Source organism: Coloeus monedula, assembly GCF_965178545.1.
Source record: "Coloeus monedula genome assembly, chromosome: 5".
NCBI classification, from domain to species: domain Eukaryota; kingdom Metazoa; phylum Chordata; class Aves; order Passeriformes; family Corvidae; genus Coloeus; species Coloeus monedula.
Window position 1 is genome coordinate 635468 of NC_138785.1, and position 223521 is coordinate 858988.

General features: G+C 47.1%; 2 protein-coding genes across 3 annotated transcripts; one reads left to right on the forward strand and one right to left on the reverse strand.

Moving 5' to 3' along the window:
- Positions 1-6557: 6557 nt before the first annotated feature.
- On the forward strand, positions 6558-62928 carry ADAMTS3 (ADAM metallopeptidase with thrombospondin type 1 motif 3; the record flags this gene model as incomplete). The annotated part of the gene is made up of 24 exons (XM_082281267.1): positions 6558-6626; positions 7419-7446; positions 13236-13636; positions 26630-26786; positions 48303-48502; positions 50600-50683; positions 50783-50939; positions 51495-51600; positions 51988-52131; positions 52528-52660; positions 53180-53293; positions 53915-54060; positions 54440-54615; positions 55507-55640; positions 56075-56198; positions 56486-56584; positions 56724-56807; positions 57793-57873; positions 58589-58752; positions 58894-59059; positions 59482-59614; positions 60077-60284; positions 60405-60522; positions 62375-62928. The coding sequence occupies 24 exons, from the start codon at positions 6558-6560 to the stop codon at positions 62926-62928; spliced, it is 3780 nt and encodes a 1259-aa protein (XP_082137393.1).
- Positions 62929-72042: 9114 nt separating this feature from the next.
- SLC4A4 (solute carrier family 4 member 4) lies at positions 72043-187346 on the reverse strand. 2 transcript variants are annotated; one of them, XM_082282371.1, is made up of 27 exons: positions 187206-187346; positions 168480-168553; positions 155249-155428; positions 122997-123132; positions 119135-119295; positions 116523-116702; positions 111942-112037; positions 109505-109581; positions 103901-104058; positions 99676-99763; positions 98287-98441; positions 97877-97990; positions 96343-96517; positions 94440-94573; positions 91855-92126; positions 90189-90259; positions 89671-89859; positions 88521-88634; positions 87996-88157; positions 86046-86224; positions 85099-85171; positions 81601-81669; positions 80187-80360; positions 77642-77803; positions 75072-75168; positions 73132-73211; positions 72043-72176 (listed from the first exon to the last, which is right to left on the reverse strand). In XM_082282371.1, the coding sequence occupies exons 2-26, from the start codon at positions 168550-168552 to the stop codon at positions 73168-73170; spliced, it is 3333 nt and encodes a 1110-aa protein (XP_082138497.1). In that variant the 5' UTR covers position 168553; positions 187206-187346; the 3' UTR covers positions 72043-72176; positions 73132-73167. The 2 variants fall into 2 exon arrangements, with proteins under 2 accessions (XP_082138497.1, XP_082138496.1); XM_082282370.1 differs by lacking the exons at positions 111942-112037; positions 187206-187346.
- Positions 187347-223521: the final 36175 nt, after the last annotated feature.

Consider the following 223521-nt stretch of genomic DNA (forward strand, 5'->3'; position numbering starts at 1 on the left):
TTATAACAGCATGGTGTGCATATGAGCTTGTCCACTGTGTTTTAGGTCATAAACAGTGATGACCTTGACTAACCAACAGAAAAGAAGCAGGAAACAGCAAAGAAAAATGTTGATACATATTTCCCCACATATTTTCATGTGCATGCTTACCTCTGTGTAACTACACTACTAACTTGAGGTGAATTTCAGGTATTATCCTGCAATTTGTTGCAAACAGGCTAGAATGTAAATGAAATCCTAAAATAATACCATATGTATTGTTGTAATCCTTTTTTAAATGCAGATCAGAACAACCATCCCGTGCTGTCCCAGGGGTTTCTGGAGTTGCAGCCCCTGTGCCATAGCACAACCCTGGATAATGCCAAAGTGGTGCCACACACTGGAACTGGAGCTTGCAGAGCAGCCTCCTTTAGCTCCACTGGGATTTCTATATATATTTATACACTTGAAACTGAACACGGGCATGTTCCATCTGCACAAGGTCTCCCTTTTCCTCCTCCTTTGGTGCATAGGATTGGGAGTCCCTGCTGCTTCTACTTTTCTGAAAAGTTGCCTAGAAGTTGAGCAAAAATATTGCTGTGGTAGTTTCCCCTCTTAAGCAGCATCCAAGGTATTGTTTCCTCCGTTTTTCCTTTTCCCAGGCTAAGCGAGCAGCTCTGTTGAATGGATTTCTCCATGAGGTTATTTTGCAGGTCAGGAGGTTAGCTCACTTTTGTCTTTTTACTCAGCTGCTGCAGAAGAAACCCTCTGTGTGTTCTCCTGAATTGTAAAGGCTGGTAAGAAAGAGAAGCCAAAGTCATCCATTAATCCACGGGCAAAGTCCTATTGAAGCTCATGCAGTGAAAGCTCTCACATGCTGCCCTGGAAATAACCCCGGCCGTGACGTGGTGAGATGACCCTAGGTAAGGTCAGAAGCTCAGTTCTCATTTTCATTTAAGCTTCTGTTTTTTAAACAGTAATTTGGGGTTGTGCCTCGTGGTTCTGTTGAGCTGTTAAAGCAGCTGGAACCCCCTCGAGAGGGAGCAGAGAAGATGACTCCAGAGAGGCAGGGGTTTGTCTGCTAAACTTGCCACACTCTCCTCTCAACTTACTGTTGTTTTGGCTTAAATATTTAATGACCATGACCCCGTGTGAGAGCAGCAAGTGGTATCAGGACTTTAGCTTAAGCTGCTTTGCAGAGACAAAGCACCTGTTTTAATTCCTTCTGGGAATGGAAGTGATTTGGAAGCATCCCAGCAAATTGAAGGCAAAGTGGTAATTCTTGACTGCCTGTACACTTTCTCAGGAAGTATGTGAATTGGAAGGATCTGTGCACACAGCTCCTGGCTGGGATTTTCAGGAGGGCTAAGAGAGCTGGGGGGTCTCTGTCCTGGCATCCTTTGCAGGGTTGCAGCTGTAATGTCGAGATGCATTTAGTGCAAAGATAGTGGCATCAGCTGTTTGTCTCTTCATAGACACTGATAAAATAAAATGCCAAGCTGATGTGTGGGGTTGTGGTTAGGTCAGATGCAGTCTGCACCTTCCACTGGTCCTGGTCAGCATGCCCTTGGAGCAGCTGGCAGCTTCCAGGAACAGCGTTATCTCTTGGGATCCAACTGCACTGGTTATTACAATGCTGACCGAAGGCGCTGCTGGCAGCCGTCCTCCACTGCTGCATTTGCTCTTGTGTCATGGAATGACCTTTTCTAATAGAATCAAGGAAAAAGAAGTGACAAAAACTACTGACGTGATGGATTTGGAGTATTCTGTGAGGTAATCAGGTAACATCATAACTCTTTGGAGTAAGGAGCTGTGAGTTGGAGCTGAATCAGTCATTCCCATCGACTTGCTTAGGGAACTGATTTTCAACAGGATATTACTAATTTTTGCTTTTCATTGTTCATTTCTGTGGTGCAGCTTTTGCCTTTTCTGGGTTTAGGGAATCATGCCAAGCAAGTTGATTTTCATTACATTTGAGAGGTAAGGGAGTGCTAAAGTGTGCAGCCTCCCTCCCTCCCTCTGTATGGGAATGTGTTTTGTGTGAATCGGTGACAGAAATGCAACCACTGAAAATACATCCCCTTTCTTTCTCTGCAGTCATCCTCCTCCCCAAAAACTTCTCTAAGAATGTGACTAAAACCAAAGCACTTTGTAAGTTAAAAAGGAATAGTGTTGAGCTGGTGAAGCCAGCAGGAAATGAACATAGAATCTCAGAATTGTTTAGGTTCGAAAAGACCTTTGAATCATCAAATCAAACCATTAACTTAGACATAGAACAAGGTTATCATTTCTTTTGAAGATTCAGGGTGGGTATAATTGCATTTTATTTGGCACATATTGTTTTAAAACTCATCACCTTAGAATAGGAACAATTTTATGGCATGTGCTAATTGTACTAATTTCACAAACACTGCTTCTTTTAATTCCTTTTTATTTTTCACAGTGTCTTTTACATCTCACATCTTTTACATCTTTTTCACATCTCTCATTTTTCTCTCCAGTTTCCTGTGTCTCGTGGTTAAATCTTGACCATAAATCTTGCTCTGCTTTGTTAAAAATAATAGGTGTGCTATATTTCTTCATTTAACAACCTGCTAGATTAAGAGCAGCTTTAAAAGAATTAAATATGGTTGTGTGGTTTAATATTCCCAGTTTTAATGCACCATGAAGGAGAAACTAGAGGCACTGTCTTTTATAGAGTGCTTGGGTTTCACATACAGCCTGGCAATCTTTGTCTGACACCTTGCCACTGGGATCTCCTTCTTATGTAGATAATGCTAAAAAAAGCGTTCTGTGCAGGTTTGGAAATCAAATGGCAAGTCACTTGATGGCACATAAGGCTGAAATTTTAATGGTGGTATCTCAGCCAAAAAGGCTTTGGGACCTTTGGGATGCACAACTGGAGTTGTCGCACAGGGCAGCTGGAGGAGGTTGGTTTCTGCATTGTTGCAGCAATGGTTTAGAACATAAAATTGGTTCTTGTAAATTCTCCTTGCCATTAAGGCTGGAAACCTGAGCAGGTCATGGTCACTTGTTCTGGTGTGTCACAGAGCAGGGTCTGTGTCACCCGTCACCCTGCCTCACAGGGGATTCCATCCTTGCATTATATTTCTATCCAGGCAGGCTCCATGGAGAATGAGAACCTGAGGCATGAGGTATCAGTCATTAAAGGTAGTCAGGTTTTGACACCAAAGCCATATTTCAGCAGAACGAACAGAATTAATGCTTTCCAAACTGGCTCCTATTAAGAAAGGTCATCAAATGCGTATGTAGATCAAAAACTCAATAAATTGTAATGATTCCTAAATATCAGGAAATATCACTGCAAAACTGAGTGTTAAACCATGTGTGTTGACGGGATCAGCGAAGACTGGGATTTGTCTGGATGATAGCTATTGTTCCTAGATGTTGTAGTTAAGTTACACTATAAATATTCCTGCTAGATGTTATAGTTGAGTTTACGAGGGGCTTGTCTCAAAAAATCTATATTTGAAGCTTGGGTGAAATAGCATTGCAAGAACTCCTGATCAGTAACTCCTCTTGGTTCCACAGAGGCAATATTCTTTAAATTTTCTCAGTTTGAATTCTTGCTCCAATTAAGCCTGACTTTGAAATTGCTTTGTTGCATTCCTCTGCTGTGAGAGGATGTGAGACCTCATGGAGACCATGTTCCAGATCAGGTAATGCCATGTTTTACTCCCCTGAGTATTATCCCTGCAAAATCCTGCTGCAGCCATCCCACTCCAAACCCTGGCCTTGTGCAAAGCCTTCCAGACAGAGTTCAGTGCCTCTTTGCTTCAGGCGCAGTCTCAGGTTCATAAAATATTTGTGGCTGTCAGTCTCGTGCATCAGCCAAAGTTGCACAGATGCAGAAAGTCTGAGGGATTTTAGAATTGCAAATGCCTAACAGATTTTTAACAGCTCTATATATGTATACACATATGTAAATACATATATGCATATGTATGTGTAACAGACTAGAAATACACACAAGAAATCTATGATTTCTCTGATAATAGTGTGCCAAACTGGGCTGTTGGAGATGAGAAATGTCTTTAATTGAACTTTCAAATACTGCCTTGATTTACATGTGTTACAGGAGTGGCACTTCGTGTTGTTTCTTATTAGAAAAAATGGGGCATCTAACTTTAACACCTTGTTTTTGCTTTCTTACAGTTCTGTCAAGCCTTTGATAGACCACAAAACAGAGCATCTGCCCTGGCCCCCAACTCTGTCTGTTGTGTATCTTGGTTTCTTTGACATTTAGAAACACTTTAAGCCAGTTTGGCAAAGCTTAATCACTTAGGAGGTAACAGACTTAACACTGTATTTCAAGAATGTTTTTAAGAGCAAAGAAACAGCTTTACTAGAGGTCAGGACTTTGGATCCCTGTGCCTCTGGAAGGTGTCTGTACCCACGACAGGGTTTGGGACTAGATGAGGTTTAAGGTGTCTTCCAACCCAAACCAGTCTGTGATTCCCTAAAGGGCCCCTGTAATTAACCTGAATGAAACACCTGAGACTTGTTCTTGTTCATGGTTTCCCTGCAGCAAACAGGTAGTTTGCAGCACACAGCACTCAGGCGTGTCACATTACAGAAAAACCCGCAAGGACATCAAGGCTGTGTTCAGGATTTGAATGATGTGCAATAAGCAAGGTCTGAGGTCACCTAGTGAACCATGAGGGAAGTAAAACAGGGAATAGTTGCACAGTAAGTGCAATGCCTTTTAATGCAGAATTACAGAGCTGGCACTTCAGAGTACCTCAGCCTTTCTGATTCTGGGCTTTCCCAGAAGTGGCTCTGTGCAGCTGCTGGTGCTGAATGTGACAGGCTGCTTCATGTTTTATGTGCAGAAATGACTGTACACTTGTAATAACAGATACATTCCCACTCTCTCAGAAAAATTCCTTGTGTTTTTTTTGCTTTCGAGAGGATATCGTGCAGTTCAGGACCTGTGTCCTCTGAAACAGCAGGGCTGCTGTGGTTGGAATATTCAAGGTATCTCCTGAAAATCAAGGCTGACGCTCTCCTCCTCTTTAATGTTGCTGTGACGCAATTTGGATTTAATAGAACCAGTATTTTCTTTTTCATATAGATACGATGATTTCTGGCAGGGAGGTCAACTTAAAAATTGTAGTTAAGCTGTCAATGTATTCTGAGAACGTTTAGCAGCAGCAGATCATGTGTTTGTGCTATGTGAGGCCAACAGAAACTGATTTTGGTTGGTTGTGATGTTTCACAGGAGTGGTAATGCAGAAGGTACAACAAAATGGTTTCCAATTGGATTTTAAACTGGGATCCACATGTTCATGATACTGGCTAATTCTGACCCTGAAAAAATTCAGTCCTCAGTTAAACACTGCTGGAGTTCAAGGATGTTGGAGTAGTTGATCTCTGCCTCCTGGAAAGTTGTTTCCCCCTTGGGGATGCCCCAGTGGGATCTGTTACCAGCTGGTTGCGCACAGCTTCAGCTGCTTAACATCTTCTGGGGAAATTAAGGTGTACAGAGTGTGTTTGCGCAGATTTCTGTCTGTGGAAGGCACGGTGCAAGTGGATTTGGGGTTCTGCCCAGGCTGGGTGCCATTTCCTTTTGTGTTGTGTGCCGAGCTCCCAGCTGGTGGGGACAGAAATGGCTTTGTGGTCAGACTCCAGTCCAGTGGCACCCTTGGGAACTGTTGGGACACAACATGGGGTGATGATTTTCAACTGAATGAGCATTAGGTTAGATATAGGGAAGAAGTTTTTTACCATGAGAATGGTGAGGCCCTGGCACAGGTTGTCCAGGGAAGCTGTGGCTGCCCCTGGATCCCTAGAAGTGTTCCATGACCAGGTTGGAGGGGGCTTGGAGCAACCTGGCCCAGTGGCCCCCATGGCAGGGGGTTGGAATGAGATGAGCTTTAAGGTCCCTTCCAACCAAAACCCGTCTGGGCTTTTAAGACTGTAGCTGTTGCAGTCTGCCTTGGGTTAATGGGAAATATGGAAGCTTGAGGATGTGGTCCCGGCCTGGGGAGCTGTTCTGGGAGTCCCTGCCAGGGTGTGATGCAGGCAGTGATGGTGGGTGGGTGGGTGGGTGGGTGGGTGGGATGGATGGATGGATGGATGGATGGATGGATGGATGGATGGATGGATGGATGGATGGATGGATGGATGGATGGATGGAGGGAGAGAGGGAGGGAGGGAGGATGGCTGGACGGACAGGAAAGTTGTTTCTCGGTGGATTTCAGGCGCACGGAGCAGGGGTGGGGAGCGCCGGGGATGCAGCGGGAGCACAGTGACAGGATTTGTGCCTCAGTGTGTCTGTGCGCGGAGCCGGGCGGGTTCCCCGGCGGTTCCCCGGCGGGCCGGGCCGTGCCTGACGTGGAGCGCCGGCTCGGCCGGAGGCGGAGCTGCCGTGGGTTTATCAGCGCCGCGGGTCGCGGCGGGCGCACAGCAACAGGCGGCGCGGGGGACCCGGCGCCTCTCCGCCCGCCCAGCCGGCCCCGGCCCCGGGAGCCGCCGCCGGAGGCAGGGAAGGCAGCGGCAGGAGGAGGGAGCGGGCGGAGCGCGGCCGGGGCCGGGGCGCGGGCGGCCGGCTCGGGATGGTGCTCCTGCCCTTCTGGGTAGTGGCAGCCGCGCTCCTGGGGGCCCGCGCTGCGCCCGGCCGGCAGGTGAGTGAGGGAAGGAGTGAGGGAAGGAGGGAGGGAGGGAGGGAGTGCGGGGACACCCGCCTTCCCCTTGCCTCCGCGCTGTCCCCCAGGGTCCTTCCTTGTCCCCTCGGGGTCCGCGGGCGGTACCGGCCCGGGGCGAGGAGAGGCTGAGGTGGACGGGCGGCTCTCTGCCCTCTTCTGTGCTGCAGACCGCTGCATCCAAGCAGCCTGGAACCGACACGGCATCCCCAGGCTAGGCTGGGTCCTGCAGCAGCAGCCCCTGGGCCCCTTCCTTCTGGACCCTATCCCCCTGGGTCCCCTAACCTTGGCAAGAGCAAGTACCAAGCAGTGAGCTGACCGTGACATCGGGTCATTGCTACCGTCCCTGCAGTCACTGTGGTCCAGTTGGCTTTCCTATTCTCTAGCGTAGACACAATGAGCTGTCAGCTCGCTGCTTCCTCTCTGCCCCAGCACCCATGCTTCTTGGAGCTCCTCACTTTCCTGCTGTTAAATCCTTGCTTTGGCCACCAAACTTACTTTTTGGCACAGTGTCACAATATGTAGAATGGGTCATTCAGAATCAGGATTGCTTAGCAGCTCTATTTATGTTAAACTTGCTATGGACTCAGTTAGTATATTGGTGGGAACAGCTTAACATTCAGTTAAGGAAGAACTGCCATCCTTGGAAACCAAATGCAGAAACATATAAAACAGTGCAGCACAGACCAAGTGATTTTTCAGCCTTCTGCTATCCCCCATTGCATAGTAATTACACTAACAACTTTGCGCATGTGTTTCTTTTCTCTTCTGCAGGCTGGTAAAGAACAGCAGATCCAAATAGGTAAGTCTTTTTAGCTATTATTCCTGCTGTCAAAACAGAAATAAAAGAAGTAAGCTCAAAGACTAGTTATTTCTGAGGAAATGATCTGTATGCAGGCAAGCATTCCCTGTGCACCCCCCACCATTGCCACCCAGAAGTGTTCGTAGTTGCAGTGACATGGCATGGCTTGAATTTGCATGTGCTCTCGTGCTGCGGTTTTGCATCTTCATGTGTCTATGCTTCCCTTCCGAAATACAAACCAATCGATGTTATAAAATCTGTAGCTGGTCACTGTTGCCTTGTAAACTGATAGACCTGGGCAAGAAAGTGCTGTGCAGCAAGTTCAGGGTCAGTGGCACATGAGGGTGCTGAAGGGAAGTGTGCCTGTTTGTGCCCATGGGTTGCTTCTTACTGACACTTCAGCCTCTCGAACTCTTCCCAAAGACAGGAAGCTTCTTTTAATTGGGAGGATGCACCCACAGTTTAATTTCAGATGTGTGTTAATATAGACTAACTGGTAACTGGGTGCTCCACAGGATGGACGAGGTAGTGGAAGGATGTGGAAGCTGGCATTCTCAGTGCTCCTTCCCTTACCCAGTGTGAAATGAGCCTTTTACCATTCCGGTAGAGCGCGTGTCCCTGCACACAAGTGCTCTTTGGAGCTCTTCTGCAGTGGGAATGGACCCCAGGCAGTTCTGCTTCCAGCTGCCGTTGGACCTCCAGCCCTGAGGTTTTGGTTCAGGTTTTGTTCAGAAAAGAATTTCAAGCATTTCTGTGAATTTTGGAGGCCTTGTCTCAACTTCAGTTCTGGCACTATGAGCTTCTGGACTTAGGTTGGTTTCCACCGGGATCAATGAATAATGGGAACAGAGACAGTGAGGTACATTTAAAGCTAACTGGCAAACAGATGGTTTTTCCAGTGGTATGCCGATCCTGTCTTTTATTTCTAGTCCTTTCCAGGAGAAATGGATTGTATTTGAATTTCAGAAACCATAAGCTATATAGGAATGTGTCTTTTAAATTACACAGTACATCAGGCAGAATTCCTGAATCTGGAAAATAACTTCTTGTCCTTCCTTTCTTCCACGGCCCTGGCACTGCTGTAGCCAGGAACATTTGGGGCTGAATTTGATCCTGTAAATTCTGATTCAAAAGGTACAGAACCATAGAATCCTAAAGTGGTTTGGGTTGGAAGGGACTTGAAGGATCATCTCATTCCAAACCCCCTGCCGTGGTCAGGGACACCTTTCACTATCCCAGGTTGCTCCAAGACCCTTCCAGCCTGGCCATGAACACTTCCAGGGATGGGGCAGCCACAACTTTGAGCTATGGCTTACTCAGTTGGGAATTTTAATGACTTGGAGGTAAAACCTGCATTGGAATTGCCTGGAAATGCACTGTCCTACTTCTGAGTCCCCTCAAAGTATTGCTTTGTGTTGGTGTTGTGTATTTTGAGTTGGCCCAGGGCTGGCTGCTGTCAGCAGCTGATCTTTCCTTGTCGCCTGAAAAGTCACTTAGGGGAATTAAGGCACCTAGGGGTTTATTTTTGTTAAATATCATCACAGGCCGCAGTACAGGGGTAGCAAATTAGCACACTTAATTACCTGCATTCATGCACAATGTGCTGCAGTGCCTGGGAGCTGTCAGGAGGAAGCTGTTCCGTGTCACTCAGCCTGAAGGTGCTGATGCTGTGCTGCACCTTCACCTCCCACACAGCAGCGCTCTGTCCCTGCTCAGTGCCACTTCTGGAAGAAACCTGTGACACAACAGTGCTGGGCCCCACCGCCTGCAGGAAGCACCTGCAAAGCACCTGCAGCTGTGCAGAGGCTGCAAAACCACCACACTGTCTCTTGAGCTGTCTGTATCCCTGGGACAAGTGGCAGTGAAGTAGAGGAATGAGGACACCAGAGGGGTGTCCCACATCAGCCTCTCTCCTTGCAGTTCCTTGCTTTCATTCAGCCAACTTACAATGCCCAGATCCCACACAGCCTCATCCCTCTTCAGGTGCAGAGTTGAGTGGGAATTCTCAAGCAATCTGTCCCCCTTTCCTGTCTTCTCTTTCTTTGTGGGCATTCCTGCCACCTAAAGGCAGCCAGAGAGCCAGTGGTAGTTCTGGAGTGATCCAGGTTGTTGAGAGGGACCGAAACTGCTCTGTCGTTTCTGGAAGCCACCAGCCAACAATGAAGCAGAAACGGGTTGATGGCACAGCCGTGCTGGGCTTGTCCAGTTGTCTCCACACCATCTTCTCTTGTTGAGCATCGCATTGCAAAGTGACCAGAACAGCTCTGTGTTCATCCCATTGTGCTTATCTGTGGGACAGAAGTGTGATCTCCCAGAACATGGCACAGTCTCTTTATGAAAACACTGTCCTCTTCATCCCTATAGCCACAGGTAACTGTTTTCTCTCCGGTACTTCCACTGCAGAGCTGGATGTCTGCCATCCGCAGTTTGGTCGCGTCACAGCTTGTGAATTCCAGGCAGAAAATTCCATGGTGATGCTCTGGAGATGTCACCTTAGATCCTGTCCTTTTGCTGAGGTACCTGAGCTTCCTGACCCTAGAGCCACATCCAAATGCATCTTCCAATGGGGAAGCTCTGGAAGATTGCTGGTCATCCCTCTGTGACATTCTGGAATGGCCTGGGACTCAGCAATAGAGCCCTGTGCAGGGGCCATGTGGGTGGGATATTACCACGAGTCCCCCCCAATTTCTTTTCTTGGGTAGTTTGGTTTAGACATAGAAACAATTTAAACTTTGAGAAATTCTTCCTCTTCCATTGATGCCACTGATTTCCACATCGACTGTGTCTTTGAAGTCTTTTCAAGTGGATGTTTAGGCATTTGGCATTCTGCTGTGGACTACCACCAAAACGATTTTTGATCAATGTATTTTGCAGAATCTTATGCACAAAAAATACTGTTTTTCTAAATGTAGGTGATAAAAAAAGTTTAGGATTTTCAAACCTGCATTGACCACAGCTGTTGTACAGTGCAGAGACAACTCCTGTGAGCCCGTGGTGTTAATTCTGCAGTTTCATAGTTTTTGAGGGGAAAGAAAGCCCGGACAGCTTTCTTCAGAGGCATTCTCTAGCTAATTTTGTTTTGGCACACAATGAAAGAACGTGATGTTCCTTCTTAAGTGCTTCCTTTCAACTTAAACATTGTGCAACTGGAGCAGCATTTTAAGGCCAGATTTAAAAAAAAATGAAGAAAATTTACAGTTAAGTGCTTTTCCTCTTGCTCTGATCAGCACTGTCAGCTTTGAATTAGCAGAGCAGATCAACTCTGAAATTTTAGCTTAGGAAAGGGAACACCTACAGCTGGGATAGCATTTCCTCAGAGCGTGCAGTTTGTGGAAAAAGGGTAATGTAAGTCAGCGGAGGAGTTCAGATGTCTTTGGGATTCAGTCATGTCCCATTTAATTTTAATTGCCTTTGAACAAAAGGCATTTCCTCTTCTAGCTCAGCATTTACAGACTCTGGAAAAGGCTTTCGCTGGCTCAAAACCTTGACAGTTCTTATTTTCCACCCTTTGTTCCTACCTTCTTGGGGCTAGCTGGATGCTCTTATTAGCAAAATAGCCTCTTTTTTTTTCCCCAGCCTGTGGAAATGTGGGAATTCTGCTGCAAGATGTGCAGAGCAGTTTCTCAGTTGTGCGGTGAGCACAGAATTTGATCACCAGACTGTGGTCTCTGGCACTGAACCTCCTGCTTTAAAGAAAAAAGAAAACAAGCCACGAGGAATCTCAGCGAGGTAGAAGGCATAATGTCAGCCTGGGAATGAAATCCCAGTGTTGAAGCACCGGGAATGTGAGGATCTGTGTTTTTACTTTGACCCAGTTAGAATGTACATCCCCGCAGCTCTGTCTCCTGGGCATGGCCTGGTGTCTAATTATTAAAAATGACTTTAGAGTTTTAATTTGGTTCCTTCTCTAAGGAGACAGATTAACAAGCCTGGCTCAGAATTCCCAGTGTTTTAAATGGGAATTATCCTAAGGATAATGGCCTGATTAGGATGCCAGTTTTAGAACCTGGTCTTGTGGGTGTATGGCAAAATAGGTGGAGTTGGCTGCTGCTGAAACCCACCCTGTGGCTGCTGGCTGTAGGATGTGGGGTACCAATGGGCTTGGAAATGACTTTTCACATTCCTAGGATATAGTATTTGTATATTAAGATATTTATAGTGCAGGAATTTACATGTGTGTGTTCTACTAGTACCATGCATTGGTTTTTTGTCAGATTCCTCAGTAAGTGGCTGAAAGAATATTAAAAACAGTTCCATGAAGCCATTAGGAACGTTTTCCTACTGAAGTTACTCGTTGAATGCATGAGTCTCTTAAAACCAGCAGCCTTTGCTACCTGGAGAGATGAACTGGCTACTGAGCTTTTCCTGTGTTAATTCTCGTATCAAGTGTGATCCACACTGGGAGCAGGTAAAATTTAGCTCACTTAATTTAGTATATTTATTTGAGGAATTCTCAGTGGCACTCGGCGCTAACATCAGAGCTGTCTGATCTTGCAGCTTTTCAAATGAAATCGTCAGTAATATCACTCTGATACTGCTTTCACCAGCTCTCCCAGGAAGAGAGGAGTAGGGAATAACTATGTTTGTGCAAGATGTCTTTTTAGTTCTCACGTAGTAAAATACACAAGCTTAGACTTGGGCCTCGGACCCATTCAGAGCAGTGCTGTGGCTCACAGCTTGACCTGGTCCTTCCCTTACAGCCTGAAAATCGGACAGCAAGTATCCTGATTGCTCCCAGATTACAGAGGGCTCACCAAAAAGATAAACTCATTTGAATGGATTTGTTTTCCAGTGGTATGAAATTACTTGAAGACATGTTGCCTTAGCTGAGAGTTGTGCCATTGAGCTTCTCCAGGATTACCAACAGTGTGGGTTTATGGCTTCTCTCAGCTGCACTAAAGTGCAGGATTTAGGGTCAAATCGTGCAGATGTGTGGTGTGTTTTTTGATAATTAGATTTTCTCATTGTTTTTGATCTTTGTTACTCAGAGGAAGGGCAATAGCAAGTTGCTGGCTAAGGAGATTTGTAGAGGGAAAAGCTACTGCCTTTACAAGTGCTGACATGTATTAATTTACTAGCAGCATATGATCCGCTGGATTTTTTTCCCTATGCCTATTTCCTGAGAAATCTGTAAGCAAATTGTGCTTATAACCCAGGCTTGGCACTTCATTTTCAAAACCTTGGTGGAAGTCCTGCCACAGGAGCAAGTTCTGTGTAAGGTGTACAACAGAGCTGTGTGGCATTTCTTACAGGAGAATTCAGAAGGGTCCATGCCTCTCCTGGGGCTGTTGAGCAAACCTGAAACCCACAGGAAACTCCCCAAATAAGTGTCAGTGAATATTTCAGGCTTTCCTCTGTAAGTTTTAGGAAAATCATTTTTATAATAACTATTAATAGGAAGAAATTCTTCCATGTGAGGGTGGTGAGGCCCTGGCACAGGTTGTTCAGAGAGGCTGTGGCTGCCTTATCCCTGGAAGTGTCCAAGGCCAGATTGGACAGGGCTTGGAGCAACCTGGGATAGTGGAGGGTGGTGTGTCTCCCCATGGCAGGGGGTTTGGCACTGGATGGTCTTGAAGGTCCCTTCCAACCCAGACCATTTTGTGATTCCATGATAAAAGAGGATCAGTAACAATGTGCCTTACATTTGCCCATGTTAGTAGCTCAAACAGGAATCCTAAACTGGGATTTTTGGAAGGGGAGGTGTGAGACAGAGGGGTCCTTCAGTCCTTGGGCTCATTCCACGCTCTTGTTCTTATTTTAGTTTGGTTTTTGGGTGTGTCTCTTGGCAGAATTCCGAAAAAGCAGAGCGAGGCCGTATGGGTTAGTGATTCCAGTTAGCACCAATGCAGATGGAAGCTACGTGTCCACCATCCTCTCGGCGAGTCACCAGCGGCGATCGACGCGGGAGGCGTCCCAGAGCCCCAGACAGCTGTATTTCAATGTCACTGCCTTTGGGAGGGAATTCCATCTCCGGCTGAAACCCAACACTCGTTTAGTGGCTCCTGAGGCCGTGGTGGAGTGGTACGAAGACTCTGTGGAGACTGGGAACCATGGTGGTAACACAACTCAGACTGGAGCTGGTACGGAGCGATTATGGAAGAGAGAGCCCCTGTGGACCAACTGTGCCTACGTGGGAGACATCACGGACATCCCTGGAGCTGCAGTGGCCATCAGCAACTGTGATGGTCTGGTAAGGCTGGTTTCATGGCGCTTGTGTCTCGTGGCACACTTTGTGCACAGCTTTTGTTGCTTTTAACTACACCTTGCTAATGATGTCATTTACAGAACTTCATTTCTTAAATCCCTTAGAAAATATTGATAAGCAAAGTTCTTAATGTCTCAGGTTTGTGAAAGAGAAATCAACCCTATGTATTGTTTGGTTTGCTTTTTATTTACATGAGGTGTTACAAACAGGAAAATTAATAATGAAGACATTTTCAGACTTAAAAGGTGGCCTTTTGTTAACTGACTTTAGAATTTGGTGTCCAAATCATCCCTCATTGCTTCTCGGGTACCAAAATCTGTGCCCTGTTATCCAAGAATAGCAGCATTAAGTTTTTTTAAAGGGTTCATTTATAAAGTGAGCATACTTTTTGTTCTCTTAGATGCAGTTCTGTTTCATCAGGAGGTGTCACATGAGAATTGAGTGGTTCACATCTGTAACGGGTTTGTTTTCGATCTGTCTGTGGACACGCAGAGTTCCCCTGTGGCTGAGCAGATGCCCAAATCCCAGAATGAAAGGCTGAGCATATATGGAGCCCACACACCATTCATTGATTCGCTCATGCAGCAGGGAAAGCCAACAATACTCACCTTGTGCTCCATAAGGCGCAGGAGCACTGGTGGAACATGCCTGCAACATCCAGGGAGATGAATGTTGTGGTTATCCTCCTGCTGTTTGGGACAGGAATCACATGAAGAAGTCTGCAACAAGCGTCCTTTCTTGGAAGTGGGTTTCCCATTTCCCATAGCTGCCACGTGGTCATTATTTGATTCCATTTTGAGATAAATCCTGGCTAGGAAAGCTCCCACCTCAACAGCGGGCAGCAGTCCCTGTGGGAGTAACTGCAGAAATGGCTCAAAATCCCCATTCACACCAAAACTCCTTGAGTTCCCTTGCTTAGTGAAAGGAAATACAGGTAGTGGTTGCATCAGAGGTGATAACTAATGTCAGTTTGGTGTGTTTTGGCGGCTTTTGGTGAGTTTTTTTGGAGAATCTATTGCCAGTGTACTGTGTTTACAAAGGCCAAGGAGACCCCTGCCTGGCTAGATGTAGCTTCCAGTAGAATCGTTCTGATGAATGAGAACCTGGGCCTGGCAGCTGGACTTTGGCAGTAAGCCTGAATGAAGTTGTTGCATTGAGACAGCACGTGAACACAAGAAATTGGATTAAATGGAATTAGATTAAGGAGTGTAGCAGCTCCGTCACAGATTGCCATGTGGCTGGCAAGCTGTTTGTGGTGTGTTTTCAGGTAAATGAAGCCAGAGGGGAACTTTTGGAGGGGGAGTGGCTTCACAGTGACAGAAGACAGGGTTGGATGGGATATTGGGAAGAAATTCTATGCTGAAGAGGGTGAGGCCCTGGCACAGGTTGCCTGGAGAAGCTGTGGCTGCCCCGTCCCTGGAAATGTTCAAGGCTAGGTTGGATGGGTCTTGGAGCAACCTGATCTCGTGGAATGTATCCCTCTTTTCCCATAACATTCCATGTGCTTTCCTTGGTTTTGAGGACTGGAGTAGGAGAACACGGGCTTTTTCTTTGACGAGTACTGGGTAAATGCTCCTGGGTCACTTTTGTCTCTCTGTTCATCTCAACCTTTGCTGTTTTTAACATCTCTTGGAGCTCTAATCATATGAGTGTGAAAGAAATAAATAATCCTGAAGATTTATTTTATGGTTTTTTCCTCCCAGCATCTCCCGGGGTAGCAAAAGGAACTTGCAATTACCTTCTCTGGCCTCTCTGTTGCTGTACTGTGTGTCTCTCAATCCAGCTAGAATATTTGATCCTCAGTGTATCCTAACGATGTGAAGAGTGAGATAATATGGCTTAACAGAAACTGGAACAAGAGTGAGAAATTCTAGGGGCATGTGTGTGTTGGAAGGATTTATTTTCGACTTCAAAGGAATTTAGACACTCTCCAGAGTCGCCAGCTAGGTTCTGAAATCTTGGAGAGAAAGCGAAGGGAATCACTGGGGTAGCAGTTTGCACAATGTATAGCTTGTAGAAGAGGTTTAATATCATAAGTAAAAGAGTATTTGGTGCTAAATTTTGATTGTTTGATGGTAAATATGTGGAATAATTGGCATTTGCACTAGTAAAGAAAGATTTTGCCCACAGTCTCTTCCTGAATCTAAACTTACACTGAAACCCCCAAGTACTTGAATACTTTTGTTTTGAAATAGTTTACATATCTACTTTTGCGGTGGAAGTTGTCTGTGTGCCATCAATTTTGAAAATTCCTATCTTCACATCTGCTTAATCTCCCGTGGAAATGACCCTGTTTATGTAAAAAACCCACATGCATGTGCCTGCACTTGTCATGGCAGAAGAACACTTCATTAGTCACGGAGGAGCTGGTTCTTGTCTTCTTCGCTGTGTGTCAGAAAGCTGGTGCTTCCACAGGTTTCTGCTGGGTATTTCCGCTGTTGTTTGGTCAAAATAGCAGTACTTACTGTCAGAATCCTTCAGGAGTGGAAGGTGCCAGCCTCAAGAAAACACTACAAATGGTTTAGATTGTAAATAGAGAGAAGGCAGCAAGCGTAACATATAGAAATAGTGGCTTAAAACACTTTCTGCCTGTTGTCATATGGAAAATCATCTCAGTTTCTCAGTTAGCTTCCTGCTTTCATAACAAACTCCGAGCAGGTGTTGGGGTGTGATACCTTTAGCTTGTACTTCCACTCTGAACTATGTTTCTATAGATGTGTGTCCTGTGTTTGAGCTGGGATCTGGTTTATGGTCACATCTGTGCAACGCCAAGTGGCAATGTTGGTTTCTGTTTCTCCTAGAGCATTAACCTTGCTTATTTCTAAATGAAAGGCCTGCGCCCAGTACAATGAACCTTTAATCTTTGACTTCAGATTCCAAGTAAAATGTGACTTCTTTTTTGTTTGTTGGAAATTATTTGAAGTATTTTTGTTTATTGAAATTCTGTGGCCTTCAAGCCCAGGGCAGCATATGGTCGTGTGAAGTACAGCTGTTTGCAAGTGGAAGATGCTCAGGAATCTGCCTGCCAAACCAGCAAAATCCTGGAAGACAGTCCAACCATCAAGAATTTTAAAAAATACCCAAATGTGCTTAGATCTGTCATTTGTGACAGATTATTCCTCACTTGCTTATTGCCATCCATTTTTCCAAGGATATGGAGACGTGAGGAAACGTGTCTGTGCATGTTCACAGCTACTTTCCTTTGGCAAATCTTTTGGAAATACGGGCTGGAGTATCTCAGACTAGAGATAACTGCACAGGCTTTAAACTTGGTTCAAGAAAAGCTTTAAAAATCTGCAGGAATTGGGGCATATGGGATCCAAGGAGTTTCAGGGCATTTCGATTTGTTTCAAATCCTTTTTTATTACCATTGTTTCATCAGGATTGAACTGTGAAGGCTTATTTCTTGCTCCTGTGTTGGTTCTAATGTACTGTTTCAGCATGATTTTCCCCCAAGCTGGCAAGACAGAGTTCCTAAATGGAGATACGTCTTTCTAGCGGCCGATGGTGTTTTATCCCAGTGTATTGGAATAGCATTTTGGAGACAAACGCTTGAATTGCTGCCGAGCATCTGGTTGTAGCACATCGGAAACTCTTGCTGAGTTTGGGATTGGCATTGAGATTGGGACTGGGTGGGACTGTCCCCTCGGGCCTGGAGGTTTCTTCCAGTCCAAGGTGGGGGCTGTGGTCGAGGGGACGTCTGGGCATCCAGGACTTTCTGGGAGGGGAAAGCAGAACAAACCCTGGGAGATGGAAGCGGCTCTGGCCGCGTGCCGCTCTGGGCAGATGGCAGCAGTGTCTTAGGCTGATTTAACGCTCCGATATTCCTGCTCCCCTGCCCTACTGCGCTCTTCCCACAGTAATTCCCTCCTTGCCATGAACTCCCATGACCTGCTGTGCCTGCTCTTACCACTGGCGTTTCTCTGTACTTGGCAGGACTGATGAACTGGGCGTGATGGGTTGCAGCTGGACTTCATCCCCGTCACCTCTCTGCTGTGCAGCACTTCCCACAGGCTAATACAGAGTCCTCAGCCGTAGTAATCCATAGTAAAGAGGATTTCTCAAAGTTCAGGAGCTCCAGAAACTTGGGAAAATGCATTCCCTTATTCAGGACTTGGGGCTTCCTGAGTAAAACACGGAGGGGAGGAGCACTGATTGAGGAGGGAGGCGATGGGGACTGAAGTCAAGTGTCAATATAGTGTAAAATAATATAATCTAGGAATTCTTTTATATGTCTGGTTGGCTTCTCCCTGGAATTATCACTCAAAGCAAATGAGTACTTCACCCTTACTTCATGGAGCATAGTCAAAGTTTATGCAGATGGTTGCTCAAGCTCCATTTTTTTATTCTTGTTTGTTTTTATAAATTCTTTTAACAGGGCCAGGTTTGCTCTAATGATAGGTTTGCCTCATTTCCAAGCCCTTGTGTCTCCACCTCTCTCCTGCCTACCTTCAAACACAGACTTTGGGCCTTAAAATTTATGCTTCAGCCCCTTAAGATGAGCCTTTGGACCTCAGAAGGGACGTTTGGAACTTGTAAGGGTTTTTACTCAAAAAATGAGGTTCTTAGGTCTAAAAGTGTGATTTAGACCCTGTGTATGAGGGATTGGACACTCGAGATGTGTCTTGGACCCTAAGGACTGATTGGATCATAAAAATGGAGCTCTGGACATGGAAAGTGAGGCTTTGGACACTATAAATGCAGCTGTGAGCTGCATCTCTTCAAAAAGGTGGAGGTAGTTTAGCTCTTTTTGGCTCATAGGAAGCATTTGTAGGCACTTCTTGGTAACTGAAATTAAAGTTGTACTATTTATCCTCTGTTGAGAAGCAGGTGGCAGCAGGTTATCAGATAATGGAAAGCAAGGATGAAAGGAGACTCAATCCCGTGTGTTCTGATAGTTCTGCAGAATTCCTCACCCTCCAGCTGAGGAGAGATACTGTGAGTTCGGGCTGGCATCTGAGTGACCTGTGATGTCATCTGAGGTGCCTTCCAGAAAAGGAGGACTTCCCTGTGGGGCCTTCCTGGGGCCTCTCTGGAACAATCAACAGAAACAGCCCAGAACACCTGAGCTGTGAACTTAACAACTACCCCAGGCTGGGCAAAATGTGCCTGTGGTACGCAGCCACAAGTGGAAAATATGATGCTAAGAAGCCTAACGCTGTTATTAGTCTCTTTTTCCCTGTTTTTAGATTGGAGACAATGTTTGAAGGTTAAATAAGAAGCTTAACAGTCTGGTGTGGGTGAGGTGAGGTGAGGAGAGCATCCCCTAGGAAAGGGTTTAGGAACGGGCAGCTGGAGAGAATCTGCCTGGAGGCTTTTCATAAAAAGTCTCCACTTGGATTGCTACAACTTCAGACTTTTATTTATAGTTTATTTTTGATGTTGAAAAATCATTCTGTACAGCAAAGCACGGGTTTACCTGTAATCCCTCCCTTTTAAGCAATATATTTAGGGGCTGGAACTGCTGTTACAGGTCAGTATGTGGTTAAAAATGGTCTGGAACAACGGGCAGGTGGTTGGGTGCTGCTCTGGATATTCCTTTTGTAGCTGTTACTTAATCACACCTTGTAGTCCTGGCGATGCATTTTCACAAAACACTGCTTTTAGGGCACTTGGACAAAGAATTTCCTTTCTGGATTTTTCCTCTTTGTTCCCAAAACAGCAGACGCTTCTTAACTTTTCTGATTCCTGGAGGCTCACAGCTTACAGTTTATAAAATAGCACAAGCTTATTAAAATGACTAAGTACAGCCCTTTTTTATAGTTTTAGTAATAAATCCCAGATTGTATAACTTGTGCGGACTCTTGTAACACACACGGAGTGCATGAATTGGGCTCTCACTCCTCATTCATGTCCTGCCTCCACATGTCACCTGTGGGAAAGTGTGTGTCCCAGGAAAAGAAAGTAAACAGATACTGAAATAGTCAATGCTCTCAAAATTCAATCCTTGTAGCCTCTCTCAAAGTTCTCATTGATGGTGGAATTAGGGCTGAATTTGTAACTGCAGTTGGTAGGCTGGAGGTACAGAAGCCATATTCAGCACTGGCTTTTTTGATGTTTCATGTTTATTCAGTGTTGTACGTACTTGGATCTGGAACTTGGCCTGCGAGGCACATGGTCTGAGGTTTGCAAAGGGGCAGGAAGCAGGACTGGAGAGAAAATACTGTGCAGGGTCATTGAGAAAATGAGTTTGTCTGCTCTTTCCTGTTCTTAGTTTTCTCAGAGGGTCACACTGCAACTCTAAACATTATGCTCCCATGCAGGCTCTGAAAGAGTCATGAGAAGATGAATCAGTTGGTTCCATCTCTGGCCCCTGTGTTTCATCAGGAGCTTCTTGAAACGATGGATAAAGTGCGGCACTGTTGTTCCCATTAAAAAAACCTTTGCTTTCACTTCTGTTTTCAACAGATACTTGGTTTTCATCAAGTGCTTCTGCTACTTGGCTAAGAACTTTGATAAATTACAACCATGCAACAATAAATCGGCTTCCCTACCTCATAAAAATCCCTTTGTCATTTGACTTTCTTGGTGTTAACCTAACCAAAGGTGTAAAACCACTTTTCCTTTTCCTTTGAGAGGCTTTACCATAGTTTTTTTTCCTTTGTGCAAGGATGTAGAACCAATTTAAAATGAGGAGTTTGATGGAAATATTACTAGCTTTGGTGCTTCCTGGCATTTGATCCACAAAGTATTTCCATTCAGAAAAGCAAAGCAGTTTTCTCTCCTTCTCTGACTTCTTTCTGAGCAGATGACTCTTGCTCATGCATAGTTTGGACTGAGTTTTCTGTTACCTTGGAAGAGTGCTGATGCTGCAGCATCATTCATGACTTGTGTACAGGCTGCAGATAAATCAGTATTTCTTTTGTGTGCCACAGTAGAAATGGTGCTGCTGACGCCCGGATCATGAGACCTTCGTATTTTGGCATTATTTTATTCGCTTTACACTTTTGGAGTATTCAGCACTTGAAGGTCTCATTTCCCCTTCTCTGAAGGCTCTCAGATGTCCTCACTTTTTGTTTTCTTTTCCACTTTTTAGAGGAATCTATGACTGGTGCCATCCCATGACTTCTGGAGCTGGGAAAACACCACGTTTACTGCAGAACTGGCAAGCTGTACTGTCTCCTGTACCATTTCTCCATGAAATAGTTCCTAGCAAAGACCTGCTGTAACTGACACAAAGACAAAACTTGTGCTCAGTAAATATTTCTACAGAGACCCTGGGATCAGGGAGGTGCTTGACTGCTCGGAGCATGTTCCATGCATACTTTTCACTCTCGAATAACTGATACTTTAAACCCACAGTTCCTTCTTTAAGGACAAAGCATTCGGCCTGCCAGCTCTATGCAGCAGTTTGCTGTTAAAATGAATCCTGGTAGGTTTTCCAAGAACAAAAAATAGAGACATATTTTTCCACATAAAATCAAAGTTTGTTTTTTCTCTCTGCTTTCATATAACTCTTAAGGGCTTCCATTGAGTTTTCTTGTACTTTCTGAAAGGGGGAAAAAGAAAACCCGGCATTTGGATCAAAACCAAACATGAGAAAATTCAGCATAAAGGAATTTTCTTATGGATGTTTATAGAGGGGACTAAAAACCTTAATTCCAGTCCACTACAGTGACCCAGTAAATGCTGACATTTTCCTTTCTTCTGTGCAAATTCAACAAGATTTTGGTTAATTTGATGGCTCTTCCAAATGCCTTTTGCTCTTTAAAGTGGTATCAATTAGTATGTTGAGAGACTTCTATTCCTCTGGGCAGATGATTTCCAGTATTTTAGTAGGAGCTTATCTAAGTGGCTTCTAAGTTGTGCCCATAGTTTGGAAGAGGATCTTAAACATTCCTGCGTTTTCATCCTGTTTCTGAATCTTCTGAACAAATAAGACTTCTCTTGGTAGCTGCAGAAGATTTTTGTTTTGATTTAAAAATCTGGTATTAATGATTAGTCACAAACTGGTGCCGTGTTAATAATTCAGGTGTCTGTGAGACTCGAGTGGTACGTTCTGTTTGAATCTTTCATTTGATTCAAAAATGGGTTTAATGTTACTAAAAACTGCGATCTCACTTTTGGCATGCGCTTTGTAAGAGAAATCTCAACACTCTGTGCTGCCTGTGTTCAACACTCTTCAAGAATGGAGCCTAAAATGATACAGGAGCTCCTGCTTTAATTCTGAGATGCATGGGCAGGATAAAACATGGGCTAGAACACGGATTTTGTATCACACTGGTCTTCCAGAGAGGGAAAATGAGCTGTGGAATTTCTGCTTGCTCCTCTGGGAATCACTCCAAGGGTGCTGGAGCTGGAGGGTTAGTAAATGGGGATGTTTTATCCCAAAACCATGGTGTTTTCCCAAAGCCCAGACACCTCCGTGGAGACTGGAGGCCCATCCATGGAGGAGGAGGAATTTCATCTGCAGACCTCCTCTCTGTAGACACCCGGCAACTGGATCAATAACATCTGTTTCTCCAAAATGTACGCAGTGCTGCAATATTACTTTTTTCCAGCATTCCTCTAATGTGTAGTATTTCTTTATATGCCAAGTATGTCGAGGCCATAAATACTTTAACATGCAGAAGATGTGAAGGGAGGGAAGTATGCCCATTTGGATGCCTTTCCCCTTCCCTGCCAGAGGGACCGGGACCTGTTGGGGTTTGTGAGCACGGTGGGACTTGGGACAAGGGCCTGGAGGGACAGGACAAGGCAGATTGCCTTCAACTGACAGAGGGCAGGTTAGATGGGATATTGGAAAGGAATTCTTCCCTGTGAAGGTGGTGAGCCACTGGCATGAACTGAAGAGCGGCATCATGGGCAAACTAAACAACTGCAGAAGCTTCTAGAGGATTTTTGAAAAGAAACCCAGAGAATCAGTTGATTCTTGCCAAAATATGGAACCCATGTGGCATGGGAAATAATATCCACCCAAGGAACTGAAGGTGTAACCCTGGAGCTACACAGACTTAGAATCAGTGTCCACCCACTGTGGCTCAGTTTTGGGGGAGGCCAGCGAAGGGAAATATGCTGCAGGCAAAGCATCCTTCTTTGCTTTTATTTTTCTTCCAATATATCAGCCAGTGTTCAATGCAACTCCAAAAACTTTTTGCCTTTGGATTGGAAAGCGGAGCAGCAGGTAGGTGTGACGCAGGTTTTGCACAGTCACCGAACTGAACCCACCTTAAGCCAACAGTGAGGGTGAAAGGTAGCAGTGTTTTGGGGCTGAATCGGTGTTTTCAGACGAGGCAGCACCTCTTTTATAAAAGCATGTTTCAATCGACTCCTTAAGAAGTTTAGACTGGAGGGCTGTCTCCAGAACTTGCCCCCTCCCCGTTCCAGGTCCCAGGTGTTTGTCTTGGCAGGAGGCAGTGTCTGCTCAGCCGGGGCTGGGATATTAAATTGAGGGAACACAGAGCTCTTGATGCTTTTCAATAGGGCTTCTATTTAGGTAGGGGCAGGATAGAGCTGTCAGCCACCTGTGATTGTCCAACAGGGAAAAAAGGAGGGATAAGGAGTGGGGGGAGAGCCCTGGAAATGTTTTCCAATTCCATCAATAGAATGGTGAGAAGGAAGTGTTTTCTGGGAGGCAGAGCCTTGTGTTGGTTTGACTGCTGAATCCTTTGCTGCAGTGCAGGCATTGGTGGATGAAGAAATGAAGGATGATACTGGCTGAAACAATGTGGGATGGCACAGGAAACCTCCTGAACTGAACTTCCCCCATGTGGAGAGCCTTGTAAGAGATTTCACTACAAGCTGAATGATCAATGTGTGGCCCAAAGTGAGAATTGATCCTGGTGTCCTGATTCTTACACTTGGGGTAGTTCTTATTTTCCATATATACTCCAGATATGTATTTCTGCATTAATTTTTAAGGTGTGAGGGGTGGTTGGTTCATTTCGTTTCCACAGAATGGAAATTTAGTTTCAATGGCCTTAAGATGAAGGATGAAAGGTTTGGATTAGGTATTAGGAAGAAACTCTTCCCTGTAAGGGTGGGGAGGCCCTGGCACGGGTTGCCCAGAGAACCTGTGGCTGTGGCTGCCCCTGGATCCCTGGAAGTGTTTGAGGTCAGGTTGGACAGGGCTTGGAGCAGCCTTGTCTAGTGGAAGGTGTCCCTGCCCATGGCAGGGGCTGGAACAAGTTGGTCTTTAAAGTCCCTGCTAAGCCAAACCGGTCCATGATTCCACGATTCTGTGTGGGAAACACAGATGGATGCTCATAGGAAATGCAGGTAGAAGTTGAAACTAGACCACGGCAGAGTCCCTCTTCGCTGGGTAGACTGAACCTTGGTTGGTCTTCATGAGAGTGAAGGATACTCAGCTTCCCTTGGTCAAATAAAGGCTTCTTCTGCCCCACCACAGGCTTTGAAGAATGGAAGGGGAAAGAGAAAACATTTGGAGAAATCTCCAGGCTCTGAAATTCTTCATGTACAGACCTGTCACTGTGTTTTCCTATGTTGATGCAGGTGTTGGACTTGATCTTGTTCTTTGAAGCAAGCAGGTTCATCCTCCTGAGCATAGTCTCTTCCATAAAACAGGACACAGGTAGTTCTTCCTTTTCCCACTGAATCCTTCCGTGTCCTTGAATTGGAAAGCAGCTGCCTGACTCTTTCACACATGCCTGCTTCACTCTGGTGAGAGCTGTGATCCTCTCATGCTTCCCTTCTAGGTAGAGTCCAACAGCACAGTGCAGCTGTGTGTGACTGAAGGGTCACAAGTTGGAACCTCCTTCCAGAGGGGAAGGGGATTTTGGCATCCTTAGATCCCTGTGTATATTCCTGATTTTTTTCTTACTAAGGATGACCACTTCATGTAGCCTCCTGCTGCTGAGCAAGCTCCAACCTGCCTATTAGTCTGCTTCCACTTATTGACAGCCTGCTCTGTTTGGAGATGAATTTAGAGCCTTGAATGTGACGTTAAGTTTCAATTTTTTAAGCTTATAATCTCCCCTATTTCAGCTCTTCCCTGTGAAGACACAGCACGTGGTGTTTCCAAATTACTTTGTATGACAGAGGGATGTGCAGATCCTGGGACAGATGAAAGATGTCTGTAATACAAATGAAGATTCTCATGTAGAGAGATGCAGGGAAGCTCTGTGCATCTTGAATTCCCATAATGTGTTGCTGATTTGCTTAAAGCAGCTTTACAAATCTGTTCCCTTACTGTTCAGAGCTGGCTTAGGAGAAATGGCTGCTAATTAACACCTCGGTTCCCCAGGGTGTCACATCAGCGTTTGAAAAACTATTTCTTTGTAGTACAAAGGCACTAAGGACAGTTTAAAAATGTAACTTACAGCATTGTCTTCTCTGTGGGAGATTCTGTGTCTTAAAAGAACACAAGGTGTTCAAAATACAGATACCACCAGAGTTTGGGATGGAGACTGGGAGGACAACGTGAGAGCGTCCTCTGACCTGGTGGCATTGACCATGGGATGGTAGGATGGGTTTAACAGCCCAAAGCCTTTTCTGCTCTCTGGTGATCACTTTTAGAAGCACTCGATAATGGCCATCAGTGTGACTGCTGAACAAACTTCCTGAAGTTTTGAGGGTGGCCTTTCCAAAGCTCACCTGGGAATTGACTGCCTCGCCCGTACTGCAAACTGCTAGAAACGGGGCATTTGACTTCCTAAAATACTTTTGGAAATCCCACCCATAATGTTTAATACTGAAGGTAAATGTGGCCATTAATGGACACTCCACAGCTCTCCGTTGTGCTCCCTGAATGAAGGTCTCTTTCCTTACAAACACGCTATGCATATTTATAGGGATCATGTTCCCTCTTAAGTGCTGTTGATTTTGGCTCAGGAAGTGATTCCTTAGTTTAACCTGCCCTTGTAGGTTATTTTCTCAAGGCTTTATATTGTTTCTAGTTCCCTTATTCTTATCTGCATGTTTTACATTTTGAAGGAAAAACAAAAAAGTATTTTCCAGGTTTTGCTTTATCCACGGATTGTCCAGTAAAGGATATAAGGTTTGGTGTCCTCTGGGAAACCCTCCTAGGTGGGCTGCCTGGGCCAGACTGGGTTTGGCCTTGCTCCCAGTTACCTTTTATTATGAACTCCAGCAGCACTTCCTCTTGCATCTCTCTGATTCCATAGAATTCCCTCTGTTCACTGTGCACCATTTCTTCTGAATCAAGGGGGATGGGAGGAACTGCAGGGATGAAAGGAATTAATGCTCAGAAGTCATTCAGACAGATACAGATACTGGGGAGCAAGGTAGATGCAGATGACATGCTGATGGGACCTGGGCAGGGTTTCTTCTGGATTCTCCTCTGGGAGAAGCGAGTCTGTAGGAAAGCCAAGGAGTCAGTGCACTTCCCTGAGCCTCAGGGCTGAGATGGTGCTGGGAACAGGCGGATTCATTCCAGCCACTGTGCCCCAAAGGCTGCCTTTGGATTTTGGTGCTCCTGTTGTCTTGCCCATTTTCACAGAGTCCTGAGGATGGCTCTAGAGAACTCTGTAGTAGGAAGGATTCCAACCTGCCTCCTTCAGTGGATGGAAATTCTGAATGTTGTTAATTTTGAAGAAAAAAGCAGTAAAATTAATAGCCTTCCAAGACTGGAGACTGCTTTCCTGGATTGCTCCATCAATGTGCTTTTGTGGAAAAAAAAAGATTTCCACTACATACTTCTTTCTTGAAAATCCACCACAGCCTTTTCTCCAAGGGAGCCTTGAAAAATACGTGCTCCGAGCACCTCCCTGCACATCTCTCCGGCTGGGGGGAAGGAAGCACTGGGTTGGCACTACAGCTTACAGGGAGGATTCACTTAAAAATGCAAAACCTGCTTCTGCCCTTTGTCTGGATTCATTTGGAAAATTTCAAGCTCTTTTTATTGGTGAAATTTTGGGGGGGAGAAAAGAAATGTATGGGTTACAGTAGTATTCTGAGCGTTTCGTGCTTCATCCCTCTTGGTATTTGTATTTAGGTCCTCAGGCTGGGTCTTTAGGCTCTAAAATGACATATGGACATGTTTTCTCTCTCCCTTACCAGGCTGGAATGATAAGAACTGATGAGGATGAATACTTCATTGAGCCTTTGGAAAGAGGAAAGCAGATGGAAGAGGAGAAGGGAAGAATCCACATGGTGTACAGGCGGTCGGCGGTAGCGCAGCATCCCACTGACATGCTCCCTGATGTCCACACAGAAGGTACAGTACCCCGTGGGGTTGCTTGCAGATCTATTCCAGGTTACTTCAGCCTATGGAAGCTTCTGAAGGAGGCTGTATAACTCCTGTTTAAATTTTGGGTCCTGTTTCTTTGAGGAACAGTGAAATTGTGCCAATTTACTGTTTTCCTCCTCCTTCTGGTTGCAGTGAAAGTGCTCTGAAGGCAGTTGTGTTGATAGGATATATTTTGTCACATCCAAGGATTCCCTTCTGCCTTGAAGATAATGTGGTTGGTCCATGTGAGAATAATTACCGTGTCTGAGAATAATTATCATCGTGTAGTTTAATCCATTTGGTTGTATGTCTTTTAATAATTCACAAATCCTCACAAGCCAAGGCATTGCATAGTGAAGGTTAGGGGTTTTGAGGCTCTGGGCTCAGGATGAAAGAGCAGCTCTGCTCTCATCAGTGCTCTGCCTTTCTTTCAGTGTCTTTCGGCTTCTCAAATTCCTGTGTTTATGTTGTGTTCACATGTTGCTGGGACTGGGAAGGGTTTGGGATATAAAACAAGTACATACAATGGACAGAACTGGAGGTGCTTGGCTTTGGGTACCCCAACAAGGCCATTCCAGTTTAGCTCATGCATCTGCGGGGGTTTAGCCTGGAGAAGAGGAGGTTCAGGGGAGACCTCTTAAAGGAGGTCAAAACTCCCTGAATGGAGGTTTTAGCCAGGTGGGTTCAGTCCCTTCTCCCAGGTAAAAAGTGACAGGTCAAGAGGACATGGCCTCAAATTGCACCAGGGGACGTTTAGATTGGATATTAGGAAAAATTTCTTCATGGAAAGGCTTGTCAGGCCCTGACACGGGCCGCTCAGGGCTGTGGAGGAGTCACCATCCCTGGAGGGATTTCAAAGTCACGTGGCTGTGGCACCTGGGGACATGGGTTAGTGGTGGCCTTGGCAGTGCTGGGGGAATAGCTGAACTCAATCTCGGAGGCCTTTTCCAACCTAAACTATTCCATGACCAAGGTTAAAGCAAGGTGCCCAAGCCTGTGGAGCCTGAGGAAATGTTTGCAGTGGTTGTCTATCAGCTGCAACTGCTGGGTTGTCTATGTATGAGCTGTGTATCGATGCCATGAAAATCTTCCTCTTTCTTCTCTGTCCTTGCTCCCCCACCACCGTGCTTGGGCTCGAGGCAGCGATGCAGAGTACCGTCTGCTCGCGGTTTGGGAGTTCAGCCAGCACACACAAGAATCCAAATTTTCAGTAACAGATGACAGATGACTCAACAAAACAGCCGTTAAGATAAAAAAGTACTTAAAATCGTTGTTGTCAGTGAAGTCGTTACAAAACTGGGAAACTCTGTGTGACAGCCTTTCTCGGCAGTGACACAGGACACGCTGTGTCATGTTCTCCCTACAAGAAGTCAGTTTTCTAAGAAGAAGGCTTCCAGCTCTAGCTATGTGGCAGGAGCTTGCAGTCTGACAGGACATCTGGTATTCCTGCAGGATTTTAGACCGTTTGGGAATTGGTTGGACATTGCTCAAGCAATTGGACAGAATGAGCGTAGGAGTTGTAAGTCGAAAAGCTGCCATCCTGAGAGCAAGGTTTTAGCAATGATCACAGTGCAGTGGAGTATTAACTGGTGTGTATCCTGTGTTCTCGTGGAAGTCAGCACACTTACCCACTTCTCTTTCCCTGTTTCCTTTATGGCTCTCTTTGACAGAGCTTCACGGAGCTGTCTGAAGTGGGAACCAGAAATCTGGGGTTCTGGGGAAGATACTGGGGTGCCTCAAGCTGCTGGATCCTGTGGGTTCAGCCTTCCCACCCCAAAGCAGCACCCTGTGCTGATTCCTATCTATGGTATCCATGGCTCTGGATCGCCTCTTTAGAGAATGACAGTGGCAATTTGCATGTATTGTTTTCATAATTTGCTTTGCATAGAGATTGGTTTCTTTAGAAGCCTTATATGAGACACTCAAGAAATCAGATTGGAAATCCTGCCCCATTCCTGTGGGGAATTTTTCTTTGTGTGTGTGCACACCCAATTTAGGCCCCTTGAAGGATTCCTTCATTAATTATTGCCTCTTTATATCTTTGTCTTTTCAGTCATTTTGGTGTGAGTAGGATCTTTTACATATAAATGGACTTGAATATTTGGGGTTTGTTTTGATACCCAGGAATTGCAGACAGTTTTATATCTTTTATGCTTAGAAAATGCCTCTGCTCTCGCTCAGTGATACCAGGGAAATGTGGATAATTTTCCATATTTTGACAGGCTGTTGGCAGGATTGACTATTTGTATGTCATGGGTAATCTGTCTGCTGATTCAAAAGATCTTGTTTGACTGTATTCCTTGGAATCTGATCTTTCTTCTGCTATGTGAGGCAGTGCAGGGAAGCAGTAGGTCTTGACCACCAAATGTTAAAATCATTTTATTAACCCAAAATCCTACTTGGTCCTTGTGATGTCCATCAGACAGGGTGCCCACTGGTTTGAGGTGCTGAACTCAGGTTAGTTCTCCTGGACAAAGGAGGCTCTTCCTCTTCTGTGGGGTGGAAGCCAAGGCCTCCCATGGGAAATCCCAGCTATTGAAAAAGCACTTAAATATAGTGGGATGTGACACTGGACATTTGTTTTTAAGCATCTGGGATCAGCGTCCGGTTAGGTCTGGTCTGGGAATGATATCACAGAGCAGGACAGTGTCTTGAGTTCTCCATGGGTGTAATTACACATTGTCTCCTGACAGCTTTTCCATGTCGGATTGCCCTGGGATGACATTTGTAAGCTTGACTTCCCCAGTCATTTAAGTCTTGATCCTAAAGACACTGAACATCTGTGCTTCTCATTTGGGTTGAGTAGTACAGGTAGTCAGCGTTCATGTTGTGAGTGTTACTCCCAAGTAATGTCTCTTAAATCAAAAAGTACTTATCCTTAAGGACGAAAAGAAACAAAGTGTCCATATGGGAGGGAAGGGTCTGAGGGACAGAGAGCAAAAGAACTGTGCAGACAGAGCTAAAAAAAATAGAGCAGTGTATGAGGTTGTCAGGTTAAAACATGATTTACATAAATCCTTATGATATTCTCACCAAAATAGCTTTTTATTCCAGAATGGAAGGAAATGCTCTCAGGACAAGCCTGAGTTTGGGAGGTCTTTGAAGTATAACAATGATATTACTCTGAGTGGGATGAAAAGAAGCTGCTCCTTGTTAATAAGCTGAGAAACATCACTGTGATCATTAACCTTATTCCTTGAAAGCGTTCAAGATGCAGCAGAAACAGGCAAAGAACCTGTAGAATTCACAGTCAAATTTGCACCTAGGAGGCCACCTGTGCAAGTTCTACTGAATTTGGCTCAGGAGTGTGGTAAAATAAAATCCAAGCTGTGTTTCAGAAACATAAAAGCCTGATCCAAGTCCGCTGAAGTCAGTGGGAACACTCATGCTGACATCAGTGGGATGATGAGGCAGGGTTTGGATCATATGCTGCTCGAGATGATAACTGAGTATTCAATTTATCTTTCCTCCTGTTTGTTCATTTATCATTTTTTCTGTGCACTTTCGTGTGGTAGAATGATGACAGGCAACCCTGAGCTTGGCAGTTACACAGCATGGTAATGTACTCGGAGCTTTCCTATTTCATCCTCCTCTTCACACCGTAGTATTTTTTAAATGACAACCTATTCACCCAGCAAGCACTTGAGATGAAAGTATTTTTGTAATTACTTCCTAACAGTGGGAAACAAGAAGTAGGAGCCTTTATCTCCCAGCTTCCTTTCAGAATTTTCATTTTCCCCAAAGCACCAAAGTGCTTGTGTGTCTGATGGGGTTGCCATGGCACTCGTGTCAAGTGTCTTTGTCCCAGGTGGGAAACATGTAGGAGGAAGAAATGATTTGGGACTTGCTCCTGGTTGCCTGGGAATGAAACCCTGGAATAGAAGGTGGAAGAATGGGAAGACTATTGCCTGCTTGGGAGACCTCCCTCTGCACGTCCCCAGGCACATTAGTGGTTCTCAGGGATGTCGTCGTGTCGGAGGGTGTCTGAACTCTTTCTCAGCAGAATTTCTCATGACCTGTGTTCTGGTGGAGGATATTTTTGATGCTGCACAGCCCACCACACAAGTTTATGCATCAGAACAATGGCAAAGATGGAAATGATTGTTGTGCATAATCCTCTGTTCAGTATGGGCATTTTTGTATAATCACAGAATCCCAGCATGGTCTGGGTTGGAAGGGACCTTAAGGATTATCTTGCTCCGCTCCCTGCCATGGGCAGGGACACCTTCCACTGTCCCAGCTTGCTTGAAGCCCTGTCCAACCTGGCTTTGGGCACTTCCAGGGGTGGGACAGCTTCTCTGGGCAGCCTGTGCCAGGACCTCACCACCCTCACAGGGAAGAATTTCTTCCTGATACCTGGTCAAAAGTCTCTCTCCAGCACTCTTGTAGTCCCCCAAGAAAGGGCCACCAATAACTTGTATTGATGGCAATAACCTGGGTTGTCTAAGGACATCCTCTTATATATCTAGACCTTCTGGAGCTTTTGCTTTTAATTTAGCCTTCTTCTCTTAAACTGAAACTTAATTGGATTCTCTGAAGTTCTTCATTGAATATAGTTTGTGGGATTGTTTTTTTTCTTTTTTTTTTAGGTAACAGTTTGCTTAATCAAGGAAAGGTAATCAAATGGAACAGGAAGAGCACAGCGTGGTATAAAAGAAAAGGGGTGTTGGTGATGGATGTATAGGAAGCAAAAGGAAACAAAGACTTTATAGTGAGGAAAAGCTTACGATTTTTTTTAAGAAGGAAAAGCTTGAGCAGGAGTGGATCAGAAGGTGCTGTGAAGTGACTGATGTGCTCTATCTGTGTTGGGGAGGTGGTGCCTGATGGTGAGAGCAAGAACATCCATCTGCTTAAGTCGTCTTCTGTTCTTGGCAATAACAAAGGAAAATGATTTTTAAATAAAACCAAGAATAAAGGCTTCATTTCAACTGCAGGCACCCAGCGCCAGAGTAGTAAAACACACAGAAAAATCTGTATGAAGGGCAAATTGAAGAAATGGAGACAGGTCAGTACATTCAGCTTGCAGCCATTCCAAGGCTCCTACCATTTTCCAGTAAAAACTCCCTGTGCCCCCAAATTGCATAGGAAGAGGAAAACTTTCAGCTAACAGCGGTGATAACAGACAGGAGAGGTTTTTAAATATTGTGTAAGCAGCTGCTCCTGTGCGAAGGGAGCCTGTTTGGTTCATAGATGACATTCTCAGAGTAATCTGGGAGAGACTTGCCAAGGTGAGGGTCACCCTTGGGTGGTCCATGTAGGACTGAGGTCCCTGGCTTGGATGTGAAGTGGCTCGTTTCTGCTGCTGGGTTTGATCAGAAAGGTGCACATGAGACGGTTAAAAGTGCTCTTTATGGACCAGGACATATGTACCAGGATGGCACTGTCTGAGAATATGGGAATGGGAAGCAGAAGAGCTGCCTTATCGGGGGGAGTTTATGTGAATTAGAGGGCAGGAACCAGAGGAAATGAGTCCTCCCACAGCTTGCAGGGGCTGAGGCTTGTTCACGTGTTTCACATGCACATCCTACAAATTCAGGACCGAAATGAGAGCACAGAGCCCTGTTTTATCAGTCTTTGTTCTACTGCAGGCTTTTGATGGAAAAATGAACTAAAATGTAGCAGTTTGTGTCATAACATAAAAGAGTAATTTCCAAGACTCTCTCTGGACCTTCTTCCCCTGAATTATCTGCAGGTTTAGCATTTTTCCCCACTGCGAGACACCTGGTTCTTAATGGTTTTGATGCTCGGTAAAGTTATAGGAAGATTCTAGAAACAGCTTAAGAACCCAAACTGAGGGCAATTTAATTCAGATATATCACTGAAAATACCAGGATGAGATGTTGGCATCCCTGGTTTATGACAGAGAAGGAAAATGGATCTGGTGTGTTTTGAATGAGCAGTTTGGATGCCACGCTCCTGCTTTTGGTAGGGTCCGTGTGGGGTTACTGTGGACTAACTCTTGCTGTACCCTGTGTATTACACCAAGATGTTCCAGAGCTCACTTCACCCTTCCCTTTATCCCTTCAAAACATGGTGTAGATGGTAAATAATCCGGTTTGTCTTATGTGGGATGACAGAGAATTGGGCAGCTGGAGCTGACAGGAATGCGGATGGAAGTTACTAACGTGAGAACATCAGCCTCATACTTCACTTGCTCCCAGTGGACTGAGTTTCTTCACATCCATTTCTGGGTTACACAAGTGCATAAATCTTTCCAAAATGCAGTAGTAAAGCACTGCAGAGTAACAGCATGACCCAGCTGTTGTTTGCTGAGAAAACAGTGCGTTTTTTTCCAGAATACCTTGCCTAATCAGTCTTTGGAGTATTCCAATAACATGGGACAGGATCAGCCAGATAATTAGGGTTCTAGAGGTTATTAAAAGTCAAACAAATCTGAGTCTGCAGGTAGAGTTGGAAAGGAGGGAATTGATGTCTCAGCGAAGCTGACTTCTCCTGCATGGTGACGGGGAGAGGCTGACCTGTGGGAAATCTGTGTTGGATTCCATCAAATATCATGTGGTTTGGGAAGAGAACCCAGGGAGGGATGAAGAGCTTTGCTGGCTTGTACTTCAGGAGTAGCCAAGGGAAGTGTTTCGTTGGTGTGTCTTCCTTTGCAGCATTATTGGCAGGGCCTATTTCTAAACATTCCCGGGAAAAGTTTGAGGATCTGTCCGTAGGAGAGATGCCCTTGTATCTCCTTTGGCATTTTACCTCTCCCCCCAGGTAACAAGCAGGCTGCTGCCTCCCAGCAGTTAGTGATGTGCCTGCAGGGAACAGGTTTGTCCTTCCCCTTGTTCCTGGCAACAGGCTCTGTCCATCAGGTGGCTAGAAACGGTAGGATTTTCCTTCTTCTCCCATATTTCTGCATAGGGTGCCTAACAGTGGACCTAGATATCTGGAGAAAGCTGGATTCAGACACTCACATCCTCCATGGAGGACAGGGAATGATGGGTTGCGAGTGTGTGTGAAAACACACGCTTGATTAGCAAGTGCTGTCTTTTTATATGAAATGACTATCTTGTAGCCATAAATGCAAAATCGGGATCACAAGTTTGAATGACTGTTTGTTTGCCAAATGATTGTTCTGTAATCCTACAGTCATCAAATAATAAATCAACACCACCTGGTTATTGCAAATTAGAATAAAAACTTCTAATTACACTGATCATCTTGTGCAAAATCCTAATAATACCTAGAATCTTTCAGATAATAAATTTTCAGCTTCAACAGGGTTAAACACAGCGTAAACTGAGCTTTTTTAGTCTCCTCTGGAAACAGTAACAGCTGATGCAAGGCCATCCAAGGAACTTTGTGCTTTCTTAATGGAGAGCTCTGCTCTGCCTTTCCAATTCTCCTCACTAATAGTTCCAGAGAACAAAAAGTCACAATTTCCAGGAGGAATAGTAGTTGTGCTTTTCTGTCCTTGACAATAAATCTGTTAGCGGTATTAAAGTAAGAGGCAGTAGTAACTCTGTTAATTGTTTACAGAAGTCAGATTGGTGGGAGAGTCAGTGATGGGTCTGTGGCTGCCCTTAAGCATCAAAATAACATCTGGGCCTGAAGGGTTTGGATGTTTTTCCTCCCTTTCAAGTCAAAGTTAATGTTGTAGTAGTTTACCAGTTTAGTATATACCCTGTTCCCTCCTGTCCAGGCTCTTCTGCACTGTGTTTCCAAGTGCTGTGGAGTGGTACACAGAGGTTTGAGAAGGTCCATGCAAGCAGACAGTGAAGGTTTGTGGGTCTGGGGATTTCTGCAGTCTGCAGCGTGGACCAGCTTCACACTGCCAGAGCGCAGGTTTAGATGGGATATTGGGAGGAAGTTCTCCCCTGTGGGCCTGGTGAGGCCCTGGCACAGGTTGCCCAGAGAAGCTGTGGCTGCCCCATCCCTGGAAGTGTCCAAGGCCAGGCTGGACAAGGCTTGGAGCAATCTGGGATAGTGGAGGGTGTCTGTTCCCAGGAGAAGACGACCTGGGGGAAGAGAAAAAGCTGTTGAGGATGTTTCTTAGGAGCTCTGAATGTACCTTGAGCAGAGTCACTGGGGATGATTGCAGGCTGCTCTGCCAGATGGTGATTTACTTTTTACTTAGGTCTTGGACTTGCTAACCAAGTTAGGCAGCTAATTAGGAACCAGGTAAATTAGTGTCTTTCTCTTCTTCTGTTTCTGGATGTAGATTTTCATTTGCCTTTGAGTACCTGTGATTTGATGATGAAGATTCTTCGTGGGGTTTTTTCCCTTGCTTAGAGCAGAAAGGAAGCTCAGGGCCAGCCCATGGTGAAACTGTGTTCTGATCCTCCATGTTGCCTCACAACATAGGGCAAATATCTCAAACTTTACTTAAAACTCATGTTGTTGAACATGAAAAATTCATCTGGTGCTTCTAGACTGAGAGTAATTCCAAGTACATCTCTTGCTTTCATTTGATCTGTGGCAAAACCGGTTTTGAAAATTCCTGAGAAATACCTTGGAGTGAAAGGGTAACTCATTATTCTCTGTGGCTTATGAAGAAATGCTAATTGATATCATCACAGATGATGTAACTAGTATCATAGATTTTGTTAATTTTCAGCAAAAGCCCTGTATTCCCTAGAACTACGATACCAATTAAAATCCACTTCACAAAATAATTTATTACCTTATTTATTTACTTTTTGAATGCTCAGTTCTAACCAACAGGCAGTGAGTATCCAGAAACCATGTAATTAATGTTGGGAACTGTTTTAAATAGTTTGTCCTGAGCAGTCCTTGAAAATGCACTGCCATATCCCTGGGTTCTGCTTGGGTTCTTCCGTAGCCAAGTCCATGTTCTTTTTATCCCCAATCACAAGTGAATTTGAAAACAGATGCATTTGAGCCTCTCCTTTGGTATTTTAATGGTATTTTTCTATTTTCTTTTACGGGGTTGATTCTTGATTTATTTCAAGCCCCTTTTCTTAATCAGGGTTTTCCCTGCCAAGAATAAGTAACAATATATTTTCATTACTTGCAGCACTTCAAAGCTTCCAAGTTTATGATGCTGAGAACATTTACTACTAGAAGTGAAAATCAGTCTTCCTTTAGTTTTCAGTGCTCTTTAATAGGGAACACAAGGGGAACACAAGGGGCGATGAATCAATTAAAAGTATCTGTTCTTTGAGGGCTCACGCAGCACTGTGCCACGTTGTGGGGGTTGATTAGATACTTGGTTTGGTTGGAGGAAGGCTGATAAAGTTCTAACCTCCTCAGATCTGCTTCATTTGCTCTTCGTTAAACATGCTTTTTTTTTTTTTTTTTTTTTTTTGCTGGCAAGACACGATCATCATTCATATCTTTTTTTTTTTACATCTCAAGTTTGTCGGGCTGTTTGGAAAAATAGGACAATGAAAGCCATCTGGGCATCCCATCCACTTCCATTTGGAAACATCGGCATCGTTATTAGGAATGTCTCACCAGCACTGCAGTGAGCAGATGTGCTCTCTTTCCATCTCCAGGCTCACTTAGAACTTCTGATAGTGAGAGAAATTCGATAGGCACTAAACCCCAAATTCCTGTTTCTTGATCCCGCCCTCTAATGCCACTTATTTAGGATGTTTGTTCCTGTGTAAAGAAGAAACTTGGGGCATTTGAGGGAAGAAGCAATGGAGAAAAGCCAGCAATGTGTCCTGCAGGTCATTCCATGTCTGTATCTGTAGGATTTAAAGCTGAGCACTTGTACGCTTGAGCCTTTGCCAGCAGGTTGACTCACAGCTGTTCATCAGATGTAATGCTCTGTGGAAATCCAGACTCCTCTGGCTTCAGCTGCCCTGTCTCCATTCTTAAACCCTTAAGAAATTAGACTTTAAATTTCTTTAAAGAGAGACAACCCCTTCATTGAGTTTAACATCCCTTTTCTGAACCTCACAGGTGATGGCATAGTATACAGGTGTTCCTGCTGCCAGTATCTCCATATAACTCTGTATTTTGTAGTCCCTGTACAAGTTTACAATGAGAGTGGTGAGGCACTGGCACAGGTAAAAGATAGGATTGTGTCTGCAGTGCCAGGGAAGCTGAGGCAGAAGCTGGAAAGCCAGGGAAAAACTGGAAAGCTGCGCTGCTGGACAGTGAGTTCCCTCAGGTGCTTTTCCATGGAAGAGCAAAACTGGACAACCAAGAGCATCTGTGAAACCTTTTAGGCACTTGGGACATAATAAGCTGCTTTCAGCATCTTCTGTGAAGGCTTATTTGGGATGATGATCATATTTACAGCTTGAGTGGGATATTCAAAGACACTGCAGGTTATTACCCCAACTAGAAATGGGTAAGTTGATCCCCACAGTTTGGAAGTGGCTGTTCCACAGTGGCAGAGTTTCTATCCAAATCACACTTCCCAAATCCCAAGCAGATACTCAGTCTCGCTAATGACTTGGATGTTACTTTTTTTTCAGGATTTTCAGTGATCTTTCTGCTCAGTTGGGTTTTTTAAGCTGTTTGTTGTCCTAACCCAAGAGCCCCTTTGTGCAGATCAGCCTGGGGTTTTGGGACACCCCCTTCCTCTGTGGATGTGGTATCTGGGTAGAAAGGCCTTGTGCATATTTTTGCTGTTATCTTGGACACTCTCTTGGTCCATGGACTGTTGGGAAATAGCTTGGGCTTGGAGACATTTGTTGCTCTTGGAATGCTGACTTACAGTGCATTCATGGAAAAAAAAGCAGGAACCCGAGTTCAACAGCATTCAGTGACAGTTTATAGTTGGAGCTTTTCCTTTATATTTATGCCAGTGGAATTTTGAGAAATGGCTGAAATTCCATGTGGCGAGAAAGAGAGGCTTATTATCCGTGACTAATGCATGGATACGCTTTTTAAAATTGGAATTATTTGCTGTCGTGCCTCTTCTACTCTTCGGCTATATTGGTTGATTCTGTTGTCTCCTAATTTTGAACAGCCTTTCTCTCACCTTGGACTGCCACTCTCACATCACTCCCACTGCCATCCTCCCTTGGTAGTTCAGCCACTGCAACCAAACTGGGATCCAGAGCTGGGATAAGCTCACCTTTATGTTAGTTAGGGATTGAATCCAAGGTGAAGGCTGCATTTTCAAATGACAGTATTGAAAATTGTACTCTTGATTGATTTTGGTACATTGGATTGTCTTTCTTGCTGCGTTTTCTGCAACACCAATAATATTTGACTAAGCGTTTCTTCTTTGTGATTATAATTCATGAAATTTATTGATTAGCTTAAGAGGTCCTTTTATGTGTCTATACTGAACCCTCAGGGTGTTTCCCTCCTTTCGCAGAGGAGAACTATCTCTTCTTGTAATATTTCTAGTCAGACCCATTGTATACTCAATGGAAAATTCTTCCTAAATCTTCTCCCCTCTCAGGTTCTTCTCCTTTTTATTATTGTGCTTTTTCTCGCTGTCTCTGTTAGCTTTCCACCAGACTGGAGGGCTCATTAAAACAACACTGTACAGGAAATGGAGAGAGGTGCAAGAATGGGACCCTGCTCGCCAAAGAAGGAAAGTTGGCAGCTCTCCTCTCACAGGAAAATTCCTTGGATTCAAGAAGCAGCTTCATTGAGAGAGTGTGCTGCTGAAGAGGCATGAAGTGCTTGGTGAAGTGTCATTCCACAAATAAGTGGCATTTTGGATACTCACACATTGTGATGAGGTTCTAGCAATAATGTTCCAGTCTATTTGAATTAATTTATGTTTTGTCTGAGTGGTCTTGAGTGTCAGGAGGGAGAAGAAGGTGGGTTCTGGATAGAAGTACTAATTCCCTGGAAGATGCTTCCAGCAGACCTCACCTCCCACGGCAGACTGCAGGGATGAACCTTGCTGAAAAACTCCCTCTCCTTAGTCACAGCATTTTCAAGAGAAATAGTCCTGTCTTTCAGGTCACAATGGGAGAATTTATGATTATGACTCTATGCTATTTTGGATGGGATCGGGATGGGGGAAAGGAGAGGGGAATGATCAAAATATCCTGTGTGGAAACAGTGCAAGTTAGATTCATAACACATCTGTGCGAGGTGCAGGCGAGGCTGGCGCACTCGTAGGAATTTGGTGAGGTGGAAAGGAAAAAAAAGTGCCTTGTTGTGTAAGAGTCTATATGAAAAAAGGAAAGTATAAAAGGGGGAGGGGGGTGGGTCCATAACGAAAAAAATCTGTGTCAGTTTCTGAGGACTGGTGTTTGGGCCTTGCAGAAGACTCTTCCCCACCCTGAATGGCGACAGGAACGCACAGGTGGGACTCTGATGTTTGCAAACCAGTTCTGTGGTGTGACAGTGAAAATCAACCCTCCTAAGCTGCCTGTTGGCTGGTTTTTTTCACTAAAAATAGTGTGATGTCAGTATGTCTGTAATATCAGGCTGTGTGGTTTTCATAAGTGTATCGCACTTACTCCAAGTAATTATAGCCAGAGCTGTGGGTAGATGAGGTTCTGCTCCATAAGGCATTGTGAGGATTGAGAGCTGGCTTTTACTTCAGGACTGTTGTCTCCCTGTCAGCCCTTCCACTTTTAAAATCCTCCCTTCCAGAAAATGCTTGACTGGAAGACAGCAGAGGCTTTGACTGACTTTGTGATTTCACAAAATCTGCCTGTGTGACATTGAATACTATTTTTCACTGAAGAATCAGAATTTGTTGACCCAGCACAGCTAGCTGGAATATATTTATAATCATTCACTTTGTGTATTTTTTTTTCCTCAAAAAAAAATTACTCCATAGTCATCAATTCAGCCAGTTCTTGTTTACAATTTAAAATTTAAAAATTAAGGATTTCAGCTTGCAATAGGGTTGATGCGCAAATGAAACTCTGCAAAACTTCTGGTTTACATACCTTAATACCTAAATATTGTAATCCAATATATGTATCTAAATGTAGTGTATTTGTATCATAGGATTGTCGAATCCTGGGATGTTTGGGGTGGGAAGGGACCTCTCCTCTATGCGGACATGGCTCTGCTGCTGCCTGGCAGTAGGCTGCAGCAGTGGAGGAGCCCTGCCTTGGACGTGGCCAGTGACACTGCAGGTGCACAGGCTCATCAGAAGGCTGGGCTCCAAAACCCAGCTGCTGGACTTTGTCCTGTCAGAAGGTTGGAATCCACTTAGTGCCAACTGAGCAATTAAGGACAATTATGCTTTCAGCTACATTAACGAGTAACGGGGGAGGAAGACGCTGGAAGGAAGGGAGCCATTGTCGCACACCCGCACACTTTGTGACTCACTATCACTGGCGGGACCTTTGAAGTTCTCTTTGTCTCGGTAATACGGGCTGCATAAATATTTTCCCACATTTTTTTCCAGTTTTGCACACTCAGTTATTCCTTTTATGTGAGTGATTACTGTGAATTCCGTTCTCCTATCTCCTTTGAGCACTGATCTCAGCAGAAGCCATGGGATAGCTGAGTCTGCCCATGGTGTTCATGCCCTTGGTTTCCACCTGTGCCAGTGCCCATGCGAGCGAATCACACTGAGGGTGTTGAAGAATAATTTTGCCTTTTATACCTGTAAAGAAGTTCATTCCATTTAGAATGGAACCAGGCCCAGCTATTCTTCCTGTTCTGTGTGTTCTGTGAACATGTGAGAGGTGGAAAGAAGTGGCAAAGGAGATTCAGAAATCTCCTTTGATTCCTTTATGTGCAAAACTTCTGGCTTTGGCACTTGGACAGAGCTTCATCTCTTCTCCATTTCTCATTTGGCCTTTTAGACTTCAGGTGTCAGATGTTGGACTTGAGACTCTTAGAGGTCCTTTCCAGCCTTAACAATTCTATGATTCTGTGTTTTATTGTAACAGGTCCCATGTTCACTCCAGCCAGTGACCTCTAGATGGATTATTCAGATTCCGGAGCTCCATCACACAGACAGGCCAGGGGAGGGCAGCCAAGGCAGCAGGCAGGACCCAGATCCCAGTGTTAACTGGTCCGTAATTTGTTGTGGTAGTGGTCTGCTCTGTCTCTCAGAGGTTCAGGAGAACTTGGAGCAAGTCAGTGAGAAGTGTGTTTGTGTCTCTTTCCTTTTACAGAAAAAAACATTCAAAGTACCTTTTTGCTTTTTCCACTGTTGCCACCACAGTGTCCTTCAGCATTTTTGTAGTAGCAGATTGCTGTGCCCCACCTTGTCATCACTGGTGTTCTTCCCTTGGATTTCTACAACGTGTTTTCACAGTTGGTCATTACTCTAATGGGAAAGCTTAGCTGCCTCAGCTGCTTGTGGCTCTGTCCTCCAGCTGGACAGCAGTTCTGGCTCAGGCCAGGTGGGTAACGCAGAGCCCTTCAGACAAGCTCTTCGGCTTCTCCATAGGCAGGAGAATGCAAGTCTGTCCTGGAAAAGGGCAAAGGTTCTTTCTTGAGATTTCCCCTTGCACAGATCATGGTGGGAGAGCTTTCCCCTTTGCATGGATCAGAGTGGCAGGCCTCTGATGCGGGGATTTTACGTCACTGGTGGTGCTGGTCCAGAGCACACATTTAGGATATCTAGGTGAAGTATTAAATTGTACATTGGTGGCTTGTACAAGTCCTTCCTCAGCAGCTGTCGAGCTCCATCCCTCATCCCCTAGAGCTGGGGAGGGTGGTGTGTCTGTGTGCTATGTGAGCAAGGCACTGCTCCCTACTTGGAATAATCCCCTTCTAAGGGAACTGGGCTCTGTCCCCATGTCCCACTGTTGTGTCTGGACAGCGTAGCAGGCTTTGCTGACTTCCAGAGGCTTAGGGCAGATAAAGTGGTGATCAGAGGGTAATTGCTGTTGACAGGGGGCAGTGGGCTGCTCGCTGATGAGAAGGGCTGTGGCTGGGCCTGCAGAAGATCACCAGCCAGGCTGTGTCCTCTTGCACTGTTCCTGTGGCAGTAAAAGGTCCCACATGTTTAGGAACACATTCCTTACATAGCTTTTAAAAATAAGCAGCTGCATGTAAACACAGCTCTCCCTTTATCCCAAAGAAATGAGCAACCCAAGGAGTAGTTAGTGCCCTCACTGTGGAAACTGCTCCCATTTGCCCCAGTCTGTGCCACTGAAAATTCATTTACTGTCTTCTTCTGAGAAGCTGTGGCTGCTCTATCTCTGGAAGTGTCCAACATCAGGTTGGATGGGGCTTGGAGCAACCTGGTCTCGTAGAAGATGTTCCTGCCCATGGCCAGGGGGTGGAAGGAGATGGGCTTTAAGCTGCCTTCCAACCCAAATCATTCCATAGGTCTGTGAAATAGGAAGCTTGGCTCCTGCCATGCTTTCAGCCAGCTGGCAGAAGCTGGGTCAGATGCCAAGTAAGGAGTGAGAGAATTTTAAGGCCTTGCTATAATGACTTAGTTAATGAGCACTGGGGGGATTGTATCTCTGCCAAAGCAACTTCCTTGAGCGCTGGAAGCTCATAGTAGCGTTCTGGTGCTGAAAATGCCTGTTTAAAGAGTTTAGACCCTGGAATTCCTGTGAAGCCTGTTGATATCTCAGGGAAGCTGCCCAAAAATGCAGACAGCTCAGGCCATCCAGCATCTCTTCTTCTAGTAAGTTCTGATTTAGCAGATAAATTATGAATGCAACCTGTGCTTTTCAAAATGTAGTGGGTATCCCCCTTTCTGGATTGCTCTGTCTTTTTGCAGTGCATTATTCCAGTTAGGAATCCAAGGCCGCTTTAAGTGTACTTTACTTCCTTTGTGAAGTAAAAATGATTTTTGGGTTGATGTAATGATGCATGAAGGCATGAGTGCTTTTAAGGTTGTTAATGCAGAGCTCTCTCATGTTCCTGGGAGAGTGTCTGGCTTGGAAAGTCATTGATTCGATGCTCTTAAGAGCTGGAAACTTTGGGAGTAAAGCCTGGCCACTCTGAGCTGTAAAAAACGAGCCCTCCCATACCCAAACTGGGTTTGGTTCCAGCAGCCCAGGTACCCAGGTGTGCACCTCAGCAGTGGGCCAGGCTGCACATTGTTGCTGGCTTACTTTTTCTCATCTGCAAACCAAATTTCAGAGCCTCTACAGATGTTTTTTGCTGTACTTTTGGACATTGATACAGATGGTGATTTTGTGAAATGAGACTTTTTTCCCTCTTTATTTTTCACCTTCTATTGCAGTTGTGTTTAAAGGGCTCCATTGATACTGAATTGAAGAACTTGGTGTGGTGTAAAGTGACAAAGGGATGGCTTTGCTTGGTTTATTGTGTCTAACGTGTGATCCACAGGCTTCTACATCTCCTCTGTTTGTATGTAAGCACCAGCAGAAGGTGTCGCCCAGGTCTCCTAAAATGCCAGACCCAAATGCTCAAGTCTTCCTCGTATGTCCAAATAAATTATGGCCTTTACCCAACAGAATGTTCTCCTGGGATTAAAGCAGAAAAATTCAATTTATTACTATTAAAGTCTCTGAACTGCATGTGTACGTTGCTAAACTGAAGGAAGAGTGACAGCTTGTAATAATGTCTTGGTAAAAGACCTGTTTTTAATATACTTTCATACTTCAAAATTCAGGCTCAAAGCCAGACTCCAGCCCTACCCGTAATTAAGTTTTTTGAATAATGACATGTAGTAAATATATATTTTTAACCTGTTCTAAAAAAAAAATTCCACATACAAAACCAACCACCATATCACCCGTACCTTCAAAATAAAATTATGATGGAATTCTTGCTATATAGAGAGAGCCAAGTAATTAAAGAAATGGGGAAAGGGAGGATTTCTTGCTACTAGGCAAGCAGTAATTCTGGGAGACATGGTTTGTAGTTCTAGGATAACTACCTATTGGCTAAGTTGGCTGTTAGGGCTAAAGCCCAGCTAAAAATAAGGTGCAGAGCAGATGAGCCAGGGCAAGGCCGGGCAAGTCCTGAGGCCGTGTTAAGCCAGCGCGGAGCTGTGATCTGGTATTAGTGGTGGCGAGACGAGGTGCTGGCATGTCTGTGGGCTGTGCAGAGAGCAGCCTCTGTGGCTTCTCCTCTGCTTGTCCAATGTCCTCCCTCAGCTTTTGATTATTAGGGGGCAGAGTATGTTTATTCCAAACAAGCTCGGGTTGATCCTGAGCCTTATTCCTCTTCTTTTGATTGTGTGTTAGAGCCTCGCAGCAACATTTCTGCCAGCACCATCCTTACTAGATTTCCACAGATCTAAAAGCACTTTCACCATGAATCAGGTGAGTGCAGAGCTGTTGCAGAGTGCCCAGGGAGTGTGTCAGGTGTGTTCTCCAGCACTGAGAACTCTGGAACAGGCTGGCAGCGTTCCTCTTTGCTGTTTGTTTCTGCTCATGGGATGGAAAAAGAACAGTTAATGGTTGACCTAAATTCAGGCCTATTTAATTATAGTTTCCTTGAGTTCTGGCTTTGTTCTCTGTGTGTTTGCTGCCAGGTAAGGATAACCTGCAGTCCTAGAAAGCCTCATGCCAGGGAGGGAAGTGATGACAAGAAAATTACAGGGTAAAATTCCAGCCTTTTCTATTGGAAAAGTTTATCCTGAGTTGGCTCTAAACAAAATTCAAATACATAGAGGATTATGCATTTCTACGTGGCTCCCTGAGTGTGCTGCTGGCATCAAGCCCTGGTGTAAATGAGGGCTAAGAGCTGTTTTCGCTGACGGTGCGCGGAAGGGAAGAGCCTTCCTGTGATGTCAGAGCAAGGAATATAGTGCAGGAAATCTTCCGTCCTTCCCAGAATCACCCTGCAGCTGGAACTGCTCAGGTACCAGAGAAAGACATATTTCATGGAAGCAGTTGGCACTTCAGAATGTTTCCTTTGCTCTTCTAAGTGTAAGAACAAAGTAAGATAGGGTCTGTGTTTATGGCCCATGGAGTTCATGCATTTCGTGACTAATCCTGCAGCCTTGGGATTCAGATCTTCCTTTAATCCCTGTTTGTTTGTAATTCTGCCAGTCACTGTCACTCCAAAGGTCCCACTGGAAAAGAACATAAACAGAGGTAATTCTCCGAGCTTAATCATCTCAGGAGGTCTGCGTATGAGGTCACAAGAACTTTTTCTCTCTTTTTTCTTCATTCCTTAGTGAAACTGTTGTAAAAATGGAGCTGTGTCTGAACCTGGTTGCTGGCATTTTTATTTCCACTAGGAAATGTTTTAGTGTCTTTGTCCTCTGCTCACACCTCCTCTGACACCAAGACACCTTTATGAAAGGTGATACCACCACCAGACCTTATCTGCAGTGTCCCAACACTCACAGGGGCAGCAGCACTTCCATCCTCATGTGGTGAATGACATCTAGCTGATGGGGACTGGGAAATGATGGGGGAGCAGATGGACTCGATGGTCAGAAGGGTCTTTTCTAACCTTAGTGACTTTGTGACTTGTGGGTTGTTCTGAGTTTTTCTGGCTTGGTTTTTGTTAATGCTCAAGTGATTTTTCCATCTGCCCTGAGGGAGGTGTTAAATCCAATGTTCTCGTCTGTGTAACTTCACTGTTTCTGCAGCAGCAGAGCTGGCTTGCTTTGTGTTATCAAAAGTTCATAGATAATATTTATTTATTGTGAAGTATCCCAGAGAGACGCTCTGCAGGGGCTTCTGGAAGCACTTCACGGATACAGCCTTGAACATGCAGTGTGAAACATCAAGTAAAACTGTGTATTTTTATGGCCAACTGGCTCAGTTGGGGTCACTGCAGAGACAAACTCTTCCCCCTCCGCCCCCAAAAACAAACAAGCAGACATTTTGGCAGCAGTTGAGCAACCAACAAACTCTCCTACAGAGACATTGACAATATTAAGGATCCAAATCATGGAGTCAAGACTGCAAGTCCCGGTGTCAGAGCTCCACATGGGAAGGGTGTTTGGGGCAGGGACCTCAGGACAGGACACATTCTTTTCATGCCACAAAACTGTTGTGGTAGTGGTAGAAAGTAATTTGATGCTTCTGGAGTAAAAGGCAATTTCAGGCAATGCTTCAAGAAAAGATAAAGCAGAATGTGCAACTTGCCAGAATTTTTTTTTTTTTTAATGACCTAATAAATCAAAGCACACGAGTTTCAGCACATCACAGAACCTAATGAGAACATCCTGTCATCATATCTTAGCCCTGACGACCTGGGTGGTTTCTGTTGCTGATCCCTCACAATTAGGCAGTACCAGCAGCGAGCGCCACCAAAATGTTGCATGTACACAATTTGTGTGGAAACCAGTGAGAATTCTGTTGGAACTGTTTGGAATGTGCGTTTGAGCAAAATGATTCTTTTTTTCTTCGCTGGTTTTTCAAAAGGCACACTTCAAAATAAGGCTCAGGAGGCGGTTACACGATGGACTGGCCTAGTTTCCTTACTTTGAGAATAGGAGAATGGAATTTTTTAGTAGCTGCAGAATACGTCTGTCCCTGGGGACATTTTGTACATTAACACACTCTTTGGAAAGGGACTTAGATTGATCTCAGTTGGTTCCATACTGGTTTCTCATGAGTTTAATTCTGAGTTAGTGAAGGTGTGGATCTTCCCTAGATACTTTTCCTAGCTGTATATTCAGAAGAAAGGCTAAATTAGGCAATTGAACATATATGAGGAGCATGGATGGCTAGGTAGGTAGGTGGGTGGATGGATGGCTGCTTGGTTGGCTGGCTGGCTGGATGGATGGATGGATGGATGGATGGATGAAAGGTGTACATACATATCTGAGGAATGCTTCTATCACTAGCACAGAATTCAGCCCATGTATTTTACAATGTGAAATCAGATAGTAAGAATCTCCCGTGTGAGTGATGCTGAGGGTTCTCTTTAGGAACACAGAGGGTTGGTTGATAACAGTATTGACAAAATTAGATTTGGGCAGATCGCAGCTTTATTTAATAGCAGGGAAAGAGCTGTAGTTCCATTATTTTACAGTTACGCTCTAGGACAAACACATGCTGTTACCCAGAATAACCATTTGTCTTGGCACAAGAGCATGGGCTCATCTGTTCCTACAGGTAAGATCGGGATGTAAGTGATGCAGGTGACTGGCAAATTAAAAAAGGAAGAGATAACAAACCAGCTAATTCCAGAATGAGATTAGGATGGATTAGTCTGTCTAGCTCAAATCCCCAAACAGCCAGAGTGGTTCTGTGTGTTTCTTCACCATTGCCTCGTGTTGTCTTTCTCCCAAGTAACAAGTGTTCAGACTTGAGAGGAAATGGCCTCAAGATGTGCCAGGGAAGGTTTAGGTTGGACCTTAGGGAAAATTTCTTATGGAAAGGATTGTCCAGCCCTGATACAGGCTGCCCAGGGCAGTGATGGATTTCCCATCTCTAGAGGAATGTAAAAGTTGTGTGGATGCGGCACTTGGGGACGTGGTTTAGTGGTGGTCTTGGCAGTGCTGGGGGAAGAGTTGGACTCAATGGACTTAGATCCCGTGTGTTGTGTTAAGTGCTTGGCCATGGATGCAGGCTGCATCCTCTGAAACACCTCTCGGCAGTATGTGTAACCTGCGACTGAGCCTGATTGTTTGACTCTGAACTCACTGGAGGGCTGCGTTATGGAAAACAGACAAGAGAATAGATAAACCACTCATGTGATCCAGTATTTTTTGGACAGGGCACAGCAATTAGGGAGAAGACCCAGCGCCTGACTTCCCAGCAAGGTATGGGAAGTTGGCACTGTGGGCACCGCAATGTGACAGCGTTCCAGCTGGGTTTCCCTTGGATGCTGCACTTGGCAGCTTTGCCGGCTGGAGCGGTTTTTGGAATTGAAGTGGGTGTATGATTTTCTCACTGGTGTGCTATCCCAGGGCTGGCATACTTGAGAGTGCCTGAAGACACAGGAAGGGCCAGTTTGTGGACTTGCAGCCTTGGCATTCATGAATTCTGGCACGGAGGAGAAGGGCTGGAAGTTTGCTGTCATAGGGGAAAGTGCCCTGATACAGCATGAGTGGAAAGCAGGACTGTTCTCTCCTCTCCATCCACTGCATGCTGGTTGCTCTGGCTGGCTTTGTAGAGCAGGGACATCCCTGTGTGTTTTTGGGAAGAGTGGGGGAACAGGGATGCTCCTGACTGTCACAGGGACACAGGAACCATGGTATGCAGCTCATTGTGTGCACCATGAGATGTTCCTCACTGATGTTCATTGCTCGGAGACTGTTGGAGTACTGGTGTAGATTTGGGACGAGCCAAGTATCCTACAGCTGTGAGGTTTTACCTGTTAAAAATCCCTGGGCATGTTTTGTTTTACTGCCATAAGTGGAAGTAACAGCTTTGGATTTTGCATGTGGAGTAAGAACTGTGATACAGACCCGTGTGGTTGAATGAATTCTTTTATTGGTTTTCTGGTGATTTTTCCCAGCCCTACACCACGAGAGTAATTTCTTCAGGGTTCCTGATGTATTTTGTCCAGAGTGGTGAGTCAGCAACTGAGGATGCTTTGTGGGAGGATGTTTCTGAAATGGAAGTGGAATTCCATTGGTCATGTAATGGAATCACAGAATGGGTTGGGTTGGAAAAGACCTTAAAGGGTTAGTTTGGAAGAGACCTTAAAGACCACCCAGTTCCAATCCCCTGCTATGGGCAGGGACAACTTCCACTAGACCAGGCTGCTCCAAGCTCCGTCCAACCTGGCCTTGAACACTTCTATGGATGGGACTGGAATTAGCACTCCACTGACAGCAGACTGTCCTTGCAGAGTCCCTCCTCACTGGCCTCGGAGCACTGAGTTCCCTGCATGGCCACATTGAGCAGCAGCTGAACGAGACCCTGCGCCGCCGCCGCCACGCGGGAGACGATGACCACAACATCGAGGTGCTGCTGGGGGTGGACGACTCTGTCGTCCGATTCCATGGCAAAGAGCACGTCCAAAACTACCTCCTCACCCTCATGAACATCGTGAGTATCCTACAAAGCACCGCATGGCTTGTTTGGGAGCTGAATGGCTGGTGGGAGCTTTTGTAGGAGCAGCAGGTTTGGGAAAAATAGCGATGGGATGATTTTGACTGCTGCTGGAGAAGGTTTTCTGGTTTTAAGATGTTCCTTTAATTCATCTTTTTTGCAGTAGTTTCCTAGGGAACATTTGAGGGTAATTCCAATAATTTGGAAATAGTTGAAACACAGTAAGGAAAAAACGTAAACTTGATCCATTTCTAGTAATTCCAAGCTTCTTCCACAACACAGTGGAGAAAAACTGATTAAAGCATAAATATGTAGAGGAAAAAGTGTTCTAAACTCTCAATGGCTCTCTGACAGAGCAAACCTTCTGATAATACTGGTAGATCTGTCTAAGAAACAGGAAAGAAAAACAATCTCTTTAAGGATGAAGGTGAGGGACTAATTATTACCATAATGATTCCTGTTAATAATTATTTTATGGGTGTAGGAATGATTCTTGTATGTTTTACACCCTTTTTATTCCTGGAATAATTTTTAAATGATTCCTTAAGCTTACAGTTCATCTAAATTTGAGAATTTAGAATCTGAAAGGAAAAAAACTATTCCTATATGAATTTAACCCAACCAATGTGATGTTTTCCAGCATCACTCAGAAAATAAATTCCTTTTTCCCACATACCCCGTGGAACATCAGCACTATATCTCCATTACACATTATTGCAGAATATTGTCTTTTTGGTTTTAAAAACCTTTCAGTGAGCAGCAGGGTTGATCCATGCCCCAAACCACTTCCATGTTTTTTACATGCCTGCGGCTCCATCTGCTGGGAGCAGCTGTGGGGCCAAAGCCAGGGTGAGCTGACACTCTGCTGTCCAGAGCCATTCAAAGAATGGGATAAAATGTGGGATATGGGGAAATCTTGACGACTTGAAGCTTTAGGTCAACTCCAGGGTCCTTTTTGTCTCCAAGCAAGTCACTCCTGTGTCTAGAAAACTCCCGTTTTCTATTGGCAGAAAGGAAGTTGTGAACATTTATCCTGGCCCAGCCCTTCATGGGAGCGATGCTACTGCACTAATGGGGAGAAAATAAGAGAGGAGTAACTGACCTTTGGGATGATGCTTCACAGGACAGGCAGCCTGAGCTCTGTGCTCATTCTCTGTCCCACTGCCCTGCTGACACTGCTTTCATGTCCAGGTTTAAACCATGGGCTGAAATCCTCATGCCAGGGCCCACAGTCTGGACAACTCCCAGTGACCTTTTTCCCTGAGGGGAAGTTCTGTTTAGCCTGACTGAAAAATAAAACAACCCTCTAACTCCTGCTCAAACCTACCAGTCTCTGAACAGGGGTGTTTATTTCTCACCAATTGCCCATAATATAATATTTATTTTGTTTTTAGGGGAATGAGGAGCTTCATTGAGGACCTGCAGATGTTTCACACTCTGGTGCCAGGACATTTCTCACCTTCCCAGACACAGGGAAGGGCCTCAAGAAGGACAGCTTTGGGCCCATCTGCATAATTCTGTTTTTCTAACTTCCCTTCCACAAAGCCTCTTTTTAGTACAGAAGTGACCACAGACTTCTAACTGATCTTGAAAAAAAATTGAAAAAATAGGGCAGCAGTATAAGTTGCTCCTAAAAAAAATACTCTTCAAAACAAGAAGCACTGGAAGTATTCCAGGCCAGCTTGGACAAGGCTTAGAGCAACCTGGTCTAGTGGAAGGTGTTCCTGCCCTTGGCAGAGGGGTGGAATGAGATGAGCTTTAAGTTGCCTGCCAGCCCAAACCAGTCTGGGATTCTGTGATTCGCGGGGTTTGTACTTGAAGTGTTTTCCCCAATCCCCTTTTCTTTGAGCCCTGATCCATTAAAAGTGAGAGGAGGTTTGACAGGTGCTTCCCAGAGTTCCATGTGAAGGGGGTATGTGATGACAGGAAGTGAATCTACATTTTTCACTGAGTGGAAATGATCCAAGACTTGAATCCTCTTCTGAGGACTGTAGTGGTACAGGCTCTTGAAATAACATCTCCGTGGCCTTGGAAGTTCCCTTGGTATCATCAGTGGGTTTTTTTCTTTTTAAATTTTTCGTCTTCTTTCCTCAGGTGAATGAAATTTACCATGATGAGTCCCTGGGTGTTCACATCAACGTTGTGTTGGTCCGAATGATCATGTTGGGGTACGCAAAGGTGAGTGAGCCACTTCTCCACCTTCATCTCCTGGGCAGAAAAATCCCAATTTACCTGAATTTGCTGCCTTTAGGAGCCACTAAAGTGTTTCCCTCTCAGTCCATCAGCTTGATTGAAAGGGGGAACCCCTCGCGCAGCCTGGAGAACGTGTGCCGCTGGGCCTATCAGCAGCAGAAGTCAGACCCCAGCCACGCCGAGCACCACGACCATGCCATCTTCTTAACCAGGCAAGATTTTGGGCCTGCTGGTATGCAAGGTAATGCAGCTGACCTGGAGCAGAGCTCTGGGCTCGGTGTTTCTTGGCTGGCGTCTGTCAGAAAAGAGGAAAAATTGGGAATTGCATTGTGAGCTCCTTGTCTTGTTCATTCCTTTATCAAAAGGAAGGAGACCTTGCCATGAGTCCTTGCCATTTATATCCAACTGTAGGTTGAATTTCTCTCTTGAGAGTTGTAAATAAATACTTCTTAACTCTCTTCAAACTCCTGTATGTTCAGGGATCGCTGGGAACCTCAGTGCACGTGGCATTCCACTTCCCTTTATTTTACTGCATCTTTCACCACAGATTTCCATTTATAGACATGCCAGCCACTTTGACACCTGCATCCATCCTTTGCACTCAGGGAACTAATGATGATGGGCAGGAATTCCCAGAGTTTGGGATGTGTCAGAGCAGGCACTGGTCAGGATGAGGAGCCAGGCAGGCTGCCCTGGCCTTAGAGCAATGTTAGCTTTTCCTGAGGAAGTTCACTGGGGGGTCTCATTTAAAATCCGTGTGCTGAGCACAAGACTCAGCCCTGATGTCTCTCCGTAGGATATGCTCCTGTGACGGGCATGTGCCACCCAGTCCGGAGCTGCACCCTCAACCATGAGGACGGGTTTTCGTCAGCCTTTGTTGTTGCTCATGAGACTGGGCACGTGTAAGTGCAACTTTTATTACTGGATGATGCCAAAATGCTGTGCTGCACTTTGTGCTTGCTCCAAGGGGGTTGGATTTAATAGCTCTGTGGAAGATGTCCTGGTTTTATTTCCATTCCCCTGGGAGTGCAGTAGTGGTTGAAGCAATGGAGAGACAAGTGGCAGAAGAAGGGAAGGGGAGGGAGGGTGAACTTGTTTTCTCTGGGGTGAGGGAAAGGTCAGGAAGGGACCTGGAAGGTCCAGGCAGTGGAGACAGGAGCTGGTTTGAGTGTTCTTCCCTGCCTTCTCCGCAACTGCCTGTGCTGGTGGGTCAGATTTGGAACCTCTTCCACAGCTGTTGCCTTACAGTTGTTTTTGCAGTAGCTCTGAGGGGGTGTTCTTTGTTCCAGGCTGGGCATGGAGCACGATGGGCAAGGGAACAGATGTGGGGACGAGACGGCGATGGGCAGTGTCATGGCCCCCTTGGTGCAGGCCGCCTTCCACCGCTACCACTGGTCCCGCTGCAGCGGCCAGGAGCTCAGGAGATACATCCAGTAAGGCCTTCCCAGTGCAGCTGGTCTCTGATCCCTCTGTTTTCAGACCCTCTTTCCCTTCGCATCTCTGTTAGAAGAGCTCTGACCCATGAGTGCTGTATCCTCACATGGGGCTGTTCCATAGTCCATCCCCTGGGGATGGAAAGTCTGTGGAAAGACCCCTCTAACTCCAGCAGGATTTGACATAGACCTCAGAATCCCAGAATGGTTTGGCTTGGAAGGGACCTTAAAGCTCATCTTGTTCCAAACCCCCTGCTATGGACAGGGACATCTTCCTCTAGACCAGGTTGCTCCAAGCAAGCCCCACCCAACCTGGCCTTGAACACTCCAGGGATGGGGCAGGAATTAGGAGTATCCATCTTCTCATGGCATTTTTTTCTGTGTCTCTTTCTGTAGCTCTTACGACTGTCTTCTCGATGACCCTTTCGAGCATGACTGGCCCAAGCTTCCTGAGCTGCCAGGCATCAACTATTCCATGGATGAGCAGTGCCGCTTCGACTTTGGCGTGGGCTATAGGATGTGCACCGCAGTACGTCCTGGGCACCCAGGCAGAGACACACAGCAAGGGGGTGTGGCCTGATGGGAGAGCTGCAATGTCATAATCATTGGAGAGAAGTTAATAGAGTATTTAAAGAGATCTGTAAAGAGCTGGGGGATTCTTACAGGGGAAACCCAGTCCTCTCAGTCCTGTAGAATAACGGTAAAATGAGTGGCAGCATGGTCCATGTGGCACAGACTGGTGGAAGCAATCCCAAGAAAGAAAAGGAAAAAATCTCATTTTTGTCCCACTTCTGGGTGTCATCTTTCCTCTTCTCACTAGCCCAGGGCTGGGGGATGCAGGAAATAAACACTGCCCTGAAGATGCTGGGCTCATTCGGATGTGTGAGATGGAATCTACGGAGAGTGGGTTGGATCCTTATCCAAAAAGTATAAATAAAATAAAAGATACAAATAAAGTATAAATAAAATGCAAAAAGTATTTGCTTACCCAAACAGTATAAATAATTTCATGTTCTGCATTTCATCTCATGACTGTTGTGTTTTTCAGTTCCGAACCTTTGATCCATGCAAGCAGCTGTGGTGCAGCCATCCTGATAACCCCTACTTCTGCAAGACCAAGAAAGGACCTCCCCTCGATGGCACGGAGTGCGCCCCGGGAAAAGTGAGTCTGGGCTTTGCAGTCTGTTTGTCTTGGGAATAGAACCAACAGTTACATCCATTTGGGTTGAAGGGCACAGAGGGAAGCGGGGAATTGCCTGCCATTCCCGGGGTGAAGTGAGAACATGGGGAAAGTGGGGTATTCTGGGAGCCATACAAGGTTTGCCGTAGCATATTTTGGGCATAGCGATTCCAGCTGAGGTACAGTGTGTTCTGTGACCTCTTCGTTATGTTTTTTGGGTTCTGTCTCATCTGCAAAGCTTCCATCAAGTGCCTTTACTAATCCAGGGAAGCAGATGATGCTGTTACTGTGGGATGGCTGCTCAGAACTCATTATCCAGACACCCTGTGGCAAATGTTTGTGTAGGCTGAGGATTAGCGCCTGATCTTTCCCTTTAATATCCCCATTATTGGGTGTCCTGCTGCCAGTCCATTTTCAATTATAAAATTATATTCAAATACCTGGGTTTTCTTAGCAAATTCCCTTTATTTTGAGGTACAGGAGAGCCACTTGTAACATCTCAGTGTCCCCCAGGCAGTAGCAAAATGTTCCTGTACTGTACTTAGACATTTGATTTGGGGATTGTGTCTGTTCTCACCTGTTTTCCTGCTCCAATTCCCTCAGTGGTGCTACAAGGGTCACTGCATGTGGAAGAACACCAACCAGCTGAGGCAGGATGGACACTGGGGACCCTGGACCAAGTTTGGCTCCTGCTCACGGACCTGTGGAACTGGGGTTCGCTTCCGCACACGCCAGTGCAACAACCCCATGTAGGTGTGGGACTGGCACCCACCTGGGGGTCCTCAGAGGGGTAACTTGAAATGGCATTTAGGTTTTGGGTGGACATTCTGGTCAAGCCCCTTGAAATGGGATCATTTTTGGAGAATCCAAGAATTCCTTAGAATTACAGAATCCCAGACTGGTTTGGGTTGGAAGGGACCTTAAAGTTCATCCAGTTCCACCCGCTGCCATGGGAAGGGACACCTTTCACTAGCCCAGGTTGCTCCAAGCCCTGTCCAACCTGATCTTGGACACTTGCAGGGATGGGGCAGCCACAGCTTCTCTGGGCATCCTGTGCCAGGGCCTCAGCACCCTCACAGGGAACAATTTCTCCCTGATGAGAACCTCTGCAATGTTTTCTGCTCACAGGCCCATCAATGGAGGTGACGATTGCGCCGGGGTCAATTTTGAGTTCCAGCTGTGCAGCACTGAGGAGTGTCCAAAGCACTTTGAGGACTTCAGGGCGCAGCAGTGCCAGCAGCGCAATTCCCACTTCGAGTTCCGGGGCAGCCGACACCACTGGCTGCCCTACGAGCACCCCGACCGTGCGTCCTGCTCTGGGCCTTTAGTGACACTTGAAAGGGTTTGAAGCCATTCCCCTTGGCCTGCATATCTCAGGGACAGGCCCAGAACTCCCAGAAAAGCAACTAAGTTGGTTCCCTCCCCATCCGTCTGTTTTGTCTGAAAATCAATAGTTTTGCCATAAATCCCGGATTTTAATACCCAAATTCCCTGCTCTAACTCAAATTTTTCCATTTTAGCCCCAAACTATCAATTTCCCCCCATTTATCCCATTTATCCCTTTATCAATGATCAAAATTGACAATTTTGACCCTAAATTAGCACTTTATATCTAAAAATTAGCAAACTTCCCCAGAATCCCTGATTTTAACCTGCGTTTTCCCTACTCTGACCCAAATTTGCCCTTTTTGCTACCGAAGTCCCAATTTTCCCCTGAACATGCCCCTTTATCCCTAAAATTGACACTTTTGCTCCAATGTTGCAGAATTATGTCTCAAAATCACAAGTCTTGCTCTCTTTTCTCCATTTTCATCCAAAATCCCCCATTTCCCCCCAAGCCACCCAGTTTATCCCTAAAATTCACCATTATGACTTCAAATTGCTTGTTCATCCCAAAGATGGATACTTTCTGCCCAAAAATGCCACATTATATCTCAAAAACACCAGTTTTGTCCTAAATCCCTGTGTTTCTGCCCAAACTTCCCCTTTTTCCCCTAAACTGCCCATTTCCCCCAGAAATTCCCCACAATCCACATGTTCCTTCCCAAACCACCCCATTGCACTGCTCTGCCCCCATCCTCGGCCTCAAACCTGCCTGTCCTTTCTCGCTCCTTGCTCCATTGGTGAGATAGTTGTCAGGAACACACCCAGATCACTGTCCTCCATGCAGTGCTTTCTCTTCCCTGTCTCCACAGCTCCCAAGAGATGTCACCTGTACTGCCAGTCCAGAGAAACGGGGGATGTGGCTCACATGAAGCAGCCAGTGCACGATGGGACTCGCTGCTCCTACAAGGATCCCTACAGTATCTGTGTCCGTGGGGAATGCGTGGTGAGTGGCAGCTTGTCCAGGGACACTCTGGGGACAACTCATGGGAGCAGCTCACAGGCAGAGAGAGACTTTGCAGATGTCTCTAAATTCCATATTTGCAGCATTGTATTCCTCTAATTCCTTGAGATTTAAATTCAATTAGAGAACAGCACAGACCCATTTCATGGAAATGTTCTGCTTCTCTTCCACTGAGTGTTTCTTATCATGGAATCCCAGACTGTTTTGGGCTGAAAGGGACCTTAAAGATCATCAGTTCCAGCCCCCTGCCGTGACCTTCTACTGTCCCAGGTTGTTCCAAGCCCTTTCCAACCTGGCCTTGGACACTTGCAGGGACGGGGCAGCCACAGCTTCCCTGGGCAACCTGTGCCAGGGCCTCAGCACCCTAATAGGAAGGAATTCCCTCCTAATATCCAATCTTGCCCTTTTTTCTGCAGAAAGTGGGCTGTGACAAGGAAATTGGCTCCAGCAAGGCTGAGGACCAATGCGGGGTTTGCGGCGGGGACGACTCCCACTGCCGGACGGTGAAGGGGACCTACACCCGCACTCCCAAAAAGCTTGGTAGGAATAACATCTGCCTACAGCTGGCTGGAGCTCCTGTTGGCTCAGGGATTTTTGTCACACTCACAGACACGGGATAATGCCATAACCATTCAAGCCTTGGGAACAGTGGGTGTAACATCATCCCTTGAGGCCCATCTCTGAGCCTGTTCAGGATAGGCTGCTGTCCATCGGCCCCTGATTGTGGATGGATATGGAAGTGATGGAGGTGTTCAGGGAATGCTGATAGTTTTTCCCTAGCCTGGGTCATGTGGTCATTAAAAAGGCTGATTGACCTCTTTCTACAGGGAAACATGTAAGCAAGAGGTGCCAAAAAGAATTCAAGTTTCTAGAAAACATCCTGCCTGAATTGTCCAGCTTCCATGGACTGGTCGTCTTGCCCAGATGTGTCCAAATCCACTGTAAATGCATTTGTCTATGGTGCAGTTTATATTTTTTGCTTGTAAAGAGCATCTGGGTGACACCCAATCCGTGGAATGACCGGACTCAGCTCTCAGGACACTAATTCCAGGTGTTCTGTTTAAGGGAAGACCAGGGGAGCCTTTCCCTTACCCAGAGGAGCTCACAGTGTTTCCCTTTCTGGGACAAAGGAGGCTAAAAACATTCTGGGTAAGTGCTACTCCTTGTAGGGAGAGAGGCATCCATGGGAATGGCAGTTCCCATGTTCCTGTAGACACGACAGGTAATGCCAAACTAGGAAAAAACTTGATGTTCCCTGTGCTCTAAAGGCGATGGAGGAAAAGATTGGAAATGCTGTTGGGCACAGGCATTGCTCAGCCAGGACTATGATTTTCCCTATTTCCAGCTCTTCTGTTCCTTCACTTGCATTTTCTCAGGAGCTATGTATATCAGGGGCAGGACAGACTGCCAGTACATCCAGTAGTCCCAGAATCCAGTGATTTTGCATAATTAAATCTGCAGTTGCTAAAAAGAAAATAACAGGAATATGAAAATCCCATGCACTCAGAGAACTTAATGGGGCTCTTGATTAAATCTTGATCTGTAAGTACCTGTTACCAATCCTTAGAAGGGATTCTGGTCTTCCTAATGGCAGTGCTTCTTTAATTTTACGTTAATTACCTGTGATTTGCACTGGTAAATAACTGAAATTGAAACTAAGAATACTTTTCTTTGGGAACAACTTTTTACTTTCACTTTAGACATGACCATCTGACAGGGCAGTCAGTAAATTCCAACCCAACAACCTGGCTGAGGACTGATTTGGGAAAATAATGAAGAAGACTTGGGCTCGTGTCCTCGTGGGCTGAATAACACAGGAAACATCTTTTTGCCTAAATTTTTGGTAGATCCTGCTTGGAGCAGCACGGCTGTAAATATTAAACTGATCCCAGCTGGGAAATGACAAATCGATCTGTAACTAGTGTCTCTTCTCTCCCTGGAAGAGAAAAGCCCAGGGAGGGCCTGTCCCACATGTTACAAACCGATTGGCTCCATGTCTCCCAGCCCTGCTCATCAGTTGCTGCTGGATGGCCTCTCCTGCAAGCAGAGCTGGGCCATGCCCTGCGCTCCTGACCATGGCTGTTCCTTTCTCTTTTCCTCCCTGCTGCCTCCACTGACCCTGCACGTGCCAAAGGGTACCTTAAGATGTTTGATATCCCTCCCGGGGCTCGACATGTGTTTATCCAAGAAGACGAGGCCTCTCCTCACTTTCTTGGTAAGTGTTTCTCTGCTCAAGTTTGGTATGAGGCTTGAGAAGAAGCACAGGGTGCTCATGCTCGAGAGCCTGAGGGATGAGAGAATCCACTGAAGGGGTTGGGTAAATGGGGGCTTTCCAAATTGCATGGTCAGGGCTTAATCCTGCAGTCCTACAGCTCAGCAAACAAACATCTGCTCATTTGAATTCTCAAAAATATTAAACTGACCCCAATTTGCATGTTTACTAACCAAAGATTGTGATGACTCACATGAAATTGGGCATTGCCAGGGTGAATCAAATTTAGTATCTTTTAATTATTCCTATGGTGCATTGCAAAAGGCTGTATGGAAATAAAAATGAGAGTCCATCTTTTAATGGGTGTTGGAACTGGATGATCTTTAAGGTCCCTTCCAACCCAAACCATTCTGTGATTCCAATCTTTAATGAATTGGCTTCTAATTGAAGCATCATCATCATCATCTTAATCCCCCCTGTACCTGGCTGTTGAGGTGTGCTGTGGAAGCCCAAACCCAGGCAGTTCCACAGGGCTCTGATTCCTCAGCTCTTCACTTACAGATTTTAGCATCTGGGACACACCTCTGTGCACAGAGGAAAGTAAAATGTGGTGAAAATCTGTTATTTTCATAATCTGATGGAAATACCCCTCCCTGTGCCACCCCAATTGCTGCCAGTGTGGGGGAGGCATGACAGGCTCTGCTCTCACTCCTGCCAGCAATCAAGAACCAGGCTACAGGACACTATATCCTGAACGGGAAAGGGGAGGAGGCCAGATCCCGATCCTTCATCGATCTGGGCGTGCAGTGGGAGTACAGCATTGAGGACGATACGGAAACGCTGCACACGGATGGGCCCCTGCACGATGCCGTGGTGGTGCTGGTGGGTGACGTGTTGAGCTCTGGGAACATGGGGCTTGGCCCTGGGGGGGGGCCTTAAGGACCATCCCAGAGCCAGACCGTGGTGTCTGTGCTTTGCAGAGGAATCAACAGCAGTGCTGGGTTTATGTTTGCTTATTCATAGATCATTCCTCGGGAGAACGACACCAGATCCAGCCTGACTTACAGATACATCATCCACGAGGATTCGGTGCCGACCATCCACAGCAACAACGTGCTGAGGGAGGACACGGACACCTTTGAGTGGGCCTTGAAGAGCTGGTCCCAGTGCTCCAAACCCTGCGGTGGAGGTGAGCAGGGGATGAGGCACCTGTAACAAGAGACAAATTACCAAAAAACTGGGGGAAGGGAATGATTTAGAATTCTTGGTTTCCCTTTTGTAACAGTGGTTTGTTACTTTAGGGCTCAAGCTTTTAAAATACCTGAAGTGCATGATTGTTCCCAGGTGTCACACCTCCAGTCTAGGAAGAAAAAGGCCTCTTGAGGTGTTTAAATTCAGAGCCGAAGCCATTTTGGATGCCCAAACTCGGACACTGATGTTCCTGAGTATTCCCTGTACTCATGGTCTGTCCATGGCTCTTAAGCAAAGAATGGGGAATGCAAATACCAAAATACTTGTCCTGTAAACCCATTTAATAGGCCAGAAAACCCTATTTAAACAAACATTCTAACAAGGACCTGATTCTCCTGATTTCTCTGACATGTTTCCCAGGGTTCCAGTACACCAAGTATGGGTGCCGTAGGAAGAGTGACAACAAGATGGTTCATCGAAGCTTCTGCGAAGGCAGCAAAAAGCCAAAGCCCATCCGTAGGATGTGCAACCTGCAGGAGTGCACAGAGCCCCTGTGAGTGTGGCTGGGCACAGAGCGCAGGGATTGCTCCTTGGGACAGGGTAGCCCCAGCCAGATTGAGTGGGATGAATTTAATGGGATGCTGACAGCTTTCCAGCCTGCAGTTCCTGAATATGGAGGGGGGTTTTCTACCTGTGTAAGCATGGACACTGATCTGATTGGGCAGTTGTAGTGTGTATATATATATATATATATATATATATATATATATTTTTTTTTTTTTTTTTTTTTTTTTTTTTTTAATTATATATATATATATATATAACATATATATATATATATATATAATCATTGGAATGGATTGAGTTGGAAGGGGCCTTAAAGCTCATCTCATTCCAACCCTCTGCCATAGGAAGGGAGTCCTTCCACTAGATGAGCTTGCTCCAGGAATGAGGCAGCCACAGCAGGACAAAACGGTTAACAGTTGATGGTGTCTGACTCCATTTCCCTTCCCAGCTGGGCAGCAGATGAGTGGGAACACTGCACCAAAACCTGTGGGAATTCTGGCTACCAGCTCCGCACGGTGCGCTGCATCCAGCCTCTTCCAGACGGCACCAACCGCTCCGTCCATGCCAAGTTCTGCAGCGGGGATCGCCCCGAGAGCCGGCGGTCCTGCAATCGGGTGCCGTGCCCAGCGCCATGGAAAGCCGGGCCCTGGTCCCAGGTGGGTGGCAGCAGGTGGGGGCAGCACCGGCCTGTCCCAAAAACCATGGCTGGGACATGGGAATTTCTGCCAAGTGCAATGACACAGGATGCCCTGATCTGTGCCCTCTGTGTCCAACAGTGCTCGGTGACTTGCGGGGAGGGGACGGAGAGCCGGCAGGTCCTGTGTCGCGCTGGGGACCGGTGCGAGGGGGAACGGCCGGAGTCCGTGAGGGCTTGTAAACGCACTCCCTGTGATGGTAAGAGAACACCTGGAATGGCTGCAGTGGGGGGAATAATTCCTCCCTGGAGAGCACCGTGGTGGCAGAGGGGTCACACACAGAGTCCGGCTTTTCTCCTGTGTTCAGTCCCGCGATCTCTGGATGTCACAGCTCCCCACGCCGGGCTCTGTCCTGTAAATGTGCTCAGGCAGGGCTTAACCACGTTGGCCCAAGCTGTGTTGGCACAGACTGGGGCCAGAGGTGAAGGTCAATCCAAAGCAAACCCTGCTTGACTTCTAAATCCCAGGGTAAGTTCTATAAGCTGCCAAGTGAGGGAATAGAAACACATAAACATGGAACCAAGAGCATTAACGAGGTTCCTGGGAATCCATTACATTGTTTTCATAGAATTTTTAACAGCTTTTGAAGCTTTTTATGGCAACAATGTATTTCTTCCTTTGGATTATTCACCCTGTAGGATTTGGGGTTTGGGGTTTTAACTCCCTCATGGTGGCCCTGATGCTGCTCAGGAGCTGGTAGGAAAAGCAGAGTCAGAGTTCCTTGGCAGGCAGAGGTGTTTTCCCCCAGGCTGGACAGGTGGGATCTGCTTTGGTTCCTGTTTTCTGGCAGGGAAAGAATGTTTTTAGTTGATTTAGATTAGATTCCAATAGCCTCATCTCCCAGCAATTCCTGGGGAGCTTATCTGCTCTCCCACCCCTCCTGCTCTCAGCTCCCACCCAGCCGGTGCCAACTGTGTGGAGAAGAATTTATCCCGCCAGTAGCAGCAGCAGGACACAAGCACTCACACCCTGGAGACGGAATGGGGGACTGGCTTGTGCAGAATTCACCTGAAGAGAGCAAAAAGCGATCACATGAGTATAAGGCTCCTTCTGGAACCTGCTGGAAGTAGAGAAGCACAACACAAATCTCCACACTGTGGGTGGAGTAGTGGGATCTAAACCAGCACAAACAGATACCCCAAAATGAACCACGAGAGAACGGGCCCAAGTAAGGGTCACTGTCACTATGGAATGGCAAAAGGAATTGTACCTATAGCCCAGAATTCCATGCTGAATTCCTGCTGGAATAGCCTCACAGTGCCTTATGGAGTGTGGATATTCACATGCTGAGCCGCCCCTTTAACACCAGGTTTGTCAGGAACCAGCAAGGATTCTGAGGAAGCTTGGCAGGATCAGGACAAGGACAGGTTTATATTCCATAGAATTTGCTATTTATAACCCTTGTCCCCCAGCCCCACTGATGTCCCTGTGGGGGATTTTACTGAGTTCTTGAAACTGAGCTTGTTTTCACCCACTCTGAGGTCAGGCTCCAGTTTATATTTTAAAGCAGGAGAAGGTGGTGGCCAGATGCGCTTCCGGCCCATGGTGAAGCAGCCCCTGTGCCCAGGTGAGGACAGCTCTCCCTGCAGAAAGCTGATTTTGTTTCAAAGCTTCCAGAGGAGCCTCTGGAAGTTCTTTTTCCTGAGGAAAGGGATGCTCATCCCTGCCTTCAGGGCACCTCAGGTGTGACCCACTGTTCAAGCTTTCCATCACTTCTGCAGTTCCAGTTGGTCCCTGAAAAACTCCAAACTGAATCCAAACAAAACTTCATCCAACTCTGACCTTTTATTTTGAGGCATCTCCAAGGGCTATTGCTTGGGGTTTAATTTCTGTGAGGGAAGATTGCCTTGGCTTTAACACTGCTGATGGATGATGTCCTCAGGCTGGAAGGGAAGGGATTTGGGGTAGGTAGGACATAGCCACTGTGTGCGTGCGAGCTCTGGGAGGTCAGCACTGGGAATTGCTGTCTGTGCTCCTCCAAAAACACAATGTGCCAGCGTTTCCCAAGTGCCCATCAGTGGGTTCCCATCCCCGGGATGTTTGTTTTGCAGATGAGCCCTGCATGGGAGACAAATCCATCTTCTGCCAGATGGAAGTGCTGGCCCGATACTGCTCCATCCCTGGCTACCACAAGCTGTGCTGTGAGTCTTGCAACCGGCGAAGCAGCAGCTTCCCACCACCTGGAGGGGCTGGGACTGAGGGGGATGCAGCACTGGATCTGGGCAACTTGCCGAGGGCTCCAACGGTGCCCACACCTGTGGTGCCCGCCCAGGCTCAGCTCCTGCCCAGGAGCAGCTCTCCAGGCCGGCTGCCTTTTGAAGCACAGCAAGCTGAGCAGCACATCCCACCATCCAGCCCTGAGCCCAAAGGTGCCAGCATTCCACACTGGAGAGCTCCTCTGGCTGGGAAGACTTCACAGCTGTTGGCTTTCCTGCACCAGTCCACTGCCAACAGCAGCAGCCTCAGCTCTGGTAGTGCCCCAGCGCTGGCCACAGCTCTGCCTCTGGTGCCAGCTGAGAACGCGGCAGCGGGGGTTCCTGCGCCAGCCAGGACCTCTGGGAAGGACGAGGAGCACATTGGAAAGCAATGGCCTGTGGAACGATGAATGAGAAGGCTTGTGCAGGACAGCCATGGAACTGTTTGGCACTCGCGTGTGACTCCCTGACCTCTGGACACTGCGGAGTGTGCTGCGTGCCATGGGCAGGGCACTGCAGGGCACAGGTCATCCCCTGTAAATACAAAGGACAAGAAGTGCTGGTTCACTTTCTGGTGCTCCCGGCCTCCTCCTGCCCCTCATTCCCTGGCTGGCTGGGACACACAGAGGAAACACCAAAGGAACATTCCTGGCAGTGAGTGGGAGTCGCCGAGGGCTCCGACCAGCTCTGGGCCCAAAAGTTAGCCCTAACCTCAGCTCCCCATGTGGTTTTGGGCTCTAAGCACCGCCATTGTAGGAAATGACCCACTGCAGGCAGGACCAGACATGGACACTCAATGAAACACTTGCCACAGACCGAATGATCCCTCAGGACTCGTTCCTCCCTGGAAAGAGACGTTGCACAAGCATCATTGCAGCTGTTGGGTAAATGCAGGAAATTGGCATTATTGTAAGAATTTTGTGCTGTCTCACAACTGTTTACCTGTGTTGTTCCATTGCCAGGTGCCAGCCATTGAGTTCTGCCCTATGAGCATTCCCAGGGCTGGTCTTTAAAGCAGCTTTAGCATAAAAAGTGGACTTCTATTTGCATAGGAATTTAATTGCTGGCTCTAGGAAAGGGTTGGGGGTGTTTTGGGTATCATCACCGTGATGCTTTGTGCAGACCCTGTAGGTACTGCAAGTGCTGTCCTGGTCCCAGTCCAAGCGGGTTCTGGTTCCCAGCTGCTCCCTGTCTGTGCTGAAGCAGCCTCCCACAGGCAGAACAGGCGCCGACAAGACTCCAAACTGAGGATTTTTTTCCCGACAGGAAGCGTGGATTTCAAGGCGTGAGGGAGATTTCTGTTTCCAGCGTGGATCGACTCCAAACCTCCCCGCCCACGGCGCATCCGACTGCAATAATTAATTTATGTCCATCCCACCTTGTCCCAGCCCAGCCGGCCGCGCTCCCCCCGGCGCGTCGCTGTAAAGTACTTGTGTACAGGAGTGAGAACTGCAGATATTTATTAAAAGTGGGTTTCTTGTCAGTATTTTATGTACTAAATATTTATGCTGAGGGCAGGTGACTCTTCCTTTTGCCAAGATCAGATCAGGAGATGGAATTAGATGCTGTGTCATGTGGATAGAATGGAAATTGAAGCTGCTAATCTGCTGTAGAGAAATTGTTGGTCTTATTCTTTAAGAAAAGGTTTTTTATCACAGGCCTCTCTCATTTCTCAGTGGTCGTCAAAGTTTCACGTGCAATTGCTGCTCTCCTGTAAAAGGTCCCCAGGATCGAGCCATTTAATGCTGTGGGGGGACTGGGGCCCCCAAGATCCCATTTTGGCGGCATCCTGGTGGCCCTGTGGGGTCCCTCGGAGGAAACAAGGCTGGCACTGGCCGTCAGCAGAGGTTTCAAGCCGCGGGGCCGCCAGACAGGACGGGCACCCCGTGCAGGAGCACGGGACAATAAAACCTTCAACATCCCGAGGCTTTCCCTGCCTTGACTCACGTGGCAGCATCTGGTTTTGGCCTTTTTCAGTTTCCTCTTTTGTGGCCATTTCCATCCCAGGCAGGACCTTCCCCAACTGGAAATAAAGATGGAAAATTTTAACGGGATTTTTAAAACCGGAAGTTTTGCCATTGGAGAGTGTGAGTTGCAGAGAAATTGAGGGAGAGGAAGGAGAGCATCAGGTCCCACCTGGTAGCTGTCAGAGGAACTGCAACTTGGTGGCAGGGAAAAAGTCGCTGTTCGAAATTCCCTAAGTTCCAAAGGCACGAAGGGCAGGAAGTGCCGAAGGCAGAGCTGGGACCAGCCCGCGCTGGGACCCACGGCACGCTCAGTGCCAGCTCCTAGGCCAGGTGTGCTCGTGGGGCTGCCCAAGGACGGGCACGTGGGTGGGCAAGGCAGCCGCTCTGGCTCCCAGAACATCGGAGGCACGAGGAAAACACCGCTGGCCCCGGCACGGCCCCGGCACAGCCCTGGCACGGCCCCGGCTCCCCGCAGCCGGAGCGGGATCGGCAGGGCCGAACTCGGCCCCAGCGCCCGCCCCAGAGCGGCTCCTCCCGCCCGCGGGATCCGGGTCCCGATACCAATCCCGGTCCCGATCCTGCCTCGCCCGCCCGGGACCCCCGGCGGACCCCGGCAGCACTCGGCCCCGCACCCCCGGCCCCGTCGCGGCAGCGCCCCGGGCTCGGCGCGGTCCCCGCCGGGAGCAGCCCCGGGGCCGGGCTCGCACAGCGCCGAGCGAGGGTCCCGAGCGCCGGCCCCGGGACGGACCCGGCCCCGGGACAGCGGCCCCGAGCGCACGGGGGCGGGGCGGGGCCACGGGGGCGGGGCCGGCGCAGGTGTGAGGGGCGGGGCCGGCGGGGCCACAGAGCGCATGCGCGGGGCGGGACTGGCACAGGTGTGAGGGGCGGGGCCGGCGGGGCCACAGAGCGCATGCGCGGGGCGGGACTGGCGCAGGTGTGAGGGGCCCCAGGGCGGCTGCGCGGGGCGGGGCCGAGGGCATTTAAACCCCGGAAGCCGCCGCAGCCGCCATTTTCTCCCCAGCGCTCGGAGGTGGCGGCAGCGGCCGGTCCGGGCTCCCCCGGCGGGGCCCACGTGAGGCGCTTCTCTCTCCTTCTCTCTACTTCTGCTTTTCTCTCCTTCCTCCCTTCCCCCTCTACCGCCCTTCCCCGCCTCCCCACAAACAGCCCGCTCCCTCTCTCCCCTCCGCCCTCCCTGCCCTGCTACGCACCCCGACCACCCCCTTCCCCTCCTGCTTGCCCCTTCCTCACTCCACTACCCAACCAGTCCCCCGCCTCTATCCCTCCTGTCTGCTCCCTCCTCACCCCACTTACCAACTTAACCCCCGCTTGTATTCCTCCTCTATCCCTCCTCACCCAGCTACCCAACCTGACTCTCTCCTCTGTTCCCTTTCTATCCCTCCTACCTTCCTGCTCCTCCTTTGTCCCCCTCCGCCCTACCTGACCCGGCTTCCCTCTGTCTGCCCTACGCACCTCCTTGTCCCCCCTTTATCCCTGCTCTGTCCCTCCTATACTTCTCTCTCTCTTTATTCCCCTTCCCTGTTTCCCCGCAGCCGCGGGGTTCGGGGCGCCGGATAATAAAGCCCAGAGGGCCGGAGCCCGGCGCCCCTCGCTTGAGTCCCCACACGGGGCCGGGCCCGCTGTGCGGGTCCCCCCATGCAGTTCACAAACACCGCCCGACACCGCCGGGGCTCCGGCTGTCCCCACATCACACTGGGGGCTCCCGGGGTTGGGGGGTCGGGGGGGGGTTAGGGAGGACGCCCTCCTCAGGAGGGGGTCGGGGGGGGTGCGGTTTAGGATGGGCCCCCTCTTTAGGAGGGGGTCCGAGGGGTGGGTGGGGGGTTAGGGAGGGCCCCCTCCGGAGGGGGGGGTCCTGGGGAGGGGTGGGGGTGGGCCCCCTCCGGAGGGGGGGGTCCTGGGGAGGGGTGGGGGTGGGCCCCCTCCGGAGGAGGGGGTCCGGGGTGGGAGGGGTCGAGGGGGGTCCGCCCTTCTCGGCTCCTCCCACCTCGGGGCCTCCCCTCCGGGCGGGATCCACACCCGGCCCCTTCCCAGGGCCCCCTCCTCCGGACAGGGGCTCGGGGGGGAGGGTGGGGTGGGTAGCAGAGGGGGTCACGTCACTCTGCACCATAAATATAAAATGTTCTCAGCAGCAGCACCCTCCCCGTCCCCCTCCCCACCCACCCGCCCCTCCCTCCCTCGGGTCCCTGTCCGGAGGAGGGGGTCCCAGGGAGGGGGTCGGGATGGACCCCGGCCGGAGGAGGGGGTCCGGGGGGGAGGGGTCAAGGGGGTTTCCACCCCCTCCTAGCCCCTCCCCCCCGGACCCTCTCCTCCGGAGGGGGCCCACCCCAACCCCCTCCCCAGGACCCCCTCCTCCGGAGGGGGCCCGCCCTCCCCTCCCTCCCACCCCACCCCAGGACCCCCTCCTGAGGAGGGGGCCCATCCTAAACCCCCCAGCCCCGACCCCCCCGGGAGCCCCCAGTGTGATGTGGGGACAGCCGGAGCCCCGGCGGTGTCGGGCGGTGTTTGTGAACTGCATGGGGGGACCCGCACAGCGGGCCCGGCCCCGTGTGGGGACTCAAGCGAGGGGCGCCGGGCTCCGGCCCTCTGGGCTTTATTATCCGGCGCCCCGAACCCCGCGGCTGCGGGGAAAGAGAGAAAGGGATAAGGGAGAGAGAAGAGGTATAGGAGGGACAGAGCAGGGATAAAGGGGGGACAAGGAGGTGCGTAGGGCAGACAGAGGGAAGCCGGGTCAGGTAGGGCGGAGGAGGACAAAGGAGGAGCAGGAAAGTTGGAGGGATAGAAAGGGAACAGAGGAGAGAGTCAGGTTGGGTAGTGGGGTGAGGAGGGATAAAGGAGGAATACAAGCGGGGGTTAAGTTGTTAAGTAGGGTGAGGAAGGGGCAGGAAAGGCGGAGGGGAGAGAGGGAGCGGGGTTTGTGGGGAGGCGGGGAAGGGCGGTATTGGGGGAAGGGAGGAAGGGGAGAAAAGCAGAAGTAGAGAGAAGGAGAGAGAAGCGCCTCACGTGGGCCCCGCCGGGGGAGCCCGGACCGCCGCTGCCGCCACCTCCGAGCGCTGGGGAGAAAATGGCGGCTGCGGCGGCTTCCGGGGTTTAAATGCCCTCGGCCCCGCCCCGCGCAGCCGCCCTGGGGCCCCTCACACCTGCGCCGGCCCCGCCCCTCTCACCTGTGCCAGTCCCGCCCCGCCCCCGTGGCCCCGCCCCGCCCCGTGGCCCCGCCCCGCTGTCCCGGGGCCGGCGCTCGGGACCCTCGCTCGGCGCTGTGCGAGCCCGGCCCCGGGGCTGCTCCCGGCGGGGACCGCGCCGAGCCCGGGGCGCTGCCGCGACTGGGGCCGGGGGTGCGGGGCCGGGTGCTGCCGGGGTCCGCCGGGGGTCCCGGGCGGGGCCGCCCGTCCGCCGGCGGGAGGACCGAAGCGGGATCGGGGCGGGACTGGTACCGGGGCCCGGATCCCCGCGGGCGGGCGGTGCCGGGTGCGGCAGAGCGGGGACGGTTCGCGGTGCGGTCGCGGAGCCGCTCCGGTGCCGGCCGGGGCCGGGGCTCCCCCTCCGTGTGGGCGCGGGACCCCGCGGGGCGCCCTCTGGCGGTCACGGAGCGCGGTGCGAGCGCGGCGCCCCCGCGCGGGCAGGGCCGGCCCCGCAGCCCCGGAGCGCGCTCCCGCTCCCGCTCCCGCTCCCGCTCCCGCTCCCGCTCCCGCTCCCGCTCCTCCAGCCCCGAGGCCACCGCGCCCCCGGGGAGAGCACCGCCCGCCCCGCCGTCCGTTCCCCAGGACCTCAGCCCCGTGGAGCTGCCGCCCGCTGCGTGCCGATGGAACCAGCGGGGCTGGATCGCCGTGAGCGGGAGGAGCTGCTCCGGGGCTCCACCCGCAGGTGGACCCCTCCAGGTCTCCACCTGCTGCATTTTTCCCTGCTTCCTGAAGGAGGTGAGACCTGTCAGACCACTGGGCTCATCTACATCCTTGGTCCCCAGGGAGATGTATGAGGACTCTGCCCATGCTACCTGCTCCAAAGCTCAAATAAAAGATCCCTAAGATTGATGACGGTCAGTTCCTGACCCTTCCTTCTCACCTTGGTTATATGGCTTGGTTATTAAGGGGATGATTTTCACTTGCACCAGGGGTACCACTCCCAGCAGCTGTGCAAAGATGCCAGAAGCAGCCCACAGCCCAGCGCTCCCCCGAGTTGCCTTCGCTTCCACGTGCTGCCCTTTGGGCAGGCCCTCCTTTTCCAGGTGAGCTCAGAGGCGGGAGAGGTGTGCAAGTAGGGGTCCCGCTTGCAGGGAAAGGGGCCCAGAGGGGAGTGCTGGTGGGGGTCCAGTGGACACATAGGTACATGCACTTGTAACACTGGTGGAGCCAGAGAGGCTCCGATGGTTGCTCTTCCCCTAAGTCCTTCGATGGTTATTCCTGGCCAAGGAACAAGGTCAGAAAGCTAATTTGATCATGGCACGTTTCAGCCCAGAAACCAGAGGTTTTGTGGAGAAGCCCAGGCACACTGGCCTCATCCTCACTGCCTGTGCACAGGTGACAGGAGTTGGACAGAGATCTGTGCCACCTCCGGACCTTCTGGCGACCCCGCAGATCCAACCACTCCCCCAGGTATCCCAAAACATGCTTCAGTGGGTCCAACACTAGGGTGTCGGGGAGCCCCTTGTATGACCCCACTGATCTCGGTTCAATCAGACAAGACTTGGTGCATAATGAGGGAAAAGACACAAACTCTCCCATAAATGCATAAAGTTACTTTATTTTCAGTATACATTTAATTTTGAAAAATATAAATGCTAAAATATCTCATCATCTTCATCTTTTGATTCCATAAAAGTCACAATAGAAAGCTTCATAAAACTGTAAAATACTATAATGTTATAAGGAATTTCATGTTTTATATTACTGGAAAAAAAAATCATCACTTTAATATATTTGAAATGTTTTCTGCTTTTTTCCTTTTAGTTCCACCATCTGATCCACTTCGTTTCATCCTAAGCTCTCATTCTCTCCTCCAAAGCAAACACGGACTTAGGAGAATTAAAAACAATAATGAAAGTATCTGAAAGTGCGACTTGATTCCAATACAGACACAAAGGTGTATCAGCCCAGGGGAGGGGGCAGTGCAGGCCGCGCAGGGACAGAACTGGCTGTAGCCAGCGGCCATCACGCATCCCACCGTGAGCTGGGACCTTGGATTTGCTGGGGGAAGGTCAGTTCTGACGGCTGCCTCTGATCTTGGAGGGCTTTGGGTCAGTCTCCACATCTGCTCCCTGAAGCGCCCACCCCCAGGCTTTTCTGACAAAATGCCTAATTTGGATTGAAAGGATGTTTTAGTTATTTTCGAAGGCATACGGCGTGCAGAGAACCTTTCCTTGCCATGTTGCAGGCTCTTCCCTGCTGCGGTGGGTGTTTCTCATGGAAAGCCCCAGAGAACCCTTTGTCCTGTCGGCAGCGCTGCTCTCGGCACAACACAAAAAACACAACACAAAGAGAAAGATCTACATCAGCAGTCAGGACACTTCAAGTGCATTTAACATGGTTCGGAAGCAAAGACCTCCTTTTTGGGGAGACAGGTCACCAGGCACCAGCAGATGGAAGCTGTGCCTGTCGAACTGACCGGGAGAGCCCCTGGGATCCACCTGAGGGCACCTTTCCTCTGGGACTACTACACATCCAGAGTCTGGGCAGGACCCAAGCAGCTCCTGTGTACTCTGCAGGCAACGCTCGAGCCTGCGTCCCCACGGTGAGCCAGGAGCAGGTGTTCACCAAGAGATGGAGCGCACTGGCTAAAGCTGGCATCACACTTCCCAAGTTACCTGTCCTCCAGCAGCAGAAGGGATCCCAGAGCTACTCCTCTTCAGGTCTTTCCCAAGTCTCCCCAGCATTTTCAGAGTGGGTTGCAGCCAGGTTCCTGGGTTACCCAACACAGATTTCATGGAAATGGGAGACCCCTCGAGAGCGAGCACGGGCTGTATGGAGGTGATGGCTCCTATGTGGGAGCAGATGGTAAAATTTGGCATTAAGGTCTCAGCACCATCAGAAAATCCTCTTGACTTCACCAACCCAGACTTTGGTTTCGCAAGGACTAAGTGGCAGCATGTGCTCATCCTCTGTTACGGGATTGTCTCCATCAGGGAATTCACCTGGAGAGCTGGGGTATTTTTTCTTCTTGTTTTGTTTTTCATTTTTGGATGAAGCTTTTAGTGTGTTCCCCCATGTCCTGGTGAAGCACAGTTTCCCAAACGCACGTTTAGATGCACGCACCAGTATAAACACGTTACGGAGAGAAAAACCTCTCTCCTGAGGTGATGCTCACTCGCTTGCTTCCACCCCAAAATCCTGGGATGCCCGTGCCTGGCCTGCTTAGTCTTGCTGCATCGCTGGGTCTGGGGCTGAGTAGCCAAGGTTTAGGGTGAATTCTGTAGATGATGGTAGACAGGTGTGGGATGCAGGAGGATGTGGATGTTTGCGAATCCGAGTGTCGGGATGAACATCCCAGCAGGCCACCTTCATCTTCCTCCTCGTCCGCTGTGCCTGAGCCACACCTCGGGTCTTCTCACTGCACACACGCACACACACTGGTGTCCCATGGAAATCATGGAGTGATCCCATGTCCGAAATCAACAACAGGGATATAACCAGCATCTGTCTGCAGCGTTGGACCAACAGTGTCTTTAAGACTCTTCTAAGATCATGAGAGATTTAAGTCTCCTTCACAGCAGGGATTACTCATAAAAAAACTCCAAAAAACCAACATAACCCTAAGAAAAACAGATGCTTTGGAGCAGAAGGTGTTAACTGAACTGATCCAGCTCTATGCAGGTCCTGGAGATTGTGGTGTGATGTCGTGGGTTTGTTTTTTGTAAAAATCACATTATATATGGTACAATACATTTTTTTACAGAAAGCCTGGCATCTAGAAATAAGAGGTAGAACTACTCATAACTATATGTTTCCTGCTGCAGGAAAAAAATTCATTTTTCTTTACAGTAATTAAAAAAAGGTTAAAAAAATTGTCAAAAAAAAAGAAGTCATAGGTTAGGCCCCCATAATTTAAACAAAATAATCTAGGAAAATAACACTCTTCCATGTACCTGACGGATTAAGTCCATTAAAGTGTTTCTTTAAAAAAAAATTGCATAGGAAAGGGACATTTCCAAACATGCTACAGCGATGGCAATGATCTGTCTGTGCTGGGAGTGAAGTACCTTCTCTTTTATCTACAGGTGAGAGCACATGAGGGTTAGCAGCATGTTCCAGCATCTCTGAGCAGTGGGCGCAGACATGGAATTAGCCTGGAGGTCAGCTCTGTTCTGCCAGACAAACACCGGTGCACAACAGCCAGTGCCTCTGGCATTCCCACAGGTCCGACGTGACATCTGTAATGCTCCTGGCCTCGCTGCGCTTCGGAGCCGAGGAGAAGGCAATCCGAGTCCTGGGCAGCGCGGGGACCCGGACAGACCTGGGGCCGTGGGCAGGGAGGGGCAGCGGGGTGGCTCAATTACCTTCACCGGCGGGAGCAGGGAGCTTCTTAACATTTGGCTACTGACAAAATGAATTTGTAAAAGATTGGACAGACAGACAAATTACAAAGTAGTTTCTGTTCCCTTGCTCCTCCAGAAATAACCATTGTCTTCAGGCTCAAGTTCTATTCTAATTTGAGGCACAACTTTTACTGGAGTTCGTGGAGGGCTGCGAAGAAGATGACAGACAAGGTCAGTGCAGGACAAACGCTGGGCTTTGGGAATACACGGCTGGATTTACGGTAAGGCCCACACACAGATAATCTGAATGAGCTGGTCTCAACACTGCTCACAGCAGCAGGCAAAACCACCCATTTCACTGACCCAGGAGCTCCAAGTGTCCTGCACTTGTGCCTCACAGAATCCCAAAGTGTTTGGCTTGGAAGGGACCTTAAAGCTCATCCAGTTCCACCCCCTGCCATGGACAGGGACACCTTCCACTAGACCAGGCTGCTCCAAGTCCCGTCCAACCTGGCTTTGGACACTTGCAGGGATGGGGCATCCTGGTGCTTCACTCCAGGCTGTGACAATACCCATCAACTGCCATTGAAATAATCTGGGCATCGCCACTGGGATGAATTTCAGCCGCTGTCTAAGACCTGTAAGCACGGACACACCTTTGATGTTTCAGAGGAATAAACTTGCCTAGGTCCAGATCCCACTCCTGGTGCCGGGAGGCCCAAGCTGGCCCCAAGGACCAGACTCTGAGCAATTATTACTTGCTGCAATTTAAGATTATTATTTACTCTATTTTCCACCACAGATATGGAAAAATGGGTTATTTCCCCTTGGCAATGCCCCTCTGGACTCCTCCCAGGAGCTCCACATCTTTCTCCTGGTCTGATTCCCAAACCAGTCCTCAGTGCTGCAGCCAGGGTCTATCCAGGGCCACTGGAGCCTTCAGGTCTCTCACAGGCTCTCCACTCCCCATCCCAAGCACTGCCAGGGGCTGGAATAACTATGGAATCAACTTGTTCATAATCACCTTGGGAAGCAGCAACCCAGTGTAGGGAATGTTCTGCAAGTGTTTTTTAAGAATTCCCTATAGGAAACTTGCTGTGTTCTGAGAGGGGGCAGAGGTGCGTTTTTCTGACTCTTTCCAAAGCGCACTTCCGGGTGCTTACCTTGGCATGGCGTGTGATTGAAGGAAGGGAATTGTATCAGCACGATGTGTGGCGCTCAAGGAATGTTGGTGATTTTTCTCCTGGGGGAAGAAAACCTCGGCTGTCATTGCGGCAGCACCGACCGCGCCTCAAGCCCTGCCTCAGCGCCTCCAACCCACATCTATGGGCCAAGCTCTTTTCCTGTTAGCTGCCAGATGGATCCACAGCTTGGTGAGGAAACACTCCATTCCTGTCTCTCCTCCAAAGTATTTGGGTGCAAACAGGACCCGTTTCCCAGGAGTTCCCCCACCTTTTGGGCTTGACACTTACCTTGGATCTACACCCCTCAGTTACCCCGCGCTCCCACTGTCGCACCCAAAGTCCTTGGGAGAAACAGGGTGGCTTGTGGCCTGGACTAGCTTCTCTCCCCCGACCCTATGGGAAGCGTGCTTTCTGGGAATAAGAGTCCCATTCCTGCTCTTGCTGCAGGAGAGCTGATGTTAGTGGTACTATCAGGAATATACTCTGGATGGCAGAGTTGTATTCAAGCACAATCCCACACTGGTGCTGATTTTTTTTTCATTCCAGTGGCCTGGTAAATTTTAGTTTTTATTTTGCATTGTTTCTAATTAAAAACCAGCAAATAAAATACTGGATTATAAAAATGTATAAATACACTAACCAACTACAGCTCAGCTCATGGGTGATTTACCCTGTTCCATCTCCAAGGGCATTCCCACAAACGGGTTGATGGCAGAATTACCTTTTCCTGAACTATTTTAGCCCTTAAGATGTTGGAAAAAAGGCATCTGATCCTAAAATCCTGAGTAACAATATTTAGGATGCAATTTGGTTTTAGTACATCAGGAACGTACAAAAAACACAGAATGAGGAAGATGTGTGGCTGCCTGAGGCTGATTTTGGATGATGCGCTGACATCAGCAAAACATTGAGGGTATCCCAACAGCCAAGAAAATGTCTCCTTTCCAATGGTTTTGTTTTATAATGCCAATCTCTTAAGTGTTCCTGTATCTAAAACCCACGGGGTAACGCTTAGCATTCCCTGAGGCCTCTGTATGCTACCTAAAGGAAGGGGACCTGGCTCCCAGCTCTTCAGCCCTACGGATAAATTAAGGATCTAAAGATCTCAGGGTTTAGGTCCTGTTCCTAGGAAGCACTAGCCTGGCAGCAGCACTGATTTATTACTTCAGTTTGTATTTCTCCCCTCCCCCCTCAGAAGAAAAGAGCATATGACACCCTTAGTACGTTAAAAAGTCATCCCAAAGGCAAAATCACCGAGGTCAGCCGTGATTCCTCACTTAAAAGAGGAAAATGTAAAATGGGAATGACTGAAAATAAAGATTAAATTCATCAATTATAGCTATTAACATGAGAAATTAAAACCAAAAAGAAGAGCACAAATCACCCTAGAAGGGAAATACGTTAATGGCCAACTGATCTCTGCCTGTGCAGCTTAATGACACAAATAATTAATTACTCTGTTAAATGCTGATTTTTGCAACTGCTTGGCACCTAAGGGAACAAACAGTGACAGGACAGCACTGCAAATCCAGAACACCAGGCTCAGAGGAAAAAAATAAATCCCACCATCAGCAGGTTAACACCAAGGGGGAGAGGGAGAGGAAAGGAAGAGAGAGTGGGTGGCCGGGAGGCCTGTGAGGAGCTGGAGAAAAGCACTTAAACTGGAGGCACCAGAAGGAACAACACTGATTTTGTAACCAGCAAGAAAAAAAAAAAAAGCTCACAAAAGCAAAATCTGTCATAAAGCAGGGGCCTGGAAATTAAAAAGGAGAGGAAAAAAAAAAAAGAACAAGAGAAAAGTACTTCTCAAGTAAAAGGAAAGATTAAAAAATAAAAAATATCACTCTAAATATACAGAGATATATTTTTGTAGTGCAAGTCAGAGTCAAGCAGGCATGCAAGAGCTTAGTTCTACTCACTGTCGGCAGGTTTGCTATCACTTAGGAAAGGTTCCTGCTCCATGATGTCCATTGGTATTTTAATACTTGGGACTTTTTCTGAGTAGGGGCAGTCAGACTGTGAAAGAAACGTGTAAAAGGTCTTAGAATATTCCCAGTGCTCTCGCTCTTTATCGTCTCCCACACATTAAAATTATCCTTCACATAGTTCTGTAAGAACGAGGAAAAGAAAAGAAGAAAAAAGAGAAAAGCATCCTCCAGCTTAGTTGCCTGATGGATTCCACTGGTTCCCCACTGCACCCCACTTCCCTTCATCCCTCATACTCCGAAAATAAAACAGACTGAAAGAATAATCTTGTGGAATTGTAACTTGCAATAAATCTTCCCTCTTCCCACCCCATCATCTTCTAAGACACGATCCCATTCTGCCTGGAGTCAGCTGCAGGAAATAGAGATGGAAAATGCATTTGTGGGCGGACACAGCAGGGCACTGGCTGCTGGAAAAGCTCATCCAAACCCTTTATCCTGCTGGGATTTTTGTAAAAGCCCTTGGTTGTTCCCAATCGCTCTACAGGGCCCAGATATGACATGGCAGAGGTTCCTTACACCAGACTGGCTCAGATCTCTCTTTAATGCAAGTGGAGTCAAACCCAATCTCAGTTACACCTCTGGTTCATCAATTCCAGAGCCCTTGGAAGAATTCTGTAACCCTGGCCCAGCCAGAGAAACAGCAGCCAGGTCAGGATGAGAGAAAAGCCGGGGTTGGGTACCAGCAGAATTTTACACCCCACTGCCTTCTGTCACCCAGCTGTTTCTGCTTAACTGGAGGTGCTTGGGATTGTTTTGCTCTTTTAAAAATAAAGGGAACTCCTCATAGGCAGGGAAAGGCTGATACTGCCTAACTCGGCTAAGGCAAGAAAAGTGGGATTTGCCAGAAGTGTTGGGACATCTTTGTTCCTGAAGAGAACCAGATCCACAACACCAGGGTGGAGGGAGGAGACCTTTCAGTCAGGGCAGGAAAACACTAAGGAGGCCAGAGAATGGCTCTCCTTGGATTATTATTCTTATTTTTAATTTGTTTTTTAACATAACTGATATCCAGTGCCTTATTTCATACTCCAACAGCAAGATGTTTCCTCAGGACTATTTTTATGAGGCTCAGGGACAAGCGAAACTCAAATAAAGCACAAGCAACACCCAGCAGTTCCCTTGTCTGAACTCGGATCCCTATATTGCCCCCCGAATCCCACTGGATTAACTCTGGGGGGTGGATATTTCTGGAAGGGAAAGTGTGAATGTAATCCAACCAGTAATGCCCAGTGCTGTATGTTCGGGAAGCTGGTAAAAGCAAGTGCTGAAAAAAAACCAACAAGAGTTAAGAACCAGTATTTTGCATAAAATCTCTTACCCATTAGGTTAATTACTGTACCTGGAATTCAGGAAAAGCCTGGGAAGAGAGGAAGTATCTTAAAACATACTGGAGAGAGGGGACCCATGGCTCGGGATAAGACGCTGCTGGATTCACACCAGTCAAGAGGCTGGGACGGAGTAAAACTTTTGCTGACTACTCAGGAGGGCCTCTTTTAATCTCATTTTGGTTTGCTCAGAGGTGCTAAAGATAACCCTCGCCCTGGGATCTGGAGGAATGATGGGACAGGGCTGCTTGCTGAACTTAGTCTGAACTAAAAGCCAATCCTCTGAGCTGTTTTTCCCACTGCACTAAAATGGGATTCTTTTCCAGCTTCAGGCGACCTTACCTCTCCCTACACCCCAGGAAAGGCCCTTCTTCATGGACATGAGCAGAAGTGACGCCATGCTTAGAACTCACCACAGAGTGGGTTTAGCACTTCAATGCAAATTTAAAGGATTTGAGTTAGACCTGAGAAGGAGAATATTTAAAAGCACCAGGACTACATTTCTTCTTTTTATATATAGAGAAGGAAAGAAACAGTCAAAGGCACATGGGTCTGGTCTAGCCGGGTCACTTTTCACTATTTAGGGCATGCTGCCCCCTGAGGTAGGACCAGAGTGTACTGCAGAGGGCACGGATGCTCGGGAAACACTTAGGTGATGAGGTTTACCAACACAAAGCAGTTTTTCCTGCAATATGACAAATCACATCTATTTTGTGCTTTCCAAAAGAGCCATTACAAAAATATTAAAAAAAAAAAAAACAGAAGGACCTGAGCTGCTGGTGAAAAGCATTCTCCTCCTAAAATGCAAGAGACAATGAAGGGGAGAAAGGCGCAGGAGGGAAGCTGGAGGAGGCAGGGTCATCAGAGGCATTCTAGCAAGGGGCATGACATCTCAGCAGGTACCTGGTGCTCTTGGAAAGTGCGATTTCATTCCTGGCAATGCACAAACCACCCACCACAGGCTGGAAAAGGGAAGGCAGTGTAGAAAATAAGTTTTCTTTGGGACCCATTTGCTGCAGCAGCAAAAGACTGAGCTGTCAGCTCCCCAAGTAGCTGGAAAATGTCCAGCCTGCAGCACTGGGCAGGGCATGGAACGTGCTGGAGGTTAGCTACTGGAAGCTAACCCCAGCAGCTACCTAGGAAGGAGGAATATGACAAGAGCAGGAAGCTCCTTACATCATCATTGTCACTGTCCATACTGCCCTTCTTCTTTTTCTTCTTCTTCTCATCCTCTTTCTTCTTCTTGTCCTTTTCTGGAATGACGTCGTCAAGAAAGCTTAAGTCATGCTGGGAAAAGAGGTAGTCCATGGCTTTTCTGACTGCCACCAGGGCCAAGATCTGCAAAGGCAGAGAGGCATTCCCAGTCACATTATACCTTTCATTTGGAACACTGCATTCCTCTCAGTTCTGCTTCTAAGCCCACACTCTTGAATTCTGGCTGTAAATGAACATACAAAGAAGGTGGTGAACACCTGGGACATCTCTGTCAGCTTGAAAGGTTGTGCTGTGACTGCCTCATGTCAGAAAAAAACAGAAGCAGTGGACACAAAACAGTATCATAATCACTGAATAATCCTGTATTACTAAACAATAAATAGAAAAAACCGAGCACTTTCATTTACTTTTGGAGGCAGGTTCACAGGACAGCCTGAGTAATAAAACCTTGACTTACTTCTCACCACTTGCCCAGTTGAGCTCTTAAGAAATCAGACAAGTGCCAATCCATGCTCCCAGGGTTTGCAGAATAAAGTTTACTGGGATTGTGGCAGCAGGAAACTGGAGGAAAAGCTTGTTCTGTGCAAGACTGCAATGAAAGCACTGGGAAAAAGGAAGGCACGTGTCTGAAATGGGTGTTTACATGGACGCTGGGTCTGACACCCCCAGCAGAGGCCACTGGGATCCTACATAGGCTTTGCTAATGGCTACATCCACAGGCTGGAAGCTGTAACCCATTCCCAACAGGCTGCCTTCAAGGAAAACTTTGTCCCAAGCAATGATGATCCGCAGCACAAACAATTCCTAGGAAAAGATCTCAAGCTTTGACTTGTGCAACTTAAGACGCAGTTACAGACATGAGGAATTACTCAGGGTGGAAAGATGCCATGCAGACACCCATGATCATCCCACTATGAATTACTGTGTTGAAAATACCTTTCCTCCAAATAAACAGGGAGTTGGGCAAACCCTCACAAACTGGAAGTCTGTACTTTTTTTGCTCATGAGTGCAGAAAATTGAGCTTTTGCCATCACATCCAGCTCCATCAAAGCTGTGGCTGTGCCTTCCCTGAGTCTGCACCATTCTAACAAACTTTGGCAGCCTTGAGTTTCACTCAGATTCTAATATGGGCAAAGAGATTTTAGATTCAGCTTCCAAAATCAGTGCAACACAGCCATGGAATTGCGATGGAATGCCACACCAGTAGGAATTACTACTAATTTTTAACATCTTTTACAGGAGCATGTGTCCCAGCAGGAACACTTGGAGGATTTTTTTACTTGCATCATCTTTTCTCATTTCACCATCTTGTTCTGTATCTGGGTTCTGCCCTCCCTCCTTTTCTCCCTTGAATAAGCACTGCAGCTCATACCTGCCCCCACAACTGATATTTTACTTGTCCATAAACCTGAAATTAGGTGACCTGGGGCCATGATTTATTCAGGAGTTTCATAAAGCTTTGTCTTTGCAGAAGTCTGACCCATCTCCAAGCCAGAGAGTGCCTAACTGTGTCTATAGCTCTAGTTATAATATGAATAATCACCCACCGATGGTAAACAACATTAGTGTCTTTTTACTTGAGTTCAAGGAAAAGAGACATTCCCTTTCCCTCCCTCTGGCACCCCTCTTAGCACTGAGCCTCCTTCTTGGTTTTGTCAATTTGTGCTATTTAAAAGCCAGGGAGACATTTTGTATCTGGTAGTTAGTGTGGACTAAAACAGGAAAACGATGTCACTCTCCTTGGTTTGTGCAGCTCAAGGAGAAACCACGGCAAACCTCACCTTGGCAGCCACGAATGGTCAACACTAACTACACCATCCTGGGAAAAAATTAACTTTCCAGGCTCGTTTTCCTCCAGATGATTTATGTAAAGGCAGCCACAGCCACACTGACCCCGTGCAGTGCTACATGAGTGCCATGAGTGGAGCTCTGAGCCAGAGATTCGCCAGGGAGAGGTTGGATTTACACAATTACAGGAGTGTACAAGCAAGGAAGGAGCAGGCTGTGGTCAAAGTGAGGAATGTGAAGGAGTGTGGGGGTATACTTAGAGCTTTTTACCGGCTAGGCTAGTAGTTTAATGCCTTAGAAAGCCTCGAGCAGCCTAGAGAGGTAGCATGGGCAATCTAGCATTTCAGTAGCTCTAAAAGCGGCAAAATGGTAGCTGCAAATCTAATACCACCAGCAGAAGCAAAGAGGGAGAATTATAGCTCTTAGCTTGCCTAATTTCCCACAATTAGAAGCTTTCAAAAGAAACAGAAGCACACAGATGGTGGCAGAAAGAGTTGCAAAGCCAAAAGAGGGCAGGCCCCCCCTTGGTCCTCTCTTTTATTCGGAGAAGGGGAAAGGGGAGGACTGGGGGTGGACCCGGGGTGACCGGCCAATCAGACACTGCTAAAGAGTTTGAGTTACATTTGGTTTTGCCCGCGCTTTGGAACAAAGGAGAACAGCTTGGAGAGGGGGAGGGGAAGCTCGGAGCAGGCAGCAACAAAGAAGAGCATCACCCACCATGACAGGGAATATGATAGCGGCCACAGTGGATTTGAGGATCCAGAGGAGGGCCAGGCACACCACCTGCAGGAAGGTGAAGAGGTGTACCCGGCGCAGCGGGACGTGGCGCAGGTAGATAAAGTCAGGCTGGTGTTTTAGAGGCATCAAGAGCAGCTTCAGACGATCCATGAACTGGAAAGGAAAATAAAGGGGATGGTGAAATGAAACCCAGGATGCACAAAAAAGAGAAAACAAGATGAATGCCCAAACCAGGGTCAGCATCACACTCTGGGGTATTTTTACTGTCCTCCCATTCCCTGCTCCTGCCAAGGGAAGACATTCAGCCTTCAGGAGCAATGCTTTTGTCTTCCCCAAATAAATTGGGAGCAGAGGTCAACAGAGGCGAGGGCAGACACTGCACTGCCAGCGAACAGAAGAGCACCTCACCGAAGAGCAAGGAAGACGGGCAGCTTTCCCAGCAGTATCCCTTTGCCCTATGCTGGACCGGATGGACTTGGGAGTTAAACCAAAATGGGGATTTCTCATTGAGTAAAAAACACTCTTGATCCCAGTCCCCCCACCACCTGGGTCGGGAGCAGGGGAAATCCCCTACAGGAGAGCCAGCCTGGGGGCCAGCAGGACAATCCCCTCGTTGTCCCCTGCCGGAGCGCGGGCTCACTGCCCACTGCCTGGACCAGACGGACCCTGCACCAATGAATGGAAGCTGGAGCTGTTTTACAGAACACCCGAGGGAATTCTGGGGCTCACAGAACAGGCAGTCCCTTCCCCTTAGGGCACAACCCAGCACGAAAAAGAAAAGCCACAATTAACAGGGTGCCAGAAAGCAACAAAACCGTGTCCAGCCTCCTTGGGCCAGCTACAGGCACTGGGCATGAGAATGGCTCCTTACGTAAGATTTCCTCAATGACAAAGAGAGGGGCTTGGCTTCCCCTCCCTGGAGAACAATGTCCCTGCTCGTTAGCATTGAGGAATGACCCTGCTGCCATAAATCATCCTCCTTGTTTGCCTTCAGTCTGTGGCAGAGGACCCAAACCACCCTGGGAGTGAGCCTGAGCTGGGGCAGAAGCCTGTAGAATCCTGGAATGGTTTGGGTTGGAGGAGATCCTAAGGGGATCCTCTTGTTCCACCCCCTTGCCATGGGTAGAGACACCTTGCACTAGACCAGGTTGCTCCAAGCCCCGTCCTGTTTGCCAAAGATGGACCCAGGCCTTCACAAAGCAGCCCCTGGCACTGACAAGTGCCCACTTGGCCACTCTCCCTTGGTCTCCCATCTCAGGACACCCAGGCTGTGGCAAAGTTTGTCAACAGGTGCCACCCTCCATGGGTTTCCTGGGAAGGAAGAGGAGGCAGTGAAGGGGAAGGGGAAAGCTGGAGGGTTGTGGAAGAAGCCCGGTGCTGGTTGATGACTCACCTGCACGCCGTTGAGGGATGCAACTCCCATGTAGAGGAAGACACCATAGAGTACAGGCATGGGAATGAACTGTGGGAGGAAGAGCATGAGAGACCAGGTGAACAACCTCCCCATATGCCATGCACCGCTAACGCACAGTGGGACAACACTCCCAGCCTGTCATCAATTCAAACTGCACCCATGAGTGGACAACACAGAGGAATGAAGCGATACAAATAATAAAGCAAAATAAAGGCAAATAAGCAATAAATCCTTCTGCTGTGTTTTGAGAGACACAAGGACATTTGTGCAATCACACTCTCTCACTTCACCAGGACTTGGACATCTTGTCAAGAACCAGAGGGAATGATGCCAGTCACTCAGCAAGTTGAGCAGCAGGTGGGCAAATGTGTTCCAGTGAGCTTCGAACTGCCTTTCACCTCTGATTTGTGGAAGCAGAAGGCAGAGAAGAAAAGATGGCAGCATGGTCCTGTAGTTTGTGGTATACCCAGTTTTCGCAGATAACAAGTGACAGAGCAAGAGGAAACGGACTCAAGTTGCGCCAGGGGAGGTTTAGGTGGGATGTTAGCAAAAACACCTTCATAGAAAGGGTTCTCAAGCCCTGGCACAGGCTTTCCAGGGCAGTGCTGGAGTCACCATCTCTGGAGGAATTTAAAAGCAGGGTAAATGTAGCACTTGGGGACATGGTTTAGTGGTGACTTTGGCAGTGCTGGTGGGACTGGGTGATCTTAGAGAGCTTTTCCAGTTGAAACAATCCTGTGATTCCAGGTCCAGTCCAGCTCAGTAGGCCATGCAAATCCATGCAGAAAGGCTGTTCTTTGGAGTCCCACCTCAGCGACAACAGTCATGCCAAGCCAATCTCTGCCTGCTCCGTCTCTTGCACACATTAATCCATAACTACTCCCAAATACAGGACTGTGACTTCCCTTCTTCGTTGCCAGGATGCGTCCTTTCAAACATCGCTTTCTGCTCCCTCAAAGTGCTAAGTGCTGCCCATTCCTCCACATTGGGCACATCTCCCCGCGGGAGTGAAGAAGGTGCAGGGGAACACCAGACAGGCTCCCCAGAATGAGCCTCTGTCCCTCAACACAGAAGTGGGCAGCCAGCCTGGCATGACAGGAACAGGAATGCTTGGAACAAACCACAGGCAGGAGCTGAATAATGGCCTTTGCAGGATTTCCTGGAGCCCAGGGAGGATGGGATGAGCTCCAAAGGATAGCCCCTCGTGCAGCGCCAGGTGGCTGCCACTGAATGGCAGCCACAGCCAGGCCACAGCGCCCACTGTTCCCAGCACTTTTGTGCTGGGAACCCTCCCCTTCCTACCTCTGCACAGAGATCATTGAAGAGGCAAGTAACACAGCAGCTATCCAGTGTTTTAGCATATTCCCCATCACCTTACTCATCATTTCCAGCAGGCATTTCCCCTGGGGGCACATGATCACCAAAGTCACCCGGCCACATGCTGCCCAAAGCCTCCCTGCCTGCATTTTTCCTTCCTTCCCGAGTCTCACTGCCCATCACCTCCTGTGAGCTTCTTAACTGCTAACTCATCCTTCTCTGGGATTTATTTCTTCCTTCGAGTGAGCTGCACTGATCTTTCCCATTCGAAGGCAAATGCTTTTTCTGCAGCGTGGGGTCTGCCAACACCATTGTGTGAGGGACGGGGACCCAGCATGTGGTTCACAAAGCTGTGGGTGACCACGGGATTCAAAATCCTCACTGGATCTGAGGGATGAAACAAGCATGACAGTAGCTCCAGTAAGCAAGAGTTGAGCTTCCTAGCTCATTTTCACTGCTCTCTTCTCCTCCCCTTTTATTTATTTCCATGGGTTTTTTTTAAAGTAAGAAAAATGTCTGAATATTATTTCACCATTCCATGACGATTAATCCTGTGGATCATCCCGAGGTGAAACCTCAGTACATTATCCTGCAGAGCAGCAACCAGTGCTGTCATTTCGGAAGACTTTCTCTTGGCAAAGTTTTCCCTAACGATGCGGGTATTGGCTTTGGTGCTCTGAGCAAAGCTGCTGCAGGCCAACAGGCTTAAAACTGTATTTATGGGAAAGTGCCTATCAGCCTCCTAGCAGGGCCAAGGATGTTTCTGTGGAGATCTGCCTGGGCTGAGCAGAAACACCAGCAACTTCCGAAACCAGCACAGCCACCGCAAAGCCCTCAGAAAACAAAGCTGGGATTATTCTGTGGATTGCCTGGTTTATTGAATTTGGGATTGCCAGCGTTCAATTCGCCGGTGGCAGGAGAAGACTGAAATGTTCTGCAATGTCTTTAGCAGTGCAGCTCTCTCCAGCAGGACCCTGCCACTGGAATTTGCTAAAGGTCCTGAAATCCTGCCAGGTCCTTCCCACTGGCACGTGGGCCAGGAGCGTGCTGACTTATCCCCAGGCGTCCTCCAGCAAGGATCTTCCCCACACATTGTCTTAGGGGAAGCCCAGACAAATAATTAATGACTGAAGCAATAATAGGGGAAGTAACAGACCCCAGTGGAATAGAGGAAGAGGGATCTTGCAGGGAAAGGTCACATAAAGTAAAAACCAGGATTATCACAATCAGGCATTAAAGGCACAGAAATGCCTGTTTGTGTGGAGGTGGAAGCTGTTACCCAAGACACTAAAATTCGAGCTAAACAACCTTAGAAATGAAGAACAGCAACACAGTGGCTCAGAAATCCACTGTCTCCACTCTCTCCACAGGCAGCATTGCTGCTCCCTACCTGTCTCCTACCCTCAGGCTCATATCTCACTGTGCCTCAGTCCCTGTGGTTTCCAAAAACTCATCTGCAGCCTCCAGAAATGCTCCTCCAGACACCCATCTGCTCTGTCCCGCAGTTACGGCGCACCGTGCCACTGGTCTGACATCTTCTGCTCATGCCATTGGCCTACGGATCCATGGATAAGGGCTCCTGCAGCTGACATCTCCTGCTGGACAGTACATGCATGCTTGGCACCACGTCCATCACTATCCCCGGAGAAGGCAACATCCTCCACAAGACAGGGATAAGCAGGTTTTCCAGTTTCCTTCTACAATCTGATGATCCACTAAGGATGCATTTCTCTGTGGCTACATGCCAACACATTTCTGGTCTTGGAAAACAGTAACCTACCTAGATCCACTGGTCCATCAGCAGCACATCTGTCCACAGCCTTGGCTAACCTCACAGGAAAAAAACGGTTCAGGAGATGAAGAAATGCCATTTAATTGCACTGCTTCCTCCAGAAACATGTTTTCCATACTCTGAGCTTTATCCACAATATGTTTTCCATAAAACACAGGCCCAGTAGAGGTATAAAAGAAACCATAAAAGAAAAGGGAACTTAACTTTATGCAAACATGGAAAAATAATATTAAAATGAAAAAACCCGCGGTGCCCAAGAACCCCAGCCCTGAATAGTGACCCCTGGTCTAGCACACTACAACCATATTGGTTTTTCCTTCCAAAAAGTTTTGGATTTAAGCTTTCAAAGAACTGTCAACAGTCTTTACCTTCAGGATGGGAGCCATGAAGACAGACACTCCAGTCAGGATGAAAACGATGACTCCGGTGACTCTCTGCTCCCTGAAACAACATCACTGAGTCAGGACCACAGGTACTTAATGTCAGCTGAAATCCCCAAAACCCATTTTTGCAGCCCCATTTTTCAGCCACCAGCATCAGGCAGATGGCTGGATCCTGACCAAGCCTGGCAGACCTCTGTTTTAAACTCCCAGATCGTTTTGTTACACTGTTTGGGGATCAACACAGCGCTGCAACTGAGCAGGGGGAGCGTGTTTACAAGTTAAACATTACAAACCATCCAACAGCACTCCCAGCTCCCTGCACAGCCGTACTCAGAGCATGCAGAGAGGCAATAAATCATCAGCTCTCCACACTGAGATCAGTAACAGGTTGTGAGCCCTGCCCAGAGCACTCCAGCAGCCGGATAAATCATTCAGACCTTCACAGGGTGCTGAACATGTGCCTTCAGCAGCACCCACAGGGCTTCCCACATCCAAAAATACCTCGGCCGGTAGTATTTCAGAACACTGAAAGTCAGGCCATAAAATTTCTATTTAGTTGCCTAAACAAGCAGCCTGATTCCAGGAGTAATCCCATCGGAGGCACTTCAGACCACTTAATTAAGGCAACCAAACACAGGAAAGAACGCTTCATTAAGTAGAGCTGGTTGCACTAGGTATGGCAGATTTGTATGTTTGACCACTACATTTGCTAAAGAATGCTTAATTTCTCTGGTTAGAGAAATCTGCAGGAAATTTATTTCCTTTAACACAGGAACACTGCATCTGATGTGGCCAAATAAACTTTGGAGGAGTCACATGGGGGCTTGCCCAAGGAATTTGCTTTGAAAATAGAGAGAAAGCAGCACAAAATTCTTTGTACAAAAGGATTTTGCAGGAAAACAAGGTAATTCAGTGTTCCTGGTTGGACATACCTCACTCCCAAAAACTTGGGCTGTTCTCCAGGGGCTGAAGTCTCCGTCTCCATCTTCAAGCTGTCGATGTGAGCGATGGAGATGACAGTAGCAGCCACGTACCAGGGCAGCCCCATAAAGGAGCAGACAATCATCAGAATGGCCACCCAGAACAAATCCAGATGATATCCAGCACCTTTCTGTGGAGGGAGACAAACAACCTTCAGCCTAATTATTCCAAATGCCTACAGAGCAGGGCAGAGGCACACCAGACAGGCAGCATTTCTTTCTGCAACATCCAGGCCAGCAGAGCCAAACACCAGATATACATCGGATCTTGTGAACAGCATAAGGAAGCACCTCCCTCAGGACCCAACCCCAGGCTCCTCCAAGAGTGCAACTAGAACAGCTAAAGCCTCATTCTCTACCCAAAGGAGAAAGTTGCCCTCATTCTTGATTCCTTTTCAAACACCTCTGATCCTCCATTTTTAAAATCCTTTAATGAAATCAAACAGGAAATCCAGTGGTCACAAGTGCCAAGAGAAGGAGTGAAGAAACAAAAGAGCCACCAAGAAAAGGGATCTTCAGAAAAACAGCGGACAAACCTCTAAGGTTTGCTATTTTAAAACAGATTAACCTTTTTTTAATCCCATTCAATTTGATTTTATTGGAAAAAACAAATGATGTAGGCCTAGGATGACCCAGGAGGGAGAGCAATCTAGCTTCTTTTGAATAGTCTTCACTGTTTTCCTCACACATGTGCTGCTTACCTTGGCTGGCTGGTGGCACCGGGATGGGCACCCAGCAACACCCTGCCAACACTTTTAGCAAGGGATGAGCAGAAAAAAAAAGCCTTTTTCCTATAGCAGATCTTGCACATGGAAGTGTTTTTTGGTGTGGAACAACAGGATGGGGCTTGTGAACCCTCAGTTCCACAAAATACCATGCTCACACCATAACAAAGGAAGCAGGGAATACTTTTTTTATATCAAACAGTACTTTGCTGGAGTGTTTATAACTTTGTTACTAAAAAAGTATAGCCAGTGCTGACAGCAAAACCACACTCAGTGGTTCATAAGCTGCAGAGACGAGGGGCCTCTTCTTCATGAGGGAAGAACAGCGAATATTTTCTTAAGAGTGTTTAAGAAAATGCTATGTCTGCTTAGTTAGCTGCAGGAGACAGACCTAAAACTGATCAGCCATCTCTGAGGAACACGAGGGCCCAGATATTGAATTTATCTGCCGAGATCTAGGTGGCAAACAGGGATGTTCTAAGGGGGTTTTTTATGCTATCAGCCAGCAGTCATCACTGTATACAAGAAACCTTTCCCATTCCCTGGTACTTCAACTGTCTCCTCTCCAGGTTGGGCTCCAGATGGTCTTAAATTACACATTACTTGTCTAAAGTTTACAGCGACCACATGAATTGAAACATCCTCCTCTTTTCCAAGCAGAAGCTCCCTTCCTATTTCCAGTAGCTCTCTGGATAACTGATGAAGCAGGTATCTAAATAATGAACCACTATTACCTCTGTTTTGAGGGAGTCATTACTCCCACAGGTCAGACCACTTGAAATGTGCCCTGTTAGCAGGAAGGGAGAGTCTTCTTTTACAGGAATTTAATATTTTTCAATAGAACTGACCGTGCAGGGAAAGAAAAAAAAAACCCTACAGGCATGAAAAACTGCATAGCACTGGTCTGGAAAGTTTATTTTAAAAACATGACTACATCTTAGGCTGTTATGTGTCAGCTCTTCTTTAAATAACATCCAACTGGGGTTATGCCCTTGGTATGTCCCAAATCCCTCCAGCTTATTGCCCGCATTTGACAGCACCGTGCAGCTTTGGCCACAAAGCCATTTTTCCTGCTTAGAAACAGCAGCCAGTGACAGGGAATAGGCTTGTGTCCACAAGGGAGGAAGGTGACAGGAGGGAAAGCCCCTGGACATGCTCAGGCACAAGGCACACCCACCTTAAGCTTGTGCTCCTTCCTGTTGACGATGACAGCAGTGATCTGCTGGTCCATGAAGATGAGGATGGTCACCAGCAGGGCAGGGATGGCCGCTGCCAGGTACACCCACCACGGGTTTCCTCCAAAGGGTGGGATAAACCAACCCCTCTCAGGACTGGTTGGCTTTGAAGGGCAAGGAAAAGAAAGCTTGCGTTAGAGGCGCAGTACAGGGGTGATGACATCCCAAAACCAGCTTTGCTTCCAGCAATGGAGCTCCAGGGAGACACTTCAGATTTGTCACAGTTTCATCCTTCCCATTAACACCAATCAAAGGTTCCAAGTATGGAGGCAGAATTTAGGAGATAAATCAGCCAACCAAAATGATGCTAACAAAAACCATCCTAACCCTAAACCCTCTGAGTAAACCGGCCCTTTCCAGACCACTGACTACATTCCCATTCTGAGGGCAAGTCATTCCATACAGGGCAGGTGTGAGGGAAAAGGAACCTCTTCCAAAGGCCAGCAAACAAGCTCACAACAACATACCTTGAATTCACTTGGCACAATTAGTTTTGGTGTGTCCACACCAACCAGGGCATCTATTCCACAGAAAATCAAAATGGACAGGATAATGGCAAAGTCACTGATGAGCTTCCGGGCCTGAAAGAGAAGGTGATATCATAACCACAGGAGTTAGCACCATGAAACACCATTTCACCCACGCTTTAGTGTCTACATGAGAAACTCCCTGGCAAGACAAGCTCATCGATACTTCTCCCACAAAGACACCCACCGTCATGTCCAGTGTCATTTGCCACCCATGCCTTGGTACTTTACTGTGCTCTCTGAAAGCCTAAATGGAAGCACAAAAACAACACAAGCTTCCACAAATGAGATCCTCTGAATGACTGGCAGAGGTTACGCTGTTTGCTGTTCAAGTAATAAATCAAACCAAGCAGACAGGAAAACAAACCAGGCTTCTCAGCTAAATCCCTAAGACTGCAGCTCTCCTGAAGTCGCTGGAATACAACAACTTAAAGCTGCCACTGATCAGACCTCAGAATTTAACCAGACAGGAGCCACCATGCTAGCCTGGAACTGTGTGAGCTTTCCAGAACTGCTGTTCCTTCCAGGTTTCCTGGGTTCACAGGGTTACAGATAAATTGAGCTGCATTCCAGCCCGGCTGGAATGTGTTTCCTTTTTATTAAAAATAAGACAGGTTCAACTGTAAGACAGTGGAACAGTAAACATCCATGCAGGATAAATCCCTGTGTGTCAGAATGCCAGAAACAGGGCGGTCTCAGAGAGAAATGGCTTTGGCACACACAGGAAGCGCTGGCTCGCACGCCTGGCCTGGGAGCCTCACTGGGGACAAAACAAGCAGATGCACCTGAGACATGCCTGTAAGCTTGCAAGGGTCACCTTCAGCACCTTTAGGATCCCTGCCACATTACCCAAACAGGTTATGGCTCCCCTTGGCTCTTCTGCTGTCTTACCTGTGCCCTCCAGAAGCACTGGGAGCAATCCCAGGCATACCTTTGTTAACCAGATCCAACAACCAGTTGCACTTTTATCCCAACCAGTGCAACCTGGCTTCCCTGCAGAGCATCCCTCCCTGTGTGTAGGACAGCTACTCCAAAGGAAGGCTGACCTGTGCCCTCAGCAAGACTGATGAGGTGACAAGGAGATACTCACAGTGGTGGGAAAGTAGCGACTGGTCTTGAATTTCTTGAGGGCCATGGAGCAGGTGTAAGTGCCAAAGAAGAGGATGAAAGACATGAGGGTGATGTCAGGGACATAGTCACAGTTGTTGCCCACAAGTTGTCCCCCATACTTCAAGCACTCCTTGGCTGTCAGAGCTGCCCAGTCAATGGTGGTGTTGTCCTGCAGAAAAAGAGGGAATGTTTCCATAAGGCTGTGTATACTCTGCCCGTGTTGGGACAGGACTGGTGACAGAGCATCTGAGAGGAACAGGGAGGCATCGTGCAGAGGCTAAAAATCATGGATTCATAGAACGGTTTGGGGGAGACCATTTTCCTGCTGGTGTCTGACTAAAAGGGGTTGTTAGTCTGTGTCTTAACTTCCTTCCCCCACACACGAATGTGACCCGTCAAGTTCCCCTTCTTTCTCCTCATTATCCAGAGCTTGCTAGCAGAGTGGCACTGCGAGACACTGCAGTCCATGTGATCCCTGCCTTCCCAAGGGGAACTCACCAGCTCGGAAGAGGGAGACACCAGCTCAAAGTCTGACAGCACCATTGTCCTGTTAAGTAATGAGCTATTAACTGCAAGAGAAAAGAAAAAAGGGAATATGGTGAGCAGGATGCAGGAAACAGTTAGGAAGGAGAGCAAATTCCCATTATTAAATAATTTCTTGACTCTGTCAAGCTGTATGCCACCTCTTTGCTCCAGTAAAGCGAGTCACAAGTGTTTCAGAGAGACTCAAAAGCCTCAATCATCAATCACTCACAAAAAGGAAAAAGAAAAGGTTAAGTGAAACATAACCCAAAACCAACTGGGATTATATTTTGAGTTTGTGGTGAAAAAAAACCCACAAAAAACCAGACAGACAATGTAACATTTCATAGCTTTCCAATATTTTTCTAATGATTTCTGGATTACATTAAATACCCACAGAACACTCCTAATGATTAATTTCAAATGCAAGCACAACGCCAAACATATCCAGAAAAGCAAAATGCATTTCAGTGTCCAGCATAAACACAGTTTTGAATTCAAAGAAAGAAAAAAGACAGCAAGCAATTGACATCAACAGGATGGGGATAATTTCTTTGAAAGAAGAGGCAGCATTCCCTGTGGCTTCTGCAGCATTAGGAATCATGGATTTGAAATTTCATTTAGAAATGCAATCCTTCCTGCAAATGGGCTCGTGGGCCCTGTCCTCATGGCTTACCAAGGTTTTGCATAAATAAACTTTTTTCACTTGGATGTCTGGAGAGCCACAAGTGTTTCAATGGGAAGTGGAGACTTCCAATTTGGCACTGACCATTCCCATCGTCCTAGTTTCAAAAAGGAAACCACTCTGCCATTCCAGTGGAGGGAGAACCAGACCAGCTCGCCAAGATCCTCTGCTTAACAGGGAGGCAGGCACCCAGCTCCCAGGGAACCAGCTCCTGACACCTGCAAGGAGCAGCCAGCAGCTTTTCCTGTTGGACAGGTGTGCTGAGATAACCTGCAGTTTACTTTGGGCACAGATCAAGTTTCTTACTCACTCCCCATTGTTTGTGGGATCCTAGGAGTGGTCCCTGCTTCCCTAATGGTACAGCCAGTGTCCCTCTGTTAGGATTTGGGTTTTGTAACCCTTTGTTCCCAGAACCATAGGTACACTGGCTCTATCTGCCATGCAGCCCACGCTCCAGAGATAGGCTGCCCTGTGGATACACTTCCCTGCTGCTTAGCAAGGAATTGTTTGTGCTTTCCCTCTCATCCATGCAACCAGGAGGTGGGAACCACCCACATTTGGGTAACACCTTGAATAAATCCAGCTCCTGAAATGGCAGTGACCTGAGCTCCATGGCAGTGACCCGGCCACCACTTCTGCCCCTTCGTGGAATTCTTGGAGGAATGCCATTTGGAACTGACAGCCACAGGGATGCAAGGAGACGCAGGTGCAGAAACAGCTTCTCCACTGGCTGAGATGCTCTCTGGAGGAGTCCCAAGAAGGCTGGCTACACTGACATTCCAGTTGGGGTGTAGGGTGAAATTTACCTCTCAGCTTCCTGAGACTAAGATAGGGTATCTGAAGACAACCGATAAAGAAGGAATAATCTACCCATTATCTGGGCTGCAGCAGAAAGGAAAAGGAGAGCAAAGGTCACCTCCTACCTACAAACTGGGGAGGTAATGAGCACTCCCTTACCTGGATCTAGTGGTTTACAGGCACAAGAGTAATGCGTGATATAGTCCACTTTGAACTCGGAGTTGATGGGATAATGATCTGCCAGCTTGATCATCTTCTTGAAAGCATCATAAATGAAGATGAAGCTGATCAGGGAGGAAAATCCTTCTTCAGTGAAGCGGGTGAAATACTTGACCAGGAAGCTGGCGTCGGTGGCAACGAGAATGAGACACTGGAAGGCTGACCAGAGGCCGATCCAGAGGCGGAACTCCAGGTAGTCAAAATCATTGTCCCTGCAACAAGACAAGGGTGGCAAGAAAGGAAAACATTGGGTTAGATAAGGTCAAGAAGTACAAAGCAGATGTTACATGGAACGAAGCTGAGTCAGGGGAAGTTGAGATTGGGCATAAAGGAAAGATCATCTCCCAGAGGGTGGCCAGGCACTGGAACAGTCTCCCCAGGGAAGCAGTCACGGCACCTAACCTGACAGAGTTCAAGGTGCATCTGGACAGTGCTCTTAGTCATATGGCTTAGCTTTAGGTAGTCCTGCCAGGTGCAGAGAGTTGGACTTGTTGATCTTTATGGGTCCTTTCCAACCTGGGATATTCTATGATTCTATGACGAACCCTGGTGCTGGGAATGACAGGGTGTGGAGAACCATGGAGCCAGCTGCATCATTCCATCCTGGGAATGATGGCCCCTTGTTTGCTGCTTGAGGCTGAGGTGCTGTGCTGGTGCAGAATCCCAAGGTGGGCTTTCAGGAGTGACAAAATGCCAAAAGGGAATACTGAAGCAGCTAAGGACCTGCCAGGAAGGCCATTGCCTGTTCTGGGGAAGGAAGCAAGAGGTGGTGGAACTGGCTCTTGCAGGCTCAGCCAGCTGTAACTCTCTGAAAGCCAGAAGCCCTGACCTGGAAGAGGGCAAGGAGCAAGTAAGAAACAAAGTGATTTAGAAAAAGAGAAGGGAAAAAAAAAAAAATACAAGACCCCAGTGACAACTCTGAAATATCCGGAGTCAGTGCCTGAGGGGGCAGGAGTTCCCATCCATCTGAAGGCAGCTGGAAGAAACCCAGGTACACTGACTCCACATCACTGAAGAACTTCAGAAATTTTAGACTGTATTATTTTGGCTTTTACCCCTCAAATTCCTGCAGCGTTTCTGAAGCTGACAGAGCAAGTGGAAAAGCACCATGTCCTGTAGGATTGGTCCCCAGTGCCAGCACCACGGAGCACCTGAGACCAGACACACGGCTGGGTCCGCAAGGCGCTTTTAGGGATCTCTTTAGGCACACACACAGAGTCACACTTTAAATGAGTCAGGAGATGGGAAATTTTTCTAATTTTGCTCCTAGCAGGGAACAGCATGTTGAGAATATGAACAACCACAAATGCATTACTGAAAAATCACAGTACTTAGTTCCAATTTCCTTATAAGAAAGGCCTCCTTTGAAAACTCCTGCCTTTCTGCTCTGGCAGGTTGTTAGGACAATGGCTTTTATAACCACCACCTCCTCCTCCTCAGGTTAAAAATAACCACCTTCTCCCTCCCAAAACAGTACAAAGTGCTTTTCCATCTTGCTGTTTCCCTGCTGCGTGCGGCGCCTGGGCTTTGTCATGCCTGCCAGATGCCAACAGGTGCAGCGTGTCCATTCCTGACTCATTTATTCCAGATGAAGGAAGAAAAGAAAGGTGCCCGCCTCTCTTGCTCCGCTGCAGAACTCTCACCCTTTGGCAGCTTCCAGTTTCCCTCCTTGGGACAATCTAATCTTCTAGCCCCCATCCCTCCCTACATGTAGGAACACAAGTCCTGCACAACCTGCCATGCTGAGAACATGGGCCACAAGGGATTTGGGGTGTATTCTGTGTAACCCAAAACGCTCTCCTTGCAAAACGCCAGCCGAAGGATCACCAGCCCCATGGGTAAAATCATCCATGACACTGCTGATTCCTTTAGGGATTCCAGTGTATTTTCTTGGTACTGCCCATGCAGGAATGGTAAATGAGCATACCTAACAAAATGGGCTCTCTTTAGCTCTGGCTGTCAGCTGTCAACAACATGGAGGGAGCAGAACCTCTTTATACCAGTTAAACGGAAAAAAAAACAAGTGCTTTTAAATGCAGGAAAGCTCCACCACAGAATTCTGGGGGGCTGTTTTCTACCACAGACACTTTTGCTTTCATAAATAATAGTGATTATTTCAAAGGATTACTGATTTAAGGACAAATTTTTGGCAACCTTGAGACCCATGGGATTTTGTTAGTGAAGAGCAGGATTCATTACTTTGCTCCTATGGGAGTCAGGGAAGTAGTGATTGGGAGAAGCAGCACACTCTAACGAGAGGAAATTCTTCACAAAGGACTGAAGTGGCCAAGGTTTTTTTTCCAGCAGGCCCCACGGACACAGGCAACCACACACTGGGCAGCACCCTGGGATAGCGTGCCGGGAAAATCCCTGATGTGATTGCACTGGATCTTGACAAGGAACGAGATGTTTCATTTTGTGCACTAAATCCCCTCCTTCCCCACCAGCAGGCAGCTCATTCCCTGGCTGGCGTTTCCTTCGTGTGGGACATTCTTGCCCTCCGCCCTCTCCCGCCACATACTCACTTGCTGAAATTGAAGAGGAGCCGCTCAAAGACCAGGACAGGCCCTGTGCTGCTCAAAATGGTGAGGGGCTGACCAGCCAAAAGGCAAAATATGGCGCCGGTGACAGCCGTGCCCAGGAAGCTCTCCAACACGCCCTGCGGAGACACGGCAGAGGGGTCACTCCTGCGGGATAACCCTCTCTACATGAGCGGTTCTGTCGTGACCGCGTGCTGCAAGTCCCTGTGCCCACGGCCACGGGGAGAGCACCCTCTGCCTCCCTGCAGCTCACACCAAGATGTTGGCTGGTCCCACACAATCTGGAGCACTCGGGATAACCACACATGCTGAGAAGCTGGCAATTAATGGCACATGCCGATCCTCCCTTCCACCTATGCTGCAGGGACAGGGCTGCAGCTTTACTGACTTGTCAGGAGTACTGCAAGAACTGAAATCCAGTTTCGTGTCTCTCTTCCTTGGAAAGACATGAGTTAGTGTTTACACTGAGGAAAGTAAAAGGCTGGCTGCCTTTGGGGGACTTGTAAGGATGAGCCCAATACTCCCAAGGCAAGGAGCAGCCTTCACATGGCTGATCCCCTCCACTCCTCTTGTATTACTCATGGAGAGGGCCCTCATGGGCAGAGCATCTGGAATCTCTTTTCCCTGCATTCTTCCACGTGTGTGTAGCTAAGAATAGTGTCTTTTCTCAGAAACATAAAACTCAGGAGCAAGCTATGAAGGAAGTGCTGGCCGGGGCAGCTCCCAGGACGGGGAGCAGGGATGGGCCATGCTCAGTGCCTGCCCCAGCAGCAGCCACATCACTGTTTAAAACAAACAAGACATGGGAACTGTGATATAGTAGCCCCAAAAATACTGCGTTCTGGGGGGGGTTTTGCTGCTTGATAGTAAGCGTTCATGAGACTTTTGGCCACAATAAAGTGATTCTCAGTTTGAACTAAATTTGGAATCAAATTTCCCTCTCCCCCTCTAATTTAAGGACTGCACCTCACGCAGAGCAGACAGGCTTTGCTCTGCTACCCCATGACAGTCCAGCGTTGCTCACTGGTGGGTCCTAGAGGCCCCTCCATTCCTGACTTCGACGCATCTCAGAAAAGGCAAACTGTTTGTACAAGAGAGAGGGGAGCTGGGCGCTGCACAGGCTGCTGGATCTTACGCTAGCCTGTAATGCATCACACGGGAGTGCATGGGTCCAGATACGTGCCCTCATTTCCTATGCTCAACTTAATTAAACCTGCATAAATTAATAACTCAGTCATTGTCATTATGAGTTTAATTACTGCTAGGAGATTTGACGTGGCCAAACCGAATCGGGCTAAATACAACCTCCTATTTTTCCTATTGTTGCACTAGAGCAGAGCACCTACAGCACTGTTAATACAGAATCCCTTCTCTTTAGCCTGAGCTAAGCCATTGATGCAGCCCATCCATGGATATGTGTCTGATTCTTGGCATGTGACCTCCCACTAGTACAAAAGTCATCTTTCTAAAGACCTGACATTTCTCTCCTGTATCACATCTCCTAGTTTACTGATTTTCCTATTAATTTTAGGATTTTCTTTTCACCAGAGAGGCGCAAGCCCAGGTATTGTAGGAGTCAGGCAGAGGATTCAGACTTAACAAACTTAACTGGACTAAAATGGTACAGCTGACAGCAGATCAGAGGAACTTCTCTCCACAGAAGGAGCAAAGACCTTCTCTGTCTCCTGGGCCTGCTTTTAATTATCATTTAAGGGAACTGCTGTACAATTTGTCAAAGGACAGCCACAGCAGCAGAGAAAGCACTGAAAACACAGGACACCTCCTTAATTCTACCAAGAATTCCAGCTTTGCCGGTGCCCAAACACTGCTCCAACTGGACAGCAAAAGGCAAATGCTGTATTTGTTGGTTCTGAAAGCTCTTGCTCACCTGCATGTTCTCTGTAGCATCCCCAAGCAATCCCCCAAAAGTGATGGCATTGGTGACAGTGGCCAGGTAGATGAAGAGGATGGCTGAGAGCGCCTGGATATTTAAAGCGTCGTAGAAGTCGCTGGCGAAGAACGGTGCTTTCCTCTTGATGTCTTTGATCAAGCCCCCACAGAATCTGCAAGGACAAGCGAGAGGAGACTCACACAAGATGTTTCACAGTGGAAGTCACCATGCTAAGTCATCAGAGACACTGCCAGCAATTATTATCTCAAAGCAGTGAGATCACCACATTACAAACAGTCTTATCACAGCTGTGGCAGTCCAGGGATCTCAGAGAGAATGTTGTAAGGAAAGATATCTCAAATATGTGATGCAGCTGGAAAGAGACAAATTTCAGGACTACAAGCCACGCTTCTGCTGAAACAGACCGCTACAGTTTGCATTTCAGGAAGCTCATCTGTTGTTTTTTTACTCCCAAATATATTAGTTGATGTAATAAAATAGATTAACTCTGGTCTAAATCCCTGCCTGAATTTCTCCACACACTAGACACCATGGCTGGGCGAGACAAACAACCTGCTGCATGGAAAAATGGTCCACATTGTGAACCAGCAAAAGAACTAGAAGTAAAAATACAAGGGAAATACTCTTGGAAAACAAAATAACTCACTTGCAGACATCCTTTTCTGTATGTTCACAGACAAGACAGTATTTAACTCTTATAAACTCCACGTGCCTCTGACACTGTCAGCATGCAAAAATGTTTGTTTAGCCTCTTGTTCCCCCGCTCACAGCTCGCCACCTATACCAGGTCTGCTCAGACACTGCAGCAGACAGGCACATGCCACCTTCTGACCCCAAATCAGGACACTCCACTGCCTTGTACACACCAATGTGGTGTGAAGACTTTCAGACTTTTCTCCTAGAATTTAAACTAGAACTAGAACTGAAAAAGAAGATCCAGAGTGGGAGGGAGAGCATAAGGCCACCATGAAGCCCCGTGCACTGACCTTGAAATGCTCAGCTTGCTGTTTGTGGCCACCTGAGCTGCATTCCCACTCCAGTGGACTTTTATGTGGCACAAAGCAGAGTAATACAGCAGAGAGCAGGGCCTGAGGCTCTGTTACTTTCTCTGTTCCTATCCCATAAAAGCCTTCAGCTGTGCTATTCGACTACAACAGTAACGTCCAGAAAAGGGAACATCTCTGCTTTTGGCTAAGGCACCCCTTCAGCAATCCAGATGGATTAACTGAGGCTCGTATCTGCCATGTTTATGTCCCTTACGGTTCGCCTGACTTTACAGGCTCTACCTGGGCCCTCTGTCCTTTTTAATGGCTTTTGATCATTTAATGAGCATTGGATTTATGAGATTTTGCAATTCGCTGAAGCCAGATGTGCGGAACCCTTCAGACAGCCTCACTCCAGGCACTAAAAGCCCCCAGGACACATTTTGGGGTCACAGCTCAGCCTGTACAGCCAGTCCACTGGGGTGGGAAGGGTTTGGCAAGGGAAGCATTGCAGGGGTGTCACCGACCTGCCCGTCCGCTGCAGCTCCTCGCAGTCGCCGTGGCCGCCGCCGCCGTGCCCCCCATCGTGGGGTGTGTCTCCGTTCATCTGCAGGTTCTCCCCACCAGAGTACATGTTTTTCCTAGGCAAGGACACAGCATGAAAAGGAGGACCAAGCAGAACCCCGAAGAGCACAGAAACTACCGGGTATGCTACTGCGTGCCTACAACATCACCTCTAAAGGTGCAGAATTTCAGGAACATCCTCCCTCCAGCTACTAAGGAAGATCTGAAAATATCTCCAGGACTTTCTAAACAGGGACAGGCAGGTGCAGGTCATTCCATGCACCTGGAATAACCAAAATGCTGGCTCTCCCCATCCCCTTTTCACACCTGATGCCCACTGTCCTTTGCCACAGAGCCTCTCTCCTGCTATTACCTCTTATCCGAAGAAGGGAGAGACTTGGGGGGCTCTATCCTAATAGCTGGATCCCATTCCCCAGGGGGGAGCACGATGACTTCATCCAGAAATTCATCGATGCCTGCGATCAGGTCCTGACGGTCCTTGGCTTTATAGGCAATGTCATGGAATACCTGCAAGGAAAAGAGACTCCTTGTGGGAAAAGGTTTGCATTTTCTGTGGCCCTGATTCCAGAAGCAGCTGCTGAGTTCTACAAAATCAACTTAATTCCTTCTCAGAAGCCTCTGAAGAACTATCAGGACATGTGGTACAAGGAGGTGTGACCATCAGAAAGCCCCTTCCTTTGGCTGGATAAAAACAGAGATTCTTTCCTTGCAGGCATATATTTAATTTTAAGCAAAACATCTATTTCTAATCTTTGAAAATGTTAGTAAAGCAATTATCTATTTCTGTAATGCAAAAAAAGTTTTCCTCTACGTAAGGACTTTCAGTTATATTTGGAGAAGACGCTGTGACAAAGCTATCTACTTCAGTCTATCAAACCCAGATTCATTTTCAACCCTGTGATACAGAACTGATGACAATATTTACTCAAAAATAACAACATAAACTAGTTTTAGTGAAAGGCCTGCTATTATTCATGAAGAAAAATGAGAGATGAGGCGGGAAAAAAACAATAATGCTGAATTTTATAGGAATCTTCTGGACTGTGTGGAGAGGAAGTGCATCAATGCATGTGACAGACGAGCTGGTGGCAGGAAGAGACTTTGCGGCTGTGGAAAGCAGACCACTGAGTGACAGAAACCAGGAGAGCTGGAAGCAGCCGAGCTGTAATTAAGGAACTGTAGGAGAGCGAAGCGATGCCAAGAAACAAAGCTAATGTGAATGAGCCCTGGCACACGGAGCCCAAGGGACACTGGAAGAAAGAAGCAGTAAATGAATCCTGAAAGCCCAGCCATGGCAGCGAGGGGCATGAGGAGTGGCCCGCTGCTCCTGGATAACACACGAACACTGCCGGTGCTCGGGATCCAGTGCCGCACACAGCACCACGGCCTGGGAGAACCAGTCCCATGGGGGTTACCTGGATATCCCTGCCTGCAGGATGCTGGCATGGTAGAATGGGACACAAGGTGCAGACCACGACAGAATAAATTCAATAATTAATTCACAGTTGATATGAAAGAGTGATCGCTGGCAGGAAAATACACACAGTGGACAAACCCCTCCTAGAGTCACACTTCTAAAAACCATGAAGCCAGAGGCAATGATTAAGTCAACAGATGGAATTTAGAGATAACGTGGACACTTCAGCTTTACGTGAATGCTCCTTCCTGTTGACCAGGCTGGAGGGAAGGACATCGTTGCTTGGGAGATGCCATTTCCCATGGGAGATGCCAAAACACCTACCTCATCCGACATCAGCGTGGCAATGGCTCGGCCAATCTCATGATAGGACTTTGCTTTGCCCTTTGGTCCCAGCAGAATGAAGAGAAATCTGACAAAACCAAGAGGTTGATCCCATTAAGGATGGAAAAACAAACTGCTTATTACTTATACAACATCTTATACAACAGAAATTTGACTTTAAAAATTGTGGTCCTTGTTAGAGATCCGGAGGCTGCCAGTGGCCTCAAGCTAACTTGGGAGCAGAGGTTACACCCTGTGGCCCATCACACCCTCTCCACCTCCATGGGGATTTGTTTCATGGAATCACAGAAAAGTTTGTGTTGGAAATGACCCTAAAGGCCATCTAGTTCCAGGCCCCTGCCATGGGCAGGGATACCTTCCACTAGCCAGGTTCCTGCAAGCCCTGTCCAACCTGGCCTTGGACACTTCATTTTTCACATGATCTCTCTGGGCAGCAGCTACATCCAAGTCACTGCTGAAGGGTTTAAAAAATACCATGATACGAAACCTTTGTCAGTGCAAACCTACAGATGAAATAACCTCACCAGAAGCACCTCTCCCCTTCCAAGGACTGGACTAAATATTATTTTATCTCCCTAATTCAAATATGATGAAGTACTAAGTTAAATGGCTTATGAGGAGTATTATATCCAAAAAAATACTTTCTGTTTAAAAAAATCTAGAGTCCTGAACAAAAAAGGCAGCAAGTTAGTAGGACAGGCTCCATAAATATATATTGATTGGCATTAATACATCACACTGCTTAGTCAAGTTCTTCACGAGGTGTTTGAGTGTTTTACTTGAGGTTCACATGGAGGTGAGTAAGCCGCACACGCCCAGGTCACGTCCTCTGCTCTCCTCCCACCTCCTGGAACTTCGCCTGCTTTACCAGTTCTTATAAAACAACATTCAAGAAAAACTGTTCCTCAGCCAACTCTTCCCAAACTCCAGGATGCAAATTAAGCCAAACATATTAATATTAAAAAAAAAAAAAAAAAAAAAAGAGGTTCATAACTGCAGGAGTTGCTGCTTGGCATTCTCCTGGTTTTCCGGGAGAACCAGGCACTTTTATAACCCTCTTCTGCAATAATCCCACCAGCTGGTTCTTTTCCAGCACAGAGCAGCAGCACCTGAATGCTGCTGCACTACTAAAACTCTTGAAAACACGGAGTCTGTGGCCTTTTCCAAATTCTTTGTCCTAATTCAGCTCAGAACTGCCTTCAGTGGGTAGAACAAGATCTTTTCATCGGCCAAACATTACAAACACAAAAACATTAATGTATTTTAGTGGCCTGAAATAGATTATGTCTGCATAGGTTTAATATCATTTAGTTATGAACATTACCACCTACAAAAGCCCTCACTCCTAGCTGTGCCATACTCCTCCTCTTCCTCTGCTGAAGGCCACTCCAGAATTCCTCCCTGCTGCACACAACACATGCTGAATTATCTAATGCCCATTTCTGATACTTAACACTGCTAATAATGCTCCAAGGCAGGGAATGTGAGGTTCCACCAAGCTCAAAGTCTCTCAGAAGCAGTAACAAAATCCAAAGCTTCTCTCAGTGCATTGCTAGAACAGCTAGATAAGGGTTAAAGGCACCTGAACAAAGGAATCTCAGCCAAGTGCTGGAGGCAAATTGCCTTTGCAGTGAAAAGCCTCAGTCAGGAGGCCAGGGAGAACCAGACTCCTGGATCTGCCCCTCACTTCCCAGTGACCTTTGGGCAAGTTACTTCACTTCATTTGAGACCTGCAGACACCAGCCTTTCCCAGCTCTGCACACCAGACTGTGCAAGTCTGTGCAGCTTATCTCCAAGAAACATCTTCTCCTGGCTCATTCCTCATCTTTCTCCCCATCTTCACTGCATTAAACAGCAGCCTTGAACACAGGATTGTGCATTGCTCTGATGAAAATACAAAGCCATTCCCAAGCCATGTTGCCAGCTCAGGGCTTCCCCCTATGAGGAGTCCCAAGTAATGGGATTAAACTCAACACAAGAAAACCAAAGGACTTAAAGGTTTTTTCAATCTGACCAGTAAGAAGAAAACTCAGGAAAGGTTGGGACCTCTCTATCCCAACTGCATATCCCTCCTTTTTCTATTACTAGCCCCTGTGCTCTGGAACCAGGTGGGGAGAGCTGGGGGTGTTCAGCCTGGAGAAGAGAAGGCTCCAGGGAGACCTCAGAGCCTCTTCCAGTGCCTGAAAGAGCTACAGCAGAGCCCTGGAGAGGGACTGGGGACAAGGATCTGCAGTGACAGGACAAGGGGGAACGGCTTCTCACTGAGAGACGGCAGGGTTACACTGGATATTAGGAAGAAATTCTTCCCTGTGAGGGTGGGGAGGCCCTGGCACAGGCTGCCCAGAGAAGCTGTGGCTGCCCCATCCCTGGAAGTGTCCAAGGCCAGGTTGGACAGGGCCTGGAGCAACCTGGAACAGTGGAAGGTGTCCCTACCCATGGCAGGGGGTTGGAACTCGATGGTCTTTGAGATCCTTTCCCTTCCAACCCAAACCATTCCTTGCTTCTCCATCTGCAGTTGCTTAAGAGCAGGAGATGTTCATCTAACACAGCACCCCAGACAGAGGGGCTGGATTAGCCCTGAGCCAAAACCTGCATGTTTAACCCCCTCCTGCCCTACATAAAACCAACCTGCTGCTTCCTACAGAGAGAGGCAGACACAGGTCACACTGCCAGTACTGAGAGACCTGGCCCACACCAGTCCTGCAGCCCACAGCACCCAAACATTGGCTCCCGCGGCGTTAGAAACCCCAGGAGGCTGCTCAGTGCCCAGCTGGGACCGTGTGGTGCCTGCAATTTCACCAGGGAGTCAACAATTCAACAAAATAAAAGGAGAAGCCCCACGGGACAGAAGGCTGGGCATGCCAGAGGCCCCAGCTCCAGCATCCTGTGGAGTCTGCAGGCTTTTAGTGCAGGCGGGCCCACGGCAGGAATGCCGGCAGCACCGGAGATGTTCCATCACAGCTCCTCGCGGCCCTGAGGGGATTTCCTTGATCGAATTTCGTAGGATGCAGCCATGGCAAATGGCTCTTCATCACTCATGAAAGCCACCTAATGAGCCTTCCTGCTTTGATTAGGGCCAGCATTTACTTCGGAGAACAGCAAATGGATGATACTATTTCCTGGGAAAAATGCTGGCATGGAAGGACATACAGCCTTGATTATTGCTACTGAGTAATGAGGCTGTCCAGCAATCCTGGATCTAACTTCCTGGCCCCCACCACCACAGCAAACAATACCTAATCTTACAACTGCCGAAAAGAACTTGGAGATATGTTTAAAAAATAGTCAGTAGACAGATTAGAGTTGGAAGCTGAGTACTGAAGCATGGAATGAGGAATGAATAACCTGCTACAAAATGATGCCACAATCTGGGTCCCCACACTCCTACCTGAATACCCAGCATGTGCAGACGGTTGTGGATGTGGCTGTGAGAAACCACTTCATGCAACTCCAAGAAATACAAACACTGCTACTACCATTAAAGAGCAAAGCAAGATCCTCTTTTCCCTTTGTTTGGTACACAGAAAGAGGCAAGGATTCCAACAGTCAACTAACTTCCACTCCATACAAGGGCTGTGATATTGCTATGAATTCACACAGGGCAGCTTAGACAGCCAGGCATACTCAAGCAGTGACTTCAAATATTTAAGAACACAAGATATATTGCTATTTGTGAGACTGAGATTAATTTGCAACATGAGTCACAATAAATAAAATATTTCTCTGACATTTTTCCTTGAGCCATTATGCATTACAAAGCAACAAGCCCCAATAGAATTTTATGTCCCAGTTCACCTGACTTTTTTTTTTTTTTTGCCCCAGGAGGGCCAGAATTGAATCTTCCATTTGATCTGAGAAGAAGAATAATATGTACAGCAAAAATGTGCATAGGGAATCTGGGATCTGTACAGAAGGGGCAGGAAAAAAGCCCCAGGAGTTAAACTTAACACTGACAGTGCCCTATACTACTCACGTGCTAAGTCAGTGTGTTTGTGTAATGGTCTACTTATAACCAAACTCAGAACCTGAAAATGATGAAGCAGCTTCAGTGAGTTTTGTCACTTTACACCACCAATCTTGATGGTTCTGCATGTCACGGGATAGAAAGCAAGGAAGAACATCTTCTGGCCTGGTGTTTTCACTTTATCAGGTGGAAATGCATGTTCCCTGTCCGGTGCCCTGCCTGGGGGCTGGGTGTCCTTACCGTGTGGGAACAGGGACCTCAGTGAGAGCTCCCAGCATGACCGCCTGCTGCAGCCGCACGAAGGCGATGAAGGGGCTCTCCAGGAAATCCACCTCCCCGACCAGCACATTGGAGGCCTCAGCGTCCCGAGGCAATTTCTTCATGAATTTATTCTTCAGCTGCAGCAGTGGAAGAGGAAAAGAAAGTTAAGTTGTGCTGGGCACGTTCTTCTCACCTCTGCACCTCTGTACTGTAACTGTGCACGCTCATGGGCTCTGCAATAATATGCACCCTCAGCCTGGATCCAGCCAGGGAGAAATGTCATCAACAGGGATCGGGAAAACACTGCAGCAGCAGCCGCCGAGTTCTCAACTCAGCCTCTGCGAGACGCCTTTGTTCGAACTTCAGCAGCAGCAGAATTAATTTGGAGTTGAAGGCTTTTGAAAACCCTGCCCTCAGGTGGTTCCCAATCTGTCCCCTCTCCCTGCATGATCTCTGGAGATGCTCTGTGTGTGCCTGGCGAAGGGTGAATGGAGAGGGAGGATGTACTGCCAGGAGCACCAGCGAGGGAGGGCACTGAACTGGGCTATGAATCCCTAATGAACTGTGTCAGACAACTCAAGGAAGGAGAAAAATGGAAAAAGTCTCAGGAAAACACATTAATTGATTTAACAGGAAGGAAACTGCTGGACCCATCCTACCCCTGCATACTTCAATGAGGATTACCACCAGAAGAAATAGTAAATAAGCATCAAGGAGCTCTGTGGACAAAGTCTGGAAAAGTGCTACCAGTTCTTCCACAGACAGTGTTTGAGAGCATAGTGGTGGTAAAAAAATAATGGCAAATCCACACCAAACATTTAATTTACCTCATCAGATTGGCTGTGTTGCTGAACAAGGATCATTGAGCAACACCACGGCTGGTTTGGACACCTGGCCCAAACCCAGGTGATCCTCCGAGCCAGAACTTACCTGCAGGGTCTCCTGTGGCCACCCAGCTCCTTAGGCCAAAGGCTCCAGCCCCTTCAGCCTCCCCCCTGCCCAGCACAGCAAACCACTGTCACTAATTTTGAAGAGCTGCCATTACAGTGGGTTTGTTTATCTCGAAATGAGTTTTGCAGCACCACTCGCCACTTTCTTAAATCATTTATCAGACTGGTGATCAGTGCAGTCAGCACTTAAAATCCATTCTGAACCATTCCCCAAAGAAGCTTTGGAAAGATTCGACTCCTCAGCAGCATCCAGGAGCAAGGGAGGGAGGAGGGAGCTTCACTTTCCCCTGCCAAATTGAACATCATTCCAACCCAACAATTAGTGTTATGTCAAAAGCCAAAGGTCTCCAGCACTGTACTTGCAAAAAGGCACAGCAACCCCAAAATCACAATTTCCTTAAATGTACTGAAGCACTCGGATCATCAACACCACTTCGGATCAATCGGAAATGAAAGCAGCTCCTAAGTACACACTCCTGAGTAGCACTTATGGAAGGTTAATTCCCCCTGGAACTTGAACCTGCCTCTGTCTCTCTGTTTTTCTGTCTCTGCTCACACATAGGTTTAAGATCACCTGATCACCTTCCCACAGCTTATCCCATGAACACCTGCCTCCAGGGGTACCTTCCAAGCAGGCTGCTCCATCACCCAAGGATGCTTTAGAGGGTCACTGTGGATATGGGGAGAAACCAGGCAGGCAAAACTGCTCTCTGCATCAAGAAAAACAGCAAAAGTAAATGAAATTCCAGTTAACTAAACTTTCTAAAAACTTTTCCTTTCCTCCAGAAGGGTGGCATTGATTGTACTGGAAGACAATCATTTTCAATGGAGCTCCATGGAGTGAAAGCAGGTCACCCAGGCTGACAGACCTCAAAACTGGCAATGTCTGCTTGCAACTGTGGAGGTAAGATGTTCCAACAGGAAAAGCAGGGAATCACTCCCACTATCAATCACACGACTGCATTCCCAAGAATGGGATCCAGCCAGCGCCTCCCTGTCCATTGGTCCCCAGGAAAGGCAGAAGGGTTTCTCTAAACAAGGCCAATTTCTTTTTTTACTTCAGCTCTGGCTTTGGCACAGATCCCCTGTTGACATGGAAACACGGGGTTGAATACACAGTGTCTACACCACAACAAATAAGAAGGGATTTGTGCCTCCCTCTGACTGGCCGTATTCATTCAGAGCCAGGCTCGCCCCACATCCAAGCCCTCTGGAAGCAGAGATAACGCCAAGTCAGGAAACTCCCCTTATATCAACATACATTCCCTTTCTATATGCTGTTGCATCAGCTCAGGAATAGCAGGTCCCTGGGAAAACAGCTTTCCTTTCATGTCTCCTTATTTTACATGTTGGTACTGAAGGAGTCCTGGTGGTTCAACCACTCGGAGCTGCCAAGGACATTCTAATAGAGCACAGTCAAAGGATTTCTCACAGGAGGAGGGACTGGAGTGGGAACAGCAGTAGGAACTTCCCCAGCTTCCTATGGTCCGCTGGCACTACAGCACCAGAGGGGCTGATAAATTTGTCATTTACTTAACTCTTTTCAATCACTTTCCTTCACACATAAGCTGAAAGAAAAGACTTTTAAATGTTTTTAAAATATTAAGATGTGGCTGCCCCATCCCTGGAAGTGTTCAAGGCCAGGTTGAACAGGGGTTGAAGCAACCTGGTCTAGTGGAAGGTGGCCCTGCCCATGGCAGGGGGTGGAATGGAATGATATTTAATATCCCTTCCAACCCAATCCATTCTGAGATTCTGGGATTCTATGAATATGGCACTAGAGAAAAACTTGATCCAACAACTTGACGTTCAGGAGCTGGAGGAATTCTCCAGCCGGGAGAGGTCCTGGTTTTACAGACGTAGCTCCAGCGCCACTAATGTATCTGGCAACAAAGAGCTGTGAGCCCAGGAGAGGGCCGGAAGCCTAGATGCTCATTTATTAATTGCAATACAGAAAAGAAGAATAAATTGCCCCAAAATGCCACTGCTTGTCTCTCCAGCTGCAAATGCCCAGGGCACTAACTGCAGCCAACACCTCCTAAAATAGAACAAATGAAGGCAAATCCCTTCTCTGCACTGCCACCTCGGGAGCAGTGCTCTGCCAGAACAAACACAATGAAAGGGAATACACCTCCTCTTCCCTAATTATCCTTATAAAATGCCAAACAAGCCCAAAGGAAAAAAATTACAGAAGAGCAAACCCCAAATCCGTGGGCCGTTAGCAAAGCTGCTTCTCACTGGAGCGGTTTGAGTCAGGGCCCGGCAGCTTCTGCGGGATGCTGAGCCAGCCTCTTTGCAATCCCAGCGGATCAAGCCATCATTCCCATGGCAGAGAGAGCCGGCCGATGCGAACTACCTGATTCAGTAGTCATAAGTAACACCCCTGAGCCAGGCAGAGCTGTCTGGGTCCCTGGCAGTAGGGATGAATCCGGGAGGATTCTGACAGATCAGATCTGTTCTGAATCCTGAACCTTGCAACATTCTGAGAAAAGGAGCAGGAATGCTACAGATTAAAGGAGTATGCTGGCTATAAATTCCCTTGATTATTAGTTGCACCATTCCAAATAGCATTAAAGGTTGCAGAACTGAAAATTAAGGATGTAGGAAGACAGGAAAGTTACTGAAGGTACAAAGAAGTTTCTTCCTCTAAAACACAGGCACACAATCCTCTTTCTGTGTAAAATCAGGGATTGACTGAGGATGTAGGAAGGCAGTGATGCTCCAAACAACAGCTATAAACTGACCTCACCTGTCACAGTTCTCAGTTCTTACACGCACACAAATAAATGAAAATTGGGATATTGCCTGTATGGCCTCACTAACTGTCCAGCTTCCAGAGGGGCTGCCCAAAGAACAACAGCCAGTCTCCCTGCTGCCAAGGCAAGAGAACCTGTTCTCTTTGCAGCTCATGCTGTGGTAACAGGATGGGTTATTGCCGTGCCTCCTCTATGGCACACTGAGTCCTGCTCAAGGAAGTTGCCAGGCACCACCACAATGGCACAAAGTCAATCAAGGCAGGACATTGAGTCGATCAGCCATGAAAACTGAGCTCTAGGGTCATGTCTCAAGGCGCAAAGGACAAGGCTCCCACCTGTGCAAAGTTCATCAGCAGGACACGGGCTAATTAACTGAGAGGATTTCTGGAACTCTACACTTAGCAAGAAATAGTTCTCACTACCAAGAGCCAGGAAGGTAAGAACTTTGGAGCATACTCCCAACTGTGTCTATTAACAGATTTCCCTATCAACGCTACCAAAACATCTATTTTTATACCCAATTCGCCACAAAAGTTCATTATCTGAATTTCCAGAGACACAGGAGGGGCAGTGGGAAATGTCTGCACTGCTGAGAGCTGTGAAGCTGCTGCAACGCTCAGCCCCAGCTTTGGGCTGGCCCAGCATTAAAACCCCAATTATAATGGGATTAAAAATATAACAAAGCAGTCTGTCCAATGACAAAAAAGCTATTTTACAATCCTCCTTCTTCCGCAGGTGTGGCTGCATGTATTAAAGGAAACAGGTATTTTGGAAATACCACCACAGATGATACTACAACACTGCATGACACTGAGGTCAGTGCAAAACATGCTGTCCCCCTTCTCTTTCCACAAAAGTGTATTTATTTAGGCAAATATCTATTTCTTTTTAAAATAGTTAATTACTCTGAACTCAGTTTTCTACTTCAGTTACGTTGCTATGTCTCTTTCAAGATGCACTTACGGAAGATTGTGACCAGCCACTGTTGAAGGACTGGAATCATCCTCAACTGGCCAGCAATGCTGTGTTACCCAAATAATTTTCCAAAGTGACTCTCATTTGCATTCAGAATCACCACGGGACTAGGGAATACTGAAAGATGCAGACAAAAAAAGAGATTCTCCGAAAGAAACAGTCGGGCTTTGAGAATAACCCACTTTTTGAACCCAGACAAAGGTTTTTTGAAACTTGCACAGAGACCTCATTCAGACACCAGTTTTCTAAGAGTTGGAATAAACTTACTGTTACCTCCCAGAACCGGCAGCCTTCGGAAAGGACGGAAACAAACACAAAGACAGCCGCTATGCCACACCACAAACATTACCCTAGTCTAAGGAAGAGGTCGAGTCCACAGAGATTTGTCACTAGCGGCCAATTTTAACTTGATTACTGCATTTTGGCGCTGCTCTCCCGCATGGCCTGTCAGCACAGCCACCTTCAACATTGTGCAACCTGCAGAGGGAGGTGGCACCTTTGTTCCACCAGCTGCTGCAGCAAGGACACATTCCCCTACGTGCTCCTGCTTGACCCCATGGTTCCTGTGAACACTCAGCCCAGGGTGCTCCTCTGTGGACCCTTGTAACCCCTGAGCAGGAAGAAGATCCAAAATCCACCAATCCCTGGCTATTTTCCCTCCTTTCTCATGGGGATCAGCAAGATGCCATCTATGTGGTATCCCTTGCTTCAGACCTTGTTGGAGATTAACCTGCTGTTTTCAAGGGTTGGTGCTTAAACAGTGAAAGATCCACTCACAGAACTCAAAAATACTCACCTTGTTCACCCTCTTTTTTTCAGTGCTAAGGTACAGAGAGCCCTTTCCCCAACGTCCAGCTCCTCTCCAAACACATCCCCAACAGAAGGCTGGACCTGGAGCTTACCTGGTCCTTCTCAGGCTTGTCCGAGATGTCATTGAGGCTGGTGGAAGTCAGGTTTCGGTGAGCCATGGCTGGGCTGCCTGTAAGAACAATGTTCACACCAGTTAAAGCAGCTGCTTGGATCCAGTCAGAATACAGAGGCTCAGGCTATAGCAACACCTTTCCTTGGGATGCTGATGTGGGGAATTCCAGACCCTGACAAGCTGCTTTCTGTCACTTGATGTGGCACAGGGGGGATTTAAGATGCTAACGCTTCATCACCTCTGACCCGCAGCAGTCCCGTGACTCCCAGGACAGCAAAAGAGACCAAGGACTTGCCATAATTCCTGCCTGTGGAAGAAAAGCAAAGCAGCACCACACTGCTAACGGCGCCAGGTCACCCAGGACCCACCACAAACACATCCCTGCACAGGGCTGGGACCTTCCAGGGTACAAATCCCTGGCTTCAGCTCTCCTATGTGGCTGGCATCTGCCCTCCTCAGCATGTCAGACACTGCACACAGCTCATGCAGAGAGGGAAAATGGCAGCTCCTGGTCCTTTGAGACAGCCCCTAGTGAACGCCTCCCTCGCTCCAAGTAAGCTCATTAACTAAGCTCATGAACCTTAAGCATCTCACTGATTAAAACAACATATGTGCCACACTGACGGGCCACGAGTCACCAATTCCTGACACCAGATTCTCCACAGAGGTGAATAAAACTCCCCAGAGACACAGCAGAATAATTAAATTTAAAACAACCCAAAACACAAACAAACAACAAAGCAATAGTAAACAAACACTTCTGGGATGGATACAGGGTCAGAAATCACAGTGGTCAGTATGAATTGCTATAAATTATCCTGAAATGTTCCCATCCCTTCTCATCACGTTTGCAGGAACCTGAAACACAGCACCAGGAGCTTTTATGCCAGAGTTTCTGACCATGAACTTCATTGGAAAGAGAGGAAATATTAAAAAAAATGGCACTGAGGCATTTCCCAACTGAGGCTGTGTCCTGAGACAATATTTTTTTTATATTATTAAAACAAACGTCCAAGTTCTCAGTGTCCAAGCTCCCAGCACAAATGAGCTCAATAATAAATCAGCACCAGGAGCAAATAACCAAAGGAGTGGGAATAAAAACTCTGGACTCCCCAGAGCTGTGTTTTCTTTACAACGTATGTGGCACTAGACTCAAAGTATTCCCTCCTGTGAGCCACCTGGAACCACACTGTACCTGCTGTGCGTTACTGCCATGTCCAGCAACATCAGCACAGCCAAAGCCAAGCACAACCAGATAAATCGTGTAGAACAAAAGGGGGATCCCCAGCTTCAACTCTTCCTGCTGTTATTTAAGACCCCATTTAGCTGCTATTTTTTCCAGATTACACCACTTGTTTGTTTTGTTTATTAGATTCCAAGCTGACTCTTCCCTGGGGTATAATGACCCTTCTCCCAAGAGGAGGCAGCTTGTGCCTTTCTCTCTACCCTTGCTACCAGCCTCCTTCTCCTAGCAGGGGGGTTCACACATAGCCACACAAACTCAGAGCAGCTCCAAACAAACCCTCTCCTAATGGGCTCCACACATCCACACAAACTCACCATAGCTCCAAAAAAACACGTGGAGTACAAAGTTTCTGCTGCTGAGACCCCTGCCGAGGACTTCTGGTACAAAACAGTCATCCTTATGGTGTTTGCTAACAAAGGATAATTTCCTGATCCAGGGCCAATTCCCATTCCTGTCTCTCTGGCAAAGGTGACATGAGCCTGTCCACAGTTGTGCTCAGCCAAGGACTGGTGCGGGAAGTATGGCAGGCAGTCCAAACCTCTCCATGCTACTATCTCATCCTATGAATCAGCTCCATAGTAATCTATCACGGGGAATATCCTGGAATTCAGACTTCTGTCGATTGCTGTGGCCACTGAAGAGCACCTCTGTGCCACCAGTGCCTTAAGCTGTGCCTTCCTGGGAGGAGCAGTGCGCTCCTCTGGGATCAGCAAGGCTCCTGCGAGTCATGGCTGACAGAGAGAATGGGAGAGGAGCGGTGCCAGAGAACTGTCCGGTTCACCCCAGAGAGATCAAGCTGGCAGACTATTTCTGAGGTTAATTTATATGGAAATTAAAATATTTAAGCCCCTTTAACAGCCAAAGGATACTTCAAGAGACAAAAAAAAATAGTGCCATCAGCCAGCTTAGATTCCCCTTGGGAGTGTGGCCTGACCTACCTGCTTCATCCCAGATGAAGGGAAAAAGGAAAACAGAATGAAACAGAGCAGTGGAGGGCACAGTGGGGATAATACGAACAGCCAGAGCAGCACCATCCCCCATGGAACGCACCTGCACTCTTCCCACTGTTAATGCAGCAGCAAGCGTTAGGAGCCCGGCTGGTGAGACTTCCCCCTTCCTCTTCCTCTCCTGGCCCCCAGTCTGCCCACCCTGAGCCCTGCCCAGCACTTACTGAGCCATCCCACGCTGGGGCTGCGCTGCACTCCCAGTTCATCGTCCAAGGTGCGGGTGGCCAGGCAGGGCACGGAGCTCTCGAGCGGGCTGCGTGCTTGTGCCAGGCAAGCAGGAGACAGGAGCAGCAGCAAAGAGCAGGAAGAGAGCAAAGGGGAAAAGTTAAAAGAAAAGAAAATAAAATTATGCCAGAAAGAAAGGCCCAAGCAGTGCTACAGGGAAGCCAGGCAGGAGAGAAGGTTTCAGCTACACAGTGTGGTCACCAAAGCCCACTCATTTAGATCCCGACATCTCCTCCACAGCTCCACCTCACAGCGTTCACTTGGCAGGGCTGGACACAGCTTTCCATCCCTGGTGTCTGAAATTCAGGCATCTTGGAAGCAGATCTCCAGGAAGTGAGCGAGCAGCTGCAGTGCTGGTGGCACTGAGCAGTTCCAGACTGCAGCACCATCAGTAACAAGAGTTTTTTGAAAATAAAAATCAGGTCATGTCCCAGGAGCCAACTCTGAGCATCCTGACCCCATCCATACGTAGCCAGGCACAGCAATCCAGACTTGGAAATGCTCACAATGCTGCCAATACACACATTGATAGGGGTTTTCCAAGCATTCCTTGGACAACACCTCATTTCTGACTTCGACGGGTCTCCTCTGTGCTGATATGTTCAGCTGATGCCACTGTTCAGCTATAAAGGCACTGAGGTCACAGCTCATGGGAAAATCACTGAACTGATTAATGCTGCACCAAAGGAGCCATGGCTGCCCCATCCCTGGAAGTGTCCAAGGCCGGGGTGGACAAGGCCTGGAGCAACCCGGCTAGTGGAAGGTGCCCTGCCAGTGGCAGGGGCCTGGAACAAGGTGGTCTTTCAGCTCCCTTCCAACTCAAACTCTTCCAGGATTCTAACGCAGAGTAAGACCTTTGTTCCCCTGCAGCCAGGTACCCTCCTGTCTGTGCCTCAGCTGACACCTTGCCAACAGCCTGCTCTTCCCACTCAACGGTTTCCAAACCATGCTGCCAGCACAGTGTGAACAAACAGCGCTCAGAAGGTGTTTAGGCAGCACCCACACGGTGACGGGACCATGCCATTATTTATGGTGGTTTACAAACACTTAAACACATCACAGTTTTCTACAGCCTCTGCCAGCTTGGGTTTAGTAGGATGTGATCCTTTCTCAGTTGCCAAAGGCTCACGCAGGTGTTAAATTATACAAAATGCTGGCAGGCACGAAGCTCTGAAAGAAAAATGTCAAAAATGGATAGCAAATGTCATCACAGAAGGCTGGTAAATACTGATCAGCCCTCAGGCACCTGCAGAAAGGATGGGGACTGCAGATCCCATGTTTTACCATGGCAAACCCCAAGGTGTGCCAGCTGGAGAGCTGCTAGCCCAGGTGTTATGTACTGCTCCAGGGGTGCAGGACAAGGCCTGTGCCAGGAAGGGACACAAAGAACTCTTCAAAAGCCACTCAACAAAACCACACACACACACAAAAACCTGTCGAAAACCCCTGCACGAGTCCCATCGACATGTAACATGGAAATATCCTTGCTGAACACTTCATACAGCTCAACCTTCTACCAACAGAAGCAAGAAAGGGGGCTGTGTCTTCACAAGGTAACAAGGAGGAACTGCTTAGTCCAGTTTTGTCTGCCCAGAATTTTGGCCATCATCTTCTTCCTACTGAACAGACAGTAAAGGAGTGTTGTGATTTATCCTCCTCCATCCATGGCACATAAGGAACTCTCCTCTTTTTCCCAGTTCCTTTTCCAGAGCAAAGGGATTCCTGAGAAAACATCCTGCCACAGCGTGACCCACGTCAACCTCTACGATGCAGCGATGAAGAGCAGGCATCAGAGCACACCCTGGCCGTGTCTCTGCCCATCTGATCACTACCTTACCTTCAAACAGAGCAGTACATCAAAGATGGAGGCTGAGGATGACTCGCTCCAGGGGACCAGAGCCACCCCCATCTCTAGGGAGGGTTGGGAAGGGACAGAACTGCTCCAGGATCAGTTATGGCAGGGAGATTGGCAGTACATCATTCTTTCTTAGGTTCCTGAATTTCTAGATGCATCTGGATAACTGCATGGGGCTCATTCATCTCAGAAGTTGGAAATAAGAATATTTTGGAGCCCCTAAGACTTCAGTAATTTAAGCACTCTGAACTAAGTGAGACAGAGGGACCTCAGGATCTTTTTGAGCCACAGTCCAGGGTGGCTCAAAAAATTTCCAAATTTGAGATCTAACAAGTAGATCCCACCCTTGGAAGTGTTCAAGGGCAGGTTGGCTGGGCTTGCAGAAGGTGTCCCTGCTGAGCCAGTCAAGCAGGGGGGCAGCTACACTGGCCTATAAAGCTGTTGTGCAGAGGGCAGGAGGATGCTCAGACCTGGTGGCAGCATCAATATTGGATGGAAGTTTCACTGACACTGAAATGAAAACAAACACCTACCTGGAAAGAAACTCTAGGGAAATTTAGGAGTGCTTGGGGCTGGCAGCACAGTCATTATGGTGATTAGCCATGTTAAGAGACAGCTGCACTCCCACTGTCCTCATAAAATCTTTATCTGTCTGAAGGACATGCGAGGCACTCATTGAATCCAAGGTATAACCTGATCAAATACATTCTGTAGTTACTTTTTCATTGAAGTGTAAATAATAAATATCAGTAACAACTATTCAGGATGTATTTCCTCCTGTACATCAGTCTCGCCCTCCTAAAGTCTCAATGCACTTGTACTGTCATGGAACAGAGTGTGTTAAACATCCTCAGAACACATAAATATCCTAGGAGAGGGAGCAGAGATGGAACAACATAGGAGGAGTGGCTGATGGCCAGACCAGTAAAGAAGTCCTGGAGAATCAGTCCAACTGAGCCAGGACCTGCACAGCCCCTTCAAACAACAAGAAATGAATGAAATGGAAATCACTTAAAAACCAAATAAAGAAGGCCCTTAGCCATGAAAAATGAGCAGGGGCTGAGTGAGAATGTGAGGAATGCCCTTTGTCAGCATCAGCCTTCCTGGGATAAGCTCTGCCTACATGCAGGAAAGGGGTTTGCAGCCAAGAACTGAGGGCATCCCCTACACAAGGCAACTGATATGCCTGAGCACCAATAGCTGAAGATGTGTCTGTCTGGTGTTTGGCCTCCCACACACCATGGCCACAGGCCAGGATCCTGCTCCTCACAGCAAACCTGGCCATCAAAGGCCCAAAAGGGTTGGAGTCACGGAGGTGGTAACAGAAAGCAGATGCCTTCCATCCAAACCACGGGGAGCACACCATAGGAAGCATCCAACAAGGCCAGGTTGGCTGGGGCTCGCAGCAATGTGGTCTAGCAGAAGGAGTCCCTGCCCATGGCTCCTCCAGGTTGAGGACTCATCTGGCCACACTGAGCCCCTTCCCTAGAGCTGTAATTTCCTCACAGTGCTTCCTAGAGCCCAGTCGCTCTCTGCTCCATGGGACTCCTGCAGGGATATTCCCCTAGAACACTCCCTTGGTTCGCATTACCTGGTGTTACTGCACTCGATCACCACCTCCTCGAGGCACTCGTACACGACAAGAGGCATCATCCAGAGCAATAAACAGTCTCCACATGCACACACACTCCTGTCACAAAAGCAAAGGATGATCCAAGGTAGGAAACACTAATGAAGTGTGCAAATAGGTTAGGGAGGGATGTTAAGGTGAGCTTTAGAAGCCAAACACAGCAAGCTAAGAGGCCTTTGGTGGAACAGGAAGAAAAGAATTTTTTCACTTGCTTTTATTTCTGGCTATTTTAAAATGGCGACTTTTAGCCCAATTTCCAGACTGCCACAGGAGACAGCTGAGAGAACTCCAAGGCATGATAAGAGGTTTAAAACTCCGCTTTTTTTTTAATGCCATAAGCAAGAAGACCCCAAATCTCCACCCAGGGGTAAGCACTGAGTCGGTGCCCAGGCCTCTGTAGCTGTCTGCATCCACACACACACACACATTTAGGGACACCACTACCAACATGGCACTACCTATTAGACTTTTTTAGACAGAAGAAGAGACATATTCACAATACACACCACAAAACTATTTTAGGACGAATAAAGCAAGATGGAAATCAGCTTTACCCCACTGGACAATGATCGTATGGCAATAAAATGTAAGCTAGATGTTACTGCCAGGTCATTTTTGATTCACGGTGCCACCGACACTGTCGGTTACAGACATGGAATGTGCATGGAAGCTTCATCTCTGCCCAAACGTTTCAGGTGATCAGCCTTTTAAGGTTCAGACCCCACCAGAGTTTTTTGCCAATATCTCTTTCCTATCATTGCTCCTAAACCATCTCCTAGATGTCAGCTGCAAGAGCATCCCCCCGCCTTCCTGCCTGCCCCTCGAGTCCCTGTCAGTCCAGTGAAGATGTGGTTAGAGTGCCATGCCATGGCTGAAGCAGCCTGCAGAGCCCCTGCTGATGTGCCATCAGCACGGTCTCACTACTCCCGTGGGGGTTAGAAAAGCAGTGTCAGGGCCACGCAATTAGTTCTGGGAGGGCAGGGCAGGTGGGTTGCTGTGACAGAGAAGGCTATAGCCAGGTAGCCTCTGCATTACCATTATCGGGGTTGGAAAACATCCTACTTGCACTGGAGACGGTCTTTCCAATGTCCGCCAGCGAGCGCAGGTTGGATTTCTTGGTCTGGTGCCGGTGCTTCCTGAGCAGTGTGTAGGTGACCTTGTCCTTCAGTTCAGATTTCAACAGCCCCGTCTCAATCTGATTGTCAACGATCATCTCTGTGGCAGGCACAGGAAGGGGGAGGGAGGAGAGAGCAAAGTTAACCACAGAGCTCAAAACTGCTTCCAGGGAGTGCAGAGAACAGAGGGGTGGATGATTTTCACCCTGCCTTTTTCAAGGCTTTCTTACCATCTCAAAGCCAGGTTTTATTTGTATGAAAATCTCTTTTAGACATTCCTCTTGAAGCAGAACATAAGCATTTCCACCCAGCATGAGCCACTAACACACACCTACTGCACTGAGATTCCCTTCTGCTATTTCCTACATGCCACGGAGCCGATTTCAAATAGCAGGGTAACATTGCTCTTAGTTCAGAACTGGAAGCCCCTCTGAACCTGGACTTGTGTGAAGATGCTATAACTCTATTGCAAGTTCCATTATGGTCCCCAAAAACACACAGAAAAACGTCTGTCAGATTCAACAAGGCTTGAGTTCACCTCGCAGGCCCCCAGTAAAACCTAAAGACAGGAAGAAGTCCTGGAGATGAGCCACTAATTAAATCATTCACTCGCAGGACTGAAGTGATAGCAACTACAAAGGCAGAATTTGCTCCATTTACCACAGGATGTATTATATGGTTTTATCTTTCATGGAGTCACCAGGAAAAAAGGCCCCCAGCGTCGTCAATGCCTGCTCACTTCCCATCAATTCCCTCCTTTCTCCTCCCCTATCCCAGAGGAAAAAGGCAAGAAGGTGACCAGACTTATGAAGAATGTCCCCTGTGCAGTAAATCCCGCATGAAGTTGTTCCCTTGATGGCTTTAGTTCACGCGCTGTCCCCCGAGGGCAAGTGGCAGCTCATATTTGTCTGCTGGTAACTTTTATTTGTGCTAATAATAAAAGTTATGGGAAGGGGGAGGCACGACACGCATCACATTTGCTAACTCAGTGAGTCAGAAAGTCATCCTCTACAAGGAAGAGCCTAGTTCTTCCTCTCAAATTAAGACAGGGTGGGTATATGCACGTAGGTACCCTTACACAAAATGTTTGGCAAAAGGCTGACTTTTGTGAAGTGTTATTTTAATACAAGCTTTTCTTGCTCATGGTTTTGGTTAGTGATTTTTGGAGTATTTCCTTCAGAGCCTTCATTCAAGTTCCTCCTTTTCTATCTGGCACTTCCCTTCCCTGTTCCTGATAAAACACAAACAACAAAGAGTTTTTCTTTGGATTTTTCCTTTCCTGTGTGTCACTACCAGACACCAGCCAAGTGATCATGATTAAATCATCCTGGAAATCCAGTCCTGGATATCCCTACCTGTCTGATTAAGGGTCTGGACCAGCAAAAACATCCCGCTCAGGACAGTGTCACAGTGTCACAGCAACAGCAGCCACTGATGTGTAATTTAATCTCCTAGGAATTAGATTTAATTTGGGTGTTGAAGAAGGAGATTGAAGGTGACATCCCGAAGGGACTTCAAAAGAAAATTTAATGTTTGAGAGTTTAAGGTTTTGGACCATGCACATCAGCTTCTGAAGCGGGTTCAGCTTCAGCAGAAAACTTGAGAGGTTCTTGGGGGGTTTATTTTGTTAAAACTTTGCAAAACTGTGCATTTGGATACACAGACACAAAAGCAGAGGAAGATAAATGTCACCATAAGCACTTGCAAAACTAAGTTCAAAACTCTGTATTTAACACCAGAGGCAGCTTTTGTAATTCCAAGTCTTACAATCCAGTGTATGGAAGAATTCCATGCCAGGATAATTTTGACCTTGCTTCCTGAGATGATCATTCAAAGCACCCAGTTTTGGTGGAGGAGGTATTTAATTTAGCTCTCTAAAATCTCTTCATGTAATGGCTCCTAAACTCAGCATTTTGGTTAAATGTCCCTCCACTGGATGGCTCACTTGGAAAATTTATTTTCTCTAAATTCTCAGAGGCCACAGGCAACATGATCTGGCTCTCAGCAATGTCACCGAGCATCGTGCCAGGCCACAGCTACTTTGATGGTACAAAACCTGCCATCCCATTCTGCAGAGCAGAGCACCAGCTGGTGCTGGGGCTGGTCTCCCCTCTCCCTTGCTGGGGTGAGGGGGCATCCCATCCTAAACACAGCCCCACCTGCCTTCAGTGGACAGCTGAACACCTCACCCAAGAGCAGATCCTGGCCTGAGCCATTCTGCATGAACAGTATCTGATGGGTATCTCTGCCCCCAGAGACGTGGCCTTTCCACGTGTCACCTCTTCCAGAGTGAACATAAATTAAATTGATGTCTTTTACTCTTCTTCCTGCACTGAGAAGGACTCTTTCCATCTAACTGCTACCCTTCTCCAGGTACTTTCTAGTTTTCCCTTCTTATTCCTCCTTCTTTTTTTCCCCTCTTTTACTGAAAAAGCAGCACTTTTTCAGTAAAACCATCCATAAAACTGTATCAGGGTTAATAAAAATTTGTGGGGAAGGGGTGAGGGAAAGAGTCAAAACAGGTGTACTTACCCACGACCTGTGGGAGGGAAGAGGCCTCCATATCCAGCATGATGGAGCCCTTCTCTATGCATGTCCTCAGCTCGAACAGGCTGTGCAGAGACAAGGTGGCCACGTGCGGTTTGCTCCATCGCTCCCCACCTTGTTCTACCTTCTCCTCAAACTTGATCCACCTATGACAGGGCAGAGCAGTGAGATGGGGTTAAGGCTGTTGGCTCCTTGCAGGGAAATAAAACAGCATTTCTGGAAATAAGGCAACATGTCCTTCACTACCTAGGCAGTTCTGGTTTAATAGGTGGACTCCACTGTCCTAGAAGGCTTTTCCAACCTAAATGATTCTGTGATTCAAATTGAGGCAATAAAATATGGAATCAGCCACTGCCAAGATGCAGGCAGCATGGAATACTGCTGTCTCATGCCCACAGGCTGGCAAAGGGGGAAGAGAGAAGCACATCCCAGCCATGTCTGAAGGTGCTCTTAGAGAACAAGTGAGCCACCAAAGGAGGAGGCACAAATTAAGGGACTCATTCTTTCCCTCCAGCTGCTGTCTAATGATTTAACCAAGCAGGTCTGAAAAAACTTATCTCTAATGGAAGACGAGAGCAAAGGTTAAATCCTGATCTTTACACCCCTAAAACTACATCCCAACAGCAGGGAAGCAGGAGGCTCCATCTCCCTGGGCTGCAGCCCATCCCCACTTCCCCCTGCAGCCTTGACCCTGCCCTTGGCTCCGCTGCTCCCGGCTCCGAGCATGCAGGGATGGGCAGCTGGGATGAAGCACATGACTCCTGTGCGGGCTGGGGGATCTCACCTGGCCCACACCTTCTTCTTTTCCACAGCACCCAGCAATGGCTTTGCACCCCCAGTGCAGGAAAAGGTGGTTCAATATGCCCTAATGGCAAAGCAGAAGTGCTTTTTAATCCCCAACTGAGACACCATTTTAATATGGGTGGAAAACAGAAATTCCAGCGACTAATATAAAGGGATTATTAAGGAAAAACCCCAGACACATAAGGTAAGGAAGCTCATAAATTTGTTCAAAAGAATATTATTAGCAGCAAGCAAAATTATCTTTAATCTTGAAAAATGTTATTACTTGAGGATTAATCAATTATGCTTCCCAATTGCAATAATCTCTGAGATTTTGTTTTTTTAAAGCTGCTTTTTAACTCGAGCTAAAAGACCAATTTTCATCTCCAATTAGTAAGGTCCTTTTAGTTCACAAACGCTAAGTGTTCCCTAGGACACCTGAGGGACCTGGGTGGATGCAAATCTGTGCACTTCAGGGGTTTTGTCTGATGTGGGACCGAATCACACTTACCCTGTAACAGCAGGAAGTCTGCAAATTACCCGTGTTTGCCCTTCCAGAGAAAGTGATTACTCACAACTATCAACATTTGCTTTTTGTTTACTTTTCTCACTACAATCCACACTCCCAACACAATAAACCAAATATTAACTTGCAAACCTGGGTGAACTAATGCCTGCTCTATTCATGCAATCAGAGAGTGGTGTGGGTTGGGAGGGACCTCAAAGCTCACCTGGTGAGTGCTGCCTGAGTGCTGCCATGGGTAGGGACACCTTCCACTAACCAGGCTGCACTAACACGGGAATGCCTGCATTCCAGAGGTAGTCACAGGATACAGAGTGAAGCAGAAAAAGGAAAAGGCCTGCAGCAGCTGGAGGCCCCCAGCCTGTCATTAGGCTCAGTGAAGTATCTTTGGGGACCAAGACACATCCAACCATGGTGTGGGGACTGTCGTTCTATAAGGAAGGGAGATGGCAGGAAGGTGATGGGATTACAGAGAAAAGGAACTGTGGGATGGTGGCCTATGGGTTTTTTAAACTTCTATTATGATCTTTTTTTGTTATATAAGCTGTGTCAGGAATGACATTTTTATTCTTCAGCCTTTTACACCTGATAATATCAAGACAGCTTTCACGGGGCTGTGGGGAGTGAGGTGCAGCAGGTAGACAGGAGGAATGTGCAGATGTCAGAACAGAGCAGAAGGGAGATGAGGAAGGTAATGCGATTGTTTGTTCTCTCAAATATGAGTGCAGCCTTTAGGCCCGCATTAGCATGCAGGCAGTGTTGCTCTCCTCAGCTGGGAGCTGTGCAGTTCTACACTGGGACCAGGGAAAGCATCAACCCCTCAGGGTCTCCCCTGTCCTCTCCTCTCTCCTCCACCCACACAGGCCTGCCCTTTTTCCTGCATTCAGCACCTGCTCGTGCAACTTCCCAGTTGTGGGGGAGCTGTTCTGCACCAGCAGATGTAAAACAACCCCGGAACAGCTGGTGGATCCCGTGGCCACTGAAGCACAGCGCCAGCCAGCTCTGCATGCACTGGGAGATGCTCAGGAGCTCTCAGGAAGTTCTGTGGTGCAAGATTAAGTAATGTCAGGAACGTACTGAAAAATCCTGAACAATCAGACACTTTGGAAGATCCCCATCCACGAAACAGCCTGCAAGGCAGGAAGTTGGGCCAATTTAGGAATTACACAGCACCTCAACAGGGTGCTTCGTTACATTCTGTGTAATTTGTACAAAGAATCATGGAGCCATTCAGCTTGGCAAATTCCTCTAAAATCATCCAATCCAAACCTTAATCCAGCAAAGCCAAGGCCACCCCCAACCCATGTGCCTCAGCATCACATCTACACATTTGTTAAATCCCATTGAGGGATGGGGACTCCACCATGACCCTGGGCAGACAATCCTTTGGGTGAAGAAATTTTTCCTAATACCCAACCTAAACCTCCTCTGGCACAACCTGAGGCTGTTTCCTCTCGTCCTGTGGTTTGCTGCTTGGGAGAAGAAGCCCGGAGAGAACCCCACACACAGGTCACTGCAGCACTTCTACCAAAGATGTGTAAAAACACCTAAACCCCAGAAGTACTGAACTCATGGTAAGAGGGAAGAAGAGCAATAAAGGGAGAAAAGGATGAGCAACAAGTCAGAAGTTAGAGAATAAAAGGTGAAAAGTCATTAAGTTCCCCAAGCGACTGAGAAGCAAAAATAAAGCAAGATAAGGGGTAAAGGAGTAGGTGATGGAGCAGCTCGTTAAATCACAGGTAAAGAAGATTAAGGTGACCAAACAGGGGCTAACTCTGAACACAGACAGTGCCCTTAAGAGAGGGAAGGTGGGGAAAGAGCTTAGCCCAGCCTCCATAAAGGAAAAGGAAAACCCCCAAGCTCAGTGAGGGCAACTGGGAATAGGTCAGTGGTGTTCAGATATAAACTACATGTAACTTGTAGCAGCCAGAGCCCAAAAACATCCCAGCTTTTTTGTCGTGTCTTTTTGACCAAACTAACAGCAGCATCAAAGAACTCAACCAAGGAACTCAAAGCAAGCAATCCCACCCAGCATTTAATAAGCGCCTTGAACAATTTCTTCACAAGAAAATACCTTTAAGCTTTTTTTCCTATTTAAAATTAATTCCGTCAGTAACTCACTAGGACAGGCACAGCCAAAATTTCCCAGCCTGTGGTGTGAGGTGGGATCAGGCTCAAAAGCTGCTTGGGGCAATAGTACTGATGCAGTTTTGACCCAGGCAGCAACTTCTGGCAATTCCGGTCAGGACATGTCACCCTTTGCAAAGGACTACTCAGCCCATACTTTTCTCTCCACAGGCAAAATATTCCAATCAATCTGACACTCTATTTTTTTTCCTAGTTTTTCTTTTGGAATATTTAAACAAACCCTCAAATTCTCTCATTTATCAAAGAATGGCAATTTGAACTATACAGGCACCCTTCTGTGGCTTCCCCGTGCCTGCAGCACAGGTATTACCCAATGGAATGCTAAAATAGGAATTTCCCACGGGAGCGCTGCTGGCTGCCCTTCCCTTTCAGGGTAAAGGAAAACCAACCCACCTTGCAGTCTCCTTCCACTCCATCTCCTGTCCATCGACAGCCAGAAGTTCGTCCAGCTCGGTGAAGAGCTGCGGGGGCGCGGGGCTGTCATCTTCCTCTCCGAGGATGAAGCGGATGCGCTCGGCGGCGGGGGAGACTGCAGAGGTGAAAATACTGCGGTTAACAGCCTGCGAGATGACCAGCGACGTGCGGCTCCTCTCCTTGCCCTGCTCCCCAAGGCCATTCAGCTGTTTCTCCAGGCTGCCTTTGCCATCTGACATCCTCGTCGCTGCGGACGCAGGGGTGTGAGCGAGGGTGCCTCTATCTCCCTCTCTCCCCTTCCTTGCCTCTCACTGAACTTCTTACAAGTTCAAGCTGGGAGTAAAGTTCAGGAAAACTTGTCTCTTCCTACAGACCTTAACTACGTTACAGCAATTTGCAGCCCTTGTAAAAAAAAACCACTATGGAGCTCAGAACCAATGTGCTCTGTGGCACTGTCCGAGGACCTGCCGCTCTCTGAGCAGCCCGGATCCTTCACCCCCTTTTTTATATGACCTAAAACCAGTTCCAGCCAAACCAATTGGGGGCTTGCTGGCACAGCATCCCGCTGCTGGCTTTCCCCTCCCTCCGTGCCAGCCAGGTTTGGGCTGCCATTGGCCTGCAAGGCAGGCTGGAACCTCCCCAGCCCACCACTGGAAAACACAGGAATATTTAACAGAAGGGTAGTCTCGTCTATACATGAAGAATGCGACCCAATGCATTTAGTCAGGCACCAATGCACTGAAAAAAAAAACAACTGGTCCTGGTTGGAAAAGACTGCCTGTTTAGGCAAAAGAACTACATTCAACACACAGCACAAGCAAAGTCTGTTTGCATTATAAGCTCGAGAAAAAAGACAGAAACCCTTTCCTGGTTAAGGATTCAAAATTCAAACCTGAGAGCATCACTGTCCCCATCCCAAGGCCTGAGGGCATCTCCTAATGATAACTGGAGCCCACACCACCAGAGTCACCTTGCTGGAGGGCTCCTTGGGGTCTACAGTCTTTTTCTGAGTGTATCACTTTAAAACAAAGGTGTGACCATGTGAAATTTTAAGACAGGCATCCTTTCTGCTGGATGTTTATCAGCATTAGAGATACACAGCAGACTATGAACTTTGAACAGTTCTCAGTTCTGCTAAAAACTCCTTTCTTTTTAAAAGATCAGCTGGCTGTCTCTTGCAAAATAATTAATTACACCAGGTGTCCGACCACACTGATTTTTCCAGGGTAAACAGAGTCTCAATTTGCAATGGGAAAAAAGAAACCAGTAAAAAACATGCCCTTTACTCCTTTTTCTTTTCCTTAAACAAACTTTCATTGCTTTCTTCCTAAATTACTCGGAGTGATGATGCTTCTGTAACACAGATTTCTTTTTGACCAGAAGTATATTTGTAATCATAAATGCCTTTGGAATCTCCTGGGACCCAAGGACCTTTCCCTGCCACTACAGCAACCTCCCCATCACGAGGCATTCAACTTCCTGCAGGCTTCAGGAGAGCCGGAAAGGGATTTCTGACAAGGGCCTGGAGTGACAGGACAAGGGGGAATGGCTTTGCACTGACAGAGGGCACAGTTAGATGGGATCCTGGGAAGAAATTCTTCCCTGTGAGGGTGGTGAGGCACTGGGACAGGGTGCCGAGAGAAGCTGTGCCTGCCCCATCGCTGCAAGTGTCCAAGGCCAGGTTGAATGGGGCTTGGAGCAACCTGGGACAGTGGAAGGTCTCCCTGCCCATGGCAGGGGGCTGGAACAAGATGCCAGACTATCCATCCATCCATACCATGCATGTTCCATTGTCCTCCCCCTTTACCTGCGCTAATGAATCTCAATATACTTTTATATTCAAACAGAATTTGAATATCACAGCTAGAAAACAAATAAAATACATGTCCATCCTATTGCTTCAAAAAGCAAGGTGGAACACAGAAGTGGCTGCTGCTTGGAAGAGGTTGTAAGAGAAGGGACTGCAGAGCTTCTTGAGCTGTTGAAGGTATCCACTGGAGCCAATGGGAGGAGTGTCTCCTGAGTCATTTTGAAGTGGTTTTACTATATGGAAGTGTTACCCTGATATTCCCACTCAGAACATGGTCATTCCACAACATTTTGCCCACTGAACCTGGGTGCCCATCATCCGTCACCCCTTCTTTCTTGCCTTCCTCCTTTCCCTGCTGCTAATTTCCCATTATCCACACTTAGGGCCAATGATAAGGTTCACAATCCCATTAGGGCGTTTGCTGGGTCACAGGTCCCCGATGCTCGCTTGACCACATGTTCTTTATTGCAATTTTGTGGGTTAATGGGCCGTTTATGGGTTGTTTATGTGCTCTCTTTAGCAAGGAGAGCATATTTTCATCTTAATCTCCAGGCGAACACTGTGTGCTCAGTGCAAGCAGCCAGCTGAGCACCGGGCTCAGGGACTGGAGAGTCATTAACCCGGGAGGTGACCCCTCAGCCTTGCCTGCCCGACCTTTGAGCAGCACCTCGCCAGCCTGCCCCAGCCTTGGCCATCACCTTCGCTTCCACCTCGGTCGTCCAGTTCAGGAGCCGGTTGAACCAGCACCACTGATGCCAGGAGCAGCTCAGGCTGGTCAATACTGTTTTCCTTGCTGTCTTATTCAAGAGAACAACCTGATGGTCAGCAGACGTTTGCAGCAGAGAAAAGGCTAATCCAGAGATTTAGATGGCTGGGGTTATATTTTCCCCTGAATGGGAGAGGAATTAAGATGTTAACTGCAGAGAGTTGAATGTTCCAACACAGCGTGGATACAGAGGCAATGCCATCCATGGGTGATGTCTCTCACTTCTGCCTCTTCCCTTTCCTGTTCCATTCAGCCACACACGGCCCATGAGGCAGCTTATAAAATCCATAATTTGCACAAGAGCAAACACATCAGCAGTTTCTCCAAGTTCAGCTCAGGCCAATTCCGAGCACAATGTATGCCCTCAGGTTCCCAAAGGCAAAAATCAATCTCCATCAAGAGAGAGGAATCTCAGGAGTTGAGAAATAGGGAGAGACACATTCTAGCACAACAACCTCACATCAGGCATGGCTGAGCTTCCCTTCCCAGCCCTGCTCTGGCCACAGCTTTGGTGGCAGCCCTCCCTTGCTGCCCAGTGCGATGGCAGAGCTGCACACGGACATGCCGGGGGGACTTTGTGGCATTGGCCCCTATCCTAAAGTCACCTCCTGCTTCCAGGCCAAGGGCCTGGCTGGTGGTGGGTGGAAGGCAGTTTCAGCCTGGCTCTCTGGGTGTATGATGCTGCCTCAGGACGGAGGACAGGTGGTATCTGTGTTGATGCACAAGTCCTGTTCTCCACTCAGCCAATATGCTTTTCCTCCTGCTTTTTCAGCTGGCTGTTACCAGGGACACTTCTGAAGACCCTGGGGACCTGCACCTCGGTCAACTGCTTCCTCCATCCAAGGCCAAAGGGACCATCAGACATGAAGTTCTCTGTTACTTCTAAGTGTGTTGGCAGCTACAGAAATCCCTGAGAGACCTGGTGCAAATCCCTCTCCAGAGCCTGTGGAACCAGTATCGAGGAAAGCTGTTTGTCAAACGTCCTTTCCAGGCAGGCTTATTAAAATAGGACGTGATCGTACTCCCGGTCCTTTCTGGGGCTGCCGTCCTTCTGCCAAAGCTTGGCTCAAACCTATCCGCAGTCAGAGCAGTGACACTTGTGCAGACACCTGTAACAGATTTAAACTTGTTTCCTTTCCAGTTCAGCTGACTTCCCTTCCAAAATTCTCCATTGGCAAAGCCAATCTTAACTGTGTGTTAATGTCAACACAAGACACCAGCTAAAGGCAAGCAGGGAGGCTTTGATGGCTCACAATCCCACCAGCTTCCTTCAAAGACAAACCTGAATGGAATCCCACCTAAAACCAGGAGTCACTGAAAACCATCCCCTCGGACACCTCTGCCCGTTCCTGTACAGCATCCAACGCACTGGCCAAAGCCACAGGGTAAGACAAGGGATGCTCTCCTGCTTCACCAGCAATACTGTCCAGCATTTCTGGAGCACACAGACTCTCCATGCTATTCCTGCACCTTTACAGGTAAGAACTGTTATTCCCGTTATGGAAGGGAGAACGATCACTTCAGGTAACACCAATATCTGCAGAACAGCCCAGGTGAGAACTGATTTCCTGATTCCCCAAGTGCTCCACCAAGCACAAGCATCCCCGAGCACCATCGAAGAAGCCAAGTGCACATGGATTTATACATGACACCTACTTTTGGAAAGCCTGCACCGGGGACACTGCTCAGAGGTTGCACACTGGCCTTTTCCATGGTCCCACAGAACCGCTCCTGGGTGATCTGCTCCCCAGCTAATCACTCTAAGCAAGCGTGAGAATTTCTCTTTTGCTTGTTTTCCCTCCTTGTTTATGAACGATTACTTTTTGACCTTGTGCCGGGGCGGGCTGACTGTGAGGCAGATTAGACTTTCCACAGGCAGAACTTGGCAGCCAGGAGGGAACGCTCCCCACACTACCCAGATCCCACCCCAGGCCACCTCTTGTATGACTGTGGGGTGCAAAGAACGCTCTTTGAGGTGCTTGATCCATCTTGGAGCAAATCTACCCCATCCCTTGATCGTGCCCCTTCCCAGACATAATGAACAGCACTGCCTCTGGAACAATCCAGTTTTTGCTGGACTATTGGACTGCATGATTGTACATGTTTTGCAGTAAGCTCCTCTGCAGCATGTGGCATATATTAAGCGTTTGATCTGCAAAAAACCTGCAGTATTAGACAAATTCTTACTAATACTGTGTTCTCTCAAGTGCCAGAAGAACGGTAGCATTTACGTAATGCTTTGCTGGGCATTCTCAGCTCCCTTAGTCTTTGGTGCTGTGCCTACAGATACTTCATTAAAACATTCCTTGGAGATGCAGGGAGAGAAAAAGGACCCTTCTAACAAAAATGTTTCACATTAACTCATCTGTCATTGACAATGAGTCTGTGAAGCTGCTAAACAAACCCAGCATTATCTCATGAAAATTTGGTGACCCTTATGCTAAAAGGCAATTCCTATAAAAGAAGACAGCCTGCCAATTTCATCCACATGGCTATGATGGAGAGACCACCACATGCTATACCCCAAGCCCCATGATGAGCTTCTTCCAACATTGTTCCACTCGAGGGAGACTCTGCCTTCAAAGACTGACTGTTTTTTCCACCTGCAGCCAAAACCAGTAATATCTACATAACCTGCCAGAAGCAGAGGCAGCTGCAGAATCCCAAGGAAATGGGAACAGATAACCTCCCACAGGCACATGATTAGCCAGTTGAGCCAAACTGAGTATTTTATGTACTAACAGTGCGAGGCTCTGCCTGCTCCCATCAATGCCAGGCTCCCCTGATTCCAAGGGTGTGGAATTGGGTGTACGCGGACCACGCAATTCCCTGCAGGTATGCCACAGCTAGATGCTAATCAACAGTGACTAGCTCTCAAGCTGAGAGAAAAACAGGAAATTTGTCTTTCTTTCTATATCACATTTTAAAAATTTTCTAGATTCTCCGAGTGCCATTCTTAATGGCATTATAAGGCAGCAGCAATGCCTCCGACACTTGTACAAACCAACTAGTCCATAGTGACAAACCATACTGGTTATAAACCCTGATATAAACTACACCACAAGCAATTCATTGCAAAATACAGATAACAAAGGTATTTTTTGACTGGTCCTGGAGGTCAACCATCTTACTTCCAGTTGTGTCAAACTGCTACGGCAGCACATTTTTAAGGAGCTGTTCCTGAGCAGTTGCCAAGAAGACTTTAATAAAGAGCGAGCAGCATCTAGAGAAAGCCTGTCTTTCTCCGGAGCTCTGGAACATTTCCTGCTGTCACACAGATACAGGATGCTGTCTGGCATCACACCTCCATTGGATCTGAGCAACAGTCAAGTCCCCAGTGAAACAGCAGTGGAGCGGCTGCCACACAGAACTGAGTTCAAAAATCACTCCTCAATTCTCATAATTTTCCTTCTTTGGCTTTTCTCTGTTTCCCTTTTTAAAGCAGTGTGGCTTTCACAGTCTCCTTCCTGGAGAGACTGGTGCTGTCCACCTCTCTGGGATCCTGCTGGCTCCTGTTCTGGTATCTTAAACACTGTAAGCACACCATGATCACACACAACTCCTCCCATACCCCCATCAGTATCACTGCACCATGTGGCCACAAAGCAACTGCTCATTGTAAGCACAAGGGAAAACCCCTGCTCCTCTGGGAAACAAAAAACCATCCTTTTCTTTTCCAACACTGAAATGTGGCTCCCCAGAGACAGTTTTAAAGCCAGTTTGATGTGCTGCAGTCCCTATAAGTAGTGCCATTTCCTTGCATCAGCCACAAGCCCTCCTACCAAACTATAACTCAGTTTACCACTGCTCATTTACCTCATTTAGGTAACAAGGAGGGTACAGGGACACTTCTAAGGTAAAGCTGTAGCAGCTCTGGGCTCTTCTCTTGAGTTTGAGCTTCCACGCAACGACAAGAGGAAACTTCCCTCTCTGTGCTTCCCAACCAGCCCTCCGGCTGCAATAGCCAATTTTCTGCCTATTAAGCTCTTCTCACAAGCAGGGTTTCATCACTGTCTATCTGTCCCGTTCAATCAATCTCCACAGCAGCCCTGACTGTTTCAGCACTTCTGGAAGTCTCCTTCAGCAAGGCCTTGGCAGGACAGAACCCACCCACAGAGGGAGGAAGCGACACACACGCGGGTGAGGATTTTCCGTATTTATTCCCACAGTTGCCGTGCATGCCGAAGCCTTGGTCCCATGTCTCCGGCTGCAGGGGAGCCCACCTCCGTTGCCAGGCTGTTTTTCAAGGAGTACTGAATGTTTCTGGCATCCACACTTTTTGCTTTCAGCTCTTTTCATTCTGTCCCCTCTGTTTTCGATGTTGCCAAATGCCTCATCCATTCTGGGCACAGAGGGAAACGTGCATTATTATTCCTTACCATCCTTGCAGAGACCAACTGGTGCACAAGAGCTAAACACACGTTGGGGGGTTCTGCAGGTTGTTAGTTCTTCCTGATCACCTGTCCTGCTTCAAACTCCACATAGGAGAGGGAAGCCATGGTGTAAATATGTATTTTATAGAATTCCAAACTGGTTTAGGCTGGAAGGGATTTAAAGATCATCTTGTTCCAGCCCCCTGCCACGGGCAGGGACACCTTCCACTGTCCCAGGTTGCTCCAAGCCCTGTCCAACTGCCCTTGGACACTTCCAGGGAGGGGACAGCCACAGCTTCTCTGGGCAACCTGTGCCAGGGCCTCCCCACCCTCACAGAGGAGAATTTCTTCCTGGTATCCCATCTAACCGTGCCCCCTGTCAGTGGGGAGCCATTCCCCCTTGTCCTACACATATCTCCACACTAAAAGCACTATCATAGAAGCACAGAACTGTAGAATACCAGGTTGGAGAGACCTCAAGGATCATCAGGTCCAACCAGCTCAGAAGCCAGAGCTCAGGAGGCCACTTCACCTTCACTCACAGCAGGAGGAAGGTGCCAAGCTCCTTTGAGATGCTTTGAGAAAGGGTTGTCTATTTTTCCACCACCTTCTGAAAAGCTTCATTCAGTGACAAACTGCCCTTTTGGCTCAGAACGGTTCACAGCCGCTTATCTAAAAAGCTGCAAAGCCAGCCTGAGAATCCAGACAATGCTTCCATTGACTAGGAGAGCACCAGGATTTGGCCTGACAGGGTGGTTACAAAACCAGTTGATTTCCCATCTGGGTGCTGGTTTTCCTCACATTTCCCTGCTGCTGCAGAGCAAGCTCCATTGGGTGGATCCACCCCTACAGACCTGCCCTTTCGGGTGCCTGCATTTATTCTGTATTTTAAATCCTGATAAACGCCGCCTCCCTCACTTGGCATCCCTGGAGACGTTACGACCATCCCGACGGAACTGTCCCCATCAGTTAGCAGCGTGGCAAAATAAAGTTTTGTGTGGATAAACCACTTCTCTGAAGGCATTTTCATTTTCTCTCTGGGTCAAGAGAACTCAGAAAAGGGCTCTTGCAATGGCATTTCGGGAGCAGAAAGACCCTATTGAGACAAAGACACAATAACCAGTTTTGCCCCTGCCTTTAAAAATTAACCACCATTAACTCCGGGCTCGGCACGGCTCCAGGCTGCCAGCAGCACACTCCTTCCAAGCGGCTTCCCAGAAGCTCCCAATTCAACTTGTTCTCAAAAGCCTGGTGACATTTGGGCAGCTCCTGCTCTTCACCGGTTTCCCCTTGCAACAGCAAGTGAAGTTCAAGCTTCCGTCTCCTTTTAACTCTGAGCTTCACAGACTCACCCCCACCTCCTACACGAGCACCAAACCTCCACGGAACACGACTATGGTGGAAAAAACCAGTGGATTTGCTGGGGTCTCACCCATGCTGAAAGGTAGTTTTACAGCTTTAAGCAAATTTCTGTAATTCAATCAAGGAAATGTAAGTATCAAATATTTCCACTTTCAGGAAAAGAACGTGACAGGATCTATACTAGTAAAACTGTGTGCAAGAGAAATAAAAGACCATTTTCAAATGGATTTATCCAGGAAAATTAAGCACGGGTTGGCTTTCAGTAAGTGAATGCACTGTAATTAAAATCAATATACTCCAGAAAAGGCTACTGCCAAAATTGAGGAAGGAGGAAAGCGAGTTCAAACAAACCCAACTTGTTTTTTCACTGAAAAATGAGAAATCTGGTATCTAGAGACACATTTGGTGACTCCTTATGGAATGCAACATGAGCCACACAGAGAGATACTTTTACCAAAACAACAAAGAGGCTCTAAAGCAGCAGCGAAGCACAAACACACAGAATAAGGAGGCAAAGCCACACTTCACTGCACCATTTAGGAACATCTGGGTCTGACACAAGCCCAGGTCAAAGTAAAACTACCAGAAGTGGAAGATTCCACTAAAAACTGGAGGATAAGTACATGAGGCGTACAAGGAAAATTAATTATTTAAGACCATTAGCAGCAGGAGCTTGAGAAGCGGTAGGTAACCTGGACCACCTTGGAGCAAGACGGCCAATTAAGGAGATTAAAAATTGTGCAGAAAAGCAAAGCAGCCTCTTCGTGTGAAACTCCAGCACACAGGTGGGTGCACAGGCACTTGGCCTCTTCCAAAGGTTAACAGGGGAGTAGGCAAGTGCCTGCAGAATGAGGAAGAGAAGATGGAAGCAAACCCAACAGCAGTGAGCAGCCAGGCCCTTTGCGCTCACACCTCACCAGACCCTCTCCAGAGCCCAGGTTTTAGTCAGGTCTGGAATGTTTTCATGCAGCCTGAATCTGAAGAAAACAATAACCAATCCACAGAATCACCTGGCACTGGTATCCAATGGGATACCATCTACCATATTTCCACCATTTCTTTCTAGACTCCAGGTTCTGCCCTTTGGAGGTTTTCCTTGCAGTTTCCAAAGGTGCACAAGGTTACCATGCCTTTATTTTTCTTACACAACTAAAACCACATGGAATCTAAGTTGCCCCAGCCTGCTGGGACCTACCCAGAGCGGGATGGCTGCAGTTAAAAACAAAACCATTAGCAGAGTTCTCTGATGTGCTACTTAAGCAGATTTTTTTTTCTTTCAAGCTCCTAAATGCAACTTTAGCAATTATTGGTTTATGTAATTGCCCAACATTTAATGTTTACAGCAACATTTTACAACTAATTTACATGCAGTTCACTAAATGCTTTAGGGTTAATTGGTCTTTTGTTGTGCATTAAGCAACTTGTTAATGATTAGACAGTTGGGAGGAAAACATAAGTAGGAGGTCGGTTTGGGGATGGCTTGGACCGAAGGGAATAGCTGGGGGGGATTTTTGCATAAGCACTGACCTTCCTAATGGTCAGGCCCCTGCCTAGCCCCAAAGTGGCACAATATGGTGTGTGGTGTCTTTTACAGGGTCTCATGGTCCCCTCTGTCGTACATAGGAGGAGGAGGATACAAGAGGATCAGCTACTGCATGTGAGGGGAGGATGAAACCACAGCAAAGGAGAGAGAGAAGATGCAATTCCTTGCACTTGGCAATAATGTTGTACTGCCCATGCTTAAAGGGAGCCCCAGGAGACCCAAGTATCCTCTGTCCTGAACATCCAAAGGTACCAGGATGATTCCATGAGTAGGAAAAGTAAGTGTGCCTCCTTGGGGCCCTGTGCCACTGCACTTCCATCCAAGGACAGAGCGCTCCGGACATGGTATCATAACTTAGAAACCAACGTTAACAACTTAATTACCAAGCTGGCCCTGCTTTGAGCAGAGGTTTGGACCCACTGATGGCACCTTCCAACCTCATTTAGTCTATTCCATTAGTGAGCTTCCCAGACAGATGATCTCCACTCCAGCTATTCCATCTGCTGCCCAAACGCGAGCACTTTGTCACGGCTTCAGAGCAACTTTTAGTAATGAAGCGAGACTGGAAACCCCATGCTGGGTTTAATAATCTGCTTGGCATCCTGGTCTAGAGAATGAGAACAGCATGGAGAGTAACAAAACGCCAACTCCGTATCAGAAAACATTGACAATCTCTGTGGAAACACCAAGGGCTACACCAGCACAACCAAGACCAAACAGGAAAACAGCAAAACAACTCCAAAGCTGAACTGTTTCCTTTGCATTTACAGAATCAACTGTGACCAACCCAACAGGGAGTCAAACTCTACTTTTTAAATCCTTCCCCAAGCACAGAAAACTGGCAGTGGCATCAAAAGCACTGAGCATCCTGCTGGTCTTAAACACTGTCCAGGACTTAAGAAAAAAAAATAATTGGGGGAAAAAAAAATAAGAGGGGAACAAATCAGCCAGGTACTAGTGGTAATCTTTTAAACAACTTAGGATGGAAAGGGCAAAGCAGAAATGAGCAGTGTTTTTTCAAACTTTATTCCATCAGAACAGCATTTCCTCCACTGTAAATCTCTTTACAAGCACTGATCTCCTTAGAGTCGTTAAATGCCATCTTTATTTCTTTTTAATTGGTCCCGCTCCATTTTAAATTACTTTTTAAAAGTATAGCCAGAGTATATAAACACGATGTGTTGAAACACAGAACTGTTAAAATACAGGAAATCTGAAAAGTTTGTGGTTTTACTGGTACTCCAATTTCATTACCCAGAAATAAGGAATGAACTCATTTTAAAACAAAAAATACTTGACTATTAAGAAAGTCTCAGTGTCTGGCAAGTTTCTGCAGATGATTAATTAGTATAATTCAGCAAGGGGTGCTGCTGCTTTCCTTCTGACCCCGCACACGCTCCAGGTGGGTTTAAGAGTACCAACAGCCAAACGTCACCCTTCCCCAGTTTTACTGTTTTCCTTCTCCTGGCACTTCAGCCTCTTGTTCCCCCTTCCCTGTTGGGATCAGGGCTCTGGGCTTGGACTAGTCTGTTTTGCTGATTCAGCTTAGTGCACGGCCACAAAACCAGTTAGATGGCCTTGAAACCAGTTAGATGGCCCTGAATCCAGTTAGATGGCCCTGAAACCAGTTAGATGCCTCTGAAACCAGTTAGATGCCCATGAGACCAGTTAGATGGCTGTGAATCCAGTTAGATGGCCATGAAATTTTTTACAAAGAGGGTGGTAAAACATTGGCGCAGAGAGGTGGGGGATGCCTCATCCCTGGAAACATTCAGGGCTGGGTTGGATGGAATCCTGAGCAATGTGGTCTAGGGGAAGGTATCCCTGTCCATGGCAGGGGGTTGGAACAAGATGACTTTGAAGGTCCTTTCCAACCCAAACCATTCTGTGACCTTTTTCACAATTCCATGAAACCAGTTAGATGGCTACAGAACCAGTTAGGTGGCCACAATGGCGAGAGGGAGGTACGAAGGAGTCGGGGTGCAACAGGAGCCTCATGCAGGAGATCTGCCTCCGACAAAAAGCTCAAGTTAGAGATAACCCCTCTGTGGAGCTGTCGAGAGTTCCCAGCCCAGCAGCTGGGCCGGGCTCAGCTAACGCCGAGGATATTCAAAGGGCCCTGTCGTGGTGCCAAGCACGCAGCTCCTATGACAAGGGTCGCTTTGTCTCGTATCCCCTCCGCCTCCCAGCACATGGGAAACTTCAGAAATTCCCTTGCTGAGGAGAACAACTAAGCTGAGTACCTTGGAATTACAGGCTTTCAAGGTTAGTTTGCTGCTGGAGCCAAGACATATTTCCAGAGCTTCTCAGGACTGAAAACAACCTCCTACTTTTAATGACTTGCCTTTTATCTTTAATAAGGGATTAGGAGCTATTTTTCCAGCTAATACCTTAAAATCCAGATAATCATAAAAGCAATCAGTAATACCCAATATATGTTAATTACTCATTTTCTTCTCGTCTCTGGCTGCCCTGCTGTCACTCAGGGCCATTAATTTGTCTATAATAAGGCCGCAAATCAAAACCAACAAAAGGCTTCAAGTCCTCTGGGGAGTCACAGGTTTGGACTTGAGGGATTAACCACAGATTATATCTGCGACAACAGCAAGGAAAACAACATTATGGCCAAAGAGGTGCTGAACTATCCCACCAGCCACTTACCTACGCCTGGACCTGCTCAATTCCCACAGGAGTCAAGCAAAGCACAAGACTGATGTAAAATAAGGTAACGAGGCACTGGACTAACTTGAGAGCACTAAGGGGAGCCAAAGCTGCACTCACCAAGTTATTCCCAGTGAACTGTGACTCTAAAAGGATTTGACATTTTCCACACAAAGGTGCACTGGCCTTTCCAAAGGGAATTTACAGGAATAGCAGGTGTAGAAGCTTTACATTCAAAATCTGGTGCTGGAATAACAATGCTCATCAGCACACTGCTCAGTCAGGTAATACCTATGTGTGCTCACAGAAGAGGAGTTCACAGTTCCTTGGATGCCATGAATTTGAAGGATGCCTTGGATTTATCAAAATATTATTTAGGTCATAAGGAAAAACTAAAGCAAGAGCAAGGATGGATGTACCTACTTGGAATTACATCAAGCGTTTATGTTCTGCCCTCCCTATGCAGTCATTTCTTCCATTCCTGAGTCCTGAAGAGCTCTGCACTGCCCTGAGAGGAGTTCAATCACTCATGCCTCAAATCCCAACTCTCTCCATCACATTCCTGCATGTTTTCCCATTACTGCATCTCTCAGTTTCAAGACTATAGTATTTGCAGTCCCCGCTCCCTTGCAAACATGCGCGTCCCGTGCAGGTGATTTCCTGACACCCCAAAACACCTCCCCAGTTAATCTCTGGAGACACAGTCACGTAACACCAGGAATCATCTGGTTCTCAGCTCTATTAATAGACCCTCTGCCTGCAGACAGCGCCCGTGGCCAGGGCTGCTCCCGGGTCACGTAACACCATACGTGTCTCCTCAGTCTGCAGCGTGACGCGCCCATCCTGCCCGGCCCAGCCAGCACCTGCAGCATCCCGGCAGCACACAGAGGATGTCAGCACCCACTGCTTCCCAAGAGACAATAACCAAGTCTCTCACAGGAAAACAGGTTCACCAGGGAAGCTGTGGCTGCCCCATCCCTGCAAGTGTCCAAGGCCAGGTTGGACGGGGCTTGGAGCACCTTGGTCTAGTGGAAGGTGTCCCTGCCCACGGCAGGGGATGGAACTGCATGGGCTTTAAGTTCCCTTCCAGCCCAGGCCTTTCTGTGATGATTCTATGAATAGACAGCAGAAAGGACATGTTTGATTTCAAAGACTTGAGCAAATCAAATTGCTTAATCCAAACGAGAATCACAAACTAGTAATTTCAGCCCAAACTACACAAATGTGCTAATCCAGTTTTTCACAGTGGCAACTTCTATAGGGCAGAGGGACTACTACTGTCAGTTTACATTATTGAATTATTCATCTCATTAAAGAAATTAAATATGATGTGACAACAGGAGAGGTTTTTTATTTCTTCATAATTCTGAACTAAAAGGAAGGGGTGGGAAGATGAGTTCCAGGGAGAAGGGGGAACTCAGCTAGCTCATTAGTTCAGAGAGTGTTCCCTTAATTCCTAAAGAGATTTCAACTGGGGAGAAAACCCAAACACCAAGTAGTTGCACCAATACCAATAAGGGCAGCCTTCCCCTTGGCTATTTTTAATGGAATTTCAATTTCCATCCAGATTTGAATTCGAAAAAGATGACCTAAAAGGAAGTCCTCTCCATCTCCAGGTGGATACCAGCATGAACACCTGGCCATCTAATGCACAAAACTTGGGATGCTGGATACCTGCACATTACAAAAACGAATTACACCAAGTATTATAAAGTGTGACTTGGCTACCAAAATGGAACAGCAGATTCAGGGTGAAAGAAATAGTAACAGCAAATCAAGTCCCCTTAAGGAAATAATGACAACGATATTGCTGGATTAAATCCATTATTTAAATTAAAGTTGCCCACTTGCTGATTCAAATGAAGCATGATTTCTTTTATTATTTTTTTTAAGGGACGCATGAAGAGCAGACTAAGTGTCTCACACATTACTTCATCCACTGAGCTAAACTCTCACATTTTCATGGCTCCAGGGAAAGAAGAGCCACGACCCCAGTGAAGAAGGTATGCAGCAGTCTGGAAGCGCAAGGCAGCACTGAATCACAGAATCCCCTAGGCTGGAAAAGACCACTAAGAACTGAAAGCTGCAGTGAAGCTGCAGTACGGAAAGGAATTACCCAAGAATGTGTAGCACACAAGCCAAGGCACACATGGATCCAGCTCAGCCATTCTGGATTGCAGAACTGTACCTGATATGTTTGTGTACATGCACCTAGAAGAGATTTTTGTATTTCTTCTCAAAAGCTAGGCTTAAAGCCTATTCAACTTGGAAAAAAAAAGACAGGAATACTATGTTAAGAAATACACAGGTATTTTTCAGGGAAAATGAAATTCCCCAACTTCTCCCGTCTCCCAGTTCCAAGTATTTTTTTAAAGCTCTAAGTTAAACAAAGGTGCTGAACAGAGAGATCCATCTCCTTCTTCCCCAATCCTCCACCACAGAGCGCCAGGCAAACTTTGGCTGGGATGCAGCTGTGAGCAACAGAACATGCGCTCCCAGAATCCCTTTTCTAGGAGCCATCATGCTCTGCTCTGTCACTACAGCGAAGAAGTTCTGAACAAGGAAAACGAACTTGTAAGGGGGCTCCATCTATTTCAGAGCAAGAAACTCCACCACATGGAAAAGTAACCCCAGAAGAACCAGGCAAGGACTGTTTGCTACATACTTCCATTAAATACATGAAAGAAGAGAAGATGCAGAAAAAAAGATTGGTTTTCCAGGTGTTTCTCAACTTTGTGGCACTGGAGAAGCCACAGAGCAGGAAACAGCTCTTTCATATATACCTGCTCCCTCAACCCCAACCCAAATTCTTCTGCTCAACTTTGAGATGAAGTCAAACGTCTTATTATTAACAATATCGCATCGCAGATAGGAACAGTTCAATGCACTGATTTAGATAAAACAGCTTTTCTTCAAAACATGTTTGTTTTTTATCCCCCAAAGAGACAGGAAATTGTGAGCAATAAACCTCAAGGATGTCTTTTCCAAGATTTGAAAGCCATCCTCCAGTGGAGATTCCCATTTTAAGCACATGCTTTGCATAACTGAAAGAAAATATGAGACCTTGATAGTAAGCAAAATATTCCTTGCAAAACATTTACTCTTTTTCTCGCTGTGCAAAATCTGCCTGTTCTTCCCAAACGAAGGACACCAAACCCACATTCCTCAGAAAAATGTCACACCAGATTTAATTGGAGGAGGATGTTTTTGCAACAAGTTCAGCACTGACCTTATGTTTCTGAAGCCAACAGCTTCCAAGCAAAGAGCATTTTCCCTTCTGCATCACATGCTGCCTTGGCTATGAGGGCTCTTTCAGAGCCAGAAGGACGTTTTTCACAGATACCACCACTTCCGCATCAAGGGCATCTGATGGAGTACCAAAGAACACCTAAAGCTGTCCCCATCTCTAAAAACATCTCAAGCACCCTTAAAATTTGTATCCAGAGTCTCTCCTCTTACAACCTTAAGCTACAGGGGGAGCAGTGTCCCCATCATAGAATCCCGAAATGGCTTGGATTGCAAAGGACCTCAAAGCCCATCTCATTTCAATCCCCTGCCATGGGCAGGAACACCTTCCAATACACCAGGTTGCTCCAAGCCCCGTCCAATCTGGCCTTGGATACTTCCAGGGATCCAGGGGCAGCCACAGCTCCTTCGGGCAACCTGTGCCAGGGCCTCACAGCCCTGACAGGGAAGAATTTTTCCCTGATATCCCATCCAAGTCTGCCCTGTCAGTCTGAAGCCATGAAGAATTTTTCCCTGATATCCCATCCAAGCCTGCCCTGTCAGTCTGGAGCCATGATGAGCCACCCTGCCAGGAATAAGTCACCAGTGGCAGTGGCTCCTACACACGCTGTGTCTGTGTAGAGCTGACCTGGCAAAATCCTGCCTTTCCATTTCCCCCAGGCACCAAGTTCAAACACCTGCAAACAACACACAGCATCATCACTGCTTCCAGACACCTCAGACAAGTAGAGGCAGCAAGAAAAACTGCTCACAATAAATACTATGTGCCTGACCCACACAGACCAAAAGGATGTACAATTCCAGCAAATTTCCAGAGATGGCTGCACAGGCCAGGATCACAGATGTCACAGGCTTAGACAGTCGCCACTTCCAAAACTTCCCCCTGCAACCTCTTTTCTGGATGAAACCTCAGAGGAAATCCAAATCTTTATTTCCAAAAGGTGCTGAAGACCAGCAGGCTGCAGACAAAAAGGAGATAAACCTTCCAAGTCTTCAAAATTCAAAGTAACCCCAGAGTAAATACTGCACTTCTTCATTTCAAGAAAATGGGTGAAAAGAAATACAAATGCCTTTTCTGGTCAGTCTCAGCCTCACAATTCCAAAGTTATTGTAACACAATCATTCCCAAGGGGCTGAAAATCAACAGCATGTATCAATGGAAGTACCACACTCCATTCCTGCGATCCATAAACACGAAACCTCTCTTCCCTCCCAGCCAGCAACCTTCCCTTAGCTCCTTACACTAATATTTATTTTGCCTTTTCTCTCTATCTTCAAAGGCTTCCAAAGCAGCCACATTCCCTTTTGACAACAGGAATTAACAGGTTCTTCTCCAGAGCATCACACCTTCCATTTCTCTGCCCTGCTCACCCCTGTCCCAAATTCTTTGGCAAAAATAGCTATAAACATGGGAACTTTGATCAATAGGGGGTTTTAGCACACTTATAAAAAGTGTGCAATAACCGCTGCGGAGGGATGAGGCAAATGTCCCGGTATCTTCTCATTTTTAGAAAAGCACATAATTATGTTAACTAACAACAAAACTATGAGATTAGTCACAGCACTGCGGCAAAAAGAGTCAAGTCACCAACCTTGGATTAGCTGGAGATGTAATGAAAGCGAACTAATATTTTCCCAACCCCAAAATAACTTTCAATTGAACTTGAAGGTTATCTACGGTCTTCCAAAGAATTCGCCACAGATAGAGAATTAAGTTGCCTAAAGAAAGGTCTGCTTTTAGCACAGAACGGCAGGTTTGGGAAATCTAAGGAATGGGTGCACCACACGATTTCTGACTATTTCTGATTTCCAAACAATTTCCTCTTGTGCAGAAGGGCAGAGAAAAGCCCCTTTCATTGTTCATAGGTATTATATCCACTTTGTGAAAGCAAAGTAAAGAAGACATTCCCAGCCTCCCAAATGCTGCCAAGTTTCAGTTACAAGCCTACAGCTCCAACTGCTGTGAAATATGGGATGTCCTGAAAGCCAACCCTTTCCACGCCTTGTACCAGCTGTGAGCTGTAACAGGATGCAAGTCATCTGCAGGACTTGGCTTCTCCATAAAGAATTCACCAGGATAAGGTTTGCTAAAACCTATTTTGCTCTAATGGTTGAGGAAGGACACTAGGCAGAAGCTGGGGAACAAGACCTTCTTCATCTACAAACCTTACACAGCTGCCGTCTTTTCCAGCTTCTTAATATTGAATCCTCCTATAATAAAGAAGCACCATAAGCATGAAAAACACTGTATTCCACAGGCACAGGTTTTGGGAAAAAAATCCATGTGTTACCACTCTTGCACATTAAAAATGGTATTTTGAGACTGGAAATGAAACCTGAATGCAAAGAAAATGTTTTCTGGGGCAGGATGGACATAGCTATCTAAGGCAGCTCCAGAAAAAAGGGTGGGCAGGATGCTGTGACCACCAGCAGCAGCTCTTGACAGATATTTTCCATGTGGGACGGGAGTCAGTGCCTGACCTCCCACGACAGGTGGGAAGTCTGTCTCAGCTGTGACTCAATGAGAAGGTCCGCAACTGAATCACTGCTTCCAAGGGGAACTCCAAAGAGAGCTGCTGCTCATCTCCCTAACTCTGACTCGAGAAAGACCCCAACCCAAGGGAACGATCCCTTTCTTATAAGCCCACTTTCACAACAACTAGGAGAAACAATGAAAACACCTGGCGATCCATTTAGTGACAGCTGAGCTGGGATTAAGGCAGGTACAGATGAGAAATGAGAAAGTGAGAATGTTCCTCCTAACTACTGCTGGGGGAAGAAAGCTCTTGTACATTATTCCACTTCTAAAGGGACGGCAGGACGCGCCATACAGAGCACACTGGCTGCTTTCCCAAGAAGACTCATCCTCCTGGGATCAGTTTACAATAAAGCTCAGTGCGGGGGGACAGCTCCCAGAAGAGCCACGCTTTGGGAAAGCTGCACAACTCCCAGTTCAGCAAAGGCAGTGGGCAGGAAACCACCAGTCCAGCTCCAGTCCCACCTGTGCTCTGATTCTCCCACTTGTGACAAAGGGAATTCCTCTTCGCTTCTAAAAGCCTGTGGTCATTAGAAAGTGAGCTAAGGAAAGGAGAAAGGACAGGGAGAATAGATACCATGAATAGTCATCCCAGCACAGCAAAGCAGCTGAAAGCGCTCCCTGAAATCTTGCCCGCTCCCAGGTTTCCCCACGTAGCCAGAGCAGCTCCAGTGCGGGTAACTATTTATATCAGCAATCCGCCCGGCACTTCAGCAGATGCTCAGCTTTAAATATGCCTTTAAATCTTCTTGAGAGCAGCCAGGCTAAATATATGCTTTGGGTTAAATTTGTTCCTGGTGCTGTCCCAGGTCACAGCTCTCGTTCTGCCCGCGCTGTTCCTATAGGTGCTGGCACAAGGCCTCCTGGCAGCCTGTCCCTGTCCCACCGAGGTCCCTCCCATCATTACGCCAAAGCAGGACCAAACCCTTGGAGAAGGTGATGCTGGAACATCCAACAATCAAAAATTGCTCACACGTAACCCCAAATGTGGTTTTGCCTGCAGCTGGAAGATTCTTATTTATTGCCAAAGCCCTAAAGGAATTCACAAGACAAAGAGCAATCTCATTCCAAAGGCAAACAATTCATACAAAATACTGCCTGTTTTGCATATACACCCATATGTATTTTAAGCAGACGAGGCAAAAGATTTGGAAATCTTCCCTCGTCACCACTGAATAGAAGTCACATTGACACAGCTGGAACAAAAACCAGACTGAGCTCAGTACAAAGCCCCCAGCACCATTTTTTGGGCAGATCCCAAGGCACACTGCCCATTCCTAGACCTTCATCAGTTCCCTGTTCCCCCTTCCCATGCAGCTCACACATGATATGCATCACTGGGAGCTGCAACACGCTGCAAAACCCTTGGGCCAGGCCACAGGAAAATCTAAATGACTCCGGGATTAGTCTAAATTAGGAATTTAGAGCATGAGTTTGATATCTGAACTGTACAACTGACAAAATTTAACTCTAAAATAGCCCATGTGAATAACTGTAATCAGCATGTTCTGTGGTTCCTGAGCTGCTTCTTTTGCTTCCAACCAGCAAATAGGATTCTACAAGCTGTGACAGTCACTTATCTCAACCAGTCCATCCTCAAATAATCCCCATTTCTTGCAGCAGACAAGAAACAACTGTTCTGGATGACACTACTTTCCTGTGACTAGGAATGCAGAGCATGTTTCAAGCCTGGCTTTAATGCTAAGCCTAGACTAATCCCCCCGGAGAGCTTTAGCTAGGCTTTGCCAAAGGAGCAATTGTTGCCACTAAATACGTTTATACTGTTTGATGGTGAGCAGTTTTTTCTGCAGAGTGAGCTCCCATTCCCACGATGAAATCCAGGCTGGAATGAAATCACTTGACCGAATTTCTTTTTTGCTATAGACTCATCCTTCTGAAGTTTCCCATCCTTGGCAATTCACCTTGGAACAGGCTGGGACAAGAAAACCGTGATATACAAAGTAGGCAGAACAAGTCCCACACAGATAAAGGGAAACCCAAATAAGAGCAAGTCCAACACAACGGGGTCAGGCATGTTCTCTAGGAACAGCCAAAGCGCAAGGAAGAGTCCGTGCCCAGCTGAACAGCCAAGTCAGCACTCTGCCTGGGAGCAAGGAACAGAACAGACAGCAGCCATCTCTTCAGTGTCTGCAGCCTGACAGGTTTGCAGGATGGCCCAGAAAGCTTTGAGAGGCCCAAGAACCAAACACCACACACTTAAATTCTCCCACATCCATGAAACGCTTTCCTAGCCTCAAAGCCTCCATTGCTTTCGTGGACTTGAAACCAAGCAGCTCCAGGAGACATTTCCTCGTCAGGACCGCCCTGATCTACCCCATCCACCACCTAACTGCCCCCAAACAACTCCCAAAACTTTGTGGATCCATCACTTGCCATGTCGCCAGTTTGTTGTTTTCACACAGCCTGCTCCACAGGCACCATGGAGTGCTTGACTCTGACATACAACCGCTCCCACAGGCCATGGTTACCACCCTCCTGCTGGGACAGTACCTGGCACACCACATCCAGCTCAGGGACTGTCAATGAAGGTGCAATGTCTCTGCAATGTTTTAGTATGGCCCATCTGAAGCTCTCAGGCAGGGAATTCACAGGGCCTCATCTCTCTAGCAGAGAGACTCACTCATCTGGACTACAGCCCATAGAATACTTTCCTTTCTCTTCTCCCAGTCTGTGTGACACCCATCTCTGCCCAGATTTGGTGCTCACTTGCTAAGTGCCTTGATATCTAAATCTTATGGTTATCTAAATGTTAATGGTTTCAGAATAACTTCCCTGCTCACTCTGCACCAAGCACACTAAGTTTCACTGCCTCCAGCCAGCTCTTTCTGCCTGTTCTTCCCTGAGTGGTACTCTTCAGTCGTGTCCTTTTCTCCTGACTGATGACTCACATCCTAAGAGCTACTTATCTGTCTGAAAGACACCACCAGCACCGTCCCCAGCGCCACAATGCCACCAGCGCTCCCCAGCCAAGGACCGCACTGTGGCCGCAGCACTGCCAGCTGCTGTCCTTATTCCCCATATCATGCACATAAAGCCGATCCATTATCAGTGTCAGCCATCCCCCTGTCCAACCACACTTGCCAGCTCCCACGGGGGCAGGCACTCTGAGCAGACTCCTGTGGACGGGTCTCCAAGGCAGAACATCCAGCCGGCTCACGTGGGAGTCAGAAGGCTCTTCCCTTCTCTCTCTTCCCTGTGCTGTGCAAACGGGATTTGACACCTACGCTTTCTGCCTCCTTCAACCTCTCAGCTCCCTTCCACTCAGCACTGCTTGAAAGCAGGAAAATTGGTTGGTTCCAAGGAAGCAAAGAATGGATTTGAACTCCTGCATCACTTCTGCACAGAGGAGCCGAGTCATTGATGAGAGGCTGAAGGCCAAGCCTAGTCAGTCCCATTGTTATGAACTGCCCTCAGGGTAGGAACACAGAGGGTAAGTGCTGGAGGTCTCCACAGGTCAGGATGCTCAGAACACCTCTCCTTTCCTGCCCAGCCATGCAATTCACAGGGTATTATGCACCCCCAGCTCACAGCCCAACCGAACACCCCTGCTCCATCGGATGAACTCAGTTCCCATTACTACATTTAAATATCAAGGTCTCCAGTTGGAAGCAAGACTTGAACACATCCCAATACCACAGTCAGGCTGGGACTAGTCCATTCCTAGGCTTCCTTACAAAGAGCAGGAACGGCTCTGCTGACTTAGGCATACTTTTATTTCCATGTAACTGCTGAGGCCTACAGTGCCCTTCCAGGGGTATCCAAACCGTAAGGAAAAGACGCCACAAGGGCTCTGCCTTTTTTGAGACATAAATCCAGCTATGCAAGTACAAACACATCTACCTAGAACCACTCACATTTCAGTTAACATCTGCTTTCCTCTTTAGTGTGCAGATGACCAAGTTCTTCCTACACATAATTTTGATGTACTTAATATCAGTATTTTAAAGTTCACTCAGTGGGCAAAAAATCAGCAAATAAATCCAAGCAAAGACTCTCCCCTGCTTGAACAGATGTCACATAAGGATTCAAAGCTGAGCAGAACAGCCCACAGCTCTCAAGGATTTTGTTTCAGATATCATACAAATTTATTTCAACAAATACACCATTTTTCAGGGAAATGGCTGACACTAACAAAGTGGAAAGGAAATAATTTTCAGTGATGAAGTACTAGAGCTGAGGCCTTCTCCACCCTATCTTGTTTATTCTTCACGTTTTTAACACAGAAATCTCAATTTCCATTTCCTTTCGTGGTGGCTCTTCGGCTGCCAGTCCTTCACGTCACAGCTAAAAAGCCAATTTTGGCTTATCAGGAAGTCAAAGAGATAAAAGTCAGAAGAGATGAAAGAAAGGCACCTCTTGCCTCTCGGCAAGTTGCTGTTTCTTCAAGGCATGAACACAGTCACAACACAGCATCTGCTCCAAACTTCAAAGCAAGATCACCAAAATAACTCCATCAGAAAGAGAAACCCCTGAGTGGGTCCTTGGACTTGACCCACAGCTGCAGAAGAGACAGCCTGAACACAAGCCTTGCCTCGAGAGCACTTGCAAGGGCACACTGAGGCTTGGTGCTCCTGAACAATGACAAATGTATTTATTCCAGGGTTCACACTTAGACAAAGTCCATGCTGGAGCCACATCCATAGGGGTGCAGAGAGAACCCTTTGCTATCAGCTCGGTATTCTGTATGGAATTGATTAATTTTTTCTTCTTTTTTAACACTCCCATTTGGTCATTCCAGCCTGCTGGCACTTGAGTAAAGCAAGTTTTTGGCCTCAAGAACTCTGGTTCACCCTCCAAATATGTCTTAATCATCTAATTCCCTAACAGCTTCCCTGTGCAATCAAAATTATCCGCATTATCGTTGTGCCAACTCAGTCTGGAGGAGAAGATAAATTGGGAGTGCCAAGGGAAAAGGGAAAGGGCCCAGAAAGTACAGGTAGCAGGGAGAAGGGAGCAGCCCTGCAGTTCCACGGACATCCCTACACCACCCTCCATGACTCTGCTGAAACACCAGTTGATTCCACTCATTAGATCAGCAGCATCTGCTGCCATCCCAGAGCTGCCATCTGTGCACTCATTTCCCAAACCCACAATCCCAACTGGAGGTTAGTAGGTCATGGACATAATTCTCTGCCCCTCCTGGGATGGGAGGAGACTCGGTTCCAAGCTGCAGGAAGCACTGAGAGCCCCCCTGCTACCCGTCCCGACCCTCTAAGACCTCTCCTGCCCCTTCCCAAGTGGCCAAGTGCCCCTTTCCGAGGGCAGAAGCAAAAAGTGACTGGCAAACCTATCCCAGCTCTGCTGATGGGCAATTTACTGGGGAAAGAATAATTAAAAAAAAAAGGACACCAGCTTCAAGAACAGCTAGACCAAGGATGACCATCTGAAATGGTCCCAACAGGAGAAGGTCAATGAGGTTCACAAGAGGTAACTGAAAACACAAAGAAGGATTCAGAGAAGAAAATCCAGGTGTTGGTTACACTGACAGTAAAAAATAAGCCCTTGTTTACTTCTACAGAGAAATGCAGAGCTTTAGGATGGCTTGTTCCCATACTGTCCAACAGATTTGGAGTTTAATCCAAAAAGGGCAGCTTTGCCGTGCCAACCATCACCTCCCCAACTCAGCCCTTCTCAGCTGGAGAAACAGCTCTGGCTTCAAATCAAAAGGCTTCTAAATGAGATTTTTTTTCCCCCACATGGTAAATTCCTTGGACTTTTCTGTCCCTTAGCAGTTTCACGTGAATGCAGGGAACAGAATTAGGCAAAGCATTAAGGTGGCTTAGGTAATTATAGTGGCACATGCTATCATCAGTTCAAGACACAAGATTAGCACAGCAAGCTCCAGTTAAAGCAGGTCTTCCCCATACTGGGAAAGGAACCAGGCTCTTTTTTGCTCCATCTGTAACAAGAACAGCCTACCATGTCAAAGTGGGAATAAAGACCCCATAAAATCTTCCCAAAGGCAGCTCTGCTGGTACTCAAACACAGAGGAAGTTTCAAGCTGAAGAAGCTGAAGAACCACTTTTAATCCACCAAGTAGACAGTTACACACCCTGTGGCTTTAAATATCATGTAAAGGTTATATTGAATTATTTTCTTCTACATATACATGACTAATTGTGTCACCTTGGGCCAAGGGAGATTTCTAAGAGCAGTGCCTGGTCAGGGAAAAAAGCAGCAAAGACCATTCTTAAATAAGAAAGGCTTAGTCAGATCTAAGAAAACATGCAGTTAATCGAGGCAGAAGTGACCAGCAAAGGAAAATACTCTGTCACTTATACCTATCCCAAAACCAAAGGATTTTGAGACTGAACTTGCTTTGCAGGACATTTTCTCTGTTCTGCCCAGACCTAGTTTGTCAAATAATTCTTGCTATTTTACCTCAAACTTTGCCACAATTAATGCAATATTAACCAGCTGGGGTTTAGGAATTTAATTCATCTCCCAAGGAGAGGTTACAGCTATAGAAAAATCTTAACTTTGACTCACCCCAAAACTATTTCTATCGGTTCTTTAAATTGTAGAGAAAACTTAGAGGTGTGGCAGGAGGGCGGCAGCATTCAGGTGCCAGGGCCAAAAGGGCAGAAAGAAGTGTTTGTACTTCTTACTCAAATTCATTTTTTTACTTCAGGGCTGTGGATCTTGATCACTTCAAGTTGACAACAACCTAAGTGGAATTGCTCAAGACCGACCCTGCTGTCTATATTGGTGTTATTGCCATAGCAACTGCCATGGTTGTTTTTTAACGACGGAAAGAGTGGAGGCAGGTTTTAAAAGCTCCCTGAAGAGCTGACATTATGCCTTTAAATGCACTGCCTCCAGGAATAATCCTCACCAAAAGCCCATTATCGTTTTATCATTTCTCTATTTCATTCCCCCTTCCTCCCCCAGTGGCTTCTCCTTTCAGACACATTCAGACAGCTCTGAAGAATTCAGACCTGAAAAATTTCATCCTGGTCTCTGCACAGGTGGAAAATTCTCTTCCCTATAGCCACAATATTCCATGCCCAGGCACTTGCGACAGCTTCACAAGGCACACAACATGCCTTTTCACTCCTCAGCCTCATTCTGACATCATCACAGTCCAAGGAACACTCAAATCCTAGGAATACAAGACTCTTCCTAAATCCTACACGACACCTAAGGCACCCACCAGCCTCCCCGCAGCTGGAGGTGACTGACAAACACTGAGTGACACGACCGCTGTTGGAAACACAATACACAAGGAGTAAGTCAAGCTGGAGTACAAAATGTCAGCCTACACTGCTGATTTCTTTTGAGGAACCACGTACAGTAGCAAAGACAGGGCTGGGTTGGTTTATGTGGCTGAACTGTCCCTTCCAATAGACATTTGGTGGCACTTCAGAGGCTGGGAAGGACAGAGAAGACAGAGAATGTGGGGAACACTGCTGCATTAGGGAGAGATGCATTTTCACCTGCACAAGGTCCCTGACATAGCTGTCCCTCCGAAGACTTCCAACACCAGCTCCCGGATTTGCCGAAGGGCAGCTGGTGGCAGGGGGAAGTGCAGATGCCACGTGCCACCTCCGAGCACGTCCGCACACGTGGGCTTCCTACAGGTACCCGAGCCATGCCCAAATTTAATCAGTCAGTGCACTTAACTCATCCAGGGACAATCGCTTCTGTCCCCCAACCCTCACTCTCAAAAACAACTTCAGAAATTACACTGAAGGGAAAAATCCCAACTCCCAGACCTCTCTGGGCTGGAAAAGAATTAATCCCGTGTACCTGAAGCACTTAGCATTTGTCTTAACAACCAGATTACTTGCTGCTATTGTGTGTGGGAGCCTCAGGACATGCCTAAGGAGGGAGGAAGTTTAGCTCCACCTTTTATCACGCCCACCAGAAATCTGGACGTTGCAAGCGAATTAAAAAATCCAAACCTGACCTCCCTTCCCAGCTGTCATAAGCATGGAATGAAAGCTCCATGCTGCATGTTCTGCATTTACCTAAAGGAGGTGGATGTTCAGTGTAAGGGAAGTGCAAAGGGTTTTAAACAAACAGAAGTGTTCGTAACAAGCCCTGATGTGATTGGCACATGCACAAATCCAAGTAAAAATCTCTCAGAGGTTCAGGCAAGGGTTGATGCAAAAAGTGCAATTTTTTAAATTAGCTGTCCCAGTGAAACCCTGTACTCTTGCCAAGAGGAAAAGGAAAGCCTTTGCCTAGGGTGATAGGTCACATCTAGATCCAACCTCATACCACCATGTCCCTTCATCCTACCCAAGCACCTCAGTGGGAACTGGGAGGCTTTGCAGAGAGGCCACAGGAACAAGAAAAATGCCATGCTGACCCTCTCGCGAAATGAAAGCCGGAGTAACTAAGGGGTGAAGGCAGACAGGTTTAGCTGCTGCTGGAAGTACCTCCCTCCAACACGTCTCTTCTCTGTCTCTCCCACACCTCAGGAAGTCCTTCTGACTGCCACCAACGGCATCTTCATGGCTTCACACTGACACAGGGCAGGGTTAGATTAGATACTAGGGAGAAACCCTTCTGTGTGAGAGCGGTGAGGCCCTAGTGCCCAGAGACACTGCGGACATCCAACCCCTGGAAATGGTTCAAGGCCAGGTTGGACAGGACTTGAAGCAACCTGGGACAATGGAAGGTGTCCCTGCCCATGGCGGGGGCTGGGATGAGATGGGGTTAGAGGTCCCTTCCAACCCAAACCACCTGGAGCCTGTGGTCCTCACGCCCCTGAGCACCACGGAAGCAGGGTGGGCCGCAGCCGGCCGCATCCCAGGCAGTCAGACACCCAATCCCAGCAACGAGGCGTCTCTCCGGGTGTTACGCAAGCCCTCCTCGGCAGGGTGGGAACTGGCCAAGGGCTGTGTCAGCAGGCAGGGCCGACCTCCTCACCTGCGCCCTGCCCGCAGCCTGCCTGCCCCAAGCACCTTCCCATGCCCTTTCCCATGGACACAGCCAGCTGCACCCTGCCAACTGCCCCGACAGGCCCCAGCTACACAAGAGGGCACGTCTGCAAGCGAAGCAGTAATTAGTTCTGTGTTTAATTTACCTCTGCAGTTTCACTACAATGGACCTAAGCACGCTCCCTGCAGCACTGCAGGGGCAGAAGAAGGCCTGTTTCAACTGACCCCAGCACCTGGGACCAGTCCACAAGCCTGCTGTGCAGTTCGCAAAGACCAAAACACCAAAAGCCACTTATATTTATGGCAAAGTCTGCCTGACCACTTTCCCTATGTAAAATACCAATGCAAAAACAATTAAGCTTTTGCCATCCTGCCTGGTATTTCTCAGCTACTGTCAGTGCTCTCACTGTGGCGAGCTGAAGCTAAAAGCTTTTGGAAAATCCCACCCCATGTCTTGAAAAGTCAGGAAAGAAACCGGATGGTTGAAAAATCCAGAAGAGCAAACAGAAAGAGGACTCTTGGCACAGCCCTGACTGTGCTGCATCTGCTCTCCTAAGTAGGTTCATTTATTTCCATCCTGTAGCTGTCTCCTGCTATTTATAGCACCTGCCTTAATGAACTTTCAAGGTAGACACAAAGGCTGAGCCTTCCTAAATTGATGTCTAAATATCCTTGTTGAATTAATTTGATCTTTTTATGAATTGACAGTTCCAGTCAGACTGGCACTCCTCACTGGAAATCACAGAATCACAGAATGGTTTGGGTTGGAAGGAACCTTAAAGATCCTCTCACTCCAACCACCTGCCATGGGCAGGGACACTTTCCACTATCGTAGGTTGCTCCAAGCCCTATCCAATCTGGCCTTGAACACTTGCAGGGATGAGGTACCCACCACTTCTTTGGGCAATCTATCAACTGGGACATTCTCCACAACAAACTCTTCCTGCAAAGCAGGCACTCCAAGTTGGGAAGAAATAAAAGAGATTTACCTGCCTCCAGTGCAAATCTGATCCATCCAGCCAAAACCTCACCTTCACTGGGAGAGATGCACTCCATGAAGAATGGCAGCACAAGCCTCAAACAGCACCTTAATGAAATGACTGCTCTGCAAACACGAGAAGTGCTCCTCCAAACCCACATCTGAGGGCTCAAGAGAGGATTTTTACTAAAACCCTCAAGAACTACCACTGGTGGGTGGAAGAGGAATTCTCTGAAAAAACCTTTACAAGCCTTTGATGCGATCTATCATCCTTCCCCTCTCTCTTTATATGGTTCCTCTTATCCCTGCTTTTAGGTATTCCAAAATTTAGATTCAGCAGTTCTATTTATCAACAAGCCAACATTCTAACGTCTCACAAAAATCAGCCTTTATTCTCTTCGGGGCCACAAGCACTAAGAGAATTTTATTCCTTAGCCGTAAGAATTTGTCAGACCCACAAGTAGTTTTAAAAAGTCAGTTAAGTATTGCAGCACCTGGGTTTGGGCCAGGGAGGTGAGCCAAAGTGACTTGGAGGGCAACCAGACAATGAGAAAAAAACCCTTCCCAGATCAAGCAGAGATGCATTTCCTCATGGGAAAAATCTCTGCACGCCTGTAGTAAAGAATGAGGAAGAGGGAAATGGACTCAGAGAAACTTCATCTGCTTTCCTTGTTCCCCCCTTGTCTCATCCCTTACACGTAGTAGAAAATGACACCATCCTCTTTGTGCTGACACAAGCAGCAGCTGACCTGATGAGGCAGAGCCTAAGAAGCATTTCCTCCTTACTGGCCCTAAATGGAAGCCAGGGGTAGGCTGGTTAAAGGAGGTGCTTTTAGACAGGAGGTGCTGGGATGTTTCACCTGGAAGAGGGATTTGTCATCACCTGCAGTCCTGCCTGAGAACCAGGGTGTGAATGCCAAAGTTCCCTGAGTGCAGAGACAGCCCTGCAGGCCTGGAATGTCCTGAAAGGGCTCTGCAGAGGGAACATCGCCTTCCTGCCTCCTCCTCAGTCTGTCAGAGTATCCCTGTCTGGATTTGTGAAGGAGGCATCGTTCCCAAGCAATAATTTCCTTAGGATAAAACGTATCTGTGCACGTTTAATCTGCCCAGCTCTCTCCAGATGGGCGAGCTGAAGGTTGTCTATAAACTACCAGAGTTTGGCTTGTTTGGCTCAGCTGGACACAGACTTAAAAAAAAAAAACAGGAATGACATTTCCAGACTGCACCAATTCCCAAACACAGAGGCACAGCTAGATTGGTTTGGAACTGGAACAAAACTTTTCTAGGGCAGGTTTGCATTTCTGGATCTGTATATTCTCTTGCTGGTATCCACAGACATGTTCCATCAGGTTCGGTTGCTGTGAGCAGCTTGACCTGGTGAGTCAAACCCAGATTTGGTCAAAACCTAATTGCAGAGTTTTCATCCAAGGAGCTGAGAAATCATTTTCAGGTAAGATATTGAAGCTTAGGCTTGTGGTCCTTAGGGACAGATCAAGAAATCCAAGTGATGTACCAAATCACAACTGGCTTAAGCTTTCTACTCAGGAAAACAAAGGTCTCAATATACAGCACAATCAAGTTGTTCCCTGAACATCTACAAATTATTTTAACAACTATATTATTAAAGATTTTGCAAGTCAAGTTCTATATACTTGTCCTTGTATCGGAAAATAAACTAAATCACCAATTATATACCCGAGCTGAACTGACAGTGTCTATACTGGCCAAGGCAGTAACTGCAGAAATCAACGAAGAGAAGGAGCGGGATCAATTCGGGATTTCTTAAACTGAGGTATGCTGGACCAAAACTCACAGTGTTTGAGGTTTCTGTACGTCAGATCCGATTTTGCTTGTTTTAAACCACACAGCCCTCACACATATTTCAGCTTCTGATACTCTACACTCTCTACTGACTGCCTTAAATAATGTAATGTAGCTCATCTCAGCTGTCTCCCAGCTCCATTAAAGTTGCTGTGCAATATTTCCCAGCTCTTAGTTTCTAAAATTCTTTTGAAACTGAATTTGAGCCACCTACCCCTCAATCAGTGCCTATTATGGGATGAAGATTAAAACCCCAGGGTTCTAACTGAGGTTTCTTGCCAGGATTGCCAGCACTGGACACCAGCCTAAGCTGGTACACGCTGCCTAGAGAGAAATGGGCTTCTGTCGGACACACTTGTGTGACACAGCTGGTGGAGAGAGAAGAAAGGCTTCTTAGAAAGCAAGAGAAAGGGTGGGAAACACAAAATTCAGGTCAGCTCTGAAGGCAAGAGTCTCAGAAGAGAAAAAACACAGGGATATGGGGTAACTTGTAATTCAAGACAGTAATCTGAACTACCCCTCTCCTTTACAGAGTTCTAAGCTAACTGAGCCAGCTCGTAAAAAGATCTGGCCACCAGCGCGAAACAGCAGGTCCCTGCAAGGACCTGGAAAAGTATCCGGATACATGAGACGGTGAACAACAGAGAAAAGGGCCCAGTGATGGGGTATGAATGCTATTGCATGGGACACCTGGAATATTTATGCAATTCCAGTCCAAAAATTTGCAACACAAAGAGATCAGGGTGGAAAAGCCTTTGGGAAAACTGCAGATGGAGAGTGATGGCAAGCCTGTATATTTTTACATGCAGGTGTAAGTGCAGATAAGAACATATCACTGCATAGAAACAACAGAGGAGAAAAAACACCACAAACCCCTCTTCAAGTTACACAGACACAATGATGGACAAAATGAAGGCAGGATATGAAAACCCGATGGCAGAAATGGGTTTTCAACCATAGGTACACTTAGCCCATGGAAACAATTCTCCTAGGATATGATACATTCAGAAGTGAAAAAGGAATTTCTACAGGCCTGGTCACCTGCATGCTAAAGAACAGAAGTGTAAATATAAAAATTAAGTTTAAAACATTTGAGTTCTTGAAGATGGGTAATTATGTCTTTTGGTGTAAAACCAACTCCGGGTTTCTGAGTGCTGACAAAAAGCATTCTTTGGGACAATCAGGGAACAAGAGCTGGGAAGAGGAAATGGAATCTGTGACTTGCCTTCCTTTCCAGATGCTGTTCTGTGAAGATGGGAACTGGGCTAAAGACATGACTGATCTGCCCCGTGTTACTGTCCCTATCTACAGCACGTATCCAGCAACACAAGTTCAAAATGAAAAATGAACCTAGTTCATCAATCCAAGATTCAGTCGTATGGATCTCTCACACAGGAATTATTTTTCCACTTACAAATGAAGCTCCAACCATCTGGAATTAGCCTCAAGAATCAGAGCTGTATCACATCCTGGGCTGCTCTGCTATATTCAACCCCTGCCAGCCTTGCCATCTCCCTCCTGCTCTACTGAAGCAGCCATCTCCCAGATTTCACGTTTGTGGCCAACAGAGAATACAGCAAGAGCAATGGGACCCTGTGACAGTCTCTGCACAGTGATGACACTACAAGTCCTTCTGGTTAACAATTCTGGTGGGAACAGAGGCACAGGGCATCCAAAATGGACCTCACCTGCCTGTCAGTATTTAGATATGCAATCCCTACAGATACTTGAACAAACAGCAAAGCTCCATTTGATTGCTCTTTTTGTTTTCAAAACTTAAAACTGGTTAATTACCAAAGGGAAAAGAGCTGTTAGCACCACAAATTAGTGACACGTGAGGCTGAAATCATGGGGTGCTGGAATTCCAGAGCGTGTGCACATCCCAGAGCCAAGGCAGAAGCTGCAACAGATCTACCTAGGCACTACTCAGTCTTTGCCCTTGCCTGCTATCTCTTTACACACAGTGTCAAATTGCTTTTTAAACATTTGGCCTGTTCCTGCCTGGCATCTGCTCAAGGGCCAACTCAGGTGATACAGAGGGATGAGATGTCGGCTCCGGCCTGTGCCTCTTCCAAGCCACAGCAGCTATCCCACAGCAGCTGGCTAAGACTACTCCAACCCTGCAACATGAGACGATTGTTTCCATCGATCAAGTTTCGTGCTCCGTGAGCAGATTGCTAGACAACGGACCATTGTAATGAGTGACAGCTGGAACCAGTACTCACTGAGTGGTTTAAGGATGCTGCTGCTTGTCTCATCGGCATTTTCTACATCTGATTTGTCGGAGTAGTTCTCCGAGATTTTCTCCTTTTCTTTCTTTTCTTTGTGCCCAGGTCTTCTTCTGTGACGCCTCCTCCTCCTGTAGCTCTTCGGCACATGGACCCCGATGTAAATCGTGTGGTGACCTGGGGAACACAAGCACACAAATATTAACTTCAGCACTGTGCAGTTTGGGCACCACAGGCCGGCACAGTTCATGCTGCATTTCACTGAATCCTAAAATGGTTTGGTTTGGAAGGGGCCTTGAAGCTCATCTCATTTCAACCCCCTGCCATGGGCAGGGACACCTTCCACTATCCCAGGGTGCTCCAAGCCCCGTCCAGCCTGGCCTTGGACACTGCCAGGGATCCAGGGGCAGCCACAGCTTCTCTGGGCACCCTGTGCCAGGGCCTCCCCACCCTCACAGGAAAGAATTTCTTCCGTATATCTGACCTAAACTTCCCCTCTTTCAGTTTGAACTTATTACTCTTTGTCCTATCCCTGTTTCACTCCAATGGTGTGAACTATCCTTCTTTGTTGGCCTAACATTAACTAGTCCTGCTTTTACTTGTCTCCAGCTGTGAGCTTGGAGCTCTGTAGCTACCATTTGGAGAAGTATTTTTGTCCCATCCTTTCTGAGAGCACATGCCAGTGCAGACTCTGATAACTGTTGTCCTTGTGACTCATTTAAATACCAAAATAAACCCCACAAGAAGGCCGTCATACCCATTTTGTAATATCAGAGTGCTTTTCAAACACATTCTACACTCATTTTTCCATTTGTTTTACCAAATACATTGGCTGAACTTAACAACTACCCTCATGCCAGGTGATTCAGCTTAATTGAAGAGCTTAGACCAACAAAATTTACATCACTTGACTGTGCAGTCCATTGTATAACAAGCGTCAAGTACCACTAGGTACCTTACACAGGTGCCACTATAGAGGTCCCATGCTCTAAGTACCACCATTAGGATGTTACTGTAACACAGCAGAGGAGGAAGGACTACTCACAGAAGCTCCTATCAACTCCTACTTGACACTTTCCAAAATAAAAACTAACTAGTAACAGAGTAAGTGCCAAATTTCATAATACATTGGCTGTAAACCCCAAGGATGCCTCTACCCTTGCATTGAGACTTGGATTACAAACCAAAGCACTTCAATACATTTGCCAATTGTCGTGCTTTTTTGTGTCTGTTAAAAATGTTTTCTTTTCAGGACCTCCTGCACTTCTGTCAGCTTGGGATGATTATCCTGTGCTGACAGAAAGTACTTACATGTCTTCTTCTCTGCCCAGATCATTCAGACATCTCACTGTAAGCTGTACAAGCAGCTCTTACAAAAGCAACTCTTGAGAAATGAGAGCTGGATTCTGTGCTTTCGACCAAGTTTGGTTTCCCCACTTCTATCCCAGCATGGCTGAATGGAGAGTTTCAAATGAACACACAGGTGACTGAGTAAACAACTTTACCTGAATGAATGACCCACAAACTAAGCACGTGTCTCTAATTCCTCCTTACGATAAATCCAATCTTGGCAACTGAACAACTGAAAATTTAGGCACAAAATACTCCATTTTTGTAACAAACTGATTTGCCAATGACAAACAACCCTGCATTTGCCATTTCAAAGGCCAGCTGTGAAGCCTTTATTTTGCATGTTTGTTCATCTTGTTCCACACCCTGCCATGGGCAGGGACACCTTCCACTACACCAGGTTGCTCCAATCCTCATCCAACCCGGCCTTGGACACTTCCAGAGATGGAAGAAACAGGATTCTGGAGCTAAGCAGGGCTCAAACTCGGGCAGTGGAACAGCGACAGAACGGGGTCCTGTGTCTGCTGCCTCTTGCCTGGCATGCCAGAATCGCCATCTCTGAGGAATGGGATCACACCACAGAGGGAAAGGGCAGAGCCACAGAGACATCTGTAGCAAGACCTCCCAGACCAACACCTGAAGATCCGATTTAGCTCTTGCGTGCCAAAGGAAACATGGGAAGCTCTTCCAGCAACTGGAAACATCAGCTTTAACGTGGCAGATGGCCTGAGTGCCGCACAGGGACAGGGAGGGGGAGATCTTATCCGAGTACAAGCAGGAGCTGAGGGTGGGGGTGACCCCAGACAGACAGGGCAGTGGTGGCCCTTCCCAAGGGATTCTCACACCCAAAACTGTATCCAAAAGCCTGATGCAAAAGGTACCTGTATTAAACAACACTCCCCTTTGAATCACTTGAATTCTGTGGTCAGCTTGATAATAGAAACCCATCATAGCAAGCATGTAGTCTTAATACTTTAATATGCTGCCAACAGAACTGGACAATCTCTTTAATCTTTGGACCACATGTGCACAGTACAGATTTTGGTAATATGAAACTCACTTGTATATACACAGGCAAACATCTGCATTACTTTGCTGCTTTTCCCTAGTCTGAAGGCAGAGACTTATTTAACGTTCCCTGCCATGTCCCCCCCCCCCCCACGCCCCGCCCGACTGTTCAGGGAGGCCAAGCAAGACATTTTCCTTTTCTATGTGCTTGAAGCACTCGGCATCTGTTTATATTGTTCCAAATGCTGAGATAATCTTCTAGGCTCCCTTCCCAAAGCGCCTGGAAGGAAACAATTGACACATACTCTCAATGCACTGGGCTCCTGGGACATTTCCGACTCACCGGGGGAACCCAGCCTTTCCCATGAGAACCACTGCCTGAGAAATGCAACGTGACACACAGGCACCACAAGGATCCTACAGCTTGGGGAGGATGGGAAGCACAGAGCTGAGTGCTAAACTTAAGGTAACCCAAGCCTAGCGTTTTCTCTCGCATACCCACCACAGCTCCTCCTGAGTGGCTGCTCCCACGGCCCTCCCTGCTCTCCCCAGGACACCCATTATCCTCTGTGTGCACCTCATTACACCAGTGTGTATTTCACAACACTCAAACCCCACCCATAAGATGCACACGGAGACCTGCAGGTCCTGGTGGCACTGGTTCTCTTCTAAGTGACAGTAGTGGGCAGGGGCTTCTTCGGACTTACACCGACTGTAGCTAAAATCTTTGACTTTTGTGACCCCAGAGAATCTTTACTGTGCCCCAAGTTCACAATCATTTCATCTGATTATTAATAAAGCAAGAAGTAGTCATCATCAGGGAGGTGCTCCTGGAAAAACTCAGTTGAAACCACATCTTTTGCTTTACTAAGAGCTACTGAAGAACAGCAGTTCATGATTCACTGCCCAGATTTGGAGTTTGGGCATAGAGACTCCCTGAATCAGATTTACTGATGAAAACCCGCTTGTGTATCACCCAGCTGGGGTTCTATGAAATGCAGCATTCCCTCCCTGCTCACAGGAGTATCTGCTCATCATCATCAAGGCCAGGTTGGACAGGGCCAGCTTGGAGCAACCTGCGATAGTGGAAGGTGTCCCTGCCCATGGCAGAGGGGTGGAATTAGATATCCTTAAGGTCCCTTCCATCCACAACCATTCTGAGAGATCACTTTATCATGATCCTCTCCACTTCTAAGAACTAGCTCTTTTTAAAAAAGAGTACTGGGGAATGGCTTTTGCTCAGCAAAACCAAAACTCAGTCACTTGGAGAAAGGAACTCAAAGTTAGGGGATCAAAGGATAATGTCTGCCTGCTGCATCTAAGAAGGAATCCTTTCCACATGACTGGGTTCTTGAGACCTAGAGCTTGGTAAGACCAGCCCATAAAGAATCTCACACCAGCACCTTAGAAGGAAACAAGATCAAAATCTAGTATTAAAAATGTATAAAGGACTGACAATAAACTGAGCCTTAGCAGTTTTTACCCAGCCCTTGTTTTTCCTTTAAAGACTCCTTCGCAAAAGAACAGGGAGAGTCACATTATACCCGATCACATTGCGACAAGCTCACGTGGTTACAGTTGGCCACAAAGCCAAAATCTTTCCCACCAGCTCTGACCAGGTATTCTGGACCACCTGAAAAATGGGCTTTGCTCAGGGTGCCCCAGCCATGCCACTTGGGGGCCTATGGCACGGGGTTGGAATGAGATGACCTTTACAGTCCCTTCTGACCCAAACCACCCTGTGATTCCATGAAAGGTGTGACCTTCTCAGCCCATTTTCACAGCCCAGCCATCAGTCTTATCCCCGGGTGGAACTGAAAGCCTCAGGCAGCCGCCCTATCTAGCACATAGAGATCTGCTCTGCAGGCACACCAGAGGGGCAGGGGACACAGCCCGCCACGTGCTTTGTCAGCAGAAGACGGCATGGCACGGCATGGCTTTGTGCCCACAGAGGTGTCAGCACACAGCCAAGCCCGCAGAGAGAGGTGGCACCAGCCAGGACACTGCTGGGATGACAGCCAGGCCAGCACGCTTTGGAGCAGCTGCTTTTCCAACCCAGGGATGGCAGCAGAAGGTGCTTCTCATTTTGTGTGAGAATCAAATAAATTAACAACATAAAAAAAGCCCACGGCTCAGAAGAACAAATAAATCAGGGGGATGATCCATTTTAAAGGGGAGATACTAAAAGTAGTGCTAAGGAAGTCCCAAAGTAAGCCCTGCTTAGTTTCAAATCAGCTCAAGAAATAAGAACAAAAGGCCACTCTGTCACGTGCCAGGTGCCCTTAGCTCTACCTGGTTATAGAGGGGTTTACAGGAGCTGGTGGCAGCAGAGGGGCAGCTGGAGGACCTGCAGCCCAACCAGCTCCACCTTCCAGGAGAGAAGCTGTTCTGCACTTCCAGGATGGGATGCACAGCTGCGGGACACCCCATGCCAGAGAACTGTTCACACCAGCTGTGTTAGGAACAAGGAACACAAGGATCTCCCCTAGCACTGTGCAAGAGCCAAGCGCTATTCCCATTCATGCACATGGACAGAGACACCGAATCTCCAAGGAAAACCAAACCATAACCAGTCCTCTAGACAGGCTGCCCAGGCACGGCCCCACGCTCACCCAGCAGCCCTCACGGGGTTTTCAAAACACGCCGGTATTCAAGTGACCGATTTTCCATACAAGTAAAAGTCCATCGGTCAGGGAAACAGCAGGAGGATTCACTGAGCACTTTGTGGAAATCTGAACAAAACTGAATGCACCAGTTGGAGACAAATCAGATCCAAATCCCTTCTCCTATAAACAATAGTAGTAGTATGCAATGAACCAATTCTTCCATGGTGTGGCAGTTTGCCAAGGAGAAGGGTCAGCATGAATCCATCAGGCAATGGGAACAACAACCGTAAGGGTGAGTAGTAGGTTCTCAGACTGATAAAAGCCATCAGGAGAGGAGCCTGCCATGAGGGAGGGACAAGAAAGGGCAAAATATAAAACAGGGGCTTCAGCAGAGACAATCCTGAGCTACTACGCCATAGAAAAATGAAGGAAGAAGGAACAAGATTAGAAACATCAGGGACCTCTTTCAGTCTGCCAGCTCCAACAGAAGAACCCCAAATTCATGGCTAAGAGTCAAGCGAGGACCAGCATCGGCAAGGAAGATGCAGTTTCTTAACCAAACAGGGAATTTGTGCAAAGATCATTTTATGTATTTGCATTCCTGTACTTCACATCTTAACATACAGCCGTTGACTGAAATGCCTATGAGGGGCAGGGAATGAGCTGTGCAGGGGAAGACAGCATGGAAATTAGAAACCTTTTTCTCTTCTTCTGTAACATCAGGCTTCTAGCACTTTGATATCTTCAGATGGTCAGATTAATCTTGGATCTAACGCATTCCCATGTAACAAGACTATAGTTAGGCACAAGCGAAGTCTTCCTAGCCATCTGCCTAAAGCTTGCACTCCTCTGTTCCAAACGGATGATCCATGACCCAGACTGGACCTGCCAGATTCCTAACAAGATTCAGGGACCACTCCAGCAAAGCACGTGTAAAAGGTGAGCTAAATCTGAGCGACAGGATGGCTCTAAAAGACAGAGCTCACACGAATTCAAGTAAAAAATATCTAAACAGGAAAATAAAATAAAATTCAACAAGGTCTTCAATTGTCTTCCCGAAGATCCTAGAAACCCTGCTTGTGTAGATGAAGCAAAGTCAGTCAGCAGGGCGGCAGTGAATGAAGGGGTGGGCACTGTTCAGACAGAACAATGAACACATGGTGGGGGTATTCTCCCTGAGCTTTACGTAAGCCATTGTGAGACTCTTACCCACAACCCCGTAAGCTGCTTTTCTTTCTCTCTTCTTTGGAGGTGTGAGAGGTTATAAAAGCCACCAAACCTGTCCTGCTGTGATCTGATCTAATCTGGCCAGAACTGCTTGGCTTCCATGGAAAGAAAAGTTGAAGAAAACGTGAAGAATGCAGGGCTCTGAGGAACAGGGCAGAGAAGGGGATCTGTGCTGGACTGTTGGATTTAGCTCTTGGGAAGCATGGTACCTTTGCATTTTCTGGCATCCTTTAAAATTATGCCCCCTTCCAAAATGCTCCAAATGACCACTCAAGAGAACCAATCCTGGCTGAAAATCTTTTCCATCTCATTAATTACCAAGACTGAATGAACTGAGTACCAAGCTGTACTCGACACTATCAGGCTCACAGATGCAGGCAGATTTTAGACCCTGCTCCAAGAGAATTAAGAACTGTGGTATGATGACTAAGGCATCCAAAGCTGCCTCCGTTCTCTGGGAAAAAACTCAGACCAGCCCCCTGCAAGAGACCCTTGATTCCAAGGCTGCAGTTATACTGAAACAGGTGTTTGATGGAAGGTGGCCAGAGCCAGGGTTCCTGGAAGGCCAGGCTGCTGCCAGCAGGGGACCATGAAGGGATGCAAACAGAATGGTGCTTACACAAAGGCTCCCAACGCCTCTCCAGCGGCACAGGCTTCCTTCAGGGAGCGCAGGAGGTCCCTGTGTCCCTTCTCAGTCTCTATTCAAGTTCGCCCAGCATTGTGCAACCAGAGGAGGAACATCACCAGAAGGAAAGGAAGGGACAGAGGTCCAGGAAGGCTGGGATGATGCTCAACAAGCTACAGCCCTAGCACCAGTTTCCAGGTTAAGCCTGGCTCCAGCAGTTCTGGTACGAGAAGGACAACACTCCCGTGTTACCTAGCCCCAGCTCAGGCAACATGCCCAGGCCTCCCCAACACATTTTGGACTACCTTTTCATTTTAAATGTCCTAGAAAAATCTGGGAAGGCTCACCAGCACATGTGGGACTTGCATCTGACAAGTAAGGAAAGGCTGTATCTGATTTTCAATCTCCATGCTGAACTGTTACTATACCTTAAAAAAGAGCTGTTGGGCAGAGGGAGATGGGAGCAGACAGTCAAACAAGCCAAGACTTGAATCCCAACTGAAATGAGAGCAGTTGTTCCCATCCAAGGCTGCAGGGTGCCATGTGAGGGTCCCCTTTCGGCTTGGCATAGGCCCCAACAAAACTAGCTTCACGGCCTGGTCAGAGAGCTGATGATAGTTTCCAATCAGTTGGACTTGATGATCTTAAAGCTCTGTTCCAACTTAAATGATTCTGTGATTCTAAACCGACTGGAGCTGGAAAAAAACAAGTCACTACCAGAATGGTATGGAAACACCTTCCTTCACCTCGCGCTCAGCACACGCTGGCACAGAACTTACCACCACTGGAAAGAAACCACCACCTTTCCTTCACCACGGGCCCACCATGCCAGCTATTGACTCAGCTGCTCTTACAAGGTTTTCTCCACTTCTCCTGCCTGCACAGCCAGCTTATCGCTGCCTTATGTAAAGCCAGTTTATCACCCTCTGAACTCAGACTGCAGCTTTTCTCACCGAGCATGGAGTAGGCGGGCATCAAAAACCTCTTCATGCAACCCAGCAACCTCAGAGCTAACGCTGATTCCTGACAGCAGAGGAAAGACAGAGGCAGTGACCAGAACGATATTCCATGCAATGACCTGCTGGATGCTGCAAAGAGTCAGCACTCTCCTGAAAAGTGAGATTCCATGGGGAATTACAGCTGGAGAGGAAAGGATCTGAAGACCTGAAATCTTTCATCATGGTGTTTCAAAGCTGGGAAGATCCAAACCATTCGTCTTGTTTTTACTTAGCTGTGTGGAGCGGCATTGGGTCCCAACGTCTGCCTGCCATTCCCAAGTTCATAGAATCATGGAATGGTTTGGGTCAGAAGGGACCTTGAAGTTCATCCAGTTCCAGCCCCTGCCATGGGCTGGGATACCTTCCACTACAGCAGGTTGTTCCAAGCCCCATCCAACCTGGATATGAACACTTCCAGGGACGGGGCAGCCACAGCTTCTGTGGGCAACCTTTGCCAGGACCTCAGCAACCCCACAGGACAGTTGTGCCAGCTGCTGCATGGAAAGAGAGCACAAAGGTACTGCCTGAGTCTTCTGAGTCTTCTTTGGCTTTTGCAGGAGTAAAGCCCAGTTCAGTTTTACTGAAGCAAAACACAGCCTGGTTTGTCTCTACATGCAAATTAAAGGTACCAAAGAATATTAATGATCACATTCTGTGATCAGATTTTACCTGATTTATTTTTTAATCATATTTATTTTAGAAGCAATTAAAGACTCTGATATTAAGCAGGTCATCTTGTTACTTCTGAAAATGGAGGAGGGCCTGCTTACAGTCACAGATCAAAAACAGATGGCAGGAATGAGAGGAGAAAAAGAAATCAAAGTAAATGGGCAAATACAGCTCATTTCTCCCACTGTCAGGCTGCTGTTAATACAGGTAAAGATGTTCACAGTTATCTCTGCCCTTTTAACCTCTCTCCTCATTGATCTAACCATCAAGGACTAATCTTGGGCTTATGGCATCACACAGCTTTCTACCAGCAAAGTGCAATGACACAACCGGGTTGAGAATAGAAAGCAAGGAGGAGGAAAAGTGCTAAAATGGAACAAGTAGTTAGGGAACATTGTTACAAAATCCCTGGGTTAGCCTCTCTGCAGAGTTAGCAGCACAACAGTAAATGCCACAATGAAAACAGGATCCAGAAAAAGTTTGCCCTAACAGCATCTTCTCCTGAATTCACTCCTACAGCAGTGCTGAGAGGTGCTATCAAAACCTTTACTTTGCCCATCATTTGGAAGGCAGGACAGGTGTGCTGCTCCCCATTTCCTAACAAATGGAGCCGGTGTGCTCCTCAGGCTTTGCAGTGGAGTTGTCAGACTTGAAATCCAGCATCCTCCACCCCACCACGAAGTCAGAGTAGCAGCAAGCCTGGGGGAAGTTCCACTCAGAGAGCCAAGAATACCTTATCTCTCAGGATAAGGTGGAGCTTTACTTTTCCCCTCTTGCAAAATCAGTTCTTAAGTAATCTGTTTATGTCACACATACCAGCACTCCTCACAGGGGCATTACAGCAGCACGGCGTTACCTTCAAGGAAAGGAACGTGCAGTGCTCTAAATGAATGGGAAGGGTCCTCTGGCACAGCTCAGGGCAGTGCCTCTTCCTGACTTCCCCCAAGAAAACCAACTTGCACTTGCTTTCCCTCAGGCTCTGCCCTAGACCCAGGCAGATCCCTTGTCTCACCGGGTCACACTTCTGGGACCCTCCAGCCAAGCAACTGCTCCTAACTAACATACACCAAATCCATCACCTAGCCCTCTCACGGAGACAGGCAGCAGGGAGGAGCTGGAAGGGAGTTATTTTCAAATGTCAACAGCTGATATCACAGCGACACATTCCACTGTAGGACCAGGGTGAGGTGCCACCTGAGAGACGGACTAAACAATCCCTGGAAGCAGGCCCAAGGGACATATTTCTGTCAGGTATGTACGGTTTCTGTTAACGTTACATTTACTCAGCGAGGGCACAAGGGACAACCGTCCCACCCTGAAAATGTCTCAATGCCTTCCTGACCAGAAATGCCTGTTTTTACCCCTCCTTAAAAAGCCAAGTCCTTCCCTCTCCCCTGCACCACTACATAATCAAATTAGTGGGTGACGTGGTTGTGCAGAGCTGCTATCTCCGTGCCACAGACATAACCTGTGGGCATCACTGCCAAAGCAAAGGATGTTCCTCTCTTCTCCCAAAGAACCTGCCAAAGAGGGATGCTCAGAGCGACACCTTCAAAATTCTGTCTTCACCTCTTTGAACTCGAAGCAACTTAAGAAGCAGCAAAAGCAGCTTGGTTCTGAAGCCTATTATAATGCTCTGCTGGAGAGGTTTCCTATTGTCTCCTGCTAACTCCTGCTGCCAGGGAATCCCTGAGTTACAACTAAAGGTTGATAAAAGTTACAGCTGCCCTTCCCCTCATAGAAGGGAAAGAAACAATCTCCTCTCTGCACACTTTTGTGAATGAAGAGCCTTCCTGAGAAATTCGATCAATATTGACTGCAAAAGAAATAATTGGGAGAAGAACGGAAAGAAAAGGCAAGAGAGGCAAACAGCTTTAGGGCATGTATGTTGCTTCCTTGTAAAAGTAGGCTAAAAATAAAAACTAGCAGAAAAATAACACACACCTGGAGGTTACAGTTCCCTCCACTGTTACCTCCTTCTCCAGAGGATGCAGTCCCTGCCAGCCTGTAAGAGAAGACAGTTGTAACCATAGCATGAAGGTGGGGAAGTAATGGAGGGCACTTCAGAGCTAACAGCTCCAAGTCTCTTGACAGACGCTCTCCTCCTTTAAAACACCCCACTGGAAGTGCAGGAATCTAACAGGGACTTAAAAGCATCTGCACCAAATGCCAGCCAAAGGTCTGACCTCAGTCTCCTCTTCTCAAGTCACCTCAGCCACTGCTCATTTGACTTCCTCTCCATCCTTCACCATCTCTTAGGCCTCCTTTGGATGCTCTCCAACAGACATATGAAGGAGGATTTGCCCACTCCAGTTGGAATCCCCCTCCCCATCAGGAGTGGGACACACAGGATCGCTTGGGAGACTTGGAGGTTCATGGCATTAAATCCAGGACTGGAACTGCTGAGGGCATGAAGATGTCCCTGGGGCACTGAGATGGGATGATTCCTGTGGATGGATGGATTTTTAGCTGATGTTTTAGCCCTCCCCCTGGATCTTAAACTGACAGAGGGCAAGGTTAGATTACATACTGGGAGGAAATTCTTCCCTGCAAGGGTGGGGAGGCCCTGGCACAGGCTGCCCAGAGAAGCTGTGGCTGCCCCTTCCCTGGAAATGTTGGACAGGGCTTGGAGCAACCTGGTCTAGTGGAAGGGGTCCCAGCCCATGGCAGGGGGTTGGAAGTGGATAGGCTTTAAGACCAGTTCCAACCCAAGCCACTCTGTGAGTGTACAGTTCATCCCACACATGCAGACCATGACTGCACCCGGGACACACGTTGGACACACACACACACTAAGTGCACGGATCGCTGTGGAGAGACAGATGTAGCTGAGGACACGCAGAGAACCACAGAATCACTGAGGCTGGAAACGTGGAGACAAATAAGATCTCTTCAAAGCGCCAATGCCTTTAATGCTTACTGGCACTGCAGCAGTGCCCCAGATTTGCTAGGCACGCCAAGAATTCCGGGCTGTCCCACTGCGGAGAGCGGAGCGGCTGAGAAGCGGCTCCCTGACGGACCCATCCATGCACCATACGTGCCCTGTGACCCTGACAGATGCCACAGCCTTGGATCCTTGAGTGATTTAGCTGGGCCGCTCCCAGGAGCCTGGCAGGAATCACAGAGCTGCCTTTAGCATCCCCGAGGGAATAAGCTAGCTACACAGCTCCAGGGCTCTCTGGAGGCTCAGCTGAGCAGCTCCAGCTCCAGAAGCTTGACGTGTACAACTAGAAGCACTTGTTTCACCTCCTCTCCTCCTTCCCCCAGTGAGATGAGCTGCAACTGGTCTGTTAGCCCAACTAAACCAAATGAGGATATCTACATTGGAACAAAGGATATAAACACACCACAGCCACAAATATTACTTAAAGCAGTAACCACATGCCCTGCAGACAGTCAAAAGGACCCTCCCGTGCTCATCACCACCAATCACTTGCATCATATTCCTGGAGCATCACGCATGGCCATTGCAAATCAAAACAGCACATGGCAACATTTAAGACAATAAAACATAAAAAATATCCTCTCTCTCTCCCTTCTCAAAAGTTTCTGCTACGCCAAAGTGTCAATTATTCCACAAGCAAAAGGCTAATACAAACCCGACCCTGCAGACAGCAAATAGCCTCATTAAACCCAACATGATGATTTATAGTGGCTGAGAACAGATTACTTTATCCCAGAGAGGAAGAAAACACTAGGTTTTTTGCGGAAAGGACTGGCTTGGTTTGCTGGAAGTGTTCTAACTCCTCTTTTAAGAGATTATTTTCTCTCCTACTGCTGGATCCTTTCCTGTCCATTACCGGTGACAACGACATGGCTGTAACCCTACACCTTTCAAAGCATTTTCAACTGAAAAGCCACAGGCATTTGTTCGCAAATAAAAAAGTTAGAATAAAATTACACCCTGAAGTCGGGAGGGGAAGGATAGTGCTGCAAGGTGAAATCCTCTCCCTTCTCAGTACAGTCGTATCCTATCCTGCTCTCTCCTCCTTTGCCCCCACTAGTTTATCAAGCCCACAGACAATCAATCCCCAGAAAAAGAGAATTTGCTGTGATTAATTCACTCCTATCACCTTCATCACTTTCCAGGAACAAGCTTGAAGTAAACGTCTTTAAATTCCTTTTACTTTTGGGATTTCACAACATTTTTAGTTAGAGAGAAAACAAAAACACTTCCAAAGGAGTCTACTCTTTCCCTATAAAGTGAAGAAACTGTTTTCTCTGTTAAGAAGTTCTCCTCCAAGGGAAAACCCTTCTCTTTATGCCTCCCAAGCACAAAGGATAACCCAGGCAAATGTTCACTTCCCGCCTTACGTGCCCCCTGACACTTGGTACAAATTCTGCTGGTTTTTCCACTTGGCTTCTCCACCTGCCTCCATATTTCCACGCTCACAACTGCAGCAAGGATAGGCAAGCATTGCCAAAACTCTATTCGTAGAGGAAAGCAAAGCAAACAGCTCTGGTGTTTCACAGCCATTATGCAAGACACAGCAAACACAACTTTGGGGAAAGTGGAAGCGTGCTGCCAGCAGCACGCAGCAACGTTCGCTCCTGAACTGAAATAGAGGATTTCTCTAAAAAGTCACTTCCACCCCGACCAAGCCTACCCACATTTCAGTCAATTTTAGGATGAAGTACTGGGCAAACCAAAGGCACCCCGTTTCTCTGCCCTCCGACTGTGCCCCTCCTACATACGAACACCAAAGCAAAGGCACCCCTCCTCCCCAGCAGTCCAAGTCTCTTACCTTCCACTTCTTCTTCATCACATACATGTTTAAGGAAGGAAGCCCCTCTATCCAGTACCGCCTCGTCCTCCATCCTATAGTAATAGAAAAGAAAAAAGGAATGCTCAGACTTCTCCTGGAGTGAGCTGTTTGAACCAGCCCAAGTCCTGGGCAGGTTAACTTGCAAGCTGTTGTTCATGTTCCTGTGGGCACTCCTGTCCTCCTTCCAGTGCCTGCTGTTCCTTCATAGAGCTCTGTTCACATGGCGTTTGCTTTAAGCTGGCCTCACGTAGCTCGAATTCTGACCTTGAGAGGACATCAGTGGTGACAGGTGTGAACAAGGTAATCCCAGCTACAAGTCTTTGGGGGCTTTCCTGTTTCTTGCGTCTGCCTTTTTTTCCCCCCTTCTCTTTTTTCCAGAAAGTACAGCCACACGGGCAGGCTTGGGGCTGTCTATGCAATAGTCAAGGGCTTGTGGGATTCCAGTTTGCCTTTGAAGCTGTCCCAGCGGGCGGCAGCGGCCGAGCCGCGCAGGGAGGCGAGCAGGCACACCCCACACGGACACACAGCCCGGGCTCTGGCCAGCCCCTAATACCAGCACAGCACACTTGTCTGCTGGGAGCCCGGCTTTGTGTCACATGTTGGCCTTACAGAAATCTGACATATGAGGATTATCCCGAGACCGAGCTACAGTAAGTCAGATCATCACAGCAGTCATTTATGTGTGTCACCCCTTCATTCATCCATTTGGGGAAGGGTTTTAGTAGTTGCTGTCCTTCCCCTCCCCTTTTCTCTCCACCTCTGATCTGCCTCCGTGGACAGCAGAGACTCCTAATTCCATGCTTCTGCCATCACCGTGCTTCCGCAGAGCTGCCCAGAACTCCTGCTGCTGTGCTTCCTCCACAAAATCAGACCCTGCCTGTGTTCCGAGGGTACATGGTACATCTGCAAATCCACTCTTGACAAGCAAATACAAAAATAATAAAATAATAATAATAAACGAAATTGGAACTGTGTTAAATAATCTCCTTAGAGGCTAAGTACACATTTGCTGCTCACCATTGGGCAGTCGCCACGGGAGCTTTCTATCCTAATACAACTGGGACCGAGCTGGTAACCTGTTTTGTACCAAGAATCAGACATAAAACAACACCTTTTCCTTATATTCCCTCAGTGGAATAGGGATGAACTCAGTTCAGAGTTCAGGCCTTCAAAACTTCTTCCCATCCATATTGCTTCCATTCAAGATCCTCTGAGAGCAGCAGCAGCAAACACTTACAGATTATCTTAAAGAAATGTTCAAATTCAGGAGGGTATAAATACTGTACAAATTAATACCAAGGAATCAGAATGCCTTAGGGCGTTTACCTTGCATCCCAATGCCTGGCTATCTAACTAGAAAATAAAAAACAAAACTCAGCCACAAAAGGAAGTACCAGAGTCCCATTTCATGAAAGCAGTACCACAGCAGCCATTCTCCCACCTCTGCCAAGTTTTCCTCCACCTCAAGCACCTTTACTAACCCACAAGTGGCCTCATCCTTGGCTCTTAGTCCACAGCTCAACTCCCAGAACAAGTCTCAAACATGTCGCAGATAAAAACAATGAAGAAAAATAGGTCAGATTCAAACACAGTACCAAAGCATATGGAAATACACATTTTTCATTTGGATTATTGGATGGCAGTGAAAAATAAAACACCGTACCCAGAAACGTCTGTGAGCACTGACTCCCAAGCTTAGGTCTAGTCCGAAGCCAGCTCCTCCTTCGCACAGGCTGTTTCTGCCTGAATTCCAAGAGCCAGAGGATTTGAAGCAGAAATTTCCCTGACCTAGGAAAGGTGCCATTCCCCAAGCAGCTGCTGCCGGGTGCAGAGGGGTGGGACGTGCTCCTTGCCAGCACAGCACACCAAGGCAGCACTCAGGCACACACCAGCCTCCCCTGAAAGCTCCGGCTCTTCATTAAATTATTCAAGACTATTTACACATCTTTTCTAAGGCAACAGAAGGGAACATACTCCATGGATACCCTTGCCTGTTTGCAATGGTTGTGAAGGCACAACCCCATGTTTTTTAAATTATTTTTTCCTGCAAAGCAGCACAGTAGCTCCTTGCTATAAACACAACTGGAAACATCTGGAACAGATGGGACTGGATTTCCAGACCAAACACAAACCACAGGAGCTTTATTCCTCCGTGAAGTCTGTACTTATCCTGGCATTCAGCTCCACTCTGAGCACCCACACACGTGCAGATGTGTAACACACCTGTGTGTCCCACAGCCCTGTGTAAAACCGTGTCCCAAGGCCAGTTCCCACAGCCTAGGCAGCATCAGTCCAGGCATGGAGCAACTGAGAAGCAACAGTGCAGTAGAGTGGAGTAAGGGAAAGGAAGGGAGCAGTTTCTACTGCCGGCAAGGGATATGGTGCCAAAAATTCACCAGTTGCCATCCCCTTGGTAAAAGGTCTACTCAACCTCCCCATGACAGCAGAGCATCCTCCCAAGCATGACCCCACAGCAGTGGGAATGGCCCCCACGCTCTCAGGAACACCACCTTGCCAGCCTGGAACAGGTTTAGCACATTGAACAGCCACGCTTTTTAGCTCCAGAGGGCTGGAAAACTGATCAGCAAGGCTGATGCTTTCCCTGATATGTGTATCCGAGGGAACTGGGGGGTTTAAAGAGCCAGGAATAGAGCTTGGGTCGTCTTGGCACAGCGCCCTGGCTCTAATCCGCAGGAGTTTAGTGATTAGACTCCAAGCACCACCTCCCTTGATTTGGTCTTTTCTGCCCTTCTCAGATTACCACTGGATTTCTGTGGGCCAAAATCTAGCAAGAAAACATCCTTTACCAATTTGCACAGGGAAACTATTTCAGCCCCCAGGAATTTTTCAAATACCATGAAATGGGAGTTGCAGAAATTACAAAGAAAATAAAAAGTCACAGGAAACTACAAGAAAATCTTCCCTTGAGTCTTCAGGGGCAGAAAGCTGGCAGACTCCTGTTAGTGAAGCACTGCCACAAGACCATGTACTGTCACTATTCCATGAAGACACACATGGACTGGGGAGAAGAAAGGATGGAAATAATTTTAGGGCCTCTGAAAAGAGATGTGCCTTCAGTTAAGCCTGGTTTACGAGCTCCTTGTTGGAAGGTAAAGGGATTTTCAGGCACTTCTCATCTAGATCCACACTCTCGTGACTGCTGCTGCAACATTTTGGAAACAAACCTAAAAAAAAAAAAAAATTTAAAAATATTGGGTTTCTATTTTCGGTGTCTGACAGAATCTGACAGAATATGCTCCAGTGAAAAAACATGAACTGCTTGAGTAACTGGCCTTTCTGGGCCAATGATTAGATCAGTGCCAAACATTTTTAGAAATGATGTTATGTGTCAATAGAATTTGAACAAGAGTCACACACGGCCAGCAGCAACTCTGCTCTGCCTGCAAAGCACCGGCAGATACAGCTCACAGAAATATTCTGCCCGGCTACCCGGAAAGAACAAGACCAATTTAGTACTAGCAGGGATCCCGGACTTCCTAATGGCTGCACTCATCCGCCAGCATCTGTTCCACCCATCACATCATGAATGCTTCCTGCAGGTCTCTGGCTGCAGCACCAAACACTTGAACTGCATCTTCCAGGTGGTGTAAAGCAGCAAGTAACCTCGGAGTTTGCATTCCTGGTGCTACTCCAGGCGGAGGCCGGCAGCCAGCTCCCCCAGGAGATGGAGTGCTGCCACCGCCCGGCTGCTCAGCTCCGGAGCCGTGAAACTTGGGAGACTGAGGAGAGAGGGAAAGTGGTGTTTGGGGTAAATAAAGAAGGACTGATGTGGCAACACGAGATGTTGCACAGAGTTACAACTCGCCGGAGTGAATAAATGCGTAACAGAGCTGCGGAGCCAGAGGGGAGAGTTACTGCTCACTGATAAGCTTTTACGATTCTGCCCACTTCCAACGGCTTTTGCAATCAGGAAGAAATTCCAGCACACTCTGAACTGCACAAGGAAAAAGAAACTGAGCCAGTTCCGTAACTGGAGCAGCATAACACAGAGCCGTGTGAAAGTCACATTAAAGAGCAACCAAATGAGCTGGGGCGAGGAGTGGGTGAAGGGCTGAGGGAGGAGGGAGAACTCCAGGTCACAGAGCAGCAGTGCCGGCAGCAGGGCTCCCGATGGATCAGTTGGAGCTGCCAGCCCACGGGTGCCTGCCCAGCCGTGCCACACAGCAGCTGCTGCACCACAGTTCTGCCAGGCAGGTGCGGGGAAGCTGTCCACTCTCCCAGGAAAGGCAAGGGAAGTAAAATCTTCCTGAGTGTGCACAACCAACCACCCTTTCTGCTTCACAGAGCACAGCACCAGTGACCTGTCAAGACTTTCCCTCAGAAAACTGCCATGGACAAAGCGGAGTGGGAAGGCATGGATGGGGATGCTGTGGGAGAACAGACAAACCCAAGCAAACGGTGCACAGGGCATCGCGGGCTGAGCTGTTTGGCAGGTCCCAAATCCCACAGGGTTTACCCCTGAATCCACCACATACCGCTCCCCCTCACCACATACCTCCCAAACACAAAAGGGGAGGGAGACTTGTTCTGGTAGGAAACACCCACAACCCCACACCGCTCCCCACAGGTGTAACCAACACTACTTGTGACAACCAGCATCATCCAACCTTCAACTACAGATGGATCAACACAGATGGGACCTGGACCTGAGCAGAGAGAAGAGCCACCAAAGGCTTCCCTGTCAGCTACACCCACTGCCCTCACCAAGCCACCCAGGTTAGATGCCAAGTGTGTGTGGGTACATGTATGAGCATCCCAAAAGGAATGAGTCAGCAAGCCAAACAGGCTGCTTCTGTCAGCGGGCTTCGGGGAGACAGAGATAACATTATTTCTTCTCTCTGCAACCTGTGAAGCATTCAGACACTGCTATTGTAGTGGCCAAGTAAACAGGAAACCAGGAAGGAGACTTGGTCCCCACTGATGCTCTCACAGCCCATACACAAATGCGCGAATGAACAGACTAAATTCGACGGACTCCTTTTTAGGGTCCTGATGTGTTTTGGTTTCCTCACATACTTGCATATGGGCTCTGTCACAGAGAAAAGAAGAGCTCCTGACTATACTCAGCACAGCCTGGTAGATGCACTTCTGGAACATGTTGCCAAATTTATCCTGGATGCATTTTCCCCTGTCAGCTCTAAAGCAGCATTTATTTACAAGCTTTCTCAGCAAAAGGCTGTACTCACCCAGAGCAAAGCAGGACAGAACCCTCTGCTTTGCACACAAAGAACTTGCACTGTAATATTTATAAACCAAATAAATTCCCAATTCAGTCATCTCGTTAGGTGAAATGTTTCCCTCTACAGAGGTGTTCTCAGGGATTGAAATTAAGTCCCATGACAGGATTTAAATACGAATCTCAGTTCTTGACTAAATCTTGTTTTCAAAAACTCTTACAGACTGGAACGTCAAGAACTCTAAATGTTTATCACAACTCACAGGTGAAGTCTATGAGAGCACCTTCCTGAAACCAAGATAAGAATAATTTGAATTCATGATGGCAAAATAAGTCCCATCATTTGGATTTCAATTTTGATCTCCAACAACTTCGGAAGAACTCTTGAAGTTGGGTATGTTCCAAAGATGAAGTAACTACTAGGAAAAGCAATTAGGAGTGAATGAAGATGCAGCTTTCTTCTGCACAAACAACAAAGTAACACTATCAAAACACAGGGAAATACAAGGGGAACACTGGCACTGGACGTGCGGCAGGTGTAACAGTTGAAGCCTCTGCTTCATTATGATTAAATGACTTACCATAAAATGTCATGACTATAAAAACTGATAAAGTCAGCTGCCTCTTTGGTTTCATTTCCTTCTCTTCAAGGAAACCATGGAGCTGAAACTGTGGACTCAGCAAGGAGTAGGCTGCATTGCACTCCAGCTTCATTTGAGAACTACAGAATCTCAGTGCAAGCCCCTCTTCCAGGACAGGGTGAACCTCTGCTGCTGAGCACCTGGCTCCTGACACATTCCAAATCCATCTGCTATATGTCATGTAGCTACAGCCGGGAAAAGGTACAGAGACACCCTGCAAGGAATTTGAGCTTGCACTTCCGCAGGAGCTTTGTGAGATGGAATCAAATGAGATGAATCCACAGGAAGAAGTGATTCTGGACTGCAAATATTATGAGTACATCTGTTTGAGGATAACATAAACCAGACATTTTTGTAGCTTTGTTTTCTGCAACAGATGAAATATAAATCACAAAAAAAAGCTTTCGCTAGAGGCAGAGCGGCATCAGGTTTTCAACTCATAAGCAGCAGTGGATTTTTCCTAAAAATTATTATTTCAAGCCAGCCTGTGGCATCTGATCTATTTTTGGCTATTTATTACCGTGACAATGTCATGTCCTGCAATATTTTTGTTACAGTTTCATGCCTTAAAGGCAGCTTCTTACTTGACTGTGTGTCTGTTTGAAACCACTGCTGGTTTATAGAGTAGCTGCTCCTTGCTCCAGCATCCGGTAAGAGCTCTTTTTGAGGGATCTGTGACTAAGTGTGCTGTGTCACAGGAGCAGGTACCAAGGGCTAAGAAGCAACTGCAACGTTTCAAGTGTGTGTTTTACATCAGCTCAGCACACAACTTTCAAAGTACAAGAGATCTGGATACGCCTATAGAGAAACCTGGACAAAGAAATAGCAAGTGCAGGAAATCTTTCCAGCACCTGCTGCATACTGCCCACCCAGAACCGCCAAAAGCAAGGCATGAGAAGCCTGATCCTGAGGCAGATTCCCAAGTATAATGAGGACGTTAGAGTGGGCAGTTTGGTCCTGCGTCTAAAAGAAAAGAGCTATCAGGAATGGGCGGTGCTGGGTTTAAGTCCATTTCCCACTTGAGCAGAGGAACAGGCAGTGTGTACAATGAGGGGTGGGGCAGCACACCACTGGCACCACTCGCCCAGGGCTGCTTTTCTCCAGGGAAAACAATCCGGCACGCTCAATCCTGGCTTCCCAGCAAGCAGCTAGCTCCCACACTTGTCCTCTCCTGTGACTGCTTTGGGGCGGAAAGTTCTCCATAGCAATCACACCACACACAAAATGTGTGTGACCAGCTCACAGCTTATTTCACCTCTGTTAATTACAGTTTGGAGCTTTTCCCTTTCCTCAGGCTTCATACCTTCAAATGCGCAACTCCTAGAGCTGCACATTGTCCCACCACCACCTTCCCAACCACCTCCGAAACACTGAAGCCCCTCTAAAAGCATCACGAAGCTCTGGGCCACTGATGGTAACATGAGTACAGAGCGTGTGCTGGCTTCCTACTGCAAGAAGGACGAGTAAGACTCGATGCAGCACAATCCAGACCTGAGCTCTAGCTGGCAGAGGCAGAAAGCCTGGTTGTATAAAACATTTTGGACATATCTGAAGCAGCCAAGGGAGCTAATGCACTCTCAGCACTTCCCAGAGTGCAGGCACAGCATTTCTGATCCAGTTCTTGGCATTCTGAAGCGATACGTGGATTCACAATATGCTGGTTTCAAAAACATAATCCAGCATAAAGGATATTTTTAACATGGATGATTTTGGGAATCTGCTTAACCACTCGCATGGCGTTACACAAGCGGGAACCTCTCAAAGCGTACTTATCCGCAAATTCTGCAAACTCTACCTGGTTACTAGATGACAGTCTCTGTAAAACTGCAATTCTTCCATGTTGGAGCAGCTGCTTCAAAGAAAGAAGGGATGCGATACCACTTGAGTTCACCTTCAAAGGAGTATGGTCAGAGCACACAGCTGTAAAACTAAAACAGAAGGGCAAAGCCATCCGAACCAAATGCCAGCACACACACAAGACTCAGGCAGAAGAAAGAACTCCAAAAATATTAGACAAGCAAAAAAACCAGTGGGCTTTGGACCTCATCCTCACTTGAGTGCCAACTGCTCATCTAGAAGACTTTATAGCGACCATTCCCTGGGGTGATGAGACAAAATCTCTGCTGAAGAAGGTCACTGGCACTGGTCCTGGTGCATGCATCAAATTCTAATTCAATAATAGTCACTCAAAACTAATGCAGATCTGAGAGCCAGAAATGCAAACAGCCAGATTTCAAACTGAACGCCCCTCTTGCCTTCACTGACTGCACTGAGAAGAAAAAAAAAAGAAAAAACCAAAACCCAGAAAAAACAAAAAAAAACAATACAAAAAAACCACGAAAACACCCCCAAAAACACAGAACCACAAGCCAATGGAAGTTTACTGAAGATAAAGGAACATTTCCTGATAGAAGAGGAGAGAGGGGAGTGAAATGCAAAACCAAGTTCTTTTATAACTTGAGACTAAACCAAAAAAAAAATTTCATCACTTCCACCAATTTAACCTCCAGTCAGAAGAGAGTCAGTCACAGCCCAGAGCAGCACGGACCTGGGTAGCCATTCTGTCTCCCAAAAGTGCCAAGCGCTCAGCAAAACACCGATTACGCCAGCACAAGCCACAGAGCCAGAAGGATACAGGTGCCTCACAAGTGACACCCACGAGGATCACTAAGCAGAAACACAACTGCAAGTGACAATTCCCTTCCACATGGCCACAGATCCTGCTCTGGGAGAGCATTTGCTGTGCCTTCTGGGGGCTGTGATCAGGCTGTTGAGACAACGTCATGTACGTGTGGCCCCTGGCTACCACTAACCAGACTTATACCCACAGGCAGAAAAACTTGTGCTCCTCAAAATTTCACATGGTATCAAAGGGGCAGGTTGGTAGCAAACAGCTGTTCCAGAGCACCGACAGCCACTGGGATAGAACGCAGTCCGGGGAAACCACACTGCCATGGCCACTAGCCCACAGAGAGCTCATCCACACAGCCATACGCATGACAGCGCCGGCAGAGAAAGCAAAGGGAGATTTTGTACACTTCTAGGGAACAGGTGACTGGAGCATGGAGCAAAGCACCACCTTCAGGTGCCCCTTGCCCTTCCATGCGCTCAGCTCGTGAGAGCAATGCCTCGTGGCAACCCATTTGACACCTCAACTTGGGCGCGTGATGCCAGCGAAGAGCAGGCCGAGCCCGTGATCTTTCCACTCAGCCCTGCAGACCAATTAGTCATTAATAAGAGTCTGGCCCAGAGCAGGCGGGGGCACATGATCACATTCTCACAGCATTAGTCAGCGGATGGAGGGATACGGGTTCCTTCACCAGGACACCAGCTCCAACAGGAGGAACATGATGCAGCATAAAAGCAGAGTGGTATGAGCAGACAATGCATGATCCTGCATAAAGGCAGTCCACTTAGCAATGCTCAACTCACCTCACCAGCAAAATGCGTTTGCTGCTGGACTGGCATTTTGCTCCATGGGAGAGTCAGGTTCTTAATTTAGTTCTCGGTGCCCTAAAGCTGGATTTACTGTATCCTCCAACCACAGCCAAGAGCGCAGAACCCAACTGCTGAGCAGGCAACTCCCAAGTTTTAACAAGACTGTCCTCTATGTGACATCCATTTAAGGGCAGCTCAAAATAGACTTATTCATATCAGCCTAAAACAAGACTGTGAAGAAAACAACCCGAGAGCTGAAAAGTAATTTCTTGCCCGAAAGTGCTCACAGCCACTTCTTCTGAACTCCTTCCTTGTGACCCATCAATGTTGTCCGGAAGAACAATTTGCGGGACAAAACTGGTAGGAACACACTGATGCTGATAAGCAGCACTGTTGCAGGATGTCCTGTGTCCTCCCGAGTAACCTGAACACCAGTATAATGACTACTGAGCTTGGACAGAAGACCAAGCAGACTTCTGCAAGAGAAGAGAAAATGAGATATTAGCATCAGTCTTTCTTTCAGACAACATCCGGAAAATTTCATCTGCTTCAGGAAAAAAATCCTTCTTCTGGAGAGAGAAAACCTAAAATATTAAGATCACTTGCATCTTCCTTTACCCGAGGAAGGCTACTCAGCCTCCTCTACCACCATTTACACAAGTATGTCACTGGAACGAGCTCCTCTCCCTGCATGGCAGTTGGCTCCTTCTGACTCCCAGATCATTAGCCCATAAACATGAACTTCCCAGGCATTCCTCAAATATTCTCTTCATATTTCCCATGTTCCTGTACAACTCAGCCTTTTACCCATTAGGGTTTCAAGCCATAGCATTTTAACATGAGCAAGCGCTATAAAAAATATTTTATAGGTCCCACATTCTATTTCCTCTTCTTCCAGAACTCTGTATAAAGCAAGAGTTGCTACTTCTGTTTTAGGAACTATAAACTCAGAGGCATCCTCAAGAACCACAGCTGATATAACACGCTGTGCTACTTTGTCTAGGGTACAGATAATTTTCTTCTCAGTATCAAGTAGGGGGCTACGGTTTGGATTTGTGCTGGAAACAGTGGTGGGAATTCACGAATGTTTTAGTTACTGCTGTGGGAGTGAGCAAGCAGTGGTGCGGTGCTTGGTTGCCGGCTGAGGTTAAGTCAGGACAGTCCTTTTTGGCGTCAATACAGGGCACAACGGGTTCAAAATAACGGCAGATTTGATTGGAACGTGCTAGGTGGAATGTATAGCTGTCATAGCTCCATGGATACTGATCAGCAGGCTCTTGTCTTGCCATGGGCACGCTTGCCTGGCTGCATGCGGTGCCTCGTCAGGGGTGCCTTTTGCTTTCAGTGCTCACCGTGGTGCTTATCAGGCTGCTCCGCTGGGCCTGGGAATGCTCTGATTACAGCAATGACAGCGTGCCCAGGCTGGCGGGGGGCCAGCACAGGGCTACTGCGCTCCTGGGGAGGGTGGAACTCCAATGGAACTTGAGTCCATGGGCTGTGACCTGTGGATGACACCTTGAAGGATCACTCCAGGCTGGAGAAGGTACATCTCGAAGTATCTGGCCAGGCCCATGCTGCAGCAGGTACACCTTGAAGCATCAGTGCCTGTGCATGAGGTCATGCTGGAGCATCTCACAGCTCGTGTCAATCACCCACCAGCTGCTTTCATCCTCTTTTCCACATGCATGTGCCTAAAACACTGGAGGCAGCCATTCTTTCAGAAGAAGCCTTGGGAAAACAACTTTCTGTAACAGGCTTGAAATGGTTTGCTGTGGTAACAGATATTCACAAAAGCGTAACAGGATAAAGCAGCTTTTGCGCTCCTTTTTTAAGCTGTCAGGGCCACCATGGCTGAACCCAGACACAGTCATTAGTCACACATTTCTTGGAGACACCTGTTAACAAAGAACGGCTTTATGCCCAGCATCTAATTGCAACACGGCTGTTTAAAGGTAAACGGGAAATGGGCTATGGTAATATTAAATCCCAGTTATCTGCGTCCATTATCTTGCATTTTTGTATTGTTAAGCGGAATGACTGGTCTGGGAACAGAGCCAGAAAAGTTGGGCTGATACCACAGTTCAAGACTCCATAGATATTTCTGAGAATTACAAGTTAAGGATAACATCCAGAACTGAACTGACCTCTCCACAAAAACCCACAGGTACCTTCACGAAGTCACAAGTCAAGCCTTTCCAGGAAAGCAGAGCTGTTGGCAACCCAAGGCATTACTGGACCAGGAATATTTAATGCAAAGATGTCCTAGGCATCATTTAGAATTAAAAAGGCAGAAACAGGTTCGTTCAAGAACTGTGGCTTCATTCGTAGAAAAGTTATTACAGAAACTTTTAGAGTTCACAGGAATCTCTGCACTCCCACATTTCTGAAGATTCAGGGGACATCCAGGTTACTTGCTGGGACAGACATTTTGAGCATGATGAGCTTAAGTTGTTTTTTCAATGCTTTTTAACAAATTAAGTTGCATAGTTAATGTTCAGTGAACTGGGCTCTTCTAGCCTGATCTTTAATTTGAGTAATTATTTTAAGAGCTGGAGATACGATCTCCCTTTACTCAGTCTCTAGAGAGGATTCTGACACCGGAAGACACGGTCGGGGGTCTTTTCACAGGGTTGTTTTGCAGCATATTCCCTTCCAACTAAATTTATACACTGTATTCCTGGCAAAGGGAAGAGATCCGTGATCCAAGGAAAACTTCGGAAATATGGAGGTCTTCCTTTTGCAGCAATTCCTGCCGTTTCATTGTTTTGTTCAGAGTGTGCATCCCAGGTTAAGTTACAGTACAAGGATGGCAGTTACATGCCCACTCCTTCAAGTTATACTGCAAATAGGAATAAACCATGAAGCTGAGCAGTCAGAGCATCCTGGCTGGAGCTCCGTGCCCACAGCAGCCGAGGAAAGGCGCCTGGGCTTGCCTTGCCAACAAAGCACAGGCCTAAGCCCATGCTCGAGCCCAGGCTTGCTCACATTCCTTCCATGCTAGCAGGCTCTCAGGCTGAACTTCAGAGCACTGCCAAGGTGACCACACAGAACCCAACAGACCCAAAGATCAGCAAGGTCCTACGTACAAGCCAGAACCCTCCAGAGTGCCATGGCTGCAGTCGCACACCCGCCTTGTCAGGCACAGTGCAAAACCTCTTCCCCAGGCACAGGAAAGTCCAATCTACAACATAAGGCCTTCTCCAAGCTTGAATGGCACGGGAGGTGTACAGCACAGGAGACAGTCTGCCTTTCCTTCTGAAGCCCAGCTTCGGTATAGAAATTGATCATTCACCGTTGATTAAAAGGGAGAAGAATACTCTTCTATCCCGAGTGAGAAGCATTCACACAGTTACAGGGAATCATTGCATATATCACATTCCGGTAGAAGCAGTTCTTGCTCTTAGGCAACCCCAATCTCCTTACCATGCACATTCCGGTGATGTGCCAATAACACAACAGAGACACAAACCCACTCTGAAACAGAGAGCATTTCAATATCTATTCAAGGTATTTTTTCAAAAAAATTCAGTGATGTCATCCAACAGGTGAACTGGGACTGAAAAGACAAGCTAGGCAGGTGGACAAATGATGGCTGTAGGTTCGTTCCAATTCTACTCTAAATCAATATTCTATTCTACAGCCTCCAACACCACCCTTTGAGTGCCTATCAAAGATGCACTCAAGACTTTGCACTGGTCTTTCATTGATTTCCAACCCCACCCTGCAAGCAGCTCATGGCTGCAATCTAGACTTTGTCCCTGCACCCCTCTGGCCCCACTTGATGAATTCTCCCCACACACTGTCCTATCTCAGCACGCATTTCTTCCGTTCGTGCCAGTGGAACTACTCATGCAGGACTCACCCCAGCACGGCACTTCAGCATGGCCTTAAAGGCCAATGAGTTGAACTGCCTCGAGGCCAGAAGTCACCTGTGCTGAAGTGTTTTGTGGGACTAAGGCAACAGCTCCACATTTCCAACCTTTCTTGCTGCACTGGTACTCCATCATCAGCACTACAAACACGTCCGGCACTGCTTCTATGGAATGCCACATTAACCCTTCTGCTGGGACAATACTGCTCCAGCCCCGTTACTGCTCACCTAAGAGATCATGAGATGTCGAACAGTGGATGCAGAACACTTCCATGGCACCACACACTGGCTTGCTGTGCCATCAAGGCTCTGGAACGGAGCTTTGCTGGGGACACATGAGAACAAAGCCCCATCTATTTTTCCCTGGGGATGATTGTTCCTGCCCAGAAGGACATACAGGCAGCTCTGTGGAACAAGGCTGCTGTCTTGAGCCGTGCTCTGTGTCTGCTGAATGCACAAAGTGTCAGCCAGGGAAGTGAGCTCATACTAGACAAATATAACATGAATTTAGGTAACATCCGCTTCAGGATGACCACGTTTGCCACCTCTGAGACCTAAGCAAAATGAGTAGGTCCAGTTCCTGTGTATAAGAAATATACTTCAATTCCAGTGCAACAGACAGGTTTGATGTGCTCAAATCCCACTTTTCCTTGAGCTACTGAGCAACTATTTCGCAGCTTCATTCTAAACAATCTCATATTCGGCAGCCTTGATGAAAAGACCTTTAACGCTTACGTCGAAGGGCTGACAATGTGTCTGAAGTGTTATACAGTCACCGGTACAATAAAAGCAGTTAACTTTTGCAACCTTCTGTTCAAGGTTAAGAGTTGAAATGAGTTGAGCAAACCTTCAAGGTGCAATTAAAATGAAGCAAAAATTGATTAAAAAAACCTTAAGGGGAAAATACCAGAATCTTCAAGTTGCACACACCATTGAAAAAGAGACACAAGCTCTGTTTCTGCACCTACTGTACAAAATAGAGAAAACTGAAAAATTTTAGTAAAGATGAGTAGCTGGCACACAAGACGTCCATTGTCGCCTTTGACTTCAGACTACACATCTGCACAGTCATCAAAATCAAAGCGTTCGCATGTTTCGCTCAGAAAAAGTAGCAGAAAAAGACAGAACACACCACAGGAATAAATCCTAAGTGAAAAAAGGCAAAAATCTCTTGGACATGCAAACCCACCAGGACTTCTTGAGTAACACCGGCTCATTCTGATAACTTGGAAAAGGAAGTAAAATTCAATCTCCCTTGGGGAACAATCACATCAAATATCAGCCTGTTTCATTAACTTCACAGATGAGCAGCAGTCACCTTGCAGCGGTCCAAAGAAGAGGTAACCATTCCCACCATGGTCCCATAGTTCTGTATGATTTATATATTATATATAAGTGTATAATTAATAATAATATATTACTAATTATAATTAGAATAAAATGAAATAGCCTTTATAATTATCATTAATAACAGAATGAAGTGATTTGAGTAATCCTCAGTCTCAAAAGAAGTCACAGAACAATTCCTACCACCAAGTTCTTCAACTCACTTTCGGATGCCAGAAGTACGGATCAATACTTATGGAAAGACAATTAAGGCTTATTTCAAGACAGAATTAATACAGAGTATTTAGCAAGTATTTATTACATGGTAGCAAAACAGAAATACGATCCTGGTCGCCTGTAGAGGTAATTCTATAATACAGTTAGGATTTGAAACACCTGGAAAATTCTCTTTCCCCACTAAATGGATTTCCTTCGGAGTAGTAAATATATAGATCAGCCATATTCTCTCTCTCCACACATATTTTTATATATAAATAATTAATCTATTTTAAATCCCCCCCTCAGTCTCTGTTTTACTTTACCAGCAGAATGAGGTCTCCTAAGGGCACACGTTTCTGGAATTCAGATACTGAAAGTTCCTTTGTGCCACAAATTCAAAGGATTCTGATATTGGTGACATGGAATCAGCTCTTCTGATCCTTCTGGTGAGAAAATCAGGTAAAACCAGGGCCATTTGCAATTTCCTCTGCTGTGCTCAGAATGCTCAGCCATACTCCAACAGCATGGATCTACGTGCCTATTCAATTTGGACAGAAATCCACTGTTCCAAATCAAACTGAACACCTAGAACTGAGATGCAATTTTCTCTGCTTTTCAAATTTCTCATAGATCTCCATGCAACTTCACCACACTGACAGTCCCTGTGGCAAGTTCAAATATGTTCCTTATGTGAAAGACTCATAATTGCGGGACAGTGATTCAAAGACATTTTTATCTCTTCAGTTAATGTGACTAGGCCACTGAAAAACAAGAGCTCTGCAGCTTTTTACTTATACCACACACTGTTTTATCACCCAATTATGGGTGCAGTAATTGTCTTTGACACTGTCCAACAGCAATAAAAAGCGTACCTGCCACACACTGCGCACAATCCTGAGCAAACTCAGGAGAAACGAGATGCTACAGTGACTCAAAGTTCAAGGGCAGGGGGGAAGAAGCTTTGCTTTGAGTGGCTGTGGGAATTCACTGCAACCTTGACCATTTTATGGCTGTATTTTGATTTCAAGCCACACAGCGAAGAGCTTTCTTAACAGAGTTAAGAGGAAGACCTCTGCCTCCCCATCCAAGTCCCTATGTTTTGAGGAATCACAAAAGAGAAGCTTTCCTTCCACCAGACGCAGCACAATGACACAGAGACGCGCTCCTTTATCAATATTAACCATAAACTGCTCTTACTGGGTTTTTAAAGAGCACTCCCCCCCCTTCTGAGCCTTCTAAGTGGATTTGAAGCCGGAAGCAGCTAATTGACTTGGAACGAGGAGTTACCAGAACCCTTTTAATTTGCTCAAAGCAGGAGTTCAAATTCTAAACCTAATGCACACAGAAAATACATGCGAGGCGGATCGCTGGAGCGTGACAAGGATGCTCTCGCACTGGAGCCACGGAGGCATCTCGGCAGCACTGAGGGACTGAGCGGTGCCGCAGCACCGGAGCTGGAGCGCCGTGAACGCTGTTTGCAACAAGGTACCTTCAAACCCTCCTTCCAAGTCCTCCGGTGCTCCCAGCCCATAGGAAGGAATTGGAGTGCAAACCAGTACAAGCCACGCTATTTTGATACGGATGCATATAACAACGTCATGGCATAAAACCCAAAACATTAAATTAAAGAAGAGAAATCGGGTTACTAGCAAATCTGCACTAACAGATGGCATGTATGCACACAGGAGCATCACTTGCCATACCCACAGGGCCCATTTTTGGGCACCCACCTCCCAAAACAGCACATTTCCCCCAGTATATGCTTTCTCAAAGCAACACCCTGCCTTTGCGACAGCATCTTTCTGGCAAGCCAGCACCTCCAACTCCAAATAGCTGTTTGCACACTTACTGGCAGAATAATAAGGACAGGTTTTCTCTTTACTCTCTCACGCAGCAATTTTCCTTCACAACCTTACCCAAAACACTTTCCAGCTCATTATTTATTACAGCTGTCCAGGGTGACAGCATTAGAAAACCTTCAGCCAGAGACATACTCAGCTCTTCCACCCTCTCTGATAAGAAGGCAGATCTGAAAACAAAAGGAGTTATAGATTTTTCCTTCTCATGGGGATGTTTTTCTTTGAACAGCACTTTGTGCATAAATTCAACCTTTTCTTATCAGCGTAAGACATCGGTAAACGAAGCATTTACCCTACACCCACTGCATTTTAAAAGCTCCTTTTAAAAACCTGCTACAAGTGATACCACAAGACAGTGCCAGTACATGAGGCTGTTTTCTGGCTGCAGAGGAGTTTCAAGTTTTAAAATCGTAACACAGAAGTTTAAGGGAAAACCCTGCACCGCTCTGAGCTGCAAAAAATCCTGCCGGACCTTGCTTGGAGCAGACCGGATGAGTGCAGGGTGTTACCTTGCCAGGAATGCCCTGTGCACACAAACGAAAGCTTCATCCCTCCTCCCCGTAGCTGGAAAAAGCAGAAAAAGGAAAAGGAAAAAAAAAAAATCCATAATTCCTTCTCACCCCACCACCACACCTTGCTCCCCACTCATCCAAGGTCAGCAGTCACTGCTCTATGTTGCCAGTCACTTGAAATCATGGGAATGTAGCTTCCTAAAGTCTAGCCACTGCTTTTAAAAATGTGAAATTCATGCTCAGCAGGAGCAAAGGATAAGTTACATGCAAATCCTCCTATTTTTTTTGAACTTGAAAGTCTGTGTTTCCTTCCTAGGAAGCTGAAGAAGCATCCCTGCACTAGCAGATTGCACTAGCATTTGCCCTTCGAATCCCACTGACCCTCACCAGCAGGTGAAGTTGATGAGAGCTAAAATCACCAGCTGAAACCAGGCTTTGCAAAACTAACTGTTCCATCATCCAATCCAGGAGTCACCAGAAAAAGTCTTTGAGCACGGAATGGCAGCTCAGGAAAGGAAGGGCACGGACTAGGACAGATCAGCTCATGTACATGCTCTGAGCGAGCAGAGACGCAAACAGTCCCGTTTCATCATTTGGCACAGGACTGGAAATTGTAAGCGCAAAATGAAGTCTCTCATTCAATAGTTGCTGGGGTTTGGGAGCCTGACAGTTGCTTTGGTCGGGGGCCTCTGTATCTTGCTCTTTATGCACAGTTTCCTACTGATCTCAACCAAAGTAAGAACTAGGTGTATTTCTGCAGCCTAACACACCAGCACTTAGCAGCATATTCTGTCCCACACACAACATACAACTCTGCACATTTTGTTAAATCCAACTAGTAAAGTTTCTTTTCTTTTTTTTTTTTTTTTAAACAGAAAATATGTACATTATAGGAACAACCAGAACAAAGCCCCTAAGCAGCTGGGAGCACACGCACAAAGTCACGTTCAGATGCACAGTAACTGCACCCCTCTGACACAAAAGGAGCAAGTACGTATATATAGTACATGGAGCAGTTCTCCGACAGAGCTGCTACTGCTCGGATCTGCCCCAGGGCCCGACCTTGGTCCTTACGCATCCAACTTTACTAACAGAAGCGGCTTTGCGGAACGACTCCACGGAGCTCCCGCGGCGCGCTCCGATCCCCGCTCTCCTGGGAGAGCCCGGTGCCTTTTTCCACGTCGTGGGAGCTCCCTGCACACCCACACGCTCCTCCTGAACGGGAGTGCTAAAGGGATGAGCTCCGAACAAAAGAAAAATCCATTAATAACTAACATGGTAAACGAAAAGGAACAAGCCTAAAGATGGTTAAATCCTCGTTTGCCCGTGTGCTCTTGCTCTGAATGGCAGCGCTTCGCAGGAAGCACAGAAAAGGCAAACAAACACCAAAGAGCTGGTCTTGGATTAAAAAAACACTCCGTACGACCATATACCAGGTGGAAAACTGGAAACCTGGGAAAGACGAGGCTGCCTATTCAGCGGCTGCTAACAACTCACTGAAGATGAAATGAAACGGTAAAAAAAGTTCGCAAAAACCAAAAAGCGTTTTTAAAGTTGGCTCCGGCAGAGCTGGGCACCGAAAAAGACACCGAGGAAGGAGAAGCGTACCCCGGCGTTTCCACCCCCGCTCCAGCTCACTCACCTCCGGGGCTCGGGCTTGCGGCGTTCCTCCAGCTTGGCGGCGGGCGGGGGCTGCGGGGCAGCCGGGGCGGCGGGCGGGCGCTGCGGACGGGCTGCTGGCGGGCTCAGTGGGGCATGGCGGCGGCCCTACACCTGCCCCTCCGTGTCCGTGTCCGTGTGGGTGAGCACCCGCGGCAGCCCGAGCGAACGGCGCGGCTGTGCTGGCGGCGCCGGCCCGGCCCGCATTTAAAGCCGCCGGCGGGCTCGGCCGTCCCCTCACCCGCTCCCATCTCGGCCCGTCCCGTCCCATCCCATCCCCGGCCGCCGCTCGGCGTCACGGGGCCCGGGGCGGGGAGCCCGGAGGAGGAGTCTGAGGGCCGGGGCTGCGGTTCCCCGCCCCGAGCTCCGAGCTCCGAGCCCCGACGGGGCAGGTGCGCATTTCCACGGCCGAAGCTGGAGGGCAGGGGCGGCCGCGGGACCCACCCCCGCCGGCTGCGAGTGGCCCTGGCCGTGGCCACCCTGTGCCTCAGGCCGGGAGATGCCATCCCCTCGACGAGGGGGGATGCGTTCCCTCGGACCGGGGCGGATGGCACCGCCGGAATACTGCCGCGGGCTGCGCACGGCTGCTGGGAGCCTGTCTCAGTCCCACGGCAGGTTCCCTGCCACTGGAAACGCACGACCCAGGGCGCTTCTGGGCCAAAAGCACATAGCACAGAAAAAAATCCAACCAAACAGAACCCAACCAAACAAAAACGTCAAAAAACATTAAAATTCCAACAACAACAACCACCCCAGGAAAAATATAGAAATCATCATTTAGCCAGTTCATTATAATTTTCCGAGGAAATGGTACCTTACATGTTGCTTCTCCTTAGCTTCGAGCATGGCAAGGTTCACCCTGCTTGCCAGCCTAGTCCTAGTTCCTCCTCTCTCTCTCCTGCACACACACTTCTGTGGCCACTAATAGCCCTTGTGAAGGTTCCCTCCAGAGTGATGTTGGACAAGAGAAGCAGTGCCAATATCCCACATCTTGTTCAGTCAGCTGTAGCTCCTGCGCTCAGCTTGACTGTCCAGGCCAAGGTGACGAGATCTGTAAAATATTTTTGAACCACGGAGCTCTGCAAACGGCTCACAAGGAACACGGCAGAACAGCAATCCATCACGGCAAGTACACGGACTCTCAGGGGAACAAAGGAGGCTATTGTAGCTCCACAGGGGGAAAACTCCCCTTCTTCAGCAAGGTTTATGATTACCACACAGCAACTGCCCCTTCAGCTGCTCCTCAGCTACCAAGCTCCACTTTTGTCACCCATCCAAACCCTGTCCTAGGGAATAATATGCAATCCATTGGCCAGGCAAAAAAGGCAGCAGCAACAGAAACCAGAGCACTTGCAGAGCGGAGCGAGAGCGCTGCAGGATCTCCCTGCCAAACTCCTCCTCTCCTTTCTGCTGCTGCCACCCTTGTGCTGTCCCCAGACACTGAGAATAGACAATTGGCTTTAAGTCCCTGTCCCCTCATGCTGTTTAGTGTTTCCCTGAAAGATCTCAGAGCCACAGTTTGCACATGAATGGGTCAGGACTTGGGCTCCTCTGTTCCCTTTAATAAATCCAGTTCTTTAAAATCCTGTTTTTCAACAGCCAGTGAGTTTCCAATGGGCACAGCGCTCACGCGCATCACTTAGAACTATATTTCATTTCAATTAATGACAGTCCCTGTGTTAACAAAAGCAGAGCACCACACCAGTTGAGAAGCTTTGTATACTTGAGTCCTAACCCAAATAACTGTACATCTTCCCTCTTCCAAAGGCTCCAAAGCAAGCACTGCTCTCTCCATGCCTTAAATCCCTAATGGTGTGCCAGTTAGTCTGTACCTTCACTTCACTTTATTTTTAAATAAACTACGGAGCTCCTGAGGAGAAGACACATTAGCTACTTGAGAAAATTGCTGTTGCTTTTTGCCACTTAGATTACTCATAGGAGTTTTGGGATCGCCCCAAGCGTTGTGATCCCTCAATGAAAGCACCTCACAGACTCTTCTCAGCAGCCGGCTCTTAGCTCGCTATTTCAGTAACGAACCTAAATAACTCCTGTACCAATTCCAGTTCCTCACAATTCACTGTAACTTCAAATACTGTCATTTTAAACCTGTGCATTGAATTTTCTGGCTAAAAAAAATGTTTTGTCATCAGGACGCTTGATTCCAAGTCAGTCTTTAAATAACATCGCTGCATTTAATCACCTAAAATGCTACCAGAGCCATTTCCAGAAGTCCTTAAATCAAGAGCCAGGGCAGTTGTCTTGACCAGGTTTGAAAATGAGTACACTCTCTGTGCAGAAAAACACCAAAGTAAAGTGCACTAATAATCCTGTCTGTCATTGTGACTGGCAAAATAAAACCCGCTGGCTAGAGCCGACTTGTCTGACACATGTATATATGTACCTTTCGGCATTGCTTACACACCTTGGCTCGCACATTCCCTTTCCAAACCTCCCCAGCCATTTCCACTACTTTCTCTGCTTGATTTAATAACCGGAGAGGAGCTCGTCACTCAGGACAACAGCCTGCTACCTTTCCCCTCACCGCACAGGCCACAGAGAAGCAGCTGGACTCAGGAAGACTTTGGCTGTTTGAACCTGCCTTTCAAGCCTGCTGGCTTCAGCCCTGCTCACAAAGCTTTGGTGAGGAAACGCTGTGCCAACGGCCTTCGCCCACATCCCAGCCAAGGCAATGCCTCAACAGGGCACAGGACAGGATATCACCTTCACCAAAAGGCCTGCTGCTATACAAGAATTACTGGTCTGCCTTCTCACCCAGCGCACATGCACCTTCCTCACTCAGCGAGGTCGCTCCAGGTATCACTGTCAGTGATAGTGTCTGACATGTGTATGGATAATGAGAACAGGCAAAGTTCTGATGGTAAAGATTAGAGAACACATACGTGCGCATGCTCGGTGGAACTGGTAGGGTAAAACTTTCCCTGTGGGCAGGTTATTCCATAAATATATCTTGCAGCACTTCTGGTAGATTCCTCGGAAGCCGCTCATGCTGACCACAGCATTGTCAGTCAGAGACAATGCTGAATGAGATGGAAACTGGCAGCTCCTGCACTTCCAGGGGTTTGTGCAGACTACCCAGTGATAAAATATTTGCGTTGGATTAAGTCAGAAGTAATTCAGCCTAAGTCAGGAAGTTTCAGAGGATAAAAAGATTTCAATGGAAGGATTTAGATGCAGAGAAACCACAGCTGTACTTATCAGGGAGGCTTTCAGTATCTTTTCCTGGGGTGACAAACGTCAGTGCCAAGTCATCATGACAAAAGCAGCTCACCCTGAACACACCTGTGCACAGAGCAAATCCTTTTTACACCAACAGAATCCTTCACGCGCGTTCTCAGGACTGAATCTTTGATCACAGCTATTCTTTGTGACCTTGAGGTGTCAGGGGTTTTTTGCTCTGTTTTACACAGACATGGGTATTGCAGCCGTTTTAGCTGCTGAACTCAACAAATTCCTGCACTGCATTCCTTAGTATTACAGCTGAATTAGTACAATAGGACTGATTTCCAAGGGAACCACAAAAAGCAACTCTGTAGCTCTCAGATTTGTATTCAAGTCACCAAGAATCAGGACTTGTCTGTCCTTTCCATCCACTTCCCAAGAAATCTAGACAGAACATGGCATCCCAGCAAGCACTCCCTGATAGCTGATTAGTAAAGGTCTAAGGTGAGCAAACCCATGGCCTTGGGAAACTTGATGAGTAGGTCCTGCCTTTTCTAACAGTCCTGCCTCAGCTAGCAATGAAAACAACATGCAGTGGGGTGCTGGCTCTGTAAGAGTACCTGCTCAGCCCTGCCTGCCCACTCCCTGTGAAACCACTGCAGGGCCCTTGGAAGAAAAACTGCCAAATTCCCACTGACTTCCCCTGCCCTGCCTCACTCTTTTGAAAGAGGCAGAAACAGGAGGTGCTGAAAAACATTCAGCTTCGGTAAGACAGAGCAGAACACTGGAGGGTTAAGGGGGTTTTTGTGAAGTGCTTGATGTGCTTCTCATGAATAATGCACCATGTCTGCTTGAGAGCAATGAGCCATCCTGGAGCACTTGGAGAGCCACTCAGGTCACAGCAGTTCATTCAGGGCACAAGGAGAAGAGCCATGGGGATTTCATCAGCTGGGGCAATTGCTTCTGGTACCTTCCAATACTTCCGCTAGCTACTGAAAGCACGGCATGCTCACCTCAAGAGCTTAGAAAACACAAGTTGTGTTCCAGTCCTCTGGGAAGCAACACAGGTTTGGGCTTTGCAGAGACCTGTGAGCAAGACTTGCCAGTCTCCTACCAACTTCCAGGACTGCATTCTCTAAAGTGCTTACATCTCCTTGCAAAAACACTCCTTATCTTTCCAGCAAGAGCAACTCCTCCAAGAGCACACCAAACTGCCACACCTCGCGCATCCCTCTCTGCCAGGAGCCCCGGAGCTGCTTGAGGCCCAGAGAGCGCAGGCCGGGAGCCTGCAGCGCTGCTTGGGGGCCCTCTGCTGGGAAGCACCCCTGCTTCCCGTCCCCCATCCCCCCCAGCGCCCCCAGATCCGCAGCCAGCCCCAGGCGCAGCCGCCCGAGGGGGTCAGCTGCTGGTGTCCCCTCGGCAGTGAGTGTGTGGCCGGCTCGATGCCCCAGCCCCAGGGAGCAGCGGAGAGAGCAGATTTCATATGCCTCAAGTTGTGTCCTGCTGCATGCTGCAGGGAACGAGGCCAAACCAGCCTTTGGTCAGAGCCAAAAACGCAGGGCTTTGCTAAAAGAAAGAAATTGTGTTTGTTCCTACACCCCCAATACCCACCAGACTGTAGGATGCTGAAACACACACTTCCACCACCTCCGACTGTTGGGCCACTGGGACAACAAATACTCCCCCTCTCTGGAAGGAGGGGGCTACGGAAGCAGCCCAGCTCACTGAAGCACTTCTGTGCTCTCAAACACATCACCTGCTCTCTGCTTCAGAGCAAGTTCAGAGAGAAAGCAAGTCAGAAGCGACAGAGATCCTTTCATTTCTCAGGGCAGGAGGGAAATCCAAGGCTGAAGTCAAGCCCCTTGAGCATAAGGCTCGTAGTATCCACATAAAAATGGGGTACAGACCTGACAGGGGTGATATGGGTGGGCTGCAAATGGGACGAGCAGTATTTACATCAGGAGGAGTTCTTCTTTTCCCAGTTTCCCCCCAGCTGTCATTTTGATGAGTTTCTTTCTCTTCCTCATTCCTCAGCTATTGGCATCCTGGGCCAAAAAAAAAAAAGCCACCAAGAAAGCTCAGAAGGATAGGCCAACAAGCTGTTCAGCCCTTTTGTAGAGCACCTGTAGTGTGGTCCAGACCAATTCTTCTGAGCACCGAATCCTTACAGAGCAACAACCACCACCCCTATCAAAATCCTCCTCACCTCCTGTGCACCAGCTCAGGAAGGCTTCTAATATTTTATCACTGACTGGAAGGACATGGAGGAATCTCACCCACTCTCAGTGGAAAGCCAAGTCCAACAACATGACTAGTACAGACAAAAACTACAACTTACTTGTATTTTTACTGTCAAAACACAGCAGCCCCCAGCCAGCCTTCTTACCCTCTGGTTGAAGATAACTTCGCACAAGCAGATGGTGACAGGCATCAGGGTTAGAGATGCTTTCCCTGATGTACACTGCTTCCTGCCTGCTTCTCTAAAATTGAATCCTTGCCTCTACAACTCTGAGAGCATCTGGTCTTGAGCATCCAATATCTTGAAGGAAAGAGTAACTTGAATGGCAGGTCACTGTGATCCTCTTAATTCAAGACTACATCTTTTCCTGATGCTAAAAAATGCCATCTGGGACACCTCCACAGGGCTTTGGATGTGCCAAATGCCAACCGCAGGAAATCTATACACCATCAGTAACACAGGTAAATCACCGACTTCTCTGCCTAATCCAACCATATACACACCTGAGCAGCATTCTCAGATGATGTCTTACAATGGATACTTTGGAAAAAAGCTATAAAACTACCACCATAGGAAACTACAGAGTAAATCCATGGACATCTATATTGCTCGGCTCCAGACAACCTATCAGTGATTGATTTACAGTGCCATTTAGGTTATTGTTCTTGGAACACTATTTTCCCCTCACTTTGCCAATTTAAATAACAGATATTCATCTCAATGCTGCTTCTTTTTCTCAGTTCATCTCAGCTCTTTGCCTTTAACCATTTTCCTATTGTGATAATACAGACTCTATTCCCAGTGAAAAATGTGTTTCCACTGGTTAACTTCTCAAGTGTTGCCTGATCTTCCCTCTGCAGGCCCTCTTTTGATATGGAGAAAAAGGCTACCCAGGAGCGCCTGGTACTTAACAATACACTAACTCCACATCGTATTTTCTCTTCTGTCCTTTCATTTCTGAACTCCAGATAATTTTTAAGGAAGACACCATTTGTGATGCCACACACCAAAGGTTGGCTTGGTTTGTTGTTTTGGGGTTTTTTTCTTCCTTTGCCTAGGGTTTCAGTTTATTATCCCATTGTCTATCCTGGGTCATCAGAAATGTTTTCTTTTCTTTTCAAATAATTAAACAGCAGCATCATTCACTGCTTTGGATTTTCACATCTCTTGTTCTGTCTCTCATCTTTTATATCAACATTTCCTAAACAAAACACTGAAAACCAAACACTGGCAGGTCACATTTAGCCAGAAATTTGCACTCTATAAATAAACCTTTGAGGACTTAATGACTTTTAAATTATTTGTTAGGTAATTCCAGAAGAAACAGTCTAGTTTAGAGCAAACAACAGTTCCCTGGGAGCATGTGTAACTCCAAAAGGACTTTGCCACTTCAGGGCACTGTGAAGAGCAAAGCATTCTAGGAAAAAAAAAAAAATCGGAGTGAAAGTAAAACTGGAGAAATGTGTTGTCCAAGCCAAAACAAGGCCAAAGAAATAAGGCAAAAGCACCCTTGAGAGCTGGCTGCTCTTTCAATGTTCTTTCCAACTCTGCAGCCTTCTGCAGCAGCTCCTGCAAGCACAGGCAGATGAGAAATACCCCCAGCACGTAGCCCCAGATCTCTAGGAGAAAGCCCAAAGAAAGGGAGAAGCGACTTGAGCTGAAGCCTTCCAGAAGCCACACACTCCACTGGAAAACCTTTGGATAGATACCTGTAGGTATGAAAACCTTCCCTGTCCAGCCCTGTCAGATATCCAGCAACCTGGTCTAGTGGAAGGTGTCCCTGCCCATGGCAGGGGGTTAGAATGAGATGACTTTTAAGGACCCTTCCAACCCAAACCACTCTGTGATTCCATGATACTGAGAGTTGCTCCCCACATTCAGCAATCGTTAAGCTGTGCATTTTATCTGAGGCAGTACCAGGAAGTTCAGAGGAGAAACCTGCCCACAAGACCTGCTGCTGAAACCACCCATTTAAATACCTCTCGTGGTTACCTCCAGCAGAAGTCCCTAGCAAAGGCTGCAGCCAACAACCCACATCCAAGCTCCTCTCCACAGGAAGGAGGCAATTTGGTGAGCAGAAGTTCAAGGCCAGGGAGTGCCTGGTGCTCTGGAAGCACTGGGAAGGGCGGGCAGTGGAACCTCAGGAGCACTGACCTGCAAGAACAGCCATGAGGACCAAGCTGTCACATAGAAGAGATGAAATGTCTGTCTGGCCTCAGCTTCTCCAGCCTTCCAGCAAGCAAAATAAATCCAAGGCATATCAGCTTAAGAGTAACAGAAATTAAGGCACTGTATGAAATAAAAATGTGCAGAAACAATATCTTCTGCCTTAAAAACCAATAAACTCAGGCTTCACCTCAACATTTGTGTAGCAACAGGAGATGACTGTCCTGAGACAACATCCCGCTCTGTGTGCTTTAGGGCTCAGGCATGACGGAGTATTGACAGATATTTGGGACAGCATGTTCTGGTGGAGCATTTTAACAAAATATGAGCGCTGTCAAAGGGCAGGCTTTCATTTTATGCTTGAACAACTCTAGAATAAAATATTGCCTTTGGAGAATCTCACATACCATTTGATTAATACAAACACATGAGGACTATCTCCATTTCTCAAAGCCTTGAACTTTTGGCTGTGTTTTCCCCCACACTCGTGGTCCCATCTCAAAGCCCCCATCCATCCTCACCAAGGGAGGGGACATCCTCAAGGCACCTACCAGCTCATCCTCTGAGACCAAAGCATTCTCTTACCAAGCTGTTATCTGCAGTGGAGCAGGCAAGAGCTGCTTTCCAGGGCACGCTGTCTTCATGTACAGCCTTGTTTGTGGTGGGAAATGCAGCCTGGGGCACTGACATCCTTTGTTTCTTCACTGCAGCAGAGGCAGCATAATCCATGCTCAAGCACTGGTGATATTCCTAGACCTAATGTGTAACTATTCCAGGTGCCACCCCTGATCCATGATAGGGACAGAGGCAGTGAGGACACCAATGCAGCAGAAGCTGGGGGACACTGTATTGCCATCCCTCAAGACGACGTCTACTGGACTTTTCTTTCTCCTTTCCCACCTATCTTACTTTGTGAGGTTAAATTCCAGCTTCTCACATCAAGACTCCTCACTGAGTTGATGGGGAGATTCCAAGGGATATTAATTGGTGCTTGAAATCACTTCAAAGGACCTTTTCTCCATCTCATATTAATAGCCGGAATGAGGAAATTGGTTTGGATTTCATACTTGCATCTGCTCCGTGAATCTCTGCGCATTTCAAAACCCCCTCTTAACCCAAGCCTCTTGCTATTAAGGGCTCCTACTCCATACATGCACTCACACCCATCCCCTTCCACTTCCCCACAAATCTACAGCCCTGCGTTCCAATTGGCAGCCAGAGGTACCAGAAATAACCACAAGAAAGGCTGCCATGAAACCTCCAGCCAAGTTTTGAAAATCCAGACACTCGATCCAAGCCTCTATGCTTAGAGGGCTTCAGCTGAAGGCAACCTGAACTCAGGCTCAAAAGGTTTTGTGTACCAGGGATCAAATATCAAAAAAATGTAAATGCAATTACTTTTTTTTCCCCCATGCAGGATAACGTTGTTCTACAAGGCTGTTAGTGCATACTTGTAACAGTCTGCTGCTGCTCCTGCCCCTCTGGTACTAGCTAATGGCTGGTTTTCATTCCTAAGTGGTTCCCTCAGACCGCCCCCCCCCCGCCAAAGTCTATGCTACAGTGATTCTGGAAACTGGGTCAAAATGCAATTACTACATTCCCATGCTTTGGGGTGGGGAAAAAAAATAAAAGGAAGAAGAATGGCAAGAAGCAATGGCATTGGCAGCAAGCCAGTGTTGCGCTCCCCACCTTCTCACCTGTGCCACGGCTCCGAGCGCTCCCAGAGCCGCTCTTTTTTCCCAGCACAGGCCTCAGGGAAGTCCCAAGGCAGGGTCTGCTGAGCGGACCCTGGCCACCCCTGCCCTCATGGCTGTGCTGGAGCAGGTGGAAGATGCAGCTGGGGATAGGGAAAAGACCCTGAGCCGGGCAGCAACCCCTGCAGAGGACAAGCGGTCTCTGCCCTGTGATTCTTGGGGAAAGCTGTAGCATCCAGATCAACTCTGCAAAGCTCTCCCCCAGGATGTCGTTCCCATCTTTTCCCTTACTGTGGCATAAGCAATATATCCCAGTACTTTGGTTCCCCTGCTCCACTGCAAACATTTTCCACGGGAGAAGGAAAATACTTGTGTTCAGACATCCCCTTACTATTGTCACATTTAGAGCACAGTCTATCATACCTTATCAAATTGCACATCTTCAGCATGCAGATGGTTTGTGACAACACGTTTAGGAGGCTTTCCAGTATGGAAAAGGAACGACTCAAAGACTTATTTATGCCACATCTTCCCAACTAGGTCTTTCTGAGAAACGCAGAGCCCATTAGACACGTCCCCTGCCTTCCTCTGTCCCTTGTTGTTCCTTGTGCACACAGTTATCACAAACCAATTCCCTCTGCTGCTCCTCTCCTTGGCTGTTTTCCACAGTTCTCAGAATATCAGTTCCAACTCTGCAGCACTTGCTGGCTCCGCTCCCAATCAATAACTGCAGGTTAGAGTTGGGTCGTTATGGCTGCAGATTAATGCTGAAAAACATTCAACAGCTTCTGAGATACAGAGAGACACACAGCCGTTCTCTTCCTAACACGGAACGTGGTTTATCTTGCTATCCCAGTGTTCCAGGGAGATGTTATACCACTTATCTAAATGATTTAAACAGATCAAAAGTTGGCTCTGCAAGAGCACCTGCCACTGACAACAAGCCACAAGGCTGATGTTATCCGAGAAGTAACTGTATATGCTAGCACAGGCTAGACAGATCACACATGGGATAAAAAAAATTAATTTTCATGAAATCACTCTGTCATCATCCACATACCAGCAATTAAGCAAGCAGGAACACACAGCAAAATGACAGGTTTCCACTGGATATCTGGATCCTTTCAGACTTCTTGCAAGGCACAGGACTGTGAAAACCCCACAGTTTTCTGACTTTCTGAGGACTCTCCAGTTCCTAAATTCTCTGGAAAGCTCTCCTGGTTACAATAACAGAACTGGTGCAAAAGACCTTGCACCTGAGAAGAGTCTTATACAGGTCATGACCCGTATCAACAGGAAAAACTCTGTGAAATACCAAGTCTGGCACAGAGGGAAAAGGCAGAGCTATGATTTCAGACTGGAGATCATTGTACCCTTCCTGATTGATTCTGCCTCTCAGTGTCCCATCCCAAACCAGGCTGCCCAGACCTACCTCCAGTCCCTCCACAGATCCAGCTGTCCCATGGGTTCCTTGAGCAGGAGAACCAGCGGCTCGCAGCAGCTCGCCTTCCACATTTGCTCCAGTTCAGAGAGGCAGAGCCCAGCAAACACTATCCCACTTGTAGGGACACTCCAACTCCAGGCCTGTATGACATTTACTATAACCCACTTCTTCCCGCCCCTCTGCCCCCCCAGTGAAAGGGATCAAAATAGTTTCCCCCCTGTGACATTTTGCTTCATTTGCCCGACAGGCTGCGGGAGCGTCTCCGTTAAAGCCACTGAAAGCCAAGCAAGAGCAGCAATGCCTGAACCATCAGGGTGAGCCCCAAAGCGGGGTCCACCCTGTGAACACCCAGCCTTTCTGCTGCCAGCACAGAGGGCACGGGGTCCAGGACAAACTGCTATATCCCACTGCTACAATTTGCTCTGCAGATGCCACAGGTGTAAGGCGAGCCCTTTGCCCAGTGACACTGTAAGTAATACGTGTTGGGGCCTGTCAGTGGGCCAAACTGCCCATCTTGGGGCTGACCCAAGCACCTGACCCTTCACCCTGCTCACCTCAGCCCATCCCTCCCCTCGTGGTTTTCCTGGAAACATGGCCCCATGTCCTGCTGCGTGCCCTCCCCACACTGCTGCCGTGGGACCCCGCATGTGCAGACGTGCGAGGACACGGCACAACCGTGATCTCGTGTTTCAGCTCCAGGCTGCCAACAAGCAGAAGCAATAGCGAGAAAGGAAAGCTGCATCCAGTTCCAGATGAAGGCCAGATCACATCTGCCATCAAAAAGAAAGAGCTGGCATTGGGAGCCAGGATGTACATTTTCTTGATGTACAGAAGCACTGAAGACATCGGAGACCTGTGGTTCAGCAATGGACTCCACAGTGTTCCTCCCTTATGTCACTTGGGTTACTCTTCATTGCACCTATACTTGCTCTCATCCTGGTTCTGAACCCAAAAACAAGGGCTTGACTACTCGTTCGAAATGCAAGATATGCCTCCACAAAGCCCGTATCTCAGGCACTAAGATGGGTAAAATTTTCTATTTTATTAATTCTCCACAGCCAACTCTCTTGGAGCGTAGAGTACACCTTACGTCCAGTTCTACCTAAACCCATCACATACCTTACTCAGCAGTTACAAGCAAACAGAGCACTTGTCTCCTTTTTCAAGGCAAGCCTGTGAGATAAAATACCAAACCCAAAAGCCGTTCCCAAGGAAATCCCTTTTCCCCTCCATCTCAGACACTGCAGGTCTCTGGAAAGGAATTAACTCGCAGCATGAATCAGCTCAGGTCACGTATGGCTGAAGCACTGTTTCTGCCTTTCCCTTTGAAGTCCTGCGGCAGGCGTAGCTGTGGTAACGCCGGTGCCGGCTGCAGTGTTTGGCTACTCCCGCGCAGCACTCGCCAGCACCCTGCTTTGCCCCACAGCCTGCTGAGCTGCACAAAGAGGCTCACAGACAACCTCTGCTCCCAAATGCTTAGGATGGAAGCGGACCAGGCACATGCAGAGATGCTCTCACCTGTGATGTACAGGTACAAAGAGGAATGGACTTACTCATCTGCCATCTTCCAGCACGGAAAACACAAAACCAGTTAAACCCCACCCCAGTGCCTTTCCCATTTCCTTCTCATTCCAATGCACCTCCAGGCAATGCAAACTCATTACTAGCCTCCAGTTAAGCCTCAGAAAAGATTTTCCTTCTGTAATTAACTCTTCACAACACTCACTTTTTCCTGCTACCTTTTAGTTAGGACTTCTGGGAAACAAGTCTGAAAACATTTTAAAACATTACTGATTTAAGGAATGGTACTAAGTAATAGAAATGAAAATGGAAATAAATTCTAAAAATAAGATTCAGACCAGCACATTAAGTGTGCAGTGCAGAAAACTTAGCCTGGTTTTCACCCCCTGAGTTATCCAAGGATAATGTCCACAGGAAGATGTATTCTGATGCATACTGGTTTAGGAAAGAGAAACATGGCAGTGTTTTCATACCTGGTCCAAATGAAGTCAGTACTGCCAAGTAACCTGGGAACATACAAGTCTGATACACCTGAACAGGTAATCACAGCCTGATAACCAGGCCGCCAGGTTATTCTGGTTTGTTGGTTTTTTCCCTTTGGAAAGCTGGATTGCCACCCCCTTACATTAACTTGTATTTGGAAACAAAACCAAAGCAATACTGCTCCTAGTCCAAGAACACTTAATGAAGAACTGAATCCTGTTCAATTCCAAGGCACAAGGTAGAAGAAAAGGAATGAAAAGACACAGAAGAAGAACACAGCAGAGTATCCAGCAGTTATGTCTCTTTTAAGGCTTAAGGGTTTCAGTACATTGGAAAGAACTTACTGTTGATGTCATTAAAACTCTGTTTGGAAGGGGCAGTATTCTGAATTCAGGGTGCAGCCATTGCAGAAACCAGGAGAATTTTAAATTCTTCGGCTCCATGGAAATTAATACCAGGTAGGGGAGGGTGATTTATAACAGATCAAGCTATTTTTAACTGCCTGTTAAAATGTACACTTCTAGCTTCTACAGCTAGCACAGCTGTCCAACAAGTAATGGGTCACATTGAGGCACTGAACATTCCAGATGTGCCCTTAAAGATAAGTTCCAGAAGGAGATGCAAAGGTTAAGACAATTCCTTCTCCAGAGAGCCTGCTTCCAGCACAGGACATACAAAAGCTGCCCCTGCTCAGCAGGGCACACGCCAGGTGCCAGGGAGTCGGCGCAGAGCTGCGGCAGCAGTACACTCCAGAGGGGGCAGTTGATCACCAGGACTCTAAGACCAAGCAATGCCAGACTCTACTCCTTGCTCCATGTCCCATTCTGCACTCTTTCATCCAAGGCCCTCTTTGCAAAGAGGAGCCTGGTCCCATCCTCTTAACATCCATCCTTCAGACACTTGCATGTGCTAATTAGATTCCTTCTCAATTTGCACCACCCTGTCCTGCCAAGCCTCTGGACATCCTACCAGACAGTTTTGGATCTCTTCCACAGGAATGACAGGCTGACAAGTCACATTCCTGGTCAGGCCAGGGATCCCTAGCTTTCACGACTTGTCTATATGGCCCTCTAAATCCCTACTAAAACCAAGAAGCAGCAGAACAGTATCTTGGAAAAGACACAGTTCAGTCCCAAACGTGTTTGTTTAGAGTGTTTCAGAAAGAAAACAAAATAAATTTCTTATCTGTTGGAGCTGTTGAGGCAGCATTGAAAACCTCTCTAAAATACACTATTCCATCCATTTGTCAGAAAATTAGTAGTTTATATGGATCCTGTGCACAAGTCTGAATACTTGTACTGTGCCCCTGCTGAACGTATTTTCCTCATCTGATCTTTGGCCAGTACTGGGGGAAGGCTCTCAAGAGGACTTGTCGCCACTCGTCCTACACTTCAGGTCTCTCTCTCGCAGGGTTCTGAGATGTAGCAATTCTGTATCTAGCAGTTATTTACTGTTACTTTCTGCCTCTCGCTGATCCCCTTGTTAGTATACTGGTATTTTTTTTACTTGTACTGGTTTCTTATTGGTGGAACAGGACTGGTTAAATCTGTATGGGGAGGCAACTCATTCCAGAGCCTTCTCCTTAGATTGTCTTAAATCAAGAGAAGCCCCAAATTGAACACTGGTGAGGAAATGAGGGGAAAATACTTAAATAAATGGAAAGAACAAGAACAGTTTTGCTGCTGTCTGTAGAATGAGGTTCCTAAAGAAAGATCCTAAAATCCTTTTAGAAGGCATTTTGAGAACCAAAGAAGAAAGGAATTAATTTATTTCTGTTATTAAATTGCCTCTCGATTGATTTGCCAGTGGGACCAGGGTTAAAGACTCTGGCTTGAATTTCAGAAAGCACCACTGACTCACCCAGAACCCTGCCTGAGTTTCTTAAACTTCTCCATGTTTTGATCTCCACAAATGAGAAGCCAGGAGAGCTTCCTTCTCAGCGAGCCTGAAAACGGACAAGCACAACAGCCCTTGAAGTGGAGGGAGAGCACTCGCAGCCCTGCGTTTCAGCCATTTCAGAGGGAGTGCTGAGCACAGCCCTAAAGGTCCAAGCTTACTTCCTGGAAAACTTGGCTCAATTGATCCATTTACAAGTTCAAGGCTTTCAAAATGAGGGCTCATTTTAATTTTAAGAATTCACCTGTCAACAACAACAAATTATCCAGTTCTTTAGTCACAAAAATATTTCTTTTATCACTTCCTTTGTGATAGAGGAAATCAGAGGAAGAAGAAACATGGGAGACTTACAGCTAACCATATCTCCATACATCCTGTCCAACACTTGCCTCACAGGAATAAAACCACTCACTCCTGTTGCTAATGCTGCACCAGGCATGGAATGGACACACTGTTTTAGCAGGTAACTTTTTGAGACCTTTTATATAAGGGTTTCCTAAGAACGATTTCACATTCAGGACACAGAGTGGATATTTGAAACGGTTCCCACTCTTGTTTCACCAGGAATTTCATCCAAAATTCCTGCTTTGTTAGCTGCTTCACCAAGTTCCCAAGTATCAGCAGAATACTTACAGGTCCATGTATTTCAACACTTCTTTGTGCTTTATGGTTTGGGGCCCATACCATCATGCTGCAGAGACATGTGTCCCTGCCCATGGCAAGGGCTTGGAACCAGATGAATTTTAAGGTCCCTTCCAACCCAAACCATTCCAGGATTCCATAGTTTTGGGATTTAGTTGTAAAGCAGCACTGATCTCACAGAGTGTGTGCATCGCTCACTTAAAATTTCTTGCAGGGGTTGCTGCAGGATCTAATTAAAAGTGATTATAATTAGCTCTGTGGTATTTCCCCTTCACACTTTTGCATGAGTAATCAACTGAAGATGCCAAAACTCAAAACACAAGGGGATTTATCTGGGATGCAAAGACATAAAAAAGGCTCCTTCCTCTCGGAGCTGACACCCCATTGTCACATTTGTAGAACTGCCACCGGAAGCCTGTAAAGTGTTTTGTGCCATGAATGTCACAGACTGAAGTAGCCCAGCCTCAGAAAATAGGGTTCATTTTTCTGAGGCCAAGGAACTTGACCCACTGCTGCTTTCTGTCCTGCTGTGCATTATTGAAAGGTCACCAGAAACAAGAGCTCTGAAATGGTCTCTGCAGTTCTTTTTAACAGGATCTTTCTCCTCCTTCCTGTATTGAAAAGCAGGGAAGTTTTTAACTCAATTTAGTAAATATTATCTCCAAGTCAGAGTTGGCACGCAGTGAAATCAGTGGGGTAATCCATTTCTCTTGAAATCACTTGGAATTCTTTGCTAACTCAGACAAACACCAGGTTCAAAAACCTGCCAAAGCTTCTTACTCATCAACCGAAGAGTTGACATTACTCCATCCTCCTTCCCTTTGAGTGGTCAGACATTCTCCATGGCCATTTAACAGCTTGCTGGAAAATCCCCCCACTTCTGCCAGCCTGCCAGATTCTCTCTTTGCTGACCCTGAGAACACAGAGCAAAGCTAAACCTTTTACCAGAGCACTTTTCCTGGGTGGGATGGAGCAATGTGCCTCTGGAAGAAGAAGAATAGGCAGTTGGCCAACACAGGAATGCTGCTGCAGGCATGAGTGGTTTATCTTCTGTTTGATCTCTTCTGCTAAGGGATGACAAGAATGGACTTAATAAATCTGCATAAACACATGAAAGAAGCACGAGTCTGGGGTGATTCGGTAAGCAAAGACAATTCCATGTTGTCAGCCTGGATGCTCTGACACGGTGGAACATTGATGTTATAAAAAGCATCATTACAAAGAGAGCAGTCATTCTTTTAAGATGAAGAAGCTCCTAACTAAGCAACAAGATGAAACAAAGTAAGAAAAATTATTCAAATTTTTTAATATTTCCCTTTTTTTTTTTTTTGTAGAAATATTTTCTGATTCCTTTGCATGGGAAGAAGAAGAAATCCCTCTAAGATACCATGAGATCAGACTAAAGTACCAGGCATGGAGCTTCCTACAAGAACTTTCACCAGTGTTTTAGCTAGGATGTCTGTTCTTTCCTGCCTTCACGGCTCCAATGCCGTTTTGCAGCCTCAGCTCTCTACCCCTCCCCAAGTCTCTCCTAGTGCCACAATTACTTCCATCCCTTATCTCTACACCTTACTTGATCTCTTTGATGAGTTATGCAATGTTTATCCACTATTTGATCTTCTCAGATTGTTTCATAGCAACAGAAAACAGTTTATGGTGAATATTGTGCGAAAACCCTCCAGCTGAACGTGCCTATGAGTCCTGCTGGTTTCTTGGATAATGTTACGCTCTTTGGAACAATAATGCTGGCCAGCAAGTTATCTTCATTTTATGCTAAAATTAGAGCAGTTGAACATTATTTATTTCGAGTCCACTGGTTTTAGTGAATACCAGGAAACAGTGGGAATGTATCCCATGCACTGCAACCCATACAACTTCATCCATGACACTCATGTAATGGCACTTGCAAATTGGAGCAGTCAGAACAGAAAACACTGCATGGCAACTGCACCAAGGAAAACTTCAATGTGCCCACCACATTCCTTGGACTGAAAACCTTTGTAAAAGGGAGACCCAAAACCTTGGGGACTTGGATTCAAAAGAGCTTGTCAGAGTTATAAAGAAAACCATGTTCAAAGACCCCCGAGGTAGTACAGGAAAACACAAAACCAAATTCCTCCAGCTAAGTCCCCAAGTGCTGCAGTTTTGGCAGCTGCTGCCTGAGCTCCCTCCTGTCCCCCAAAACAGGAAGCAAGCAGAGCAATTCAGGCATTTCTTACCATATCAGGCAGACAGGTAAAATGCTTAAGTGATGTTTAGCATCCACATTTATTTTGTGACCAAGCATTCCTGAAGTGTTAAAACAACAACCTGTCTTTGGCTTTACATGGAGAAGTGCCTAAAAGTACAGAAGTATCCAGACTTTGCAGTTTTCTAACCTTTCCTGGTAAAGCCCCACCAACTGCTAAACAGCATATTCCCTCTCCCTTGGCAACTAAACCTTGTCCTTCACAATCCTTGCACGAGTCCCTGCTTACAGAAGGGTCCCAGAATCTTTCCTGAGGGCTCTAGGAAAGATCCTGAACTTGGACTTTGTAACCCAGTGTCTTTCTCCCTCACTCTGTAAGGCCCTGCTTAAGTCTGGCCTCTGTTTATGGTGTCTCTCTCTTAAGACCCTTTCCAGTTTACACATCATCAGTCACGTTCTCATGTCCAGCAAGAGAAGTGAAGGTTTTGCAATATACGACTTCACCAGTATAATCAGATTTCCTGCTGCTACTTAATTCGACTTGTTTGAATAGGTCATTGCCTTCTATATTTATATTGTCTGTATTTCAAATGAAAATGCAGTGCTCTCAATTAATTTTTAAATTAGCTGCTAAGATCTTAAAACAGAAGGGCCCAAATATACAAAACAACCAGGCACAGACACATTCACCCATTTAGTTTTTCAAAGCACACTTGGTTGACAGGGTAAGGCCATCCATACGATTCCTGATTTGTTTTCTTCAATATGGATTGGCACACAAAGTAAACAATGCACTCCCGATCCTTTTACAGGTAGTTTGATAGATTTCTATGTCCACTGCATCATCATGATATTTTATAATATGGAATATGCTCCTAAAATTAGATTTTACACCACCAATATTTACAATTTAATTCCTTGCAAAGAAACAAAGGGTGAAACCGTACTTTCTGGCAACAGTATAATCTTAGATAAGGAATATTCCATTCCCCTTCTATCTTCTGTTCTAAGATCTTATGCCATCAGCACACAAAGGGGAAGGAAAGGTACGAACTGTTCAGATACATAAACTCCTTTTTAGAGGAGAAGTCCTGGAGCTTCAGACCATGTAAATAAATACCTGACTGCTATAGAAGAGCAAGGACCAGAAACAGGTTCTTTGACACATTCCAAAAATAAACACGTTCCATCCCCATTATCAGACGTACCTGATCTGAGCCTCAGCAGGGGCCACTTGTCTAAGCAAGCAACATCATGGCTCAGGATGGCAGAACTCCCATGACCTTTATTGTTATTACTATTATCAAGGACATCACAAAATGCTCTTCCTTGGAAGCAGAGTTTGGCTCTGATTTTCTGCCGGAGGAAGGATTCAATTTTTCCTTTTAGTTGTTTATTGTTAGGGATCAGTGCTTTTAAGGTGTTCCATGTTACAATTTTTTTACACAGAAATAGATGCTGACTCACTGGAAGACGACAAAAGCTGAGGAATCTGAAAACACAGCTGTTGGTATTCCCAGCTACATCTGCACCACCACAGGCTACAGATGTGGAATTCTAAGCCCTGGAAAGACTTGTTTTTCACATTAGGAAACCTGTGCTTTCCACTTAACACACTTAACAGTTACCCGACCACATTCAGTCCTTCAAACCAATAAATGCAGGGAAACAAGGTGAACTTCCTTCTCTGCTGGAAAGAGGTAAAAACATGAGGGCAGAAATTGAGTTCCTGTGCTAAGGATCTGTTGGCTGCATTGTCTCTCCCATTAGAAGGCTTCACTCTAAACTCCCAAAACAACTCTAAAGAGACACGTTCTCTAAACAAGAAAGCAGTTTTTACAAGGGCAGGACAGGAATGACGAGACAAGAGGGAATGGCTTTAAATGGACACAGGGAAGGTTGAGATATTATGAAGAAACTGTTCCCTGTGAGGGTGGGGAGGCCCTGGCACAGGTTGCCCAGAGAAGCTGTGGCTGCCCCTGGATCCCTGGAAGTGTCCAGGTCCAGGCTGGACGGGGCTTGCAGCAACCAGGGACAGTGGAAGGTGTCCCTGCCCACGGCAGGGGGCGGAGCAAGATGTGCTTTAAGGTACCTCCCAACTCAAATGAGTCTGGGTGGCTGCTCCCACCATGACTCTGGGACTGTAACACATGAAAGCAGAGACAGGTTGGGGTGTCTAATGGCAGGTGTGTGGCCTCCCAGTTACCCCCAGTCCGGGGGACTGCCCCACTCTGCACCACGACCACAGCCTTGAGCCCGAGCTCAGGACCCAGGTCTGAGTCAGTTCAGGTGTTTCTGTGAGAAGTGTGTGCTGATTAATCCAACCCTGTAGGGAACACCAAGGTGCTCTGCGTTGTCTTAAAACCTTATTTCCATCTTCCACAAGTAACAGGGTGCCACAGATTCGCTTTAAGCTGTTTTCCTAGATCTGCTTTAAGTTATTTTCCATTAAATGGTACTAAAGGATGTGTTAAAGGTAGGATGGGATGCAATAGGCCTTAAATATTTCTGGCCTTTGTATTTATTACAGATCTCAGACCTCCTATACAATATGTGCCAGCATCTCCATTCAATGCCAAACATTGTCAACATTCCAACAGGAAGAGTTTATACCTACCTCAAGTTAATAAATAGAAATTACCACATGAACCTATAGATTTCCTTCTGGTTTAAAGGGGCTTTAGAGCACTGTGCAAGGAAGAGAAATTTCCTATAGCTAAGCTGGGGAGTTCATCTACTAAAATAGAGTCAGTAAATAGCACATTAGAGAGAGGCCATTCTGGAATGCAGTTGGCCAGAAATGAAACACCACAATTAGCAGGAAATTCTAACAGTTTGGTGAGAGTGCTCTGCATCCCATTTACAGAAATAGACTTCAGCTTGCATTTAAATGCCAGCCTGATTCTTAAAACCAGGCAGTGCTGATGTCTTCATCATGTAAGTAAATTCAAAGCTAACTCTGGGCAGAGTTAAAAACAGAAATCAAAATTAGCCATTAGCATGGAAAGTCACTTTCACCGCTGTATTTTTATATTCTGTCTCTACATTTTTGGGCTGCAACTTCATATTAGAAGATACCAGCTGCTAAAAATCAAGCTTCAGCACAGCACTCTGTCCTTCCTAAGCCTATCCTGCTGCTCATTCCCTGGAGAGCTTTCTCATGCACTCTCTTCACTCTTCTTGCAGTCAAAGCTCAGCAAGCAAGCAGAAATTTGGGCAGAAGAATTTTCCTGCAGCTTACACAGCAGAAACCCCCATGTTAACCTTCCCAACAACCCTCACACACACCTAGGCAGGGCACAGTTAGATTCTCAGCTATGTGATTTCTATTCACACTTGGCCCAAGCGTTGACTAATTTGGGAGCACGAGGCCAGCACTGGCAGAAGGAGAGGAATGCCTGTTCTGGGGAACCAGCAGGTCTGCAGACACCTGCTAGGCAAAAATCCCTGTCCCGCACAGCTGGCATCACGCCTCTTTTCTGACTTGGGATTAGCATGCCATTTGTCTGTGCACCAGCTCTTCCCACCCAGCATCTCCACCAGCTGTCAGAGGCTCTTCCCACCCACGAGGCAGATGGCTCTACGGCTGGAATGACTATCCGGTGCTAGGCACTGGCACTTGGCAAGTTGCTGGAATCCCTCAGTAGGACTATAATGAGCACGGGGCATTACTAAACCTGAAGTGCTGTTTACTTTTCCAGAGGCATCATGCCATATGCATATGCCACCAAGAACTTGAAAAAAATGTGACCCACATCCTCTTTCAATTCCCTACCCCTCTACCAGTAGCATCTCGTCCCCCAAGCCAGCAATGCAAGCCTCAGGAAGCTGTTCTGGAGGCAGTTCCTGCTGGGACAGGGAGGCAAGTGTGCAGCCCATGACCAGCACACAGCAGGGAACTACGCCTTGTTCTGTCCAAGCAGCACCAAGCAGATAGAACAGCTGGGAGCACACTCTAAAAAGCCTCAATAGAGTGACACCTGGCACCACGTCACTTTTTACTTTCAGCTATGTTTTCAGCCCTCTGACTACCACTAGCTCCTAATAATTGTCCTAATAATCTTTGCACAGACATGAATAAGGAAGGCTTTGAATAGTCAGTCAGGAATCTTTAACAAGGAATGCCAGGACTGTGAGCTGGAAGGGCAGGGTTAGCTCTCCCCTGAATGGCAGGGGGCAAACCAGCCACATGTGACATCCTTGACAGTTTTTGCAGGCAGAGGAAACAAAGTTCTGGATGCGTTACCACACCTGAAATGGTGCATGTCAGGTAACCCTGAGCCAACCTCAAGCTCCTGCAGTAACACTTAATTTTCTTTGGAAACAAGTCATTTGCAAATATTATCCCAAACTGGTGAACAAAAATTAAAAAGGAGGCAAATCACAGTCCTTAAAGCAAGGTATTCTGACAGGTGATTTTACAATCCAGAGATCCCACCAGTCAGTATCCCAAACCTGTGCCCAAAGCAGCGAGGCAATGTGCACATGCACATATGTAGGCACATACACACAGCTCCAAACTCTTTTTATGAGAAAAGCATCGAAGTGAAAAGAAAGGAATTTTCCCTTTTTGCAGTCACACGCAATTTATTAAAACTGGATTTTGGAAGCATTCCAATTCTAATTTCTTCCTCTGAAAGAACTCCATGTCTTAAACATATACAGTATGTCATAAGCACTATTTCACTTGTCCTTTTAACTCCTAACCAGGCAGGCAACTAGCAATGGCACTATTTTAAATGCATAGTAAAAGGCAGATAAAATGACATAAAATGGCCTGTTTCAGTTCAAGGAAGCCCAACAGTCAATTCAAACAACACACTTAATTTGTCTTTTAAAAAAAAAAAACAACTTCAGTAGGTTTTGAAGAAGTGTCCTCCCCTTTTTCACTTACAGAAAGAAGAAAAGGTGGACCCTTTAAGCTATTTCACACTGTGTGCCTGAAAGCACTAATCATATTAAAATCCCCTCTTGACCAACATCTTTGTCACAAAACTAGGGCAAACACCACTTGGAAATCTTTCTGCTAAAAGCACTTTCCTTCAGGACACGGCTTCAAACCATCACCTACAGCCAAACACAACCACATGATCTTGTCTGACCCCTCGCTCCCTGCAATCTCTGCTCCCAACAGTGTCAGCCTCAGCAGTTCTGATACTCAGACTTTGCAATTTTGCTCCTCCCAGCCAACAACAGGAATGAAGTTAAACCACACATCTCCATGGAGAACAGGATCATGTTTCTCTGAAATGTTTCAGTTTTGATGTCAGTAACTACATGAGCTGCACATACATGTAGCTTTCCTTCTGGATTTATTACCCCTTAGGTCTGAAAAACTGTTGATTTTCAGGTGAGCAGCTTATTTGGAACCAAAAGTGTTTGGCTCTGAAAGCTCAGAGCCACCAGTTTAAGCCAAAACTTTACTTGGCACCTTTCAGATTTGGGTTTCTCCTAGATTGGTGGTGGCCATACCTGTTTGCCCACCTTGATGAACGTGGTCTCCCAAATGCTCACAATCACACTGCTTGAACTTTTCCTTCTTGACCAGGAGCTATGGGTTTCTCAAAAAGCAATATCGCGTTATCACATACCACCACCACGCTATCGGACTGGAATCCCAGCCCCTTACCTTGTTCAAAGACTGGTTTTCTAGCAGAATTCCTCACCGGTACAGGTAATGCCTCTCAGGTAACCAGTGGTGGCCAACCACAGGACAAGAGCTCCATCCAGTGGCCCCTTCTCCAGCCAACACTTTCCAGAGCCATGAATCCATTTTGCGTATGCCCCTTCCGAGCCTCTCAGAAATACCGAGGTGCTTCAACTCCCTTAGTTTCCATCATGCAGGTTATTTCCCATTAGAAAGGGGGACTTTGTACCAAAGGGGATAAACCCAAACATGAATACCCAAAAATGATGGCCATTTTTTAAATGCTAGGAGTCTCTTGTGTTCAGACAGCATTGAGATTACTTTCCGCACATATCCATCCCTTGCATATTCTCCTGAGCCTTTCAAACCATTACTTGATACAGATCATTCTAAGCAAAAATGCTGATGTCTTAGAGCCAGCACCCTTCCTCAGCAGCTCCAGAAACCAGAGTGGGAAAGGACATGTTAAACAGCAGTGTGACTTTTGGAACTATCATTGTTTCTACCTCGCTACATGGTCTCAGGAGACCACCAGTCTTAAGTACAACCAGTCTGTTTCTGGGACTTTTTTGTTCCAAAGCCTGGACTTGAGCAGTGAGACACCTCCTCTCTGCTCCACACTGCCTGCTCTGAGGTCAGCCAGCCCACGCCCTAGCGTACCCTCACATTGCTTCTGGGAAGAACTAATTCCAGCTTGCTTGTGCTGTTCCACTTGCTCTAATTTACCTGGGACAAAGGGTTATCTCTCTGATCTTTCTATGGGTGATGTAACAACACGTTGAAGGAGGACAGTGTTAGACTGAATTCCTCCCAGCTGCCTTATAATTATAAGGCACAGTCAGAAGGCTGTGGCAATAAGAGAGGTAAGCTTTAGGTAGCTGAGCCAAAAGACAATTTAAAAAAATGGCAGTTGCATAAAAAGCAGAAATAAATACTGTACGCTCTTGTGATGGAAAGAACTGACATGATCTCATCTCTAAAGGGATTTAGGTGCTTAATTGCCTCTGCAACCAATTCAAACACTCAAAATTCCTAAGCCTGTGAAGGTAAGTGCAGATTTGATAATAAAATGTTCTTTACCTATAAAAAGACTGTGTTTAAAGTCAACTGTAATTAATTGCTGACAGGTCTCCAAGTTAAACCTTTTGTAACAGCAGCACAGAGACAATGTCCTGTTGTTAACACCACATTTCACACTCTGCAGGGACCAGTTTTCCTTTTCTTCTGAGGCATTACTCAGGCATGGAACAACCCGAGAGTCTAATCCCACTTTCCTTTAGGTTTGCAGGACCACAGAGGGTCTTCCCACAAGATATTTTCCCACCATCCCAGGGCACACTTGCTCAGCCCACAGCCCAGTCCCAAAGACACTGGAGAATGTCTGTTTACTTTGAAACCAGAGAACCAGTTTATATTTTTTCTCTCTTCCCATCATATAACCATAAGCTAGAAGCGGCCAACTAAAATACGAAGTCACGTGTCCTGCTGAAGCGTACACTGGGTGTGGATCAGTCAGAAAGAAACCATGACAGCTGTAGCCACGGACTCTCCCCTTACCTGTGATGCATTTCTGTTCCTTCCTTGTGCTTCTGGAGCAAGTCCCTTTTCAGCTTCACAGCAATGCACGATGGAGGATTGGGAGAGTCTCAGATACTGCCAGCCATACCAGGAGCTGCAGGGGTGCCTAGGACAAATAAAAGAGATGATTTGTCTTGTGCCCAGATGCCTCTGAAAAGGCCAGGGCCAAACTGCAACAAGAAGAGGACTGTTAGTTGCCAGGTGAAACAGTCAGCAGCGGGGCTGGGCCAGGCTGGACCAGGCTTCAGCTTCCAACATCTCAATTAGCTGTGCAGGCCCTGGGGCTCTGCTGCAGGTGCATTCCCACCAGGACACCAGAGCAGCTTGTCACCACAGAGCAACAAGGGGTTTTTTTCTCTCTGTAGCCAAGGCAAGCAACTGTGGGACTTGAAGAAGGCACTTAGTTCATTATTGTGTCACAAGCTTTCAGCTTCTGCTCCTGTCTATCCTTGCTTATCCAGCAAACACCTCAGTTTGCTAACAAGTGGAAAAGGGAGGAATGACTCTCCAGAAGTTGGATAAAATCAGGTGGTTTGACCACTGAGGCTAAGGCTATTTTGGCCATCATTAAAGCATCAGATTAGCCAGTCCATTTCTAAACCACACTCACAGGAGAAAGGAAGAAGTCAAAGACAAGCCCAAAGGCTGCAGTAGCCAATGGGAATAAGCAAGCTGCCCCACAACACGCAAACACACACTCAAAACTGTTTAACTTGTGGGCAAGTCTGGGAGATCCTAAAGCTGAGCACCACGGCCAACTCTCAGAAGGATCAGTATGGGAATGATTTTCAAGCATTAGCAATCGCCTGGGTTTAGAGCCAGGCTTTTGCCTCTACACTGGGTACTGTAATGACCTCCCTTCCATATGTATACAGTAAAACTGGCCTTACATGTGCACTCTGACAGCCGCTGTCCCTCAGCCATCTGGGGTGGGCAGGAGGTGGCCAGGCCGTTAGACAGAAAACCCTCAGAGAATCTTTCTAGAGAAGATAAGCCAAAAGCCAGATCCCGGGTGCTAAGAGATTACAGGAAAGACAACCATGAAACAGCAAAAACCAAAACTATAATGAGCTGTGATAATTGCTGAGCAGTAACTGTGCTCTGTGTGGTTACAGAGCAATACTCCATGTTTGGAATCACTGTGACTACAGACTCTGGCTAGATGCTGCAGGCACTTTTTTTCCCAGACACTACTAGACCTAGAAGCTGCTTCTAAAGCCTATGCAGGATGTGGCAAAATCTGTCAAGAATTTAGAAGCCCCGCTCCTTTGCAAATGCAAGCATCACTGAGAAAACAGAGTGACAGTTTGCAGAGAGAGGTGCCAGGAGAGTGAGGTGACATCTCCTGATGACAGTGGGACATGGGATTAAGCCCAATCACCCACAATCCTCTAGTAAGAGTCAAGAATGATCCTGGACTGTGCCAGGTTATGTGGAGTCAGAGGGAGAAATGAAATGAAGCATGTCAACACAGGCTGCATTTTCCTTCTAAGGCAGATAAGGAGAGTGCTGGAGGGCTCTCAGCAGGGAAGGAACACAGTTGGCTTCAAAAAGTTGTGAAATCTTTGCCCATTTCCAACCAGTGCCTCAGTGAGAGGAAAGAATGAGCAACCATTCCTGGACTGGGAGGAAAAAATAATTAGCTTTCCCAAATCATTATGGAAAATAAACCAATAGTAAGTCATGCAAAAACACCATCTGCCCAACAAACCTCAAATGACACAGTAAACTTGGTGAGACTCTCGTGGAAGAAGGAAGCCCATCGTGCTCCTTTCTAGCTGGTACCCAAACAGCTGGTGGAGTTACTGGGAAGTTACCCAAGTCCCAGTTACACCATTTAACCTATAAATACAAGGTAGAAAAATCTGTTGTGAGGAAGGGTTCAGTAAGTCTCTTGGCAGAGTCCACACTTGGGACCATCACACCATCACTATTTAGATAGAGTCCCTTCAATCCCAGAAGGCCAAACTCCATGAACATGTCAAGCAAAGCCACCAAGTCATGGAAAATAAGGAACATACTGACAGAGGGCAGGTTTAGAATACATATCGAGAAGGAATATCTTCCCTGTGGGACTGGTGAGGCCCTGGCACAAGTTGCCTGAAGAAACTGTGGCTGCCCCATCCCTGGAAGTGTCCATAGCCAGGCTGGACAAGGCTTGGAACAATCTGGGACAGTGGAAGTTGTCCCTACCCAGGGCAGGGGCTCAAAGAAGATGATCTTTAAGGTCCCTTCCAACTTAAACCATTCCTTGACTCCGTGATTCCGGAGGATGGAGTCGCAGAAGAAGATGACAAAGGGTGCAGGCTGCCTTTGTTGTGAAAATAGACAAGGAAATTTTAAAATTCCTTGCAAATACACTTGTGGATAAATAATAAATTCTGTGCTACGAGCATGTGGAAAGCTCATTCACTCGAGCCAGTCTGTGATCAGCCCCAAACTCTACCAGAGACTGTTTTGATGGGGCCTGTTCTATCAAAAGAAATCCACAGTTCAGCAAAGCTACTTTTAAGTTCTTCAATAATCTTTTAATGACTCTCTACAGCCTCCGAACTTCTTTCAGCCACTCAATAGATATGTATCACACATTCAGCTTTAAAAAAAACAAATAGATGAACACCGATACCCAATTGAATCAGAACCTTGCTGCAAATCCCTGGAGATGAGGTTGTGCAACAGGCAGCCAGGGGCAAGGAGCACGCTGCTGAGATAAGCAATTTGTAACAGCAGCTAGGACAAGTGAAGAAATCAGCAATGGGGCTGGGGTGGGGATTTTCATCAGCCTCTAGAAAGACTCCCTGCTCTACATGAATTACAACCAAATGCGTTCATTTCAAGTCATAAATATCCTTTTCCTTTTCTTAGGTAACATCTAAACAACATGCCCAATTCCTTACTGACAGCAGAGAAGCAAAGAACTCCAGGGTGAAATGGATCTCTAAATTCTACAGCAACACGTACTTCACAGAGGTTGCTTTTCTCCACATTATTTATATTTGCAGTATATTTTTCATCTTAGTATCTCAGCAATACTGTTTTTACATTCCTAATCTATTTTTTTTTTCCAAAGCAGTAAAAGTCTGCCCAATCCTACATCTCATGATGTCCCCTACTGTCAGAGCAGAACCTGCTTGTGGGGGAAAATCAACTTTCTCACAGAAAAAAAGTTTAGATGCATGCTCTTTTTGAGAAGCTCAATGGTACCTTAAGCATCTCCTTTCTCCATGTCCCATTAGTGACTTGTAAAAACTGAATACAGTTGTGCTCTAAGCCAGCAGAATTCAGATACCAAGAAGAGAAAGAGGAAGAGGAAAAACGACACAACTCGTATCCAAAGCAAAATACAAGTATTTCGAATTTACGAGTGTCAGAGGAAACCACCACCCTAACCCCTTTCATTAAACATTGACAGAGAGCTCATCTGCATATCTTAATCTCAAGCAAACAAACCCAGGTTTGGAGTCAGGTGTGTTTAGCTGGATTACAGATCACTTTCCCTCTCACCCCACCACATTTAAGGCATGAAACGGAGATGAGAGCCTCAAAAACACCATCAGCAGATTTGGGACTGAAGGCTCTCTCCCAAGTCCTTTCTCAGCTTGTTTTCCTGACTGGGAGATGCTATCAAGAAAACAAACATAAAAAGCCCAGGCTAACTTGTTGGGTTCCTCTTTGACAATATGCTACGTGCCAGGGGGAAAAGAAAACAACAAACCTTCATTCTCTTACAACATGTGCTTAGCTAAGTGCCAGCTCAAATAAACAGCTGTGCCCAGACCTTCACTCTGAGGGCAAGCCTGCACCATGAGCTCAGTACACCTCTACCTTGCCTGACGCCAGCAAAGGGCTTGTAGGGCGAGCACAGCCTTTCCTGGTGAAAACTAACTCTTGCTGCAAGAAATTATTCCAGCTTTCCCAGGCAAAACCTGCACTGACAGAAAGAGCTTTTTAACCAAAGCAACTGTGCCAGCAGAAGACACAAGACAAAAGAGGCTGCCAAGTTTGTAATGGCCTTATTTAGTCATTAACCTGTTTATTTGGCAGACAAAAAAATATCAGTAGATCCCCTTCAAAGCAGCTCTTATTCACCAGCTCTCTGGGGATGTGAACGCGTGACCCGACAACCACCACTGGAGCAGCCAGCCCCTCGCAAATGCTTTTTCCTACACACACAGCCCTCGAGTGGCAGCTCTGCCCTGGGTCTAAACATGGAACTGATATGGCAGAGCATGACTGAAATCAGTAGGCTCACAGTAAGTCTCCTCAACCCCATCAGCCACCATCTATGAAGAGCAAAACACCAAACACCTCCCTTGGGAAACGGCCGGGACATACAGACCTTCTAGAGAGAAAAGCAACAATATTAGAATCCCTTGAGGGGCTTACCCTTGCCTTTGTTCTCCCACTGTTGCTCCCTCACAAGTCCAGCACGCAGGAGCCAGCACAGAGGTTTTGCTGTGTCACTGGCAAGGCAGGAACTCAGCACCCACCTGCTCTCTGAGTGCTGAAGCTTTGGCAGTCGCTCAAGGTAACAGGCTAGCAGCATAGAACATTCCTAACCCCCACTCTCTGTCCCTCTTCCCCTCCATCAGATACAGGAGAGAAACTCCATACACTGCAATAGCTCTTCAGACATGTCTTTAGGCGACACTTCCCACCTCTTGGTACAGTTGTCAGCTACAGAAAAACAGGTCAATTTTTATCCTTCCCTTCTTTAGAAACAACAAAAACCCCTCACTGCCGAGCAGACCTTTCAGCATTGTACTTCCAAACCTGGAAGTAAAATTCCATCCATCGATGTATTTCTAATGTCTACAAACCTGCTTGGTCTAGTCACTGCTCACCTCATTTCCTCAGCATGTTATGTGATGTATTCTGCTTTATTCAGGTCACTGCCTGTTCCCACCCCTCACTCGGTCATTCCAATGAGAGAGACACTGCAGCTCAAAGCAAGAATTCCATCCAAGCTAACTTCAAGGGCCATAGGATTTCCAAAAGCTAACAGAGAAAGCTCTCAGGAAGCGAAAACTGGTTCCATAAAATCATCTCACTCCTGTAGAAGTGGTCTAGAGCAACACTAAGAACTGCTAACCCACAAGTTTCAAATTTGCCAGTTAACCCGGGCCTCTAAAAAAAGCTGAGAACCCTCATTCTGACCACTGAAGGACCAAAAAACCCATCCTGTGGATGGGAGTCTCCTCTCATCACTGTGCAGAGCAAAAGCACTGACAAAATGCTGCTGTTGGATGACAGGAAATGTCCCCACCACACAGTGCTGCTGCAGCAGAACCAGTGTTTGTGACCCTGCTGGAGCACGGCCCTGCTAGCCCCAGCTGGTGTGTGCAAGCCGCCCCAGCCTTCTTTCCCAAGAGTCCTGGTGGACTGTGCATGACAGAGGTCTTCAGGGATTCTATTTAGCAAGAGCCTACTTCAAAGCCAGCCTGCAAATACCTCAGTCTCACCCCAGATTACTGTTTCCTGTAAGGACTGCAAGTTCCTCCATCTCTATGATCTGTTTCTTGGTTTGATTCCTGTGGAGCTATTTTGGAAATGAAGCCTCAATAATGAACATAAGCCAAAGATTCCGTCCAAGGCATCTCATGCTCTCTCATATCCTGCCAGATGAATAAAACTGTATGAGCCATATCAGAAGAGAATCAGCTCTACCATATGAGCATCTCCTCATCCAAATTGTGTCTCATTGAGAAATCCATTTCCCTTAACATCCATCTCAACCTCTCCTTCTTAAAGAACAGCAACTGACAACCTCCCTCTAGCTTCTGCCATCCTCCCCAAACACTTCTACAGCAGTTAAAAGGTTAAAAACACAGACCAAACCTCAAGGCACACTTTGCTGTCGGCAGCACAGGTGCTACCGATGACTCATGCTCAGAACAGCAACATGTCCAAGACCTCACACTGTCAGGCAGTCACCACTGGAACCAAGGACTTGCAATTGCTGGCAGTTTGGGCACTATTTCAGATTAAACTACATTTTTACAAACAGCCCACAGCCTTAAAAATAAACCCACAGCAATAACGAAAACTTAAACCAAACTACATACTGTAATTTTTTAACCAGATCAGAGACAGCACTGAAAGGTTTTGAGTGTTGCACTGCCAAAAAACAAACAAAAATCCACGAACAAAACATCCTGAAACCAAGGAGCAGAAGTGGAAATCAGTACTTACATTAAGAGGCCGAGAATTCTAGTGTCTACATTGAATTTCAAGACTTTAAGTACTTCCTAGTGAAAGAAAAGATCATTCAAGGGACATCCTATTCCAGCCAGCAGGAAACGTCGTAGGACGGATCTAATCCCCTACAGAAATGTTTTCCAAGACCTGAAGCAACTCAGCTACCCGAGACAAGGATCAGAATGGGAACAGCCAGTACTTTAGCCCAAATACCCAGGCTCAGAGCTGAGAAGGTGCAATGAAGCACAGTGCAGGTATCCGCATCCAACATACATGCCGGTGTAGGGAAATGAAATGCAAAGGTTCGGTCCATGTGCAGCAGTGTGACAGACCAGGAAGGAGAACTGGGTTATATTCCAGCAGCAGAGACAAGCAGAGTAGAAGAGAAAAACAAAAAACCCTCGAAGGCAGCACAACAAATGCAGAGACAGAAAATTCCAGACAAAAGTGGCTAAAAGGTGGGTTCCACAGAAGGGCTTTGAAAGATCCAGAGATCTTCAGCCTGTGCTCCACAACAAGCAAACACAATTGCTACATTTCCAGCAATGCTTTCTGACCTCCTGCCAATATGATTCCAGCTGGATTGTACCGGCGATCCCAGAAGCAATGCTAACAGCAGTCTTTAAAGCCAACAGTGCAACTGGATGCTGGAGGTGCCCTCATCTGAGGGCAACGGGCAAGTGCAGACCGTCAATAAAACATAAAATGAAGATGCATTATCACTTTGAGTGTATCATGGGTGAGCAACCTTGGGACAAAAGGAAATTTTCAGACAGGAAGAGCTAGTGACTCATCTCCGGCATGGACAAATTCCACCAGTTCCACTGCAGGCATAGGCTAAGTCTAAGTCATTAGCAGATCTCAAGAAAAGCCATTATTTACATACCTAAATAACAGCAAATGTGTATCACAGGAGTTAAAGCATACAATACAGCCATGACACTTGGCAAACACAGTAAGAATTCCTTTCTAGAGTGTACCATGCCATAGCATCTCCAAAGCTCAGTCCCACCTATCCTAAAATGCTGAACACCAGCAGGAGAACAAGCAGTGTCACACTGTCCTTCCAGGAAAAGGCTAGTCCTGTGCACAAGCCGTGGTTATGCCAAAGGGGAAGAGTAAAGCTCAGCAGGAAAGAGCTGAAACTGTGAGATGAATCTGTTCTTCACAGCTAAAGGTCTGAGAATCGCAGGGGCACTCATTAGCCATAAAAACCTGTGTCTAAGTGCACGCACAAAAGCATGAGGAATGCTGACAATGGAGTGCCTGACGGCTCCCAGCCTCAAGGAATCTCAGTTTACTCTTCAATACCTCAGACTGCTCAGTTCCACAAACCAGAGCTACATTCTTGTGTCACAAGTCTCCCAGTCAGAAACCAGACTGGTTAAAGCAGCACAAGCTGCACCAAAATCCCCACTGGAACAAGCTCTTCAGTCAGTTGACATAAGCACACTCTCTAGACAACAACATAGCAGAAACAGCAAAGAACCTTTGGCAAGGACAAGCACACCTGGAATACCGACACGACTATGCTGGACCATTGCAGGAAACCCTCAGGAAAGCAGCAGCACTGCAGATCAGGAAGGATACCTAAAAAGTCAAGTCCTGCTGTTTGTGACTGCAGGTGTTCTCCTCACGAGGCGCAGCACAGACAGGACACAGGTGACTGACCAACAAGCCAGTCAATGACCTGAGGCCACTGTGCTGGGCTGAGGGCTCGGGGTAAAGGCCATGAGCAGCAGCGAAGACAACACCAAAGGTGCAGTGGAAGCTCAGCAGAGAGCAACAGCTATGGTTTCAACAAACCAGCAGAGGCAAATCTGAAGGGAATGATGAGAAAAGAGCACGCAGTCAGCATACATCTGTAGCTGATGCTGAAACCAGGAGTTAGGAAAAGCCCCGGCAATCAGATGGGCTAACTCAGCAGAACCTCGCAGAGAAGAGGACTAGAAAACCTAAGACAGCCAAGTGGAGCAGGGCAGAAGCCACATCCTCAAGAAGGCTGTGTCCGAGTGAAATACTGGCTTTAACTTGTCTGTTACAGCTTGTATGAGATCATGTTTATAGCAGTTATTAAAAGACAAGTAACAACGACTTAGAAGGAAATTGGAGAGAAAAGCACAAAATACGGGACAGGAGAAAGCACAGGATGTCCTCTGGAAGAGCTGCAGTGGCAACATTTTTGTAAATAACTCTCAGAAACCAACAGCCTTTTTCCAAGCCAGGCAGTACTATGAGCCAGCAAACATCTATGGTGCAAGCTGGACAACCTTGACATCCTGGAGAACACATATGGAATGTCCAGCCTGCCCAGGACGTTGGGAAGAGCAGTCAGCACAAATCCAAGAAATTAGCAATATCCTGCACTCTCATTTAGCATGCACCATAGTGTTAATTACACAGCTCTCATATTCTCTATACCCACAGACTGAAACTCGGACCCAAGAACAAAAGTCACCTGCACACAACAGCCTCCAGTTTGGACTCTGAGCATTACATTATAGCCACCTAAGGTAAAATAAACCCCTGCACTGCTTATTCCCAGTATGGAATCCACACTCCTTGTCACGACTGGGTTTCAATCAGCGTTTTGGAGATCCATCCCCAGTTCGGGTTCATTTGGCACATTAAGCACTGTGCATAGCCTCAGTTAGTAGAACTGCCAAGCATTTTACTTCGCAGCAGGCTGCCAGCATCAGCACTGCTCAGGGCTGTGTCCAGGCCAAGAGCTCAGCCCTGAAGGCTGCCATGGCTTAGTCACAGTGGGATTAGTGTTATCCATGTGCTAATATTCACTCACAGCACATAAACAGCTGGTGGCTGCACGGAAGACCTTCTGGTGACCAAACCCCTGCCATTAGCTCAGCCTTTTCTAGTCATTCACTTAATCCAGCAGGGTTTGCTCTATTACCCTCCCTCCTCCCGGAGAGCAAGATTTATCTCATTCCGTATTTATGCTCTGGCCGAGCGAGGAAGTGACCTCTTCCTTCTTTACCTTTTGCACAGCCACTCACTGTTAAAGCCCCAGTGCTCCTCTTGCAGCCAGCCCAGGGAGTGAGACACAATGACATCCTGTGGCAGATTGCTGCATGGATTTCTCCCCATTACCGCTACGCTACAGGGACTGCAGCACAGTTTTGCCATCAGTTTGTATTTCAAGACCAAACTTCTCCTAGGTTTCCTTTCTTCACAAATGGTTACAGCTTTCATTTTTTTGGGTGAACTATCACAGCTGACGTTGCACAGATGGCTTTTAATACATTTTGAAACAAATAAATAACTTCCATTGGCCATGAACCTGGGCCAGTGGCATCAAAACATCCCAGAGCAAAACCTAAAACCAGGGCTACCTCCCCTCTTCCATTATTTAACAGCACACTTCAGACCTACAAAACAGCACATCAATATTAACTAATGCATCCTCCCAGGCTCCTGAAGGCATGGGGAGATATCAATATTTTAAAGATGAAAAGAGTGAGGCTAAGAGCGATTTATTTACTCACAGTCACGCAGAGTCTAAACAGGAGCTGGGAAAACCCACCTGGGAGCCCATACACTTGGTTATGCTGAAATCTCTTGGCAAGAGCACTTGCACACCATTTTGTCCTAAGTTACACCTAATTATTGCTACATGCATACAGACTTCTCTGGTCTATGCTTAACAGCTCACGGTCAGTTTCTCCTGGGTCATTTTTATTTCACAAAGAGATTCCTGGGTATCTAATAACTAGAAAAAGAACAGAATCAATTCAATACTTATCATATTTTATATACAATTCCATTATTACGAAGTCTGCTTAAATAAATAGAAAACAGTACAAGTAAGTAACTGGCACAGAACTATAGAAAATTAGATTCTACCTACAAAATTGGTTGCTGTTCTAAGAAGCATCCAGAGATGAGAAGGCGAACTTAAAAGAGATTAACTTAGAAGAGAACTTAAAATCCACTATACAGAAAACAGCCACAAGGACTGAGAATAAAATGAGGCAATATTAAGACCATTGCTCACACAGGTACGTGCATCACAATTAAAACACTACTAATCAGTACTTTATCTGCTTTCTAACTGGGAAAAAAACAGCATCTCAATTTTGTTTCCCAATCATGACTCCTGATTAAAACAAGCAAACATTCCTAGGCAATTCCATCAGAGTATCTCTCACCCAAGGGAAGAGAAAGGGACACAACACTCAAAGGCTGAAAAACGATCCTCACCAAACAGCGGACACCAGTTCAGAAACTTTTCCCATCTCTAAAAGGCAAAAGCCAACACAACAATCCTGGTTTGTGGTAGCCTGAGAATAGATTTAAGCAAAGGAAATACTGACAGATTCGGAAGGCTGAGATACTGTTGGAGCTGAGGCTTAAGCCGAGACACAGGCAGACCAGTCTCAAGCCATCTCTGCTGCTGTTTGTGTCCTACATACAAGTAACTGCAGCTTTGTGTGCTCCCAGGCCAGCCACTTTCAGATCCCCCAGAAGCTTGGGGGCCAGTGGGGTGTGTGTTTGGGGTTTGGTATTGTTTTTTTTCTCCACAGCAATTAAAAACATTCTTATAATTGGTCATGACTTTGCTCCTTCCAACCCAAACTTGGCAGGCAGAGATTTTGTAAAGCTTTCTGGAACAGGCTGCAGATAACCTGCCACAGAATTTCTGTGTGCTCTCTGTGATGGGTTTCAAAAGAAGCCTTTATTAGAACTCAGACATGTTTACTTCCTTGCAACGAGCACTGTCATTCCAATTCCTGTGATTAAATCCACAATTTTGACAGCTGAAACTGTAGAAATAATTGCACCGTTAGTCAAAATAAGTTGTTACTGTTCAGACTCTTGCCAAGAATGCTTTAAAAGCTTGTACTATGTGTTTCAAGTAAATCTGAACTGAATCTTCATCCATTCCACCTCACTTCCTTTCTGGAGCAAAGATCTTAAAATCTTTCCTTTTACTGTGCAACCTTCAAGTCCTGCACAAGATTTTCTGCCAGACTACTGCTACTTTCCACTACAACATAAATATTATACAACGCTCTTGTGCTGAGCACTGAGTCACACACACGATGCACTTGATGTAATGCTGTGTGTCTCTATAGCCTAAGTTCATTTCCCACACATGAAAAAAATCTGAAGTCAGTCACAGTTTCTCAGAAGTCCTAGAGAACTTTTTTACATCAAACACACCTAGAATCCATAACCTTCAAGTCATCCATTGTACCAGTATTACGCACGAGCAATCCACAATATTACTTCTTTTATGAGACAAGAAGCCAACACTATTAAGCACTAAAAAGTCTTTCCAACTGATTTTATTTTTCAGCCAATGGTTAGAGAATGCCAGCACAATTCCAGCCATAAAGCAAGAAATCCCATCTCCAACAAGCAGGTAGTAGAAGCACCACGGTAGACAATGAAAAGCTTTACAA

What these genes read in the sequence shown, in the direction of transcription:
- SLC4A4 (XM_082282371.1), bottom strand. Translation starts at nt 168,552, where the DNA reads ATGGAGGACGAGGCGGTACTGGATAGAGGGGCTTCCTTCCTTAAACAT. An exon ending in TGATGAAGAAGAAGTGGAAG is followed by an intron (nt 155,429 to 168,479) that starts GTAAGAGACTTG and finishes TGTGTTCCCCAG; the next exon opens with GTCACCACACGATTTACATC. An exon ending in CCACGCTGATGTCGGATGAG is followed by an intron (nt 98,442 to 99,675) that starts GTAGGTGTTTTG and finishes TTTTCCTTGCAG; the next exon opens with GTATTCCATGACATTGCCTA.